The sequence below is a fragment of the Strongylocentrotus purpuratus genome, unplaced genomic scaffold (assembly GCF_000002235.5).
Source record: "Strongylocentrotus purpuratus isolate Spur 01 unplaced genomic scaffold, Spur_5.0 spur5_scaffold_5, whole genome shotgun sequence".
NCBI classification, from domain to species: domain Eukaryota; kingdom Metazoa; phylum Echinodermata; class Echinoidea; order Camarodonta; family Strongylocentrotidae; genus Strongylocentrotus; species Strongylocentrotus purpuratus.
The window spans coordinates 6,200,708-6,489,065 of record NW_022145611.1 but is presented as its reverse complement, the minus strand read 5'-3'; the positions used below and the strand labels follow the sequence as shown (position 1 = coordinate 6,489,065).

Sequence of the window (288,358 nt, the reverse complement as noted above, 5' to 3'; positions counted from 1 at the left end):
GGGACTTGGGTCAGAGGTTGGCCTAAGATTGTCTAGAAGAAATGCAGCGTTTTTAACCTCCCCCTTTTTTCTTCTTCACCTGTCGTCCTTTAAAGGGAAAGGGCGTGGTCGGTGAAATTTACCAAGACGTCCTTTTCCACCCGTGATTGGATGATTGGAGCAATGTCCATCTATCCGAATACCAGAAGATAATGATATAATGATCTTCGAAGAGGGTAGCAGCGGTGCTCCCTCCTGATCCCAAAGATTTCAAAAAATGTTTATGAAATCATCATTTCAATTTAATTCGAGATGATCGTTTTCAAAGCCCAATTTAACTGACGGCAATATACAATGGACGTGACATCTTACTTTGACTTTTATGCAGAGATGTCCGGAGTTCTCATGGCCATGAGCGCATATCTCCTCGGAGATAATTAATTTCATCTTTGCTACTAAGTGACGAGACATTGGCAAAATGAATTTATAGAAGTTTCTCAGATATTTGAAGGACATCCTCATTTTTTATATGAAAGTACCTTTCGTCAAATTCCATTCTAGTGATATTATTTCACGGCACTAGGTGTTTTCTATTGCCAACTACGTTGTTCCCCGTGACGAACTGACTTGAACTGATTCGCTTCATTTAATAATTACTTCTTTTGAAAATAAATACATTATTATACTGCAACAACAATGGGGACACGCATATACAGAACTGGATCTTCGGGGGGCACCCGTCCTTTCTATTTTGTCACAAAATGATGACTTATATTCAAAGTGACATCCATCGAAGTACTTTCAACTGGCTGCTCTTGTGCTACCTGAACGGGGTATCGAATTACCGAAACTACAAGTTCAGTGTCGCGGGCCCTGGAGCAGTGGTGTGTGAAACGTGTATGGCACCGTCTTTCGGTGTCAACATGGAACCCTGCAGCGATTTCTTAATTTCTGTACAGGGGAAGGGGCGTACCTGGTTGTTTCAACGAGGAAGGGGCGGAACGTGGGTGAGGAGAAGGGGAGGGGAGGGTGTTCAAACTAGCACCGCGGTCCAGTAGCTTTCTCTCGCGCTCTCTCTCTCTCTCTCGCTCTCTCTCTCTCTCTCTCTCTCTCTATTGACTCTTTAGAAGTTTTAGGATTCGAACCCCAGCGTGCGTATTCTTTTAGACGATAATTTTCTTTGTTGTGGGAAAGGGGGAAAGTGAAGGGGAGGGGAGGGGGAGGGGGGAGTAGTTAAGACTAGCATCCCGTCTAAGTATTGCAGTACAGTAGTCTATCCACTTGATTTTAAATAAAGAGGTCGAGGGTTCGAATCCCTCTCTAGCGCGTTTTTTCTTAGACAAAGCATTTCATCTACAGTTGTCTCTCTCTACCCAGGTCGAGAGAAGAGAGCTATTCACGAAGAAACCTCAGTATTTTGTTTTTACCGATGTATGAAAAACATACAAATTGCTCCACCGTTTTAAAAGGCTAACATAGGAAAAAAAAACCTGCAATGGAATTTCACTTTTCAATTCATTTATCTCAGAAAAATCACATGAGTAAAGTATACATCGAAAAATGTGACAAATAACAATCTAACATCTCATTGATGTAGGCCTATATATACAATATCATTTACAAATAGTTTTTCATTTAATTGACGAACAAATATTTGGAATGTGTCCACCCTTTGGCTTGCAAATAAGAACATGTACCCGTGGGGCAAACGATCTACAAAAAGCTGTCGGACCCTTCTCAAGCCTGCAACACCTTAACCTCATATAATTATGTCGAATTGAGGTGACAGCTAATCCCAACGGTCTACCGCAAACTATTTTTTGCTATTTGTTTCTTCTCAAATTTACTATTTCACTCAATCATTTTCCCGCCATTGTAACGTTTCATTATTGCTATGTTGCTAAATCGGTCAGAGCTCTTGAAATCATGTAGGCCTACACGACGCAAAATTTCCCGCTTAAACTTGCCGACATTGTTTATAATTGTGTAGTTGCTTATTTTGTGCAATTCCTGGCTTGTTTATTTATATTTAATAAGAAGGATACGAAGTCAGAATGTTTCTTTCTGCCTAGGAGTTGTCTCGAAATGTAATTCACAGCCGGCCTGACATGCTTGAGGAGCTGATACCTCATTAAAACATTATAATTTTATATTGCCCTACAATTCAAGGACTGAATATGAAAGTTGTCGGAAATACATGCAAAAAATGAATTCTGCTACCTCTAAAATGTTGGCCTAGAGCAGTATATGAATGTATTGTGTCTAGGAAAGAATTCAAAATGGATGCCCTGGAGAAACTTGACGATAATGGAAGGTGAACGAGGGAGGGCAGAGGGTATGGGCGAGCTAATGGTAGCTACTCCAGATCCATTTCAGGGTTATTTTGGGAGTTCTTACCAGGACTTGAGGACAATTGAAGGGGTTTAATCATAGTCAGACCTTAGCTATCCAAGTCACACAAACTAAACCGACACTATTATAGCACTGTGGTATATTGGTAACGGCTCTTGACTCTCATTGGAGAGGTTCTAGGTTCGATTCTCGCTCGGTGCTTACATCCTTGGACAAGGTGTTTCGCCCGCATTTGTCCTTCTTGAACCAAGTGCAAAATGCAAAATGGAAACCAGGCAATACTGGGGTGGTAATGATTGCAGGGCCCGCTGGAAGAGCGGTAGTAATATGAAGAGCAGGTTAAATTAGACAGAATTCTTCTTCCGTTCTTCTTCTTCTTCTTTTTTTCTTCTTCCTCTTATTTTTGTTTCTTCTTCCTCTTATTATCATTATTATCAGTAGTAGTAGTAGTAGTAGTAGTAGAAGTAGTGTAATTGGTATGATATTAACTCTATAACTTATTTACAGCTCTAGAGCTAAATCCTTTCAATTGGCCCAATGCACTACAGAGGTGATATGTCAACATGACTGTATACACACAATTTGGGCAAAAGGACTATACCATGGGGATCCAGTAGTAGTAGTATCATTGTTAAGTTTTAACGTTATCGTTAATTGTTATTATCATCTTTATTTTTGTAAATAACAGACAAAAAAAAAAATCAGATTATCCACGAATGGCCAAGAATTTGTCGATTTGGAATAAGGGAGTTTACAGATACAATTTGCGCATGGGCAGATAAAGGTCATTTGTACCAAAAAGGTAAAACCCACCAGAGATGAATACTGGATATGCGCTCATGAAAGTTATGTAACATTATTCATTTATGCACCAACGGTACATTCTAAGATACGCAGGTAGAAGTATTCTTTTCAAGAGGGCAAACAAAAGGTATTCATGAAGCACATCTAGGACTTTGGCAGTTATTATTCTAAGATGCTCAAAGTGGAACTTCTCCATGTGTAAAAGATCTGTGGATATTTGGGGTCATTTGTACCATGTGCTATCTGTAAACTCCCGTATTGGTTTGAAGTCGGTTTAGCGGTGTGACTGAGGTTTTACCTGAAACTAGTTCATTAGATCAAGCGAGTAGCTTTCTAAAAAAAACCAAGCCAAGTTTTTGTTTTCAATTTAGAGTTCTCCATTTCTCGACACCTTGCACTTGCAGGATGGGAGCATCGAAAGAGCGAGAAAGTAGGTTATGATGTAAACAGCCCTGTATCTAATTTCAACTCTTTACACTATGAACATGACGGACAAAGAAAGAGGACAAAATATACAGTTTCTCATTCTACCCTCAACAATTGCTGTGGTGGACAAAGGAACATCCCTTCACTGCTATTATGTAAAAATAAGTAGCACAGGTGAATATGCATGTGACACCTGTTCTACACATTTGTACATAATAGCAATGAAGGGATGTTCCTTTGTCTACCACAGCAATTGTTGAGGGTAGAATGAGAAACTGTATATTTTGTCCTCTTTCTTTGTCCGTCATATTTCTAGTGTTACATGTTTTTGGAGATGGCACGTGGGCTTGTGGAAGAAGTACACATTTTTTAACATGAGATCTTAACTGATTTGGCATCTGATTGAACAAACTTTACCATCCATTCTGTAGCATTTTGACGTCCTATTCGAGGGACTTTGTTATTGAGAATTAAAACGGAAGTGATAACAATGACACCATCGTGGTAACATGACAATGGTGGTAAGCAAAAGAGAGGGAGGAGAAAGTTGAAGAGTTGTTTTCTGATCTAAGCCCGTCGTTTACATGTTACGCATGAACGTATATGCAAATAATATCTTGACCAACAAAAGTATTCAGAAGAACATCACAAAGTCACCCCTCTCTGCGCATACACCTGAACGTGCACTCTGCAATAGTTTCGGTGGGATCAAAAGAGAGCGAGTATAATGGTATAACCATGAACAAACCGTAGTAAATTCCTCACGATGTTACGTAACTTTAAACAGAGCCATAGAATAACTTAAGCAGAGCCGTGGAATTACCACTCCGATATCTATAATTATCTTTAACTACCGTAATAAAGACGCTGTAAATTGTCTAATTGCTCCCAAGTCGAGAGTTGTTTTTTTCTTCTTTTATCCTAATTAAGCAGAGATTATTACTATAGTTACATAAATTATCTTAGCCTTTTTAGCTCGGTCATCACCCATGCACTATAAAGCAACAACAAACTTGAGAAATTCCTTGCTTTTCGCCCCACCTCCTTTCGTCCCGCCTCGTGATATCTTTGTAATGGAAAACACTCAATTACCGAAGACGACACGTGTTGTTCCTACTTTGTATGCGATGACAATGTCGAAAAGGTGAAGACAATGCTTAGAATTTCAGAAAAGGTGAAGACAATATGTAGAATTTTTAATTTCTCTTTACTGTTGGCATGCCAACAGTTATTATGTAAACAATTTGATTTTCTGCAGATTAGTCGATCGAATGCAATTATGTGTGATTGTTTATTAAAGAGTGTATAGACAAATTGAATTTTTAAGGTGTTAATACACATGTCAAGGGGAAAGCGGTGATGGTGGAGTGAGTATAAGGGGAACAGGGATACAAAAAAAAAGAAAAAGAAAAAAGAAGGAATGCAATCATGAGAAAATTGGAACGAATATGCTAACAAGATGATGGTTTGACAGAAGATGTGAGCTTGAAAGGAGGACAGGGAAATTAAAAATGCTCCTTTGTTAGTCTGCTCCAAATGTAATCAAATTTGATTGCACAGTGACAGTTATGGCTTGTTCAGATACGGGGCGGTAAAAACCGCCCCCAAAACAAGCCCCAAAAGAGCACATGTTGGTTTCATACCTGAAAGAGCCTGATGAGGGGGCAGAGTAAAATTAACGAATACATGAGAAAAAATGAAACGTATTTGTTTACATTACAAGAAGACACGACAGAAAAATAGAGATTACGTGGAGAACGGGGAAATAGAAATAGATTTGTTGACACTCTAAGCTCCAAATGTAATCAAATATGATGCATAATAAAAAAAAAAGTGCAGAGTAAACTCAACAAAAACATGGGGAAAATTGAAATGAATGCATTAACTAGATAATTATACGACAGAAGATGATACAAGATTGATAGGAAACCAGATAAAAAGTGCTTCTTCGGCAATCTGCTCCAAACCAGTTTTGTAAAACCATTTCGAGGCGTTGGGGGGGGGGAATAATCGCAATCAGATGCCGATATTGCTCTCACAAACACACACAGGACCTTAATAGAGATGAATGTGAGATTTTTAAATTTAAAAACCTGACTCATTAATGACGTTCTTAACCTATTTTAGTTACTTAATACCAGTTTTAAAACGAAATTCTCACTTCTTTTGGAGTAGCTTGTATTAATGTTGTCAAAATTTTCAACAACAGATTGATTTGTTCATTGAAAAGTGGGAGTTATTTTGTAAAGGCTAACCCTCCCACAAAAATGTGGAGGGTATATAGCCCCACCCCCTGGAATTTACGCCAATAGTTCCAAATGTAATCGAATTTGATTACACTCGTATTACCACCTAATAGATAGAAAGCACTTGTCCTGATTTTCAGGTCAAACGAATTTCAATGCTCCCTGTTGATTGGCCAGCAGGCGGGAGACCCATATGTTGCAGATGGGCTTGAAACAAATCCTGGACAAGCGAAATGCGAATAAAAATATCCTGTCCTCGGTTGGTAGGTCACGCGTCGATGTCTGTGAACGTCAATGCAACGTCCATCATTAATTTGTGCGCGATACCGTCGTTCACATTTTTGTTATGATAATGTTTATGTGTGCATTGGTGGTTGAAGAAGGAACATCAAAATACGAAAAGAAAAAAAAAGGGGAGAGAGGAATGGATGGGGAAAAGGCAGGGGCGTGAAAACTACCCCTCCCCCGCCGTCCATTTGCTCGACAGCTCCCATCCGGTAAGGACGAGCCATCCCCTCCTTGCCATGACACTTGAGCCCCCTCAATAGCTGAATCCTGGCTACGCCTCTGCCAGACATACCTAACAATAGGTCGTACTTCATATCGCTTTCTCCCACTCCATCTTTACCATACACAAAACACATCGGCACCAGTTGCACATTTAGCATCTCTCTCCTCCTATACCCCCAAACCAGTCAGAAGCAAGGGCAAAATCGAATTGAAATCAAACCGCGAAATTTTGGTCCCACTGACTCACTTTCTCACTCTATTTGTGTTATTTAAAAAAAATATAATACTGGATATTTTCATAGCACTCATATCCACTACGTAAGATGCTCGGGGCGCGCCACGACCTTGGCATCTCCTGTCAAGTCCAGTGAAGTGCACTCGACTTCAAAAGTCCTTTAAAACGGACACTGAAACCAATGAACAAACAAACAAGCCCTCCGATTAAACAACTGAATCTCCCGATTACCTAACGCCTTTCTGGGAAGGGGGCCATTAACGCCATTTATTTCACCCTACCCCCACCCCATCATCCTTCCATTTAAAATACAAAATATGTGCCCCTGTAGAAAACACCAGCAAATCTTCTGATTACCATTCCCCATCTCGTTCAGGGGGCAACACTTCCATCCCCGTACCATCCCTCTCCCCCTTCTAAACCAAAATACAAACTAGACCTTCGATAAAACACCCAACATATCCCTATTACCAGATCGCCCTCATCATAGACGGAGGGGAGGGAGCAACAGCCCCCGAAACCGCCCTCACCCCCTTCCAAACCATAAACCAACGGCGTGATGCCAATGATAATACTCGGCGAGACGGCACGGTGTCTTGGCAACGGTATAAACACACCGATACAAACAACAACATTGTGAGGATACATCATCTCTCCGTTGATAGGCCGCTCATCTTACGGCGTGCAGATTGTCATCCAATATTCAGTCGCGGTTCTAGAAGAATATTTTTTGTAGAGGGGAGGGGGTTGGGGCTTGGATTAGGGAGGGGAATTTATTGGGGGTGAGGGTCTTGGAGTCCATGATACATTTTCTTCATGCTCTTTGCGTAAATTCATTCATAATCAAGAAAAACAGGGCCTCGGCGATGTTTTATATTTTATAATTGGGGGGGGGGTAGGTGCTTGAGCCCCCAAACCCCCTCTAGGTATGCTGCTGCCAATGTTCCTGCAAGGAGCTATCATCATCATGCAAAGTTTGGAATTTAGATTGGAATTGGTTGGATGATAGTCATCAGCATGCATGGATTGTATTATAAGACGGCATAGATCTGAATACTGAAATTTCACCACATTAAAGGGAAATAAATCAGTACCAGTAGCATAAGTAGAATGGGTTACTGTGGTGGCGTGAGACAGTGATAGAACCCCCCCCCCCCGTCAAACGGCGAATTAATTGTATTTTCAATTATTTACTGTATTTTTTTCCCTCCTTTTTCCGAATATTCTACTGTACCGACTGTATGGTTATTACATTGGGGTGATAATGAAAAGGAAATAAATGTGAATTTCAATGCAAACTTTTTTATGGAAGGGGGAGGGGGGTAGAAACATAAAGAGAGTTAAAAATGTGAAGAAACCTTTATAAAAAGGTTACACGACGCCTCCACACCCTCTCCTCACTAAGTAGACATGTCCCCTGGCATTTCATCCATCAGATTATTCCGGTACCCCCTCCCACCCCATTAATGACTGGACCCCTCTATGCCACTGGCGACAAAAGTCGCAAAAGACGACCCCAAAAAGCAAACTTGAGAAAAGTAGCCCTTTATAGTTTACGCACCCGCAAATAGCCCTACATTGGAACTCTTTGTTTTAGTCAAATTTACTAATCATAGCAAGCACTCTACACCACCTTCAAACCCAACAATTAAGAAAACATTGACCTACGTAAATGAGAGAAAATTTTGCAGTAATTAATCACTTGTGATGCTCGCTAAAAATACGCTTGTCATTTCGTTTTAACGCCACCATTAACTCCTTTCACATATTGCTGTTTATTGCTATGTAATCAACAGATCGTCGCTTGACCGCAAGAACGTCGTAAGAGTTATACTTGTATATATTGTCAATGGCAGTAAAGGCCTTCTTGCAGGTATCTAGCGAGATGATAATCATTGGGAGCTCAGCGTGAGCTTGGTTGGCATTGTAATAATCAACAATAAAATTCGTCGTTTTTCCGCAAGAACGTCGTAAGAGTTATACATATCGTCAATGGCAGTCACGGCCTTCTTGCGGGCAGCTAACGAGATGATCATCATTGGGAGCTCAGCGTGAGCTTGGTTGGCATCGTAATCGATTTCCAGTACAGCTAGTCGACCTCGTTCTCGACTGAACCCTGCCCGAATGCCTATCTAAGGAGTCATTATGATCTCGAGTATGTTCTCACTGTAATTTATGTTGCTACGCTTTTGACTCATTAATGTGAAGTACACGTGATGCGCAAACCATTAACCTTCCTTATATTGTGCCCATCTGTTGTGTTGCACTTTGCTAGTGGGTTGGAGAGAGGAAACACACAATTTGTGTAAAGTCCATATGGTCCGCATATTTGACAAATTATTGATTTGTGCGGGACATTATGAATAATGTCTTTGCATCTCTATTTCTGTCGGCCCAAACAGCCTTCCCCTTCCACATGGAAAAGGCTATTCATGTTTATTCCGTAATTCACTTCTCGTATATGAATTGGTAATCACATTCACGTTAGTTTTCCCTTCTACTCCGTGATTTCGAAATATTGCGATTAGGCCTATAAAAAGTCAATTATTTATGTCTTCTCATCGAATAGTAATTAGACTGCGAACTATCAGTAGGCTCATAATTATGTATTGAATGTTCAATTGTCTCTGTTGGCGTGTAGTTTGCTTTAAGGTTTTTGTATGGTTATGTTTTGATGGCTTTTCTTTTTTGTCTCATTTCATTCTTGTTTGTTTATTTCAACTCGCTTGGTTTAAATCATAGGTTTAAAGAGACAAAATGAGATCGTGCGAACGGACGACTAGATAATGGTCTAATGTTTCGTTTGGCAGAGGATCTAGTGCTAAGGCCAGGTGGTGTCAACCGTACGGATGATCTCAGGCTTGACATGCGGTTGGTGTTGGAAGTACATTGAAACAAACCTGGCAGTCGTTCAAGACATACTTAATTAGATTAACAGAGATTAGAGGGTTACTGATATCCTGCGCTACAATTTATATGATAATTGAAGTTAGAAGAATATGTGTGTAAAGAGAAAGAGCGAGAGAGAGAGAGAGAGAGAGAGAGAGAGAGGGGAGAAAAAAGAAGAATGTTAGCTCACATAATTATAGCTCAAAGAAATGTGTTAATGTGATTAAAGTGTTACCGTTACATTTTTGTTCAAAATTAATGATTGTAGTCGCAGATCCAGGATTTTGGAATGGGAATGAGTCGTGCCAATCCCCCCCCCCCCCCTCCTCAAGATTCGTCACTGAGTCACTCTACGATTGTGGCAAATGATAAAACCATCTGATTGACTGTATTTTTGATTAATTATTTTGCTCTAAAAAACGTTTCAGATCTAGATTTATAACTTTTAAAAACACAGAAATGTCACAAATCGGATACCAAGGAAAACAAGTGATAAGTAAATTATCAAAAAATACATTGAAATTTGTAGATGATAATGCATGCCCACGATGTTCTTTGTATAGACATTTAATGCCACAAACAGACATTAAATCCAAAAAACAAAAAACAAAAACAAGACAGAAACTGATAACAACGATAACATGGAGAGGGGGTTTCCAAATCTAACATTACTCTAAACAAATATTGGATTTATGTAATGATTTACCAGTAATTTTCTCTAACAACTGATAACGCACGATCGTTTACTGTGAAATGCTGAAATGAATGTTGAATGTTTACTGTAATGAAATCAAAGGCTAAAAAGAGCAGATGTATACGAAAAACAAGAGCAACTATATAGGAAAGAATGTCTCTTAGAAAAACATCACAGCAACATTGCCGAAAAGACATTCCTTCGACACAGGTACACATGATAGTGCAATCTTCCCATGACGAATGCTATCGGATGGATGATGATGAAGGATCACGTAGAATGATGGATAGATCAGCTCTCGACCTTCACCTCAAAAAATTGTAAGGGCAACGATATTCGCAGTAGGGTGCTGATTCGTCCCATAACATAAGTGTTCGTGTTGTTGTAGATGGGGAAAGTTGATGGTGAATAGGCTTATAAGATACTGAGCGACATTATATTGTATTATCTTATATTTGTATGAGACGCTGTCGTCGTTATAATGGAAGATGCAGTGATAGAAGTGGGAGTATTATACGTGGTAGAAGTAGATTATTATTAGAAGAAGAAGAAGAAGAAGAAAAAATAGTAGTAGTAGCAGTAGTAGTCGTAGTAGTAGTAGTAGTAGTAGTAGTAGTAATAGAAGTAGTAGTATTTTAAATAATATATAGAATAAAACTAGTTGTAGTGTAGTGGTAGTAGTAGGAGAAAATGGTAGAAGTAGTAGTAGAAATAGTAGAAGTAGAAGTAAGAGCAATAGAAGGGGCAAAATAGTAGGGGAAGTAGAAGTAGGAATAGTAGAAGTAGGAGTAAAAGCATTAGATGTAAAAGTAAATTTAGTAGAAGTAAGAGCACTAGAAGCGAAGAATTAGAAGTTGTAAAAATAGATTTAAAGTATATGGGCATCCTCGTGAGCTGTATACCTATTTACAAATAGTATATCGAAGTAGAAGTCGTAGACGTAGAAACAGTAGAAAGTAGTGAACCTTAAATCTGACCTCCTTTTACCATCAACCTCTCTGAGATGCAGCAGAAGTTTTCAAATCCATATTGGGTCTGAGATACAAGACTACGAGGGCCCTAGAAGATGGGCCATCCATGTGCGTGGTAGGATGACAGTGACCTGCATGATGCATTCCTACCAAGGGTCTCTGTCTCTGTCTTCTCCCAGGTCAGGGGTTCTATGTCAATGGCGTATCTAGGGGTGTATCCAGGAGTGTACGTAACCCCCCCCCCCCCCACCCTACCGCCGCCAAATAAATATACATATTTTATATAAATATATATATATATATATATATATATATATATATATATATATATATATATATATATATATATACCCCTTCTGGGTCAAGTTTGAAAACCCCGATTTTATGTTTTTTTGTTTTGTTTCTCATCTCTCTTAGACATAATTGTAGCCAATCAAATTTAAATAATTCTTTTCTAACCTCTTTTTATGAAGTGATTGTGACAATATTTATGACTTATTCTTGATAGATAAACATTATACTTTCTCAGAGCCTAATTGACCAAACTAAACTGAAAAATCATTGAGATTGACCAGTAAAGTTCTAAAAAATATAAACTTCATCTATCAAGAATAAATCATGTTGTCACAATCATTTCATGAAATGGGGTAAGACAGAATATTATTTCAACTCTTTGGGCAACAATGTATGTGCCCCCGTCATAATCCTACATTTCCATTGGTCAATACTTGTTTATCGAGACATAAGTCAATTTGATTCACATTTATGTCGATTCAATATCGGGGTGATCAAAGAGAGGTATAGGTTAGGCTACTCTTAATGCCAACCTCCCCGTTTGAGGAAGAATTTTAGAAATAATTTTACAACAGGTGAATACATTTTTTAATCCGTTTTGGCTCGGCATCAATCGATTGAATTGTTTCTATGGCCAAGAAACAACAGCGATCTTTTAAACTTAAGGAAGCAACTTCAATGAAACATGAATCCGTGTATAATGTTTCCACCAAAACAGATATGAAGTTTTATAATTCCAAGATTTTGATCCAATTCTCTTTGTCGAAACCAATCTTTTCATCTATCTATCTTAAACATTAAACATTGAACTGGGCCCTGTTTCATAAAACTTGTTTTTCAACAAAAAATGCTCAATTTCTATAACGAATTTACCCTCAGCCAATCAAATGCCGCGATTTCAGAAGCTTATCACAGTTACTGTAATAATGTGATAACACGTTCTATGAAACCGGGCCCAGGTCTACTTCATTTTCATGATGAGACTGGTATGAGTCAGAAGTACACAACTTTTCGTTAATCCGTCACGTTTTCTTCAAGGTTTCACACTTTGAAATGAATTTATACCAGTCACAGTGGGACGGCGGAACCCGGATGCTCATCAAATCTTCTCTGAAGTATCACCTTCCGAACGATTGAGCGATCTAAATCTCGATTGTTTTAAAGAAAGAATATTGACCCTAGAGTCACCCCTTGAACTTTTTAAAGGGAGATAGAACTTGATTAATTTGTTAGGGGCGTTTTCAGAATGGGAAAGGAAAAGGGGGCTATAGTTGGACACTTATCTGTTAGGAAATTATATAAAGTAAAAATCAATTTGCTACGTTTTCGGATACTCTCTGACAAGCAAGACAATACAAAAATATCACATTTAAAGTTTTGCTGACACTTAAATATATAACAAAGAAAATTAATGAGTAATAATTTGTCATCATTTTATTTGATTTGGCAATATTTACAAAAATGGCTATTTGGTGACAGACAATTTAAAAGGAGATATTACATTGTGGACACGATCTCTTTCGGCGCTATTGGTCCGGGTATGCCATCGGGGATAACTGTCACAGCTAGGAAAGTGATAATTGTCCGGGTGTATGATTGTCCATCCAGGGTTAAGGTGTTCTAGCATTTCCTTCGGCTCATTCTGAGGCTACTCCAAATGCCCGATTCTGCCTTTAAGATCAAGTTCACAGCTTCCCTCTCTTTATGATTGGGCATACTGTGTAGGAAATAGGACATCGGATTGGCAGAATGAAATTAGGTAATTTACAGCTACAGCTCACAGCGTGGGGTTCCAAAACAGAGGAATCAAAAGACAGAGCGTGAATCAGAATTCCTTGATCGTTGTTCATCCATTTTGAGTTTGTGAGCCATTGATTGTCACCTGGGTGACGGTGACTTCTAAAACCTTTGCTTTAAAGGCATCGTTTAACAATGTTAAATCTGAGATGCATGGCCCTACGTGTTATCAGTGTCTTTGATATGGTGTAATATTATTGAAGCCCTAAAAAATTGCGCTCCAAAATGTTCATAAAGTGCCTCAAAAGTAAAAATCCCTGAGTGACTGGTTTTATCATACTCATTTTCCGTAATAGTCTGTAGTGTTATACAAACGTTAGGAAAACGGCTTTTGAAATTTCAATTTCCAATCATAAATATCTTGATAATCAGACAGGTGATCGGCTTGTAAATGTCACGAGGCTCCTGTCTGACCTGAAGGTTTATAACTATCATTGCAGCATAAGCTAAATCCAGGATTTTGTTTCATAATCTGAGACAAAGAAACCCAATCCCTTTAAATGTCCAAGTAGTATGTGCTGTAAGACAAATGGATGGGAGAGAAAATATGTCATACCTGAATAGAGTGCAGAGAAATTGTAGTGACCAATTTTTCTTCAAATGAGTGATAACTTGCTAGACCAACATTTCACAGGATTTTATGAAATTCGAGGTATGAATCCGTGATGGGGGCAACTGAAAATATTATTGTATCCAGTCTTTTAAACCGAATTGAAACATTATTCCCATGTATTTGAGCTGCCCTTTCTCTCAACTGACGGATCTAGGGGGCACAACTGACTCGTGGCCCATTTTAAAACCCAATCGTGCATACCATATCATGTACCTGTACACAAAATAAGAAAATGTACCTTGTAGTACCCAATTTATTAAGCCTATAAGACCCACAATAAACCTGACTTTATTTTAAAGTTAAATGACTTTTTGCTTTCTTATCTAAAATATTTTAAGTAAATTGAAGTATGAAATGGTGACAACTTTTTTTTTCTTTTGTTGGACTATCAGAGTTTTATTTTTAAATAAATTTTGCCCCTCTCCCCCACTTTCTTAAAGAAAAAACATTGATCCGCCCTTGTCTATCACATACATTCCCTACATTAAAGGAAACGAAATCATGTTATACGCGCTCGTTTGTATAGCAAAATTTCATCGTACAACACACAAACATTTAAGTTAACATCACATCTAATTGGAGATGATACTGCATCGCTGCTTTCCATTTCCCGGTATCTAGGCCTAAAGGGTTTGTAAATTAAACTGGAGAGGATACTGCAGCTGAAAAGCTGATCATCTCCCTGCGCTCTTCTGGGAAAGCACTCATAAATTAAACATGGATGCGGCGGTTCTTGAACTTGAATAAGTTAAACCACTGCACCAAGGGATATCATTAGGGAGTTCACGCCGTAGGACAATTTAGTGGGGTAAAGCCCCCCCCCCCCCCCCAGAATTGAAGGATTTTCTTTCTTCAATCTTATGATTAATATGACTTGATATGTTTTGAAAGATGTCAGGGGACTATTTTACTTACAAGTTTTTCAAACTTCCTTTTTAGTCTCCAATTTCTTAATTCCAATATTATAAGATTATGATTGTTTCATGTTACTTTTGTATATATATTATGTTATGGTTTTATGATTGAAATAAATGATTTATTTATTTATAAAAAAAAGACTAGTCTGCGGAAAAAGATGCAGTCTTCAAATATTTTCCTCTCATGATTTTCCTTAATCTGCATCCTGTTTGAGCAATAGGGAGAGGGGGAGGGGGAGGGGAGAGCGTGATAAATAGAACAGGCAATGCCATAGTCAAAAGGACGGGCACAAATGTAATATCAAAGAGCAGAGGCGTTGGAAGAATATTTGAAAAAGGAAAAGAGTTTCGGTTCAACTTTGATGACAAACAAACAGAAAAAAGGGTTACCTTATTTTCTCTCTGTGACCTATAGAGACAAACAAGTATTACTGGGTGAAGAAAAAACCCCAATAACTCCATTTTACCCTCCATCTCATTTAAGATGTCTCCGACTTTCCTCTTTTCATCAATCAGAGTACTTTTTTAGACACAATTGCTGGCAGCCACCTTTAACTTGATAATGAGTCCATAAACGTCTGGAGAATGCTCAGAAACTGGTTCCTAGGGGGCCGTATATAACCATGAGTCATGCATTGTAGCTCAGGTTGCGAAGGTTTTTAATGTGTTTTATTTAAAGCTTTGAGGAACGAATCAAATGGTAGAAATTGTATGAAATATCATAATTGTAGAGATCAGGAAATTCATGACCTTTAGTTATCAAATTAGATTGTAAACTTTAACGAAAATGATCCATACATATAAAGACATGAGTGTAGACACAAGAGAATGGCGAAGTAATTGGGAAGGGGGAGAGAGGGGCGCAGTGGGCTTTTAGGCGGGCTAGGAACTGGAACGAGTAAGAGGTTTGGAGGGTCGTTTTTATGATATTCATGTTCTTCTCCCCTTCTTTGTTTTCTCTCAATTTTTCCCCCTCTCTCTCTCTCCCTCCCTCACCACTCTCTCTCTCTCTCTCTCTTTCTCTCTATCTCCCTCTCATTTTTACATTTGTGTTTACCATTCAGTTAGGGTGGAGGGCAAGTGTCCCGTGCCCTGTTGGCTACGCCACCGAGCATTCAACAAAATAGAAGGGGGTGTATGTTACCCTCACCTGTCAAAGATTCTAAGTCATAATTTCTCTATATTCTCTTCACATTCCTCGACAAAATGATAACAATAACCTCGATTTTTCCAGGCGCATATGTTATCCAAGATTGTTGTTATTCAGGGTTCCCGTAAAATGTGTCCGGAGGGGCAAAATGTGATATTCCCAACTTGACAATCAAACGGGTCAACTTCCCTTGAAATTGCAGTAGATCTTTGATCAAGTGCATTATGAGTTTTGGGTTCATTTCTGTTTTAGAATAGCACAAAAAAACTCATATTGGATCGAATAGTTAATAGCTCTTCAACATTCCATTTCATCTTATCGTCTTCAGTATTGCGTCTTTCTCTGCGTCTCTCTCTCTCTCTCTGTCTGTTTCTCTTTTCTCTCCCTCCCCCCCCCCCCCCCTCTCTCTCTCTCTCTTATCTCAATATCAACAATACAAAAACATTTAGTTAACAATGTAAATAAATGTTATTCATCCATTATTTTCCCCTTTTTTTGTATAGTATTCATGTATCATAATTCGCGTTGTGACAGAGTCTACAATCGTTCATTTACCGTCATTTTTGCGATTTATTCCTAATCAACTCAATTTAATCCGATTCAATCCAAATCCAAAATATAAAATCCTGCGCAAAAGAAATGTGAAGCAGAAAGTTAACACAAATCTGATTTAAATCGTAATAATGTTCTAATCATAAAATGAGTGAAAGAATGAAATTAGTGGCCAAACGATTATTTACTTGTCTAAATCAGTAGCCACACTACATTATGTTGTTTTAACTGCATTGTGACGAATATTCATGAGCCGTCGTTCACCTGTTGCTTTTCTAATCTCTTTTGGCAGTTGTCTTCCAGCTGCCAGAACAATCCGGTTGACGAGGGGTGGGGGTGTGTGTGGGGGGGGGGGTGGGGTGGGGGATGATAGTCCAGCGGCAGGTCACCCCGGTACGATTCATGAGCATTCGGGTTACGTAATTCTCATCAACTCATTTAAAGGGATTGATGAACAAATTAGAGGGTTCGCAACTTTACTCTGAAATTTCCTTCGATTTCTTAACACATAAACTGAATTCCTGGTTCGAGGAGGAAGACCCGGATGGATTTGTCCGACCTATCCTTACCTGCATTTCATAACAGGTTTGAATTTTAACTCTCTAAATGCATAATATGGTGGGGGAAATGATTTATAAACATATGATATATGCGCTATACAAAATTGAGTACTTTTATTATCATTAATCATAATGATTTAAATGATAAATGTTTTCTATGAAACATTACGAACAATGTTAGTGCTCATTAATACTCAATGGATTTGGAGTCAGCACTCGCCTGGAGACGAAAAGAAAGTTGGCTCTGTGTCTGCTCATCAGGGGCGTCCCTAGAATATTATGAATAAAGGGCGGGGTAGTAGGACCAACTTTGCCGAAAGTTTCCAAGAAGCTTACAAATCATGTTGGTATATTGCATCGAAATATGTCGACAGGGGTTTAACAAGGTAGAAACATGCACACAACAATCATGGATATTCAAAGAGGTCTTTAAAAATGGGGGGGGGGGGGGGGGGTGTCACCCCTGCCCATCTATTGTCGCACCCTGCACAACATTGCGTGCTCATGGAGCGACTCCCTATGGGCATGTACTCTCGGGTTACGTGGGGGCCTCCGGAAAGAAAGTATAGGAATGTTCGACTGTGACCTGTTGAGTCAGGTAAGAAGAGGATGAGTAAGGAATTGTCATATTTATGTGCTTGGGTGATCTGGATCAGTGCCACTTGTGTTTCATTGGCATTGTCTAGACTCAAAACAAAAAATAATTGAAGCAATAAACTTGGGGGTTTCACTCTCAGCCTACTTTCGTTTCATATCTCTTAGTGGCGTATCAAAAAAAAAACATTGAGCCGACATAGCCCCCGGCTTGTCCCCCTGTTGAAGTCACGTTAAAATAAAACAATAAAACAATGACAGTGGGTCTACAACAAAGACTTCCCTACTTTCCGGTGAGGGGAATTCACCTTCCACCCCCCCCCCCCCCATTTATGCATCATCGAGACTGAAAGAAAAAAATGAAGCAATATCGATTGAAGATTTTGTCAACCCTACTTTGGGTGGAGTTGGCTAAGCTCCTCTTACTTGAAAGCCCATACATAAAGAAATAAATATCATTTTCAGTGGGCCTGCAGCAAAGAGTCCCCCTACCTAAAGAGGTTACCCCCCCCCCCCCCCCTCCTCCTTATCACTTGCTGGGATACAATACGTTTTGTAGTTGTTGCACATGTACTTGTAACTGCATATTCGTTGCAGACAGATTGATGAAACGGTGTTATGTTATTGCTACGCCAAGCAGGCCTCCTTATTCTCCCAGGGATGAATCTCCTGCGTCCTAGTCCTGGGAGGGTAGTCCTAGAATCCAAAATGTAACTGGGCTGTCAGGTTTTTCTCCTTCTTAGTTTTTGGTCACGTAATCCTGTTTCTTTCCTGTAGAGCCAGGAGTTGCTATTTCGTTCCCTTTTCTTGAAACGCCCTGTAGCATACGCAATGTATGTAATCATAATTTCCTCTCGACACAACGTGTCAACATAATGTATCTCAGCATATATTATGGCACAAGCATAGTCTCACCTCTTGCCAAATTACGAATGCACATCAAAGATCAATCTCCAACGTGCCAAGAACGGTTGAAATGGTGCCCCATTTTTTATTGAGATACCCTACGGGTGGGGAAAGGGAGGCAAAATAATGCTTATGGATTCTGTCTTCATGTTTGCATCAACTTGGTGAGTGACGTTGCAAGTGTAGCCGTGTCAAGCACATTACATGGATAAGCAACGCTCGGAGTGCTGTCTCCACAATATATCATATTGCAACCGAATGATCTGTTATGGGGAAATCGTTCTCTGTAATTAAGGATAGCAAACTAACATCGATTGGGGACGATGAAATAGGATCAACAAAATAAAGTAAGTAACTTGAAACTTTCATTATTTATCAAGATTTGAAAAGTTATATGCAAGGTTAAAGCAAGAATATCGATGCAGCTCGAACAAACACAAAAAAGAAAAGATATAACTTCGGTAATATCATGCTTTATGTTATCAATTCAGAGCTAATTAAGGCATACGAAATCGTTAATATGCTGATGATAGAACGTTATTGTTTCCAGACAAGTTGTGTATTGATTTGTTTTCGCTTTTATGTAGCTTCAGGAAGAAATGGTAATGATTTAGTGGGCTTGTGCCAGCTGCGTCGTTTAGATTGTAAAGTGTGAATTTGAAGTGTAAATAAATTATAATATGTGGTAGAATCTTTCTATTTTCCATTTTTTTTTAAACTCTGTCCTTCATTAATACAATACCTAGAGCAATATGCTTTTATAATTCACCAGCTTCTTTTAGGGAAAGACTATTAATATTCGATGTGTAAGGTCCAGAATAAAGGACATTCAACTTTGTCGTACCGTCGAGTGATCAGGAAATTAAAGTAGTGTTTTTTAGCTGGATACATTTCTCACTACTATTCACATGTTTCGAACATGCAGAAATTGGTGTTTCATAAATGTCATTCAAAAAAATATAAAATGAAAAGAGAAAACAATAAAATAGTTAACTTCACCAAATTAATTAATGTTGTAGAATCATTTAAATAAGCATATGGTTACCTGAATAAGCTGAATTTAATTTGTTTTGTTTATTTTATTTTCGTATTGAAAAAGAAAAATGTAACGCTCTAATTTAAAAGCAGATGGCTCATTTCAGTTGCATTAACATTAAGTCCATCTGTTTTATCAAGTCGTCCTTGTATTCCATGTAGTACCAGTGAAATATAAATTGTAAAAAAAAGTGTTTGTTAGAAAAATCATGTGATAGTTCGTTTACAATTAAAATTACACGCATGTTGATTACACTGCTAAGCGTCACTATATAATTATTTCTTACATCATTATTATGTTATCCTTTTCTATACATGCTTTTTTTTTATCGAGAACAAGAATAATATTACGTAAAAAACCGAAAATAGATATCATCCAGGAACTTGATTAATTGCTAATTACATCGGTGGTTGTTGTTTTGTTATGTCCCCCCCCCCCCCCCCCCGAGATGATATACGTCACAGAATATTGTTGACAAGCCACGACCAAATAATATATAACATAGATTTTTTCTTGCCGGCCCGCCTCCCCCCCCCCCCCCCCCCCGCACTCCGGGAACGGAGGAACCGCATGCGTGTACCCAAAATCTCCGGCTCGTAACAAAAAGAAAAAGATCTACTTATATTGACTTTACACACCAGACTTATGCTGAAAGCGGGGGGGGGGTGCTGAAAAGGCTCGTATAACAAAAGCAAAAGATCTACCCGCAGTGACTTTACACACCGGACTTTTACTGAAAGGGGGGGGGGGGGTACAGGAAACACGCATATGCGTACCCTAAATAACACTGAGTGGGGGAGGGGGCGGGCTTGTCGGACTCTCTTCCGATGTAGTTGGAAACGGTCTAGAATAATCTATATCGATCGTTAGGTTTTATACTCGGATTAACGACAGGAAGGGATGGATAATGTCCGACAATATCACGTATGAAAGCTCAGTCACTCTTTCTTCATAACTTCATGTTACAAAAGCCTATGACAAGTATATTTATTCATTTATTTATTTAATTCATTTCATTTATTGTTATTGTCCAGTAAATTATTTATGTACATAGTTATCCATTGCAAAAATATTTTAATTCAAACCTTTGGCACAGCCTCGACAAGTTCAAATTCATTCGAACTTTTGCAGTGACCCAAATTCCATTTGATTTCTTTACCTTTAAATGTATTGATCAGTTACCTTCTGATGTTTATACAACTTGTATTTCTTTCTTTTTTACACTTGTAGTATCTTTTATATGTATGTTTTTTATTGAATGGAATGAATCAATCTTGAATCTAATCTATTTATTTATTGATTTATTTGTTTTTAATTTTTTTAATTTTTTTTTTGCGGGGGGGGGGGGGCGTATATGGCTGACCATTAACAATATTTAGGTCTGGACACATAGATTTTCCTTCCAGTGAAACCCACAATACATTTAGACACATCATAATAAGGCCACGCATTATGCACCTAGTCTAGTCTCATAATACCGAGAAGGGAAAAAATCTCTGCCAAGCAATTAAAGTTATCAAATTTACCGGTATATTTTGAATCTTAAAAAATGAATAAATCGGTTCATTTCTTTTTGTTGGTGTATTTACGGTATGTTACATAGGTTTTTAAAGGGGGCGCAGGCCGGTTGTGCCCCCACCATAAATCCGCGCCAATGACCATGGTCAAGGTTAATCCAATACGAGGTCAGAAACTGACAGTTCTTGTTAGACAACGTTTTTGTCTTCTAACTTCAGTGAGATACGTCGCCCCGTTAATACATTTTGACAGGAGTCGTTATACAGCGATTAAATCGAAGGTACGGGTCTAGGTTCCATTTAGGAACATGTATATAACGTTCAAGGGTACATTTTTTTATAAGTTTTTGTCTGAATTTCGGTCGTAGATTGACTTGGTTTCCTTTGCTTTGCATTCTTGGTCACAATCTTTATTGAAAACTTTAACCATGTAGTACGACAGGAAATGTTCCCTGATAACCATTCACAATGGGCATACAGAAGGGGGTAACGACGCCCATTCCCTGGTGAATAAAGAGAAAGGGGGAGCTGGGAAGTTAAAAAAAAGTGGTAAAGGGAAATAAGGAGAAGGAGAAAGGGGAAAAGAGGGTAAGCGATGTCGAGTTTTTCCTTCTTCAGATTACCCCCCCCCCCCTGCCCCCACCGCCCCAAAGCTTGTGATTGCCGGAGGGATCCCCGAGATTATACATGTATTTTCAGGTAAAAATATTCAGCCCCTGGAATACTGACGATACTAAAGCCGCCCCTACTGATGAATAAATAGAACGTTTATGACGCTTTAGTCATGGGAATATAGGCCTATCTGTTTGGCAAATTTATTTTTCAAAAGGTGTCTACTTCGGGAATAATCTTGACTTAGCCTGCTTGTTGCAGACGGTAGGCGTCAGAAGAAAATGAAGACGAAAGAATAACCTATTAGCAAAAACCAGACTTACGAGAAAATTCAGAAATCGAATAACCGAATAAAGTGCCTCTATTTGTCATCACTTTTATAAATACATAACTTTATTTCGAGTAATTGAATCACTGATTGACAGTTCTGGATGCGCGTGCGACTTTTATTTTAAAATGGCCGGTTGGATGTAGCGCGGTAACCATGTTTGTAATCATCATCAGCGTGCTGTGTAAACAATGCTGGAAATTATGATACCACCAGATTTAGAAATGAGAAGACACGAGACTTGCTGCTGTGCGAGTCGTGATTAAAGTCACGTATTTCACCACAAAACTGGTGTTAATGGTTCTCTCTAGTTTCAACCCGAGTTATACTGACGCTGCCTGGTTGACGCTAATTGCCAAATCAAACCATGATTCATGGAGGGGTAGAGAAAGGGGACTAGGGGCACTTACAAGCACCCCTGCCAGTAAACATACGACGACTAGAGCTGGATTTCATAAACCTCCCATCCATAATACCCCTCCTTTCTAAATATTCCTTTTTATTTTTCTTCATCATTGATCTTTCGTGCTACATTATGCTACATACGTGCGCTTTCTGCTAGATTTTTGCTGATTTTGTGTTGTTGTTCGCGCCTTTCGCGGTTCGATAAAATTTGCCTCTTTTTCACATTGTCTGTCACGCAGCTGACGGCATTAGCAAGCAAACGTGGAAAGGCGTCCAGGGTTATTCCATATACAGGAAATAGAAAATATAATCTTACTTCAAAACAAAAGACAATAACTATAATCGCTCAAGGCCACTGCTTGCTAGCATGATGGGTCAGCACTTTTTTTTAATACACGGGCGTTCGTTAGTGATTGCGTTTCTCGTTTCATGATTTGCCAAAAAGTTGCGACGAAATGTCTTCATCCCTTCATCTGCCGCGTTATAATGTACGAAACAGTTGGTAACATCAAGGCCTTGCATTGTATGTGATCACCAATTTCACGGAATATGTCATAATTTTGTCTCACCTCAAATCAAAATATTAAAAAACTGACATCCTTTTAGTAAGAAATATCTAGAGTGGTATCAGGCATTGTATATTGAGCGGTTACTGAAACGAAGAATTGTATTTCTATGCAGCTGAAAATTGTCTGAAATATGAATTCATAATTGTGTTAATGTAGAGCTTTTTAGTGCATGATTTTACAGGATGTAAGGAATAAGTAGAGCAAGGTTGTAGCATGGAGATATAAGAATATCTCCATGGTTGTAGTACAGTCAAACCTGTCTTAGTGAAACTCTCTCTATAAAGACCACCTGTGTATATTGGCCATGTATTTCGTCTCCCTCGAGAAGGAAATGTATGTTGTAGAACCTGTCTAGAAAGGCCACCTGCTTACAGTTTCCCTTGGGTGACCTTTAATAAGCAGGTTTGGCTAAATACAAATTGAGTAATACGAACCTATGGTATACACAAACATCTGTTGTAAACCACAATCATAAATTGATATTCAAATCCTGTTGTAAAGCCCTGTGCATCTGTAATTTTACCAGGTTTGCCCCACCCCTCCTCTCCTGATCTCCTTATATACCTAGTCACTCTTCATTATCTATAATATATTTATATCAATCGAGGGTTGGGTACTTGTCGAGGAGGGGGGGGGGGTTAAAATCTCGTTAAAATTAGTTCTTATGTGAAATAATGTACTAGTAGTAATTTTATCTCACATAAAAACAATCGCTCTCGAAAATGAAATATCCTCATATTCCAAGTATGCCAAATGTTACTACAAATACCTTAAACTTTGGCCAAATTTGATGCCGCATGTGTGTAGTCCTATAAACACAATATCTGGGTGGGGTGCTTTTCCCTGTATGTGATTTTAGCAAGATTGTGTCTATTTCTCGTCATTTTGATGATTTCAAAACCTCACGATACAAATAATTTAATGTACTACATTTTCAACATTTCTGTAACTTAGAACATTTTTTTTATTTTATTTTATTTCAAGGCCACGAATGGCTCTCCATAATGTTTAAGTCCAACTTTAAATACAAGCATACCATATTGGTTTCTGTGGCACAACTAGAACAGATGCTCTGTTTATAGGTATGGTGATGCTGTGAAAACAATCATATCCCGTCAGTACCTCTCCCTAAAATTATAAATCAAGATTCAAGGTTGGGTTATTTTAAGAGAGGTCAAAGTCACAATCTATACATAGAAAGGTAAACGAACCCATCTTCTTCTTGCAATGTCATGCCACTCTTTGTATCTGCGCTAGGTCACATTATTAAAGATACTGGTGTAGCAAGACTTGCTGAAAGTGCGGGGGCAGGGGGCGGGCAGGGGCGCGGAGGGGGGGGGGGGGTCTGTAACGCAGACCTCATGGTGTCCCTCCAAATACCTGAGTGACTGTGAGGGTAACAGTATAATATGATGAAGGTTTTGACTCTTTCATTGGTTGATCTTTTCTTAGGGGATGAACGGGGCAAAAGGAGGGGTACGGCCCCCCTTACCCCCTAGGCTACGTCTATGCTAACAGATATACCTGAATTCTGGTTCATACGATTCCATTGTGAAAGGAACTGTCTAGCTGCTGTTGTTGGGAAAGGTTGTACACCATGTACTACCAATGTTTTTTTTTTTATCTGTGAGGTTTTAAACTCCTCCAAAAAGTAATATCAAACTGATTCGGTCTCGTTGAAAATCACATAAAAGTAAAAGCAGAGTAGATTATTAGGTAAGTCTACATGAGACTACACACACACTCAAGTCAATGGCATATATCTGTGGTCCAAAGTTTTTAGAGTAGTATTAGCTATATTTGTCATGAGGACATTTCAAGACCAATCAGTTGTATGTGAGATTGCTACTATGATATTCTTCCGCCCACAAAAAAGGAAAAGAATGAGAAAGCTTGCGATTGTTTTCACCTGTACCAAAAATCAATCTTCTCTTTAAAAGCGCGTAGACAGGATTGATGAGTCTTTCCTATTGATCAGAAGAATTTCTTTGATTTTCATTTAGAAATAGCGAGACACCCACAAGTAATTCTTCTTTGTCATTCTAAAAAAAGGGAAAGCAGATCGATACGGGATCAACAAAACCCATTCATGAGACATGGACGCGTTAAGAAATAATGGTAGTAGTCCAATGCACTATCGCGATGTTAACAGACGAACATTATTAGCAAGCATGAGCTCTGAAGCCATAATTATATACATGTACACTGTTTCCAATAAAGTAGGAATTATATTTTTCTTACCTCTTTTTATGAAATGATTGTGGCAATATGGTTTAATCTTGATGGATGAAAATTTAATCTTTCTCCTAACTTTATACCACGTTTATTGATCAATCTAAAGATCCTCATAGATTAACCGATAACCTTCTGAGATGATATAATTCCTTGAGAATGCTAGAGCGCCGTAATGGCAGCCATGCTATAAAGCCGGGGTAATCATTTTGGAGCGCCAGGAGTGTCAAGTATGACAGAAGTGAGCGCTACACTGTAAAAAAGAATTTGTTCATTGGTAATTTTTACGTATTTTTTCCATGTAGAATTTACTTGAAAACATTAGTTTTGCCACTTATGCACTAAATTTAAGTCTTGCTAACTCAAACTTTCAATTTAGTAGAACATACGTGGAATATTTAAGTAAAATCAAATACATAAGAACCTTAAGTAATTTCAGCTTGTATTAATTTAGTAATTTTAACTCAAAATCAGAAATTATACGTATTACTCAAACAATTTATGTTGATTATTCTTATCTTTTTAAAGTAAGGACCGATGCAGTGCGTAATAAAAATATTTACATAATTTATGAATATTCATTAAGACCAAATTAAACTCTTTTTTAAATAAAGCAATTCTTTTTTGTGGTTGAATGAAAATTTAAGGACTTTAAAACATTTACTAATTCATTTAACATGGCTAAGCAAAGACAAGACATTTTTTAATTGTTACCCAGTTCAAAACAAATAAAAACTTGATATTTCAGGAAATTGTCAACCAATTTTCCTTTTAAGATGCTACGGTCAAGTATATATAAAATTTGGAACCTTTCAATATGTGTCGAATTGAAGCGTATGTAATAGTTTGTGATGGTGGTAGATATTTATATTTACGGTTAAATCTTAAATGGAAGTAGTGTTAGTGATTAGTGGATGTTACTTGTTAGATTAGATGGGTACCAAATCGTGCAATATGTAATCCTCTCATAGCTTTTTTTTTAATTATCTAAAATGATTACAATACTTAAATTATTTACGTTAACTCGATTTAACTGAGTAAAAATTTATTCAACAAAATAAGTAAATTCTACTTAAGATGCTGTAGGTAATATTTACTTAATAAAAATAAGGCAATTCTTTTCCTCAATTTTATTGAGTTATTTCGACTATTATTTTTTTACAGTGTATACGACAACCCACTATTATTAGTTATCAAGAATATTCATAATTTCACAATCACTTCATGAAACGAGATAAAAATTTTTTAAAAAAAACCAACTTTAATAATGGGTTACAGTGTAGTATGTTGCAAGAGGGACAGGCTTCTCACTACTCTCATAGTTATGATGTACTGAATCTGTAGCCTGATGACCCGTTATTGTTGACTCGACATGGATTATAACCAACCTTCTCCAGACTTAGTCACCTCATTGTCATCGATTGGAGTTTTACAAAGAGTGTCATGACATTTATTGTATCATCTTCCCTTCAAAGTTCTAATGGCCCATCACTCTTTTTTGTGGCTGGTCCAGGTCAGTCTTTTGTCACTTTACCTGCTTACATGTATATACCTATATGAGTGGGGGACTAACTTGCACCAATCACAACTGACTGGGCCCCGAATCCTGACCCCCCCCCCCACCCCTCCCTGTGTGATTGATTGTATGCGTGGATGTGTATGGTAATTTATCATTAGCTTTTTTTGTCAGTTTTGTATATAGTGTAAGTGTAATTTTTGAATATTTTCTAACTTTTCATTTATGTACACAGTTTGATTACGATAATGTACTGAGGGAATTTTTCAACCACAAGCTTCTGCTATTTTTTGGTTTCCCTTTTTTTCCTTATCTATTATGTTACTGTACATGAATTATATTTGTAATTGTATATGATTTGGAAAAATAAACCAATTGAATTGAATTGAAGGAAAAAAAAAGTCAGTTCGGTTTGTTGGAAACGTACGATTTTGTTAATACTATATTTTCCTAAATTCAGGGACCTGTATTGTTAGGCAATATCCTTGTTGGTATTTTACTTCCTTTTTTTTGGGGGGGGGGGGGTGCTCTCGAAATACAGAAAATCTCTGTTTGTGTAAGTTAAAGATAAACTTGAGTTCTGGTAATGCGATTGCATTGTGAAAGAAAAGGTGTGGAATGGATCAGAGAAGTTGATCATATAGCATGCAAGTAATGATGTAAAATGCAAGGTTCTGGAGTCATCAAAATCATCATAAATTTGGCAGAGTCTTGGTAAAGTAACAATCACTTACACAGAAAGATGTGTATGGGACAACACACATGGTGTCGGGGCTAGTACTACCCCGATTTCCTTATCTTTCTATGCTAATTACTCAGCCAGTATACATTTTCTTCCGAAGTTGTTTGGCACATGACATTTATTTGTAATCTTGAACATTCAGTGTAAGTTTTGTTAGATGATGTGAGAATTCATTTTCCTTTTTTACCAGAACTCAAGTTTATCTTTAAACCTTCCCTTTTTGAGAAGAAATCTCAGAGTTTGACAGTTGTATTCCCACTTGAAAGGGGGAGGGGAATGATTTTTGCAACTATTGTGTATAGTACTTTCGCTTTTCATTTCGATATAGTTCAAATGCAATTTATATACTGTGAAAACAATATTCGAAATTATAGCTCCAGGTGACTTGAGATAAATCCAAGAATTTCGGGTGGGTCTCAGACCAAAATGTCATCGCCAAAGTACACATTCATAACCAGAAAAGTACATGTTCTATATGTGCATGATCCCGTTGATGTGGGCGATAAGTCAATAAACGAATTCGAGTGGGTGATATTTACATTTTTGAAAAATGAAACTGAAATGGAGGGCAAAGGGTCAATGTCATTGTTGTTTTGAGCAGTGGGTTTCCTTTTAACATGAAAGGAACATATTCTGAGATAGGTTGACGAATGTTGAATCCAATCATTATAGACTGCCTGTGTGTTTGTGAATAAGAGAGAGAGAGAGAGAGAGAGAGAGAGAGAGAGAGAGATAGAGATAGAGTGACAGAGAAAATAGAGAAAGAGAGAAAGAGAAAGAGAGAGAGGGAGCAAAGAGAGAGAAAAAGGGAAAGAGAGGGAGAGAAAGAGAGGGGCAGACAGACGGACAGATGTAAATAGAGAGACAGAAAGTCGGAGATAAAGAGATGAGAGGCTGTCTCTAGTTGAAAATTGAAAATAGAAAAGTCCCTCGGAAATGAGTTGAATTCGAAGGCCCATTGAGCTTAATAATTAACAAAGAAAATATTTTGTTTTTCATAACACTTTAATTGAATTTTAAAAAGGGTGATCTTCCAAACCTACAATTTAATGACATAAAATCTATTTTCCCTACGGTTCAGGATTTATCTTTTTCTTCTAATCCTTTTGCTATGATAGTCATCGATGTCATTTTGTGCTTCAGAGGTTTACTTTTTGTTGAAAGTTTGTGATGTCATTACTATACGTCGAAAAACAACATATACTGTTAAAACATTAATTTCATTAGAGTTTTTTTGGAGAGAAAGTCATTCGGTGCATTAGTATAATCACCGTCTGCCTGTTGCCAAAAGTGATAACCGATTTTTCTGCTTTTCAAACAGGTCTTTCTATGGTGTTAGAGTTAACAAAATATGGTTATTAGATTGTAAAATGTTAGTTACATCTAGAAAGATATACGTCTGTTATCGACATCCTCATGCCAACTTCAACATCACACTTTCTAAGTCGAACATTCATTAGCATTTACTTCCCCCTCTTTATTTTGTATCGCCAAACCATTTTTTTTCATTGACCTTTTTCATCCCCAGCTCTCGAAAACTATGTCAGGTAAAATATTTCCATCAAAATTTAATTACATTACATCCCACATGTTCAGCAAGCTATGCATCCTCCACAAATTCTTTGTATTTCGGGTCGATAAAATGCAACAAAAATGTAGCTCAACTTGACCTTAAAGTTTAAATCACTAAGAACTGCGTATCAGAACTTGGAACTTTGTTGTTTGTTAGCTTTGTTTTTTTTTCTGCCTTTCGTCTAAGATCACTTATAATATCATGTGTTTTTGTTCGTTTGTCTATTTATTGAAAATTGTTAATGTTCTGAGCGAACATCTCATTTTTATTCTACAAAAGCCCAAAGCTTATTCGGAAACACCTATGATACCAGGGACGTCCGGTATTCTGGGTTCGCTGTGGCATCCGATTCCATCGCCGGATCGCATCCCTTTCCTCTTCCCGCTCCTCTTCATCTCATCGCCTACCGGAGGAGGATAGCGAGTCCTCCTCCTCCTCGTTAGTGTATCATGTCGAGCGGGGCCTAATATCAATCGTCACCTCTCTTGCTATCTGATACAGGCTCCGGCTCGGAGGTGGACATCCACCAAGACCAGGGACAAGCGGCTGTCCAATGCGCATCAAACTGATCAATATAAATAAACGCAGGATTTATAGAGACATCTCCGTGTGTCAAACACAGCACGGATCTTAAAGGCCATGCACGTCTAGTCGTAGCAGGAGTTGATGGCGTAGCTACGAGGGGCGGGGACCGAAAAGGAGAGGGAAAAAGTGAAAGAAGAGAGAGAGAGAGAGAGAGAGAGAGAGAGATGATATGGGAAGGGAACGACCCCTCCCGAAACGTTCCCTAAATCAATTGTCTTGTTAGCTTTTCATTTCCCCACATCCAGCGATTATGGTACGTGCCCCCCCCCCCCATGTCAGCTTCCCCTCAATACTCTAGTCTAGATCAATACTACGCTACAAACAATGACTAAGGAATACAGTTTGACCAGATTCACCTAAATGTTCTGCTTGCAAATGTGACCGACAGTGCAGAAATGAAAAAAGGCCAATTTAGATCTCGACCAACCAATGAAATTATGTGTCACCTCTTGCATGTGAAAAAAATATAAGTGGATGTTAGCTCTTTAAGCATACTCTGTAGAAGAAGAATCTGTGACGTCATAATTTCGATGGACGTTGACGGATAGTGTTGACTTTCATGGGTCATCTGTTGGACGTTAACTCTCTCTCTTTCTCTGTGTGTATCTCTCTCTCTGGTTCTATCTCTTCCTGTATGTCTTGCACTTTTGTCTCCCAGTCACTCTCTCTGTAACTCTTCATCGTTGTCCCATTTACACCCTTTTTCTTTCTTACTCCCATTCTCTCCTTCTCTCTATGCCTCATTCTCCACCCTCCGCCTCTTACTCCATCTTAACCTACACAATTTATATTCTTTTCTCTCAATCTTCTGGGTGTGTCTCAAACGTGTAATCATTATTTCCCTATGAAACTCAGGACTGCTCTCCCCCTTCTATCTCTCTCTCTCTCTGTTTCTGTATCACCACCGTTCTCCTTCTCTCTCTTTTAACTGTTCCTCTTAACCTTCATATATTTTTTAAATTTCTACTTTCACTTTTTGGGTGTGTTTTATCCCTCTATCTCTTCCTCACCCACATTCTCTCTTATACTCCTTCATGTAACCCCCAATTTCGTCATTTGTTCTCTAACTTTCTGGGTGTGTCTTGAACGTGTAATATTTATGTCTCTTACCCCTTCATCTAACCATCGAAAATCTATCTCTTTTTTTATTGGGGGGGGGGGGGGGGGTCTTACTTTCGTCACTCGTTGGGTGTTTCGTAACGGTGTCATATTTATTTCTAAATGAAACTGAATCTCTCTGTGGCAACCCCTCTGTTGTTACCTCTTCATCTATATAACCCTCGATTTCATCTTCTTTCCCTCACATTTTGGGCGTGGCTCGCGAGTGTCATCTTTAGCCGTCTTTGAAACAAATGCTTTGTGACAAATGACTTGAGGTAAGGATAACCGTACAATGCAATATTTGTAAAATATATGACTTGTTCCACAAATTCGATGGTAATCGACTTAGAATTTTTTTTTTCTACCATGATCTCAAATGAGAAATTTAACTAATCGACTCAAAATCATTATCTGTTTGGGAATTCTCTGTTTTGAGAGGTCTGTGCACACATGTAAATTAGATATTGACCAAACGATATGTAATGATATTTGCGACGCTATTCGTGTTAGAAGTTTGTGATTAAACAGCTTTAATTTAAACTTTAATTGATCAAGTAACTTGTATTTTGGTTTTACCTTCGCCACGGAAGATGGAAGTCATTAGCTCTTATGAATGTTATCTTTATACTTACATTAACACAAAACACTCTTGCGAATGTTACACTAATAAACGTACGTATTTTTTGGTTTGTAACCCCCAAGGACAACCTTGGTTTGAAAGCATAGCATGCATAATCGGCGTAGTTAATCATGCTAACAAAACCAAAGCCTTTAAGTTCAGGTGATACGAGATCACTGAAAGGTCAAAGTTCGCGTAATTGTCATCAGTATGAGATGTGAACATGTTTTGTCTTTATTAGAGGATGGGTCGCCATGGAAACCATCAACAACGAACAAACTATGGAATAAGGGAGACCTTTAATTGTGGTAATTAAGATGTCATGAAGACGAACGTTAACAAAAAATTATTTTAGTAAATGTCATTCAAATTTCTTAGTAAAAAAAAACCGTCATCCCGACACAAATGTATGCTACTATATCATATATAATGCCTTTGTTAATTATTTCATACGTCAGATACCTTGTACACATGCAAAAGAAGAGAAGAATAGAATGAATGGATTTTTCTCAAATAAGGACTTTCTACACAGACTGCGATAACTCGGTGTGGGCCTGCGATATGGTCGTTGTTGCAATTTTATACTCAAGCATCACAGACTCTTTCAATGAACCACCAGCGTGGCAAATGTAACAAAATATGGTGTAAGCAAATAATAAGACGGAGTTTCAAGACACTATTCCATTCAACACAGCTGTGTCTTCGGGGTAATTGAAGGTACTTATACTAGGGAAAAGGCTTCAAGAAAATAACTTGGACAAGATTTTGAGCAGATGTTGGGCGAACATTTTATTCGGCACTGCTAGCTGCCAGGTTGGATTATCACGTTCTTAACCTGTATAAACCTTACGCGTATTATTTTACAGTGGCTGGGCAAGCTTGGCTTTTATCGCCTCACTTCAACATGAATGTATAGGGTAGTAAGTGATCCTGATAGGGCTGTAATTCAATCTTCGGAAACATTAAGGGATTTAAGTCGGATTTGAGGGGGAGAAGTATGTATATATAAAAGAGAGAGGGGACACGTTTGATAAAGAGACGTGAGCACATGTCGGCTCGGGTTTGCGTGAAAGTATGGAGAGTTATTTTTGCCTCCTTCAAATGGAGCGCACGCCGCTACCAGGCATGGTATCGCGTAAACCGACGCATGAGCGTCCGAGCTGTGATGCTGGGATGCCGAATACCTGAGGGGCGTAAAGAGATAGCAAGTACCAAGCATCATCAAGTGAACTTCATCAGAAAGAGTTAGACCGTCAGCCAGCGAGTACCGTGTTCATCACGCTCTCCATTCCCATCCTAGTTTGAAAACGTGTTGAGTTACCGCTCCTTGATTACTGTTGCCTGGTTTATTTTCGTCCGCTTCGGCCCCTGCCTTCATCGGCCACCCCGCCGTGCACAACCAAACTGTCTCCCCGTGCCCTTTCGAAGATACTTGGATGACATAAGGAAAGATAAAGCAAGAGAGATACAGCGAGGGAGAGAGAGAGAGGGAGAGAGAGAAACTCCAGCCTTGGAACTCGAGGACCGTGTGTTGAGGTTTGCACCTGTCTTGGTTGATCTTTTGGAATAGTTAAGGAGTGAGCAGCCCATCTCTGCTCTCTGCATGTGCGCCCTCCATCGCACCGCCATCATCAACATCATCATCTTCATCACCACGCATCGCATAGCGAGTCATCCGCACCTCTTCTTTTGGATATATTCGCCACTACCGGGATAGCATCCTGCGGTATTAACCTCACACGATACGAGCTCACTTTCAACTCCCAGGTAAGTCCAATTCTATCTGTATACCTCCGCTTTATTCGTCTCCACGTTTCGAGGAACCATGAAAGTAATACTGGCGCTAAAATTTGTGATTGTTTTTATAACTTGTGGTGGCGTAAGTGTTGCCGATTTGCGTTTTAAACTAGCTCATATTACAATAACATTCAAACAGCCTCAAAAAAATGGATGGACGATGGCGGTTTGTAGAAGTGAAAAGAACTTGTGGTTGCTTTGAATGCAGCTTGTTCAAAGCAGAAAATAAGACGGTTGTCATGGAAACGCGCTATTCTTACAAACCTACTTCGGTGTTTATTCAGCATTAGTTACAAATTGTGCTAGCCTTGGAGCTCGATATCCAAGTTAGTTTACTTTGGTGCGGGCTTTTGCAAATTGCAAACTGCAAAATGCTCTAACCTGCATGGTAACTCTGCTTATGGTCGTAGTACTAGTAGTAAGTTTAGCATCGTTTATTCATATGGACAAGGAGTGTTGAAAAACAAAGATGGGCTTGGATTTAGGATAGCCCAAGATAGTCCGCGTAAGTCTGGCGAAGATGAAATCAAGATGTCGGCTCGAGGACCAATTTAGATACCAGTCGGGTTCCTTAACCCTTTGACATATCATCTCAGTTTAGACCTCTTGTGTTCTTCTATAAAGAAGGAGGAAAGGGGGAGTGGAAGCGAAGGGAGGAGATGGGAGAGAGGAGATAGGAGGGGAGGGGGAAGCGGAGGGGAAGGAGGAGGAGGAGAGGTCGAGAGGAGGGGGTGGGAAGGGAAGGGACGGGGGCGGAGGCGATGACGGATGGGAAGGGAGGATGAGGGGAGGGACGGAGGGGGAGTCAGTTAGCCAGAGAGACATGGACGGCGATATGAATGTACCCATGATCATCCATGTTGTTTTTCTAAGACGCAACATTCTTGGTCGCTTGCCATGCTATCACGCTGGATAACAGTAGATAATTGGCGCCGCTCCTTTAATTGCTCTAATCTCAGATATCATTCTATAGGTTTATTGTTTTTCTATCCTTCAGTTCGTCATGGGATGTTAGCAATCAGCATAGAGAAAACAATTGTGATTAATGAATCACACATTTATAAATCTGTAATGTAAAGGGACTGTATGATATCATAGTGTAAATGGCTGATTTTTGCATAGATATATCTTACCACTCGAAAAAGTATTTTAGAAAGTCATTAAGGCAAAACATTTATTACTAAGTCTGTGTGTAAAATTTGTAAAATGGTATCTTTATATATTTTTGTGTTTTTGGAGTAAAAGTTTCAAATTTACCTACAGTGTTTTATTCAAAGGAAAAATACTATTCGATGTTTCTTTTTATCTACTTTTTCCCTATACGGTTCATTATAATATGAAATCGCAACTTTTTAATAATGCAGAGATGGTATTTCATATCATTGATTGTTCACGTGCCCGTCACGTGCCTGTCACGTGCCTGACGATGTTTTCATGGGTCATTGTATAGTTATTGATATACAATCTAATCCCTCAACTGAGACTTTTATTTCTGAAGATGGAGGACAAATTTTCGTCTCGTAATTAACCAGAAAGATATTTCGCAAATGCTGTGTACCTTCAACCACAGAATAAATAGACACATATCAATTCTCAGAGCAAAGACTCATTTGTCATGTATACTAAAGGGAAATTAGTTGTGTATGAATCATTGTACCCTTCAATAATTATTCCCCGATAGGTCAAAGGTTAACATGCTTCCCGCTGATTTATAAGATGGTCTTTTCAAAGATACCCTCTCCATAACATTTCAAGAGCAGTTATGTACTCTGATACTTCTGATGTCGTGGCAGGCATTCCACTTCTTCAATCGTTGCCTAAGACATCGTTACGGGCTAGATTCCTGATCAATTCACCGTAATGTGCTCACAAAGACTCTCTTATTTCATGCTAGAACTTTCCAACAATTTGTTCTCGAATGGCGGATCTCCAATGGCACGAGGTTTGGAGTACGTGACGACAGCCTATCATGCTTCGAGGCTGGCTGACTGGTTTGGAGTGGTATCCGCCATTCCTCTCCCTTAATTGAATTGACGCGAAAGGGAACTGACTGGCAGATGTTTCTGTCATTGCTTTCAATACGACCAAGGAGTTGGCAGAGCTTTGGATGTGACTATGTTCATTGGAACTTGGATGCTGCATTCCCTCACATCTCCACCAACTCCACATCTCTTTTGCTCAGTCATCGCTATCATATTCCTTATATTGTCTGGCTCTCTTAATAGCTCTCAATTCTTCCTGTTCACCTGCTTCTCCTCAACGATATCCGTCCGCCGTTTCCTTCCCATTCAGTTGTCTCTTAATGTACTTTTAATGGTTTTGAGAGCTCAATACAGTCATTCCCTAAACGTTTATGCACTATAAACACGCCATGTCACATATCAACCCTTAAAGCCCCAGTCCCATATAAAGCCGGACCAGCACGGACGAGCACGGACCACTCCGGACCATCCCGGACCATGGTCTGGGGTGATCCGGGATGGTCCGGGATGTTTTGTTCAAAAAAGTGTGATGCTTTTAAGCTACAGTCCCTTAAGCTACAGTCCCATATACGTCCCGGACCGTCCCGGACCATCCCGGACCCCATCCGGGGTGATCCGGGATTCGGTCCGTGTTGACACCGTGTTGGCACCGGGGTGGTCCTGGATGGTCCTGGATGGTCCTGGGCGGTCAATAACTCACTCCCGGACTGCCACGGATCAACACGGACCGCCCCGGCGCCACTACGGATGACCCCGGACCCAGCACGGTGGCTACACGGATCACCCCGGATCAAACTATTGTCCCGGACCACCCCGGCAGTTTTTGACCGTCAAAAACATCCGGGGTCGACTCCCGGACCGCCCAGGACCATCCAGGACCATCCAGGACCATCCAGGACCATCCAGGACCACCCCGGTGCCAACACGGTGTCAACACGGACCGAATCCCGGATCACCCCGGATGGGATCCGGGATGGTCCGGGACGGTCCTGGATGGTCCTGGATGGTCCTGGATGGTCCTGGGCGGTCCGGGAGTCGACCCCGGATGCTTTTGACGGTCAAAAACTGCCGGGGTGGTCCGGGACGGTCCGGGACAATAGTTTGATCCGGGGTGATCCGTGTAGCCACCGTGCTGGGTCCGGGGTCATCCGTAGTGGCGCCGGGGCGGTCCGTGTTGATCCGTGGCAGTCCGGGAGTGAGTTATTGACCGCCCAGGACCATCCAGGACCATCCAGGACCACCCCGGTGCCAACACGGTGTCAACACGGACCGAATCCCGGATCACCCCGGATGGGGTCCGGGATGGTCCGGGACGGTCCGGGACATATATGGGACTGTAGCTTAAAAGCATCACACTTTTTTTGAACAAAACATCCCGGACCATCCCGGATCACCCCAGACCATGGTCCGGGATGGTCCGGAGTGGTCCGTGCTCGTCCGTGCTGGTCCGGCTTTATATGGGACTGGGGCTTTAAAGTCATACTTTTCATATCCATAGTGACTGGAATATCAACGTTATTAGTTCTCAAGCACTGAGCACAATTTTATCTGTAAATTGACATTTGAAGGCAATGCACGAAGGCAATGCACGAAGGCAAGTTGTGCATTTTCCGCCAAAGTCAGTTTAAAAGAATTAAGAAAGTAAAACAAAAGAAGCAATGGCACACCAAATTTCTTTTTGCCCCCACAGTTTTCAAGACTGTCTAGAACAATTTTATAAACAAATGATGCCTTTAATGTTTTTTCAGTCTAAAAAGTGTTGAACAATGTTTTTAAAATTTCCCTTATAGGCCTATATAAAATTGCCTTTTTAAAATGCAATGACCATTTTTTTTCTTCAAAATTTAGTGTCAGCCATTTTGAAGTCTGTTGTAAAGTGATCTCCGTCTACGTTGATAGGTGTCTTTTGAAGACCATGTGACACTTCGTTCGTTAAAGTAAAGTGAGATAAGCCTTTCTGGTTCTGAGAAACATTCCTGTTGAGTTGACACGCTCCACAAACATTATCAAATCTTGTGACTGGTTCCTATCTCGATCTTTTAATTTCCTCTCCTTTGCTCTCCAGTATCCCTCTCTTCCATCTTCTTCATTCGTCTCTCTCTCCCTTATCCACCGTTTCTCTCCGTACCATTCCATGACAATTCTGGACCCATGTTTCCTCAGGCAAACAAGAATGTTTAATCTTTATTCCATATCGCTCTTGCGAGCTTCAGATTCCCGTGCAACATTCCTGTATCGTTAATTGCACTTGAGCTGACCCCTGAACCTTTTTAAAACTGGCGTCAAAACGATGATAAATTGCTCGTGAGATACTCTTACTTTTTTGTATAAATATATATTTGAGAGAATCTCTAATCATAGAACGACGTCAGAACATTTAACAGACACATGACAGAGACGAGTATAAGCTACAGTCAAGTTGATGTGTCTGAAAAGCCGCAAAGCTCGACGATCAGTAACATTTATCTTTTATCCATCATATTTAGTAATGTTTTTAGACTAAGATTAAAGTGTTGAAGGTGAACGTATCATTATCAAAATAATTAACATATGCTTTCAAATGTTGTTTAATCTTTACCATTTAACTATGGTAAATGTAAATATATCTTTAATTAAAATGAGTACAATTGAAGTACATTGAAGTTTCTTGTTTCTTAACAAAACCATCCATTGAATTCGTTCCACGGTCATGGTGTACATAGTTTGATACATCCCCTGGTGTACCCACCTAGAAAAAACGAAGTATTCTTTCTGAAATTCATCAGACGTTTAGGCCTATACAATCAAGATAACGAATTGACTGAAATATTTTGAAACTATGTATTTTCTATCATCATCGTACTCACAGACAAATAAATTATTTAATTCAAATATAACAAAATAGAATCGTTGTAGACGATGCAATGTCAATAGGCGATGGCACACCACAGTTTATGATGCATCGTAACATTAATTTGTAACCAAGGAACTTCTTGGTGTAACTAGAGCTGGCAATAAGCTATGATACTCGTCATTGTGTATCGGATTGTTAATGAAATCGAAACTCTCACATCCCTAGAGCTCGGGTAGCAGACGGGTAACAGCGCATTAGAAGAATTGAATGTCAATCTCAGTGTCACTTGGCGCGGATGCCTTTGCATTTTGCTGTCGGGGTGCAATCGTTGCAAATTGACCGTGTGTGTTTGTATGTTTGTCTCAAATCTAAAAGAAAAAGGTCACACATATTCTTTTCCCTTATATTCCCCTTTATACAAGATAAGACATTGTTGTGTAGTGTTAACTGGAAAAGCCACAGTGTCCCACAGTATGTTCACAGTGTGGACAAATTGTGAACATGGTTCGTTCGCATTGTCAGCACAATATTGAGTAGGTCAACATAACTTCTGTACAGTATGATTCCTGTGTCAATAATAAATTTAAACAATGTGAATACGGTTCTCACATTACCAACACTGTGAAAACATTTCTCTTACTGTGGGCAGTGTGAACATGATCTACATCATCTCTGTGTTGCATACACACCGTGTAATTCTTTGTTTACATAATCATGCCACACTGTGTTCAAAAGTTTGACAAGCTCTGAGAATACAGCGTTGTTTGGCAATACTTAGAAAGTTAGAATGTTCTAAATCTTTTCGGTGATGCCTTTTCACTGTGGATCTTTCTGTTGAAAAAACGCCACACTTAAAACTGTTCGCATTGTTAACACTATGAGAGTGTTTCATTTCCTCTCTGTGGTGCCTCCACACTGTGATAATCTGTGTGGAAACTATGTCACACTGTGTCCTTAAAGAGTTAAGAAATCACTGTAAAAACAGGCTGTTTACATCGTGATGGAACACCTTTATACAAGACATATTTATGTAGTGGTTGTACAGCATGTTTAAGTCTTTCAAACATTTTCTTTTATACAGACACACTGTGAATTGCTCTGTGGAAAATGCGTCACACTGTCTCAAAATGTTTGAAAACTCTGTGAAGACAACATGTTTTCATAATCACCACTGTGAAAGGTTCCAATGTTTGTTTGTTGTGTCAAAATTATGTCAAAAAGGTATACAGGTTAATATCAGTTTTCTGATATAGCCGTATACTAGATTTAAATTTGACAATCCAAACTTAACATCATGAAACAATCAGAACTACGCAAATTGTTGCCCAAAATTTATTTGAAATTAGGGGGAAACCCGTCTAGTGTATTCGAGGCAGCAATATGCCAAAACATATTCATTTGTAGATTTCTCAAAGAACAAATAAACATCAGCGGCGCTTGTGATGTAGTTTTTCTTTACGAGATCGGCAGAGGACTTGTTATCAACGGTGACGTACTAGATGACGTAGAACTTTAGTCTAACGTGAATCGGAGATGTTATTTAATAATAATAATAATAAAAACGTTACTTATAAAGCGCTTACCACCGAAGTCTCTAAGCGCTATACACACAAAATAGACTGATATACAATTACAACTTATACAAAACTAAAAATGCAAATAAACCTACAAATAACAATACATATGGAATACACATCAAAGTGAACAGAGATAATTAATCATCGAACGCAATTTTGAATAAATGTGTCTTGAGACTAGTTTTGAATAGGTTAATGGTTTGACAGTTTTTTACATTTAAAGGTAATTTGTTCCAAAGTTCAGCAGAAGCTTTGCGAAAGGAGCGATTACCATAAGAGAGAGTTGACACAGAAGTAGATACGAGGTTTAATTGTGAAGATGACCGTAAATTGCGTGAGGGTTTGATGACTTACCCCTTTAATATGGTTTTATATTACTCCACCTCGATAATATTTGATCCTCTTAATAATCGTTTCATACCCTTCTGAAGAGGGAAATGTAAATGATTAACTTGACGACGTAACAATGTAATTTTCACCACATTTGATGAGACATTTTCAAGGGTCACCTCCTATATTATATCATATCTTACTAAGCAGATGAAATATAAGAGAAGAAAGTTAATCAAAATAATTTGAGGCGCGATCGCTCATAGATTTGTTATCTAGCAAAGAAATTTTCCTCATGTAATCCATAAATGACTAGAAAGCACATTTTCGCTGGATAATAATGAATATTTTCTTTCTCGAACAAAAACATTGCTCAAATCAATCATGTTCCTAATCAAAGCCAATTTGAAGCAGACGAACTGAGTTGAATAACAATTGACCTAATTAGCACAGAAAGAGTGCGTACAAAACAAATTGGCGCTCCGCAGACGGTTCATACAAAACGATTATCGGTTAAGCGATTATTTTGTTGTCTGAGGAATGTGTGTAAAACACACGTGTTCAAGTCAAGTGCGATGGTAAGTTTTAATACTCCATCTTTTTCATGAAAGAACTTGACGGTGAGTGAGAGCTGCTTTTTGCATCAAGTTCCCGACCTTCAGACTGCACCAAGAGTGTTGACAGCCTGAATTAGGCGAGCGTAAACCTCGCAGGGCGAGAAAACAAAATGGCGCTTTGTCTTCGTCCTCTCTCTCCATTCATCTGGTTTCTAGATTGCGCGTGCGCGGTAGGGAGTTCAAGTTTCGAGTTGTTTTTAACTTTCCTCCGATCGGCAAATGATCCTCAAATTTGATAAGGTCGCCTTTTTTCTCACCCTCTTCCCCTCTCCTCTTTACCCATTGACTTTCACCATCACTCCGCTTGAGATGGAGTTAGCAGAAGTGTGCTCGTTTGATAGCTGCTAGTTTGCCGTCAGGCAATTTCCATCCATTCGGATTTATACAACGTGGACGAAGACGGTCTTGAGTCGATTCGGAGACACGTGGAGTTTACATGTTTGCGATGAGGTTTATTCGATATTCTGGGATTCGTTAAAACAGTTGGATAAGTTTGTCATCGCTTTCAGGTGAGTTTATAAGCTGTGTTATTCTTATCGGTTACTGTTCACTTACAATCGAGGTGAGGTTGTAAGTCAGGTTACGGTTCCACGTCCCAAAGTTTAAAAGTGCATGTGTAAACTGTCAAAAGTCACTTAGTAAACTTGAAAGATGGCTTTGAAAGAGCAGGTTTCGAGAAATGAAGTTCATGTATGATATCGTGGATTTCAAGGAATGTCAGTACTTTGTTATTGTGCCACGCTTTACCACTTTTCGTTTACCACATTTTCTTTTTTGCAAAGACTATGTTTGACAGACGTAGTTCCCCCACACGAGGTTGTCTGGATTCATGTTGGCTGTGTGTAACACAAACTTGTACTTGCCTCTGGCCCTGATGACAACTTTAGAAAACCATTTGATTCGTTAATCTCGACGAGCTGTATTTCTGGATGGAATGTGTTGGATTTTTCGTGGTAATGGGACTAAGGGTCAAAGAGGAACGCGTGGGGGAGAGACAATAGGGGAACTTTAATCTGGTGAGTTGAGGGTACGTAGCTTCCATGACATGAAGCAGCATCTGCGAAAACCGGCACATTCGTGTATTAGGCATCATAAGGTCATAGGTCACTTCCAGAGCCTAACAATGCGGTTTGATTGTTCCCTCTCGAAAGTTAAGAACTCATCCGAAAGAAACCTCTACCCTCACCCCTCTCACCTCGCACCCTAAAACTGAGGGTAGGGGAAAGAGGAAATGCATGGATTGTACAGATGTAGTAATAGTTCTGTTTACTACTTGCATAATTTGGATGTGTTTGGGTCATGGAAGACCAGAAATACTTTTCCATGTCAGAGCATTGACCTTTCGATATTGCAATGTCCATGTCACAGACTAGTCACCATTTCCATGGAAACGAAAATGCCGTGGTTTCCATGGATGCCATCTCCATGAAGTTGGGGGGGGGGGTGGGAAGATAGTTGAAACAATATATCGGAATAGTGATGATGACACAGTAATTTCTGGCATATAAAGGAGCTGGAGTTTAGTGGTGGAGGAATCGGGTGACTGATTTGATTGACACCCAACTTTATTAAGTGCACTATGACTTATTGAATTCTAAAATATAAGACAAAATTATGCAGGGTATAGCTCCCGGACCTCCATTAGCGATGAAACTTGTAATGTATTTTATGTACAGGAGTTGTAACACCAATCTTTGTTAATGATCAATGATAATATCTTGTAAACAATAATGATCTTCAAATCATGTGATAAGGACATGTGGAAGAGCATTTGTCAGTGATTGACTTGGAACTTGTTAACGTCAGTTCACCAAAAAGGGAAAATCATCCATCAAAATGATTATCATTATATAGGTATGATTATCTTTCATTGCAATCATCATTCGATGATTCCACAACCTTGCTGTACACACCAATACTTATATTATGCTAGATGATCAACCTTTTCTGATCGATTCCACGACGTTTCTTTCACAATGCAATCGCATGACCATAACTGGTCTTTATCTTTAATCTCAGTCTGCTGTCACAAGTCCTATAGTGACAGCAGACGCGCTGTCCGAACTTGATGCTTACTCTCAAGCCACAGTCCCAAGTTGATCGACACGTCCCTCGAGCACGCTGCTCTGCAACATGCTGGGGTAGATTGGTAGTACACCATGCTGTTTCGGTAATAAGGAGGGCTCTTGCTTCGCGCACGAGGCAAGTGTTGTCAAGGGCAATACCTAAATATGGTTTCATTTCTTAGATTCAGTTTACAAGTCTGTATGGTATGTGACGAGGTGAGGTTAAGTGCATTTTTGTATGAAAGTTACGTAGTATTGGTCGTAGTTCTAATGAGGCTGGACCAAATGCAAGTCTAGGTCCAATTAGGCCACACTAGATTTTTTAGGTCTAATTAGTCCTTTCCTCAAGGAAATCTCTCAAGACTTCCACACAACACTGGTCATGATATGAGTACAGAATACATATCAACGGCACAATAAACAGCAAAACAAGTCAATCATGCACCCCCCACAAAAACCCCACCAACAACCATGTTTAACCCATGTCTGTTGTTTCATATATAGATCAAAACGCATTATTATGAGCGAATATTTTTTTTTGTAGGTCGCTTTAACGTCGCCTTTAAGTTGAAAACCGCAGTTAGTCGCACTTGAGACGCACTCACCGCAAATATCATGATTATTTCAGGAGCTTGAGCAGGCTTCTGAAATTACCCACAAAGTACAAACATCGTGTAGTTATGCGATTGAATGTCATAGCAAATGGTTTGTCTAACAAAACCTGATATGCCTGTAGAATAAGGACAAGTTTCATTTTCCAACAGGATATGATAGATAGAATCTTGATTAATAGTTTCCCGTATTTCTTATTTCGTAATCATCTCATTCTAATTGTTTGACATATAATCATTAAACTGTCATGTTTTCACTTTTCAGGCATGTAGTATTTAGCGTTTTGACATGATCATGAAAGTAGTCGAACTGTTTATTGATATTCTTTTCTTAAGATGTAAGGGAAATATATTTGTAACTGGTACCGAAATGTTCTGGAAGTGTTCAACGTTTAATAAGGAAAAACAACATGTTTATTTTCAATAAGATAAACCACTAAATACAAAACTCCAAACGAGCCACTCGCCTTTTAAAGTTTACCCACATCTTTTCTTATATATATGTTAATACGTAAACATGTGATTTTATATTTAAAGACTGTATGAATAAATATTATGGAATACAAGTACAGTTGAGTATATTTTAATACTGTTGACATTTAACATTAATACAAACACAATATCAATATGGCTAGCTAAAATACTAGAGAAGGCAACAACTTAATAAACACGGATTTCGTGCGATAGTAAGTAAGACCTACCACAAGATTAATATAATTTCCTAGATTCCTTTTTATTGGTTTGATATTCACTTGAAAGCAATAATGGATAATAGGAAGGAAGAAGAGACGTTGACGGAGAGGAATATTCTGCATCTGTCACCGATGAGTCGCGCCATCACGTATGATTAATCACGAACGAATGTAAATGCACTCTCCATGACTTATCAGGTTAAAATGACAAACATGATGACTTGAGCTTCGTGAAACCATAAAAGGATTCAGCAACAAAAAAACACCACATGTGTCCTCGTTTCCATTATGTAAGTAGTGCTTTAAAATGAATGTCGTAAAAATATGTGATATGATAACAATGATGCTGAACGCTTACTTCATAGAACAACAACAATTTCTTCCGTGACATTATTATGATATATGTCATACACAAAATAGTAACAAGTCCCAATTAAGACTCCAAAAATGCATTTTATGTTTGTAAAGAGAGTACTGGCAAAATGTGTTGCTTTTCGGTGAATTTTCCATACGTAAATTTGATTCAGGATAATAGAGCTGAAGGGACACACAAATAGTATTCATGACCCATTTTACTTTAGCTTGCATTTGGAATGAGAATACCTATAGTACAACAAAATAGCCCATAAAATACAGGCAGTTGTTATCACGTGATACAGATATTTAGCACGTGACTCATCATCCCCTTGTGGACGGTGCCGATAATCTGGGTAGAGTTTGACTCTAGTTTACGATCAATCTCTCTCAATCCCCACCTATCAGATATTATCCTTATCGCCGAAAGCATTATTATCACGTGACCCAGATATTCCAAAATGGCCACAGCGATAGTCGTGATAGTAACTGCGCGGCTTCAGACTAAAAGCGAAGTGACGCCATTATTTGACATCGAAGTGTTTTTAATTACTCAGAATTGAGCTGTATTTCGAGATAAATGAATTTTAATTTCGTCACAAAGTAAATCCTACTTTTATCAAATCGATTTTGATTAAAGGTAGACGGATCTTGTTATAAGGATTATAGGAATATAGCTTCAGACTTCAAAGAATATATCATATATTTCTTTCAAAAGCAACCTGCTTTTTCTTCTATATGAAATACTTAGTAATCCGATAATCATTTTTTTTTTAGAAAAGACCAGAGTTAGATTGAGGCCTCATTTAAATAGCTGTTTACTCTTTTTCATGTAGTTTTTATGCATTCAAAACGATTTGATTGGACATAACGATTGTTATCATCGCATAGAACAACATTTGTCTAGCGTACATCTACATAAGATGTTGAAGTACTGGATTTCTGTGAAATGTGTACTTGCCACATAAGTTCGATTAATTTTTTTAATAGAATACATCTCGAATCTCTTGATATTCAATTTAAATTTCAGTCTTCCATTGGCAATCAAAGTTGTTTTTTATTGGGGGTCAGTTTGTCTACAGAAGATGTAGAAGTACCGATATAAGATTTCTTTAGCAGTCGCTCAGCCAAAACAATAATTGTTTTGAATAAAATAAAAGGCTTATAAATCTGTTTTTATTTACATCTTATTTTTATAAGACGTTTGGTTTTATTGCATTTACCAGATTATATACGTTATATCCTCTTGAGATACATGTAGTAACATAGGGCATCATTAGAAAAGTAAGGTAAGGAAATTTTCTTAAATCGTCATGGATTGACTATGGCCTGACGTGAATATAAATGCGTTAAACAGAGGAAGAAGATGTTATTTACATGTTTATAGATTCCTATTGAAGGTATCAATGTTATGATGGTTAGCAAACGCGCCTCGGGGGAATGCATGCTTCTCGTTCAAGGCAGTGCGTTATCTCCGATTTAGACGAATTGAACGTAATATGTCATTTAGCGGAGAGAAGTTAAATGCCTTGACACTAATTTGTTTGAATTCCGAGAGAACGTGCTCGAGGAGGAAGAGGGTGGGAATTATTTCCCACTACACAATTTGAAGTGTAATTCCTGTCAATCATAATCGCTCTGACTTGGTGAGACGCTGATAGATTGATTTACAGTTCCAGATAGAAAGGTGACATTATTCAATAAGACTTTTAAGTTTTAAAATTTACAATAAGTCACAAATAGCAACAATTGTAGGGTAATTAGTAACTAGCGAGAGGAAATTGTTATAACTATGAAAAACTTACAGATATGAAAAGCGTTGTGAGGCAAAATAAATCAAAACACTTTATTAATATTGTCTCTTTTTTAAAGTGAAAACGTATAGAAAACAATAGCAATCTATTTAGCAGATTGCCGTATAAACCATTATAGTCCATACATCCGTTGATAATCATTTCACAGAATATACTTCCCCCGTACTTTGGTGTTGCAATACACTAATACACTACTTGAGGCTTATAGTATACCACATGGGATGAATATGAATATTTCCAGCCAAATTCCCAGAATGGGACATACCGAAAAGACATCATTCTAAATCAGAGTCGATTCGTTAAGCCAAGCTGATTGATATCACTCTTAGTAATTTCAAAAACATCCATTCCGAGAAGACGTTTGATATTAATTCTTTCACAAAATGAACACTGGCACCAATTTACTTGTTTTTTTCCCAAAGATATTGCCGATAGCAATACCAGTGACGTACGACTGAATGCATATCTTTAAGTCGCAAATGTTGTGATAGTCTTGAATTGAGTTGATTGGACATGAAACTATTTCAAATAAGTATGTTTCTTAGGTGTTGTTGTGCGAGGAGCGTTCTTTTCTAAAAATTGCAGGTCCCTGCATTCTTATTGAATATTTTTAATGTGGCAAAAGAACGTGCAGAAAGCTCCATTAGAAATTAAACCTCGGGAGATGGGTTTTTTAAACACGTTTTAAAAGTTCCCATATTGAATTTGACCAAAACACATTACTGTTTTAAGGTTATAAAACTCATGAAGCTACATTTTCAATGATTGGTGAATTAGGATTACTCTCCTGGCAAATTCAAACAAATAATCTTTTACTTATTTCAGAAAAACTTAACCATATTAACAAGTCATATTATAAAATGGTCATTGCACCATAAGCTATTCAGCACGCTATGAGCAGACACACACACGCGTACGCACATAACTCACCCACACACAATATAAATCTGTCAGACCACATACTAACTGTACGACTGTGTGGCGTTCATTTGGCGCCTGCAAATGGCGTATAAAACGTAACCCCATAAAATGTCGCCTGTTGACATGATTGAGTGTTTAGGGCTATCGTTTGTGTTTAGTTGGCTCTGAGGGTACCCCCTTAACCTACCCTGATACGTGAGGTATTCCAACACTGATCACGAAGACGGCATGGAGTTTCTATCTAGCCTAGCAACAGCCAAAACACATCACATCATCCTGGATGACCCAGGGATGCGGTGCATACCTGTGACCTTCTAGATTTCTTTTAATGAGGCTGGATGACTTGCGGGTGTCGTCTGCTTTAAAAGAGAATAAATAAGTCCAGCTCTTGGGCAGACTGTGTGCCTTGAAGCATCTTGGACGATGTCGTGATAAATCTCTTGATTCTATCCGAGGCTGATCATTAGTAGCTCCTTCACCTGCAAATCCCTAATTTGACTGCGAGACTTCGGTAGGAAAAAGTTCAGAGCATAAACCAGTGCTTCTGCTTTCAAGAATTTGTATTCTTGATTAGAATTCTGTATCAGCAGATGTGGTGCAGAATGTATATACATTCCTCCTGCAAAATTATTTTCAATTTCCTTAAGAAACATTTACTTCCATTCTCGAATTTAATGTTCATTGTCTACTTCCAATTTAATCTATTGATTTTCAGACATTTTTAGAAAAAAAATGTATTCTCTTCTTGCTTCGAATTCAGAGCCATTTATGGATTTTCTAACTGACCTAATGTGATAAACACATTTCAAATGAATGACACCTATTTAACTCCAGGATTGAACAGGTCTTACAAAAACAGAATCAAAATTTCTAACGGCGTTCCTTATTCTCAAAGACTGTATACAGCCTGAAATATGTGACATCATCATTGAGATTCGTGGATGAACAGAGGCCATCCCAATTACTCGATAGATGCGATCACAAAACATTCGTGTGGGCATTGTCCTCAGCAATATTGACCTTGTAAATTACAGGTCATCATCCGGCCGATAAACAAAGATTCACTCGACGGCGGCGACGGAGTATAGGCCGCGTTCGTGCGAAATGATCACCACTATAAACAAACTGAGATGCTTTCTTAAAATAGCCAAGTTCGTCGCAGATTATTTCACATTAGTCTCTGGACCAGAGATTTGTAGTATTTATCAAATGGTAGGATGTATAAGTTTGTGTTTGAGTTGATGTTGGCTTCATTATAGCTCACTGCTGACAAATCAAGTGCCTTTTTTTCTCTTCATTTCCGTTAATGTGATTAATCACGGTAAAGATTGCTCTAAATCTGACATTTTTACTTCTGTAGTTCTTTGTAGATAAGCCATAGGTAAACATACGGTGTTAATTCCTTTCCTAGGTAATTAGTCAATTAGGATTAACGCTGTACCAAATGGTTCTACTTCACTAACTAGGGTTTCGACTTCTTGGTTACGAGGTCAGTGTTTTACCAGAGCCTTAAAATGCCATTTAAATTGTCTATGTGCTCAACCCAGGGAATGATTATATCAGAAGTATACAATTGGACGCAAACTTATACAGCTATAGCGTAATCTGATTTTTTAGGAAAGGTATCAACCTCTTTAATTTTCAGAGTGGAGACGAGATCATTTACTCAGTCCATCAATCAAAATAAGAAAAACCGTGTCAGCCTGGAAATAGACTGCAGAATTGATGAAATCTGTCTGTTTGCGTCACCTGGGCTGTAATGCATCTTGTAATCACCTACCCCCTTCTGTTTCCTCCCCAACCCCCACTCGAGCATCCCACACAGACCGGCCACCACTCCAGCTCTTCTCATCATCACCAACATTGCCCATTCTCCTCCCATGAAACACTAGTCCCAGGTGATGCGCTCCAAGTGCGGTTGCCTGGCAACACGGTTTCTCCCGCGCGCGTAAACAACATCGTCCCTTTCCCGCCGCTGCCTGCTCCGTGATTGTATTATGCGGTCATGTGACGAGAATTATTTATCATAATTTGGAGTGTGATCTTGCGCTTATTTCCCCTTGGGAACTGGGATGGACACCGCATTGCCATCAGATGTAACCGAGAAGAATATTTACGTTTTTTAATCTGGGCAAAGCGCCTTGACAGAACGTTGTGTCACTCTATTATCTTGTGCTTATCTATGTCATCTGCATGCTAATTAACTAAAGGATCATTATAAATGTATCGAGGAATTGCGAAGAGTTCTGTTTTTATCTTTCCCAATGCTTGGGTATACTTCGAGGACAAATTCACACTTTTTTTAAAATTCTCTTGAAAAAATGATGGAGATTGGCAACTTGATAGTGTTTTGAAAATAATGGGTAGTCTGATATTGCGAGTGTCTTTAATCGTGATTTTAAAGATATATCCTAGCTCTATCACAAACTTAAAAATTATCTCATTATCTTTCAAAACCCGTGACATCTATGTAAAAAAGAATAAAAGACATTATATCTTCTTTACTTACAACTTTACGTCAAATTGTACCGTGTTGTCTGGTTGTAAACTTGTCTTTGACTGTAGTGTTCTGTAAATTATATGTTATAAAGACGTATCTAGTATACTTGTAACATCTTATTTCATCGAAATCAAATTAGTCAGTATGATTCGTCGACTGTAAGTTCATAGACAAAGTGCAAAATTTGTTTCTTAAAGACCCAAAACAATCGACCCGTATCTTCTTTGTCTCTGGTGAATTAGCCAGATACGATGCACCCCGATGCGAAACTAAATTTCCATCACCAGCTGTTTTTAAGCCGACACGAGAACATTGTCTTTAATCATCTTCTATTCGGTGTCTGCTCTCTCTCTCTTTGTCTTCATTGTACAGCTATATAGAGTAACTTCTCTGTTACTATCTCCACTGTCAAAGTCATTTAGTCGCTGCTCTAATTTTAAAGGGAAGGTTGAGTTCTGGGAAAGGTGAAAAACAATTAGTGAGCTTTTCTCTTGTTAGTCTGGAAGAGTGTCGTAGAATAATGTCCTCTGAGAAGGGTGGCTCTTTTAACGCTTCTCATGTTAAATACAAATTAAGTCGTGGACCGCATCATTCGTGCCGCAATTCTATGTCTACCTAGATACACATTTCTGTGTATTGTGACCGAGCCAATTTCTTACCATTTTGATGATTCCAAAGCCTAACAGTATAAACGTGCTCAACCTTTCAAATCGCTGCCACACAGTTTCTTCTACAATTCAATCGATGACTAGAGCTCAACTTTACCTTTAAGGTTCTTTGTCATTGCGAACTAGCAGAAAAATATATTCTCATTCGTTACGTCACAATCACTGAAGGAGGATGGAGAACGAGGGGGGGGGGGTCAAGTTCTTGTCTCATCCAGTTAATCTTGGATCGTGTCATTAGGTTAGAAACAAAGAAAAGAGAGTTCGTTCAACTTTGAGACCTCTTGTAATTATCCAAAGCCAGCTGGGTTGTTGTTCTTCCATTTGTGATGTAGATCCTTATAGAGACATTCCTCCAAAATACTCCTTTGATTCTTTCGCTCACCTTATAAAAAGTAAAACGATATAGAAGGAATATAAGTACATCATAATTTTGTTACACAACCTGTATTAGTCGATGATCATTTGTTCATCTTAATGATCATACCAACTATCTCCATTCAACCCGAGAGAAAAAAAAACGTTAGAATTTTTTACTTCATTCAATACCAATTTAAGATCTATAAAATTCTGTTATTTAAAAAAAATGTTTTTGTATTCATCAATTTAATGAAATCATCAATGTTATGTACTCATTTAGTGGTCTCATAGGGGCTTTAGCATAGTCAAAAATAAAATAGAGACCTCTTTCGATTTAAATGTATTACGTTCTATACTTAATTAAGATTTGACAAAATAATATAGTTTATTATACTGGTAATGAAGCAAGAAATCACAGTTTTAATGACAACCCTATTGATAGCAGGTACAAACTGTTGCTGGTACCCTCAGACCGCAGTCAACAGTGAAATTAAACATTTAAGCGCACTTCAGATCACTCATATTCGTCCTTGTCATAATTCGATCGAATTAATCATCATCTACTCATCGAGTGTGGATATTGCCGTATAGTAGTATTCACTCATTGACGGTGAAGGAAAAATTGGAATGTAATGTATGTACAGTACATTTACTTCGCTCTTGACTTTCTCGAGTGGATGTTTATCACCAATGGCATAATGTGCGTCGCCCATTCAAGGGGAGCGGGGGGGGGGTGTCTGGAACGATTTTAAGGCACCGGTTTTACTTGGAAAATTCACTGCATATAATTATACAAGACTACTAATTACGGGGGTGTGGGCCCAAGCGTCTTATTTACTCGCCCGTTCCCCTCTCCCTTTCTCAACATCTCTTTTCTCACCCCCCCCCCCCCCACCACCACCACCACTCGACTGGGGGAGGCACGTGGCTCCTAAGCCCCATGTAGTCATGGTAGCTACGCCACTGGTCATCACTGTTATCATGTTTTGCCATCAGGCATCCGTGGAGATGCTCGAGATGATAATATTCACTTTAAACTGGATTTTACAGAGTTGATAGATGCATTACACAACTATCCAATACTCTACGCTAGGCCTGCTTGTTATATACCCATATAGTTACGTATTTCTGCATAGTTGACTCTCACATTATAACGCGTTCGACACAGCTCTTACACAACTGCCTTAATTACAAAATGAAGTTTTACTTAATTATTATTTTAATGTAGTGTAAGGGGTAGTGTCACGTATAATTAGTAATTGATTTTCATACGGCAAAGCTAAATGATTATTTGGCTGGTAGTGCAATGCAATCATTAAGCATGGTTATAATCAAAAGGGGACCGCAAAATGAATAATTCTATTACAATAATATTTTTCGTCACGTGAATTAGATAATGCATTATTTATAGTTTATTACCTTGGGAGCAACACATTAAAATGAATTTACGAATAAATCATTGCTCAAGTCTTATTACTACCACAAAACACCAGAGACTTTGCTTATAGTACGTTTTTATAAGTTTCAGCTATTTAGCCTACTTCGCCGTCTTGCGGAAACACATACACTTCGGTAATCTGAAGCATATAACCTGATTTCTCGCTGATACAAATGTAATAATAAACAACTGGTGGATAACACGTACATGATGGAATTTATCCCATCGCCTTGTCAACGTATCCATAGCAACGCATCGCGTGACATGAAATTTATCTAAGACGGTGATTATTAACTCTGACTTTAGGTTAAATCGCCATACAAACTTTTTCTTATGCACTGGGCAACGTGTGTCGCCTGTTCAATACCATCAAGCTGTATTATGACCACTTTATCCTAAAGGTTCTAAGAAGAAGATTATTTTCTTCAGAAGATCGATACAGGCAGACGCTTGTTACGGTTCGATTATTCGCGAAACAAAAGGATTATAGGAACTCTTTATACTTCAATGCTCGTGTATTTTCGGACACTTTCGTGCAGTGAACTTGTATTGTGCAATACCATACATGTTTTAAGCTGCCATGCCTTCACGCTTGTAGTAATTGCGCAATCTTCAAGGCCTTGAAGCAGCACTTTCATTGGAAGAAGAAGTTATCATTATAGTCAGCCCATTCACAAGCACTGCGTTCATAGTACAAAAAAAATCAAGTATTTTCCGAGATGACCGCGTTCAGACTTTAAAATTTACCGACCTTTCATGTTCTTACTCCTCCATAAGATTGTGGTTCTTTAACAAATGAGTAATGTAAGAAAGTCGAAACAATACACGACCCCTTGTTTCTTTGCGGTTAGCATGTGCAACACGTGTTAGTAAAATGTGCCTACAAGAGATGTGACATTCCCATTACTACATTAATCGTTTTTGAATACACATATATTTGAGTTTATACATCTTGTTTGAGAATAAACAATATTGAATGAAGTGAACTGAATTTTAAAAATTAATTTACTGAAATATAGGTAATGGACCCTCGAAATCCCTCTTTATTGCTCGCACGGCTCAAAAAGCGTTTTGATCGGCAGGCTTTAGTTTGCGTTATTACACTTGAAACAGAGAACCGTCACACTTAAAGCTCAGCTAATAACAGACAAATAGAACACTTTCGTAGCATCAGGGTTCTTGCAAGTTATGGCTATTATCAAGTATGTCTACAAAATCTAACCGGGTGAAATCGTGTTCCGCGGAAGGTTTTTTTCGGTTATCCATTTCTTTGTTTTCATCTTTTTAAAGAACTGAAATGAAGCACTCCGCGAGAAAAATCGATCCAGCATCCAGCTGATTTTGAGAGCGCTATCGACCCTGACTGTAGGGGACTTTAAGCATTGATCGCATTAATTACGAGGGATGAGCGGATAATTTTGTGCGAACTATAGAAGCAATTAAATATTGAGTGGAAAGAGTGAATGAAAGTCTAGACCCTCATCGAGATGAATTGGAGGTTTTTTTCGTACAAAAAACATATACATACATGATTTGTATAAACATAAATTTAATGGAAGTTACTAACAAATAATACGGATGGATCGCTCTATTCAGAGCCATTAATTTAATGGCTTTGCTCTTTCTAGATGTCCAGAAGAAAGAAAGGAACGAAAGAAACAAGGAAAGAGAGAAGACAATAATTAAACAGGCATGAGCATAACACAACGTATGGAATAACATGTTGATCATATCATGTCATTGTATCGGTGTCAACTAAATTTCATTTAAGCTTATTTCAATTTTTTTTGTCGTGACTGTTGCCATCTAGGCCTATAAAAACTACTTATGAAGCTTCATATTACCATTTGAGAACGATTAAGTTAACCTGTGCGAACTGATAACGTAAGCCTTACAGCACGTAAATATTTCTTATTAAAGGGTCACACGTGATTATATGAAACTTATTAAAACGGTATGGATATTCAATGCCATTTGCACTGTTATTATGAAAGCTATCGAAGATGATCGAATGCTGGGGGAATCAAATGGAACAATGTAATTGAACTCAAAACCGATTCCGTGTGAAAGATTGTAACGATCCAACAGAAAAACGTGTTTTTTCTCGTTTTTTACATAATGATAGTGCAGTGGGTTGAACAAATATGGTCCCTTGATTAATCAGCATATGTGTGTATTTACCAGGGTCGGATGAATATTGCTAAACAGGTGCAGCAGACGAAACGCAATAATACAATGTAAATCTCCATTCATTTTGTTCTCACCATCCTTGTCTTTCTATTTATAGCACACTAATACAGTGGTGGCCTGTCTCTATTTTTAACTGCCTTCGTTTGTCTTTTTTTTTGTTGTTGTCTGTCTGCCTATTTCTTTCTCTGTCATTATATCTCTTTAAAGTTGAATGTCTACTTTTCTAAATGAGATAATTTTATATCAGTATCTCTGCCTGTCACCCCCCCCCCCTCTCTCCATCATTCAACTCCCCGTTTTCAATCTCTGTAGATATCTCTATCTTTATTCATACATTCCTCCACATCATGACTTTATTTATATTTCAAGTCTTTCTCACACCATGTCTTTTGCCCCCCCCCCCCAACTTACCAACCTCTCTGTCTTTGTCACTGTCTCCTACTCTTTTGCTTTCTCTGTTCCTTCCAACACATTCTATAATCTCTCTCTCTCTCTCTCTCTCTCTCTCTCTCATACACACCACACACACACACACACACACGCACGCATATACGCATCCACGCAAAAACGCACATCCCCTTCTCTCTCTCTTCATCTTTTTCTCCAATTTCTCCAAGGCTCTTTTCTCAAACTGCGTATCCTAAACATCCAGTGCAACAATTACTCCATCTCTTTCCATCAGCGGAGGATCCATTCACCCTCAAATGAATGAATAGATGACACAAATAATATGGATGGAGATATGTACACAATGGCATCTCTCTCTACATCTCTCTCTCTCTTTCTCTGTTCCATTTCGTCCCTGACTTTCCTCTTTCTCAGATTCCTGTCTTCTGGGCAACAATTAATTACTCCATCTCTCTTTCGAAAATGTCGTATCCGTTCATCCACGAATTGCAATATCGAAAACAAAACACAATGACCTTAACCGGGCATACCATTAGAGCATGCCCATGTTGTTTGATAATATCGTTCTCCTTGGCATTTTACATCTCCATATTAATCGTTAGATTTGCTTTTGAAGAATGATTAAATCGCTTCTGAATCCATATAACAAAATGTGCACTGGATTAAAAAAAAATTGTACTAACAGAGTCATACTTTCCGAATGTATTTGCTTGAAAATGTGTAGGCTAACAGCCAAATATTATGCAAAATAAAACAAAATAGTATGGAATTATTCAGTTCAATTACATGATTCCTTTGTCCCATATGCCTACATTTGTGTTGGAAGAAACCTTTTCATTTCATATCATATTCTGCAATTATTTTTAATTGTACCCACACTTTGCTTGACATAATACAACCTGTTTACTACATGTTGATATATTATCTCTAAAGATGTTCTCTTAAGTTGTTCTCCAACGTTCTCTAAAGATGATGTTTCATGACTAAACTCGATAATACTTTTAAGAAAATACGCCTTGGGAGTCGTCACCTTTTATAACTGCAACACTTATTGAGGGACTGAAGCTTTAGGGAAGACCACCGGGAAATGGGATCGATATTTGATTAACATGCCACGTTAGCCTCGAAGCAAAATGGAAAAGATGTATTAGCAACGTTGTTGACGCGTTACGTATGCGGATAATGCATTAGTAAACGTGTGGGAGAAAATGGTGAACTATATACGTGCACGAATGTTAATGTTCCGCGAGCTTTAAACTTTTTATAATAAACCATCATTACAACAATAAAGTGTAAGGAAAGTTTTATGTTGATAATAATGTGAGTGAGCTTTATTATACATGTGACAAATAGCTAAAGTGCGATTTCTGATACACGTGAAGGATAAAGTGAAAAGGTTGTTTGTTGTACTGTTCGCAACATTATGAAATACGAATAGCAACAGCTGTCAGCGGTTTGCATAATATCTATTTCGTTGTCTTCTCAATGCTTTTTTGCGCGAAAACACAACGTACAAAGAGAAGAGAAGAGAGAATTACTGTAATGTCGTATGAGGATAAATAAATGAGCACCTACGCTGCAGTGTCGATTGAAATTGAATTTTAATATGCAGTACACATGCTCATGCTGCCTTTCCTCATCTAACTATCTCGTATCATTCGTGCGTAACATCAATGAGAGTTTTCTAGCTGTTTCGTTCATTAGTGCATAGCGTGCGTGCATCACTTTCAAGCATGAGTTACATGTATGATAACAATCATCTCCATCTTTCCGCCATATAGCTCGATGCATGGTATATCAATAAGCAGGTCAACCTATTTTCTCCCCTCTGCTGCATGCCTCAATTCCGACTCCAACGCCGGTCGCATCCATCTACAAAGACGCCACTATACAAAGCACACAAATATCAATTTTCTCCCCGATTTCGCCCATTCTCTCAAAAGACCTTCGCTTGGGAGAGTCGCGGCGAAGTTTTTCAAGCCAAGTGGAAATTTAGGTCAGTGTGTATATATTCTCCGAGGCTGATAGAAACAGCATCTGAGCGGTAAAAGCTCGAAAAACAAGATGCAAAACCTTGGGGAGTCATCAAGTCATTGAATTGTTTTCCGCATGGAACTCGCGTGTATATAAGCCTACATAAATGAATTTAGAACTGGATGCATAGCATAATCATTTCGTTTTCCTCTTTCTAGGCATATCTACTTTATTTTATTTCTTAGTAATTATCAAGCATTTATCTCCATGTATTATGTCATGATCATTATTTCATTAGCATTAATTGTAATTAATCAAAACATGAGCTAAGCAAAACCATGGGAAATACGGATGACCTCTGTCGAGAATCGAGGCATTAGGATTACATCACGATTTATGATATTTCGGAGAAGGGTAACTGTTCATACATCACGGCTGGATAGTCAAATACTATCGCTTGATCATTGATGTTATAACCCCTTACCTCATGGCGCGCCAAATTGCCTTGAATAGTCCCGTCTGTACCTCGAAATAGGGACGCGATATTGAACAAGTACACTGACTCTCTCCCGTTATCAATAGCCCCATATCGATTCCTATGCATTTCCTTGGATATATCTATTCATGTTTCGATCAGCGAACAAAAGCGAACGGAGCGGCCGCGCGGACTATGTATTGATCGTTACGCGAATCTCGCTTGATAACGCTATCCTTCAACACATGCTGATGTGGCGTTCTCCGCACATACAGCAGGTTGCTGATATTATTTCTTATCCTTACGGAAAATGCTCCGAATTTCATCACAAGAGGAGTGTAATATCCAACTGATAACCTAACGGATAACCCATGCTCGAGGATCATTTCAAGGTAGGCCAAATCAGCTCAAACATTGCATTGTGGTGAAGAAAAACATACATATTGTGTTTGCTATAGGAACCGGGGCATTCATTTTTGGCGGGCATACAATGTTCTAGGCGCCATCGCACAAAAAAAAGTTACGCACTCTCCCAGCATCTCCCTCGCATCTTACTGAATATTTTGATTCTGATGCTACGCAAAAGCCAGGGACGCCATTTCTGTTTACTTTGAAATGCGTTCATGGGAATTACACTGTCATTGGAATGCATGTATTCATGATATACATTAAGCTGAGATTATTGTATATTGTGACGATTAATTTTCTGCCTGTGTGAAAATGTGTGCATGTGTGTTTGGTGTGTGATACTTCTCTCGTTCGCTTAGACATCGGGCTTACAGTAGTTTGTTCTTATAGATTCTCGCTATTTCATTCATTTCTAGGTATCTTTTTATTTCTCTTTCTTCCCCTGTAATTCGCATTTTCTCTATTGATGTGTTAAATTACTTTGTCGCGCTTATATTAGGTAACTTTTCAACATTCGCTTTCTTTGAGTAAAATAACGTTATTTTAAAGAAACGAATTTGAAACTACACGTCTAGTATAAGAGTTGAATAAACAATCTCTACAAAATAATTCGTATTTTGATCACGGTCAGGAAATTTCCTAAAATCCTCAGTATCTTCCAAAGCTTATGAAAAGGAATAATTACTAATGATTTACAATTGGCATATTGAGAGGGAAAAGTAAACTCTTAGCATCACTCACCAAGAAAAATCAGGGTGTCTGTAAAATCGACGGTAAAATCCAAAAAAATATATAAAAAATCATCTACAAAATCAAATTCGATGGATACGCGTCTGTGCAAATCAAATCACGTACTGTTATTGACTCAAAGGCAGAAGTAATTAACATAAAAGTTCATCAGAAATGGATGTTTCTAGGCCGTCATGTATTAACACGATAGTGTTCAACATGTTCAAAGATCTATATTTACAATTTTCGGCGATAAAGACGTGAACAGGTGACTTGTCAAAAGGGTGATGCTCCATGGGATATGAAATGAATTGTGATCGCAGTTACGCCCAGCCATTTTATTACCTCGATAAGCTGTGGAATCCGATACTTAATTTTTTCGACCAATATGTCAAGTGCATGGAAGCTCGGGAAAATATTGGAATTTATTGACATTCCTGAAATACCGTGGTCGTTTTTAAATCTTGAGGATGATACCGTCTTTGACCTGAAGATGGCACATCAACCTGTCCATGGGGTGTCTTCATGAGCACATTTATGTTGCACATGATGGTAATGGTACGTCTCATAAATTGTCATGAATAAACTTGATCGAATGCCTTCTCGTTGGATTGAACTGTAGTATAACCCACAACGTTTGCAGCATGAACTAAAATGTTCTAACTTCTAGAGAATAGTAAGATTATAAAATGTAATGCCTTTTATGTTGTTTGAAAAAATATGCTGATACCTGCCCCCAAGAAATTGTATTTTTAGGAGAGAGAGAGTGAGTGCAGTAAACTTAGTATTTTCATATACATGTAGACTTCAAACATACGTCATTAATCATGCATACTCTCCCTATAAATAGCAAATTTATGCTTTCTTCCCCCGCTCCCCCGAAGCAACCTCTTTATCGCAAAGCCTTGATTTTACATTGGTTACGAATTCTATCGCATATTTGCATAATATCGCAGAAATGCGGAAAAATTATACAGGATAAATAAAATTTCACTATCGTCTGGTGAAAACGAGTGAGGATGCTGCAGATAATATCGATTGATTGCATCATTTTGTCTGCAAAATACGTAATCAAAAGAGTGTAGTCTACCCGTACATACATTGAATTACTAATGATGAAACTCATTACAGAGATCAGCAGTATTCCAAGTCATGTTATTTTTTTATTTTTTTTTAAAGATTATCAGTAAGGTTGTTGAAAGTGAAGAAAAAAGAGAAAAGAGAAAATCCCCTATCGAGACTTGTTATCGAGGTATATAATAATAAAAATCGTTGGGAAAAGGTAGAACATGATAGCGACTTCTTTCAAAATGTCAACCCAAGTCATTTATAATGGCCTTGTATATTATCATGTAACCCTTCTAAATATGCGAACATTCATACAATGGCGCAATCCGAACATTATTTATATGAAACCATTGAGTTTATTTTTCGAAAGCAGTTAAGACAGTGTTGAAGTGAGAGAAAGGGATCTTTATTTTTTTGCATCGGAGGAGTGAGTTACTCTCTGAAGCCAGGAATTTAAATCCACTTTTTCAGGTATCTTATTAGAAATCAATTCGTCTTGGAGTTATTACATACTCAAAACAGAGTGGAAGCCGCTGCACAAAGCATTGGTTTGTTTTTGTCTTTTGAGTGTGGAATTTCCCATTTCCACTCCGAAACGAAATGATCCTATTTTGACACTTAAAAGCAAGGATTTCCATGCACTCCTGTATTATGTTTGGAGAGTACTGTTTACCAATCGTAGTGAGTCTGCATGCATATGGCAGGGTCCATGTGACATCCACCGTCAAATACGACTGGTATTTGCTTAGTTAGTCCCGTCTACACTTAACTTCTGTACAGTTTCCCAAATCGAGGCTAAGTTTCTTAGCATATTTGCTGAAGGATATAGCTTTGTGAAGCAGTACTATCAAAACAAATCACTCAATTCAAAAGAGAGAGATTGGATATTCTTCGAAATGAAACATTTGCATAAAGGTACTTTCAAGTAGAGCACCTCTTCTATATTCGAAGTGGTAGCCCATACGTTTAGGTTTGTTCTGGACATTTGTTGATATATGCTCAAATTAGACCTTTTTAGAATCGGCTGCTACAATTTGTGCACCCCGTATTCGCTGAAGTATATAATAATCTACATTTCATGTGAGTTTCAGCAAAATTATACATATTTCCTACAAATTTGTAGAGATTTTTTTTCTTCATTTTTTTATGAGGTGGCGTTTTTTAAAATTCCTTCCAGGTCGTCCTTTGTTTTTACGGCTCACCTTGCATCGATGATTCATGCGTGAATGGGGATGATAAAAAAAAATCGACCTGCATGCTGTCTTGTTATGAACCCAAATGTCTCAATGAGCTATTCATGTAGCAATGATTTATGCGGATTAAGATATTCAATGTCGCAAATAGGGAACGAGCCGGGGATGCGCTTCGTTAGCATATAGCATATGGGACGAAATGAATGAAACGTATTGCCAACGACAGTGATGACGTCATTGATGATTATGATACCAACATGGATTTTATGGAATAATTTATATAGAGCCTGAGGCAATGTTCTGCTACTGGCCAGCATGCGTAATTACTATTTTCTCTCGACATTTAAATTCACTGCGCCCCTCATCTTCTATAATTTCGATCATTAATATGTTCTAGTTCAGTCTTTCCAAATGAATGCGACATGACTTCAAATTAATACAGAGTTCAGGCGAGGCGTAAGTTTGCCACTGTGCCAAGTAGCATTCATGTATTTTTTTGTTCAGGTCTATTACTAGTATAAGTATAATATTGACATGGATTTGCCGTTGAATTCAGCATATTCTTGCGTTGCCAAAAACTGACCTCTTTCATTAGCGTGCATTTCGCCATTACCCAAAACGTTGTACCACTTAATACAATTGTATCTCCTTGTATGTACTGCTGTTGTAAACATCATTTTCACCCAGTGGCGTTTTATGTGTGGGAATGAATGCATGTTTGTTATCTTATGGTGGCACGGCAAGGGTATTTCTCACACACACATGCACCCCCGCGGCGCTATACTCTTTCATGATAGACCTTGCCCTTCATCGTTCAACCCTCAGTGATGTAAAAAAAAAAGAAAAAAAAAAGGTCGATTGCCCTTTATCATAATACAACGTATCGATACCCACACGAAGATAGCCTGCACAATAAATGGACAGAGAGAAAAACAAATCTCTGATTTTAATTTCAAGGTAACATTCACCTTATGGTAAACATCATAACATATGCATTTCCAATTATTTTCCAACTTGCTGTCGTTATTAAATTTCATTTTATGTTAAATTTACGCCAGAAGCATTGACGTCACTTATTTTGTTGTAGTTATAGTAACCAACAATATAAGAGTGTTAAATGAGACAAAAGCAAGAAGATTTGAGAAATATTACCAGTGTTCAGATTAGATTTATGTAATTAACTGTGCAAAATATTTTGTTAGTTATTACTTTGTTTTGAGCTAGCTAAACTGATTGTCGGAATTCGTGAGAAAACATATCACAAATAATTATGATTTAAAGGTATGATTGAGAAATTGAATACAGACTTGAAAATACGTGCTGATTTCTATTTTGATTGATACAAAACGTCATTCTCAGGGCCATTCACTGATAACGAAAAGTTATTGAATTAGTGCTGATCCAAACGTATTTTTATGAGACAGCCTGTATTACTCGTGTCAACCAAATAACACGCAGGTCTTGCTCAATCTCCCAATCGAAGTTGAATCGTCATAATAATTTCCTTTGAAATACAATTATGTTATACGATAACAAAATATTGTGTTGCGTTGGTGCTGGTGTGAACGTTTTTATGAGACAGCCTGTAGTACTCATGTCACCTAATAACACAGGTCTTGCTCAATCTCGTAATCGAGGGTGATTGGACCGTCATCGCATTATATATTGCGTCAACGAAGCGAGGAGAATGATAACACGCAAGCATAAGTGATGGATGAATGGTGATGATGATGATGATGATGATGGCGATGTCGATGGCGCTGGCGGCTTCACTTGAATCATATTGGATGACTGTTGAAGGCTTATAGCATTTAGAACACACTGTTTTTTTTTCCTTTCAAGTATTTATTGGTCGATGTTGGCTCTTTCAACGAAGGGACTCCCAATCACGTTCTGCGAGTGATTATAAGAATATATTATTTATACTTAGGCTCGATTTTTTAAAGCTATGAATGAGAATAGTGATAGACGGAGCTTTGTATGGTTTAAGGTTTAATTTGACAGATGTCTTGAATATTTATGACACAAAGTCGTACAACAGCAAGATTGAGAGATAGAAAGAGAGAGAAGAGTTGAAGAGGGAAGAGGGATATTGCGATATGAGGAAGAGCCTTGTAGGAATAGGCTTTAAAAGGCGGTTTCAAAAGGACTCATTGACACAATAAACTTTGATGTTTGCGTATCCTATTAAAAAAATGTTTTTTTTTCCAAAGATATAGAAAAAATAACGAACAGGGTTCATCATGCATGCCCTTGCATGGTGTACCGGGAGAAAAAAAATGGTAGATCTCCATATTTATTTGCATAACCATGGGTACACCTGTTCACTTAAAACTACGCTAGAAACTGATTCTAATTGCGACAAATTTGTGTGTTCTGATCGATGGTTCTTTGTACTTTGTTGAAGGTCACATTCAGCTATGATAACCATGGACATACAAAGAAATAGATATTGATTCGTGTCGAAGAACGCCAGCGAGGCGCCATTACTTTGGGTGTGAAATATGAAAGCTGTGGAAAATGTCACCGTTGCTATGGTGTGTAGCTGTTGCATGGTATTAGCTAGTAATTTGTGGGAATCGTCTATTGTTGCTCATGTTTTTATCTATCAAAAAGGAATGCATGCAACCTTACTGGATATCATTGCCTTTGCATGGTATTTGCTTATATGTTTATGCGTATGGACTATTGTTGCTAACGTTTTTTTCATTCTAATTTCCATTAAAAAAAGGAACCGTATGGACTGTCAAGGTTATTCCCATAGAAATAAATCTTTAGGAATAGACAGGATATAGTGGTAAACATGTTATAGGATTGCATTTAAAGCACTAAATAACTTACCAAGTATCGAAGTTTAGAAATTGACGTTCGTTATTTTTGACATTGATACTGTTTATCATTGATACTTTTTAACTTAACGACACCATACTCGGAGTAGCTGTCTTAACCGTGTAATGGAACCCCAGTGACGCAATAACGTAGCATTACAAATATAACAACGAAACCCACGTGCATGATTAATGGAATAAGATAATAGAAAATATCATTCGTACCGTCTTGTATCCTTGGCCTTTAATGCAATATTTGCATTACAGTTCCTGCGATACTGATCAAATGGTTTTTGCTAGTCTGTTGCTATTGGAAGGTATTCTGTTTATGCATGGGTGACAGCTAGTGTAGATTGATAATACTTCGTCTACTGATGAAAGCCGAAAGAGCTTTAAATCTATATGTAAAATCATTCGGGTTAATGTCCCCCTGACTCTGGTAGATTATGATATCGTGTTAAATGAAGCAGAATTAAACCGTGGCGCAATTAATGGGTGATAGCATTAATGGCAAATTATCACACAAGCCATCAATATAGATCCCGTCGATTGAAATGAACATTTCCAAAAAGATGCGGATTTGGGCGTGGATTTCCTGTTGATCCGAAACTGTAAACATGTTTTAGATTGTTTCTCATCACAGACTCATTTGGAATTATTTCTTGATCCTTTTTATGTACCAATATCAACCATCCAATTTCCTGTCAAGTTACAAAGACTTTGTCTGTAAACAGAACAACCATTTACAATTACCGTTCTTGCCCAGAAAGGCTGTGTACAATTATGTCAAGATTTTATCAATTTAAATTTTACTAGAATTTAGCGAGAAATGTCATATTCATATAAGGTATAGACACTCTCATGCAAAGACCCCCCCCCCCCCCCTCTTTCTCTTAACCACAATGGAATCAAATGAATTTCATCCGTACACATCAAGTCTCCCTCAGTCTCTGTTTCTGTCTCTTTATTGTCGGGGGTCTCATTGTTTATCTTTCTCTCTCTCTCTCTCTCTCTCTCCTCCACCTCCTCCTCCTCCTCCTCTTACGACTAACTCGTTGTTTATGTGTTATGTAGCAAGCCTTTGTGACAATTTCTTTCCCCCCCCCCAGAAAGCTCAAAGAAATGGTAAAAGCATCATGTTTATCATCTAATCATGACCCGTGTGAAATACTTCAGCCTTCATTAGCTTCGGGGGCCATTAGAAACTCCACCTTATTGATTGAGTATGTGGGGGAGCAATTATAATTACGACTCACTTGTGTGGAATATTAGTTTTTTAAGGCATGGAATAATAATGGGTATCTATAGTTTGCTCTATGGTGTATCCAGTATAGAGGTGACGAACAACTCCACCCCTCCCCCCCCCCCCCTCTCCCCCCCCCCCCCCCCCCCCACCTCACATCCATTTTAACACACATACTGGAACAAAAACGATTTGTAATGGGTTTCATTATACCAATTTGTTGCTAATGTTTTTTTCTTTTAAATTCTATTTAAATGGACCCCACTCCTAAATTTGATTTGTATACCACCCCAAAAAAGGGGCGTCAAACTAAATACATGTATATTTCTTGCCATCTCCCCTCATCTGTAATGATAAGGTACCCTTTGTCTGTCTCTTCCTCTCTTCAACCCTCTCTCTCTTTCCGTCTTTCTCTCCCGTCCCCCTTCTCTTTCTTTCTCTCCTTCTCTCTCTTTGTCATCACTCCAACTCTCCCTCTCCTACACCTCTCCCTATCTCTTTCCTTTTTTAACAAAAATTTGAATCTGATCAATGAATTTTTATGAAATGTCTATATGTTTGAATATTGATTTATGTCATATGTTGTGTTATTTCAATTTGAATTGCAATTGTATTGTATATAACCTTGTGAAATGGATCGCAATTCAGCCATTGGCTGCGATGATCTTTTTAATAAAAACCATTTCTATCTATTTAATAAAGTATATTGTGGACTGGACAGTATTCTGGGGAATGGTGTGAGACCAGCATATTAACAAATATTCATGTTGTCATCAAAAAGATAAACTTTGAAAATGGATTCTGTTCCGTACACACACGCGTTTTGTGTGTGTATACTCCATGGTCATGGAGAATTTAGCATTGTAGCTCACACTAAATGAGTGAATGGTTTCTAACGTTGACTTGACACGTGATCATGTGCGGAAAGGCATATCCCACAATATGACGTCACATGGTCAGACGTCTTTAATTAGAGTCCGGTCCCTAATCTCGGACAGTCGGGAGGAATAAAAACATCTGTCTTATATTGTTCCTCCCTCATCAAGGAGCTATGACCCATCCAGGGGCGTTCCTAGAACATTTTGAAAAAAGGGGGAGGTCGGTGAAATGATTTTAGAGTATGGTGATGTTGAGCTACATTCGCCGACAAGTTGGCTCAGGGTTCCAATCATTCAAAAAAGGAAATTAATGAAAGTATCCAGAAAGGTAGTTAAATAAACGATTTTTTTTCTTCCAGATTTTTTTTTAATAAGGCGGGGGGGGGGGGCGCTCACCCATATGTGCCCCTCTTGTGAAGCCACTGATATGAGATCCTATGATGGGTTTACGGAGGAAGCACACTGCTTAATGAAGCAAGTTATGATGTCCGCTTGTAGATCCCTGAAAGGTTTCGGTTTTCTTTCTTTATTGAGTCGTCATAGTTGACTTAGTTGAGTTGTAGATTTAAAAAAAAATTGATACCAAATGTGTTTGTTTACAAGATTAAATTGACTTTTATAGATGTTGAGTGATACAATTGACATCAATTTGATTTGGATGTGCATGTCTACTTCCTTACACAGATCTTATCTGTTGAACTATAATACAGCGTTAACGTACTTCTGGAACCGAATTGACAATTTACCAATCTAAACACAAGTGAACATGAACGAATATGATATGTTCTTTACAAAACACATATTGGAAATGATCCTGAAAGCATGCGTCCTGATTAGGTATTTGATATGAACTTTAAGTTTGTAATGCATTGCTTATACATTCACTCTTCCTGGAAGTAAATCTCGTCGTAATAAGGCGAGATCCAGTTCATTTCATCTTCAATTGTTTGTTAATGATTTCAGTGGTTTGATCTGATTCTGAATCTTTGAGTTTAAGATTACTTTAACCATGATTCAGTGGTTAAAGATTGGACCTGGCAGAACCAGGGTCCAGAACCTTGACAGTACGCTTGTATCTCTGATCCGTAAGATGCTTGTATCAAAAATATTTAGTTCCAATGTCAGAGAGATAATTTTTACCCTGAACGCTCAGATTTTTCGCTTGAAATAACGCGCGAAATCAAACAACATTGGCGTTTATTGTTGATATTTCAAAGCTCCTTCAGAATTATCCAGGCACTGTCCCTATTTGCCTTTGAAGGTACTCATGAGGGGATATAGAACGGCTACATTGTGTTGCCAGCAGACGGTACGCACACCACCTTCCAATCGATTTCCGATGATCGTGGTGACGATCAATTGCTCTCATGTTGACTCAAAACCAGCATGACATGACTAGCCTTAGTTCAAGCACCGATGACCTTCGAATGTTAAATGTTTTTTTGAAAAGCTTTCCTTAATGTTTGATCACTTTCATGGGATACCTATGTGTGGGTTGCCACATATTACCATGATCATCAATCGGTGAAATAAATCGAAAAATGTAGATATTCAAGGATAAAATTCAAAACGTTACCTCATCATCTCAAAATAGTGACCGTGACGACTTGTCAAGAGAATAGGACTGTTCAATTATTGACTTGATTGTCTACTTGAAGTGCATGAACTCTGAATAGGTCGTGTTGATTAGGGGAAAGTGAAGTATTTCAAGTAAGGTCATCATTTTACTTGCAACTTGTGAGAAGTATTTCATTAATTGATTTGAATTTTGTAAATACCATTTAAGCATCTATTTCTGGGAACAGTTAATTCAACGTGTTCAAAAAGTGTTAAGTGTAGTGTATCATCTCATTACAAGCGCTATATGGAGACCTGATATTAGTTTTACCACATAAAAAGCATGAATGTCTAAACTGGCATTCATGTAATGGAACCAACAATCAAATCTTATGTCAAAGTATTGATAACTTCGAAAAGTTAAATTTGGTTAGGCTAAGATTTATCTGTCCGTGAGTGAAGGCTGCACAGTTAAGATGACTCGTGTATCTAAACTCATACAACTCAACAGAACCAATGATACATTGCGGTTGAGACGCAATGTAGAGAGTGGGGGCAAGTGATGTGGGTGTGGGTTAAGAGTTTTGTGTGGGTTAGCTCGAAAGCTGGCATGGAAAAGGAGGATATTGTCGTGAGGGGGTGCTTGTAACATCGAGTTAGCTTTAGAGTCTAGCTATAATGGCGGATTCTGATGACTTTGCTGAAGGGCATAGCGTTGGGTCTTAGAGAAGACGAGCAGTAAGAAGGGAGGAAGTGTCTGCCATTATTGCCCGTGGCTTTTGTTTTGACGGGGGAGGAGTGGGGGGGGGGGGGGGGGGGGTACTTGTCCCCTCTGCCCCCTGGATACACCAATATGAGTGCGCCATTAATAAAGCGATCCCTAGGCGGCTGGCCTCTGCGCCCCTTGCAGGCGTGTGTGGAATGTCACGGCACGTCTCTTGCCCCTATTTGGATGTAACCAACTCTCCCTCTCTCTGTCTCATGCTCAGAGCTGTCACACTCAATGTGCTCTACTCTTAGTCTCTCTCTCTCTCTCTCTCTCTCCCTCTTTCTCTCTCTCTCTCTCTCTTTCTCTTTCTATTTATCTGTCTCTCTCTCTCTATTTACTTCTGTCTCTTAATCGCCCTCCGTCTCTCTTTACCTGTCTCTCTCTTTATTATCTTCATCTCACCTTCTAAGCTAAATTATCTCTCTGTCTCTCTCTCTCTCTCTCTCTGTCTCTGTCTGTCTCTGTCTCTCTCTCTCTCTTTACCCATTTCTTTACTCCTCTTAATTCCCCCCTTTTCACCTTTAAGTCCTCACCCCCTCTTGTTACATATTCTCGTAAACACTTCTTTTCTCCCTGTTGCCTGTCTTTGTCATTCGGTCTGTGTGGCATATCTACCTGAAAAAGCCCTTGTACTTTCTTCATCCGTATATAGCATTTAGTATTTTATGCATCTCTGCTTTTCTTTTGTTTTCTTAAAAAAAGGGGGGAAGGAAACAGAAACAAAATGTGATTACCCATAGTAATCCCACATTCTCTTACTTCAATTTACGTCATTTTAATTTTCATTTGAAAAAAATTATATAAAGACTTACGCTGTAACCCTCCATCATATTATTATCAGTCGCTTTCAGTATCGCTGTCTTCCCACCTAAACCAGTCATGCACTTTATTAACTTTCTTAATGTAACCATAATTCAAATTGCCATTTACTGAACACATTGTATCGAATCTTTTGCCCATTTTCCCGACTGCGTCTGTCTTTGTTTGCAATCCGAGATTATATCAGTACATTATGACACGATATTGCTGAAACAACGATGACCAATTGTTATCTCGCAATTGAGTCTGATAACTATGGTAGTTACCGTAGCATGTCGAATGAAAGGTCCATGTGTTATAATAAAGTGACATGAATGTTTCTACTCCATTGATTTTTCATTTGATCATAAGCCGATTTTGCCTAGCTCTCTGCAAGTCTAACTTCCGCAGATGGCACCACATGATTCAGACGCCTGCACACATTCAATAGCGTGGGACGATGGGCCCTTTTTCAAGTTTTATTGAGGGAGGGGGGGGGGGCTGTCTCTTTATCTTTCACAAACAGAGACGCTTTCTGTTAGCTCATCGCACGGGCTGTTGGAGAAATAAACTATTTTTTGGTTCTCATTCGTCTGGCATGAATATCCTTTGATGGTCGAAGATTTAATGACTATTGTAGATACGCATCGGGGCAAAACCTGGGAAGAAAGGGTTAGAATGACTGTGTGCACGCTCTAGCTATCTTATCATACACACCGAGAAAAAATAGACTAGTTATGATAGTAAGAACTGAATAATATAGTACTGAAATTATATGATAAGTCGTATGACAGTGCGACGGCATATTTTGACACACAATTAGTAGAAAATGTGCTTACCCCCATCTTAGCTATACCCTGTAGCTGTAAACTGACACATTTGACACATGGAGCGTATCAGTATAGGTGTACTAGTTTATAGAAAACCTTTTAAAAAAAATGTATGCTACTGATTTTAGATAAATTCTGTCTCTTTGTAGGACCGTGTATGCCGAACAAGTTTAGCAGGAGAATGAATTTAACCGAATATTGTACTGGGGGTAACTGTCTTTTGGATCAGGTAGTTTCGGGGACAGTTTTAAGTCTTGATTCGTGGAATACCCTTTTTGATTAAGAAGAAGGAAAGGGGAAGCATGAATGCCTTCATGTCGTGACAAAGCCATGCTCAGAGAGGCAACTAATTCCTCGGCTAAGTCGATTGTGAAAATAAAAGACTCTTAAGGAAGTCTTTTTCACCCCTCTATCTATTCGTGGAAAACCAGCTTAAACAGCTTACATTGGAGCTTTATATAGGCATACAGTAATGGCGGATCCAGGGGATGCCTGAAAATTGTGAGAAACTGTTTTACAGTTATCAGAAATATTTTTAGACCTGTGTCCCTCCCTCGTACGGGAATCCTGGACCCGCCACTGACGATAGTAGGGACTTTTATATTTGCACGTCGACATAGTGGACTGCTACGTGTGGCGTCCTTTTAAGGCACTGTGACGTCCTTTAAAGGCACTACCAGTGCCTTCAAAATTCACAAGTAGCAGTCTACTGTGTCGACGTGCAAATCTAAAAGTCACTAGTAACTCACCAATGGACCATGGTACTCGACATCAGGCTTCTGATGACCTTGTATCAGACAATAACCTTCTCACGTGACATCTATGGAAACACGTGGTTCCGTGCATTGCATGTTGGGACAAGTGATGCTTACGCTCCAGTGCATGCGCTGGCACCTTTTCCCTCTTTCCAGTCCAAAGGTGAACAAACTTTACGAAGGACCCACCGTCTCTTTCAAGCCTCTGTCTTCCTTAATCGATAATCACTCAAGTCTGTCAAGAAAGGGTAAAATAAGATTGTAATTTACTTAGGGAAGGCTATGTGAAAGACTAATCGTCCTAGATCTATCATGAACCCGGTTTCGTTATGTGACAAATACCCCGGTGACAATTATTGCTCGGCAGGCAATCCCTTTAACCAAATGTTTACCTGCAACCCTGGATCGAACACTACACCCAACACTTAACTCTAATCTTAAACATTACCTGAAACCCAATTGAAACCATAGCCCTATAACCGTTCCGAGGTAAATCCCGGAGCACTGATAACTGGAGCAAAATATGTTGGACCATCCACATTTTACAACGATCCCACCTTCGACAAGTGAATGTGTTATAGGCCTATCTGGGTTAGATGGTAACTTACCGTTAGCTGATCTTGATAACCAAGTCTAGTAGTTTTCCATCTTCGCGTTCATGTGCGCATTATTGCACTCTCTCTCTCTTTCTCTCTCTCTCTCTCTCTTTTACCACATGAATATCTATCCTCCTATACCTACGTTTCACCATAGCAAATTGTACACGAGTCATGCCTCTCCAATAATCATGAATTGATATATCATTCGCTCATTAATTTTTTATTGAAGAACAAGGTCAGGTTCTTTACGATGATTGTGAACAGATGTGGGACCCGTTTCACAAAGCCTTTTTCAATGACAACTGACAGAAATCAGTGACAAATTTGCTGATAACCAATCACAATCAAGGATTTCAGTAGCTTATTACAAAAACTGTTATTTGTCAATGATGACTTGTTTTGTGAAACGGGGCCCAGATAGTAGATTGGACTTCCATTGAACAATAATTATACCTTAATACCATTCTCATGAGTGATGAAAATTCTGCATCCGAGAGAAAAAAAATCAATTCAGAAGCTCGAGAAACCCAGAAATAAAACGGAACAGACGGTATATTAATCCTGCTCGTTTACAAATAACCTCCCATCGTTAAGCTCTTCCTAATTCGCTTGTTTATTTCATCAAGAGACGCAGTATGGTTTCAAAATCGGGCATAATCTGATAAAAGATATCTAGACATTAGAGGGGCACCAAAATGTGTCCTATACAACTGACAGGAAACGATTTCCCCTCCAAATTGCTAATTTCTCAACACTATTTTGATATTCACCATGTTTGTTTTTTTTATTTTCCGATGAGATTGTATTTTATATACAGCATATGGGAACACAATGATTTAAGGGGAGTAGACCCCTTAACCCTAATTATTGTTTCGCCCAGCCATTGATTGCTTTATAAGTACCATTACGTTTATTGCTTTTCCAGTTCATCTCTCTAATTATTGTATTGACTTCCCAAGTCCATGACTGTGAGCATAATACAGTTGAATTAAGCCTGGCAGCGAGTTGGAGGGGAAAAAGATCAATTTCCATCGCCCAAACTGTTTGGTTGTTGTTGCCAGAGAGAAGAAAATGGTATGGAAGTCAACCTTATCATAATGTATAGAATACAATGAGGCTATTGAACTTCCAGTAAATAACATCCAATCCGCCTATTGATTGCTGTTGAAAAACATCATCTTCATCAACGTGACCTACATGCAGTCCCATCGCTTTGTGTCGATGTTGGTCGCAGATCTCCAATCAATTGATTTCGAGAGAAGGATATTAATGTTGTTTTTCTTAGAATTCTCGTCAGCTTTGATCTGTTGTACTGTAGGACTCTGTTACAAGTTAAACACACGTTTAACTGATCGAATACTGCCTACAGATTAGAAATTGCGTTGAGGGTCTTTAAGTGGAATTTTAATATTTTTGACATGACTTATGTTTTGTGCTATTCTCTTAAGCAAACAACATAACATCAATTTCTTACACCAAAACAAACCAATCGTTTACGATGAACCAATCAACAATATTATGATGCTGATCATTTATCATAAACGGCATGCATCTCCGAACCCACCAGTAAAAAACAGTCACAAACCGTACTGATCATAAAAAATAATGTAAACAAAAACATTGTCATCCATCTTGAATCTGGGGTTAGGCTAGCGTGCATTCATGAACGGTGGTAAACATGGCAGTAAAACCCTGGGATTTAAAGCCAATCAAATTGAGACGATCACGTGACCAGTGTTTTCAATGGGGGAATGGTATTGCGAAATCGAAGAATACTCGACGGATTATGACTCATGCTTGTCACGTGACGCTGGTAAACAAAGTCAACTGTATAGTTGGGTTCGGTATATCTGGGTTATTCAACCAAATATGAAAATGAATACAGTAGATACTTTTCAGTGCACCAATGGAATCGAAACTAACTTAACAGAATGACTTAGGGATCTATGCGCTATAAAGATATGGAAGAGTCTTTTCGGTACGAGTAATGTTAAAAATGGAACGAAATTCTGCGACAGTACCAAAATCGTCTTAATGTAACTCTGGAAATTTGTAGTATAACGTTGTCAGCATCTATTCAGCATTAACCTTGATTTGTAAGAAGGTTATTAGGGGCCACATTTGTAGACTCTTGTATGTCAAATTCATGATTATTTCATGGAACTGCAATTTTGATTCATGATGTACCAATGAAATTAAACTCGCTCAGAAATCACATTATCCGAAGTAAATCAAGATGTTTACAGCTTGTACTTGTGATAGCATTGAATGAATATTCATTGTATCACAACCATAAAGCAAGCGGTGATTCTACATGTAAGGCAAAATATAATTGAGTTGTACGTACTTTGCAGACAAGGTTAATCTAAAAACTGAAAGCCAGAGTCTTCGAACATTCGTTTTCCATTGAGTAGCAGGTTCATTGGCCTCGTAATTTAGGAATCAGTTCGATGTCCCTTCAACTCAAAGAGTAAGGGGGTCAAATTAACCTCCACTGTCTATTTTTGTTTACAAGATTGCATATACGGATATAGCTCTGATTAGGATTACTTGGAAACAGTGAACAGATTTATGAGATAACTCGGAGTAAAGAGGGTGGATAAGAAGAGCAGAAGGTGAACGATGGATTTCTTGATACTGATAGCTCATTTTGATGGAAATTATTTTTTAGAAGAGGGATACATTTTGCCTTTAGGCCTACTTTAAGCAATAATATCAGCATAGTCGATATTAAGGGCACCTAATGCTTGTAACATGTTATATACTGGTATGGTTCGAATCACAGCCATGGCATTAATGTTCGTTGGTGATGCATCAATCTGCATTTGCTACTCTAAACCCAGGAGGAGAGATGGGGCACGAATCCAATTACTAGGCAACAGGGGTATATCATTTATATAAAAGGGTATGTAAACTCTATATCCGATGCGGAATGTGATTCTTTTTTTGCCAAGATGTTGGGATGGAGGATGGGAGAGTAGCTTTGTTGCCATAGAAACCGAGGTGAAGAAACGCATCACTTGGGTGACCAAGGGAGCGAGAGAATAGATGACGAGCTTGACCTATTACCGCCACAAAGGGATGACGAGAATGCTGAAATGATGAGGAGAAAGCGAGCGTTGCGAAGGGGATTGAGAAGAGATAAATCTAGTACGGGATCCGCGGAGTTCGGACGGATGGGACGAGAGTGGATGCGTTTGGTAGAGTTTGTTTACATGATGGTTCCCAGGTCGGGATGGCATCATCTAGGTCAACATGGTGTCTCGGGTGATGGAGGAACTTGGGAGGAAGTGAAATTGAAATGGAGAGGAACGGGTCGATGCTCGAGTTTATGCGGGTGCGACAGGTGCTGATTTTGAAGGGAAATTAATATATAGGGTGAAAATGAAATAGATAATAGGGTGGATAAGGCCGACCGGGTGCGATTTGTTTAATTAGACATGTACACTATTCACGTAAATTTAGACCAGAGTGAAGAGCTATCTGTGGGAAGGCGGAGGGCGTAGTGGTGTTTTTCGAAATATCCAAACAGGAGGCAGAATCCTTTCCCAGATTATGGGAGGGGGCGTACACCGTCTTTGTCCTAGGGTGGATACTCCATTTATTGAGGCAGACGACACTATTTTCCATAGCAAATAGGGCGAACATGAAGGGAATGAATAGGACTATAGTTCTTATTCGTATTTACCTTCAAGGTCATATGCACACCCAGGGAATCGTATTTGAACAGGAGATAGAAGACAGCTAAGAAAAGGGTTGTACAGAGGAAGACAAATGGTAATCTTTGACGTTCCTCGACTGTAAACTGGGGCACCCTTGACAAATGGTTTCAGGGGACAGTTCTTCCAGCGGATCGCTTCGGATAACAGTAAAGCAGTTTGTTTGGATTTGTGAAGAGCCCTCGTATACAAAATGATGCGGTCAGGATTGAGAATGCTTATTATTAGCAGCAGCAGAATCGAGCGAGAGGGCGAGAGAGTTGGAGTACTGCATGCGGTATAGAGAAACCTCCAAGTACAGTTAAAAAAAACCTGAGACGATACCGATTAAGCATATGGCATTCATGAGAATTCTAGTAGGAAGGTTTTTTTTATTCAAGCCTAAACTTGAAAATCATTGTACAACCATTAGCGTACAACCCCTACATTACTTTTTACAAGTCGGCACGGAAGCCACTAATTTGAAATGTAAGTGTAGATGTGATGTAGGTGCCTATAATTTGTTATGATCATGATTAAAACACATCCAAATTCCAAATCGGCACCTTAATCGTGTTGGCCTTCTGAAAGCATCCTGAAAGCACCATAGTGATGATAACAACACATTTACGTGATGATTGTATTTGAATGTCACATTCGTACATGGTCCCTACTACTTATTGTTGTTGGATAATATTGCTCATCAGCCTTCTCCCAAGATAATAATTGTCATAGTATATACACCAGAATATAGATTCCATTGGTTATTGACAAAATACGTCATTGCATGTATATGCGGTGCATATCACATGTACATGTACCACAAAAAGCGGAAACCAAGTGTGTTATTTGGAAGGTCCCCAATTGGATAGCGGAAAATACATGAATCCATGTCAATACTCTTGTAAACAAGGTGAACTCTGAATTTCCACATTCTCCTGTCTTTTATGTGCTCGTCTTTGTTGACTTACCCATTTGTCAGGGCTGTAGCAAGTACCAAAGATATTCTCGGTGTGCCTTGTGGCTGTTTGGAGAGACCTGTGTCGTACTGACTTAATTAACCCATTAAAATCTAGTTTGACATGGACGTGTTGGGCATGACTAGTATTCAGCTTCTAAGACTTCCCCATTTAGATGGAGTGCAAAAGCTATCGCCATTTTGAAAGCGATTATCCGCATTGTTTATTGAGCTCAATTTACTCCATTCGTTTCATATTAGTAAGTTTCTTGATTTTCTTGGAATCCATAAGCCTAATTGTAATATTTTAAAAAGCATTTTGTATGAAAAGTACATACTGATCCGATTGCAAAGAATTACGAAAATCTACTCAAGGGCAATTTCTATTGTAAATCTCATAGAATAATGTTCAGATTACGTAATACGTCATAGTAATTTTAGCATATTTCAATAGACGATTGACCGGGGTATTGAAATTACCAATAGCTGATTTGATTTTTCGAAGGTCATCGAGATCGCGTTACACTTATTTTTTAACTTTACATTATAAATTCAAGGCTTAAAATAGTTCCAAAAAAAAAAAAAAGCATCCATAAACGATTGTAAACAGCTCGGTTTCGTGTGGTTGGCAAGCATATAGGCCTTTTAACCTTAAACAAATGTAAATCCTTTCGGTTATGAACAGTCATTGGGTTTTTAATTGTCTTTTTAGGCACTATTAGCCAATCAAATCCACAAAACGAATTTGTATTCACTATCCCCTAACACCCCTATAGTACCAGATAATTAGGTTTCGAAGAAAAAGAGAGTGAATTAGAATAAAAACCATTGACCAACGTTTGTCAATATACACTGACGATTAAATATTATTGTATTCTTACTTAAATAAATTTATCTCTAATCGAAATTTGAATTAATATTAGATGTTGATGATTATTTCAAGGTTAGCAAATGTTGTGAAAATAATATTTAGTAATCAAACATCGACCAAATCGTTGTCCTTATTGAATCATCAAGGTTGATGGTCATATCGTTCCGCGTCATTGACTAGAAGAGAACGCTTGATGACTTCTCCAGAGATTGGAATCATACTCCATGAATGAAAGAGAAGTTCCGGGTCAAGGTGAACAATAATTTATACCTTATATTAAACTACACTTATTGATTCGACCTATTCAAATTTAGATTTCTTGCGGTTTCATTGACCATTCTAAACTTTGGATGTAACATTGAGCTGTTTAATGTTAGCAGTTTGCAGTATAGCTTCAAGTAATTGTATGTATGTAACATGGTGATTTTGGTATCTCTTGGTTAAAAATATTAATAGAACAAATATATTTTTTCGACTCGTCTCACATTTTGCTCAATATCTTTTTATGATTTACATTAGTAATGTATGTGCAGCGTTAGATATGAGCACATATAGCATTACAACAAGTTGTCAGTGTATCACGAAAATCATTTCATTCTGCAGAGTGTTTTTAACACCTTTGTGGTGGCGAAAATGAATAGGGTACGGATTTATTTCCTCCACCCGATCACGGCCAGCTAGCTCGATAGCTGTCAGTGTCACATCAGCCGGCTTCGACTATAGCATTGTGACGTCATCCCCAGGGATATGTGGCAAGTGGGTGAGAAAGCACGTAAAAATCACGTCGCCTTGTTGAATTTGCCCACACCTTCCTTCCATCATCAACCAATCCTGGAAAAAAATAAAAATGAACTTGGGAGAAGGCAGCCTTTACCATGTATGCTGTCTAGACTGGCTTATTGTTGAGAAAACATTTTGCAGCATGACTGAAATCCTCACAATAGTCGTATTTGCACAAAATTAGCTGAATTGACCTCATTTTTCTTCTCCCGAAAAATACTGTTATGTGTGTCTGGAGTTGAGTTACAACATTATTATGATATACATGTGGAGAGATTATAGAGAGATAAAAGATGCACAGTTCTCCTTTAAAACCCCTCTTGTTTCTTGAAACTCCCCTGAAACCGCGGCGCCGGGGTACTCTCCATCAAAACAATTATGTTTATACCATGCTATATCTCTTGAATATCTATTGAAATGCAGCTTATGTTTTAAACAGCCCTAGTTTGTGAATGTGTGCGTGCCATCACACTGCAATGAAAGAGATTGAGTTGTAAGTTCTGTCCATTGTAATTTCGGCAAAATTCACTAAAATATTGCTCAATCCACGTTTCAAAGGCGTTCGCTAACAATTTTATAATCTTTGGGTAGGTTGTATCAACATGTAAAACAGGATTTTTTGACTTTCGAATCTAAATCTTTATTCATTTAAGTATTATAGAAAATCAGAGTATGGGGGTTCGAGCTTGATTGGTTTTCATATTTAGCCTTCTGATAATCTACCATTGATCGATACTATCCCCTCCCTCGCCTGTACCAATCGATCCACTGTTAATACCATTTTGATTTAGCCTTTCACTTTCGCCTACCCGAAAGTTACTGTGCGAGCAGTGCGAAAAGGCTTGGTTTGGTCATATTAAGTCCAGATCTACGCTAGATCACAAAATACACCGAGCGGGTAGATTGGACAACAAATCCGCTTTGATATACATCAATTTAAACTTAAGCCAACGCCATGATTGTCGGCGTGCCATCCTTCTGGCAACGATACTTCATATATCATCGTCTGGTGTGATAGCTATACCAAATGTCCGCGGATCCTTTGATAATCATTGTCGGTAATGCTGGCGATCACATTGGAAATACGCCAATGAAAGATGAATCTTGATGAACCAAAGAAACAATTATTACACAGGTAATAATGTGTGTGAAATCGTGTTTTCCAGTACTATTTAATAAGGCGTAGCATTAGGGGGGCATTGACATTGGCATTGAGGGGACACCATCCTTACCCAATGGTACAAATTTCAATGCCATCGATAAAGTGGGTGTAGGAAAAGGTTGTATAATTTTCTTTTTTTTCACGTTACCTTTCCCATTCTCCTTTTCGAGAGGGGATGGTTCTTCTATGCCTTCCCTTAGACACGATACTGTATCAAAATATAGTTTGGGTGGACTTTGTGAGATTTGCCTACAACTAAAAATGTTGTAATAAGTGGTATTCGTGACCTATATCAGCGACATTTTGTTACAACACCAATCCCCATTGTATCATTCGTTTGTTACGGCCTGGGAGTTTTGAAAGTTGAAGACATTGTTAACTACGGTTCACTCATGGGTCAGGTTACATGCATCGACTCTGATTGTAGGGTGTGTATATTCATGCACATTCATGCACATCACATGTTATGTAAGAACCCCATTAATAGTATTTTAGACAGGGTATCAATGGGCCTCAGATAAAACTGGGGACCATTATTCGATTTGGCAACACCATGTATTGTGTTAGGAAGGGGAAGATAAACCCTACCCGCCCCCCCCCCAATTGTATCCTCATTTATAAACCCCATTTGACAGACAGTCAGCCGTCAGTGCAGTATTACAGCTGATTATTTTAGATTTGTGTATGGGGGGGGGGGGGTAAGGGAGGGTAGGGGGAAAGTCCACACTTCGAATGCAAATGTATAAGGGAAAGTCCACACTTCGAATACAAGTGTATAAGGGAAAGTCCACACTTCGAATGCAAGTGTATAAGTTTGGAATAGGGAGGCTGTGTACCCTCACTCAGGCCTTGCCCTTTTTTCAGACCGGACAGTCACATATGGGCCTCGATCTATACCACGGCATCCCTGGGCTTACCGTTGAAATGATGATCTCTGGCTCCGAGATGGCTGGGCCTCTAGACACGGTTTCCTTACCCTTAGTCTCTCGGTAAGCTATGCTTCATGTCAGTCACACATGTTCATGTTGCAAGTCGTATGTAATTGACCATCTTCAATCTGCTCGCCATTTGCCCGTGACTGGTACGACTCGGCGGGGTCGAGGCTGAACTCACCGCGGGGGCTGACTGAGTCTGAACTCATCAAAACACTCCGCTGCGCTTGAACTCATCATCAAACCCCGGACGAAAATATAATTTGAGTTCAGACCCATTTAGGTTCTTCCAGGAAAGAAAAAACATAACATGTTTTTAATTTTCGTAATGTTGGCTCTTGGGACACTTTTATGCAATCACTGAAAAGAAGATGTTCGTTAAAGCCCTGTTTTCCCCCTCCCATTCCCTTGCCCTCCTCCCCTCTCTCTCTCTCTCTCTTAAATCTCATCTCCTCTTTATACAATGTCTTTGAATTTTCATCGATAAAGCTATACTTAATTTTGAATTCAAAAGTTGACATTTTTGATTAGCTCTTGTCATTCTCATGATAATTTTTAGATTGGTTTTACACCAATCCTTTATTATCCAAAACAATACTAAATTATTAATGAATTTTGACCTGCCATTAACATGTCTGTTCACTATCTGCAATGTTATAAACACACATATATTATATTCGCATAGTTGGATGCGATAACCTTCAACGCAGTTCGACCCAGCACATCTCCAACATCCCCATCCTCGTAAAGAAGAAAAATGAAAAGGAAAAATGTGACAGGACTTAATTACGAGCGAGGCGTCTAACCAGGTGCGATGATGAGCGCGATCAAAGGCAGTTTGATTAATGACGTGGGTAATTAATGAGAGCACATTGTGACAACCGATAATTAATTGCAAACAAACTAACCAACCTCAAATTGGCAACTCAACGTGCCACCAGTCCACCACGCCTCCATTTTTTAAGCATCTCGTTTCGTATGGTTTTACATGCATCATGCTCTCAATCATGTCATTATCACCCGAATGACAGAAAAAAACATAGATCCTCCAGTACTTATTGGCCAACAAGTTGACTTTTTAACATTTTGAAAGGAAATATATTGAAAGAACACTTCCATTTCATTAATTTTAATGGTTGAAGGTTCTTCATTTGAATGAAATATTCGAGGGTGCCTGAAAAAATCAAGGTTATGAGACCAGTCAATGGATGATATTAAAATGTGTCTTTTGTCTAACATACGTTTCCATATATTGAAGGGCTAAGCACAGCATGACGTGTAGCGATGAACAGAACACCAAGACACGGCATGTTATCGGGTGAAGCACGCCGAAACATCGTGCTCTTTTGCACTGCCTTAGAGGGGCTTATTTTAAAGAGAGAGAAGTAGTCAGTTTACATAAAATGACGTTATAGGAACCACTACATTGAAGACATAAGATATAATTGGTATAAAGGAAGGGAGTGGAATACTTAGCTATCGCGTCGGTGCGCATGAGTTGTTTCACTCTATAATATTGAAGATTTTAATGTCTGTGCTTTCGAGGCGTAATTTGTCTGGCTCTTGGAATGATTTCGATTATAATGGACATTAGGAACAAATGTGATACCGTTTGCTAGTAGCGTTTCAAGCTATGAAAAGTTGAATATACACGTATACACAATTCAACATCGCCCACGGATATATCAGAAGAAAAGTTTGTTGACCCAAGGCGGACCTTGGGAGCAACCATGGTGCTTTTTCGACGCCCCTGGTACGACTGTATTGGTATTCAATATGACGGCATGAACGTGTAGCTCTGGGGTGGGTCGGGGTGGGGGTAGGGGTGGGGAAGATGTTCCGTAAGATGCACCCTCTCACCCTTTTGTTTTGTTTTCATATTCTTCTAAATCCATTCCAATGACTGTTCAGTCGCCATTTTTTGATCAGGTGGGCTGTATATATTTTTGTTGTTCTGTGGTACTCGCCAATTTTCTGTTTCCTGTAAAAATGCCCTAAAGCAGATCACTGTAAGTGTATTCAACTTCCAAGTGCTTCCCCTCCTCCCTCAACTTTATGACAGGAGTCAATCTCTAAATCCTCGTCATCAACTTTGTATCAACATAATCGTGAGGATATTGACTGTAGTTTTAGTCAATGATCCCGTAAAACTTTCATCCATTTGTATGACCTGTCTTCACAATCTTGATTGATTATCTTTGGGCCTCAACGCCCCCCCCCCCCCCCCCTCTCATAAAAAAAAATTATATTTCTTTTTCTTTCATTCTCTCTTTATCTTTATTTCTCTTTCTTGCTCTCAGCTAAAGTCTACTCATGTAATTTATCATATACCCCTGTCTATAAGTCCCTTCTGTAAGCATATTTGTTTGAGTGACCTTTTTCTCAACCATTTATTTTGTTTTGAATGGGTTAGATAAGTTTACGTTTGGTGGTCCTTCTCTTTCTCTCTCTCTCTCTCTCTCTCTTTATATTTCTGTCAGCTTTGTTATCAGCACTGTCCATCTTTCTTTCTTTCTCTCTAATTTTATATCTTTCAGGCCCATCTCTCCTTCCCTCTTATCTCGTTTTTCCCTCTGCGTATATCTCCCCTCTCTCTCTCTTTGAATATTTTGTATCTCTCTTTCATTTTCTCTCACTCTCTCGCTTATAACCTTCCCGCCAGTCTCTCTCTCTCTCTGTCTATTTTTCTATCAACTATTCTCCTGTCAGTTATCGTATCTATTTCTCTTCTTCTCTCTCCTTGTAACGCGAGCTGTGTTTGTTTGAGTGACCTTTCGCGGCCATTTGTTCGAAGATGTTGTGTAAACCTACGGGAGATGTGATATTACAACATTCCGTTACGGTGTCATGCCGGTCGTTTGCGGGACGAGCGCGGTCAACTCGGCCCCCCCCTTTTTTTTTGTTCTTCTTTTGGCGACCATCCTATCACTTTAACCTTTTCACCTTGCAATAAGATATTCAATATCTGTATCTCCTTTCTTCATTTATTACTAGTCTTTTTTTATTATTATACCGATGTATGGTATGTTGTCCAAATAGCCACAGGAACCGAATGCGAGGGTGATATGGTGATAATTTCTCTAGGTAATTCAATAAATATGTATTGGTTGTACTGATTTTGTGGCAAAGACACTTTTCACATCGATTTCACATTAACAAAGATAATTTGAACAGTAATAATTAAACCGTGCATTAATAAAACTATTATTCTTTTTCACGGTATACCATCTCGATGTAAGCCCGCGTGCCACGCCCACCCTTGTGCCACGCCCACCCGTTTGGTTGACCACCAAAACCACCCGGATGCATACCTTGGTTGACTGATCGGAAGGATATCACTTCAATGGATAACCACTACCAGTATGGCTTCCACCACAATCAAAACAAATTTACGACACAAAAAAAACTTTTAACTCCCTACAAATAACACCTCTTCATTGGTAAACCTAAGCCATTTCCGAATATTATTCACGCCGCACACTTTGTTTTTCTTTTTTGATAGTGTTATATTTAAAGTGAGAATGTGGCGTTGTAATACCTGCAATACCATCTAAGATCGTTTTTAGATATTTTTTTAACAAGGGAGGGGGATGTAAGACTGTAAATGCCCCCCCCCCCCCAAACAAAACAAAAAAACAGACACCCACACCCACTCCCTCTTTGGGAGAGAGAAAATTTGACATTACAAGGGCGACCTAAATACTAATGACCGCGTCCTTCGCTAAGGTGTACTTTAAATCCCCTTGACTTTGGTAGCTCTATGGACATATCAAAATCTCGGCTCTTCAAGGGGTTACGGGACCAGGGAGGTGGGCCGGGTAACCCCAATTAGGATGCCATGCCCCCCTGAGAGAGGGAAAAAGAAGAGGGAAGAGAAAGCAAAGGAGATGTCCAATATAATAAAGACAACATCGTTTGAGCTTGAACTGTACAAGCGTGGAAAGCCGCATGAAGTTGGTCAAGTCCAAGGGGGTTGGGGTTAAATAGAGATAACTTCGTTAATACGCCTCCCCCCCCCCCCCCCCCTTGACGTCGATTCTTCTCCTCGTAAATGTATTTACGATGGCGTATATACGCGCTTTTCCTTTATGCTGTATTACAAGATACAATATATTGATGAATTACTTGCTTGAAGTTTTGGGGAATATTTTGTTTGAAAATGAGACCAGCATTATTTAAGGAGGGGGTACTAATTTCATGAATAAGGTGTAGGGCACAACTTGAACTGAAATTAAGACGTAAATCTGCCCATACACTTCAAACTCAGAAATAAATGAAACTGACATTGAATAAGAGAAATAAAACGAAAGATTCAAATGTTAAAAGCAGCGGAGCGATAGAGATTACCTTGACACATCTTCACAGTTAATATATATTCCTGAAATGAGTAAACTCTTCCAGTTTCCACCGCCATCTGGTTTATTCTTCTCGATAAATATATCTAATTGACTCAGTTTATCACGTGTAAATAATGAATTTTTAATTCAATGACAAAAATATCCGACCCTCATTTTCTAATGTGGAATATCATTACGCGGTACCTTCATTTGCACTTAAGTAATTAATCAGAGTAGTCTAACTTTGACACAATATTATACCTAATATAACATCACCGACATGTCACAATGCAGCATCACCATGCACTCTTCATACCCATTACTATTGTCACGTGGTATGTATTAACCATTCATGTGCCCGCAACGTTTATTTGCGTTTTAATTGCGAGAGCACCTTTTTATATATTAAAAACAAAAACAATAATCATGTTTATCGGGCGCCATTTTGAACGACGTAGCCTCCAATTTCCTTGCTATGCTAATAGGGGAATGTGCGCCTTAATTGTGATAATATACGACCATTGTGTGGTGCATCATGAGAAAATATCATATCGATCGTTTGGGCGAATTGAATCGAATGGTATAATAGTGTTTTCTGTTATTAGCATATGGTTACATGCTTGATTGTGAGTTGAGGGTCTAGGGCATATTTTCATACACAGACGGTAGCGAAAGCAACATGTGTGCTGTGCCATGAAGCGTTATGAAATTGTTTTGGCGGGAATTTTTCATGAGAGTGTGTCTAATGGTAATTGTCATAGTGTAAAAAATGGCAAGTCCTTCAAGGCTGAATATTTTTTTTCCCGGTCGTAAATTCATTGAATTTATAGATTAGAACTGAAGAGCTATATAATATATGTGTATTATAATACTGTAATCAAACAGTTCGTATATTTGAATGATAGTGTATTGCATCAATACTGGTTGCCACGGTGAAATGCAAATTGTTTTGCGCTACGGATGCGACACTATTTGGAATCAATGGTACAGAAAAACAAAGTCCCAAAAGGAAAGAAATACTTCTCCAACGCGTGTAAGTGATTATGACTATTTTGGGTTTACGTTCGATTCATGTAAAAATAACGATTGACAACAAACATTTTCCATATATCTATGTAAGGGTTAAACAGTTAAAGGGTTAAAGGGTTCTCTTGACTAGGTAAATCGGGAGGTAGATTCAATGTGATGTTCATGCAAACTCATATGCGACCAGTAAATAAATTGAATCAGGATACCTCTCTGTTACAAGTGACAGAATGCATCATCAATCACATATGTCAACACACACACACCCACTCTAAACTACCCCTCCTAAAAACAGGCAAACAAAACAAACAAAAACAAACAAATAAATAGTGGGCACCAATTGGAGACCCCAGCACAACTGGCCCAAGTCCATTCCAGATACCTAAACTTGAATTCCAATCATACACAAGTACAGCTCTAAAAGGTCAGCTTTCGTTATTACTCCTCTCCGACCAACCCACCAATTTATGAACTGGACGTGCTTCCTTACGTCTCCCTTCAATTTGGGGGGAGAGTCCATGAAATAGATTTTCGCTTCAACTTTCATCAAAAGATGGGTCACCCCGCCAACACAAGAGAGAGAGAGAAAAAATTGCGTTCGTTTTCGACAGCCAGATGAATAGATTGGCATCGGTTGGTAAAAAATCACGGGATTAACAGACCGAATTGAAAGCATAATGCAGTCTGTATGAATTTGTTACATCTCCCAGAAATCGAGGATACGTGTTTAGTTGTGAGGGGAGGTGGATTCAAAAGCAGGGCCCTCTGTGTTTATCATCCTCTTCATTCTAGCCCCGACCTGCTCCCACAATGCACCAAAATGTTGTCGTTCTTACCAATATATATATGCCTTTCCACTATTTTTGTTTCCATCATTCATTTGTTATCACTCGTTTGAAAAACATTGTAACCAAGATGTTATTTACCCTTCAGTATTATGTAGGTCACTTTAAAATATCGTTTTATATAGGAAGATGACATTCTCATAAACATAAAGGAATTTGTCATCGCTTTTCTTTTTTACAACATCTATCTCTGAATATTCAATTTCATCGATGTAAGGCAAACGTACTTTGAACTTATTATGTTGCCGAAAGATGTGGCAGGTGCGTTCTTTTGTTCAAAAAAAGGGGGGAAGAGTAAAAATATACACACCTCGCATTACATCGACACAACAATACAATCACACAAAAAAAGTACCTGAATGTAATATATCATCACACAATTGAGAATTCTGACACAATTGTGTATTATTGTGGACAAATTACCCCATGGTATGATGGTTTGAATGAATATAAATATGATAAAGAGCATTACCGACTGATACAGTAATTGCCAAAGAGTTTGAGAAATGAAACATTAAAGACCCTATATAGTTCCAATAAAATGCGAATTGCCAAACAACTTTTGAAATGAAACATCCAAGACAAGAGCGCGAATTTTTGCGTTAGCTAGGATTGAAAAAAAGTCAACCATGCAATACATTTAAACCCATGATTACTATGTAGATTAATTAATAAACTAAACTTATCAACATGATAGATTATCTCTCATCAAACGATGCAAAATTAGTGCAGATCGTCTGGTAATCCTGGCAGTATTTAGACGTTGTTTATTACCACGCTGTCGTATAAGCCACGCAAGTGGATGACACTAACACGTCCTCGGTTGACTGGTAGGTTTATATTTGATTTCAAAGTGCATGATTTTCGATGTCTAATACACCACAGACCATCTGCTCTCGCGAATAGTGACACGATAGAGGGATGTACCCAGGGGCAATGTATATATGGTTTATTGGATTAGAGGAAGATGACAGAGACATACGAGTATGATATCGGAGGTGGTGTCGCCATGGAAACATGGAGGGATTAAGATGGGTACGGGACTAATAGGAGTTAACCTTGTGAGAAGAAAAAAATGGATTCCGTAAGTTGAATCCCCGCCATTGTGAACGTCTTTATTATTTTAGTCAGCCCTTTTTTTTAAATAAAAATAAATTTAACATCATCGAGGATCTATAGTACTGTCTTGCATAGGAGTTCGCTGCTTCCAAGTTTCTAAATTGTTTATCTTTGCTGTAAACTATTCATGGCATCTCATTTTAATTTCATTACAAGGTGCTCAAACCTGCCATTTAAAAGATATTAATTTCTCGTCAGCCGTTTCACCCCTTCCCTGAAATACGAACGAAAATACCAAGAGAAGCACTTTCATTTGTCAGAGGGATGCAAGGTCGATTCTGAATGTTTGTAAAGAAAAATATATATATATACCAAAGGCTAGAAATAGGCTAGGAGAAAATGATGATGTCATTTAATATTGTTAGGGTCCCCGGAACACGCGCAGCATGCAGCTGTTTCACAAACCATCTCGGAGCGATGGATGTCCTCTTCTTCTTCCTTTCATCCTCCATCTCTCTCTTTCGTTAAAATCTCATCAACTCCACCAAGTATGATTTCTCCGCTTCTACTCGTTAGCATAATTTGATGAGCATATGTTTCACTGCCAGATTCCCGTTTCCTTATTTGATACGTGCCCGCTACAGGGTAAATTTGAGAGCATTTATTAATTTAGACACTGTTTCTCCCAACGATGGATGATACATCGCTCTTATCATTTCCACACAGGGGGTGACTTACATTTGATTGTTTGCCTCATTGTATATGTATGTATATATATATATATATACATTTGATGTTGTGTGATTATAATATGTGCGTGTGCGCGTGTGGGTATGTTCCAGTGAAGTCATTTAAGGAGGATGTTAAATAAAATATTTCCTAATTATAGGCATTACATTAAACGAGCGGAATAATAGACTTGCGTCCGAATCGTCGTTTCCGCAGATATAACCAGTAGATCTATTCCCCAAACACTCATTGAATAATGCTTTTTAATATGAGTAAATAACTCTTCAAACCATCTTTCATATAGAGACCAAGAATAATCTCTCCTACTTTGAACCTTGAAATATAATATCAATCAAAGATATAACCTTGATTCAATGATATCTGTAATACAGCGAGCGATGTTTGTGATAAGGTTGAGCGGTCCCGAGTATTTTGGCTCTAACCTCTCCAGTTTGCTCAAAAGGAAAAAGCTTTACAACGGCTATTCGTCATATTAATCTATCTTTTAGTACAGTAAGCCTTGACAGATAGTGCTATATCAAAAAATGGCATTCATAAGAGGATCTTTAGAAACTCAGTCATAACCGGTCATAAATCTTGATATCAATATCACAATAATGCTATTTATTGGGTTTACCTGGTCATGTCAGGTATAATTATAATACGATAGTGCAAATTCATAGTTGACATTAATAGAACGCACAATTTGATACGTAATTGCATTCCTTGGTTAACAAAACTGTATCAACCTTTAATATTGATTTTTATTAATAATAATACCATATTTCCTTGCCAGGAGCGCACATGCTTTCGTGCTTTCGATTGATCATATTTTGTCTCTCATCACACACAAGGTTTCGATGCTCAGTGTCAGCATGGTAACTGGTCTGGAGAGGTAACTCATCTTTCACAATCATGACAATGCGCCCCCCCCCCCCCCCAATCTCGTAGTAGTCTTGCAGACGATAGCAGACAACCCCATTTTGAAGACACAACCGTAAAAGCGAATGTACAATTTGTAGATGCAGAAATTGGCGCCGCATTTGACTCCTCCCGAATACTGTCCGTCCGTCGTCTATTTAAGAAGCGTACGTCGTTCCCTGCATCTGCATAAGACACGTAATCTCTGAGATTAGTACCTATTCCGAATTAATTTTGACGGAACGGGTCTGCATTCACAAACTACTATGCAAGCCATCTTCTTCCTTCCCTCCAGTATTTGAGACACATCACGTGGGTCGAGTCCCGCGGAGAGAAGGCGTTGGTATCATTGAGAACCAACACAACCGTGACCGCTCTTCACGCTCAAAAGAAAATTATGAAGGTGATAGAAAGAACTATATCATTGTGACGATGCGCTGGTTTGATAATATCAAATTGTTTAGCTGGATATTGAATAGAAGAATATCTTTAGACTACTTTTCTGTGTTTGATCGCACATGGATGAGGAAGCAAGCATAAAGCCGATATGATATAAATCGAGCGCCGAAAACGTGATCAGAGATGCCCTTGTACTTGTGGAGATACAGTGTGCATGGTATACTAAGAGTCATCTAGCTTTTAACCATTGGCGGTCATGTGTTAGTGTGAGGTGCGCTTTGATTGGAGTTTGATTTGTGCAAAGGTGTGTTTTCTGGGCGGTTTCGAACAATTAGTGGGTAAGTGAAACCTTTATGATATTATGGGTAAATTAAGGTGAAGACATCATCTCAAAATTAGTTTAGTCTTGGTTATTGATTAGGCTTATCTTGTTACCTCATGATATCCAATTTTGTTAATCAACTGTTACCATTCCCAAAAATTGTTTACTAGAAGTAAAATTATATTCACGATACTGCTTACACATGACAAAAACAATGGCTTAATGTTAATTCTCATTTTGGGTGTGTACCTAATATAAAGAAAATTAAGATGTGTGCCTACAATGTAAGGAAGTTATTATCGAATGTTTTAAAAATAATAATAATAATAATAATACTCAGTTTTTATATAGCGCTTATTAGAATCACTAAGCGCTTCCAAACTTGGAGATTATTACCCCGGCTTTAGCTGTGCTGCCATTACACTGTAGGTTAATAATACACTGATAATAAATCAGGTTTGAAGAGAAAATTCGATTAATGATCACGCAAGACCATCAACGAATCTAAGTTTCATTATTGAATGTCATTTTAACCAGAAAAGGTTATTGCAGAAACCCATTAAAATCAACGCTCACTAGAGTACTACATAGTGCTTTGGACGTTATCTGGAAATGAACGCATAATATGTTACCTTCATCCCATTGTACCAGAAAATGAGCATATTTTAACACAAAGGCAATTTTGTTATGACGTGAATTAATGAGCATCAATTTACGTCACAAGATTATCCTCACGTTGAGTCATTATGATAATGAGTATGTCTCCTTAAATACTGAGAAGCTATATGTTATTTCACTCGTCTGCTCGCTACATCAGTTCGTTGCCGTGGTAACGGAATGGTTCTCTTTTTTTTTAACCATCTGGATGATGAATGCGATGCTATTTTCAGTCAATTTTTCGACAAATCCAAATAAGCATGCACTTGACAGAGCTCCAATTAATCACGTGTACCTGGATGCTGTTATATCAGGCTCGATGACATTGTGGAGAATGGGTTACGATGAAGTCGTTATACTTTTGATATTTTATTTTGAAGTGATTTTGGCTGCGATTCCCGCCTATAGCACATTTTATTGACTGTTGAGAAGAATTGTGTGTGTGTGCGTGTGTGTGTGGAGTTGCTGGTCAGTTGTTGACCAGTGGTTAAAAATGATCTTGATCAACAATGATCAATTCAATGAACAGAATCGCTTTATTGTGATTATAGAATGCGAGAGAATGTACCCATAGAAGGGGTCACACTGACTTCTTGCACTTGTGGGTTTTTTTAATGGTAGTGATAGATCTTGGAAACAGTTTTCTTTTTCATATTTCATTTCTTTTCAAATTAATAATTAATGGATCTGGGAAATACCTTATCTTGCAGGTCACTTTCATAACGAGGTATGATTTGGGCAGGATAGCTTTATTTACTGTAGGATTTGAACAGAGAGCGATGAGTTAGTGGTTTCCTTTCTTCCATGACATGTTAAATACCTTGTAATCCAAATATGCTGGATAAAAAAGACTTCGTCAATAAATCAAGGTTTCGATAAACTTTCAGTCTGAGTGCACGATGAACTTTTTGAAAAATCTCATATGATTTTCTGTTTACTTAAAACAAAGATCATGCAACCACAAGAAGAAGAACAAACATTGCCCTAGTAGATACTGTGAATCACCTCTTCAGAGCAAACGAAACAATGCTTGTTGAAGCTCAAAGTATTAGGTAAATAATATCTGGAAAATAAAGAGGAGGGAAGACGACCAAATCCCACGCGTCCCATCACTGGTATCATGCATGTTACCACAGTACAACCGCGAAGGCTTTGCCAGGATTTATTTTTTCAAGAACATTCATTCTGCAAGGACAGACGAATGTATCACTGTCAAACTAGATTAAGAATACGTGTATGAAATAATATCTGTATAAACCGCAAAATGAGAAATATTAGATATGGAAATGAAAAAAATGATTTATTCGATTCAGTGGAATACAGGGTAATCCACATCAGCAGTACAGGCAGCAAGGAATCTTAAACCTGCGATTTGTATGTAGGCCTACATGCTTTTCCATGTAGATCACAGTGTCCCACAGGCAAAGTACTGTGTGGAAACGGTGTGTACACAGTGTCAACACTTTGAGAGTTTTCCAAATGCATGTTTGGCCACACTATGGTGCATTTACTCCTTGATTTTTGTCTATGGCCACAGTGTGGTGACACTGTGGTGCGAAGATACTGACATTTACTCCGTTGCCACAGTGTGGAAATTATCTTTAAATCTATTATGTATTGGTACTGTGATGTGTTTACGCTGGACTTGTATATGTATGTGTGGATAAAGTTTGTGATACTGTGCCACAAATCACAGGTGAGAAAAGTGTGAACACAATGTGTTTTTCTTTCGGAATAACTAGTCTGCACTAAATAGGTTAGTGTTCCAGGAGTTTACGTTTGAACACACTATGTGCGTAACAGGGTTGATATATTCCTTGGGGGGGGGGGCATGTGTCAATGATGCAGGACAGTTATAAGAATAAGACTCGTGCACTTTTGTTAAATTATTAAAATAACAAATATATCAACATCACGGCAGATGTAAAGCTTCTCGTCTTCTTACACTCCAAAATCAAGTTTACAAACATGGCGGCGGTGTGTTAACTGCAAAATTAACCACCACCACCACGTTGCTCTTGCAAGCTGATCAGAACAGTTGGCAGAGTGTGGGCATCCAGTGCTGAAAACAATTTATTTCGCATAATAGGTGAGCCCTTTTAATTAGACACGGTTCTCCCATTCTGTATAGTGATAGCCGATACGCGCCATCGGACGAATTATAACACCAACCTCGCCTAGAGCTGGAGCAGGCCGTTTTCATTCACGTTGGGTGCTGTGGAGTAATACATGTTATTGATATACATAGAAAACGAATATCGCAATGTATTATTGCGACATATATCCTGTGTGTAGTAATGGCGCCTTCGTTGATGCTTATCTTTTGAAATATTACGCAAAATGGGCAAATATTGTTATTTAACGATGGGATTACATATCTAAATATTCCTTTATGATTATGCATGGATATCAGATTATATATGATATTCAGCAACTGATGCATATGATAACAAATTCCACCCAGCCGAAGCAGAATACTCGGATGGTAGATGTTTCTAAAAGGCGATTGTGAGGTATACTTCGTAGGCTTACCTAGCAATAAATGCATAGCTGCATCTGCTAATCCACATGATTGTGTTGTTAGAAAAATCGTGGCTAGCCAGAATCAGATTAATTAAATCCAGGCGATATTGAGGCCAACATCATTCCGATAAGTAGCGTTCGCATTTAGTACGTTATTGAATCATTGGGACGCTGGCCCCATTTAAATTGCGATCTCTATTTCATCTGTTTTGTATAACTTTATGAAAAAAGAAGGTTTTTGTTTTAAATTGCAATTCAGTTTCAGTTCTAAAAGAAGTATAACTTACTTCGTGCCGTTACTAATAAGATAAATCTAATGCTTCTTTTTAACATGTTTACAGCGAAAAAATTAGGTCTGTTTAGTGCCATTTCTGTGGCAGTTAGCACGCTATTCGTATCACGTGTCTCGTTGGGTATGCTTTCTAGGTTAACAGATTCCATTGGAATTCCTAACTGGAGCATTTTCTAAATCAGTTCCAAAATTTGTCACGAGGGAGCGATATGTTTTCATGTGCGAACGTGCAGTTTTAACCTAAAAAAAACGTCAATGTGTGAAGTTTTTTAGAATATGGATGACTGACGCTTATGTTGCCAAACGAATAACCATGTTTCCCTATTATTGCTTTATCAAAGTTTAATTACACTTTGACGTGTCATTAGTTGTGTTGTGCTCTTCATTGGGAACTCCCTACATGTATATACAGGGAATACCTCAGTCTATACGCACAGTCACTGTGTGAAACATGAATACTTTCATAGAGCTTACTGTTTGAAAACACACTTTTGTCAGAATGTGTGATATAGTGTGATACCATACAAACACAGAGGTAACTCACCACAGTGTAACTACAATGCAGTATTAGGCGCTTTATCATATATTTTCCACAGTGTGAACGGATGAACACCACACCGTGAGTGTTCACTTTGTAAATATTCAACATGTTCAGACTGTGTGACAAAGTAAGAGATAATGCCACCACAGTGAGACTCACAGTGTAACCACAGTTCATATTGGACCACTATGTTTTACAAAAAAATCACTTTGTTCAGTGTAAATGCACCTCCCTCTGACCGTATTGTATTGACTGTAAAAGACATTATGTTCACACTTTGTGACAATGTGTGACAGATTTGTGATCACAGTGAGAATCACAGAGTGAACACACCACAGTAACCACAGTGTTATATTAGAACAATATGATGTGAAAATTATGATTGAATGGTAGTGATCAATGATATCAAGCAAGGGATTAGTTTAAGTTTTACTTTGTCAGTTGCAATCTTTCCTAGTAGATCATATTTTGTTAGTCTCATATTTACAACTTCTCTTTATTTGAGAAAAAAGAGGATAGGCTTAATATACAATGCGCATTTTTGTGATGGGACGCAATGATCACCTATTTGAAGAAGAGGATGAAAACATAGTATTCCACTGACACTATAATAATCTACCCTTCATGATTGCAAAACATATCTCTTAGGCTCTGTGCATCCCCAACTATCCTAATCACTTAACGGTCTTACGCGAAATAAATTGGATTTATATGCATCGACCTAATTAACTTAAGGAGATATACCCACACTCATTTTACCCGTATTCTAATTCGATTCGTCTCCTCTTTGCGACGAAACATTTAGAGTGAGGTTCGCTCACTCCTATGCATATGTACCAAGGAGCTGTTAAATGAAAGATAATAATACAAACTTAAATTATATTTTATAGGAGCGGTCCGATCCTCAGTTTATCAGATTTCTGATTTGAACATATTATATGTTTCCCCTATCGAAAAGAAAAGTAGTGTCTCACACACACACACACACACACTTTAACCAGGCACTTAACTTTTTCATTGGAAGCGTTCTATGGCTTTGACTGTGTGACCACACTGTGGTAAATCTGTTTCACACTGCGGCTACAGATTATCGCATAGAGTTCCTATGACAACAGGTGTACAAGGAGGGTTCGAAACACTGTGTTACTTCAAATTTGAATTAGAATCATCATACCGTGGAAAGAAAAAGACTGCAATACCCAATTTCCACACTCTTTTTAAAGGCCCACTGCACTACTGGTAGCTACTTGCGCCCTCTATATAACAAACAATGCCTAATCGGTGACCATTGGTCCCCCATGATCCTCTTTTTCTTATGTTAACTGAGAGCTGAGTTGATGAGATAACCACCTGTCTAGTGACCTTGCAGAGCGGTCTAATCCCTCCTGTAAACTAAGGCAGATAAGCTTTAACACTCTCCCACTCCAATGTGGGACGCCTCCGGTATCGCAAGCTTATGTAACCACTTCACAGGAAAAGCACACTTTGTGGCGAGCACTTTTCACTACAGTTGTGGGTCTATCCTCACCCACATGTTCAGTTATCTGGTGGGTGGACAACCCACTCAATTAATCATCCATTGGCACACTGTGGACTGACCAATTTTTTTCTGAATATTTGTCAAACCTCAAAAGGTGCTGCCTACTTCCTTAGGAAATTCGCATTTCTCTGCGTGGAAGTTGAACAATAATTTTGTTTTGAAACATTGTGATATTTAGAACTTGTCTCAAAAAGCACAAAAAAGGGGAATTAAACACAACAAGAGGAAGATAGAGAGAGAGGGGTCGTATTATATTAGAACACACAGACCTGATTGTAATCAAGACTTGTGATATAAAAACGACATGGACATGATAGCAATATAAGCATAGCTTTCAAAAACACCTTTTTTTTTTCTTAAATCGGTTTGGCCTCTTTTTAGGTCATTAAGTGAAAGGTTTTCGGTCTCCTTTCTTCTTATTTACTGAGGCTATTGGTCTGAGCATTCTTCTACGAAATCTCTTTCATTGATTTGAGGCTTTGCTTGGCTTCGATAAGTCTTTAAGATGTAATTTATCTTTTCAAAAGGTTGTTTACGCTCTGAAGATGAATATTCTTTCTTCATATACAAAAAGGGCTCTCTTGAAACCGATTTATGACTCCTTCTAAGAAATAAAGACTAAATTTGTTTCGCAACATGAGAAAATTTCAACCGGTGCTTATTGTAGGCCATCGAATTTTATCAGAGTAGAAATATAAATATAAATCCAATGTTGGATAACGTGTTAAATGCCACTCTAATTTAGAGAGTGGCAACATAAGTATTTTCAAACAACAACAACAACAAAATGGTTTCACTGTAAAACTTGGAAGAAGGTGTACTGCTTAAGAACATATCTCGTATTGATATTAAGGAATCTAAATTCATCTTCACAACTTTTCGTAGGCATTCGACATGGATATTTCCACACACGCAAAAAAAAAAACATACCTGCGTTGAGAAATCAACTGAATAATAATTTTTAAAATTGATGGATCAGTGGGCAGTATATTTTTTCCGGATTTCCATGCAAAGCAATTCCGCAACAACAATTATTCAGCACTTTGCCTATTCTTCCGAAAATCGGTCACATATTTCTATTACTTTTCAACAATAGCCTATAGTTTTGTGTTGAGTACAACCGAGAAAAAAGAAAGAAAAAAAAGCTTGTCAAATCAGTGCGAGTACGCTCGACCTAGTAGTAGTACAACCGAAATACATAGCTCAAATAATTTTTCTGTTCCAGCATGATTTTTCATAATGAACATGTCAAACATTCTTAATTAGGGAAACAATATTTTATTAGAGTTCATGAATTCCAGAGATAATTAAAACAAACTCGCAAACAACCTGGGCAAAGAAAACATGAATTATCATTCGAATAATATGACCGGTGTCTTTGATCGCCTCGATGCTGTTTTGCAATAAAAGTACATGTGCTTGGAAAGTAAGTCAATATTCATTGTGACGTAACTCTCGTGCTTTAAAGTTCAGGTATGTACAAGTAGATGTATACTACTGGTACACTTCAAATCAAAGCACCCAAAACCTCTTCATTAAAGCTGGTTGAGTTTGTGGTAAAGATGGACATTAATTTGTGGGCTTTTTCATTATTTTTTATTTTCGTGACGAATGAAAACTATATATATAGGTAGATATGTCATCTGGAAAGGATTTCCCTTCAGGTAATAATGATAATGATAATAATAAAATAATTATTATTATAATGACTATAATACTGATAATTATTATTATTATTATTATAATGATGACGATGATGATAATTATAAAATAATAATGGTAATAATAATAATAATAATGATACTAACAATAAGGATAATTTTCAACGCGCCTAACCAAGTTCCCTCATATTCAATATATAAGAAATAAGCGAAAAGTTTGAACCAAACATTTGTTTATAGTCCCATATACCAATTTTGTGTGCATTGCGTGTGATTTTCAGCAAACTGAGCCAACCAAGTTCCCTCATATTCAATATATAAGAAATAAGCAAAAAGTTTGAACCAAACATTTGTATATAGTCCCATAAACCAATTGTGTGCATTGCGTGTGATTTTCGGCAAACTGAGCCAATTTCTTGTGATTTTTTTATCATTTCAAGATCATAAGACCAAGATCACTTCCTTCCTAAAACCGTGGTTTCAGTTTAACAAATGTTTTAGGTGTTTTTGTAATAAAATTGGAATACAAATTATAATTTACTATAAATGTGGTTATCAATCTTTATGATTATGCTGTTGTGCGGGCGAAAAAATGCATACTCAATGTAAATCTCTATTGCATAGTTTTTGTTATTGTTTATACAGAAACCCTGCGGAAGGGTAAATATATTGAAGGAAAAAAGGATCACTAAATATACACTACAGCACTCTACACAATGACCAATGGTTCTTCAATAATAATGAACCTTTTCCAATTGCTTTCAGAGACTGTTTCTTTAATAGTTTCACCACGTGACCCGTACTCAACTTTCTATTTAACCCTTTCGACCCCACTCAGTACGGTAGCCAATTGGTCTTGATAACACTGATGCATTGGAATACGTGTTAGTGGAAACTTGAGCGAATAATACAGGTCGCTTCAGAATGGCATCTCTGATGACTTGTGTGTTTTTCTCACCTGTTGGTGTGGTCTGAGCAAAATACAATAGGCCAATTTTCGGTATTAATCACGGTGGTTTGGATTATATCAAAGGTTTTAGTTAGCGGGTACTCAGAACTGATTGGTAAGGATTGAAAATCAAATTAATTTGCGTCAAATTATTAAAAATTAAAGTATTTTACGCCAAATTACACTTAAAAGTGACGAAAAAACCGATGGGATTTCGTCATTTTTATGACTGCTACTTACTTGTATTTGTAAACACTCAAAGTCAACTTTTACGTTCATTTGGAAGAAAAAGATAGACAAAAGTTGAGAAATGTTTGGAATGTGGATTTTTAATGGAGTGCGTGGAGTTTTATATGCATTTTCTATGCCTTTAAGTACAGCTAGTTCAATGCGAAAGAATGGGGATTAAAGTTGTGGTATGGGGGACTTTTATCCCTGTCAAACGGATATAAAGGAGTTTGGGTGGAACTGGACGGGGGCAGATAATCGTTTGTATATGTAGAGTCAAAAGAGAAAAGATACAGATTTTCTGAGCCTTTACAATCCGGGGATTGGAGCGTGGACGGGAATAAGAAGACACGAAGCCTTCGCTTGTTTGAGAGCTCACGTCTAAATAACGTTGATATGCCTGAACGGGTATGAATAAAGTAGACTGAGTCCTGTCAGTTCTGCATTGTACAAGTATTCGCCTAAATTGCTTTACAGGCGACACACATACACACGCAGAAGTGAGAAAGTTCTAGTTTTGGAACTGGTATTCGTTATCGTCATCATCGAACCTGCGGAGGCTGTGTTGATTTCACCCTACGATTGCTTTACTGTGTGACGTTATCCAGTTTGAAGTGGACATCGATTGATATCTTCTTTGGAAGTTTGGATAGAAAGCGTGATCTTCTGGTGAGTGTGTAAACTCTTTCTGTCCTGGTCAAAGTTTTCAAAGATCGTATTTGCGGAAGGGATCGTGAAGGCATAGTGTACAGCAAATGTACGCCAAAGTGACATTCATGTTCCTCCATGATGCAGTGGCTATGTGTTGTGTGCATGAAATTGGTGGTTGTCTGTAAATTCGAATATATAGACCATTTCGAAATGTAATCAAATGTAATGTATTAATCTTTGTTAAGTGTCTCGTTACAAATGATCTCGGCTTAATTTGAATAATTGTATTTCAATAGTCAGAATACAAATTACATACTTTCCGTTTTGCTAGGTGGGACAAGCCACACTGTTTGTTTTACCTACCAACATTCAATGTATGCGAGTCGCATTCCGACTGTTCAAATACAATTATTCGTAACAGGTGAATGAAATAATGTGTAACGAGGAACTTAATAAAGATTTTTCCATTTAATTTAATTTTAATCCACATTACGAAAATAACCTGTTGGTTCTCAGATCAGATGCCTGAAAATTGAATAATTTTTATTGAAGTGTATATCCAGAGAACATTGATTGATATTAGTCACTAATTTATAATGATTATAATCTGATATGATAGGAACCTTTGAGAGAAATTGTCATGTTGCGTAATGATGCCAATACTTGTTTTGGCTATTTCTATGTCTCTCATCAAGTATAGGGTCTATTGTGCAGCGGTGGATGGGGTGTGGTTAGGGTAATACATTCATAGGAATTTCGATATAACTTGATTACATTTGGCATCTGGTTTTTAAAGGGACAGAGCTTCAGATAACGTGACATAATAACATCTGAAAAACTTCCGTCAAACAGTTTTGCATTAAGTGTGAATAAAAACCGATACTTAAAAGTTATAGGTTATACTAGCTCAGGAGCGTTGTTTGAGGAAAGGGTAGACAATGTTTTCAGATCTACACCTGATCCACGAATGGTAGGGAAACACAATTATCTTAGAACCATCCATGGATAAAAACTCAACAGTGACGGAATAGAAATAGAAATAGAGATGAGGATCAAAGAAAAAGGGGGGAGGGGCGGGAGAGAAAGAGAGAAAGAGATAGAGATTGGGACATGGAGAGAAAGAGAGAGGACATGGAGGAGCGAGGGGAGATGGGGGAAGGTAGGGAGAACAAAAGGAGAAGAAATAGAAAGAGCGGGAGCGTTGAAGAGAAAGAGGAAGGAAAGAGAGGGAGAGAAGGTGGATGAGGGGTAGGGAGCAACAGGAATAAAGAAAGAATGGATTGTTGTATATAAAATGTGAGATGGGAAGAAGAGGCTTTTAAGTTTATCTATTAGTGGGAATGAACCGTACATACGTTTACACAAGTTTAATGCCATTCAAAACCAACTCTTTCCAAATGAACTGGTATTGATATGTCGTATATCAAGCCTAAATCCTGATTTCAATCAAGTGCTCAAAGCATTTCACAACACAAAAGGCTGTGGTTGAAAAGCGAAAAAAACATCTTGTTTTGGCTGAGTAAATTTGTGCAGGAAGTTAATAAGATGAACTTTGTCGAGCACTTAAACAATGAAAAGTCGTAGATGTCCTCTACATGTTGCAACAGTGCGGAACGGGCATGAAACTGAATCATGCTAAGTAAGAAATTAATATAATAAGAAAATTTATCATCAACCTTTGTTTTTCCTGTACGTACACGGAAAGAATTGTATTCCACAATTCATGAAATTCGAAAAGCCTGGGGCGAGTGTGAGAAATTAATTTGATATAATGGCCGATTTTTACAAACTGTGAAGAAATGTTGCCTAACTTTGGTTGATATTCACAAAGCACGTTGTACATAATGACCCTGTTATAAAGGTATACATAAGGCACTTAATCTTTCGAAGTGCAATTAACAAATTTCATCTAATTAATGTTAGTTTTCTGTGAGAAACTGTTCATATTGTTCAACACTAGTGCCTCTGGATTGACACGTTATGCATTTCTAAAAGAATTCCATTTCTGTGTTTAATGTTTACTGTGATCTTATCCACATGAAAACAGAACTGTTTAGATAGCATGACTGGGTTTAGAATTTGCTTTGTCGATTATGAATGTAAAGTTACTTTCATAAACAACATTGATTAATTATTATGCCAGCAGTTGAAACTTGGAAACGTATCCTACTAAAATAGGGATTTGTAATTTGTGCAAAATTTACTTAACTCGACGCCATATTTAATTGAGTTGAAAAGCAGCATCAGTCTCTTTACATTGGTATCAAATTGTTAAATTTTGACGACTCATTTACTCGTGAGAAAATAATATGGATGAAAAAATCAATGAAGTGTGAACGATGACTAGTTAGTCGAGATTTCATATTGATTCAACCGTGATTGAAAAACACCAAACCTCCACCCCCACGTTGTCATGGTTTTTGTTCATAATACTGATTGTTGTACAGCAAAATAGTTCAAATTAAACAATATAACTGTTTTTTAAATCTGCGTTTCGCTTTAACTCTTTGAGTCTGTTATGTCTTGCTTCTAACATGAATTTATCAGCCTCTTTAGTGCTAGGTTCGAAAATAATATTTGTTTAAATTTTTTTTTTTCCATGCTAATTTGAAACTCCCAGCTACTTCCAATTAATTAGTTAGGCCAAAATGATTTTAACGTATAGATTAAAAGCCTCGTTTGATACACCCATAAAACCAAAGTCCTCACTCATGTAAACAACCTACACCCACACAAAATTAATCTAAAAAATAATCTCCGAAACGATGTATATCTATCTTTAATCGATTCTATTAAATAATCCCCCCTCTCTCTCTATCTCTCTATCTCTCTTCCTCTCTCTCTCTCTTCCTCTCTCTCTCTCTTCCTCTCTCTCTCTCTTCCCCTTTCTCTCTTTCTCTCTTTTTCTCTCTTTTTCTCTTCCTCTATCTTTCCTTCTCTCTCTCTCTCTCCTCATGTCATGTTTCTTCTGTCGAAAAATCAAATGTGAGGGTGTTTATTTTCCTCTCTTTTTAACCATGCCAATTTGAATGGAAATCTTTCTTTGCAATTGTTCACCCACCCGACATTGCATACAATTAAGACGAAAGACACGAAGGGCTGATAATGACTCAAGCGTGATTATAATTAAGTACGGGGGAACACAAGGTTTATCCTGAAAATTACGACAATAACTTCTGACGTTCATTACCTACTCAAGAATAGATGTTTTATCATGATAATCGAGGGTTCGACAAGAAAAGAAAACAGTAAGTAAAATAAGGGAGTGGAGCTAGATGTCTGTGAAAGTTATACATTCATGATTGTGCAGGGCTCTCGCATTGTTAGTTCAGCGTCACTTCATTTTTAACAAACAGAAGTTGTGGTGAAAAGAACTAGATATTGTTGAACATTAAAGTCGTTCTTTGCAATCCTTTTCTAATAAATTTGACAATTACTGAATATGTGATATTATACGAATGTTGTGATCAAACATGATTAATTTTATAATGTAACCTTGTTTTGTCTCACTTTTTGCTATCTGGTGTCTACATATCACACTTTGTGCACATTTATAATACATATATGGCGTAATCGGCTCACCATATTATTATTATAGCCTGTCACGTGATCGTGAAGCTGCAAGCTAGGTCACGTGTTGAATGCTCCGAGGTGAGTGGCGCCTCGGAATAAAATACTGATAAAAATGTAGCTGATTCAGGAGCGTAATTACGAAAAATTTACATTATGTGAGATCTAGACGAAGAATAGATTTGTGTGTCTGTGTAATGATGTAAGAACATAAGCCATCAAACCGAGGACTATATTGAGCAGTACACCATTGGGAGAGAGGCTTTCGTCGAATGATGAAGGTCGTCTTTTCGAAATGAAGCTCTATAAAGCCCTAACTATTCATTGTATTATTACAAAGCTTCTTCAAAAACCATTATTTAGTTGCTTATGTTGTCTACGGGAGTGGAATGTTCAGTGTATGCAGGATTAAAAAGCGCGTATCCCAATTTGGCTGACCTCTAGAAAATAAATAGATTGTCCAGGGTAAGGTGGGAGGGGCGGTGGTTGGTGTGATTGGTCTTTTTTTTCTTCCAGCATGCTCCTATATTTTTCAAAATATCAAAGATTGAAAATATATAATTATTAAGAGTATCACTATTTTACTGTAATATATTCAGTATAGTGACGCAGAACTCGGATTATTATAGAATCGACTATAAACTTGTTCCCCATTTCAGAGTATATTACCTGAAACAGTTCTGAAATGTAACTCTTATCTCTGTTTCCTTTCGTCCGTGAAGAATAAATATTTTGCTAGACACAAATATAACCTGACTTGTTCAAACTTACTATATGGAAAGTAAACGTGTGTTTCATTATCACTCAGTGTATTATATATATAACTTTCCTACTGGTAGAGATGTCTTTAGTGTTTTGACATCTGTGGCTCCTCCCTTTCGTGTGAGACCATTAAAAAACCTGAGCCATCAAAGCCAAGATGGTGAACTGGGGAGGAGAACTACTTTTATCGTAAACATTGTAATATAGTTTTTGTACGTGGATGAAGAGAATGGAGACGGCCAGATATAGATAGTAAGGGTGGGGTAAAAGTTAATTGCTGAAGTTATGTTGAAACAAAACATCTACCCGTCTGGATAGGAAGGAATCAGATTCTCTGATCGCAATGTCATGTTTAGGATTTGAAGTTAAAAACAAGCTTCTGTAAAGATGTTTCCAGCTCCACGGGTGCTTTTTAAAGAGAAGGTAATTGAGTTCCAGTAAAGATGACAAATAATTTGTCAGCTTTCCTAGTTTATTTAATGTCAGGAAGAATGTCCCCAGTCAAGCAATAATGTTCGAATGCCCTCTTTATCGAAATGTGATTAGAAACAAAATGTAAACCTGCACGCCAAATGACATGTGTGGTTAGTCCATATACCCATTTATGGGCGGAGTGTTTAGTCCCATATTTACGCAGTGTAAGTGACTTCTATCAATACTAAAGTACATAGTACATAGGTACTACATCATCGACCCTTTTCCCTTGTTTCCAAACAGTTTCTTTTAGTTTTACAATCTGATCGTATGAACGGAACCCCATTTTATCTTTGAAAAGAATAGGCAACTCTGCGTGCATGTCTTGGGGAGCTGGAGTCATGTTTTGATTTACGAAGTCTTGTTTTGTCTCCAACTCCTGAACGCTCTGACATGGTGCGTCATACCCTCCTATCGTATCATATTTCATTTTTTATTACATGGGGGGGGGGTGGAGAGGAAACATGGAAAACATCAGCCCATGTTATGTGCAGGAGTGAGCTTGGGGAACAGACACATGAGAGCCTGACATTGTTTCGGTGACCCTATGAGAAACTTTCATTTTCAAGTTGTTTTAAAATAGTAGCCATGATTCGAAATGAAACACCACGCCCATCGTAGAAAGTAGAGCAATTTACACTTAACTGTATTAACGACAACAAAATAGAGAAAAAAATCAAAGTAACGTTTAATTCAAAGGAAATACGTTTGTCCACTTTCAAAGTATATTTGAAAACTCATTTTTACTGTCTCTTTGGAAAACTCATCTGTTTATTAGTGATAAATGGCAGAAAAGGGGACATGGTCTTATTGTAATGCGTTAGGAAAAATCAACAGTTTGTCTTGTTTTAAGATTGTTTGACGAGAAGAAATAAACGTTAAAGCACCTAGTTAGCTTTTACCTTCATCTAGAACAATTTCAAGATGGAGTATGCTTCTCCTGCAATACCAAAAAAATGATAATAATAATTTGAGTGATTAACTCGCCCACGCCATTATAGAGGAAACAGTTTGCAAATATTAATGCCTCGTGACAGGAAATGGAACCTATAAAGTAAACTAACCTCCTCACCCAACTCTCCGAACCAAATTCTTATGAAATCAAATATTTGAGGATCAAAAATGAAATAAACACCGTGGCCGACAAAGACCATGTTTTTTATGCCACAACCTATTTACACAGGATATTCAAGAGGACCACCTACATAACATGAATATCTTTTATAGACCTACGATGTGGGCGAGACTGAGAAGTTGAAGTACTGGTATTATCGTGTAGACACCACTACGGAATACGATTGTATCCGTTCTCTTCGATTTTAAATGTAGACAAGTTTTTTAGATTTTTCACTTCAATTTTTATAAATTGACGTATGTGCACATCACTACTTTTTAGATTTGTTTTATTTAGTCAAATTTTATTTGTGGCTTCTCGACTTGTTCCCTTCTCAAAGAAATCGACGAGTAATCCGAAAGTTGGGCTCGAATTGTCAGAACTTGTGACAGCCGTATATTTTGCATTGTGATGTGAGAGAACACACCCGAACCCATCTTTAGATTTGTGTTTTATATTTTGGGATTTTAGGGACTTTAAACCGATTATAAAGTTTTAAACTCATTGGATAAGCTTCCCATTTTTTTCTATGATCTCTAAACGAACAAATGTGAATGTTGGGTTTGAAAATGGCTATTCTATTCTTGTCATTTTCCATCGGTGGACGTTAGTCAAATCGGCACGTCTCTCCGATTAAGGCTGGCTTACTGACAAATCGCTCTCTTGTGACATGAATGATTTGGTTTGAGACAGTAAAGTGGGCGGCTTCTATCTCCATGCGAACAAATTACGTGAATGGATGTAGCTTTTTCTGAACGTAATATGCAACGTGGAGGAGAAGAACATGGCCAAGAGGAATTGATGTACCATTTACGAACAGCTCGGGAGATGGATTTCTTATTTCTCAAAGATCGGTATCTTCTCCTCTTCCTCCTCTTCTGTAATTTATTTCCCTTCCTCCAGGGGTATATTTCCTTTCCATATTTTGGTATGTTAGCCATTACTAATGCTTAGTATAGAACTGCACATCTCGATATATTGTTGCGTATCAATCTGTAGAAGTAAAGATCCTGTCCTCTTTCACAGAACTTTTAATCTCTGTTTTAATCTTACACGTTTAGAAGGGTTTAAATTTACATCCTAAACTACACAGCAGCAGCACCTCTATAATTATTGAAAACTTTAGAAGGATTAGTTTTGAATCGTTGACTCCTTGAAGATGAACATTTAAATGTTGCTGAATTCCAACTCATTAGGGTGCTAGAGTGGACCGGCGGTGGGATGGGGTACAAACATGCATCTGTAAGGGTGCATTCTGTAAGCGTCGAACCCTTTGTACCCCTGGACTTATGTCCATTAGGCAATACTATTTTCATAACTTTTACAAATCTGTTTTTGTAGCTACTAGCTATTGATCGAATGTACATTTGATCCACAGCCCGACCTGTACCCAATACTCTACCACTCTCTCATCTTTCACCAACAAAATTGTGACTATTAAGAAGTACCTCGCGAGTGAAATATCATCACACGGGTTAAAATCACATTTCCATCTCAATTTCAGTTCAGTGTCACGGCTCATTCGGCTGCAAATCTTCCAACAAACCAATCCCATGTTCGTGATCAAACATCGACATAACGCGAACAAACTAAATGACCTCTGACCCTGAGTGTTTGCCCATGCTCTGTTCCCCTTTCTGACAATTTTCCCTGCCATTGCAGGCTAATGCGAGGTGCTCCGCAGAGGGATCAACAACAAAAAAAACCATTTTCAAAAAAAAAAATAAGCCAGCGATTGATGCGATTCACACGTGCAAATTTGCCGCTAGTGCTGTGTACAGCATGTCTGATTATCCAAAAGACCCCTTTTCGCTGCTCTTTTACATGCACGGATACTTTTTGACCGCCATAATCACATTTTCGCATAGTAAACAGGTTATTCAAACCCATAACATATCGTGATAGAATTGTTAAACAAAATAGGCCCTATATTTTTATACGAGTTGTAAAATTACTTGAGGGAGTTGGAATGGCCTGCTTACTTAGAGCAATATGAGATGCAAGCTAGGGGAAGATGTGCAGTCAACGCTGTACAGCCATGTGGATTAAACAAGCACTGTATTACTGAGTTCTTAGACTTTAGTAAATATTTATTTTGTATTTTACGATGTTTGCTCGGTTGGTATCCATATTATGTTCTTGTATATCGTGGGGCCAGTGGTGTCACACTGAAGAACACGTTAAAACTATTACGTCAGTCACGTCAACCAGACATGCTACAAATGGCAGCATCACGAATAACGATTGCATTACTCACTATGGCCCAAAATGTATCGGTTTAGAGTCGATGTGGAGTTACTCTGGCAGTGTGACTGAGGTTTAGGGATGTACATGTATCTACTTTATCATTAATCCCCACCGGTATAAAAGTATTAATATTGATTCGATTTATTAAAGATTTGTAAATCATTACAAGGATTGGAGCTAGTTTAAGCCACTTCCTTCCTGCGTGCTCGTTTGTTGTGGTTACCAATTTTGGAACATTATACTTCCGAGGCAGTTTGGGATCATCGTATTATTATCATCAAATGATTAAAGGGTTCAGTTTAGGGAAATATCTTGTTTCCATCATTGCAACCAACACTCATTTATATGTGTATGTTCATAATGGTATTACTTGGACCAACCAGTGAAAAACGAATTTCCCGATATGACAATAGATTTATATATATCTACTTACTTACATTTATGTTATTTTTGAACTACCAACGTGTTGAAAAAATGCTCTACCCAAATATTGGTGCTCCCAGTCTCTCTCTCTCTCTCTCTCTCTCTCGCTCTCTGCGTCTCTCCCTGTTGCGCTCCCACGCCTTACTCGGGTTCCACTCGTTGTCATGGTGACGAATCGATGAATAGTTCCATGCAGCTAGGTCATTGCCGTATGCTGTATACATTGAGAGATTGGCGTTTTGGTCAGATTTCTCTCTCCCCTCTTCTCATCACAAAACCATATGACCTGGTATTTGAGTTCAACAATAGCGTAGTGTGATGATTTACAGTTGTACTTGTACGAAACCCCTCCTTCAAACCATTTCCCACAACGCTCATTTCCAACATCGTTGTGATAAAATCGAGTCATTTTGATTAAGTCGAATTATTCTGAGCTTTGGCCCTAAAGACTCTTAGAATAAGTGAAGCTGATGGTACTATTAACATACTTAAATAGCCTAAATTATAAATCTGTGGACTAAATGTTTATACATGTCAAGCTGTCTATTATCCGAATGTTTTCTGGTAATAATAGAACCTGTAGGATGTTGAATAGCTTGTGTGCAGGGTTACAAGTTTGTCTGCCAGTTTCTTGGCCTTCTTTCTTTATTGTAAACCCTTGTGTCATTGATGTCTAGTCTGACGTGTAGTCCCATATGTCCACAACGACGAGGTGCTTTTGTTCTTTTGTGCAAACAAAGGCAAGTCATCACAGCTTTTCTCTCTTTTAATAGTTTGGCCCTGTGCTCTCTGTCTCTCTCTTTCATTCGTGTTGGATGGTGTTTGATTTGGTCATAGTCTATGATTTGGTGTAGGGTTTAGTACATAAGGAAGTTCTTTGGACGTGCGGAGTGTACGGCAAGGCACTGCAGAGATAGGTTAGCACGCGTGTGCAGGGGATAATGTGTCGGGATGTTCCATGTGGATGTCGGTCAATGGAGGATGTCTCTCGTTTGTGATCGCTCTCGGTGTTGATGTGGGTTTGATGGACGTCGAATGAGAGTTATTGTGATCTTTTGAATGATTTTGCCGAATGTAAGTCCTTGCAGCTACTCTTTATCTATCATCTGTGCAGTCTTTGCCGACATTTAGCAGAATGTTGCAAAATGTATTATGATTGTGATGGGAATGCATGAAAAATATGATGAATCCTGGGTGTAGACTGTAGTCATTTAACACATTTTAATCTCATTTTGGTTTAAAGGACTGCAGCTTTTTATTACCCTCGCTTTTGAATAGCAGTTGACTATATAGCGAGGTCGTCCGCTTCGCACCAATCATTTTCTATTGAATGTGCATTGTCAAAAAGCCCCCTCGAAAACGAGTTTGTACCGTGGTATTGTCTGCGCGTACAGACTTGTGCTCAGTGGGTATGAGCAGAGCCCCTCCTTGCACACCCCCGCATTCAATCTTATCTTCTTTTCTTCTCTACATTGAAAACCTACAGGTCTTCAAGGGCTGTAAAATCACAGTGTCGTCCACCAGTCCTGATCGCACTCGAACCAGTCAACCTTCATCGACCTATTCGAGACTTCACGCAGTGCTTGGACACTAACTGAACCAGCATCGTCGTGGGATATACCCTACGAGTAACTCGACTAACTATACATGCTGTAAGTTTGGACTACTCGACCGACCAGCATGGGGAATAAAGCCTCGGCAAGTTTTTCAGTCGAGGCATCGGCGTCTGCCGATGCGTCTGCCGATGTGCCGGCGGGGGAGCCTGTCAAGAAGAAGAGACGGCTGAGTTTCAACCTCCGTAACTCATTTCGTCGGTCCGGCCGGGAACGACGAAGTAAGCGACGAGCAGGACGAGGAGCCGAAGCGGGCGCGAATGTCAGTGTGGAAGCCGAGAAGCCCAACGTCGACATGGATATCGACGCATCAGCTGCGGCTGGTGCTGGAGCTGGAGTGGGCGTGGGCGCTGGACTCGACGCTGGACTGAGCGCAAGAGGAGGTAAATAATATCCCATTTTCATCACCATTCCTAAGCATAATTTAGCTGGGGATTATTGGGGTCTGAATAGCTTGACCACAATGGCTTATAAGATGTATAGAGGGGGGATGGGTGGGGTTGTTGGAGTTAAATAACTAAGATTGCAAATCCTTTGCATGGTGGGTCTGAACTAAGAGCCGCATTAGAATAGACATGATCAACCATCCAATTCACGACGTGCTTCACAAGGCTCGCTTCGCTTCACACAACCAAAAAAAGAGTCGATTTGGATAGAAATGAAAATGCGGGCATTGTATAATAAGGGCCGGGGCGGTGTATAGTCCAGTAGTTGGTAGGAATGTTGCGGCTTAGCGTGGATCATATAGGAATGGTTAAGACTGGCCCATCTAGGTAAAAATGAGTGGGAGAACGCAGAGTCAGTTTCCCGATGACACAATTTTGGAGACCATTATGCAGTGCTGCCGGGGATCTTTAACATCTTCCGTTCGCTACGGTATGTAACCATTTTGTCCACCAAACTTTCTAAATATTTTGATAAAGTTTGATGTAACTTTTTTGTGACTTGAAAAGAACCTTGGAGGTTATGCTTTGAATTATCCGCCACACGTATTCAATATGTTGAACAACTTTCTCGGGAACACTTCAGGGAGGGGGAGGGAGCTAGCCAACGCTGATGAATATGTAAATCTTTGTACTATACTGCGATCAGAAAGTGGGTTATTGCATAGTAGGTCCATGGTTTTAGTTATACGTATTGAAATTAAAGGACGTCGATATCATTACGATTTGTCATTGGATTTCAACCTCAACTACCGTAAAGCGGCATAATGGCGTCCATATTTAGCCTTGGGTTGTGCATACAGAATGAAAAGCGATGTTGTTTTCTATTTCCCAGCTCTATTATACTTTTTGGCAATGCTCAAAAGACTGCTTCTTTTCTTTGCGGTTTCTGAAGAATAGTTTGCCTATCAGACCCACTGAGCACGCGGGATACTTCCACTCCAGTGGAAGGTGTGTTGATTTAGCCATGAACTGCGCGACGGGCAGTTTTGCTCATGTCCGCCCCAAAAGTTTTAAAAAGTAGGCATGTATTTATATCTTATGGGCAGCAAGAATATCGGGATATGTCTAATAAATGTTTACTTGAAGAAAAGGCAGAATTCCGCACACCGCTTCGGAAGGACTGCACGTTAAAAAGTTTGGATCTCCCCGCTGTATGAATGGTATGGTCCATTGACACGCCCTGCTAGTGCTACTTGTTGAGCGGTGGTATAGGTAGAGTACGCTTGCTATAGTGTACAAGCACAGCGTGAACGAGGGGTTACGGATTACGGTGGCCTCGCTCCACGCGGTCCAAAAGAGAATTAAATTTTACCTTTCACTGTAAAAGCTAGAGCAATTTTTTCTTCTCAAAAGAAGAGAAAAGAGTATTCTTCAAATACGGCCTCTGCATGAATCCATTCAATTTCTCCCCTAGTGTCTTGGAGTTACATGTACGTGCCTGAGTTGGTATAAGATGCATTATACGCACCCGGAGGGCTTCAGGGTTTTTGCGTCTTATGTTCTTCCAAACTTTTGCTGAAGCAAAGATGACAAAGTCAAAGGCAAAACAAATCGAGAGCTCACGGCTCCATCGTCAAGGAAAACTTCCGACCAAATCACTTTCCAAAAGAACATGTTTTCTTAATCTGGGTGAATAGCTCAGAAGTCAAACCAATAAGCCAATCCACAGGGCAGGATCAAAATTAATGTATTCGTGTTCTACATTTACATGTGGGTGGTGGTATTTGGTACTTTCAAGGGTCTAAATCATGCATTTATACCAAATATTACTTGGAATGGATAACGTTATATCTATCTGATGCAATACAAGTTATAGCCATTGAGAGTTTTCCATGTGCACCTGTATTTCCACCGTTCTAAAAACATGTATATTTTATACCCATAATGGTAGCAAGTACGTATTCTTTATTTTAAGTTTTTTGTTCACTGGTTTTAATGCTGGTACGATACACAGACTGAAATGTTGTTGGTAGTCAGGATTAGATATTGGTGTTTTCATATCATGAAAAGATGCTAATTAATAATGTATTCCTAATAATGCAGTGTTTAGCACGACACCGTATTTCCTTATTTTTCCCCATTCCTCCCCATTCCTCCCCATTCTACGGAATGTCAGAGGTAATATCAATCATAAACTGTTTTGCTCTTACTTAAAGCCGAGGGACGCGTGTCAAGGTGGCCAATTAACAGGTTTTGTTAGACGAAACAAAAACATTGTGATCCCTTAAAACAACAGAAGACTGGACCCTAGACATAGTAAATATGTCAATAATCACCACCCTGAAGGCATGGCTAGGGGCTTCTACTACCCTATCTTTACTTTCTACCCTCGTGTGTCCGGAAAGCTTTTAAGAAAGCCGCCCTCTTAAAGCCCCACTGTACTACTTGTAGCTACTTGCTCCCTCTATATAGAAAATAATGCCTATAAATCGGTGACCATGGTCCCCATGATCCTCTTTTTCTTATGTTAATTGAGAGCTGAGTTGATGAGATAGCCACATGTCAGTGACCTCCATGGTGGTCTAATTTCTAGTACAGACGGCCTTTAAACAACCGTTCTCTAATTCTTCAAAGAGCGCCAAAGAACTCTTTAGTAACATGGTAATAGGATGATATGTAAAATCATGTTCTCGTTAAAAATTTCAGTTAAAAAAAATTCACCTTTTAGGACGTGCATTCCGTGCATTTTTGTATTTAGCTACAAACATTAATGGTAGTAAATGTTGTAGGATAACTTGTTTAACACAGGCTAATTATTCTAATAATTATGCCATTTTGGGTCATGTGGAAAAACTAATTAAGTTCTCGTTGCTAATTCATGTGATTCCTTTTTCAAAAATCATTAATTTTCTCACAGCTTCTAGTCCCGCACATGTAAACATGTTGGTGTGGGTGATGTAAGCAAGGGCTCAATTTCAATTTATTTGCTCATAAAAATCCAGAAAAAAACATGCAAACATTTATAAATCAACATGATACAAAGGGTAAAATTCACAAGAAAAATTAATAACAAAGTATATATTTGGATTAAGTATGAGAGGGACAGCAAGAAAGGAACAAGCCTTGTGATTAGATGAACCCGAACGGATGATGTTGTAAACCTTTAAACATGGTATGAAAACGCCCTTGTCAACATGCTTGTTGTTTTACTGAAATTTAGAAGAGTGGTTTAAAGATGAAATCGAGTTCTGGTCATGGAATGCGATTGTTATATAAACTGTCTGGAAACTATTGATTATACCGTGAGGCTTAGGAATCACCAAAATCGATAAGATATTGCCTAAATCATGGTTTATATGCACGCACATAAAAGTATGTATATGGGACCACACATGCACACGTGGCATGACTGTTTGGGCCAAATACTTTAGCTAGCTAATTCATGTAATATTTTGTATATGAAGGTATTTGAATAGCAATCGTTATCAGGGGATATTTCCATTGTGACTTTTTTCCAAACTGACTTTAAAAAAAATGAAAAGGCTCACGATTTATTTCTCACCTTCAGTCTTTACCACAACTTTTTCTTTTAACGTCTGGTAACAAGTTTCAATTCAGAAGGAATTCGGAGGTCGGACTCGTAGGTCAGACAGATGAGTTGGGAGACATCATTCGACACTTCATCTCGCCGTCCTCCTTGGGCCGGCTCTGTGACCTATGACCTCAGATTGGCTTAGCTCTTTTGCACAGGAGGGTGGGAAACGGGGATGTTACTGAGGAGCTACCCCCCCCCCCATACTCCATAGCAGATTCGGACAGTGTATGGGGGAAATGTGTGTATCATCATGGGTAGTAGGTCCATGATAATCCATTGGTTTAATTTTTGTAATTACCAAAAATCTTAGGACTGTCTTTGACTTTTTTGAGCTGTGGGAAATCAAAATCTAATGCAAAATTTAAATGGATAATTGAATTTCTTACTTTAAGGACTTAAACAAGTGGTCAGAAACAGATTTTCAACGGAAGAATTTTGACAAGGGTTTTAGTGTTGATTATGTATGTCATGGATATTAGAATTGATTTTATTTACATTTTGATACGTCCAAGGAAGCGATCAGTATTACAAAAATAATTTATGAGGGCATTAATAATGGGAAAAAATACTTTAATGTTATTCAGATTTCGTTGTAATTAATTAATTTATATAGCTATTCAGGGGGGGGGGGACTGAGTTCTGAGTATTCCTAAATCAGGTTCCTAAATCTGAATTTTCAAATTGGGTATGGCACTCATTGCCCCACCGTACAGCACTCCTTTGATACAGGGTCTAGATCCATCTCTCTTCCGTTTCTTGTGCAATCACACACACCCACCTACTCACCCACCCACCCACCTACTCACCCACCCACGTACCCTGGCGATCAGTCTCAAATTGGCATCTTCACACACTTGGCCCAAGAGCACTTCAGCTCCAGAATCTTGTTTTCTCCTTTGACCTTCCATGACCGTGTCAGTGGAAACAATTGGGCCAAAATGGGGCTGCTTGGTGGTTTCCGAATTCCACTGGAGAGGAGAGGGAAGAGAAGAAAGAGAGAGAGAGAGAGAGAGAATAGGATCGCCTGAGGGTAGAAGTTCAATTTGAGAGCGTGCTAACTACACCGTTTTGAGGACAAGTTGCACGCGAGTGACAGTAATCTCACTCACACCACTCCTAGTACCACCCATCAGACACGTTTAAATCTGTATTATCATCGTCCAATTCAGTTTACAGATTTGTAATCCGAATTTACCTTCATCAACAGTATTCTTTATATATGGAAGCAAAATTAAGAAAATTATTTTACTTACTTTCAAAGTATGAGAGAACGATACATTTTATGTATGGTAAAGCAGGGAGTTTCAATTCACACTCCCTGGGTAAAGTTACCTTTTCCACTATTCCATGATTTGCCAATCTTGAGGACAGATGCTGTTCCTTGGTCCCTCCCATCTCCCTGCCTGGCAAAGCTTTTCTTTACGGTTTACCCTGGTGATGTCGTGCAAGGGGTAACCGTTGCGTCATACACAGACACATTGGGCCGAATTCACAAAGGAGGTTTGTCGACAAACCTCGGTTTGAAACGCGTCGAAACGCGTCATATGACGCACATAAACCTAGGTTTGTCGGCAAACCTCCTTCGTGAATTCGGGCCACATTGTGTCGTGATGCGATCCCTAACTTGCAAGGTGTCCTCAAATGACATTAGCACTGCAGTTTACAGACGATACCACTCATAAGGATTATCACTTGGCAGGTCAAGCCCCCTTGCTCCGCTGATCACCGATCACAGGATATATCCATTTCAGAAGCCGACCTTGGTTCCACGGCCTCTGTTGGGTTAGGGATGACCATTGCGTAACACGGTATGTCCTTATGCGACCTCTGCACTGTCCTTGTGTGACCTTTGCAGTGTAGACGGTTCCCCTTCCCCCCACCAGCTGAGAAGGGTAATCACTTTGGTAACGCACCGTGCTTTTCCAATCATTGAACTAATTGAAGGATGATTATTGCCTAAGCTGACCTTGGTTTCATGGCCTGGGGATGTTGTGTGACGGATACCCATTGCATAATACATCATGTCCTTATCTGACCTCCGTACTGCAGGGTGTAAGACCTTTACAGCTGATACGCCATCGAAGGGTCAGGGAAGATTGTACTCGATTGGATGGTTGTTTTTCCTGGCAAAATTTCGGTTAGACTTGAACCTGGATAAGATGATAGGTTATGGAAGGTGGACAAATAACATTTTAGTTTAACGCACTACATTTTTGAATTTCCAAAAAGAATGCATGTTTGTTTTACTTGAGTAACTTATCGAGAATGCCATTAAACTTTAATACGTACTGGATAATATCTGCTTATGAATATCAACTACTCGTTCTGCACTAAATGATTGTTTCAATACTAAACCAGGCCCTTGACTGTAATTTATTGATTAGACCAGGGTCAACACCGGGCATGTTATTTATTTCGCAAAACACATTTTGAAATATATTATTCATTGAGATTTTATACAAATAATAATCTATTAAAAAGCTAGAAACTATGCTTTTCAGAAAACGTCTTTCAGTTACATTTTCTGTGTGTAAATGATTAATTTTAACATAAATGATGGCGATGGTTTGAGCATACGTTGACATTTTCTTCGAATTCCTGCAAAATTTATGTATTTGGATGGTACATCATAAGAAGTAAATATTAACTTTTGGTCAGGTTTAAAGGACTTATGGTGATAATTTCAACCCGTTTTTTAAGGCAGATTATAAATAGGAGAAACAACAGAGGTCGGCCCTCTGGGCTTTTTATAGATTGCGAATGCAAACAAAATCTTGTTTTGTTTTCGTTTACGTCTTTATGACTACTTTATTCAAATACGGAATTCCGCCTAGCATTAGAGGGAAATACAGTATTTAATCAAGCTTGTTTGATCAGTTATCTACTCTCTTGTACTCCGTAGATTATATGATAATGATTCCACCCCTCACCCTTTATTTCCCTGGAATTCATTTTGAACATATTATTATCTCGGTTTATCGCGAAGTCAAGATTGACAGAGTAAACGGGCAAGATGTCTATTGTATGATTACTCGTGTAAACCGCCTAATTCCGATTTGATTGTTCGCATTGAGATTGTTACATCCCATTTGTGCTATTTATTTTGGAAGGTCGTATCATAAAGCAAGGAAACTTTATTTGAGATATCATGGCTTTTATGGGGAAGGACGATGTTTACTTGACAGTGGCTTTGAGCCATACTATAAGCCTCTGCCTATAGCTGTGCGATGATTTTTCCCTGTGAACTAATATCATAATTAAAGATGAAAATTTCGTAGTTAATAATCATGTCCTTGACTTTGATAAATATCAATCGACCAGTTTTCTGAAATATTTAGATCTTGTGCATTATTCTTTAAAATAAATTAAAATTAAAAAAATTGGTGAAAATGAAATTGCACGAGGTATACAACCACAGCAACAATTCATTACCCGAGGCAAGTTTTGTTCATATTAAGACACAGGTACTTATTTGTTTTCGATGTCAAATCCATGGAGGGGGGGGGGGGTGGAAATCTGCACTTGGTCAGCCTGGCATGTATAGCAATTTATTTAGGAAGGGCCCTCAAACAGACGGAGGGGGGGGGGGGGGTGCGGATCGGACACATAATACGCCCATTTCTGGCTACCCCACTGGCTCTTAGATTTGTGAAAGTAAAATTGTGACAGTTTTATATGCCCCGCAGGGCCCGCACTCAGTCTTTCGTTTCCAAATTCTTTAACACGTCGCCTCGACCAATAACGTATCATTGATGTGGAAGCTGGAAGAATTTATTCTTCGTCAAAATTCTTCAATTATATTTGTTCGATGTAGCGCATCCTACGCCCAGTTCCACAATGAAACACTCGGGGTTGATGGTATTAGCTTCACAATAAATGTACTTAGAATTGCATTGTTGAATTGTATCAATTGAGTCACTGTATTCTATTGTTCATCACACATATCGGCAATAACCAATTGGTAATTTGAAGTATATGGGGGAGGAAAGGTATTCGAATGGTATCATTCTTTGAAGCCGTAATCTGTGTTTAGCGGGGGTGTAATTTCGTAACTTTTTCGAGCTCGCCTACCCTTGTGTCTCCGCCATATTGGGCCAGACGAATGTCCACCAAATCTTGTGACCGATGTTCGACCCAAGAAGCATTCAGTAAATTCGTGGTAAAGATTGCATTATGGCTCATGTGCTTTCACTCGCAGACTCATAACGAACAACAACAACGCACAGCGCAGGGCACGCCTTTTATCCCCATTCTTCCCCGATCAATACTCCCCTTATAAAAGCATTGTTTGAGCTCGGACCATGGAGCCCCGCGAAGAAAAAAAAGCAGGGTTGCCATTTTCTTTTCTTTTCTGATTTTCTCAATCAATAGCCTGGCCAGCAAACACAATAGGTGAACGAAAAGGGTCACCGGCCATGCCTGCAGACGGTATATGATATTACTGGAGTCCACGTGTCTCCCCCAATCCCTACCTACTATACATATTCCACAGACCTGAACATAGGTTTGGGAGAATATAGGTTTGGGAGAATATAGGTTTAAACGTGTAAGACTTAATATTTTCATCTATTTGTAGTGGTAATATGAACTAGTTTTCTGAGTCTTCTTCCATCCATTGGAAGACTAAATCGTTAAACCATATATAAGAATTAAGATAAAACAGCCTTGTATCTTGCTGATAATGCCAAGCCCATAAACACTCTACCATTGTAATATGCATGTGTTTTTTTGAGTATTCATATCAGTTTTAAAGATGGTATTGAACGAGTTATTTTCATCCAAACATATACGAAGGCGGGAAATTAGATATCATTAAATATTAACGATCGGCTGCACTTCAGTAATCAAATTTGACACCATACGATCAGTTGTCTTTAACCGATGGGCAAATGAGCTGGAAAACCTCATATTGATCAGTACGAATCTAAATAGGGGTGTCAGATATTCGGGGGGGGGGGGGGGGGAGGTGGGAGTAGTGGATTATCAGTGTGTAGTTTTTAAGGAGATATCATGAAAAGATAATGTGATAGGTCAAATTTAGGATATTATGATGCCATTTATTATCTTGCTCTTATTTTTCTATATGTATGATTAATGTTCATTAATATGTTAGTGAAATTAGCAATGCGTATTTTGGACTTGTGTAACATTTTTAGATTTGGATTGAAACGATTAAAAAAAGAAAAAAAGCCTAGGATTGATTAGTTTGTGCGATGTAAGATCATCTGACAAGTAATGGTTCTTTGTCCTACATACATGGTGGCAATAGTAATCTTACTAATGAGGTCACCCTTTAAATTCAGATGTAAACACAGCTGTCGAATTCAAACACCCTACACAGACGAAAAGGAACGCATTTTAGGTAGACAAAGATGGACAAATAATATTAAGCAGAATGTGTATGCAGAATCATATTCTTCATTACATTGGTGAACTATGCAGTGTATCCAAGGAGTGGTGTTAACTCCTTGGTGTAACTATTCATACATTTTACATTCGGCAATTCGTGTCTCCAGCGTTGCTACGGGTTTACATCTTCGACCGCGGTTTGCGGCTATTACCAAATATGGTTAAACGCTTCGCAGGGGGTACTGGTGACCGAAGCGAATGATGCTTCTCACCAGGGAAGTGTTCGCCCCTGGTAATTTGTCACTCTCTGAGCATGCTCCAACTCCAAGGGGCCGCTATTGAAATCTTGTATAATAGGTTATACTAACTAATTAATTTAGTTGTTCACGCCAATGTGCTCAGTTTGCGGCACTACTATGAAAGCCACGCATATAAAACGTTTGATTTCTTGGGCAGTTTATGTTCGGAACATTAGGGAAGATAAGGTTTACATTAAGTGTAGTCAGACATGTGATGGAAATCTCCGCATTCCATAAGCAACATCACAGTGCATCTATTCAAATTACCGACTCCCAAGAACACGCCCATCTTCCTTATGCCAGTAAAATACATGCACTCAACGTTGGTCAGTACAATTTTTACAAAGCTGTTGGAATCTTTGAATGGTGTACAAGAAGTTTGATCGAGTAGGGGTGGGGAGAGGGATGGAATTCGCCCTTCAAGATATCCTAAGCCCTGAGAAGAAAGAGGCTCCCCTTTGACCCGTACGTAGTAAAAAAAATTGCACGTCGATGTCAGATCGTTGAATTACGATGGGTCTAAAAAAAGGAGTTGGTTCCATACGATTTGGAGGTCTTCTTTCAATGCCAGCCATATCAAAATCAAACAACGGGTGCTTACAGCTAAAAGGGAGAAATATTTGGACGAGGCCCGAAGAAGGGGATCGGTAAACACCCAAGAAAAGTTTGTTCAAGATTTTCGGAAGTTAGCTTGCTTGTTTACAGTCAACAAAAGGGCCCCCATGTTGTTTCTCAAAAGTTGTAGAACTCAGAAAAGGTCTTGACTACATGGGAGTAGTGTATTACGATTCAGTTATGGTAGAAAGAATAAATGATTGCTACTTTTAAAATGTTTGATGACAGAACATGAATAAATGAAGAAAAACAAAACTCCACTAGTGGACATTGAAACTACTCTGGTTGATCTTGTTTTCTGGATAAGTAACTTCATATTCTACTACCTGACGTAACACACGATACTGAAAGTGAAACCACCCGCTCAAATTTCTATTATTAATTTGCAATTACAATTCTCAAGGGGCTCATCAAATTGAGGATCTATCCAACTATTCGTTTCTTAGTAATGTTGGGGTTCCAAATTGTATACTTCAAAAGGGAGGGGGTGAAATGGGACCTCTTTTTCACTACAGCCTTTCAACTTTCAAGGGTTCCTGTCATTAAAAATTTCGATTCTTTTTTAAAGCTTAAAGTTATTGTTAGCATCACCGATCTGTTAACACAATCCTTTATATAACGTATTCGTATTCCAGCAGTGCTTTACACACTGTATAGTGTGTCGTAAATCAACAACTTTTTACATAGAATGGGAACGCACTGTGTTGTGAATAGTGCTAAAAAGAGCCGAAAGAAAAGAATAAAATTCGGAGATTATCTGAAGCCTTTTGCTTAGCCACAAAACCGTGGAATGCGAAGCATTCCTATTTGCGTTGTAAAAACGAGAGAGAATCAGAATGAGGGGGGGGGGCGAATCAGTGAGCACCTTCCACACTTGAATAAGTTCAACTCGATTTGGTCTCTTTTAATGCTTGAAGGTCCATTATTATTATGCGCAGAAGCGAGAAAGAGAAGAGAATGGTTCTTTATTGAGGGATCGGAGCGCTCTGTGCAGAACTGCCTCATTCAGTGTTAGTTACGTTGCGTGAAAACGCCCATGTATACCACTGGGTTCGGGTGAGGATCTGAAAGCCTGCGGAGCCGAGTAGGGTGTTCCACCAGTTTAGTACCAGCACGTCCTGATCGACGCACCACTCTCTTCCAAAACGTGAATTCATAATCTTGGATGATAACATGCTCTTCATCGAATTCATCGTAACTCTCATCTTGTGGAATAATTCTTTCGTTACCTCGATATTGTGAGTTTGCAAAATGCAAATGATTCTCTGATGATCGTCTTTGGATTTAACAGCTTTTACAAAACGGAGGGGATAAAGGATTTATCAAGTTTATCGTATTGAAATAGGCAAGTTTACTTACATCCCTTTAATATCATCAGATTTTGACAGATGCGTTTACATCGGAACATCCGTTCTGAAATATAGCTTGATGTAATTCGTGTTACTTTCATGTGTAGTTGTGTACCCTCTGGCTTTAGCTTGGTCTTGGTATATTCCACAGAGAAGAGAGCTAAACCAAGGGAACAAAGCACAGGGGTATAGAATTGACGAAGCTCTACGCTTACCCAGATTTAGGTTCTCTTTTAGGGCTCGATATGCAAAGCTTGGAATACAATAAACAGATTCGCCGCGTCGAGTTTAGCAGCAGTAACAGGACGCTTTGTTGTTCATTTGCTCATTATTAGCGGAACAGATGCTGCGCGGATGACGCTTCGAGAAGAAAAGTTGGGGTCAGATCCCAGAGAAAGGGAAGCAAATCAAAAAACATAAATAAACCAACGAAAATGTCCATAGTATGGATGTATAAATCCTTCATTTACCATTTTTAGAATGTGTTAAAGAGCAGGAATGGAAAGTAAAACGTCTTATTGTTCTGGGATGGCATTTCTTTTATCTAAGCAGGTCATCGCACTTTGTTAGAATGAAAATGGCGTCCATCTCGCATACTACAGAGCGCGGTATCTAATTAACGATGCTCTCCTTGAGCTTAGCGTTGTTAATTCAACTCCATTTACGAGTCACCGAGTTGACTTTTTAAACTGTATAGTGTAGTCATAGTAATATTTATATGATTGCATTCCAGCTTTTGTAATAATTTATTTAAAGCAGAGTAGTGTGTGCAGTACTCTTGTCTTGAATTAGCCATCTGTCATTTTTTAACGAAAGCTTACAATACAGACCTTCTAGAGAGCACTTCACATTCCTGTCTTTTTTGTAAATGTCAACGATTGTTGATTCTATGTTGATTGGCTGGTTTTCTTTATGATTATGTTTTCAACAAGTACCGTATGAAAACATTGTAAGTGTCTGGGCAAATACCAAGCCCAAATAATTTATTGGCAGACTTTCATCAAATGGGGAATGGTTTTAATTCGGGTTTGATTCCAAGGGTTGGTCTTATTAGTTGACAAAGATATTTAAGTAGCTAGTAGCATACGCTGGCATTTTGTTTCCCTCTGGATATTACAATGATTTCACATGGAACTGTTGGTGTCTTACGACAGGACTTTTGATGTTATTGATGTGCAATTTGGTATATACAATGTAGCAGTTGAAACTCGTTTTGATATCTCCTATCTGTGATTGAAATGGAAACGATTTTGGCTGAAAATCGAGCTGACGCTGGGAATGTATAGTTGCTCTTTGCTTGTGTATTGGGGTGGCATTTTGAAGAGAGAATGGGTCAACTTTTAAGTTGGCTGCCAGAATTATGGGACGAATTATGGGAAGAAGAAGATGGTTTGTATATATTTTTGTTCTGTACGTTTTCCCGTCATGTTGCTTAACCTAAAATCTACTGTCGTGCAATGGATTTGTGTTGGAGACGGGAGTGAGTTTTTCTATGGCTTACGAGAATGTCAGAAAAAGTTATGGGGGAAACGGCTGAAATGTTGGTCACAAGAAAATTCCAAAATGTTTGGAGTAATGAACATGCGTGATATATCAAGCCATGCCCAGTGACAACCAGTGGACAGATACAGCTCACTTGACATGCCTCGTTTGATTTTCGATTTGTCCATGACATGACAAGGACCGATACTCGGTCCACCTGCTATATTCTGTATTTTAGTAGGGTTACAACTTCGCTAGGAACGAGCGCGTCTTTGAGCAGAACGTCACTGCTTCGTATGAATGAGTTTCATTGTTGAATCGGGAAGACAATTTGCTTTTGTATTGTTGCACTACTTGTGTATCGCTTACCACGTTGATTCTAATTTTTAGTTTTATATGGGTGAAAATGTCATGGATTCATCCCGTTTGGGGCTGTGTTTGGTCAACAATATTTCTTACTTGCGTATTGGATCAGATGTGTAAAATAGTACAATAGTGTATGGGGAGCGCTGTCAGTTTCGTCTACCGAGGACGTACTTATAGTGCTCGCGAGGATGAGAATGTGTGTGGCACACTTACACAGCCATGTATTGAAGGCGATCAAATTACCCCAAATCATTTACAATATAGTAAAATATGCAAACTATATTTATACTTGGATGCGCACATAAATCGGGGAGGTATAAACCTTTCATAAGCTAAATCAAACATAATTTTAAGAGGGATTTTATGGGGTCATTCAACATTTGGGTTAATTGGTTGTGTTGCAGACATTTTCATGATAACGAAGGACGTATGTACTTCTCCCACTTGAATTAATGGAAGCTTACTTGTTTTGTCTGATCTAAAGTTCCTCAATTGGTATTGATTTTAAGCTCAGTAGCCAGCTTGGGACAAGGTCATTTATTGTTAATGTCTAATGGTGCAGAGGCTATGAACAAATACTAGGTGTTATGGTTAATTTATAAGCCCACTTTATCAATTCAATGCTTGGCTAGTTAGATCATGATTTGTTCACACATTTATTTACTTGTGGTATGTTTGTGATGAGTCATGCAATCATATTTTTGTTTGTTAGATTAATTTGTTTGTTTAGTTCTGTTTTTGTTATTGGAGGGGGGCAGCTATAAAGTTAAATCATCATTAATACAGTGTTTGTAGCACCAGGAAGCAAGAACACATATGTTTGGCGGTTATATTTGTCTTTCATTGGTTTTTTTAGACATCTACTATAACAAAAAGTAATTCAAGCTACCCTTCATTGAAAGGAACAATAACAGACTTTCAGGCATATATGGCCACATTTTATGCCACATTTGGTTTCAAGTATATGTGATTATCGACACTTTCAACATGGATTTATTTTCCAACAATATGAAAAGATTCATATTGATTACTTCATAATTGTAAAATGCCTATAGCCTGTGTTGTGCAACTGGACGATTAAGGAATATATATACTGCAGCAATATCCTAACATTAAAAGATTAGAATAAAAAGTTTCTAATATTTCTAATACCCTTGTATAATTACTTGCTTAGAGGGGGCAGGGCAGGATGATGTTTTGAAATTGTTCACAGCTTTTTTTTTTGTGACGATCATTAAGCCGTAACAATTCTTCTCAGCAACTTTGTGATGTATGTTTACACCGATCATTGGTGTACATAATATTCATCATCTGGCCCATATGTGTGTATGAAAAGTAATTTCAAGATGTTTTAAAGAAACCTTTGTTACTAATTTCTTGTTTTCTTGTTTTTTTTCTGTAGGTGCCGGAGTAAGTGCAGGTGGTGGAGCCGTGGGAAAGGCCCCATTAGCAATAGACGAACTAGCACAGGCACAACCAGACCTTGATACAGACGCAAGTAAGTAACCAGAAGATATAATCTCCCTTACCAGAGTGGTGTTTCACAAATGTTAATCTTCTTTTTCTGTGACCGATTCATCTTTAATTGTCAAGGATTGGTTTCCCTGAATTTTTAATTTCGGCATTTATTTTGATTACCTTTGAATTAAGGGGGAAGGGAGGCCATTTTAATAATGTAATCAAGGTTAATGCACAAATCTTTAATTGCCTTGTTACCAATTATTTTCATTCACCTGTCACAAACAATTGTATTTCAATAGTCGTTGGAGCGCCAGGAGGGTCAAATCTGACTGACATGAGCGCAATACAAGAACCCAATATTATTATTATTATAAATGGCATACATTCCGTGATTAATATATTCAATTTGAATTCTGAAGATTGAAATACAATTATTTATAAAAGATGAATGAAATAATTAGTAACGAGGCCAGAACTAAACAAATATATATGCATTAAATTTGATTACATTATGAAAATGGTCTATTCCTAATTTCTTTGATTGATGAATTGTATTCAAAGCAGAAACAGGGCAAAATTTGGCAAGTCCTTGATATGTTCTATACAATACTGAAGATTGAATTTTATTACTTTCTTTCATGTTTTGTTTGATTCAAGCTTTATTAGAGCTATCGGTTTGACATAGTTGTCTGACTTACTAAAATCTTACTAAAATATTACTAAAATCTTACCTTGGACTTGTCAATATATATACAAGATTTTTTTTCAAAGTTGTTAATAGCTTTTACCAATGATATTATATGGTTTCTCTGGTCGAAAAGGGGAGACTGTTTTTAGACCCAAACTGGAAGTTTCTTAGTCAAGGGAGATATGGAGAACAAAAATATGGGTGGGGTGTGGAGGTTGGTTTAATATTCCATGACCTTGACAGCAGCAGAATTGCATTAAAAATTATCAAAAAAGAGTCGAAGACCAACAACCAACGCAATATTCTTTACATGATAATACCAGGCTGTAGCAAACAACTCACAATACAAATGTCAATACCTTTAAGAAAAGCCTTAAAGGATAGTCAATGTTCAGAAAATAAATCTTCATTCTAATCATAGTCACACTAGGGGGTCACTAGGGGATGTAATACTGCCCCCCCCCCCTCACTGCCCACCCCCCAAAAATACTTTCACTGCTTATATGCATTCCATCCAATTCATTTTGCATACATTGGTGCATTTTATTCATTTTTATTAAGCATCAGTGTAATTTTAGTTTGACTTTCTCATAACTTTGCTCAATCATTAATACTGTAACATAATAATACCTTTAAGATCTGAAAGTGCAATCAAGCTTGTCAAATAAGCACATTTTATGTCAACATACAGATCAGTATGTAAGTAAATACCAAAGCTTTACAGAGGGCCAAACCCCTCAGATTTTTTGTTTGCGCTGGAAATTTCACAGGCTTTGAAGCATGTGCAGGCGTACCTTATTATTGACTTTTTCATTGCCCATTTGTTTCGCTTGAAATGATCCGCTGGATCCCTTTACTTTGATATTCTTAAAAAGAAGAAATTAATTATATTTTTAGGGTGACAACTAGAGTATTCACAAATACATGGCAGCTATTTTTTATGCTTTCGCCTCCATCAAATTAAAATGTAATAAACAATCCGCCCACATGAGAAATTCCCAAATAAGCTTGAGGTAGTATTTCACGATTTTAAGTGTAAATAAAAGTAATTTTGAATGTCCTTACATATGTTTCTTTAAATGCTTTAAAACATATTTGATAAGGTAAAGTAATAGAAAGAATGTCGGCTCCCCAAAAGAGTAAATATGTCTAGTTTATTCTTCAGTATCCCCTACACTCCAGTGTGATTTATTCTAGGCTTGTTAGCAACTGAACATTATGGAAAACACATTCACCTTCTGTTTTTCTTTTTCTTTTACCAACAAAACAAATGGAAATGTTGGCTGGACTGGAAGAAGAAAACTTAGTCAGAGAAGACCAATATAATAAATACCTCAGTAGCAAGTTAGCCATGCATGTAATATGTGACACATACATTTGTAAGAAGAACTCTCCACATTTTTTTTAAATGTACCAATATTTACTCTAAAAATTATTATTATCCAATTTAACGAGACAAAGGACATATCTTACATAGAAATCCTGTAGGCTATTTATGAAATGATAATACTCACAATGTAAAATACTTAGAGACATAAGCATTGTACAAGTACAACTGTGTTATTATTATGACATGATAGGAAAATTTACAAAAGGGACATTTGAGTTATATTTTTAAAACTACAAACATGAGTTTACCCTGTATGTAAAACTAAATGCAAAATTTTGATCCCTTGTCATCCGTCATCTGTTTCTCTCAGATAACATTTTGTTTGTTTGTTTGTTTTGTTTTATTTCCACTTTTTCATATCAATACAAAGAAACATACAAATAAATATAATGAATAACATGTAAGTTTGACAAAATTTGTTTCTAGTTAAAATAAAAGTTTCATACAAAAGGAAAAAGCAGGAGACCACATGTCGTAAGCGTAAATGCTTGAACATGACTGTGGCCTCTGCCGAGGTCACGGTAGACGTTAACCACTTGAATTGTAAACTAAAAACACGAAAGTCTAACTTTTACTGGCAGAAGATACATGTATAATGTCTCTTGCACAAAGCACCAAATTGCTTTTTCTTTTCCATTTGTCAGAGATAGCTTTCGAATTATGCAAACGACCCATTTTGATATATTCAGGGATGGATTTATTCTTGATGTTGAAACATTTGAACTGAAATAGAATTGATTGGATTTTATCCATAGAGTAATAGACAATACAAGAATGGCCTTACAGCCATCTGTTACATTGATATATTCACATAGAATAGTTCAAGCATTCAAATTATACATTGCCATGACCTACTATAATTCTTTAAACAATTCTCAACTAATTCTTACTCTCATATGTAAAATTTGACCTGACTGCACAAAAAGAAGTGTATAATTGTATTAAGTTGATATTATTATTATTGTTATATTAATTATTAGAAATGAACATTAATGCCTTGTCAAAGGGCACAAGCATACCGACTGGGTTTCAAAACCAGGACCTTCCTGATAGGAGAACATTCATTTACATGTACATTAGGTCGATAAAAAAACTACAATATAAGTCTGCAAAGTATCCTGTTAATTTTTTTTTTTAAACATACAAGTAAGCGGAAGTTGTTGAAAAATTAGCTCTTGAGCAACTTACACAGAAGCTGCAGCAAAATATGATTCTCCATTAGTGTAATGCGCTCCACATTTCTGAATCTTATAACACACAGATAACTGTAGTCATGCTCAACCGTATAGAGCACTATTTTTCACCCCCCCCCTCCCCCCTCTTGGCATTCATTCACATGTAAAAAAAGAAAAACATCACGATTAACAGCGTCACATATAAGGGAGCATGTCTGATTATTATAATAACTAACAAATCACAAATGAAGTTTGTACATTTCAATGATGAGGTCTACTTTCAAAAAGTATTTTATGATTGGAATAAAAGTTTGGAAATTGAAGAGATAGATCACTTTTTAGTGAATTGAAACTTTGAATGGTGTTCATGTCAGTAATCATTTTTGCTACCCAATATTGGTGTAATTGCATTGCACGTTGAAACAGTTTGCTGCTTCATTCCATCATTCTGTTCCCAGAGACAATCGAGTCTTTTTGTCAGTCATTCCTTGCTGGAAGGCCCTAGAATATATATATATTTAAATATGTATTAATAGTACTACTGTAGTACTGCTATTATCATTTCATATATATATATATATATATATTGGCCTTCGAAAGTGTTATTAATCTAATAATACATAGGAATATGTGTATATTTCTATTATCGTTAGTAGTATTATTGGTAGTATTGTTGATGTTATAATTATGATTATGATTATTATTGTTCTTGTAATAATTGTTTAGCTGTTTCATTAGAATATTGTATAGAAATGTTAACATGTGAAATCCTTGTATCTTCTGTGTACCTCTAGGTGCCGCGATGTCTCTCGGAGGTTCGGTCGGAGGTGGATTACCATCAGGTTCTGTCGGAATCGGCTTGCCTTCAGCATCACTCTCTGTCGGGGTGAGTAAGAGACCAATTGGGTGTATCCGAAAGAATAGGCCATTTTCGTATTGTAACCAAATTCAGCCCCTAGGTCTTTGTGAAGTGCCTCACTATAAATCATTTCATTCACCTGTTAGGAATGAATCCCGGCACCCCCACTCAGTGTTATTTAGGGTACGCATATGCGTGTTCCAACCGACCCCCCCTTTTCAGCAAAAGTCCGGTGTGTAAAGTCAATACGGCTCTACCTTTTTCTTTTGTATACGAGCCTTTTTCAGCACCCCCCCCCCCTTTCAGCAAAAGTCCGGTGTGTAAAGTCAATACGGGTCGACCTTTTTCTTTTGTTACGAAAAGGACATTTTGGCAACACGCATGGGGTCCGTCCGTTCTCGGAGTGGGGGGGGGGGCCGGGGAATGAATATATCTCTACAGTCTGAATATGAATTGCACATATTAGTTGTTGCTAGGTATTAGGCAGGACATTTCAGTAATCGGAGTGCTAATTCCGGATGGGGGCAAGCCATAAAGTTTGTCCTGCCCAGCAGCAAGTAATTTATGCTAGTTGCGATCTTGTTGCTGTGTAAATAAGTATAAATTGTGAAGACATTTTGCAAATGGTCTACTGACACTGAACATGATGGACAAAGAAAGCAGACAAAATATTACAGTTCCTCATTCTACCCTCAACAATTGCTTTGGTAGACAAAGGAACATCCCTTCACTGCTATTATGTAAAAATGTGTAGAACAGGTGTCACATGCATATTCACCTGTTCTACACATTTTTACAGCAGTGAAGGGATGTTCCTTTGTATTCTAAAGCAATTGTTGAGGGTAGAATGAGGAACTGTAATATTTTGTCTGCTTTCTTTGTCCGTCATGTTCATAGTGTGAGACATGAACTTTGCCCTCATTGAGAAAGAATAATTCATGTTTTTATGGTAATCAGTGACTTCAAGATCACAGGGGGAGAATGAGTGAAATTTGGTTTGAGGTTAAATTCAATTAAACCTAGCCTGAGCAATATATATGAAATATACTTAGGGAGAGACAAATTTACACGCCATTATCTTGAGGTATTAAAGTGAACAGGAAACAATGCATCCATGTTCTAATCTTAACAGTTTTGATTCCTTCCAGAATATCAACAATCTTTTCTAATCGTTGAATTTCTGTACTTTTCAAGAATGTTTCTGGAATGGTTTACCCATCATGCATCTCTCGCTCCCTTAAAGAAGTTTAGAAATGAAGCTATCAAATAAAATACAACTTTTGTAGTATCATTGTAGTAATTTTCGTTTCTGTTTTCTTTTCTTTTCTTTTTATATATAACAGGGGAGTGGTAATGCTGGAGCAGATGTTTCCGGTGGAGCTGGAGTTGGTATAAGTGGAAATGCTCCATCAGCCAAAGTTGACCTGGGAGGAGCGCCAAGTGTGGACGTTGGTGGAAAAGGAGGTGCTGGTCTGAATGTCGATGCACCAAATGTTCAAGTTGGCAAGAAGGGGAAAGGCTCATTACCAAGAGGAATGTTCAAAAAGAAAGGAGGTGCAGGTGCCAAAGGAGACCTCAGTGCCGATGCTTCTTTACCAGATGCAGATGTTTCACTCGATTTTGGAGCCAAATCGAAACCACGCAAAAGGAAGAGGCCGGGATTCTTTGCAAAATTAGGATTTGGTGGTGACTCATCGTCATCATCCGACTCATCTGACGATGAAGGTGAAGGAAACATTAAACTGAAAGGACCTAAATTTGGAGGAGGAGTCTCTGGTGGTGCCAACATGGATGTACCTCAAGGAGGTGCTTCTGCAGGACTTGATGTTAATGCTCCGGGCGGGAACATTGATGCATCATTACCATCAGGTGATGCATCCTTAGCTGTAAAACCACAAATTGATGCTTCAGTGAAAATGGGAAAACCAAAAAAATCAAAGAAAGGATTTGGATTTGGATTTGGAGGTGGTGCGAAGGGAGACGTTCCAAGTGGTGATGTTTCTGTAGGTGGAGGAGCAGACATTGGAGGAGGAATCGGTGGTGGCATTGGGGGTGGTGTTGATGTTGAAGGACCAGATGCAAAAGTAGACCTTGATGGAGACGCCGACAGAAAAGGAAAGGGAAGGTTTGGTTTCAAAATGCCTTCTCTTTCCTTTGGTGGAAAGGGGAAGAGTCCAACGGCAGACCTAAAAGCTGATGTACCATCAGGAGATGTTGATGTGAAAGGGGATTTACCATCTGGACGTATGGGTGGTGGATTTGGAGGAGGACTAAATGTTGATGCTGATCTTCCATCTGCAGGCCTGAAAGTAGGAGGTGATGTGCCATCAGCTGGTGTAAACATAGGTGGAGGAATTGATACCCCTAAAGGTGGATTTGGACTTGGTGGTCATGGAGGCGTCGATGTTGATGGGGGTGTAGATCTTCCTTCTGGGCGAATAGGAGGTGGAATCGATGCACCATCTGCCAACATTGGAGGAGGTTTTGGAGGTGGTTTGGGTGGTGGAGGCATAGATGTAAATGCACCCAAAGTAGGCATAAACGCTGGTGGAGATGCCAATCTGCCATCAGGAGGAGTTGATGTTAACTTGCCATCTGGAAGAATTGATGGTCCTAAAGGGGGCTTTGGACTTGGTGGTGGTGGAGGCGTCGATGTTGATGGGGGTGTAGATCTTCCTTCTGGGCGAATAGGAGGTGGAATTGATGCACCATCTGCCAACATTGGAGGAGGTTTTGGAGGTGGTATGGGTGGTGGAATTGATGTTGCCAAGCCTGAACTTGATGTCAATGTGAAAACTGCTAAGCCCAACATTGGAGGAGGTTTTGGAGGTGGTATGGGTGGTGGAATTGACTTGCCATCTGGAGACCTCAAGGCTGGTGGAGATGTACAGATGCCCAAAGGAAGCATAGGACTAGGTGGAGGAGGGGATATTGGAGGTAACTTACCATCCGGTGATATCAAGCTTGGCGGTGGAATGGACATGCCTTCAGGAGACATTGGCATGAAGGGGGGCTTCGGAGGATCTGGAGGTGCTTCTTTACCATCAGGCGGTATTGGCATTGGAGGTGGAATAGGTGGCCCATCTGCCAACTTTGGCGGAGGTGCAGGAGGTGGCATTAACATGCCTTCAGGAAACGTAGGAATGGATGTTGACACACCAAAAATTGGATTAGGAGGAGCTGGTGGGATTGATCTACCCTCAGCAAGAGTGGGAGGTGGAGCTGATGTTGATGCAGATCTTCCAGAAGCATCTCTTGGAGGAGGTGGCAACTTTGGTAGGGGTATTGGAGGCAAGGTTAAAGCTCCAGACGCAGACCTTGATATGCACCTGAAACCGAAGAAGAAAAAGAAGAAGGGAGGGTTCAGTTTCAAGTTACCTAAATTTGACTTTAACTTTGGTGGTAAAGGAGATGCAGATATGGATGTCGATGCTGATGTCAAGGGTGGAGCTGACATTGACATTGATGGTCCAAAGCTAAAGGGAGATGTAAGTGGTCCAGATGTCGATATAGATGCAGGTGGGAAAAAGAAGGGAAAGTTTGGCTTTGGCTTCAAAGGACCCAAGTTTGGAGGCCACGGTGGAGCTGGAGTTGATGCTGACATTGATGTTGCCAAGCCTGAGCTTGATGTCGATGTGAAAACTGCTAAGCCCAGCATGAGTGGAGATGCTGACTTACCATCAGGTGGATTTGGACTTGGAGGAGGAATTGGAGGGGGGATTGGCGGTGGAGCTAATGCAGATCTCTCAGTTGATGGTCCTGATGTTGATATCAAGGGACCAAAACTGAAAGGTGACATCTCAGGCCCAGACCTTGATGTAAATGGACCCGATCTGGATATCGATGTAGATGGAAAGAAAAAGGGCAAAGGTGGATTTGGATTTGGACTGAAAATGCCCAAATTCGGATTTGGAGGCCATGGCAAAGGTGATATCGATGTAGATGCAGATGTTGGTGTTGTCAAACCAGAAGGTGATATCAAAGTAAAGACTGGCAAGCCTGATATCGGAGGTGATGTTGATTTACCATCTGGTGGAGTTGGCCTGGATGTTGGAGGAGGGATCGGTGGAGGACTCGGTGGAGGACTAGACATTGATGCTAATGGTCCTGATGTTGACATAAAAGGACCAAAAGTTGGAGGTGACATCTCAGGCCCAGACCTTGATGTAAGTGGACCTGATCTGGACATTGATGGAGGTGGAAAGAAGGGCAAAGGTGGATTTGGATTTGGAATGAAAATGCCTAAATTTGGATTTGGAGGCCATGGCAAAGGTGATATCGACGTAGATGCAGATGTTGATGTTGAAAGACCTGACCTTGATGTCAGTGGTGATGCAGACCTTCCATCAGGAGGAGTCGGCCTGGATATCAGCGGTGGAGCTGGAGGTGATATTGATGCTGACCTACCCAAAGGAGACATTTCAATTGATGGACCTGATGTAGACATCAAAGGCCCTAAAATCAAAGGCAGCGGTAAGAAGAAAGGCAAAGGTGGATTTGGGTTTGGAATGAAAATGCCCAAATTCGGATTTGGAGGCCATGGCAAAGGTGATATTGACGTAGATGCAGACGTTGATATTGAGAGACCTGACCTTGATGTCAGTGGGGATGCAGACCTTCCATCAGGAGGAGTTGGCCTGGATGTTGGAGGAGGGATCGGAGGCGGACTCGGTGGAGGACTAGACATTGATGCCAATGGTCCTGATGTTGACATCAAGGGGCCAAGAGTTGGAGGTGACATCTCAGGCCCAGACCTTGATGTTAGTGGACCTGACCTGGACATCAGTGGAGATGGAAAGAAGAAGGGCAAAGGTGGATTTGGATTTGGACTGAAAATGCCCAAAATTCATGGACCCAACTTCGGATTTGGAGGCAATGGCAAAGGTGATATCGATGTAGATGCAGATGGCGGTGTTGTCATACCTGAAGGTGATATCAAAGTAAAGACCGGCAAGCCTGATATCGGAGGTGATGTTGATTTGCCATCTGGTGGAGTTGGCCTGGATGTTGGAGGAGGGATCGGAGGCGGACTCGGTGGAGGACTAGACATTGATGCCAAAGGTCCTGATGTTGACATCAAGGGGCCAAGAGTTGGAGGTGACATCTCAGGCCCAGACCTTGATGTAAGTGGACCTGACCTGGATATCGATGTAGATGGAAAGAAGAAGGGCAAAGGTGGATTTGGATTTGGAATGAAAATGCCCAAAATTCATGGACCCAACTTCGGATTTGGAGGCCATGGCAAAGGTGATATTGATGTAGATGCAGACGTTGATATTGAAAGACCAGACCTTGATGTCAGTGGGGATGCAGACCTTCCATCAGGAGGAGTTGGCCTGGATGTTGGAGGAGGGATCGGAGGAGGAATCGGTGGAGGAATAGACATTGATGCAAAAGGTCCAGATGCTGATCTTTCCATTGATGGTCCTGATGTTGACTTCAAGGGCCCTAAAGTTGGAGGTGATATCTCAGGCCCAGACCTTGATGTGAGTGGACCCGATCTGGATATCGATGTAGATGGAAAGAAGAAGGGCAAAGGTGGATTTGGATTTGGACTGAAAATGCCCAAAATTCATGGACCCAACTTCGGATTTGGAGGCAATGGCAAAGGTGATATTGATGTGGATGCAGATGTCGGTGTTGTCATACCTGAAGGTGATATCAAAGTAAAAACTGGCAAGCCTGACATTGGAGGAGGACTGGATGTCGGAGGAGGACTCGGTGGAGGACTAGACATTGATGCTAAAGGTCCTGATGTTGACATAAAAGGACCAAAAGTTGGAGGTGACATCTCAGGCCCAGACCTTGATGTAAGTGGACCTGATCTGGACATAGATGGAGGTGGAAAGAAGGGCAAAGGTGGATTTGGATTTGGACTGAAAATGCCCAAATTCGGATTTGGAGGCCATGGCAAAGGTGATATTGATGTAGATGCAGACGCTGATATAGAAAGACCTGACCTTGATGTCAGTGGGGAAGCAGACCTTCCATCGGGAGGAGTTGGCCTGGATATCAGCGGTGGAGCTGGAGGTGATATTGATGCTGACTTACCCAAAGGCGACATTTCCATTGATGGACCTGATGCTGATATCAAAGGCCCTAAAATCAAAGGAGGCAAGAAGAAGAAGGGCAAAGGTGGATTTGGATTTGGACTGAAAATGCCCAAATTCCATGGATTTGGAGGCCATGGCAAAGGTGATATTGACGTAGATGCAGATGTTGAAATTGACAAACCTGAAGTTGATGTCAACTTGAAGACTGGCAAGCCTGACATTGGAGGAGGACTTGATGTTGGAGGAGGTATTGGTGGAGGACTAGACATTGATGCTAATGGTCCTGATGTTGACATAAAAGGACCAAAAGTTGGAGGTGACATCTCAGGCCCAGACCTTGACGTAAGTGGACCCGATCTGGATATCGATGTAGATGGACAGAAAAAGGGAAAAGGTGGATTTGGATTTGGACTGAAAATGCCCAAATTCGGGTTTGGAGGCCATGGCAAAGGTGATATTGACGTAGATGCAGACGTTGATATTGAAAGACCTGACCTTGATGTCAGTGGGGATGCAGACCTTCCATCAGGAGGAGTTGGCCTGGATATCAGCGGTGGAGCTGGAGGTGATATTGATGCTGACCTACCCAAAGGAGACATTTCAATTGATGGACCTGATGTAGACATCAAAGGCCCTAAAATCAAAGGCAGCGGTAAGAAGAAGGGCAAAGGTGGATTTGGATTTGGAATGAAAATGCCCAAATTCGGATTTGGAGGCCATGGCAAAGGTGATATTGACGTAGATGCAGACGTTGATATTGAGAGACCTGACCTTGATGTCAGTGGGGATGCAGACCTTCCATCAGGAGGAGTTGGCCTGGATGTTGGAGGAGGGATCGGAGGCGGACTCGGTGGAGGACTAGACATTGATGCCAATGGTCCTGATGTTGACATCAAGGGGCCAAAAGTTGGAGGTGACATCTCAGGCCCAGACCTTGATGTGAGTGGACCCGATCTGGATATCGATGTAGATGGAAAGAAAAAGGGAAAAGGTGGATTTGGATTTGGACTAAAAATGCCCAAAATTCATGGACCCAACTTTGGATTTGGAGGCCATGGCAAAGGTGATATCGATGTAGATGCAGATGGCGGTGTTGTCATACCTGAAGGTGATATCAAAGTAAAGACTGGCAAGCCTGATATCGGAGGTGATGTTGATTTGCCATCTGGTGGAGTTGACCTGGATGTTGGAGGAGGAATTGGAGGAGGGATCGGAGGAGGACTTGGTGGAGGACTAGACATTGATGCCAAAGGTCCTGATGTTGACATCAAGGGGCCAAGAGTTGGAGGTGACATCTCAGGCCCAGACCTAGATGTAAGTGGACCCGATGTTGATATCGATGTAGATGGAAAGAAGAAGGGCAAAGGTGGATTTGGATTTGGACTGAAAATGCCCAAAATTCATGGGCCTAATTTCGGATTTGGAGGCCATGGCAAAGGTGATATTGACGTAGATGCAGACGTTGATATTGAGAGACCTGACCTTGATGTCAGTGGGGATGCAGACCTTCCATCAGGAGGAGTTGGCCTGGATGTTGGAGGAGGGATCGGAGGAGGACTTGGTGGAGGACTAGACATTGATGCCAATGGTCCTGATGTTGACATCAAGGGGCCAAGAGTTGGAGGTGACATCTCAGGCCCAGACCTAGATGTAAGTGGACCCGATGTAGATATCGATGTAGATGGAAAGAAGAAGGGCAAAGGTGGATTTGGATTTGGAATGAAAATGCCCAAATTCGGATTTGGAGGCCATGGCAAAGGTGATATTGACGTAGATGCAGACGTTGATATTGAGAGACCTGACCTTGATGTCAGTGGGGATGCAGACCTTCCATCAGGAGGAGTTGGCCTGGATGTTGGAGGAGGGATCGGAGGAGGACTCGGTGGAGGACTAGACATTGATGCCAATGGTCCTGATGTTGACATCAAGGGGCCAAAAGTTGGAGGAGACATCTCAGGCCCAGACCTTGATGTAAGTGGACCCGATCTGGATATCGATGTAGATGGAAAGAAGAAGGGCAAAGGGGGATTTGGATTTGGACTGAAAATGCCCAAAATTCATGGACCCAACTTTGGATTTGGAGGCCATGGCAAAGGTGATATCGATGTAGATGCAGATGGCGGTGTTGTCATACCTGAAGGTGATATCAAAGTAAAGACTGGCAAGCCTGATATCGGAGGTGATATTGATTTGCCATCTGGTGGAGTTGACCTGGATGTTGGAGGAGGGATCGGAGGAGGAATTGATGGAGGACTCGACATTGATGCCAAGGGGCCAAAAGTTGGAGGTGACATCTCAGGCCCAGACCTTGATGTAAGTGGACCTGATCTGGACATCGATGGAGATGGAAAGAAGAAGGGCAAAGGTGGATTTGGATTTGGACTGAAAATGCCCAAATTTGGATTTGGAGGCCATGGCAAAGGTGATATTGATGTAGATGCAGACGTCGACATTGAGAGACCTGACCTTGATGTCAGTGGGGATGCAGACCTTCCATCAGGAGGAGTTGGCCTGGATATCGGTGGTGGAGCTGGAGGTAATATTGATGCTGACCTACCGAAAGGAGACATTTCCATTGATGGACCTGATGTTGACATAAATGGCCCTAAAATCAAAGGCAGAGGCAGTGGGAAGAAAAAGGGCAAAGGTGGATTCGGCTTTGGACTGAAAATGCCCAAATTTGGAGGTCATGGTGGGGCAGGAGATGTTGATGCTGACATTGATGCTGGAGGAGGAATTGGAGGAAAAGCTGGACTAGGGGGAGGAATTGGTGTAGATCTGAATGGACCTGATGCTGATATTGACATTAAAGGACCCAAAATTGGAGGTGGTATCTCGGGGCCTGATATTGATGGAGGAGCAGACATCAACATTAAACCAGAGACCGATATCAACATCAAAGCAGGAAAGCCAGACATTGATATGGGAATCGGAGGTGGTCTTGGTGGAACAGTAGCTGTAGGAAATGTTGATGTTGATGGCCCTGATGCTGATCTTGATGTAAATATTAAAGGACCAAAAGTGAAGAAAGGAAGCAAAGGCAAGGGGAAATTCAAGTTGGGAGGCTTCAAGTTTGGATCTAAAGGACATGAAGCAGATGCTGATCTCTCAGGAAAAGTTGATGTTGGTGCTCCAGATGTTGATGCTTCCGTTAATGGTGGGGGTCTTGATGTAGATGCACCAGATGCTGGATTTAGCCTTGGTGGAAAGAAAAAGAAATACAACATTTCTGGAGGAGGAAAGAAAGACAAAGGCTTTGGCATTGGTGGCAAGTTCAAGCTAGGAGGAGATGCAGATGTTGATGCTCCAGATGTGAAAGTCGGAGGAGACATCGATGCTGATGTTAAAGGAGACATTGATGTAAATGCACCAGATGTCGACATTAAGGGAGGTGTAAAAGGGAAGAAGAAGAAGAAGAAAAGAAAGAGCAAGAAGTTTGGATTTGGTGGATTCAACCTGGGATTTGGAGGCAGTGGTGATCATACATCCTCATCAGATTCAAGCTCAAGTTCAGATGAAGAAGGTGGTGGCCGCAAGGGCTTCGGATTTGGCTTCAAAGGTCCAAAGCTTGGAGGAGGAGTAGATGCTGGTGGTGACTTGAAAGTAAAAGGACCCGATATGAATGTTGATGCCAATGGAGAATTACCAGATGTCAAGACTGATATTGGAGGAGGAGGAGGACTCGGTGGAAACCTCGGAGGAGGGGGAGGAGGATTTGGCATTGGTGGAGGAGGAATAAATGTTGATGCCAATGTTGACAAACCAGACTTCAGTCTAGGAGGAGGAGGAGGAGTAGACCTAGATGCTAATGTAGGCAAACCAGACATCAGTCTAGGAGGAGGAGGACTCGGTGGAAACCTCGGAGGAGGGGGAGGAGGATTTGGCATTGGTGGAGGAGGAATAAATGTTGATGCCAATGTTGACAAACCAGACATTAACCTAGGAGGAGGAGGAGGACTCGGCGGAAGCCTAGGTGGAGGAGGAGGAGTAGACCTAGATGCTAATGTAGGCAAACCAGACATCAGCCTAGGAGGAGGAGGAGGACTTGGTGGAAACCTCGGAGGAGGGGGAGGAGGATTTGGCATTGGTGGAGGAGGAATAAATGTTGATGCCAATGTTGACAAACCAGACTTCAGTCTAGGAGGAGGAGGAGGACTCGGCGGAAGCCTAGGCGGAGGAGGAGGAGTAGACCTAGATGCTAATGTTGGCAAACCAGACATCAGCCTAGGAGGAGGAGGAGGACTTGGCGGAAGCCTAGGCGGAGGAGGAGGAGTAGACCTAGATGCTAATGTTGACAAACCAGACATCAACCTTGGAGGAGGAGGAGGACTTGGTGGAACCCTCGGAGGAGGGGGAGGAGGATTTGGCATTGGTGGAGGAGGAGTAGACCTAGATGCTAATGTTGACAAACCAGACATCAACCTTGGAGGAGGAGGAGGACTCGGTGGAAACCTCGGAGGAAACCTCGGAGGAGGGGGAGGAGGATTTGGCATTGGTGGAGGAGGAATAAATGTTGATGCCAATGTTGACAAACCAGACTTCAGTCTAGGAGGAGGAGGAGGACTCGGCGGAAGCCTAGGCGGAGGAGGAGGAGTGGACCTAGATGCTAATGTTGACAAACCAGACATCAACCTAGGAGGAGGAGGAGGACTCGGCTTTGGTGGCAAAGGTGGATTTGGAGGAGGCATTGGACTTCCATCTGGAAAAGCATCATTGAGTGGTCCAGATATAGACGTTGGTGGAAAGGGTGGACTTGATGTAGATGTCAATAAACCAGACCTCGATGTCTCTGGAGGACTTGGTGGGGAACTGGGTGGAGGACTTGGAGGTGGAATCAGTGGTGGTATTGGTGCTCCATCAGGAGGTCTTTCTCTCGATGGACCAGATGTGTCTGTAAAACCAGAAGCTGATATCAACATTCGTGCAGGAAAACCTAATGTTGATCTACCAGAAGCAGATCTGAAACTTGATGCACCGGATATTGATGCTCCAGATGCTGGACTTGGATTTGGTTTCGGGAAAAAGGGAAAAGGATCTGGAAAGAAAGGAAAGGGTGGATTTGGATTTGGATTTGGAAAGTCAGCAAAAGGGTCTGCTGAAGTTCCAGATGTAGACATTTCAGCCAAAGGCGATGTTGACATCAAAGGACCTGATGTCGCTGTTGGAGGGGATGGAGATGCAGATTTGTCGGGAGATTTGAGCGTGAGTCCTCCAGAGGGTAAATTTGATATTGGCGGTAAAGGGAAGAAGAAGAAGAAAAAGAAGAAGGGAGGTTTCTTTGGCATAAACCTTAGCTTTGGTGGATCTGATTCTGATTCTGATGATGACAAGAAAGATGTTAAGCTTGGTGGTGGCATTGGAGCGGACATTGATGTGAAAGGCCCAAACGTAAAAGGTGATGCTGATCTTAGTGGTGGACTAGATGGCAAGGTAAATCTTGGTGGAGGTGGCATCACTATTGGCGCTGCAGATGTAGATGCTGGCCTTGATGTAGTCAAGCCGGAAGCAGATATTAATATCAAATCATCCAAGCCAGGGGCTAACATCGGTGGGGACATTGGTGTTGGTGGCATAAAAGATGTAGATATTGAAGGGCCAAAAGCAGACATTGGAGGTGGCTTTAACATCGGTGGAAAGAAGGGTTCAGGCAAGAAAGGCAAAGGGGGAGGATTTCACTTCGGGAAAGCAAAATTAGGAGGCGGAGCTAAAGGTCATGTGAATGGAGATGCTGATCTCAATGCCCCAGAAATATCAGCCGGTATAGGAGGAGATGCCAATTTAGGTGGTAATGCCAGTTCTCCTGATGTTGATCTTAAAGGTCCAGACATAGATGCACCATCAGGCGGCTTTGGCTTTGGTTTTGGAAAGAAAGACAAGAAAGGAGGCTCTGGAAAGAAGGACAAAAAAGGAAAATTCAAGATCGGTGGAAAATTGGGATTCGGAGGCTCAGGAGGTGCAGACATGGATGTAGAATCACCAAAGGGAGAGATCAAACTGCCTTCGGGTGATGCGGATATTTCTGTTAAACCCGAGGTTGATATAGACATCAAATCTGCTAAACCAGACATTGGGGGTACTGCAGACCTGTCCGTGAAAGGGCCAGATGTTGATGTAAATGTACCAGATGCTTCTCTGGATGTTAAAGGTCCTGAAATTGATGCCCCATCGGGTGGTTTTGGATTCGGTTTTGGAAAGAAGGGAAAGAAAGGCTCTGGAAAGAAGGACAAGAAAGGCAAATTCAAAATTGGTGGAAAGCTGGGAGGGGGTGCAGATGTAGATGTGTCCTCTCCATCCGGCGAAGATGACATCAATGGCAAAGGAGATATAGACGTAGATGCTCCTGAAGGTGGATTTGGCCTGAAGTTTGGCAAGAAAGGAAAGAAGGATGGATCTGGAAAGAAGGATAAAAGTGGGAAGTTCAAGATTGGAGGTAAACTTGGATTTGGAGGCTCAGGAGGTGGAGGTGCAGACATCAAATCACCTGCAATTGATGCATCACTACCATCAGGGGGAATAGATGTCAACGGAGACGCAGATATATCTGTTAAACCTGAAATAGATGCTAGCATCAAATCCAGTAAGCCAGGAGGAGGTATCGGAGGGTTTGGTGGTGGAATAGGTGTAGGAGGAGGTCTCGATATGGATGTTGACAAGCCCAAGCTAGATATTGGAGGTGGAATTGGTGCTGGAACAAATGGAGAAGTAGATGTCAATGTAGCAGACGTGAAAGGAGGAGGAGGATTTGGCATTGGAGGAGGCATTGATATTAATAAACCAGACATCAACATTGGGGGAGGTGGTAAACTAGGTGGAGATGCAAAGGTGGATGTAGACAAGCCAGACCTTGATGTAGATGCTGATGGTAAAAAGAAAGGAAAATTTGGATTTGGATTTGGCTTCGGCAAATCGAAAAAGGATGGTTCCAGTAGTTCCAGCAGTTCCTCAAGCAGCAGCAGTTCAGATTCCAGTGACTCAGAAGGAAAGAAAAAATCCAAAAAGGACAAGAAGAAAAAGAAGAAGGGTAAAAAAGGATTCGGCTTTGGCTTTGGATTTGGTGGAAAAGGAGACGCTGATGTAGACATTCCTAAACCTGATGTTGACGTTGGAGGTGGAATAGGAATTGGAGGAGGCCTAGGTGGAGGCGGAGGTCTAGATGTCGGTGCTAATGTTGACAAACCAGACATCAACCTAGGAGGAGGAGGAGGACTTGGGGGAAACCTCGGAGGAGGGGGAGGAGGAGGAGGAGGATTTGGCATTGGTGGAGGAGGAATAAATGTTGATGCCAATGTTGACAAACCAGACTTCAGCCTAGGAGGTGGAGGAGGACTTGGCGGAAGCCTAGGAGGAGGAGGAGGAGTTGACCTAGATGCTAATGTTGACAAACCAGACATCAACCTAGGAGGTGGAGGAGGACTCGGCGGAAGCCTAGGAGGAGGAGGAGGAGTTGACCTAGATGCTAATGTTGACAAACGAGAGATCAGCCTAGGAGGAGGAGGAGGAGGAGGTGGATTTGGATTTGGCATTGGTGGAGGAGGAATAAATGTTGATGCCGATGTTGACAAACCAGACTTCAGCCTAGGTGGAGGAGGAGGACTCGGCGGAAGCCTAGGTGGAGGAGGAGGATTAGACCTAGATGCTAATGTTGACAAACCAGACATCAACCTAGGAGGAGGTGCAGACATTAACCTAGGAGGAGGAGGAGGACTCGGCGGAAGCTTAGGTGGAGGAGGAGTCGACCTAGATGCTAATGTAGACAAACCTGACTTGAGCCTAGGAGGAGGAGGAGGAGGATTTGGCATTGGTGGAGGAGGAATAAATGTTGATGCCAATGTTGAAAAACCAGACTTCAGTCTAGGAGGAGGAGGAGGACTCGGCGGAAGCCTAGGTGGAGGAGGAGTCGACCTAGATGCTAATGTTGACAAACCAGACATCAACCTAGGAGGAGGTGCAGACATTAACCTAGGAGGAGGAGGAGGACTCGGCGGAAGCCTAGGTGGAGGAGGAGTCGACCTAGATGCTAATGTTGACAAACCAGACATCAACCTAGGGGGAGGGGGAGGAGGAGGACTCGGAAGCCTCGGAGGAGGAGAAATCGGCATTGGTGGAGGAGGAATGAATGTTGATGCCAATGTTGAAAAACCAGACTTCAGTCTAGGAGGAGGAGGACTCGGTGGAAGCCTAGGTGGAGGAGGAGTCGACCTAGATGCTAATGTTGACAAACCAGACATCAACCTAGGAGGAGGAGCAGACATTAACCTAGGAGGAGGAGGAGGTCTCGGCGGAAGCCTAGGTGGAGGAGGAGGAGGAATCGACCTAGATGCTAATGTTGACAAACCAGACATCAGCCTAGGAGGAGGAGGAGGAGGAGGAGGTGGATTTGGCTTTGGCTTTGGCAAATCTAAAAAAGATAGTTCCAGCAGTTCCTCAAGCAGCAGCAGTTCAGATTCCAATGACTCAGAAGGAAAGAAAAAATCCAAAAAGGACAAGAAGAAAAAGAAGAAGGGTAAAAAAGGATTCGGCTTTGGCTTTGGATTTGGTGGAAAAGGAGACGCTGATGTAGACATTCCTAAACCTGATGTTGACGTTGGAGGTGGAATAGGCATTGGAGGAGGTCTAGGTGGAGGAGGAGGAGGATTCGGCATTGGTGGAGGAGGAATAAATGTTGATGCCAATGTTGAGAAACCAGACTTCAGCCTAGGAGGTGGAGGAGGACTTGGCAGAAGCCTAGGTGGAGGAGGAGGAGTTGACCTAGATGCTAATGTTGACAAACCAGACATCAACCTAGGAGGTGGAGGAGGACTCGGCGGAAGCCTAGGAGGAGGAGGAGGAGTTGACCTAGATGCTAATATTGACAAACCAGACATCAGCCTAGGAGGAGGAGGTGGACTCAGCGGAAGCCTAGGAGGAGGTCTCGGCGGAAGCCTAGGTGGAGGAGGAGTTGACCTAGATGCTAATGTTGACAAACCAGAGATCGGCCTAGGAGGAGGAGGAGGAGGATTCGGCATTGGTGGAGGAGGAATAAATGTTGATGCCAATGTTGAGAAACCAGACTTCAGCCTAGGAGGAGGAGGAGGAGGACTCGGCGGAAGCCTAGGTGGAGGAGGAGTCGACCTAGATGCTAAAGTTGACAAACCAGACATCAGCCTAGGAGGAGGAGGAGGAGGATTCGGCATTGGTGGAGGAGGAATAAATGTTGATGCCAATGTTGAGAAACCAGACTTCAGCCTAGGAGGTGGAGGAGGACTCGGCGGAAGCCTAGGTGGAGGAGGAGGAGTTGACCTAGATGCTAATGTTGACAAACCAGACATCAGCCTAGGAGGAGGAGGTGGAATCGGCGGAAGCCTAGGAGGAGGTCTCGGCGGAAGCCTAGGTGGAGGAGGAGTTGACCTAGATGCTAATGTTGACAAACCAGAGATCGGCCTAGGAGGAGGAGGAGGAGGAGGTGGATTTGGATTTGGCATTGGTGGAGGAGGAATAAATGTTGATGCCGATGTTGACAAACCAGACTTCAGCCTAGGTGGAGGAGGAGGAGTAGACCTAGATGCTAATGTAGACAAACCTGACTTGAGCCTAGGAGGAGGAGGTGGACTCGGCGGAAGCCTAGGTGGAGGAGGAGTTGACCTAGATGCTAATGTTGACAAACGAGAGATCGGCCTAGGAGGAGGAGGAGGAGGAGGTGGATTTGGATTTGGCATTGGTGGAGGAGGAATAAATGTTGATGCCAATGTTGAGAAACCAGACTTCAGCCTAGGAGGTGGAGGAGGACTTGGCGGAAGCCTAGGTGGAGGAGGAGGAGTTGACCTAGATGCTAATGTTGACAAACCAGACATCAGCCTAGGAGGAGGAGGTGGAATCGGCGGAAGCCTAGGAGGAGGTCTCGGCGGAAGCCTAGGTGGAGGAGGAGTTGACCTAGATGCTAATGTTGACAAACCAGAGATCGGCCTAGGAGGAGGAGGAGGAGGAGGTGGATTTGGATTTGGCATTGGTGGAGGAGGAATAAATGTTGATGCCGATGTTGACAAACCAGACTTCAGCCTTGGTGGAGGAGGAGGAGTAGACCTAGATGCTAATGTAGACAAACCTGACTTGAGCCTAGGAGGAGGAGGTGGACTCGGCGGAAGCCTAGGAGGAGGTCTCGGCGGAAGCCTAGGTGGAGGAGGAGTTGACCTAGATGCTAATGTTGACAAACGAGAGATCGGCCTAGGAGGAGGAGGAGGAGGAGGTGGATTTGGATTTGGCATTGGTGGAGGAGGAATAAATGTTGATGCCAATGTTGAGAAACCAGACTTCAGCCTAGGAGGTGGAGGAGGACTTGGCGGAAGCCTAGGTGGAGGAGGAGGAGTTGACCTAGATGCTAATGTTGACAAACCAGACATCAGCCTAGGAGGAGGAGGTGGGCTCGGCGGAAGCCTAGGTGGAGGAGGAGGAGTAGACCTAGATGCTAATGTTGACAAAAGAGAGATAGGCCTAGGAGGAGGAGGAGGAGGAGGTGGATTTGGATTTGGCATTGGTGGAGGAGGAATAAATGTTGATGCCGATGTTGACAAACCAGACTTGAGCCTAGGAGGTGGAGGAGGACTCGGCATTGGTGGAGGAGGAATAAATGTTGATGCCGATGTTGACAAACCAGACTTCAGCCTAGGAGGAGGAGGAGGACTCGGCGGAAGCCTAGGTGGAGGAGGAGGAGTAGACCTAGATGCTAATGTTGACAAACGAGAGATCGGCCTAGGAGGAGGAGGAGGAGGAGGTGGATTTGGATTTGGCATTGGTGGAGGAGGAGTAGACCTAGATGCTAATGTAGACAAACCTGACTTGAGCCTAGGAGGAGGAGGAGGAGGATTTGGCATTGGTGGAGGAGGAATAAATGTTGATGCCGATGTTGACAAACCAGACTTCAGCCTAGGAGGAGGAGGAGGACTCGGCGGAAGCCTAGGAGGAGGAGGAGGAATAGATGTAGATGCTAATGTTGACAAACCAGATTTCAGCATTGGTGGACAAGGGGGCATTGGGGGAGGATCGAATGTGGACATAGGAGGAGGCTTTGGAGGTGGTATTGGTAGCAGCAGCCTTGGCATTGGTGGTGTTGATGCAGATGGAAAGGGTGATATGAAGTTAGGCTTAGGTGGTGATATAAATACTGATGGTGATTTATCTTCCAACATTCCTTCTGCATCGCTTGGTGGTGGTGGAGCCCTGGGTGCAGATGTCTCAGCAGGTGGTGATGCAGGTGCTGGTATTAATGTAGATTTACCTGAAGGAGGAATTAGCATTGGAGGAAGCCTTGGTATAGGTGGGGGAAAGAAGGAAAAGAAGAAAAAGAGGAAGGACCGCAAGAAAGACGGGAGCGAGAAAAAAGAGAAGAAGGACAAAAAAAAGAAGAAGTCTGGATTCAGTCTTCTAGGAGCGGTTGGAATTGGTAGTGGATCTGAAAGCTCATCCTCATCCTCGTCTTCGTCGGATTCAGAAGGTTTCTTCTCCAGGGTCGCGGATGCAATTGGTATTGGCTCAGACTCTGATAAAGATGACAACCCAAACTCAAACAATAACAATGGCAATGTTCTAAATGTTAACAACAGCAATTCAGATGATATTGAAGTACAAGAGAATCACAATAATAATGCAAATGATGACGAGAAAGCTGGAGCTGCAGGAACGAGTTCTCCCCATTCAAAGTCTGAAGGGAAACATAAGAAAGAATCTAGCGACAAGGCGAAGAGAAAAGGTCTCGGCAAATTGTTTGGAGGCAAGAGGAAGCCGCGCGATGTCATGCTGGAAATTCCAGCTGAAGCCACAGAAGGGAAACCCAGTGACGCACAGCGCAAGCCTCTTTCAGAACTTCAAAGCAGCACAGATGCAACACCATCCCAACAAGTCACAGTACCCTCACAGTACTCTAGAGCAGAATTTCTTCCAAGGTCACCAAAAGTAGCAGCAGAAGCAGTAGAAGCACCAAAGAGCAGAAACAAGAAGAGGAGAGCCCCCCTACCTCCATCAGAAAGAACGGCTTCATTATCTCGTGATTCCATCTCAGAAGGTTCTTGGCCATCAACAACATCACTTGAGTCTGTGCCATCATCAGCATTGAAGACGACACCATCTCTAGCCTCAGTGCCACAGGAGAGCAAGATTACCAGGAGAGAGGCGCCAGCAACAGAAAAAGTCACGGTAAGTTCTTCTGTTGGTGATGTTTCGTGTGAGCACCCTCAGTCTGCACAACCCTCCCCTTTGAATGCAAATGCACGTGTGTTGTCTGTCGAGTCTCGTCCAGATTTATGTCCCTCTTCATCATCATCACCTGTTGTGGCAGCTGGTGTTGATGAAGAGAGCTTGCATGATGAAAATATGCATGAAATCTATGAAGTTGTGAAGAGCATGCCACTCCCATGTGGTGCGCCACCCCCTAAACCCAAACGAGTTAGTTCATCTCCCGCTCAAATTGACCAGCTTGATGAGTCCATGTCTAGTAGGTTAGGTACAGGATCGGATGTCACTGATGGAGCAGGTGCACCAGATGTGTTTTTACCAAGAGATCAATCTCTGAAACCAAACATGCGACTAAATCTGGAATCAGAGAAATGGAATTCAGCATCATCACGCGACTCACTTCTTGGAGAAATTTTACTTGAATATTCTACTGGTAATATTCCTTCAGGTGATGATTCCGGTGTTTCATCACCAACGGACAATTTTGGTGCCATGAAATCGTCCACAGGTGAAGGAATAACAGTAAACAAAGCAGAGGATGTCACAGCTATCAAAACAGACAAAGCTGGAGACAAGCATTTACAGGAAGAAAATGTAGCTAGCAGCTTGGGCATCACAAGTGGAACTGAATATTCTGGATGGGAAGCTTTATCTCCAATGGAGATGCTTGAGATTGATAAACGAAATGAGTCGCGACAGGAAGAAGACCTGCCTTACGTAAGAAGGAAGTCAATATCGTTCAAGAATATTGATAAAAGTGGATCTCGTATATCTATAGCCCTTGACATGGCCAAGGGTGCTGCAATACTGAAACGTGACAGGTCTGCTGATAGCCGGAGAATGCTACGAGAAGGACTGTCTCATTTAATGGGAGCTCCCATCGATATTGGTGGTCACAAGCAGGAAGCTCAGAATGATGCTGTTGAATCTAAAGTTGAGAATGAACGGACAAATGATGAACTTGAAATGGAAACTGCACAAACTGAACATGAAAGTGAAGTATTGTTGGAAGCTAGCATACAAATGGAAGTTGAAACTATTGTTCATTCTGCACCAGAAAGTGTGATTGAAAACATGGAACTGGAAGAAGAAAAGAAAGTTGAAGATCAGCTTCCAGATGTACCAGACAATACTGAACCCACGAGTACCCTGCATGAAAGGGTGAACTCACCCGTACTGGAAACTCAAAAAGAAAGTATCAAACCAATCAGTAGCCTGTCAAGAAAAGTGGACATAACTACACCAGAAACACAAGATTTAGATGCTAAGCAAAGTAATATCCTGTCGAAAAGGGAAAACCCCCCTGTACTCGAAACACAAGATGAAAGTACCAAACCAATCATTAGCCTGTCAAGAAAAGTGGACATAACTACACCAGAAACACAAGATATCGATGCTAAGCAAAGTACTATCCTGTCGAAAAGGGAAAACCCACCTGTACTGGAAACACAAGATGAAAGTACCAAACCAATCATTAGCCTGTCAAGAAAAGTGGACATAACTACACCAGAAACACAAAATAAAGACGTTAAGAAAAGTAATATCCTGTCGAGTGAAGTGGAGAAAAGTGCTTCTCGTTTCACCAGTAAAAGTAAAGAAGCTGAAGACGATAAAGAAGCAAAGATATTAGGTACCAGGTCTCCTAAGGCACTAACCTTATCAACAGAAAAACAAGGTGGATGGGATGTTCTTAAAAGTAGATATGGTGGAGGAAAACTTACCCAAGAGCAAAGTAGCAAAGGAAAAACTCTCACACAAGACCAGAAGGAACTGGCCAAGCTTGCAAGTCGCAGTATGGTCCGAAGCACACTGAATATGTTCGGACAAGATAAGGCACAGCTCGAGGATGAAAACTTGAGCAGGACTAAAAAAGGATCGCTGAAAGCAAAGTCTGATCCCTCTCCAGTGGCTTCAAATGATAAAGTTGAAGAGAAACCCAAGCAGGTGACTACTCCAACCAAGTCTGCTGGTCCAGAAGATGTCAAAGTTTCATGGAGGGATGCACTTAAGAAGAGGACTTCATTGGAGACCAAAAAATCTGACACTGACACTGCAAAAACAAATGAAGCTAAATCTGAGGCGTGGTGGAAAGATTCTTTGATCAAGCGGAAAAACATTGAAAATACGGATGAGAAGAAGTCACCAAAGCCAGTTCCACCAGTAGAAAAGAGACAAGAAGTGAGTGAAAAAGCCTCTGTGCCCTGGAAAGATGTCAAACTTAAAACTTCTTCTGAGAGAAAAACGAAAGATGCAAACACTGATAACGCATTAGCATCTTCATCTTCCACTGTTGTGCCATGGAAGGAGGCTTTGAAGAAGAAAAAAATGGAAGCACAAGAGAAAAAAAAAGTGGTAGAGTCCAGACCAAAAAAGGTTGAGGATGATCAAGAAGAAGAACATTTCAACTTGATTATGCAGGCAAGGACAAAAATAAGAAGATTGTCCAGAAATCCCGCTGAAACGGATTTTGGTTCCATGCAAGCATCCAGTGGTGGAGTGGCTCCAAAGTCCACTCCCTCTATCAGACGATTGTCCAGAAATCCAGCTGAAACGGATATTGGTTCCATGCAAGTGTCCAGTGGTGGAGTGGTTCCAAAGTCCACTCCCTCGCCAAAAAGCATCAGTGCTATTTCTGAAACTGCAGGTCAGGATACTGATGAAGACGCGAGAGATGAAATAATAATAACAGCGGAGACGGCTCAAACAACTGAAGTTGTTTCAAATCAAGATTTCACAGACAACCAGAAGAGTCAACTTCAAAAGACACAAATGACAGAGGAAGAACTGCTGCTGGATACTGTTGAAATTTTGTCCGATCAGTCTACAGATGATACCAAGGAGATGTTACAGAATATGAGACAAAAATCTAGTGGATCAGACGAAGATAAGGCCAAACCAGATGACTCAAATCACCTAAGTCGTTTCCGGGAAATTCACCAGCGAACACAGAGTATTCTTTCGGTGATAAAAGCTCAGAACTCAACCCAAGTTCCACGGCAATCTGCTCAAAGACCCGGAGATGACTCTACCATAACTTTAAGGGACTCGGAGACCAGAGCAAGATTGCGGGAAAAGAGACGCAAAGCAAGATCTAGTCCAAACGTTGACTTTGATTGGACAGCTGTCCGCAATATGATCAATGAAAGTGAGCGTGCAGGGGAGGACACAGATACTACGCTAACAGATGCCTCAACAATTGATATTCCATGGAATATGTCACCAAGTCTGGCGAATCAAGCAAGGATGATGAGAAAACAGAAGAAGAAGTCGTATGGAGCAAGGAGAGGTGTCTTCCCACTCAGCTCTACTGATGATTTTTCAAACAAGGACAGTTCATCCGAAAATGACATGTCTGATGTATCAACAACAACAGTGATTCCAAGAATGGATTCAGGGTTCTCGGATTTCTCTTCATCTGTTGAACCTGACGCAGTCATTTCAAGTAACAAACCTCCACACTGGAAGCATGGAAATACAAGTACAGCAAGCCTGGAAGAAAAACTGTTTAGGAAGGTCAATGTTAAAAGCAAAGCATTTGTACCAGATAGTAGAGTCAGTAGAACAGCATCACTGAAGGAATCGTCGGGTTTATCTAGCTCATTGTCCAACCTCGCAACCCAGCCTTCAGCTAGTGACGACTCCTTGCCAGATGATGTTAAAGAATTCATGGCTATGGAGAAGATGGACCTTCAAAAACTACTCCTGCAGCAGCAGCAAGAAATGAGGCTTCTCAGGCAGCAAATGCAGGCAGTGCAGCTCCAGGCAGTGCAAACAACCACAAACCTAACCACTGCTACCTCGAGTGTCCCCTCGCAACAATCCTCAATCCCTTCGCAACCCCCTGTGGCAGGCTTACCTTACATGTTCACCCACCCTAGCATGGTCATTGCCCCTACCACCTCTAGCATAGTTCCCCCTGTCCAACAACCCATGTTCTATGTCCACCCCCGTATGCCTCCTCAAAGTGTGCAACTCTCTGGAATGTACCCTGTCAGCAATTATCAGCCATATCCTACTGTACCTTTCTCAATGCAGGGCCACCCCATGGGAGGAATGCAGACCGTACCAGTCCAGCCAGCTACCACCATCTCATCGGGGACACCAGAGCAGAGGCTAAGTGAATAAGGACAACCGGCATCTACTAACCAAGAGACTGAACCACAACAAAAGTCAGATGAACCGTGTACAGCTGTTTTATATCAAAAAAATATTTGTAAGTTTATATGTCTATATAAGTTTGTTTACAAATGTTGAAACCTAAAGTTGCTATTTCAGTTTTGTACTAGAACATATTATTTGTTAAATGATTAATAATTCTTGAAAAGATATTAACTAATGGGGAAACTGATCTTAACTTTTTGAAAACTATGGCAGAACATTGGGAGTTTGGTGGCATTTTTTAACAGAATAGGACCAATAATTGTAGTGAAATGTAGTAACACTTGTATGGATCTAAGATCGCAGAGCTACACAGTCAATGGTTAAATTAGCAGACACTTTTAGTCTGATCAATGGTTATACTCAATCTGATTATGTTTTTCTGGAATATTACAATTATTCTATTTTCTTTTTCTTTGAAGGATCCATGCTATTTGTATAAAATTTGGCAAATTGCGGAATTTAAGTGGACAGTTTGTGTTCTGTTAACCAGAGTTCAAATGACCTTTTGTAATTGTCATTTCTTTTATACTAAATTGTTCCGCAAATTTCAGTCGGCCTTAACATACAGTATGTAAAGAGCTTATGTTTTGCCATTATACACCTTCATACGAGAAACTCTAAATCACGGAGTAATTATAGTTGTCTTTCACACCCCTGTACTAGTGAAAGGATGGAATTATTTTGAAATATAATGTTCAGCCTTACACCTCAATGGGACTCCCATGTAACTCAACTTTCACCTTTGACCTCTGACCTCTGACCTGTTTCTTACAGTCTGTCAACTTGCCAGACATGTCATTACCAACTATGAAATTGGAAGGTCAAGAGAATCCCTCCCTTCTTTGTAGAAGAACTTCCTGTTACAATCTTTCTTGAAAAGTCTTTCAAAACTGGCATTAATTTTGCCCCATAGTCGTCCACCAGACAAGTAATAGAGTGAAAATTGATTCTTAAATTTTGACCAATTCCACATGGGTATGAATACTGGGTAAGGGGTGTGAATTTTATCTCTTTATAATAAAGCTTTCTTTGAGAACCTTGCTTTTGGTTTGCATCGAGTCGTGCTGTTTTGGGCATCTACATGATGCTTTTCATGTCAGAAACCTATTCGCTGCAAAGCATACTGTGTATCTCATCAAGAAATTATCAGTTTTGATGTATGATATCACATTTTGTACACATGTAAATGTTGAAACCATTTTTATGCTCCAAATGAATGTTTGAAAAAAAGAGTGCCTTATACAAGTTACTTGCACATCTGTCTATGTATGTTTAAGACACAGGGTTAGAACTATTTGAGTTTTTTTGCAGAAACATTTAAAGAAACTTACAGAGAAATGGAATTCCTTTGTTTTCAGAGATTCCAGACAATACTGTTTAAATGAAAATGCAGGTGTTTGCATCCATTTTTGTAATGGTACATTTAATTTGTCATCTATCTGCGAAATTGATATTTATTTTATTTTCAGTTGACAAAGAGGCATAAGAGGTATTATAACAAAAACAAAAAAAATGATAAAGGAAGTGGTTTGAATCCACTGAAAATACTTCTAAAAAAGAAAAATGTTTGAACCCAAATGAAAATGGGTAAACTTGACAGATTATACAGCGATAAATGTGTGCTGCTAGTTTCGCGGTGGTGAATTTGGTAGCTCTACCCGACATGGGGCTATCAAAATCTCACTCGCAGACTTAAAGCTTCTAATGTACTCTGCATGAATATAATCATGAAGAAAAACAAATCTGTCAGGTGTAATATTTTGATTTTGAAAAGCCTCTCAAATGTAGAATTTAATTAACTTGTAGTATTTGTGTTATTTACAGAATGGAATTTAATGGAATTTAATAGTAATGGAATCAATTTGGCACATTTTGCATAACTTATAAATATATATGTATTATGATGGAGTGGAAGGTAAATAAGTGTATAGCTCTCAATATGTGACTGACATTTGTTATTTTGTTTTGTCAAAAAATCTGCTCGATGAATGCTGATGATATATGTGGCTTCTAGGAACGGACCAAGACGCTTAATCCCGGCCTAGCATTTTGGTCCATTCCTAGACCAAGAATTTAGACTTCTTGTGAGGTGCAGAAATCTTTTTAAAAAAAGACAGTTTATGACATGAACAAAGTGAATGTTAACAAATGGATTTACAAAAAATGGCTATATTTTTATTGTAAATAATTCTTGTACCGACATATATGGTTATAATATAACACTCCCAGTATAATCTTGAATTTGAAAAATCTATCCCAATTTTGTAACTTTCATCTTGTATAACTTTTGACTGTTCAATGAAGGAAAAAATTTACCTTGAACGCATGTTTGACTTAGAAAAAAAATAACTTTCAGAATATTGCTTGTTTGTATCGCATGACATAAATCGTTGGCATAACCAGGCTAGTTATTAAGCAATTATTAAGCAATAATACTCTTTCTTTTTAAGAGCAAGTATTGAAAGTATAAATGATTGCTGGGTATAATCTAACCGTGCCTTACAATTACATCCCCTTTTCCATCATTCAATTCAGTTTCTTTGTTTCTGATAGAGACATTTGCAGTTTAGTTTATAAACAAAAAGGAGAGAATATCTTCATGGTTAAATTTATTTTGTATGTAGCAACCTGATTACGTTACTTGTGTACATGTATATTGTTTAGATGGATAATTGAAGATGTTATGCTCGTATGTTGTATCTTGTTGTTTTTTCCATCAATAAAACTGAGTTACCTGAAGAAGTCAAAATGAAAAAAACTATTGTTTGCTACCGATGATTTGTGACATATTTTGTTTCTGGTAATGATGCTTGTTCAATAATTTCGTAGCAAAACAGGCGCCCAAACTTTGTGCTCGATCATCAGACTTTTTGGGCTTGTCCCCCCCCCCCTCCAGAACCCAAGATCAGCATTGCTTCTAAGCCATTTCATGAAACCAGGTTTATGTTTTGTACTTACAGACAGGGGAAGAGAGAGAAAGAGAATGTTGATAAATAATTGCAATAAATGGTATAACAAGTATGAGAGTTTTGGTGCATTGTGAGATGGAGAGAAAAGAAAAGAGAATGAGGCAAAAAGAAAGATGAGACGGAGAATAAAGATGGGGAGAAGACGGGGGGGGGGGGACAGAGAAAGAGGGGAAACTAGGGAAAAGGGAGATAGAAAGATGAGGAGAGAGGGGAAACGAAGGGAGAAAGATGTGGAGACGAGGGGAAATGGGATATAGAGGAAAACGGAAAGGAGGAACAAAAGAGGGAGAGTGGTGAAAGGGGAAGAAAAAAGGAGATTACAGTTAACTCTGCATAGGTGGAAGTTGTTAAGATCCGCCCCCCCCCCCCATAAAAAAAAGGAAAAAAGAAGAAGTATGGCCTGTGCAAAATTTGATTGGGGAAGTTTAAAAAACTCATTTTGCTAAAATTGATTCGACGTGGGAGAAATTTGTCTTGTGCAACTTCGAGTTATGCAGAGTTAACTGAAAGAGGGAAAAGTAATTGATCTGTGTATGTGAGCTTATAGAACTGGTTGGATAATTCTCGGAGGCTCATTGTAAATGAAGTGTCATAATAATAAAGCAATATTTTTTAATTCTCTTGGAAAATTACAATCCCCCCCCCCGAAACAAACAATAATAATAATAATAATAATAATAATAATAATAATAATAATAATAATAATAATAATAATAATAATAATAATAATAATAATAATAATAATAATAATAATAATAATAATAATAATAATAATAATAATAATAATAATAATAATAATAATAATAATAATAATAATAATAATAATAATAATAATAATAATAATAATAATAATAATAATAATAATAATAATAATAATAATAATAATAATAATAATAATAATAATAATAATAATAATAATAATAATAATAATAATAATAATAATAATAATAATAATAATAAAAACATACTAGGAAAGAGAAATGGAAGGTATTTCATTTATCTTGGTCATCTCGTGTTGCTTATCACATGAAACACAGCTTTATGATAAGCAATGTGAATAAACAGGGGGAAAAAAATCTTTAAAGAAATATGCGACATTTATTTTGAAGACTTGCAAAAACTGTTTGTGAGCATCATTTTAAAGAATTCTCCTTATTAAGAGAGTTTATATCTAATAACATGTCTTTTAAAATATTTTAACTGTCATAAACAGAATCTAAGATTTAAAAATCATAATCCCCCTCCCCTGCTACAACAAAAATACACAATTTCTCAATACAGGATCATGGTTATGAGTTTTCCCTTTAAACTTTGTATCGGGTTTGTTCCTTGCCAGAATATTTATGAACCAGGGCAGCTTTTCACGAAACCATCAAGTTCGCCAACACCCCCAGTGAAACGCGTGTATTGAGTTTACACACATTTCAATGGGATGTTGGTGAACTTGTACTTATGATGGTTTTGTGAAACGACGCCCAGGGGAATCTGGATTTAAATGGTTGATGACCAGTCCTAAAAGCACCCTTCCTTGTCCTTTCTTTCTCTGTGCTTCTTTCCTCTCGTCCACGCTTTGTCACTCTTGTTCATTTCATTTCATTATAGACCCTCTGTTTACTATCTATTTTCGTATTTTTGTATTACATTCACCCGTTAGGAATAAATGTATTTTAATAGTCAGAATGCGAATCGCATACGTAAATTGTTGCCAGAGGTGGCGGAGCGACTTCCAAAGTGGGGGGGGGGGGGGGGCACCAACAAAAAGGGCACCTTTAAAAGGAAATTTCAAAGCGAAAATATACAACTTTTAATTAGACATTGGTACCCCTATATTGTGATTACATTATCAGGAATGATTTCAATATTTGTTTCTCTTTATACATCATATAAGATATTGCTTAAGCATCTTACTTTGCAGTTGGGGGTGATGGTCTGAAAATTCATTTGCAAGCGAGCAAAGCGAGCGAGGAAAATTTGTAAAAATTTGTGAGGTCGCAGTGCGAAAAATTACATCTTATAAAGAGGAAAAACCCAATCCTGATGGGGTTAAAAGCACATTCTCATAACGGAAATTTGAAAAGACCTTTGATAAGTACATAATTTTATCACTACGAGCGAGCGTAGCGAGCGAGCTTTGGGAGACATTGCTGTTAGTCGCTTGAATTATAGGGGCACGTTTAATGATGAGAGGAAAAGAGGACACTTTTCGAAAGGTTTAAGACACTTATTAGTAAAAGTTAAATGAGCACGTTTCAAAGTACAAAGGCTAATTATCAGAGGTTTTGATAGGGTCATTTATAAAAAGTGAAAAGGGGCATATATGAAAAAGGGATAGGTTCTTTATTAGAAAGGAAAGGGGGCACATGTGAAAATATACGGTGCGCTTATCCGAGTTAACCCTAAAAAGGCCGGGCTATTTAAGGTCTTAGTACGGCCGGGGGGCATTATGGCCCCCTTAAGATCTCGGCCGTGAAACGGCCGATCTCCGCGAAAATTTGCACGCATGTCAAGTGAAGTGTATAGAATAATATGTTAATTTCAATTTTTTGGAAAAATTCACTAATTTGCATATAAGGTCATAAAATCACGTTTTTACCTATAAATCATATATTATTCATATTTAAACATTCTTTTTCACCACATATATTCATTAGACCATTTGGAATAAATACGACAAAAAAAAATGGAAGAGCCAGCTTATTTCTTATGTTATCTATTGTTTTGATAATTTCTTATGTATTTCATTGTTTTTTGAACTTATGTATTTTTTTGTTTTTTTGTTGTTTTATTTCATTTCTTACTACAATCCAACTATTTTGACCCCAAAACAACCACCTAAACTTTAAACAAGACCGGTCACGTGACCTTGTAACTGTAGGTCCGATTTTCATTTTTAAAAAATCAAAGATGCGCAAGACTCAAAAGAAAAAAGTCAGCGAGCGGCGGGGCGCCATCCATATGCGTTCCCGAACAATCGGAAAATCGTGTAGGGGGGGGGGGCATAATGCCCCCCGGCCTTATTAGGGTTAAAAAGGGATATTTATTAAAAGGGGGAGGGGCATTTTTTTCAAGAGGGGAACATCTCAGATTTGAATACGGCAATTATCAGAGGTGAAGGGGGCGCTTATTAAAAGTGAAAAGGGGCGCTTCTCGTACCTAAAAAGGGGAACTAACTAGAGATTAAAAAAGGCACTTATGAGAATTGAAAATAGACACTAATTGCAAAGGAAAATGGAAACTTGTCAAAGGAAAAGGGGTACGTGTAAAAGTAAAAGGGGCACTTATCAGAGGTGGAAAGGGGAAGGACAGTTTAAACAAATTAATAGGGGCACTTGTCAAAGTAAAAGGGGCACTTTTCCTATTGTAAAAAGGGGCATTTTTGGGGTACTTGAAAAATTGGGGGGGCACTGTGCCCCCCCCCCCCCCTGTGAAATCCATCTATAGTAATACCGTTATCCCATAGCAGGTGAATGAAATAGTGTTCAGGGGTTCTGGAGATTGAGAAACTAGGGAGTTGCATTCTGGGATCCCCAACTCCCTCGTAAACAGGTCTACCGGTATTCTCTTTCAACTTATCTAACCGAATTCATTTTCACTGGCTGCCTGCAATAGCAACAAACAACAAACTCTATTCCGTTGACGATCAGCCGGCATGCATGAAGTCTTTCGTCTTCTTTGTTGTTAGGGAAGACAGCATGTGGAACGGATTCGTTTCATAAAATTAATGCAAGCATTACTTTAAACTGTAGTGACTTAATTTACCTTAGAAGAACTTTACTTTTGTAAATATTGTCTTGTATTTATTGCGTGGCTTGAAGTTTGGCCTTTTATTCAATTGTCACCCATTTCTATAGTAACACCAGTAACATTATCAAAGTGCCACACATACTTTCTCTGGCAAGCACATTCTAAATCCTATTGTATTGGGATGTGCAATTATTTTGGCAAGCACATTCCACAACCTATGTGTTGGGATGTGCAACCATCCTGAGCTGTTCTTATATAGAGCACACTTCTTTTAGAGAGACCTAAAGTCTACACGAAATCTAATTCATGTCCTACTTCTTCGCTCGATTCTTTACTAGGTTCTAAGGCCTTATTACTTTATTGAGATTATGAGTTTCTCCTCCCTGACTTCATCCGCAAAGAAGCGACATTACTTTGTATAAAGTCATACATATTCTTTCTGCGGGTACTGTGCAATATTTGAATGACTACCTATAATTCACCTAGTGAGATAATTTGTCCCAACAATTAGTGGCTCAATGGTGCTGGTTTCAAAAGGTGTTGCTAGGAGACAAGGTAGGAAAGAAACCACTTTCTATTTTTTTTTTATTTAAGATGACAAATTCTCTATAAAAAAAAATTGAACTTTAATATTTCTGATTCATTTTAACCTGATTGAGGTGTCATATGAAAAGACGAGTGAACTTTCAAGAAATGTGATTTTCTCTTTGAAATTCAGACACAGTTTGCCAAATGACTTTTTGGTACCCTTTCTTCAAATTGTTTTTTAATCACTCATGCGTAAAATATGCATCATATGAGTTGCATCAAATGAAAGAGGAGGATCTAAGCTTTACAATTTTGTGTCATTTGTGAATTATAATAGTTATAAAGTTATGATAAAACCCCAATTAGTCTCCTTCAGGGGCATTTTGGCTTATTTGGGGGAAATGTGGAAAATGATCAATTTTTTAAACAAAATGGCAAGGGGTAAGCTCATCGTTTTTGCCGAAAAAAAGAACATTTCGGCTAAAGTTCCATATGTAACCCCCCACTAGAACTTTAAAAAAAAATATTGATATGTTACAGAGTGATATAACTAAAAATAATATAATATATAAAACACAGGAAACTAGGGTTAGGGTTAGGATTAGGGTTAGAAAATGAGAGATAGAAAGAAAGTGTACTAATATTTAGCAGGGTACATATCGAACTCTTTTTTAAAATTATTTTTTAATTTTTTATTGCTTCAAATAAAAAATGTTTGCAATCGTTGTTCATTATAACATTATAACATTCTATCTGCATAGCAAATACAATACAATACAATTCAAAGTAAACAAATGAACATGTAAAAAAATCAATTAAATATCAAATATCGAATCAAATTAAGTTAGAGGTCTCCACTTTTGTGTGTGTATTCTGTTTTCCTTTTCTGAATGCAATTATATATTCTACGTGTTGAAGAAAATCTAGTTCTTTTGTAAAACGTAAAAATTAAAGATTTTTTTTCTTCATACTTTGTTTTATAAATAAAATTTGTTGCATAAAATACAATTGTATTTACAAGATGGTAAGTTTTTTAGCCAAAACCAAAACAAATATCTAAGTGTGAACATTTTTTTCTTAATAACCAAGCATTTATATCAGACCACAAAAAATTGAATTTTAGAACATGTACAAAAAAAAGCAATACACTTTGTGGTTCTTTTTTACAGAAATTACAGACTTGAGAGTTGTGAATACCGATTTTATACAAATAATCATTCGTCGCCAAACGACAGTGGATGAATTTAAATTGAAATACACGAATCTTTGTGTCTAGCGTTAACCAATAAATAATTTAAAATCTATTCTGCCATTGAATTAAATCTCTCTAATTTACATTCAAGGCATATGACCATTTTTTACACTGATTCGTATTCAATAAATTTGAACAAAATGTAGACACTATTTTTTCATAACAGGGTTTGGTTACTTTTTTAAATCTAATAAATTTCGTATATCCATCTTCTTCTCGTTCTTGTTTTAAATCACCTATTTTCGATATTCTTTTTCCATTCTTATCATGGAAATACGTTCTTCAATGATTTGCAATATGTTTGAGATGTGTAAACTGAGTATTTATTCCTCATCCATGTTACTACGCTCTTATATTCCATCTTTCTTTCAGGCTGGGTTAGACAGAACGGTGGTCATGTCGTTTGTGCAGCTAAGGTCGGACTTCAAAACAGCCAAGATTGCCCAGTTTCTCAGATAGCAACATCATTGCATCTCAGTGGCCCAAGGCAATTCATACCAGTGGCGTAGTTTAGTCCTGGTTTCTTCTTCTTCTTATCTTCAAATAGCTCTGCAGCCTGTCCTGAAGATCTTGACACCAAGACGTGAAGGAAAAATGTTGGTCACATTCATGTAGCTCTAGGTCTTGAGGTCGAGACCTAGACATCACCAACTGGAGACAAAGACTGATCTTCATTTCACCTCTGCGCAGACTGCCTCATAGATAAGGACATCTCTACATCCTTGAAGACCTAGGCATCATTATATACTTCAGGGGGCTTGGTCAACGAGCAGCCAGTATCGGAATTCAGCTTTAAATAGCCCTTGCGATGGGAAATCTCTGCAGCATATACTCATTAGGAATTACATTCAGCAATTTAAGCTTTCAACCAACTGGGGTTAGACTTCAAGATGTCCCATTGCACACTCAATATCAATGTTACCAAATCTAGGAGATGTCAGGCATTACCATATGCTTTAAAAGACAGAGCTTCGGAGGCACATTGGATTGGACTTTAGGACCGTATCCGGACACCTACCCCCTGGACATCCACCCCGGATAACCACCCCCAGTCAACTACCTAAGACAACTACCTCCTAGGACATCTACCCCCTAGGGCAACTACCCTCTAGGACGACTACCCCCCCCCCCCCCCCAGACAACTACCCCTAGAACAATTACCCCCTTGGACAACTACCCCCGGAAAACTACCTCCAGACAACTACCCCTAGGATTTTTGTCCGGGGAGTAGTTGTCCTAGAGGATGGAAGTCGTAGGGGGTAGTTGGCTGGGGGTAGTTGTCCGGGGGTTAGTTGTCCGGGGGGTAGTTGTCCTGGGGTAGTTTTCCTAGGGGGTTGTTGTCCGGGGTGGATGTCCAGGGGGTAGGTGTCCTAGAACCCTTTAGGACAGCCAAGACAGAACAGCGCAAGAGATATAGCAATATTTTTATCTGACTCTCCTGGCAGCTGGGATGAGACTACATGATGGACAGCTCACTTCCCTGAAGCAACTGACATCACCAAACCCTTCAACTGTCTAGGTAGCTGAAAACAGCTCTTGAAATAGCTTTTATGCATATCAGGGCCCTGTTTCGTTTGCTTATATAGCGCTTAATACGTCGGGAATGTCCGAGTTTCTAAGCACTTTACATTATTACCCCGTTCATCGGATTCTGGCTTGCCCGCACACAATGTATGCACTTTCTCCACTCCCTGGGGAGCATTCCAACAAGAGCTACTAGGCTCAAATTGCTAAGCATACCACATTGGCTTTCGCATCCTCACGGGTACCCATTTACCCATGAAAAAAAAATGATCAGTAAGAACTGCCAAAGTTCGATGATGAATTTACTCTCAGCCCACCAAATGCATTAAATTTAGGAAATTATTCAATTATTCTAACCTGTAATTAATGCCAGTTCCTGTTTTTTTTTATAGTCAGGGCCCATAATGGACTTCAAGCTTACACAGTTCTTGAGAGGAAAATTCCTAGAACCATCGGACAGCTTACACAGCTTTTGAGAGTAATATTCCTAGAGCCATCGGACAGCTTACACAGCTCTTGAGAGTAATATTCCTAGAGCCATCGGACAGCTTACACAGCTCTTGAGAGTAATATTCCTAGAGCCATCGGACAGCTTACACAGCTCTAGAGAGTAATATTACTAGAGCCATCGGACAGCTTACACAGCTCTTGAGAGGAAAATTCCTAGAGCGATCAGACACTTCACCAATATCTCAATTTAAAATGATATGTGAAACACTTGAGATGTGTCATGTTGGCATGGTGCATTATACATTATCAAAAGGTTACATAATCTCATTTTGCGCATAGGCAAACTAACATTGACCAAGTAGAATTAACAAAGAAGAATGAATGTTAATTTACATCAAAGCTGTAGATTATTGATTGTTTCATACAAGTTGAAACATGTTAAATAATGGATTACTCCTTGTACAGTAAAGTTCTGTACCTTTTGTGCAACATAGATATTTGTAGTTGTCATGGACATGGATTTCTGCTGCCCACTGCAATTATATTGTGCATTCCAATTTGATAATGTTGACATCATTTAGGAAACATATTGTTGGGGTTCGTAATTAATTTGTTTACATGTAGCAGAACTGATCAAGCATTACATTGTATCTGACAAAAATTATACAGGATAGAAATGATGATGTGAAAATGTATCGAGTTTGTTTGTTTGTTTTATTTATTCACCATGTAAAATAATTGTTTACAGATAATGAAATTCAAAGGGTTACATCGAGATATAATACAAAGTAGGAACAGTACATAAACAAAAAATGTTTGAAGCGCAACGTCCCTAAAATGACATAGCTGGTAATTGTTAGGTTTAGATTAAGTGAGTGATATTTACTTTGCAATGAGACTATAAAAAAAAGTTTACCATTAAGAAGATAATTTTTGCTTTCTTCAGCCTATTTTCCTTTGATTTATTAAAGGCCAATGACAGAGAACTACTTTTAATGTATAAACAATGTTTCACATATTGAAGAACAGATGAATAGATTGTACTTTTAGCTTGCTTCCTTTTATTTACAAGCTTTTTGCCAGAAACTAAACTATGCAGAATAGAAGATAGGCTGAGAAATGGATAAAATCATATAGTTACATTTTTTGCATTAGTCAAATATGCTTTATGTATTTCTTTACACAAATTTTGTTCATTACAGTATGGATTAATTTTGTTTAAATACTTGTGAAAACAATGTCGTAATCATTATGATCACAGTATTTTGACTGTAAATTTACCATGGTGACTTTAATCTTGACCTTCATGAGAAATTTCTTCATGAGATATTTTCCTCTTTCATTGAAAGCCTGGAGAGTAGTCGATCCCAAGAAGAAGGGCTCTGGTTTCATGGTCTACAGCAAAATATTGGGGAGTGTTTGGGGAAAGTTCTTTTCTCCCTCCCTTTTAATTTACCACTCTTGACTTGGAATTTGATTTATTGTTCTTCTCAAAAAGGTCACCTGATAGGAAACACAGAAATACTTCTGTAAGATTACTAATTATGGACAGACTTCAGTTAGGTTGGGATCGTCCCATACAAATACCAGTTATAATCCTAATTTGCTCGGTCATTGTGCCCAATAGTTCCTTTGCCAACCACTCTATAATTAGATTTATATTCAGATAATTATTATTTATATTTCTTTACCGGATGGAAACATCAATCTTTGTTCCAAGTATGCACGAATGTATCATGTACTTACGTGTATTGTTGTGTACCAAAAAAAGAAGCAAAGTGCAATATCAAAGTTTAGAGAATTCATGAATGTTTCAAGTGAATATTTTGTTCTTTGTCCCTTAGAACCTTGATTAACCTGAACAAGACTAGATAGACAACCTATATTATTTGAATGATATTCCAATCACCTGGGTGGAAGGAATGATTTTTAAAATGATTTGTTTTTGTAACGGAGGTTTAGATCGATATGCCTGCTCATTTACAAAAACAGGTTAAACGTTGAAATTTTGCGTCGGAAATTAATTAATACTGAAACTATCATGATTTGAGGTAAATGACCACTTTTGTCGCTTCATTATATTTTGCATGTATTTGTTCCTTATTTCATCTATTTCTATAAACGTAATATATTTATTTCTTGTAATTATGTATTTTCTTGAATATTACTGTAACGCCAGTGGAAACCAAATTTCTATGTAACTTGTTTGCGAAGACCAAATAAAATATCTTGTATCTTGTATATGCGTGTACTTTTTTTAAAACATTCTTTGAAAGGAGCTGTGCAGCAAAAGCCTTGTGGAATGGATGGATGGAAGTATTTGAACAAGAGCAAAAGTGAATTTCATATGAAACTTTATTTCGAGATGAGAAGGTTGGAAAATTCAGAGCAAGAAAAACGTTATGGTCACCTTCCATTTCGAAGAATGTGAGAGAGGCGTGAGAGGGATTTGGGATGTATGTGAGGTTTAGTAAAACTGTTTTCGAATTCGAGATGCAGGTTGGCCAACATCCTCCAACAAGTAGGGGTGTATGTTGACCGGCATGTCTGGGAAGACGGGCAGGTAGAGTCCCTAAGAGGAGCCAGGAGGAAGGAATCTTCTTTACATTGGCCACCTACCCCGACGTGCAGATTGTCATGATATATAGCTTAAAATCACAGTTGTTTTACAGTTACTCAAAAATACTACCTTCCAGACCACGATCATGCATATTCATCAGGATTCATTAGAATATCCTTTATTTTGATCATTTATCTTGCTAATGATTGGGTAAAGCAGGTAGTACATGCAAATACCTTCTGATGAATATGCTCGACGTAGACGTAGACGTAGTACGATTAAGAAGTGGAAACTTTTAGTAACTGTGAAACTTACATGATATCTTAACTATAAATAGCCTTAAATTCCAACGTGATTTTAAGCTCAAGATGTTATATAATCAATCTGATTTCATCCATGAACTTTCTCAGGCGGATTCCTGCCCGGGACTGGGTTGTGTCATTCGGATGGTGACGTTGTAACGCTGTCACCAGACGTGTGGAAAACCCGGACATGCACCCAGGTGGGTTGTTACCGGGTGGGCTGTCACGGGGTGGGTTGTTACTGGTTGATTCTTGGCATAATATCTTGTCTATGATATCAGGAGGGTGTTATCATATGATAACACTTGATAACAACTCTATATATATATCTCTCTCTCTCTCTTGTCTATTTCAAACATCTACTATTTTGATATTCATAATTTCTCAGAGATTAAGAATGAACTTTTTATAATCAAAATCTAGGAAAGTTAGAATTAGTGATTGGAAGGAGTCTCTCTTCCAAATCTCAGCCGTTGCCATCCCTCCCACCCAGTGATGAATTTTACTAGGGTGTAGGCCTTAGATATCATTTTTGTTGCACAGTTAGTACAACCTCTCATGTGTCAAGCATGCATAATTTAAGTATTTGCATGTACCTCCTACCTTGCCCAATCATGAGGAAGAAAGTGATATTTAGTATATAGCAATAACCAATGATGAAAGATATTCAAATAGTTTCTGATGAATATGCATGATTTACATACACATGAGAGGTTTTACTAACTGTGCAACAAAAATGATATCTAAAGCCTATACCCTAGTAAAACTCGTCACTGGGTGGGAGGGATGGCAACGGCTGAGATTTGGAAGAGAGACTTCTCCCAAACTTCCCTAGATTTTGAATTATAAAGTTCGTTCTTAATCTCTGAGAATTTAGGAATATGAAAGTAGTATATGTTTGAAATGTGTGTAGAGACAAAGAGATAGAGAGAGATAAATATATAGTTGTTATAAAGGTATCATAACATAACATCCTCCTGATATCATAGTCTTAACACAAGCATCTATATATATATATGACAAGATAATAAACGGCCCGGTGTGTGTGCGGGTGGGTGGGTGGGTGTGTGTGTGCGGGCTTTCCGCGCATCACCATCCCAAAGACAAAACCCAGTCTCGAGCAGGGGTCCGCCTTAGAAAGTTTATAAGCAAAGTCAGAGGGATCGCCGTACGACGAAGTTTTGGGCATTTTACATCTTCTGACTACACCATCGACAGAATCTCAGGCTATTTATGGTTTAGATATCATATAATTTTCACAGTTACTAAAAGTTTCTTCTTCTTGTACTACGTCTACGTCTACGTCGAGGATATTCATCAGTAGGTATTTGCATGTACTGCCTGCTATACCCAATCATGAGCAAGAGAATGATAAGAATAAAGGATATTCTAATGCATCCTGATGAATATGCATGTTTGTGGTCTGGAAGGAAGTACTTTTGAGTAACTGTAAAACAAATGTGATTTTAAAGCTTTTATATACGCTGGACGCTTGCAACCTAGGTGTTGTGGCGTGCGCCTGTAATCCAGCTATCAATAGAAGATAGAAGATTCGAACTGATGATGATACAGCCGAGGTCGCAGGTTCGAAACTGAGTCAAATCACGTCTTTCGGATGGTGACGTTTAAAGGTCGGTCCCCAGACGTCAATAATCATGTCTGACGATTGATATGTGTATTGGGTTTTTACATTTACATTTTTGACCAAAATGGCAAGGGCTCATCGTTTTTGCCACCAAAATGAAAAATGTCCCCTTAGTTTATTTGGTCTAAATGAACATCGTTGTACATTATAAGCTTGGTCGAGCGCCAATTATCCCCATTGAGGGGCGTTTTGGCATATTTGGGAAATGTGGAAAATCATCAATTTTGGGTCAAAATGGCAAGGGGTTAATCGTTCAGTCTCTATCTCTCTCTTTTTCTACTCTTTTGACCCCCTCTCTATTTCTCACTCTTTATCAGACTCCCCCCATCATATCAACCCCTCCATCTCTGCTAACCTTAATCAGTAATCAACCATGAACAAGAAGGCAGGGACAAATGATCAAAACTATAAATTATTAATTCACATTTTATTCTTCACATACCAATTTTCATTTCAAGAAATTAACAATTTTCTACTTATCATAAAAAACTTTATTTGAAATACAATAAATATTGCTCAAAGAATGAAAAAATGGATGGATACAGTTTATAGAATAAAATTTCAACAAATAGTACCAGGTCAAACAAATACTTCACAGCTTATTCTGTCTAAGATTATTATAAAATTAATTTTGTTATCATATGAATGCTTACTTTTCTATTCAATCTAATGGCAGTTGAGCTACATGTAGTACTGTGTTGTAGTTAATCATATATTTTCGTATGATGTTGAAGATCTCAATGTTTCTAACTAACCTGATAATGCAATTCTTTTTCTGTGAATCATTCCTTCAAACAAACGATCAATTTTGCATTGTCTGTACCCATCAAATTTCATATTTTAACAGGATTATTAAAACACTAAAATTACAGAAACATCGGAGGTAAACATGGTATTTCTAATTGTATTCAATTTCATGATTATATAAATAATATATATTTGTTGTAATTATACATTTCTATATTTCAATCTTTTTTCTTTTTTCTTTTAAAGGGTAAAATTATCTCAATCCAGCTGTGAAATTATGTTTGAAAGCCTGTCTGTACTACTTTGGCCAGGGGGATTAGACCTCCCTGCAAGGTCACTGACAGATGTTTGTTTCAACAAATCAGCTCTCAATTAACATAAGAAAAGGGGGATCATGGGGGACCAAAAGGCACCGATTAGGCATTGTCTGCTGTAAGAGGGCGCAAGTAGCTATAATTAGTGCTGTAAGGCTTTAATAAATCTTTAATCTTTATGAAAATAAGTTTTTAGGTGAATCAGTATTGTCCAACATTATTATTATAATATATTTCTACAAAATCTGATATAGAACCTTGATAGGAACTCTCCAAAATGAGGCCTCATTCGTTGGTCAGGATAAATTTCTTCTAAAATCCTCAAATCATGAAAGAACTTATCCGTGTATAAGGAGCTACGACATGATACATATTTACCCCTGTAATTTTTAAGTATTTGGGGTTAGAATTGTACTATAATACAATGTTGTAACCTGTTTTCAAATGTCTAAAGAAGAAGCAAAATAGAGAATTGGTACCAAGCTGTGATATCTTCATTCATATTTCACACCAAGAAACATTATTGATACCTAAATTAGGTAACAAAGCATCTTATTAAACATAACATGTCTAATCCTTCTCTCTCTAAACAAAGAAGTAAAAATAAAGATATTCAAAGATGAAATGACTGCACACAGTGTATTTAAAAATATTGGACTGGTCTGGAATGGAATGAAGGTATATTTTACCTGTAACCAGAGCATGTACATGTATATGCTTGTAAATACCAGTTAGCAACTGGGGGACCTACACCTATTTAGTTAATTCCAAGGGGCTTGGTAATGAGGCTTAATGTATTACCAGGGGCACTAGCGCATTGCCTTGGTTTTGAACCCTAGACTCGTCAGTTACGAGACCACTGCTCTAACCACTGAGCCATCGGGCCTCCTCCTCCTAAAGTGATGACTGGAGATTCAAGGAGATATTACACACTTTCTGGATTGGTATCCTTTGCCAACAGAATAATTATTGCAGAAATCGTTCATTTGTTCGTTCATACAAAGAATATCAGGGAGTACATCATCTATTATAAATAGGAAGGTCCTTATTTAGCCAACTGATTGTCTCATCATCGGAGCTCTCGAAGTCAAGAAGCACCGTGTGGGGATTTGTAGATAGGACAGTCATCGATGACGTGATCCATAGATTGGATATCTCCACAGGCACAGTTTGGTGAAGATTCAGCTCCAATTTTATGCAGGAAATATTGTGTACGGCCAACTCCAGTTCTGATACTGCTGAGGTTGACCCAGGCTTTTCTTGAGAGGTCACTGCCAGTTGGTTTTGCACAGGGCTTTGGGATGAACTCCTTCAAGTTGGTAGTGGACGAATTCCACTAGTCTGACCAGCGTTTTGCTATCCAAGTGGGTAGGGTGGAGGGGGGCAGAAATGAGAAATGAGTCCTGATCAAAGTGATTATTGTCATCTGTCGCTGTACAGCCGTAGCTTGCCATCCAAAGTTGCTGTTACAATCTGTAGACCAAAGTGGGAAAATCATTGGACAATTTTAAAGCATTAGATAACAAAATTGTGCTCTGTATTATTTCATCTAATCTACTATACTTACAATTTCATCACTCTACATATTCCCTTTGAATTTTATCAAATTTTTTCTGCAGGAACTGGTAGTTCCTGTATTTAAGGTACTATGTCCCATTTGTTATTAACAAAGAAGAAAAAAAGCCAGTCAGTCACTCAATAGTGTCTGACAGTGAAGTCTAGCAAGTAAACTGGTTTCCTTGCATAATTGAATATTAGGACACTGCTAACGTTTAAATTTCACAGATAGGACATACATGACATATTCATAATTCCTGGACAGTTATACAGAATTTGATATTGGCGTCAAAAGGGACATAGTGGCTTTAAGTCTTTGGGAAGGAGAAAATTCAGATCCCAAATGGTTAAGAATACCTTTAAAGTTTTAGGTTTCCTGGGAGAAGTTTCAATTGAAAAGAAATTGTTGGCTTGCACCCAGTAGATAAAGATCATCTGCTTGATCTTGTACAAGTCAGAAAACTCTTGAAACCAACAGGATTTGAACCTGCCATCTACTGCTTGCCGGGCAGCGACTCTACCACCAGGCCATCATGTGTCCATGGCTCTCCTGACTTGTTTTAAATTACAAGATCAAGCACGCCAACTTTATGTACTGGGTGCAAGCCAAAAATTTCTTCACATCAATGATGAAGAATACTACATTATTGCGGAAGTGACCTATTGGTATCTCATATTATTATGTTAATGTTCTTTGGAAATTTTCATTGTAATTTATGTTCATTTCAGTTTTTAACTGCCAGACACGAAGATCTTAATAAAATCCATTTATCTATCCATCTATTCCACTAATTGCTCCATTCATTCGTACAGCACAGCCCTTTTGTGCTGACATCTATCTTGTTATGACCTCTTAACATGCAACAGTTAAAGTGCTGATGTGAATTTCTTTCATCTTACCTCAGGATATAGAGGGTGAAAGGTCACATCTGACACGACCTCTGTGTGACCTGACAGCTTCCTTATGTATGTCCCACCTCTCAAGTCATACACATATGCCTAAAAATAAAGAAAAGGTATATGGTTAATGGTTCCCTTTTATCACACTTCTTAAATTTCTAAAATTTGCTTTTGCTACAAAGTAATGCATAAACCTTGGTTTTTTTAAGTGGAATGATTAGTAGGTGTAAGCCACAAATATGTTTAAATAATTAAATAACAAAACTGTAACAAATAATCATTCATCACTATCGTTGTATATCTCCTTTAAATTAAATAAGACTAACAAATCGCTTAGAGGGAACCGGTAACTTTGTCTCAGATTCTGAAACAAACTCCTGGATTTAGCTCATGCTGCAATCATATTATAAACCTTTAGGTCAGTCAGGAACCCCATGACTTTTACAAGCCAATCGCCTGTCTGATTATCAAGATATTTATGATTGGAATTACAATTGGGGAAAACGTGTACCGGTATGATAAAACGGGTCACTCAAAGATTTTTACTTTTTTGAGGCACTTCTTGATATTTTGAAGCGCAATTTTTTTAGGGCTTTAAAATTACACCATATCACAGACACTGATAACACGTAGGATCGTGCATCTCAGATTTAACATTGTTAAACGATCCCTTTAATAGCCATTAATAACAAGGTGCAACTGCAATGAATGGATTGCACTTACTGATCTATCCTCCGCTCCGGTAGCGATGTACTTCCCACATGGACTGAAGCGTAATCCACAATGGTGCGCTCGGTTTAGATGACCCTCTAAATGCTTCACACACCTTGGTCATGAAAGAAAAGAGAATTGACTTGAAAGGATTAGGGTGAGAAATGAGGACGAATCTTGAAGAAAAGAGGAATAAAGTTGAATATGTACCATGATATAGTGTGAGTATAAACTGTCGAGATTAAATTCTATATGAATTAGAAAGTGAAGTGAACAAAATGTATTTTGAAAAGATATATTGTCTGTAGGAATCACTCTCCTACATGTATGACTTGCAATTAGTAAATGGCATTAACTGTATTGTTCTTCTTCTTTTTCTTTTTTTTTTTTGGGGGGGGAGTTGTTTTTGTTTGTTGTTGTTTTGCTGCTTTACGATTCACCTCCTTGATTAATACTAAACCACTATGGACTATGTGTACCGTGAGCAAAATAAACAGAGACCCCCCTTTTTTTAAGAGCTTGTTTGCTTGTAGTGAACCCTAGGCATACCTGTAGTTCCTTTACTTTTATTTGTTAATCTTTTATTCTTTTTTCTTTTTTTATTGTTTTGCTCTTTGTGTTCCTCGAAATGAAATGAAGTAAAATAAAAGAAATTACATTATAAAAGTCAAGAAACAGTAACACTTTCAGACAATTGTTAACATATGCTTTAGAGAATGCCAAATGTGTTTTGTTCAAGAGTAAATATGATCTTTTGCAAAGAAAATGGATATCTAGAAAGATGACTGGCATACATAAAACCATAGAGGGGCCGGGTTTGTCTCACCTATTGGACCTAAGATCCCACACTTTAATCCCATCTGTGACTGCTGACGTCGCAAAGAGATCATAGCTGCTAGATGGGTGACTGGCATACATAGACCCCTAGAGGGAGAAAAACACAAAAAGCCAACACGTTAATACAAATATATCTGAATTTTTCTATTGCAATCTGAATTGATATACATATCATCTGCTGTGAATATGTGAATATATCATATGCTATGAATGCTTTGGGAACAACGCTTGTACACGGCCTAAGGGCTTTATTGATGTAGTTCCCCATTTCATTTTCTCAATTTGTTTATGAATTATTTTGTATATCTTTTGTATCAATGTAATTTTTAATCGAGAATGAAATAAATGAGAATTGAATTGAATTGAATTCCTTAGGCCTGGTATCCCTCTACAAGAATATCCTTTCTTACCTGATTCTGGGCTATTACATGCACAGCTCTGCTCTGAACATCAGCGATCCTAGCAGCGGTCTTTCCTACATTCATATCCAAGGCTTCTATTGATTTATCTGAACCAGCACACAGCACAATGTCTGATTGGAAAGTAAAGTTAAGGAGTATGGTATTTCTTTCATTGTACAAGCATTGCTTTTTAGTGGACCCCTCTGTTTCCAATATGTACTTCTACATTTGTTGTAAATATTTATACAGTAATTGATTTGTAATATTTTGTTAGAAACATAAAAAAAATTAAATTAAAAAGGAAATTTTCATATCCAGCCCGAAACTGGAAAGTGGAAACATGTTTACTACTGTCAAACCTGTCTATAAAGGCCACCCAAGGGAAATAGAAAAAGTGGCCACTGCATAAAGACAGGCGGTCTTTCTAGACAGGTTCCACAACACAAATTCTCTCTTGGGGGAGACAAAATGCACGGCCGCTATAGGCAGGTGGCCTTTATAGAGAGATGGTCACTAAGACAGGTTTGAATATAGAAATATAGTGATGCCCTTCTTTATTGAATCACAGCATAATTTATCCAATATTACTGCACTTGTATAAAATAAAAAAAATCTATTGACAGCCTGCATAGTAATAATACATTTAATGTGTGCATATTTACTGTAAGCTCCTCAAAGCAATATGCCATTTTCATAATTTAATAAAATTTAATAAATCTTTAATGCATAAAGGTACAAGATATGCTTGTCCTACCTAGCAACACATCATGTTTGCAATTCACATTCTGACTATTGAAATACAGTTATTCATAACAGGTGACTGAAGTCATTTGTAACGGAACAAAGATTTGTGCATTAAATTTGATTACATTACGAAAACGGCCTATTTAACATTTGTCTTATTTACAAAAGAAAGGATACAAGAGTTGAAGGTGTTGATGGCTGACATCGCAGTGATCTGCTGGGCTTTCTCCATCTGAAACTGCTTCACAAGCTTGTAGCGAGAATTAGTTTGATACCTGGCGGATAAAAATATTGGATGAGATTTGTTTACAGATCTTTTATTCAAGTATTATTTGCATATGCAAATTATTATTATCATCATTAAGTATTTGATGTCACCTGAACCTCAGCCAAAGATTAGACTTTAAATTCCTTATTAAACTTTCTTTTCACAGCCACCAAATCAAGTACATGAAACTCATTCCAACAACCTTGCTTGAGGTATTAAACAAATTTATAATATAAATTGTCTAAACTTGATTGAATATTTGTGCAAGAACTAATTAATCCTCATTACTAAGTCCTTCTGAGTTGTCCTCCTGGTTGCTTACTTACAAGCATACACATGCTTTCTTAAATAGCAGTCAGGTAAAACAAACAATCAAACAATATATATTATTTTACAATTCTTTCACCTTTTAATGTCGTCCACCTTTGTGTCGAGATGATACTTGTACATGAAGAGTGAGTTAGCAGACATCAGCAACACAAAGCGATCCACGTAGTAGAACTGACCTAGCTTGATTTCCTTTCCAAACAGTGCATTACTCTACGATCAAGAAAGATGAAATCAAGAAAAGACAATTTGCTAATATCAATAATAATAATAATAATAATAAGTTTATTTATATATAGCACAGCTACTATATGAATATAGTCTTCTGCACTTAATACAAAGTATCATATTATTATCTCGGCTGTAGCTGACCGCCATTATAAGGCACTAAAGCATTCAAGGAATTCTTCCTACCGAGTATCCATATATTCCACCTGGGTGGAGAGTGGCAAATGTAGATCACAACGCCTCTACTATTAATAATGTATAGAAATATGTAAAAAACAAAACCCTATGAATATTCTTACTTTGTCACCTGTTGTGGCCTTCTCTTTGTCAGAATCAAAATTATTATTGACCCGGTCAAAGGTCATGACGGGATCTGCTAGCCCTCTAGTCCATATCCGAGCAGTCTTATCATCCGACGTAGTTAGAAGCCATTGGTTATGGTGGCTCCATGTTGCACTGTTCAATGCACCATTATGACCTAAGAAAGAAATGAACACAAAGTTGCAGTAACTTTATACAGCTGATAAGAAGTAACATTTTGGTAACGAAAAGTCCTTTTTTTAATAGAAATTTTCTTGCAAACAGTTTAGTCATAATTTACAGTGTGAAAATGAGATAGAAAGGTACATAGAAACATATATGTTAACTAGCCTGGGTTAGTTTTTGTGAAAACATGAGCTCATGAAAATATATGTGCCCCTGTCATCTGTGAATACATCTGTTAATCAAAAGCATTGGCTTAGTTGAATTAAAGACACTATGTCCCTTTTGCAGCCAACATCAAATTCTGTAGAACTTTGCAGGAATTACGAACATGTCATGTATGTCCTATCTGTGAAATTTAAGTGTTCTAGTATTCAAATTATGCAAGGAAGCCTGTTTACCTTCTAGGTTTCAATGTCAGACATAGTAATAACATACCGGTACATAAAATGAGCTGTAACAGGTACAGTACATGAGCATTTGTCTACATCAATAACCTACTACTTGTAATGGCCAAAATTAAACTGATTGAATCTTTGTGCAGCTCAAAACGTACGACCATTCGGTATAAGGGTCTGAAAATCAGACTATTACTAAGGTGATTGCAATCATTTAAGTCGATTCGACAACTAATGGTCGTTATTTTTCCACTAAAAGCCGTTTTCAAGCCCTTTTGTTTTAAAGGGAAGTTCTAAATTAGTATTGTCTTTCAAATGCCTTTGGAATTTAACCTTTTCATTTTTGGGGTCTGCAAATGGAACATACATGTAGTACCTTTAAAGAGAAATCCATTTCAAATAGACAAGATGGCATTACCCCAGTCATCAGATTCATTCACGCACAATGTGCACCATCTCCACTCCCTGTAGAGTATTCCTACCAGTTACCGTGAGGGCATATATGACAATTGGTCATTCTACCAGGTCCCCATTTCTCTCCTGGGTATGGAGTGGCAAAAGTAGATTAATGCCTTGCCAACCTGAACATCAACTAGCAGGAGTAGAAAGGTATACTTGCTTGAACTTGAATCGATTCACAAACACATGACATAACAACACACCTGAGAATGCAGTTCCTTTGCCAGTCAGGGGCATCTTCAGGATCTGAGCTGATTTATCTGCCATAGCACAGGCTATGCTTTGACCATCATCTGATAAAATCAAACAAAAAACAAAAAAAATGTTTCACTCAATACACACGAGGCCTGTCTTCATCAGCTCGAGTTTGTCAAATAACCTGCTATTTTCAGACTCGGGATATTATCCCAAAGCTCAAAATTGTGTCTTCACCAGACTGATACGCTCATCACAAACTAGTTTGGTGGACGGACGCAAAATTAGCCTGCTATTTCCGAAATAGCGAGATATTTTGGAAACAAGACCAAGATTTCTGGGGATATTTTCTCGACCAAATATCCCGGTAATTGCAACTGCGAGCTGATGAAGACGCAAATTAACTGGCTAATTTTGCGATCGGGATAGTTAGAATAGCAGGTTATATGGCAAACTCAAGCTGATGAAGACCGGCCATGGTGTCATTATGCACGGTGGATATGTGCGCTGTATAAATATCCAACATTACTATTATTAATAAAAAATAATTATGCCTCATTTTAATAGTCTAGCCTCCTGGCAAATTGAGCACCAGCTAACTACAGGAAGCAAAGATGTCTAGCATGGATTATAATCATTGTGAGACTGAGATATATTCTGCATAACCCTATACTTACCTGAGAAACTGATTGAATTGATGGGAGATCCCTGCTCACTCACGACAAGCTTGGTTTTCAGGGTCTTGGGTGGCTCCGAATCAACAGAATACTCTTTCAATAAAGAACTAGATAAAAAGAACACAGGATTTAATAATTTTTTGTGTATATATTGACCACTGCATGTTGGTGAAACCTTCCTTTTCTTAATTTTAGAGCTGAGTTTGAGGCACGTACGTTTCCAACAGAAAATGTTGAAACTTTAGTGTCAAAACACCAATGTAACAATCAAAACTACAGCTAACATAAAAACTAGAAGTCGTACTAATACCAATTTTCATGCAATTTTCATCTTGAAGAAAGAGTGCAAAGTTGAACAGAATTTTTAAAAAGAATTACTGTTTCACAATATATCCCACCAAATTGCTTATAAAACTATTGAGAAAAGATGCATGCATTGCACACTTCAAATTGTCCCAAATAAGTGAAAATTAAAAAATGAATAAAAATTGCATCATTTCCTTTGGATAGCACATGAGGCTAATGCACTTCACATGATGTTCTGAAAGTAGAAAAGCTTTAAAAAGTAACACTATTACATTATTGATAATAATATATGACATTTATCTTCATTTTCTGAAATTATAACTACCTGATTCCAGGTGCAGAGGATGATTTCTGTATCGAAATGGTCGCCTTTTTACTTGATGCCTGCTTGGTTTGGGGAGAAAACATCTTGGTTCTGAAAAAAAATCACATGAAGAATAAAACAGTAATGCAAAATCCATCTTTAAAGCAACATTTTATCCGTCAAAATATCATAACATATCAATGTATGTACATGTATCAGTCATTTGAAGTTTCAACTCATTTCTAAGACAGTTATGGTTGACCATTATGTATTAGTGCCATTACGTATTTAACAGAGTATGAAGCCTTCCTTAAATACTTTTGGTATACCAGTAATACAGTGAACAATAAAGGGAATGTCATAAGGCTACAAAATGGCAACGCCCTTTTCAACAACTAGATAACAGCAGGAGATGAGCACTGAGGATAGTGATGAAAGAATGAGGGTGCATGAGAGACGGAAAGAAATGGAGAGGGAGGGGAAAGAGGGCAGATAGAGAAGGAGGAGAGAGAGAAAGAGAGAGGGAAAATAGAAAGGGGGACAAATGGGGGATAGAGAGAGAGGAAGAAAGGAGGGGAGAGAGAGAGAGAGAAAGCAAGAGAGAGAAAGCAAGAGAGAAAAAAAGCAACAGAGGTAGAGAGAGAGAGAGAGAGAGAGTGTGAAAGAGAGAGAGAGAGAGAGAGTGTGTGTGAAAGAGAGAGAGAGAAGAAGAAAAAGAAGAAGGTTTGAGAGAAACAAGGTGAAATTGGATATACAAGCTAAAAATGAATGACTTCTACTTTGAAAACAGATCATTAAAACAGTGGATCATGAAACATGGGCAACAAAGTCCAACATTCAACATAATTACCTTGAAGTTTCCGAGTACCCTGATGAGCTTACTTTAGACTTAAAGGTCAAAGGTTGATCTTTGGCCTTCACATTCTTAGTCCCGGCTGATTTAGACTTCTTACTAGTAGATCCCACGGCTTTGGACTTAGGTACTAGCTCTGAGCGCAGGAGTGATTTCTCCGCAACGGGAGTACTGAAAACAGATGTATAATACCAGTCCTTCAATGCAAAGAAGTTTATCAGAAATGGGGGGTGTTTCACAAAGATCCTAAGTCGAACTTAACTCTAAGTTGGACTTAACAATTATGGGAAGCCGTTAGCATCTTTGAAAAATATATATCAGTCGCAACTTTCTTGCAACCCCCCATTAGAGTATTAGTGCAAAGACAGTTCATTAAGCATTAATTGCCATACATAAAAAGGAGACATACATCAACAACAACAACAACTACAACAACAACATAGTAAGTTAAATTCTGTATCATTCTTCATTTCCACTATTTGACATTTGCTATATCAACCATGAATCCAACTTACTTTGGAATGACAGAGATTTCAAGGGTGTTTGAGCTGCCTCCATCGGACTCTGTAGTGATGATATCCAAGGACTTTTCCATCATCTGAGAGAGTTTGCAAGCAGCCGAGTCTGAATCTGGTTTTCTGCTCGCATCGCATCCAATGGCGAGGGTGTGTACAGAGTTGTGGAACAGGCTCCCGATCAAACAAGTCACCTGATTAGAGAACAATGCGATGGGATCCATTAATTTCAATTCAATTCAATTTCAATTTATTTATGTTTTCATCAAAACATTACAAATCATTATAAACATTTACAACAAATGTAGAAATACATATTGGAAACAGAGAGGTCCACTAAAAAATAACACAAAATGATGAGCTGCACGTGGGGTTGAGAAGAAGATGAGGAAAGAGAAATGCGCATTAGAAAGAAGATAAGCATGAGAAGGCACAATATAATATATTAAATTATATTTTGAGTCAGTGAGTAGAGAACGATCTTGTATTCAACAAAAACAACGAGAACATATTCTTCAACAAGGTTTTATATGATTGTAATAAAAGCAATTTCAATTTTTTCCTTAAAAGTATTAATTGATGGAGCATTTTTTTTATTTCAGTACTTAAAGAATTCCAAAACATTGGACCTTTAAATATAAAAATGTTTTCATATAAGATTTATGCATGTATCCATTCACCTATATTTCTTATTTATCCATCCACAAACTGTATTCAACAAGCCACCTGTTCATAAACACACACACAAGGACAAATGTGGGTTTTGTACAGTACATAATTCATCTTGCTTCAGAATCACTGAAGCTTTGGCAAAGAAGCTTTCATAGAACTCTAGCATTCAAGGATTTTCTTCCTACCCAGTCTCTAACTTCAACTCTTGCGTCGAGCGGCAAATGTAGATCAATGTAGTCCCTCGGAGAGGACTTAAAGCCGTCGGTCCTCTGGTTGCTTACTTAATTACAAGCATACACATGCTTTCATAGCAGTCAGGTAAAACTAACCATCAAACCAATCCAATGTATTGCTAAAGGACATTATCGCCACACCAAGGCTTGAACAAAGTTACCATCAATGGTAAGTTTTATGCAACAGGGTCCCGATCCATCAACCATTTCATACTTGCACAATACTGTTAAACATTACCTGAGAATCATGAGGACTTGAGGAAAAGGAATAATTCCCAGCTACTCCCAGAACAACATCCTCCTGATCTATGTGTTCATCAGATTGCAAGGGTCCTATCAAAATATAGGAATATATCAGGAAAAAAGAGAATAAAATACAGATATATAAAGGAATGTGATAAAGGAAACATATGAGAACAAGAAAAAGATATCATTATCATGGTTAAGGTGTTAACAATGGCATAAACATTTCAAATAAAAAAAAGATCAAATAAATCTGTGGGATTGTTAATAAAAGACACAGAACTCTGGTTTCATGGTTTACTTACTTATTATATTATATGTAATAAATTTGACAGGTATGAAGTATGCAAAAGGCATTTCGTATGTGTATAACACCTAGTTATGTAAGGTTTAGCATTCAACCACTCAATATTTTTTCTCTGTTTATTTCATCATGGATTCATCTATTGAAGGGCAAAAGGGTGTTGAATCCTGCACTTATACAATCTTAAATGCATACACTAGCTACTTGTAAGTAACACATGCTTTCTCAGCAGTCAGGTTAAGAAAATGCCCTTCTCAGGGGTGATGGTGAGCACTAAAAAAAAAAAAAAAAAAAAAATTTCCCCCCTCAACCATGCCCCCTTGAGTAAAAAAAAAAGAAGAGGGTTCGGGGGGGGGGGGGGGGGGGGGGAATGGCATCTTACAACATTCTCCCCTTTGGAGTAAGAAAATTGGGAAAAATATAGGGAAAAATCTGGAAAAAATAGAGAAAATAAGGGGAAAAAAGGGTTAAAAATCAGGGGGGGGGGGAATCTGGAAAAAAAAAACAGGGAAAAAAATATCAAAAAAATCAGGAAACAGATTTAAATCGGTTAATTATCAGGCCTGCTTCTGGATCTCAAAAGACAAAAATGAGGGATAAAATTCTCAAGTGACCTGAATGACACAGCTTACCTTGGAAGTCTATATACTGTTCCACCATACAGCTCGCAGCATTGAGTTGTAGCAGAGCACCTGGTGTGCCTATCATAAGATGAGATGTACTGTCACTTAGTTCTCTAGGAGATTGATTAACAAGATAGAAATAACCAGATCATTCTGCTGGCATTAATATTTATAAAGTGTGTCATCTTTTCTGTCCTTTAGTTTTTTTACATTTTCTCTTTATATCTATGTTCATTCATTCCCAATGACTTCCCACAGTCTCTTTCTTTTCTCCCTCCCCCTCTTGTAATTTTACCTCCTGCCTCCCCTTCTCATCTGCAACTCCCCCCCTCCTCCTCCTCCTCCCCCTCCTCCTCCTCCTCCTCCCCCTCCCCCTACTATACATAATGTCTTCTTACCATATTTAATCTTTTATCTTTACTATACTTAATGTTCACTTATTATTTATTTTTTTATCTTGGAAAGTTTTATTTGTCAGAACATTGAAGAAGATAAACATTTAAAACTTTTACTTAAAAGAGACAGTGCTAATCATTTTATATAATCTGACATTAAACATCATTTCAGATTACAATACATGACAAGATAACATTGAAATGAAAACAGTTATTTCTTTAAAATATTTGAACCAAAAAGTTATTTTACACATTACACATTACAAAACACAGAATGTTCACCTATTATACCAAATTACAGTAATCACCATCAATTCCCCTACTTCTACTACATCTTACTATCACACAAATGAACAATGTAATTAAAAGATAAAGTGCACTCACTCTACAAGAGAGGTGTCTGGTAAGAGGAAAGCAGGAACATTAGAATGATCGCCCTTTCCTCTAGCTCCAGCCTTTGGCGCCGTCTTTGGGCTGGAGAACCCAAGACCCAGGATGCTCTCCCCACACTCCGCAGCGTCATCGTCCTCCTCCTCATCGACCACGGAATGGTCTGCTTCCTGCTTCTTCCATGATGGTTTGCTGCTGATCGTAGCAGGCCCTGATTGATGTCAAGAAATAAAGTTTACATCATTTCTAGTTGAGTTTTGTGAGATAATAAAAAACTGAGTGTCAAATTTGAAAGAATTTACAATTTAAATGATAAAATCATCTTTGTTTGATTAAAATCATTTTAGAGATGGTTGAAATATCCATACAAATTTTGAACCAGCCGTTGATAAACGAGATAGCGCCTTATACATTCTGTTCCAGCCAGCTTTTTGCTGGCTTTTTCGTGTAGGTTATACTACGCACAACCAGCCGGCCCATGTATTGTTATTATTAATTAATTAATTAACGGTCACCATATTTTTTTTTAAAGTGGAGCTGAATTGGTATGATCGCATTTATTCTAAATTCACATATTTTAGGTTCTAAAAGGGCACTAGAATTGTCATAAATAAGAATAAGAGCAATAACCATGCACTTTGAAGGACTTAAACAAGAACTCAACTATCCCTTTAAGATTTGTTCGATATTCATGATCAGATGAATGAAAGAACTGGCTAGCACCTTGTCAATGTCATTACTTTTGAGATAACAGTTAATTTATAGCCGATATATAGACAACAGGGTAATGAGGACATTCTTTAGGTACGTTCATGATCATTGCAATGTGTTCATTAACTGAAATTGTTTGAGGTTGTTTTTATTCTTCTAAAAGAGTTCATAGGCATACCGGTACATTTATTTTCTATTCTGAGAATACGAAATACAGTACCTCAAAACAGGTTCTATCAGCTTGTTGGCTAGTTTGAAATGTATTATTCTATTTTCAAGTCTTTTTATCATCCATTGTAATGTAATAAGAAAAAGATCAAACCATGCTGAATGTACTATGTTTACATTTGTATGTTGCATCCTGCTTATGCTTTAATCAAGAAATGGTTTCAACAACAAGCACATTCATAACCCATGCACTGTCCGAAACTAGGAAGACAAACAGTCATCATTGTCATTTGCGTTTAAAAGGTTTTCTTTTTCCACAGAAGTTTCTGGTGATGCAATATCAATATTATCTGTGAAAAATGAATATGGTTGATGGTTGATGATTGCTTAACCTGACTGCTAAGAGAGCAGTCAGCATGTTTATGCTTGTAAGTAAGCAACCAGGGGACAAACGGCTTTAAGTCCTCTCTGAGGGACTTGGTAATGAGGATTAATGCCTTACCAAAGAGTATGAGCGCATGGACTTGCTTTAGTACCCAGGACCTCTCGGTTATGAAACCACTGCTATATAGCCCGCGGGCTTCCTTGAATAGAATGATGACATTTTATCAAAGTCATATAGATACTGACCTTGTGATGAAGTTGAAGCCTTTTGTTCCGCCTTGAGTCTGTTCTGTTGTCTAAGATGCTTGGCTATGTCAACGTGGTGTAGACATCGGAAACCCTTTCCTTCCGACAGGTCATACATCCTTACCTAAATGAAATAGAATTTGATTTCTTTACAAAACAAAGATTTCATAAAAACATCCAGTAATACAATGAGCATTGACTAAACAAATATATATATATTTAGTATTAACATTCATTGATTTCTCATTCAAGTTTGTTTATCTGGGCCCGTCTTACAGAGACTTACGATTGATCCAAATCAATCGAGAGTCCTTGGCAATCAATTGTAAGTCTCCTATCTCTTATGTAATATCAATCGCAAATTACTTGTGATTGATATTAACTCTTTGTACAATGGGGCCCTGGTGTGAGAAATTGGGCTTACAAAAAGATTAAATATGATGTAATCACTATATTGTATCTTTATGCAAAATAAATTTAAACAATATCTTAAACAATTAATTTTTCAATGTTTTGCAATTAAAAAAGCAAAAGATTAACGGTACCTGTCCGTCCGTTGTACCCAGGGCTACACATTGAGAATATGGATCAATGGCAAGACAGAGGAATGGAGAAGCTGCAGCGAAGAAAGAGAAAGAAGGCAGTTTTATCAACCTGCCCAGTATGTTGAGTTAATAATGTCAAACATATTTGGACTAAAAACATTCCCCTCTTCTTCGTGAGAACACAAACAGGGCACGTATGATAAAAGGAATTGTTGTGTTTGACAATTGTTCATACTTGAAAAACAACTCAAATTTAACTCTGCAAATTGATGATAACGTCCATTCTTCAACTGAAAAGCAATGTGTATGTTGAGATCTTTAAGAGGTACATCAGTGGTATAAAATAAAATGATATAGGTGGCATGAAACTTAACCTATTAAAAAAATGACTTAAAAAAAATACAAACTGACAAAAAAACATATTCCGCATCATTTTCAAATTAATCAACAGCAGCTAGAGCTACATTACTCAAACAGTTTCAGTTTACAAACCTGATATAATGCTTGATTGGTATATGAGACACTGTGTCGCAATATCCCAAACCTGTTTAGATCAAAATGGAGAAAGTAAAAGTAAAAAAAATTCAGTCAACAATGAAGATTTTCTGGCGAAAATAGCTTTTCAGCTTAAACCTCTTTGTACAATTCTTTACTACCTAGCTAGCTTTCTTTCAAAGTGTAGGCCAATATTTCTCAGGAATTTCTTAATTTGCAAGAAGAATAACAACATCCTTATCGTTGCTCGTTGACAATTCAAAACAAATCTCAAAACTTATTTTTCATTTAATGCTCTCAAACTGTTAAAATTATCATAAGATGATATCTTTCTCTGGTTAAAATAAGTGGTGAAGTGCGAGACTAACCATTGAGGGGGCATTGGCACCATGGAGGGCACAGTTCACATGCGAGAAATGACAAGCTCATTAACAAGCCCTCTCATTATGGGGAATGGGGTGGGAGGGGATCCTATCATCTTCTTTTCCTTTTCCCAATTCTCTCTTTTCTTCTCTCTCTCTCTCTCTCTCTCTTTCCTTTTTTTCTCTTCATTCTATGATGAGGGGGGGGGGGGTGCCTCTTTGCATCGCCTGTAGCTTTGCCACTGGTTAAATTCACTAAGAATCAATTTTCTTATGTCTGTGGACAAGAGACTTACTTTGAATGTTCTATCTTCAGAAGCTGATACCACGGTGTCCGGTGAATGCAGGCAAAACTCAGCACAGGTCACCAGGGCTGTGTGACCTTCTAACCTCATGTCAAGTCTCTCTTTCTATAAGAAGACAACACAAATTTGATATCTTAGGTAACTTACATGAAGAAACCTCTCAAAAAGGTTTCTACTAGGGGACTTTTTCATTACATCCAAGGGAAGGAACAATTGCTTTTGCTAAAATATGAGTTACAGAATGAACAGGGCATGGCTAAAATCTGGAGAAATCTTCCTATGAACAGACAGTGAATTCCTCTATCTTTCTGATTAATTAATCTTGGGCCCTGCATGTTTTATACAACTTGTCATCAATGATAAATGTTAACATTCTATGGCAAATTTGCTTTCAGCCAATCAAATGCCACGATTTCAGTGGCTTATAACTGTTATTGGATCTTGTTTATAATTACTGATAACCAGTTTCATGAAAAATGGCCCTGTTCTGTATTTAATCAGAGTGGAAAAGGCTCAGCTAAATCCCATTATCAACATGGGAAATCCAGGTTCTCATTCTATGTTTTTTAAAACTTTCTTTTCTTATGAAAACTTAAAAAGAGACGATGAAGTCGATAATCATGCAAAGGTGGGTGCATATGATTCAAAAGCATTGTCATCTGTCACTGTGACTTAAAAATACCTTTCTTTCAATAATGTTTTATAGAGAAAACACATTGTCTACTTTAATAGGGCCAGAAGGATGTTAACTCATGTACTTTAACACAGAGAAAACACTCTCCTGGGAGCCAAAAGGGCGTTATCTCTGTGTTAAAGTACGTCCACATTGACAGATGACAATGCTTTTTAATCATATGCACCTAGCTGCCTCTGGAATCAACTGCCCCAGGACATCCGTACAGCACTCACACTAGACACCTTTAACAAACACTTGAAAAAGTTCATATTAAACTGATTTTCCCACCTTCGTATCTTGTAAAGTGCTATGAAACCAATTTTGTGAGAGCGCTATATCAATGAACACATCAAGGGTTCAGTGACACAAAGAGGTATACTCCATATTTTGCCAAAATTAGTATTTGATATCAAAATGTTCAGAAAAATGTGGGCTTTCCAGGAAACACAAAGACTTAACTCCACCCACCACGCCATTGAAGTCAATGGCTAGTGAAACATAAGACTTAACTCCTTAAGGTCCAAGTACTCAGTGACACATAACTACTTTTTTCTCAAAATGGCCAAAGGGGAGTTACGTCTTTGTGTCACTGACCCCTTGATATTATTATTATTTTCATTATTAAAATCATTCTTACCTGAGCATCAAGGATTAGAACTTCATTCTCCACACAGAGGGCCACTAGATTATCATCTGGATTGAAGGCAACATACTGAGGTTCATCATAGTTGGTCCCAATGATGGTGCCTCGAATCTGCTGACCTGGACGTAATATAGATACAGTGGAAATTAATTATAAAGTGCTCTAATATAACAAGGTAATTTTCATGGTCCCAATGTCATAACAAGTTTCCACTTTTAACAATTACAGAATGGAACAGCCCCTATGCAAATTAAACCATTATTTACTACTATTACACTACTAGAGAAACAATGCAAGATACCCAACACCTTTTTAAATAATTTTTCAATCACATCATTTCTTTGTTTTTCAAGTGTATGATCAGAATTATTCAGTCTGACAAAACAAACACAGTAACACACTTTTGTTTTCTTATAGACATCAGCATATATGTTTATATTGGAGCCTGATCAGTTTGAGTGTTGGCATTATGTCTGTCTTCGAGACACTGCACACTATGCATTACCATGTTAGTTGGTATTAAAGTAGGGCAGCCTTATGTTATCAAATTTTTACTCCTTGAGTGATACCCTTTACAATGAAACAAAGCAGTTCACTAGAATTCAAAAGTTAATTTTACAGGCTTTGTATCTTTGAAAATGGTGTGATTTTGTCAAATATCCGCCTGTGACTAACAGATCATGCTTATAAAAGCCTGTCTGCACTAGTTGGCCAGGAGGGATTAGACCACCCAGCATGGTCACTGACAGGTGTTTATCGCATCAAATCAGCTCTCAATTAACATACGAAAAAGGGGACCATGGGGGAGCAGCGGTCACCGTTAAGGCATTGTTTGCTATATAGAGGGCGCAAGTAGCTATAAGTAATGCAGTGGGGCTTTAAGAGGAGATAAAGAGAAAAGATATTACCTGTATCATGGGTAGTTCTAGCCTTCTCCACGTTCCAGACGATGATGTAATCTGACCCAGCGGTGCAGAGGAGTGTGGGGCTGTGTCTAAAGCCAAAGGCAATGGCCGAAACCCGTCTCTTGTGAGCGACCAACTCTAAGGGCTATACGAGACACAAACATCATGAAAATTGTATTACAGCACTTCTCAATAATGCAAAGTACAATACTTGAGAATTAAAATGTTGCAGATTTTAATCATTATCTTGATCATGATCAAACGACACTGTCTGATGTACAGTAAACATAACAACTTTCACTAGACAATGACCCATTTAATCTTCTTCTTTCCTTCTTGAGAATAGTATTGCCAAACATCAATCAAAATATCAAAGGCATCGTTTAACAATGTTAAATCTGAGATACATGGCCCTACAGTCTACACCGTTATGTGACATGGTGTAATATTGAAGCCCTACAAAAATTGCGCTTCAAAATGATCATGAAGTGCCTCAAAAAATAAATGTCTTTGAGTGACCGGTTTTACCATACTCACTAATAGACTGTAGTGTTATAAAAAACAAATTTTTAGATTTCGATTTCCAATCATAACTATCTTGATAATAATTAGACAGGCGATCGGCTTGTAAAAGTCATGGGGTTCCTGACTGACCTAAAGGTTTATAATTATCATTGTGGTCTGAGCTAAATCCATGATTTTTATTCAGAATCTGAGACAAAGTTACCCAATCCCTTTAAAGCAAGTACCGGTATTAACCTTTGACTGCCAGCTTTGTAGGCTCCACACGCCAATGGAAGATTTGGTGAATGGGAGAGCCAGGTAGGTGCCGTTGCTGCTCAGCTGGTTTTGTGAGATTGGGTATGGTGTGCGAATGCTAAACTTATGGAGGGTAGACATCTCAATCTTTCAGGTTCAATCAAGTCTGTTGAAGTATAAAAAACAGCAAAGTTAATGTAACAAGTCAAGCAATAAGGACGCAGATTTCATGGCAAACCGCTGCACAATTACATACCCTACTGACCGTAATAGACACATACGGTAGGTAACTTCACACAGGCGCGCACCCGCCCACAACCCACCATCGGTATACACTTGTATTGTGCAGCGGTTTGCCGTGAAACCTGTGAAAAAGTGTACTAGTATCAATGTTTTTCCGAAAAATACTCCAAAAATAACAAGAAAATTGACACAAAACAGGTAACAAACATAACAACTTTTAACTCATGATCTTTATTTGGACATTTAATGAATATTTACTTCATTTCGGGTATGTTTTAGTAGGTATCTCCACGCCGGAGTTACGGGTCAAATTTTGGATAGACTAGGCTTCTGAACAAGCGCCGAATAGTCTAGATCTAGATCTAGACCTTTATATCTTCATCTGACAGTATTTACAGAGAAGGTATGCATTAACCTGCACAAACACCTGTAGTCATATCACTACACGATTGTCTAATAATTGGCAGGAAAAAAAACATGAAGAGCGCCATCTGCATCATCACCTCGCAATCACATTTGGCCACTAAGTTTTTATTTACTCACGTGTAAATCGACGTATGGGACTGGAGTACGTAACTTTGGTCTTGACAAGTGACTGCTAACTGCTTACTCTTTCGTAACCGGCCTCTTCATACAAGTCATTTCAAAACAGGAAAATGTTTCCATTAGGTAGATATAAATGGAACAGACAATTTCCACAGAATCCGCAATATTTTACAATCAAATCCGAAAACGGGAACGATATCTAGCGTCTCATTTCTATAGCAATCTTGTGCACTTAGTCTAGCTCTCAGTCCAAGCTTTTTTTTAATTTGCAGGTTGTCTGTTTTATACTCATATTCATGCCTAAATTAAGAATATGGCATAACTAAACAGTGACCCAGGCCGAAAACGTATAATTGTATAGCTATTTCCGTTGTCAATGAGTGTTTGAATGAAAATAATTTCATAATTTCAGAAGAAAAACAAACTTTTATGGGGGATGTTATGAAACAAAGTAAAAAATAACTTTCATTTTTCCCTTTAAAGCCCTCTCTCCGTCTCTCTGTTCTAGTTTGCAGGCACAAACCCTGGTCAGTCATTTTGCATAACAGTGTCTGCACTATGAGACTACAACAGGTGCTGTACTTGAGCCGACACAGCCAGAAACTGACAGATATAGGCTCTGCTCAAGGCTTTGTGAATTGTGGTTAAGTGACAAATTAGAGTCTGTGCTTGCAGACTAGCTCTCTGCCCCCCCCCCTCTCTCTCTCTCTCTCCCTCCCTCTCTCTTTCTCTCTTACCCTTCCCCCTCTCTCTCTCTCTTCTCTCCCTTCCTCCTCATCCTCTCTCTTTTCTCTCTCTCTCCCTCTCTTCCCCCCTCGTCTAGCAAACATTAAACAAATCCCTCCTCCAGGAAATTAATTAATTAATAATGAGCAATAAAATTGCACTTTTTTAAAAATGAAGTCGAGTATAAAATAAAAATGAGAGTAGCCTGCAAAAAAAAATCATTGTTGCAATGTATAGAAATGTTCAAGACTCCAAGAAGTTCTCATTTTTCTCCTTCTTGATTTAAATAACTTGATATCACAGATGACTTACAGCAATGTTCCTGAGTTTTAAGGAGAGTATGGTTGCTTATTAATTTGTTTCTTTGTTTTTTCGCACCACTTTCATCACATACTTAGTCTATGGCTCACACATTTACCTCATTAGCACTCAATCATTGACAAAAAACAGTGTTACAAAAGCAAACGCAAAGCATGAGTTCTTTTTTGGTCTTTATGTATTAAAACAGATTTTCATACTGCAATTTTCAAGTAGGCTTGCAGTTCTATCATTACATGGAAAGATATTCACAAAAAATACAATATTATATCTTACATACCAAATGTACATGTACACAAATATTATCCGACACAAAGAAACAAAATTATACAGCAAACAAAAGCTTGATTATGCAAATAAACAGAATAATATATTCAAGGAAATTAACAATGACTCATTTATAATTTACATTAACTCAAGTATAGCCAATAATAATTGTAATGTCATTCATAATATTATCATGGAACAAAAAAAGTTATACCAATTACCTCAAGAGAAATTTAATCTACATTATATAATCATAATTAGACAATAAATAATGATCGGAAACAGAAATGAAATTGTACAATTTATAGCATGATTTATATCACCTATGATGAAGATCATACAAATATATATATATAAAAAAAGAGATATATGTTTTCAGTTTCTGATAGATATTTACATAGTTCCCTGATGAAACAATGCATAGATGTCATATGGGAAACATTTCTTTTGCAATGCAAGGTTTTGTTTTGCAATTAACATATTTGAAGAATGCTGAAAATAATTGGTTTTCAGACGATTGGTCCTGTGCCATAATATCTATACAATATGCCATTTCTCAGTTCCTCCAATTTTCTCCTCTCTTTATATCTATCAATCGATCATCACACACATAGATTAAGCTTATTTTATTTTATTATCATTATCACACATATCATATCATCAGTTGAGATCCAGAAGGTCTTTAACTCTTTAAATGATATGAATTACTGTCCTTGATCTCATAAGCTGCCACTCTCACAGGTATTTGGTGAAACTACGTTAGAACAATTACACATGTATCAATTAAAAGGGGATTAAAACTAGCTTTCGAAGAGGGTATTACAACAAATCTGGAATATAAAAGAAATCATTGATCATTACGATTAATATGGGTACCAGTATGTGCTATTGTGACATGGAAATTCATGTAAGTTTGACTACCAAATTACCCTGCAAAACAAAGGCCCTTTTGAAAAGTATAAAACATTTATATATCAAGACACTTTTAGAGTATCCCTTACAAATAAATTATAAACTACTTGTATTTGAAGAACATAAAAGAAAAATACAGCATATGCTTCAAATGATGGTATTAGTGCATAATGATGAATGCTAACAAGGTTCATCTATCAAATGTAATGCTGCCCTCTACATCATCATCATGGACAGGTATTCCTTATCACTTTTCCATGACTAGGACTAGCATTTGCATCTGTGCTAGTCACATGACACTTGTAGTTTGTCTCAAGCTTTTCAAACTGAATGAAGTCCAATACTTATCACAGGAGATATAATGTACATTCATTTTTTCCAGAAAAAATTGTAGTAATATCTAGGATTTTAGTGAACAGGTACCTGCTTCACGACAGTCTTTGAACCACATATGGATGCCCTATAAGGTCCAGGAGAACACAAAGACATCTAAAATGGTGCCCTTTAATTAGTTAAAGGGCACCATTTTTTGTTAAAAAGTATCCTATTCACCATTCACACCAGACAAAATCAGAAGAACTCCCTTGTAAATGTCAAGAAAACAAAAGGACATCTATGTAGGACCTATAATAACTGTGAACAAGTTGTCTCCAGGAAAACAAATGGACGTCTAGGATCTAACTGAACAAGGATTTGCTTGAGGGTGTTCTTTTGTTTTTGATGCGAGGCAGACAGGACGGTAGGGTAGCGCAGGAAGGTGGAAGATTAAAAGGGTACGTCAGATACGAATCAATCTTGCTTCCAATTTTTTTTCTTCAGGCTTGTGTCTCTCCCACCAAACCCACGACGGTTCAAATCGGTTTACAGCAAAATCAGGGGAGTCCATTCGGTCACTAATAGGGGTCTGATATCACCTACATGGCATTTTGAGCAGGGATGCAACTATTAGGGTTGTTCAAATATTGCAATATTAAAAGTCTAGTTTAGGAGCTGCTGGAAAGTAAAGCAGAGCATGGGGTATAAAACAAACCTAATCAAAATAAATAGACAAGTTCGCCAAAGCATTCAAATCATTTGCATGATACCTATCAACAACATTTTGATCTAAATCAGTAGAATATGGGCCTTCCATAATGGTTCTGGGAAGAAATCTCCACAAATCACAATATATTAACAAACTGGTCTACTCCAGAACTAAATATCTTCAGCAGCAGGCAAAAACATATCGAGCAGCAGTTGAGAACTAAACTAGATGGAATTTTGACTGCGCGCAGTCGAAAATGATGCCTCCGCCATAGAGCAATTTAAACAAGTTTGGAGTTTAAATCTCCAGTGCTTCTTGAGATATCATGATAACAATCTCAATGTATGGAATTTCATAAGTTGACCTCTGTGACCCTTGACCTTTGACCTACGTGCTCCAAAATCTAATCAGATTGTCTTCCTATGGTGATACACACTATCATTAAGTTTGAAGTTTAAATCTCCAGTGGTTCTTGAGATATTATGATATGGTGATACATACTATCATTAAGTTTGAAGTGAAAATTCTCCAGTGGTTCTTGAGATATCGCGATAACGATCTCAATGTATGGAATTTCATAAGTTGACCTCTGTGACCCTTGACCTTTGACCTACGTGCTCCAAAATCTAATCAGATCGTCTTCCTATGGTGATACATACTATCCTTAAGTTTGAAGTTTAAATCTCAAATGGTTCTTGAGATATCGCGCTAACAAACTCAATGTATGGAATTTCATAAGTTGACCTCTGTGACCCTTGACCTTTGACATACGTGCTCCAAAATCTAATCAGATTGTTTTCCTATAGTGATACACACTATCACTAAGTTTGAAGTTTAAATCTCCAGTGGTTCTTGAGATATCATGATAACAATCTCAATGTATGGAATTTTATAAGTTGACCTCTGTGACCCTTGACCTTTGACATACGTGCTCCAAAATCTAATCAGATCGTCTTCCTATGGTGATACATACTATCCTTAAGTTTGAAGTTTAAATCTCAAATGGTTCTTGAGATATCGCGCTAACAAACTCAATACAAGGAATTTCATAAGTTGACCTCTGTGACCTGTGACCTTTGACCTACGTACTCCAAAATCTAATCAGATCGTCTTCCTATGGTGATAAATACTATTCCCGAGTCTTAAGTTTAAATCTTAAATGGTTCTTGAGATATTGTGATAACGGTCAAACGGGACGGACGGACGGACGTACGGACGGACGTACGGACGGACGGACGTACGGACGGACGTACGGACGGACAACCCGAAAACATGATGCCTCCGGCACCACCTTCGGTGGCGGAGGCATAAAAATAAGTTCAATTAAAATAAATTCCTGCAAAGGAAAAAGTTGATCCTACAATCGAGAACATAATCGCAACTAAAACAAGCAAAGAAAACCTACTGAGCAGCAATTGAAAACTCAAAATCATGCTCCTTATTAAACGAAAATCGCCTCTAAATAGCAGCTCTCCTTCTTGGCGGAAACGAAGATGCGCGGGGGGAAGTCTGAGGCCTTGCAGCATAGGGAGTTCATGTTGCAGGAATGTCAGGAAGAGAGTGGGGGTACTCTGCAGGAATCATCGAATGTTGGTCAAGGTTTCATGTTATCTATTTAGGGAGAACATACTATCTTGAGGCTCGTTCACATATGCTGGAGTAAACGATGGTGGTTTAAAAAAAACGTAATTAAAACGTACTTGAAGTAGAGAGTAGGGGCACTCTGCAGGAATCATAAAATATTGGTCAAGGTTTTCATGTGATCTATCTCTGGAGAACATACTATCTTGAGGCTTGTTCACATAATGCTGGAGTAACAGATGGTGGTTTTTTTAAAACGTAATTAAAAATGTACTTGTGTTTACACTTTTGTATCTCATAACACACTGATAAGTGAATATGCTTTGGAACTTTGTTGCATACAGCTACTTCGTTATCCCCACCTGCCAATCATGCATTACACATATAAACCCTGTATGTGAACGAGCCGTAAAACATTTAATTTGATCCTTCAAGCCACGGCCACCTTCTTCAAACTGATATCCACCTTGCATGCACGTACTTGTCCAATAATTATAGCTTCATCATGTATCACATCCGGGTAATATATATTGAAGTTATTTGGTCTGCTTAGAGCCAGAAACGTGTTATCATTGAATTATTGCCCTTCTGACTCTCAACTGAACACATAATGAGATTCCAATACATTCAGACAATCAATTGTTAATATAACAAACATTGTTAGGTATTGTGCACCTTTCAAGAAACTATATTCAAATTATGGTAATTTGGCTTTATATTGTTGTTTAAAATATTGTTGTTTAAAATATTGTTGACCTTTCATTAACAGGAGTGAGAACTGTTATCATTTCAGTTACAATGTTCATTAAGTACACATACAGAATAGCATACATAATTGTATCATGATCAGTATTATCACTCATGAAATGCTCCAGGATAAACTTAACCAAGTCTCTTTTATCACTTTCTAAAGTACCGTACTTAAAGTCGTTCCAAAAAGTGAACATTGTTCCAAAATAGAGAGAAATAGTTATTCTTAATCTTACATAGAGATATCAGGATAAGTTTGTTGTATCATGAAATATATCAGTCTGAATGTGATACTGTAGCAATAAAAGGTGCTGTAAGATGCCAATTTTAAGTAAAAAATTAAGTAATCGCATTCATATACTTTGAAGAGTAGACAATGGGAAAAATATAAGATGCAATTCAATAGCTGATATCTGATTGGTAACAGTGTGATCATGTTTCTACATCATGTAGAATGCCCCTTTGTTTTGAAATTTGTTACAGATATAGACCATTCTGCAGTAATTCAAAAAGGATGTATTGTCTGCAAGGAGTTCTCCTCGTTTTCCCTGGCTGCGTACGCGTTCTTTTCCATGAATAGCACATTTGACAGACATGATAAGGCAAAGATCATGTGATTGATCACATGATCTCAAATTGGCAACAAAGAATGTTGATGACATATCAAGGATATCTCATTAATCCCAGCTCCTGCTTTCAACCATTTCCCCCAACTTTCTTTAGTTCACTTTAATAATGATTCTATGCCTCAACCATCTTAAGCTGCATAAGCAGTCCATATTCTCTATTTTTTTAAAAACAATTTGAAGAAACACCAGGAAAATAACCCCCCCCCCCCTCATTTTCATGTTTTTCAAAGGGTATTTTTAAAGATTCATTCTGATATAAAACCTCAAACGTTTAGATCAGTTTTAGGCATGGTACAAAAACCAATGTTTAGTTTAGTTTTGTTTTAATTAAACATCATTTAGCTCTTCTGCATAGGTACATTTATAACCATAAAAGAAAGTGAATTCCTTAATCATATAAATTGTAATAATTTTTATGGTTACCAATAGTCACTATAATGGAGACAAGTCATATGATAAAATGACTTGACAAAACATATATATATATATATATATATATATATCCTTTCAATAAATCTAAAAACCTCAGGTATTCTGATGACTCTTCTACAATTTTCCTCACCTGACCTTGATTTCCTGAACTATGGTTTTGAGTTCCCCTTTCACAAAGGTGTGAGCTAAGAGTTTCCGGTTGTTTGGTTTCAGAATAGAACTTGTCAGAACAATTAAATATATCCATTCATTTTTCTTCAGGACATGTAGCAAGCTGCAAAACTTGAGAACACCTAGCGGGAATGCTCCCCAGGGAGTGGAGATTGTGCACACTGTGTGTGAGGGCAAGTATTGAGTACAATGACCAGGGTAATATTGGATCTGTAAAGCGCTTAGAGACAAAGATGTATTAAGCGCTATATAAAAGCAGAATTCTTCTTATTATTATTATTATTTGCTAACTTGGATCATGATAATCTGAATGTCTATGAGACCAATATATCTTGTCAATACAGTATGTTTCATCAACAGCAAACTTGTAACAGGTTTTTTTGTTATATGCTCAGCAGATAGTAAACATGTGCACCATTGGCCTTTTAAGAGCTACCTTATAAACACTTACTAATAATATTAGTCATTTTCATAGCGCCCATATCCACCACGCAAGGTGCTCAAGGCTCTCCAATAATACACCAGCTCTGCTAGGCTACCGATTTCAGTGCTCACAGCATTCAAGGAATTCATTCCTACCAGTACCCATTTAACACCTGGGTGGAGAGTGGCAAATGTAGATTAATGTCTTGTCAAAGGATATTAGTGAAGCGGCGGGACTTGAACCGCGAACCATGTGATCCATAGTCCAATGAGAATATCCACTAGACCACCACACCTCTACTTAAACGTATACCAATCCTACACCTATCTTTAGGTATAAACTTTGCTCAAACATAATACCTTCTAAACCATATTCCCAACTGGCTTCACTCATTGTCATAACACAGAAAAGAAATGTGGTAATCTCTTGCATGATCAACTTTGTGTACTGACTTTCACACAATGAAGTTTTTGTAATATATTAGCCGTGTTGCAGAAGCTGCTTAGATCGAGCTGCAAAAAGCATGCCTAAACAATATCTCACCGCATTAATGAACTTGATTCGTGTCATTGCAGTTCATAGACCTTCATCTAAAAGTAGCGCAAATCATAATCTCAGATTACTTTGAAGCATTTCCCATGGTTGCAAAAGAAGATTTGCTTCAAGATTAATTCATTTCCAGTAGACAACCCTAAGCATAAAGAACCAGGGCTTAATATTTGTGCTTCCTCCTGTTTGTCTTCTCATCTGTCACAATGATCTACCAAAGCCCTTAATCTCCACCCCATGATTTCCCCTAAGGATTAACTAATCCAAACTCTGGGATCATTGCATCATCATGACTAAAAACATGAATTACGCCAATGAACAATAAAGCCAGGATATCACATATAAAATATAGTTTGTGTTCTCCTACAACAAAATGACTCTGTTGATCAATTGAATTTGTATTGAGATATTACTTGTAGGATATTAAAAGTACTTCTCTATACCAATCATTATTGATGACCTGTAAATATTGTGACATTAGTTTTGATTTAATAAAACATACAAATTAAAAAAAAAGGATTAAAAAAGTACTGCTCTGATATACGGAGCTGAATAGTTTGAATCTTAAATCACTTTTTGATTGTATACAGTCAAGAAAGATGAGCACCAGATAAACAAGAACAGATCAAGGATAATCTTATAAATGGAAAGCTTACATAGAAGTCATATGTCATTGGTTTGATACCTGAAGGACAATAAGTTATAAAATTTGTATACATGGGTATGGTCTGGATCTACACAGATGAGTCTCATTAAACAATAACTAAACAGGACACTCCTTTACAGTAACCTCACTGACAAAGTGCTTGAATTGCATACAGATTCCAAAATACAAATAGGTGCCTGTCACTTCTAAACTGAGACGAGGCATTTGGCATGTCGATGGCAAGGGATATCAAAGAGTGCCATACCCTTTTGTTATTGGGTTGGAAAGATCTTTTAAGACTTCATAATAAAGACATCTTTATAGTACGATGGAACCTGTATATAAAGACCTCTCAAGGAAGACAACAATAGTGGTCTATAAGAGCAGGAGGTCTTCACATACAAGTTCCTATGTTTCAAATTGAGAAACACAGTTCAAGGGAAACAAACATATTTGGTCTTTATAGACAGGCGGTCCGGTCCTTCTACACAGGTGGTCACTGAGCAGGGTTCACTGTATTTGGCCACGTGGTCTTCGCAATCTTTCCAGGATTACGATAAAGCTAGGAACAAGTTTAATGCGCTGAAGACATCTATGATCTCTCAAAAACCACAGACGCAACACAGCTAGATTGTTTTTGACAGTTTGCTTAACTAGCAAGCAACATCAGCATTCAGAGTTTAGTATTTTCTATGATCCGAGGGATGGGCTACTTGACAGGTTTATCCCCTTGGTAAATCCAATCCTTGATCTGCCGTAGCTGGACCGCCGCAGACGTTGATTCGTCCTGTAACCTCATCCGCTCCTCCTGGAGTTTGCTGATCTTGCTTTGCATGTCTTCTTTCTGTTTGCGTTCCTGAGATGAAAACAAAAAGAGACAATAGTAATAATAATAGTATTAGGCATTTCTATGATGACATCTATCTAGAAATTCTATTCTGGGTCAAGTGTGGCAAATGAAGATTAATGCCTTGCAAAAGACATTAGTGCCGTATTTGGGATCGAACCACGACCTTTGAATTTCAAGTCAAGTACTTAAATCACTCGACTACGACACTTCTACACTGAATAGCTTTGAAACTGTCATTTTTTTTTATAGGAGGGGCTTGGGGAGGTACGATGACAATTCTGCATCGCCCAGTTCCTGAGATGACAACAAAAAGAGATCATCACAAAGAATAGATTTGAATTTGTCTGTCTTTATAGGAGGGGCTTGGGGAGGTATCATGACAATTCTGCATCATCCAGTTCCTGAGATGACAACAAAAAGAGATCATCACAATGAATAGATTTGAATTTGTCAGTTTTTATAGGAGAGGTTGGGGAAGGTGTGAGTCATGTTGACAATCTGCATTATCCAGCATAGAACAACAACAACAATATAAAACAGTGAAGTGATTTTGAAAGGGGTATATAGCCAAAAAACAGCTTGAGGTATACAGTTAAAAGATTCCTGCAAATGGTTCCAAACTGAAGAAACAAGATAGGTTAGGATAAAGAATAAAGGATATGAGGAAGAGGAAAGAGAAACCAATTGCAATATAGCACTGCATATAAACACCTTCCATTTTAGAAACTTGAATTGTCCAGTAAATGCTACAATTTATCCTTACACCTATTACAAATATAATTATTTTTTTCTCTTTCTATTATCTTTTATTTCTTAAACATGCTTCCTCACTGCAAGTTGAATTTAAAAAAAGACACATCATAAAACAAAACAAACAAAAACAATAAATTACAACAAAAAACAAAATCACTCAAATATTCACTCTCTTTGTCTACCTCTTCCTCTTCTCATTCAATAATAACACCATACTTCTTAAAGCCATTGCATTACATTCACTCAACACAATGATTAAACCATGTGCTATTTATATGTTGTGTATTCTGATAGAAAGAATGTTATCCTTTCTTGAGACACACCTAGAAGTGTAAGCTTGCATGTCTTATCTGCTTACTTCACATGATGAGGGGTCACCATTCACGAGTTATTCATACGTGATTCAGAACATAGACTATATCCTACACATGATCACGCTAGAAGAACATATGAATCAGGGTCATTGCTCAATGAGCCCTCTTTTCATCAAGTTTGGTTATTGTTGCAAGTATATTCCAATTCAAATATTAACCCTAGGGTGTGGTTTGGCTTGCATAATCATAAAAACAAAATCTCTTTGTCAATATTGTAAATCATGAAAAGCATTATCAAGATAAACACATCTTTAATTTCATTTCAGTTACCTCAATTACTGATAATTGCAAAAAAACAGTATATTAATGTACATGAATCAAAGTCCACCTTACAAAACTTTCCTCAAAAGACCATCAATACAGTGAGCTACATGAGTAATCTGTTTTTTAAAAGTGTTTATCTGAAAGGAATCTTTTCTTTCATTGCAAAAGTTCAGTCTGTAAGTTATTTAAACAATGCTGTAATAATTCTGAGATAAGCTTCTCAACGCCCCTCCTTGCTCATAATTTACCCCTTCTCTCCTAAAAAGTCATGACGCATACTTTCCACAAAGGTGATAGGGCTGTTTCTGTTACTGCCTCCAAAACCTGGCACTCCTTACTCCCCTGTTCTAAAGAATTGCCATACTCTCACAGCTTTCACGAGGTGTCTGAAAACACATCTTTTCTAATTTCTCTTAATATACCGCTTTGTTTGTAATCAATGTAAGCTTGGTATGATAATATGCTTTTGCTTTGTAAGTATTTTCTTTGTATGCCCTTTGTATCCTATGAAAAGGCGCTTCATAAATGAAATGTATTTATTATTATATCATAAATGAACTATTTGATGTATCAAGGTGCAGATAGACTGCTAAAGTGAAACCGAATCTTGGCTGCTATGAATTAACTTAAGACTTATTTCCTGAACCTGCAGCTCTGAAGTTTGAGCCTCCACTATACCTTGGAACGAGACAACTCACGTCTGCAAACAAGAGGCCCACCCAAGTGAATAAGGATCAACAATATTTTCAGTAAAATCCACTATCCATATCACAAAACAATGAGAATTAGGTAATTGTTCATCTGATAATTGAGTGACCAGACATACAGCTCAGAACGACTCAATTATGTTTAATTATTCATGCAGCTGTATAAATTAACCCACATCACTAAAATCAAGACTCTCACTAAATAGGAAGGCTAAAAAAATATTTTTCATTCATAGCATTTGGTTTCTAGAAAACATTTGTTAAACTAGCATATTGATTTATTGTGGTAAATATGAAATGCTATAAAAATAACATTCTATTACAACTTCATTTTCTTCCTTTGAATACATATCTCAAATTTCATGAAATTTTGTATATAATTACACTGGTTAAAAATATCAGGGCTTATTTTGATCGATCTACCAAGAGCCAGAATCAATACCCTTCTACATCTCAGCAACTCTATAACCAACCAAAATTATTCCCCTAAACATAGCAAAAAGAATCTTAGAAATCATTAATTCATTCAAGCAATGTTTTTTTCCATACTTCCCCTCTAAAATAAGCAAGGATTTTGAGTCATTAACAGTTCTCTTCATAAAATTAAAAAGTGACTCTTCTCTCCTTCCCCTCTCCTTCCCCTCAAGGCTAAAAGTAAGAGTGTACACGTATGATTCTTCTTCAAGGCAATCTATATATCTTTTCAATGTCAAAATTTTGAAATATGGAAAGGATTTTGAGCATGTTTTGACAGGAAGTGATGATTTTTCTGTTTCTTTTTATAACCCAAATTAGACAGCCTTAAGTGTACATCAAGGATTATAACTCACAGAATGAATTCCCATATCAACACGTAAATGTTATCAAATAGTTAAATACCATTCCATTTCTGTCCTTGCCAGAGCAATCGTTAAGATTAAAACAACACAAAATATAAACCCCTAAGGTTTCGCTATCTGACAACACTCCTTTTGGTGGGTTTTTATATTGATTTTTTTCACATGTCAAAATTGTCAATGTGGGAATGAAGCCAAGTATTGTGATGCTAAAAGTCTTGGAAAAGTTCAATAATTCCTAAGAGAATGCACAGCCTGTAGGTTACAGGAGTTCTATTTTCAATCACATTTCAAGTTATACGACAATAACTTCGCGTCAACTGAAAGCTCTTAGTGAGGATAAAAAATGCCAGGATTCTACTGTTTTTCCCTTCCAACTTTCATGTTATTCATTCCATTTTATAACATTGAGGTTAATAAATGTATCTTGCATCCAAAAAAATTCTTTTCTTTTTAAGAATCAAGCTGAATAATTCAAAAAATGTGCTCATCATTCCATTAAAAATGATTCATTGTATAAGTTTATGAAAAGTCTCAATCTTCTTAAAGATAAACTTTAGTTCTGGTAATGCGATTGCATTGTGAAAGAAAAGGTGTGGAATGGATCAGAAAAGTTGATCATATAGCATGTAAGTAATGGTGTGTAATGCAAGGTTCTGGAGTCATCAAAATCATCATAAATTTGGCAGAGTCTTGGTAAAGTAACAATCACTTACACAGAAAGATGTATATGGACAGCACACATGGTGTCGGGGCTAGTACTACCCTGATTTCCTTATCTTTCTATGCTCATTACTCATCCAGTATACATTTTCTTCCAAAATTGTTTGGCACATGACATTTATTTGTAATCTTGAACATTCAGTGTAAGTTTCGTTAGATTCTGTGAGAATTCATTTTCTTTTTTTACCAGAACTCAAGTTTATCTTTAAGCATGACAGCCTCCTTTAAATTGTATCTATATATATATTTATGATATTAGAAACTGGGCCCTCTTCCTAACCAGCATTAGCCGACATAGATTTAAAGTTCAATCCCTGTTGATTGACACAATTTCAAATGCACCCACAAATAACATCCCCAAATTAACATGTCACATTTCTAGGAATATTATCCCCCAAAATGTTCCCAAGCTTCCGCATTTTGGGATCAACGCTTAGGACTCTGGATGAAACATTTAAGTCCTTCGGCCTTCCCGACTTGCCCCTGTTAACCAGACATGGGGATAAACAGGGGAACACAGGCACATGGGATTAAGGATTACTGAAGAGATTACCAAGGAAGACTTAAGGGGAGAGTGATGAGAAGTTCTTAGCAGGTCCAGACATAAGTGTAGGACAAGAACAGATGGATTCTAAGACAATAGGGGGCTCTTCAATCGCCGTGGCAACTCCGAGGTCACATAGAGGTGTCGATTCTGCTTGTCATCGCCTTGCAAGACGCTTTCGTCTTTATCTCTGGGGATCACCTCTTCGCTATCAATTCACGCTATTTTCTACATCATTTTCTTTTCTTTAAAGGCAAGATGAGTAAAAACATGGATGCCAAATGATGCTCCGGAACACCACACCATGTGAATCATGTAATTGTCCCCTTCCGACTTTTTAACGAAATGGAAACCACCATAAACTTCATTGTCCAGTTAAAAAATCTTTAAGAGTCTATTAATAGTCATTTCCTTCTCTTTCTCATTTTAACCACATTCATAGAAATCATATTTCTCTAGAACAAAAACAGGAAGAAAAAAAACCATCCCAGTGGATCCCATTCTTGCTGATCAATTTGAACTTTAAACCCTGGCGTACAACATGGATGTCCGAAGACTTTGAGTCACAGCTCACAGTCATGGCTTATTCATCAGATCCCTCATAATTTGATAAAAAACAGGCATAGGGGCATTCAGGTTTTGACGATTGAAACATCATCTGTGTTATGAACATGTCATAGAAAACCCAGATCTAGAATGTGGAGAGGCAAGTGTTTTAACCACTGCCAGTGCTGTGCTAACAAGTCAATTAGTCTAGATTTTCATGACAAATGATGTTGATTATATATGTCATTTACAAGCACCTGTCTCTTCCGATGCATGTATCTTGAATTGTTATTATACGTGTTATCACTATTTGGGGTTGACCAAACTAGGTAGGGGAGACACACATGACAAATATAATACTCTTTATTATTGTGTATATAGTATATACATGTGTTTGAGTCAAACTCTTTTGGTAGTGAATTAATTCATACAGACTATCAAAAGACTAATTACCAAGGTAGGTCATATCCATGGCACAACGCTAGCAATAAACCTTTTAGAGATTGGAAAACGAAATAATTAATAGCCTAATTTTTGTGATATATGATCACTTTTTAAGAGTATCATGAAAAAGCAGTACAAGTTAATAAAAGAAACATGCTCATTCTAGAAAGTAGAAACAATAGTGTGGGTCACATCATTGAAATACATTTAGACATGTAGGTCATTTTGACAACTTATTTTGTAGAAATGAGAAAAGATGTACTGTTTGAAGTATGATTTTCCAAACAAGCTAGCCTGCATTTGATAAAAAATATGTCACTATATTTCTGATGATATGTAACAAGAGTGTATCTGCCATGTAAAAAATGTTTAATGAGGCTTTAGAGTGTTTCACCACTTCCAATTTTACCTCGATTGAGTTAAAGCACTTAGCACATTCAGACAATGGGTAGTTTTCCTCATTGTTCTAATTAAAACCTATTTAGGCCTCAGCTAATTAAACAACTGCCTTTACTCTACTGCCAAACTATTGTTTTGCCATCCTTGAGATTCATTCCAATTTCTTTTTTAAAGCCTTGACAACTTTCTAGCGCAAACAAAGGACTATATTCTTTTCAAAAATTCACAAAAGGCATAATCACTATTAATTAAGATAAAATAATGCACTGCATGTAAATAAAAATACAGAAATTACTCTTTGAACAAAAATGTAATCCTGACTTATAAAACTCCACAAAATGTGCTTGGATTGAGGGAAAAACACAGAAAATGTTCATAAAAGACTTTTTTTTAAAAATCTGCTAATCAAAACATTTCACGGGAGCACATAAAGTGTTTGACCGTCTCAAAACCTAAGCAGTAACTAAACTAATTGACAAATTTGTCCATGTTCAACATTAAATGAAAGAAAATGTGATAATCTCAGTAAGATATGAGCCCTTTTGACAAACTGATTACAAACAGGTTCTATAAACTCTAAGTGCCCTCCTATGGCACTCATGTTCTCTTCTACTCTTCCTCCTAGCGTCATTTCCTCTCCATCACTCATCGCTGTACCTAGCCTTAACATCACACAGGGTTTGGTGGATGACATCCATGACAAACACTTGACATGTCTCTACATACAAAAACCTTGTCATGTTCACACTAAGTTCTCAAAAAATAATTCTTGAACATTAACTTCCCGAAGAGTACTTGACATGATGTCTCTACATACAAAACCTTGTCATGTTCACACTAACTTCTCGAAAAATCAATTCTTGAAAATTAACTTCCCAAAGATTTGTAGAAGCAATTTTTTTAGGCAGAGGGTTGCTATAGGTTTTTAGGTTGGGTTTAGGATTAGGGTTAGGTTTGAGTAAATTATGTTGCACTGGAGACATTAGCTCTGGGCCTTATTTTGGAAAATATAAAGGGTTACACCTTGGGTTGCTAGTTTGGTCAACCCAACCCTGACACTAAAGCATATCTAAAATGGTTTTAGTTATGGTTTAGAGTCAGGGTTAGGACTAAACTGTTTGTTTGAGGTTGAAGTTAGGTATTTGGATACTGTAGGAAACTGACTACAGAGCAATTGTTGCCAGAGTATGTGAAAAGGCCCTTTTTACCAGAAATGATAATTTCTTACTTAAGAAAAAATATCCCTGGGCAAATAACCATGGAGAATTTTAGGAGTATTCTCAAACAAAATATTTATTTTTTTGCTCGTGTATAGCCAGCATAAGCAAAAAAAACCTTAAAGCTTGTGTATGCTTTCAAATTTCTTGGCTCGACATCTCAATGTGTACAAGCATACTGCATACAGTGGAATTATCTAGAACATTTCTTAAACTCCAAATATGCGCAATGCAAGAATTTTCTATGACGTATGTTTCTGAAGCTAAGTAACTCCTTATGTGAACAGGGTTATTTTCATGAACATACTGTGTCTATTAGTTCACTGCCTTCTTGCTAACTGTTGCCAGTCACATATGGTTCTCTTACACAGAGAGAGAGAGAGAGAGAGAGAGAGAGAGAGGTCTCTGACCTGAAGATAAATATTTTCTTTGAATTCATAAAGGGTTACGCCATGAGACAGGGGACTGCTGCTTACGTCAAACGAAAAAGTTCACTGACTTTGATTCAAATTTTCTTCTGATTCACATAAGGCCCAATTATCAAGTCACTAGTGATCCACAGTGCTTTCCATGTTTTATTCAATTAAAATAAATTAGTATATTTTTCAAATGACTTCTTTACTTTGCTCTACATGTATACGTTTTTCAAAGTCTCTAAGTCTAATGAGAAAAGTTGCGTTTCTGGGAAAAAATATCTTATAACTTACAAATTCTTTATTCCAAATTAAATGGTTAAAAAGTTAATTCCCTTTGATAATGAATTATTTTGAATGATTTAAACCATCCAGATGAACTTCTCAAACAATCCCATATCATATTTTAAAATAATAATAATAATAATACTCAGTTTTTATATAGCGCTTATTACAATCACTAAGCGCTTCCAAACTTGGAGATTATTACTCCGGCTTTAGCTGTGCTTCCATTACGGCGCTCTAGCAGACCTCTTAAAGAAAAAAAGATCAAAGTTTGAAATAAAATCTAAGGTCAAACTGGCATTTCAAAGGATTGAAGTTATCTATAACTCCAGCAATTTTTGTTCTTCTTACACAAAACAGCTCTGGACCCAGAATTTTCTTTAAAATAACCAAGTCCTTGAATAAGATCATTCATGTACATATTCAAAGAATAAACTTTTCACAACAATGTCTTTGCTTCTATTTTGGCTCTAATCCGTTAAATCAGTCTATTTCCGTCACCAGAGGGTTGCCAAAGGTCACCTGAAACGCGATGTTATCGAGTCATGTGACTGCAAGGACGGTCTGCCAAGAACATGGCTTCCAAAATATTTACATTTGTTTGATTGACTGGTAATAAGAGATGAGCAAATCCAAAGCCTTGCTTTCTTTTCCCCTCTCACTCACTCTTTTCTCATCTCTTCATGAAGTTTTCTCTACATAAAAATGATTTCTCCTCCATTTTCAGTTCTTTAGAAGTTTCACATCCATTTTTAAAACTCTCAATTTGTCCGATGTTATTGTTGTTTACTTTACTTCTGTCTAAACGTTCTATGGGTACCATGGCCCTGTTTCATAAAACTTGTTATCAATGTAAAGTTACAATAACTGTTATAAGCTACTGAAATCATTGCATTTGATTGGCTGAGAGCAAATTTGTTCTGGAAATTTAGTATTTGTTATTGATAACAAGATTGATGAAACAGGACCCCGATGTATATTAGTGTTTAAGCCCTGTATGTACAAACATTGATAAAATCTGAAGTATTGAGGTTCACCAATATTCGGATTATGTACATTCTTCTATTCTTTCAAACTCCACTTTAAATGTCAGACTTTCTTTATAATCAATGATATGACCATTCCTTCAACATGTCCGATGCTGAAAGTAAGATTTTTATGGACAGTGAGTGTTTTCCTGTTGAGGGGAGAGCAAGCCCTACTTTTGGAAAGCATCTGAAATTTACCAGCAACGTCATAGCAACCAACATTCCCGGCACCTGCTTTACATCATCCAGGAAACACCGTCTGAGACAAGGTACTTCTACCGGCCAAGAAATCACAATTGCGAGTCTTAACTCGCTTACAAATACCCAGCATTAATATGTCTAGTGTAATTATTTTGTTACACAGTTACATGTACAGGTAATGAGACTACACACGTAAGATGGAATACTCATTGAAGTTAGTCTATATTCAAGCTACTTTTTGTTGTTGTTGTTAATTTCTTCAAAGAAAAATATGCTGGTAACTTTTAAGTCCGATATTAGGTTTGCTATTTCTGATGTGATGGAAGGTTCCTAAGGATCTTAAGGCTACTTCCGATTCTATAACTGCACAGTATCATCACTGATGTACATATTGAGGGGTCAGTGACACAAAGACATAACTCCATTTTGAGAAAAAGTGGCTTATGTGTCACTAAGCACTTGGGCCTTAAGGAGTTAAGTCCATTTTTCACTAGCCATTGACTTCAATGGGGTGTTGGTGGAGTTAAGTCTTTGTGTTTCCTGGAAAGCCCAAATTTTTCTGAACATTTCAATATCAAATACTCATTTTTGCAAAATATGGAGTTACTGTCTTTGAGTCACTGATCCCTCAAATTGTTCCTTCTATAAAAACCCTTTACAACTCTTCAAAGATACTCAAATTTTCCTCAGCTTGAATGACACGATCAAAAACACACAACCCTGAAAAACAGAATAATACAACCAGTTCCAACAACAAAAATGTTTTTAGGTTTGGAGCTCTACAACGAAAATATCAAATACTCATTTTTGCAAAATACGGAGTTACGTCTTTGTGTCACTGATCCCTCAAATTGTTCCTTCCATAAAAACCCTTCACAACTCTTCAAAGATACTCAAATTTTCCTCAGCTTGAATGACACGATCAAAAACACACAACCCTGAAAAACAGAATAATACAACCAGTTCCAATAACAAAAATGTTTTTAGGTTTGGAGCTCTACAACGTTCTCTTTTCTCTTGGATTGTGAACACACCCGTCGAGCCATCAGGGTCCCCCCCTTTGTTTCTCTTTCCTATTAGTCACGCTGACACCGTCTGTCCCAGGGTTTCCCTTCACACCCACACCCACAATCTCATGCTAACGTTCTACTCTACGTTCTACTCCCATCTTAAACCACGTTTCAAGCCCATCATAACGCTTGCTTGCCAAGAGTCCAATGGAGATAATGTTTTCCTAATCCAGAATGATAGTGGTGAGATAATGTTTTAAGCTTGATCTATTTTGAATGTGGATGATGAAGGATTAGGATCAGGAATGAAACATTCATGAATGTTTGAAGAAAGATTTCTTTTTGTAATCCCTAACATTGAATACCCTTCATAGCTAAGCGTTCCATGTTAAGAAATGTTTAAGTACATTTTAGATCTCTTATATTTATCACCTCCTCTGTGTATCAGTCCTTTATAATAGAGCTCATGTTTTCCATCTTTAGTAATCCTCTTGCCTTTTAACCACTAAATATACTCTTACGTTTGAAATAAACCATTACATGTCATTACAGCGGTTTCCCCACTCTGTTTTTATGATTGCTCATTCACAGCTTACCTACCCCTCACTATTCTTCCTTTCTCTCTCTCTCTCTCTCTCTCTCTCTTTCTGTCTCTCTCTTCACATCCCTCCATCATGCTTTCTCTTTATCTCTCCCCCTCTCTCCTTCTCCCTCTCCCTCTCTGTCTCTCTCTCTCTATCTTTCTCTCTGTCAACCTCATTTTAGTTTCTCTGTATCTTCTCCCTTTCCCTCTGCACCTATGCACTCTGAATGCAACTATATTCTTTCTATTATTAGTTATATTTTACCGAAATCAAATTCAAAGAAGCGTGGAATACTTCATTCTTACCATATTTAACTGGTGCGTCAGTCTTCTGAGTTCAACTTCCAGCTCACTCTTTGACCGAGCGGCCGTTGCAGCTGGCCCTTCCTCGTATGCACTGCTGTAAAAGACAAAGAAAAAGAAAGTGGTATGAAATTAGTATCTCGGCCCAATTACTGAAAGAAATATAATTGTATTAAACACAGTAAATTTCAATTTAAGAAAGTACATTTTAAAGATATGAGTTTCTAGAAACTTTCCACCTTAAAACCCAAGAAGAAACGCTATGCAAAGATAATAAGAAACACTTGCATATTGACAGGAGCTAGCATTACAGCAGTAAAGAGAGAGAGAGAATAGATAGAGAAACAGTGAGAGAGACCAAGAGACAGAGACAGAGAGTGGAATTTAAGTGAGAGAGGGAGGGACTAAGAGTGGAAGAGGAAGAAAGAGAGAGACACGGATAGAGAAAGGGAAAGAGAGGAAAAGAGAGAGAGAGCGAGAGAAAGAGAGGAAAAGAAAGAGTGAGAGAAAGAGCGATAGAGAGGGGGGGAGAGAGAGAGAGAGAGAGAGAAGGGGGAGAGAGAAGAGAGAGAGAGAGAGAAGGGGGAGAGAGAAGGGAGAGCGGAAGAGAGAAGAGGAAGAGGAAGAGAGAGGGAGGCACAATGAGATTCTAGTCTTGCTCATTTAAAAAGGTGCAAATTAGATCCTTTCTCCCATCTCGGGGCCTCAGACATTTCACAGTATCATCTTTATCTAAACAAACAGAATTAGGTCTTAATCACAGAAGGAATGATTCTTTCCTTCCTCCTGGGATAGACACTGAGCAAGTAGGAGATCTTTTGAGCATCTTTTCCAGGTTGTTTCATAGCCTAGCTCCAAGGTTTAAAAGTAAATTGTTCCTATCTCTAAGAATGCGTTTGGCAGAGTCTGGTTTACTTATACTTGCTTGAAATATGTGTATCTCTATACTCTCATAGGTGAGATATAGAAAGGGTTTGATTATACACTCAAACTGCTAAACTCCAAACTCAACCCAAACTATTTATAATAACATTGGGAAAAGACTCCCAGCCTTGAAGCAAGGCTATGGCTTCATCCGTGTGACAAAGTTTTGAAACTATTTGAAATAGTTTCAAAAGCAATCGGGGCTAAGTATAAAATGCGTGATACTACTTGATTACAAACAGCTCATCTTCTAAATTTAACTGGAATGAAGTGCTTTGATGAAGAAAAAAAAAGACTAAAATACTTGTCACATATACATGAGGAATACATAGCAGAAGCAATGAGAGATCTATGATGATTTAAACAGATCTTCGTGCGAGCCACATTGGGATGTGTGAAGGTCTTACTTCTCAGTGTGGGACATGCAGATAAGGAAAACATTCTAGGCAAATTTAGAACAATTTGCTGAAAGTATACAGCATCATTTGGTTTCACTACGGTAACAAGCTTTCTCTACAGTGTATTAATTGAGATGTGCTGGGAATTGAACAAAAGAAGGTGAGAATCAACCGAGGAATGAAGAAGGGAAACAGAAATAAAGAGAAAATTATGTGGACACAAAAATCTGTATGAGGTTTAATAAACAATTGGAGATATACATGAAGAGCAACAGATAATACTAATTAGATTTAACTGGAGATAGACAGATCAAAAGATAATTTAAAAAAACCCAGAAAGATGGCAAGGAAGCAATTGAGAAAAGAGGGTTAACAGCATGAATAAAACAATCTAATTATTTTCCCTATAACTAACCAAATTTGCACTTTTCTCGTTCGCTAAAACTTCTCTATCTCTATCTGACTAGGCATGTGCAGATGTGATAAGAACTAGAACGTCTCCCACACAATCTTCAATTTCCTATTAAAGGTAATTGAAAATATGTACCCTTCTCATTCAATTCATCAAAAATGAAAATTGGAAAGGAAAATGATATCTTTCCCCCGTCATTCATGTTCTACCATTAAAGAGTTCTAGCTGACAAAAAGGAAGCAGTAATAGGCTAATTAGATCCAAATTGAGCGAGTTTTCTGGAAATAGTTCCTTGCTCATTTCAGCGAATGCGACGCATAATTGAAGAACTTGAAACATTCGAGTGCTAATAAAAGATCGGATAAGGTTGAATTTTCGTAGGGTACAGACGGAGTCGTCTGTGGAGGGAATTAGAGGCGAACAGCAAGGGTGTCTTAATTGACGACTTAATTCACAAACGCAGCTATCTGGAGTGGCAATGTGCTCTGGAACAGCTGCGAAGGTGCTCGCTAATGTGCAAATGTAAATGCACGCTTGAAGATAAGAAGAGAGCAAAGAAGCTTTGAATTATCTCATTTGATTTGATCACGAGGCTGGAATGGCAAGAAGATGGCAAGAGCCTAAAATAAATTCTGATGATTTTGTTGCATACTCAAAGTATGGGAAAAGAATGGTTTATGTTAGCTGTATAGTAAATTGCAATATATCACAACTCAGCCATTTTGCTGCAAACTAATTTCCTATAAACCCTTAATTTATCTGAACTGAATTGAAATGAACAATGTTACATACAAATGAAATATAGAAACTGGTGTGTTAAAGTGACGTTAGCCCAGCTTCCCTCTCTGGTAGTGGTTTTCAATTGTAGTTTTAAAGGTGGGATGGGGTAGGATGGGGAGGGGTAGGGTGGAGAGGGTAAAATTGAACAAAACCTCTTTAAAATGGTATGTCCCAGCATTAATAAGGAATGTTATATGGAGTCATGGGCTAAAATTGAGAATCATTTGAATGTCCTGTAATATTCTCTAGGCTTTAATTAAGAGGGAGTAGTAACTCTTACTGCCTGAAACAAGGGCTACTTAAATCTTATCCACGTCTTTCGAAAGGTGACGTTAAAGGTCGGTCCACAGACGTAAATAATCATATCTGATTGATACACGTCTGCAAAAAACCCAATTACACACACACACAATTATCTGTTCTATCTTTACATCAAAACACATTACCAAAGATGTTGGAATCAACTCAAATTAAAGTTCAAGAACTTTATAAACAAGTATTAAACAAAACTTCAATAAATTGGATTTGAGGAACGGATCTTGTGTGGAAATCCCCTCTTTCCCCATACGAGACATTGGAGCAGTGTTTTTAATCAAATTTCCCTTAAAAATGATGTATGCATTGATAAAGAAATACAAGCTAGACTCTCTTGACTTGAATATCCTTTTAAACTTTCAAACTTCTCGTAAACTTGCCCTACATGTGATTCTTCTCCCAATTATATTTTGATATTTTATTTAAATGCCATGATGCAACTGCTGTCTAATAATAGTGACAAGAAAAATCTATCCGTTCAAAGCCAAAAGAGTTAACTCTATGTATTGAATCAATTCCTTGTTGGCTCCAAGTATGAATTATTGGACTAGTGCTGCTTTTATTTTTAATATGTGATTGCCAAGATTTGAGGAAATCTTGCAAAAAAGATAGAAAAACTTTTGAGAATGTTATTGTTTTAATAAGTAACATCTTGGCCCTGGAAATGTTAAAAGCATACATTACATGCTGCTATGTTTGGCAATCCTCAGGCAAGCTTTCAGGTTGTCAAGAACAACCTTGTTTAAAAGTATGCATAAAGTTTGAAATGTCAGTAAACTGGTCTTTTGATTGGGAGGACTTCAATCGATCTGAATCAGTCGCAACGCTTTATAAGGCAGGGCCAAGGTGACATCGATTCTATTAACTGCTTAAAATATATACTGCCCTCTATCTTCTTATCCTTCCCTTCGCTTCTGTGACATTTCGTAGGATTTGAAAGCAATAATCTATTGCTTAGAATTTCTACCATATGATCAGGAATAAGTCCCCTTTCCTGTCAATTCTTATTCGAGAACACCTACATTGTATTACCAAATCTTCAAAATGAGGTCGTTTTTGGAAGTGATGAACTTAGCTGTCTTATCAACATCCAAAAGTCATGGTTAAATTGAATTCCTACTGATTACAATGTTATAATTTGAAATTTGCATCTGTACAAGGTCATAATGACATTTGTATAGTACAAGGTCATCTATATAATGCATAAACAACTAGATGGAACTTCGACTGCGCGCAGTCGAAAATGATGCCTCCGTCATAGAGCAATTTTACAAACCAAAACAGAAGAAATTTTTCAAATTCAAGTTCAATTGTAATCCATTAACAGGTTTTCAGAATATTGTGATTACAAGCTATTTTTGCATACATAATGAGCCCATGACCTTTGACCTTATGAACCAAGAATCTACTCAGTTCATTGGCTCTGCAAGAAACATACATGACCTAAGTTGGCAGGAATCTATCAATCGGTTCTTGAGATAACGCGATCACGAGCTGTTTTTGCATACATAATGTGCCCTGTGATCTTTGAACTTTGACCTTGTGACCCCTACATCTAATCAGTTCATCGGCTCTGCAAGTAACATACATGACCTAAGTTTGGCAGCAATCCATCAATCGGTTCTTCAGATAACGCGATCACAAGCTCGTTTTGCATACATAATGAGCCCTGTGGCCTTTGACCTTTGACCTCGTGACCTCAAAATCTAATCAGTTTTTTGGCTTTGCAAGTAACATACATGACCTAAGTTTGGCAGCAATCCATCAATCGGTTCTTCAGATAATGCGATCACGAGCTCGTTTTGCATACATAATGAGCCCTGTGACCTTTGACCTTTGACCTCGTGACCCCAAAATCTAATCAGTTCATCGGCTCTACAAGATACATACATGACCAAAGTTTGGCAGGAATCCATCAACCAGTTCTTCAGATAACGCGATCACGAGCTCGTTTTGCATACATAATGAGCCCTGTGACCTTTGACCTTTGACCTCGTAACCCCAAAATCTAATCAGTTCATCGGCTCTACAAGATACATACATGACCAAAGTTTGGCAGGAATCCATCAACCAGTTCTTCAGATAACGCGATCACGAGAACGGGACGTACGTACGTACAGACGTACGTACGTACGTACGTACGGACGTACGGACGGACGGACAACCCGAAAACATAATGCCTCCGGCTACTTCGTAACGGAGGCATAAAAAGGGTGACTTTTATAACAGCGCGCAAAATATCACTTTCAAAGTGACAGAGATACATGAAAGACCTAGAGTCTTGAGCTTTGATGGTATGTAGGCACCAATGATATTAGTTACTTTGATATGGGACGTCAGCATGAATTAAATCATACGTTCACCAAAAGGAAATAGCATTTGGGTTCTTGACACTATCTTAATCCATGTTATTAAGTCATCCACCCACTACACGTTTATGATTCATATATTAGCACTTGAGGTAGGTATGAAGAGAAAGATAGACAAGAGAGGTGAAGAAAAAGCAGAGGCAGTGATGGAGGGAGGGAGAGAAAGGAAAGGAGGAAGAGAGGGAGATAGAGAGGGGAGGGAGGGGGAGGGACAACCATTTTAATACACTGCAGAGGGTATGTAAAAGGTCGCTTGCTTCAAGCATGTTACAAGCAAGAACTTGATTGATAAACTCCTAATTACTTCAGATCACTGAACTACAGTGAACTTTTTCAAGGGGATGATTTTGATTTTTACAGCACTGTGTCTTCTATTTAACTCTGTGACCTTACAATTGCCTTGACACATAATCTAGTTAGAACACTTATAAAATGTCACGTTCTTTGCTTCTGCACTAATCTCTACATAAAATTTTACTAAACTTGTAACCCAATTGAAAGCACAAACACTGATAGATACACATAGGTCTAGGGGATAACATAATTTAAAATACAAAAGGTAAATTTTGCACATTTTTAATTTTTACCAGTACTCCAACCTTTGATGAGAATGAATGCCTTGTTCACATATAACATGGTAAACTGTGATATAAATATTAAAAACTTTGCGGAAAAACAAAGACATTTTACGTGGAAATGGATGGCAGATGGAGGTGAATAACAGAAGCTGCATGAAACAAAGGCCTCTACTCAATTCTCAGTTCTCTGTGTGTTTAAGATGTGTCGTTTTATTTTGCTGCCAAAGTTTTTTGAGGCAAATTACTTACTGAAGGTAAAATGGAATTTGAATATACACCTCACAATGCTTAATGCCTTTAAACAAATTTGCTAATGTTTATTTTAGAAAGTATACATACTCTGCGTCTTTCTCCCCGAGACTTGTCGACCGCGATCTCCTCTGCGTCAGTCCTCCGGAAAGCGAGTCGCTGCTCTTACTCATGCGCTTGTCGACAGCCGCGTTGTTTGCAAAGGTGATGGCGCCAACTATCGCATCATCCGCATCGTCGAGATGGTCGATGGATATCGACTTGAAGGCAGATTGTTCCATGCCTACAATAAAGGAACAAGAATAAAGGAAGAGAATGATATTTTAGGTGGCAAAAATGCAATAAATATGTAAACCTTAATTCACAAATAATATTGTGTGAAATGTTGGCTGCAATGCTTTTACTGCCATCATTCATGCCATATCTTGTTAGGGGTCAAAAGAGAAGCACTTTAGGTTTATAAAGCAACTTTCTATTAGTAAACTGCATGCAAAACCCTCATAAAACACAATAAACACACTCCAAATACATATATTAGTTAATGCATAACAAAGTATTAATATCAAATTATGAATATTGAAACAGCACTTTGATGGTTATGAAAAGAAAGGGCATTAGTATATATCTTAAGAAATGGAATGCTCACAAATGTTTCATGCAATTCATAAGTAGGATTTTTATATTTGTTAATATAGAATACAAGTAAAAAGGGAAGTATAAAAGGGAGAAATTTAAAGAAATATAATGGACTGATACTATATAAAGCTCTCAAAAACTGTAGGATACTAAAATGTAGGTCACATCGTCACCTCTTTGTCTGACACATCACATGTTCCATAAACCCCAGACAAAATTGTGGCTATTTCCATACTTCCAACTTGAAATCACCCACATGCCAAAACATAAAAATAAACAAGTGCAATTAGACCCAGCCTAATTTCCTCAACAAAATCGAGAGAGCGGATAGAAGGTTTCGGGCAGTCCATATTTAGGGCTTGACCTCAAATAGGCAACAGACCGTTGTGAATTTCACATGCAGGCATGCATGGTCAAGATTGATAGCTTGCTTCAGTCATGACCAGCATTAACATGTCATTCAGCTGCGGAGTGAAGCTAGCCGACACTTTACACCTTGAGGTGCGACCGTATCACCTTTGGCTTCTAGGAGAAGGAAATGCAGCGTTATAGCCTGCTAAGTGATGGTCGAAAGAGTGCAAAAGTTCATCAAGCAGACGCAACCTATGATCATGAATATTGTTCTCTTGGTGTTCACAACTAGGAACACAGAGTGACAAGGTTTTCAGTTTTTTTAAAAACAAATCCATCACAAATGCAATGGTAAATTGGCCTCTAAATGAGACTAAAAGAAAATTGTGAACCATTACCATACCCATAAAACTTTTTCTACCCATTTATTTATACTTTGAAACAAAATCGTAATATGCAACAATTCAAAGCAACTTCCTTGAGTTCGAGAAAGTAAGATTGTTCTCTAAATATACACCTATCTCCCACTATGAAAAGCTATAGGATAGAAAGGATAGATAGAAAGGATAGATAGAAGCGATAGAAAGCCCTCCCCCCCCCCCCACCCTTCCGTACACGGTATTGTCCTTAAATCAATTCTAAGATAAGGGTCCCTGTTAGGGTACGAAGCCTTGGAAAGACATTTTTTGATACTGATCATGACATTCAAAACATTCTCACAGCTAAATGTACACTTTTACATGTAACTGCTAACCTCTCAGGGGGGTAACATTCTGGGCCATTTTTAGCTTTAGCTTTAGCTAGCCTGCCTAGTCATGAAAGACAGCAGTAGCTCACGTGAAGCTTAAAGGCATCGTTTCACAATGTTAAATCTGAGATGCATGGCCCTACGTGTTATCAGTGTGTGTGATATGGTGTAATATTATTGAAGCCCCTCAAAATGATCATGAAGTGCCTCAAAAAAGTAAAAATCTTTGAGTGACCGGTATTACCATACTCATTTTCACCAGTAGACTGTAGTGTAAATTTTTATTTTCAATCATAAATATCTTGATAATCGATCGGCTTGTAAAAGTCATGGGGTTCCTGGTTAACCTAAAGGTTTATAATTATGATTGCAGCATGAGCTAAATCCAGGATTTTGTTTCAGAATCTGAGGCAATGTTACCGAGTCACTTTAATACAAGACCCCCTGGAGATCCCCTTTTCCATTGACTACTTCCATGAGCACTGAACATAGCCCATGAATGCGGTTTCCTCTCGCTTAGATTGAAAACATCATCAAATTGTCTCATGATCTGACTTGGCAAGAACTTTAAAGCAAGCAAGCACCAAAAAAAGAAGCGCGTGTCTAACTTAATTATCTTTAAAGGAAACTTATCATGAAAATAAGGTTTGTAATGTTCCATCAGTATGTTTGGAGGATTGACTATTTCCATGAATTCTGAATATAACCCATGAAAAAGATTGAAAACATAATCAAATTGTCTCATGATCTGACTTGGCAAGAACTTTAAAGCAAGCAAGCACCAAAAGAGAAGCACAAACCTAACTTAATTATCTTTAAAGGGAACTTGTCATGAAAATAAAGGTTTTTAATGTTCCATCTGTATGTTTGGAGGATTGACCACCATAACCCATGCAAAAGATTGAAAATATAATCAAATTGTCTCATGATCTGACTTGGCAAGAACTTGGAAGCAAGCTCCAAAAAAGGAGCACAAACCTAACTTAATTATCTTTAAAGGGACCATTTACACACAAAAAGTGTTTGTAATATTTCATCTGTATGTTTAGAGGATGGGCTGCTTCCAGATTGCTGAACATACCTTTGAAAATAGTTTCTTTGCTCAGAATCAAAGCATTTCATGACTGGGCAAACATGGGCATCTTTGGCAAAAGAAACAAGCTAATAAACCTAGTGACAGGTTTAATTTAATTTTTTTTGGCAAGCGTTGGATAAAATATAAAATGTATGTACGAGTTCAACAGGGTAAATACATCTGAATATGTACACTGATTAGAGAAATAGACATTCCAAATTTTGAATGTATGATCATGATTACGCAAAATCAAATATTGAAAATGACTTTGTAACCGAAGCCACAATTTTTGTCAGAAAGGTCACAAACTCATTGAATTGAGGGGTCATCTTGGCATATCTTTGTACTTTAAAAAATAAACATATAATGTATAACAAGTAATAAAATAAATCAAACATTTCGGACAGAAATATGCGGAGACCCTCTCTAAATTCTAGTGGCGGAAATATTAAGATGCAGATTTATTTAAGATTAATTTAAGCTCTGCTGAAATAACCCCAAAAGTACAACAGACGACAGACACCTTTGAGTGGATAGCACCCTCTGGTTTAGCATGGCGTCTCCTAACACACAAGTTCAAATGTCGGAAATAAACAGTTTCCTGAGGACTTCACAGACAAAACTCATATCTAAAGCTTCTTTATCTGCCAATATCCAGTTACTATTTACAGGATACTGCTGGCATATTTGGGTTTAGTTCAAAAGTTGGACAGTAGCCATACTCTTAAGATATTTGATACTTTTGGGGTTTGCATATTTATGAAAGAAAAATTAAAAAAAGGAATTCTGCCTTTGAAAGATCCTTTAGATTTGCAGACCGATTCCAAATTTGGAACAAAAACGCAAATCACGGTTTAAGAGATTTATATCATGTAAGTGCAGAACTGGTGGACTACATTTACCCCTACTTTTCATTGTTACTGACAAATGGTAAAATATTGGCCCTTGTTCATTATAGACTTGTAATGTACAGACCATAGGAATTGTTTCTCCAACTAAATGCAACCCATCCCTCGGCCCAAAACAACAAAAATATACAAAAAAACTTGAATAAACACATCATTTCTTCTTCCAATGGATATACTTTTCTGACTTCAACAGGATCCATTATCAATCTTGTACACTCTTTCATTTGCGGGATGCTAGACACTACTGAGATACTGATCTATCTGACTGCGTTTCTTAATAACACTCAAGCATCTGTTTGTAAAGACACCTTGATGATCCTCTTTCCCCTAAGTGCTTAAACATACCTCACAGAAATTGTGTCAGTATGTATTCAAATAAAGCCTTGGCTTATTTTAATGTCCCCAGTGTTAATATATCCCCAAATTACATGTACAGTGTATTTGCACATTCTAATTTCGCACATTTTATGTAACATAATTAAAATTTAAATGTTAACAAAAATGCAAAGAGAAAGAGCAAGTGCATTTTGAAAAAAAGAATTTGTGTTCATCAAGGACTTTGACTGGTTTGAATTAAGGTTGTCTATATTTAGCACTTCCTGTGAACAGTTACCCTAAAATAAAATTCAGACGATTGACCCTCTTCCTAACTGAAATCAAGTCGAGCAAGCTTAATTAAAACAACACTTTCATCTGACCTGCTACATACGTACATGTATCAAATCATAATAAAACATCTTTAACAGATGTGGAAATAGGGCAATAATTGAATGATTATATGAGGATTTTCGAAAGTTCCTGTTTCAGGTCTGTTATTCAAAAGATTCATAATTCTGATGGTTCATTACTACAAAGGTTCATTACTATAAAGGTTCATTACTACAAAGGTTCATTACTACAAAGGTTCATTATTACAAAGGTTCATCAACTTCATTACTACATTATTACAAAGGTTCATTACTACAAAGGTTCATTATTACAAAGGTTCATTACTACAAAGGTTCATTACAACAAAGGTTCATTACCACAAAGGTTCATTACAACAAAGGTTCACAAATCTGAAATAAAATAGAACCCTAATTTTCTTTTTTGTTTAATTAAAAGGGAGTGATGGGAGAAGAAGATTAACAGAGGGCAAGTAAAATGAGGGACAGATGGACAGATGGGAAAGAAAGAGAACAATGAATACAAAGCCATCTATTTTGGAAACTACAACAAAAATAATTCAGGGGGAAAGTAATATATCTACTTTACTAATGGCACTGAGAACTGACTATAAAGTAAGACATTTCCAAAGGGCAGTCATAGATGACAGCCTTAAGGCTAGGGGCAGGAGCAATCAACAGTTGCATCGTATCAACAACGAGACGAGTATTAAAGAGGAAATGGGACTTCCTTCCTTTCACAACACTTAAGATGTCTGGACCACTCCGTTCCGGTCAATTAACACCTCTTCAATTGACAACAAATATTGCAAGGTATTCAAAAGAGGACAATTGAGACCCTGTTTAAAGTTTTTACATGTTGACATTTCTGTGAACAGTTGGTGAACACTTTCGGTCAACATTGCGCTACTGTAAAGTGTTATCACTTAAAGAGTATCTGCACTAGTTTGGTCAGGAGGGATTAGACCTCCCCGCATGGTCACTGACAGGTGGTGATCTCATCAAATCAGCTCTCAATTAACATCAGAAAAAGGGGACCATGAGGGACGAACAGTCACCGCTTAGGCATTGTTTGCTATAAAGAGGGCGCAAGAAGCTATAAGTAGTGCAGTGGGGCTTTAACAAGAGGTCCAAAAGAATACCGTAACCTGTTCATTTTTATTGTTATAATATACTTTGATGCAACAGTAATTGCTTCTCTTTAGATATAGCAATACAGCAAACTACAGTCAACTCTGCATAACTTAAAATCTCACAAGTTGGAATTTTGCTTAGTCAAACATTTTTTAAACCAAACTATGCAAAACGTGTTATTTTACACTTCCTAAGTGGAATTTTGCGGATGTCAAACTATTTTTTGCTGTCCCAATAGAGTCAACTTATGCAGAGTTATATAGAAGTGATGTAAGAGGAGAAAATTTCATAATGTATGGATGACGCCAGAGCAAATGTCACATCACCAAGTGACTCGGTAGGTCAAAGGGCGTAGACTTCCTTTCACCCACTTATGATTTAATCCTTCACCTGCAGCACTGACCAAGATAGCCAGAAGCTCTGGTCAATCATGGACCTTCAAGAGAGATGGGTCAACTCACTGGTCATCACGGGACTGATATAGATTTAACCTTGACTCCTCATCATCAACACCATCATCGTCGGCGACAGCAGGAGAGGAGAGCAAATTTGTGTTTGACCTCAGCTTGGACTAGTTAAGGATCTATTTTAATACAAGGCTACTACGACCTACACTTTCATCCAATTACAGTCTGGTAATTCAACGTTCACTTTTTAGTGGTATCATAATTAACTCGATTAGTTGTGAACATCCAAAGATAAGGCAAGCTGAAGCCAAATGTTCTATACTGTGCCAAGGCTTGCAGAAGTGAACTATGATTCAATTTCCCAGGCACAATTAAAATTCCCCAAAACTTTATAAACCTTTTTTCCAGGCGACAGATTCCTGTGTCAAAGCTTGCAAAATTGAAGTACGGATTGATTTCCAAGGTACACTTCCTCAAAACTTTATTAATCTTAATTCTAGTAAGCACATTCCTGTGTTTTGTAATTTAAAAAAAAATTATTTTATCCTCTGGAGACAGTTTCATTTATTTTACATGCCCAAATAGGTCACATCTAAACTGTCACAGCCTACTGAGATGTCGCATATCACTGTTAATAACCATTACTATATGATCTTTTTGAGGAAGGCGTCCCACAAGGTTCCGTGTTTGGGCCACTGGCATTTTCAATTGTTATGATCAGTTTACATAGAGAAGGTATTGGATCTGAGGAAATCAGGATGAAGGCTCTTCAATATAACTCAGTGAGCAACAATGGTATCCAATACCTTATAACATGGACTGATTGTTTTGTTACAGTTATCTATAGGTGTGACCAGACCAGGCAGTAGGCACAATAAAAGCAATTCTGTTTTTGTTGTTGTTGTTCTTTTTTTCTCATTTCATCCATGAACATGTATGTGGTGTAGACTCATTTTGAGACTAAACTTTTCCTAAATGCTGATTAAAAAAAGAAACCAAACAAAGTACTGCTGTCAGCAATAGAAGAGAAAGAGCGATAGTAATCTCAAATGCCCATCAGATAGAGTAGCGCTTTCAAGCTAGGCTCTCCGTATATTCAATGCACACTACAATTTCCATGAATCTTGAGTCATGGCAGTCGCTCTTGACAGCATGGCTTCACCAAGTTAAAAAAGTCACGTTGTCACGAACTTCAAGAATAACTCTTTTCTGTTCCAGACCCCAGAGACTCCAAACGTCTGATGACTAGGTTCCAGAGTCTCTTTCTACCTCTCTCTCTCTCTCCACGTTTGCTAAATTTGGCCAACAAACGATCACAAGGTTCCAACCTCAACGCATGATTCACTCAGGAAAGCATACAGCTAAAGACAATGGATTGTGTTCACACGTAACCCTTCTAAACTTATTTTCTTTTTGCTTTGAGACGATTAAATTGTTTGTTCAATGAAGCCAGTCAAAGAAAAGGATTGATCTAAACTATATCATTCATTAAAAATTTAAAAAAACAGTGGCTTGTAATTGCTTCAATATTTACATTACACTTTGATAGAGACCTTTTTTCTAGACATGTTTCAGACAGGTTTCTAGCGACACCCCCAGGATCATAATGTACAAGTTGATCTGCTAGTTGTATGACATATACTCCTGCGACGATTCCCCTGCAGACAATATCCTACACTGACCAAATTCAACGCTTCAACCCTGAACCCTACATTACACCTAACCCTAAACCTAATCCTAACCTTACAAAAAAATCTTTGGCCCAATAACACCCTAACCAATACCAAATATTCTTGGAGCAATAGCCACCAGAGAAAATGATTTTTAAGACAAGCTAACACAAATTTTACTAAAGATTCATATTAAAAACAGTGAATGAAATGGTTACAACCTGGTCCAATACAGAATTAGGACTTTTAGAATTATAACCTTAACCGCTGAATTATTTCACTATAAATGGTATCTATCATTACTTTCATACAGATAATGGATACATATAGTTCTTGAATCATTCATTTCTAAGAGATATTCTGAAATTATCCTTTATGTTTCTCAAATTTGAGTTTTGTTTACGTTACCCGGTTCTGCTTCCTGTGCTGGTTCATACTTGACCTCCTTGTGTCATCTACCTTTTCATATTTCTGCCATGCATAGTAAGTTGCATAGATTACTCAAACTAAAATTCCTCATGGCTTAATTCCAATTATCATCGTCAAACCAAAGCAAGCAGATATATACAAGTAAAAAAGATATTCACTTTTTCGACTGATGCAGTAATCCTCATCGTGTGGAATGTAGTAGGAACCGCGCTGGAATAATCCCATTAAGAAATTCATGGTGGCGTTGCTGCACTTGCCAATCCAGCGGCCAAACGCCTGGGTGTGGTGATAGGTGGCCTGTCCACAGCCCACCGAAGATCTCTCCTCATCCAATGTCTGCATCTCAGACCGCTGGCCATACGTCCTATACACGCACCAGGGCCAGCAGATATGTGGGCACGTACACGCACACTCTCTCATCGATATGCCAAGACCGGGCGCAACGTCCCAGCCAGAGTGTTCAAGGACAGGTGACGAAATCCCCCTGCTTTAGTTCTATTTTCCCCCTCCTCCCCCTCCTCGCCGTTGTCTCAATTCAGCCGCACACAACAGGGCGAATCATTTACGCATGGGTCCAAGAGAGAGAGGAAACATATGAGTCCTAAGGTGGTGATCACATCCGAGCGTCCCTCGATGATTGCGCTCCTCGTTAACTCCGCATCCTACACCGAAGCCAGAGCTGTCTGATCTGATATTCACCCGTTAACCGTCGCGTGTGGTTACAAGTGCACGCTGGGTGAGTCACCACGCAGCTAGGGTATGCGTCCCCCCTCGCACAAACCTCTCCATCTGACCCCAGACGAGGGAGCTCTACCATCCCGACATCTCGATACAGGATGCGCCAAGTTACAAGTCCACCACAAATTATCTATCGCCTCCACAGTGAGGGTTCAGGGTTCTGTTGTGGAAACAGGGCAACAGAGCCCTCTGAAATTAGGACATCAAAGCTATTACTGATTGAATTACGACCGACTTCTTTCCCACTTGGCTCTGGGTTTTCCTTTTAAATAGCTCCAGTAGCATTGAATTAATGGACACTGTCCAAAGCCAGTGACATGTTAATTACGTGCTAATGGACCCATCATGGTCAACTTAATCTCATTTCCACAGAGCACAAAGTTTCTAAACAAAATATGACTGGTTAATAATCATGAATGACATGGAAGCACATGTTTCTGATTCCTCATATTCATCAACAACACTTTTGCAGTTTTTCCCCCCTCCCCCAAACAAACAAACATCACATGGTTATATCAGACCTGCCAACCTCTGGAGTTCAAAAACTGTATTCTATAGTGTCAAAAGTTGTATTTTACTGACAAAAGTTGTATTCTTGAAAATAAACACGGATTGTTACGCGGATCAATGCCTCTTACAGTTTCTACCCACAGGAAGAATTTTTTTTTATTGATCATTGGTTGAATATGCATTATTTCGTCACGACTGGTGTGTTCGATGAACCAATAAACATCCCCAAATTGCTGATGTGAGATGCTTGTAGGATACTTTACAGGACAGAATGGACATTTTGCCATTGAAAATGGCGGACGCACACACAAAATAATAATTTTTAAAAAATTATTAAAAAAAAAAAAAAAAAAAAAAAAAAAAAAACATTTTTTTTTGTTTTTTGAAAAACGTATTTTATTAAGGAAAATTGTACTGTCGTATTTGCTTCTAAAAATCGTACTAAATACGACTAAATCGTACTGGTTGGCAGGTCTGTTATATCATATCGACTGTAGATTTCCGATTTGATAGTTCAGTATTATACATGTAGATAAATGTTTTTAACTTAGGCAATGTACTTGTTTATTATACTGTATGGCGTGTATTTGTGTTTAAATGTTTGATACTTTTTTTCAGAATTTAAAAAATTAAAAATAAACCAAGAGATTTTGCTTTATCCAAAAGCCCCATAGAGCATCAATTTTGGAAAATTTTGAAAATTTTCTAAATAAAAAAACAACATAAAAATGTTGTCTGTTCACATAAATTCACTATATTTGTATCTGATTAAGAGTGTTGAAGCAAAGTGACTAGCCTACTGCTACCAAATTGTTCATAATAAACACCCGATATATTTCAACCAACTAATAGGAGACAAGTTTTAAAAGGGGTCACAAAATGAATCATTCCACTTTACATCTTGACTACAAGATATGACTCAAAGGTCACAAACCTGTTGAACTGTTTTAACTTAATCTACTGTTAAGTAAGACATCCTCAATTAATTAAACTGTGCCACGCAGCCCATAATACTATAGGAGTGTTTTGGAGATATATATAAACACAGAGAGGTGGGACATCGAAGACACCTCTATTAATGGTCCTTCTTGAGTCGCACTTCCTGATGTCCTCTTACCGTCTATTTCCCTTCATTATGGTCAACCGTTTCATCTTGAGGGGCATTTTTTAAAGGCCCCCAGGTCTTACCAATGCCCCCTCCCCTGTGCCATCCCCCATTGTGTTCAACAAGCTGTCAACATTCCTTCATTATAGTCGGCCTTTACCTCGACTTCTTGAGGATTTGAGTTCTAATTTTAATTTATTGATTTTTAAAGATTACTTTGTTCAAGATATGTTGTAAAACAGCATCTGAGGAACTAATACTTAAACAAGCTCTACTTCTAGTTGGTTCCTCTTTTCTCATGCTATTTCTATTATATTTGTTGTTTCATAGTATATTTTGTGTAATATACTTATTCATTGTATTATGTTTTGCATGAGAAATAAAATCATTTAAATTGAAATGCATGACAACCACTACCCCCCCCCCCCCCACCACCACCACCAAATGATTATGCATGCTAATCCCCCTCCCCTCTTTCAACTGCTATATTCATTCCGTAAGCTCATTCAACATCCATTGATTGCATTTGAGCAGCAATCTAAAAGCCCCACTGCACTACTTGTAGCTACTTGCGCCCTCTATATAGCAAACAATGCCTAATCGGTGACCATTGGTCCCCATGATCCTCTTTTTCTTATGTTAATTGAGAGCTGACTTCGTCCCTGTTTTCACGAAGTGACGGTAGTGAATAAAAATTGCATTCACTTTGCGTTACGATTTTCCTCACTACCGTCACTTCGTGAAAATAGGGACGATTTGATGAGCCAACCACCTGTAGGTGACCATGCAGGAGGGTCTAATCCCTTTAATGCTTAGGTGTTCCGGACAACTTTGCTCCTACAGCTGCTGAAATAGCCCCCAATATCAATGATACATCATGCTTTGAACCTGTATACAAAGACCAGACCGACATCCACTCCAGCAAAATTCCTACAAGTGGGCACAAGGCACAGATCATATGAAACAAGAAATTATACCTTTACAAACAGGCAACTTCATTGTTTACATCAACATGACATAGCACTTTTCCGATGCACTACACAGAACACCACAGGTGGCATATGCAGTGCTCAAGGTGCTGAGCTGAGACAGGCTCGATTGTTACATAAAAATGACACAGCACTTTTCTGATGCACTACACAGAACACCACAGATGAAATACGCAGTGCTCAAGGTGCTGAGCTGAGACAGGCTTGATTGTTACATAAAAATGACACAGCACTTTTCTGATGCACTACACAGAACTCCACAGATGACATACAGAGTGCTCAAGGTGCTGAGCTGAGACAGGCTTGATTGTTACATAAAAATGACACAGCACTTTTCTGATGCACTACACTGAATACCACAGATGGCATACAGAGAGCTCAAAGGTGTTTTGCAATCGATAGCCTACAGGTTGCACCTCCCAAATCTCATATCCTGGTGTTTAACCGACAGCCAATATCCCGTCATTATTGTTTAGCCCCTCTTCCCCCTTGTTGAGGTGTGAGCTCGTGATAAGTGCCCCTCGCGACAGGTCTTTGTCTAGACCTCCCATCTTGAGCCACGGGGACTTGCACTTTAACTAACAGCCCTCTGTGTTTCATTGTCAAATGCGATACAAAGGTGCAGTATAGGTTCCTATCCCGTTGCCAGTCCTGTAGGGATTCAACTGACGAGCGTTCCATAGGTCAAATTCAATCATCCAGGTTGAAGAGCCACTGTTTTTTCATGGGGAATAGAGGGGGGGGGGGGGGGGGGAGAGAGATTCACATCATATTTTTCGTTTAAGTATTTATCTGAAATAGTCTTGGGTGTAAATGATGAGTTCATCAACTTATGTGAAAATGTGAAAAAATATAATATTTGAAAGTTTGTGTAGTTAGTATATAAACACAGGAAAATTAATTCTCATTTTTTAATTTTTTTTTAATTGAATAAAGGACAATATTAAAGCTAAAGGAATACCGTATTACTCTCACAATCATATATTTGTGCTTCATTGTATCCCAATACTCCTTTCCTGCAATTTGTTAATGTTTCAAAAAAGTGAATACCTTTAAATAATGCAGATTACCCAGAAATTAACAACACTGGGTAGTAGCGTCAAATCCACCCCTTCTCTCCATTCATGTATCCTTTTCTCATCATCTCATGATTTCACCACTAATATCCTTTTTTTACAACCAATCCTCTATCTGCCATGTTCATGAAATTGCAAGAAGGCCCCGCCTTAGAGATCTTTGTTTAGGACATGTCTTGTGACCATGCGTCTTCAGCTTTTTTAAGAGTTACAAAACACTGGGGATGTCCACTAGCTTGTTCGCCGAGAACACAGTCAGCAAGAAACTCACACACTAGCTTTGCAATGTTTGTTGTTGGAATCAACACACAGCTTCAATTTTTTTTTCTCTTCCTCTTGCTATCATAGATACTATAAATAAGACTGGAGTTGAACAAAAGCAGTCAGAAACAATTGCTCTTCAGGGAATTTCACGACTGAAACTGATCTTAGTTACCCATATCTGATCAAACTCAAAGGCAGGAAAATGCAAGTACGTGTTGTAAATTGGAACTTAATGGAACTTTGAATAGTATTATATCTTTGAGATTAGAGAATATTGAAAGAGGTGTAACTCACTTAAATAAAAGGCAAAAAAGGATTGATACTATTCACATTTTGTAAACAATTAACATAGGAAAATGTTTTGAATTATACTTTTTTTCTGCAATACAGTAAGATAATCTAAGTATTAACAATTAGGGTGAAATGTATCATAAAATTAGCTGTAGATCCTACAAGATACTGAATCTCTCAAGCCCCCCCCCCCCCCTCCCCCAAAAAGAAAATATATTGATTGATCATTGCTATTCCCCCAAATTCCTTGTTGCCACCACAATCATCAATTACAATATTTATTACAACATTTCCCACAAAAAGCTATACTTGATCAAATCTTACATCCTTTGTGGAGTGGTTTCTTTTCCCATAACCACTGTTCTTGCATGACTCAAAGACAACGTCACGTCCCAGTTTGACATTGAAAGCATGCCTGAATATCAACAGTATGATCTTTAAAGATCAAATAGATGCATCCATAAGGAGAGGAATACTTTCTACCAAGGTTCTACAATCGACAAGGCTGGCGGATCATGTGATGATCCATACATAGCTCTCAAGGTTTGTCGTGTATGTCAGATTGTGATGTCACAAACTTCAAGGAAAAGGGATCTGGCTTGTGTCATGTTTTTATGTTTTCCTTCTTCTTCTTCTTTTATTTTTTATTTTAACGACAGAAAAGAGATTGAGTTAGAGGAAGCATTCAATCCACTTTTGTGGATAAAAATTTGACAGGTACCATGTCCATATTTTAGTAACTGGTGAGAAAAACAAGACTACCAAAATAAAAGATAGTAGAAAAGTTTACTTGCAAATAATTTTAAGTGAACATATTACAAAAATAATTTTAGTTCATGAGACAAATTGGGTTTCACAAAACAAGAAAATCTACATCACTTCCAAAAAAATGTTAAATGCAAAGAAGGTTGAATTTTGTATAAGAAGCAATCCTATCCCTTCCAAAAGTAACGGATAGAGTATAAAACATTTGCCAGTAGTCCATACAACACATCCAATCCAATACTACATGTTACATCTTCATGAACTCTGTATATAATTAAATGAGGTACTCATGAAATGGGGTTTAACAAATTTAGGCTGGGCATTCCACCAATAAGTGTACCCCAATCCTTCTTGCAAATCAGTCCATAACTCACCATAAAAAAACATAATCATTTCAAGTTATCACCCCTGCACAACTGCCCACTATAGGCCTGTCTTAATCAGCTCAAGATTGCCAAATATCCCGCTATTTGAACTTTCCCGATCGCAAATTATCCCGTTAATTTTCGTCTTCATCAGCCCGAAGTTACAATTAGCAGGATATTTTGTCGAGATAATCATCCCAAGATATCTTGGGCTAGTTTGCAAAATATCCCTCTATTTATCCGGAGCGTCTTCACCATCCCGAAGACTCGCACTATGCGCGAATGCCGAGCAAAATATATCGAGCTCGGGTTTAGAGTTCCGAGGTCGAGTCCCGAGTTGATGAAGATGCGATTTGTAACTTCGGGATTATTTCCCAAATCAGAAATAGCGGGCTATTTGGCAATCTCGAGCTGATGAAAACATACCTTATGACTATCACCCCTGTAAAGTTTTTTGATCAGGTTAGACCTGCCCTTATTCTTAGCTTTCAGCAACTCTATCAAGTAATGGGAGACCTTGGTATAGAGGAACCTTTCCTCTGGCTTGCAAGATTAAATCAGATTTGTATAAAGCTAATTGAAGTACCTTGGAGGAGTAATGTGTTTATTTTGTGGTAGGAGAGGACCGGGCAAGAGTATGACTATAAAGTTAGCCTAGAAAACTAGTTCTACTGTAAGAGTAGGAATGTAGGCGAAGTAATGGCTGTCATGAGAAATTTTCATTCATTTGTTTTGTATCCTGTCAGTTGTTCGGCTAAGACACACCAGGGTTTTATTATAAAGTGCAGAAAACTACATGTAGTAGTGCTAATGTCTGAAATTTTAATTAGTAGGCTGTGTTTTTTTTTCTTCTTTTTTTCTTTCTCACTTCTTCTTTTTTCTTTCTCTCTTTCTTCCTTCTTTCTTCTTTTCTTTTCCTTTTCAATTTTAAAGACATTTAGCAGACCTGCATAGTGTGGATAACTTTTTCCCCAATAATTTTGATTTTGTACATGTATACTGGAGAACGAGTATGATGACAACAGAGTTTATAGTAATCACAGTATTTTGAGTGTTGAACCAAATCTGTGACTAAAATAATGGACTTGTAGAACATTAAATAAAGATAGGATATGTTTCCAATCCAATATGAGCATTACAAACAGAGAGAAAATGCTACAGACCTGTCAATGTCAAAATGAAGTCAATGTCGAAATGAAGCCAATATGTAATCTAATTGCTCGACACCCATGCACCCTTTTTAAGGGGAGGGGGGGGGGGGGGTGCTTTCCTGGGTTTTTTCTTTTACCCCTTTCTGTTTTTTTATTATTCAAGGGACATTCCAATAACTTAATAATTTCCCTGACAAAGTACCTTGTGACAACACGTCACTGCTTACATTCATCTTTTCCCTTCATTCTGTTTTTCTGTTTTTTTCTCATTTTCACTGGGTGACTCATGGCCAGCTAAATAGGAGAGGTTCTCATAATAAATGATTCACTGGCTAAATACACGTTGGTAAAGGGTTGAAAAACAGATGAAGATGAAGATAACGATAGCTTGAGGCACTCCAAATTTACTCACAATCTATGACAGGTAGTAATATCACCTCTTTATAGAAAATCTCACCACAAATTCTGCATGCGTAAGTTTTATACATAAAAATGATAGGTCTATCAAGAAATTCATGCCCATGTAGGAACTGTCTAACTGTATCCTCATGAGTCCAGCAGTGTGACTCTAATGGTGCATGGCCAGAAGATACACATTTCTAGAAATATACATAGTACATTATAAAAATATACATAGAACATTTATAGAAATATACATAGTACATTTCTATAAATATACATAGTACATTTATAGAAATATACATACACTGTAGTACATTTTTAGAAATATACATAGTACATTTATAGAAATATACATAGTACATTTCTAGAAATATACATAGTACATTTTTAGCAATATACATAGTACATTTTTAGAAATATACATAGTACATTTTTAGCAATATACATAGTACATTTTTAGAAATATACATAGTACATTTTTAGCAATATACAAAGTACATTTTTAGAAATATACATACTGTAGTACATTCTTAGAAATATACATACTGTAGTACATTCTTAGAAATATACATAGTACACTTTCAGAAAGATACATACCGTAGTACATTTTTAGAAATATACCTTAGTAAATTTTTAGAAAAATACATAAAACAATTTTGAACTGTACATCTTCATAACACATTTTGTATGTACATTGTCTATTAAAATTGTTTAAAGCAGTGTGTTAAAACATTTCTGGAGATTTGAAAAGCTTGACCACTAGACCTGATAACAGGCTTCAGCAAGGCACAGAACAATATGATTTTTTCTAACCAATTTCATTTTCAAACCAATTTCATTTTCAAATGAATAGTACAGGCAACAGTATGATCGAAGAAGTGTTTATATTTTATGGAACTTAAAGAGCAGTCAAAAGTGTGAACCGTTGCATCTTTTCTTTCAATTTTTAAAGAAGAAGTAGATATCAAATAAAAAATGCAAAATGGAAAAAAAAGGTTTAGATCAAGAAAATGCACAAAATTGACAAAGGCAGCGATTTAAAATTGATTGCATGACAGATACAGAGCAAAAGCCACATATACATGTATGATACATCTACGCTAAAAGTGATTCTCTAACAGAAAGGGAAAATTAAGAAATAGAAATAGGAAGTCTAGCTAGAAAGCAGAAAAACATGACAACCATTACTACTTCACCATGATAGCCAACATAACTTTACATTGAATACACACCACACATTGCAAAGAAAAGAAAGCACTATTTTAAAAGATCTGACAGCCATAGACCCACACAGAAACCCATATATGGTGTGTGTACATACAAACACTGTTAGCAAAGGATGTTTGCAATATCCAAAAGTTTCGACAAATTCTTGAATGGTTATATCTACAAAAAGAGGGTGATCCTGCAGGTTGAAGAATTGTTTTAAATTTCCTTTCTTTTGATGAAAATCTTTCAAAAACCAGAAGGTTCATTATTCATTTAGGTTTATTGATATATAAATTTATCACAAAAGAAGTTAAAGAACCACCATTTTATTAAGAGTGTACCCCCCTCTCCCCTTCCCCTTGAAGAATTTAATTGATTGCTCACATAGAGAAACAGGATGTAAAATTGTGATTATACATTGGAAATAACCAATACGAGAGACAAACTACATATGTTTGAAAAATGAGGTGGTGGAATAGGAAATGCCATCACATAAAGACAAGAATGAAAAGAAATCGCCAAGGAGATAGAGTGAGAACAACACGCAAGGCACATCAAACTAATTTTACACGTATGAACAGCTGCTGTTACAGCTACATTGAATCATACTCACCAGGCACTGTGTGTTTAGACGTGAGGGGTGAAAAGGGGGACAAACAAGTGGAACATGCGTTAGTATACACTGGCATATATATATAAATAGAAACAACAGAGAAAGGTTGCACAGCATACATTCTCCCCTTTTCTCATAATCGGATGCAAATGTGCAGCCACCACATATCTACATGTATGACACGATTCGCCCATGCCCCGTTTGGTGCCTCCTTTTCGTACGTGATTATGAAAACTGTATAGAACCCAATGCAGTCAGTGCAAAAACACAAACAGATTTATTTACACACATTTTGAATACTTTCTCCATGACAAAAAACATACAGCATTTCCCAAAATGGAATCATATTTCACATAAATCTAAATATCAAAGACTACTGGTCACTGCTCTAGCATGTGGATATAAATCTTCCCACTAAAGTCTTTCCCACATAAGACATTTCCCACATAAGTCTTTCCCACTTAAGACATTCCATTTTTGCAGTTAGGATACAACTATGCAATGTTTGTTCTGGCATTGCACATGTTATTCCATAAATATTATCATGCAACATGTAAAATTTTGAACAATAAAGATGCAAATATCATAAATATGTATATGTACAAAATCCAACAGCTTCATTTCACATATGCCATGAGAAGTCCTTATCTAACTAATTACAAACATTGTTAAAGATTGAGAATACAGATATCTCTGAAGTAAAAAAATTGCTAAAGGTTAATTGAATATTTCATCACCAAATGATAATTATTGATGAAAGGCATGGGGGCAATTCCACGGTAACGGAAGGACACTCAGACAAGATTTTTGAACTTCAGGTTCATACTAAAAGAAATGTTTTATTAGTATGTATTAAACTATGGGGAACAAAATGTGTTTCAGTCAAGTGGAAAGCTTCATCAACTTCACAAAGTTTGGATAAACACTAATTAACTGGAAAAACCATGTCCATTTTTATGTCCTTCCGTTACCGAGATAATTAATATGCACATTCTTAAACTACTTAACTATAATGACAATTTTTTTGGGGAGAATTAAAGGCACTTATATAGGTATTATATCTGTACTGTTTCACATCTTATACTAATAAAACAGTTCTTTTAGTATGAACCTGAAGTTCAAAAATCTTGTCTGAGTGTCCTTCCGTTACCGTGGAATTGCCCATGGGTAATACATGGGAATGACAATGTTGATTTTACAAATGCATAAACAAAATACCTGCAGATTGTAAACATGAATGAAATGAATATATAATAGTTCTTCAGCTACAATGCTTGGGGATGCAGGCAGAATGAAGTTAAGAAGTTAAGAAGGAAAGCATGCATTTGAAAAACAAGCGATGAAATGTAAAATACGCAATAAAGGAAAGAATTATTTGAACACTCTCATGTACATGTTATGGTCCATCATATTGAGAACAAGAAATAAATTTCTTGTAAGGACTGAATAAAAAAAAAAAAAGATATATTAGGAACCAAACACCGCCTAACCTGAAAAAAATAAAAATGTACAATGAATAAGAAAATTCAAGGAAAATCGAAACTAAAAGATAAAGTATGTATATGTGAAGATGCCAACATGCGAAGACAAACTATATTAATAAATAAGATAAATGTATGTGGATGGAAAGGTTAAAATGATTAATATACAACCAATTCAGAACAACTTGGGTCTAAAGAATGAATATGAAATGAATATAAAACACACACCAAAAAAAAAAGGGGGGGAATGAACGTAAAAACACGAATTCTACTTTAAAGAATATGCTGGGAATCCTGTAATGCTCAGCATAAAAATAATATAGGAGCTTTGGCATTAAGATCTGCAGAAAAGCGAGGCAAGCAAGCAATTTAGGTGCAATTAATGGTCCTTCTCTGTTTCTCATCTTGTGGTATTTTGCTATTACAGTATTATTCAGGCATTTGAAAGAGAGCTTCACTCAGTTGCAGGAAGCTATTATTGCACGATCAATATTGCATTTGATAATGAGCAATTATTTGGGCTGCAAACAGAATCTCCATGGAGATAATAAACTATGAATTCAACTAAACTAGTTGTGTTGGAATACATAGAGGATCTCCTTTAGTAAATGAAAAAAAAAAGAAAGCAAGCAGGAATACATGAATGATGATTTTAGACACAGGTTTTAAAAGGAAACACACTTTTTGGTGAAAGCGATAATTGGGATGGTGGGGTTCATGATAAAACAACAAATGAAAACCAAGCAAAAACAAGAGATGATCATGATGCAGGCTTCTATAATGATGGTTGCACAAAATGAAATTGTGTACCATGATATTCCTTGGCGGCTTTCACCAGATTGTCCCAATCGAGGCCGGAGTTGTTCGTGTCTGGGAGGGGAAACACCTCGGAGGTCAGGTCGTCTGAACTGGCCGATAGACCTGTCTGTCTGCCATCTCCTACGAAGGTCAAAGGTCAGAGGTCAAAGGAGTGATATGGGATGAAGCAACATCAGAACGTCTCTTAGCGATTTGACCATAAAGTATTTCAGTTACATTCATGAATATGGCTATCAATACCAAGTTACCATAATGGATGTAAGCTACAAGAACTTATTGCATTTAACCGGTCGTGAGAAGCTGGGACCTGGGGAGTGTTTCACAAAGACTAAGATCAAATTTAAGTTCGACTTCACTATGACAGGCTGCTCATGTCACTGTTTGCTCTCACCATTTACTGGCATTGGTCACTCAAGGGACGTACAAATCACGGCCACAAATCTACTGAATTTACATTTTTTGATAATTCATTATTGAAGGAATAAATATTATCCAAAGATCATAATGGTGGGAGCAAACAGTGGCATGAACGGCCTGCCATAGTTAAGTCCCACTCAAAGTTGATCTTAGTCTTTGTGAAACATTCCTCAGATGTATTTACATTAAATGCTTGATGACAATTTGACTGCAAAATTATTCTTGTTTATTACATTTGACATTCAACTGATAATCACACTGAACATTGCAGTCAAGCACGTCAATATGTGTAGAGCTTTACAAGATACAAAAACAAGTGCAAGTATACTTGGTAGACAGATGTATATACATTTAAATGGTTGATATATTTAAATGGTTGGTACATTTAATTCAATTTTCATTCTGAATTTGTCAATATTTTTGTTTCCACCATTTCTGATCTTCAAGTTCATTATTAGAGCCTCCCTTCACATTTCTGCTTCGATTCCAGTTCTATCAACAATTACAAATGCTGTATTATTTCTTTTCTTAATGCATCGCATGAGACAACAACTGTATAAGACAATACTAGGTACATGTATACACCATGATTATAACACTTGTATATAAACATTTAGCAGTAAGTCTTGATCATGCATTTATGCACAAATAATGACAACATTAAGCACAGCCAAAGTTACATGCAACGGGAACAACAACAAATGAATTTACATTTAAAACAGCTGGCCTAATGAAGCATGAATATTTCATTCCACACCCTAAGAATAGCTCATTGTATCTTGGTAACCATTAGAGCAGTATCAAGCTGCTAGTTTGAACCTTATCACAGAAGTGACCTCTCTTTGTGTTCATGGGTTTTTAAAAAAAAATCCTAGGCATCGTAATAATTAATAATAATCATAGGTATTTCTTTAGCGCTGTCTATCTAGAAATTCTATTTCGAGGCGCACTAATTATTACCCCAGCTTAAGCCTAACAGCCATTACAGCGCTCCAGCATTTCAAGGAATTAATTCCTGCCAGGTACCCATTTACCTCACCTGGGTCGAGTGTGGCAAATGAAGATTAATGCCTATCGTACACATACACAGAGCTATAACTTCACCCTAAGGGGTATATTTGAATGCAATGATTCAGGGGTAACTTGATCTGTACGAAGGTGCACAATATTGCACAGATGAGAATAATTCAGTATAAAGGACAGGACAATAATAGATAGATATGGTTATAATGAACAGACGGGAAAGAAAGGGGCATGGTATTGGGAGGGGGAACAAGAGATAAGAGAGGGACAAGAGAGGGCAGCAGATAGACTGTGAGCGTCAAATAGAGGAGGTGGAGTAAATAGTACTCAGAGAGAGAGAGAGAGAGAGAGAGGAGAGAAACAAAGAGACAGAGAGGCAGTCAGACAGAAACACAAAATGAAAAACCAAGGACAGAGACAAAAACAGAGAGAGAGAGAGAGAGCAAGAGAGCGAGAGCAAGAGAAAGAGAGAAAGAGAGAGAGAGAGAGAGAGAGAGATAGAGGGGGGGGGGGGAATGAATAAATGAGATGAGGGAAGGAACTAAATCCAAAATGCAACTCTTTTCAAACCATCATCTTCCAACCAATCCCTTACCATGCAACATGGTCTTCTCAGCTTGCATCTGGCTGGGCATGGCTCCGGACTGCGTACTGGTGAGGATGAACTCTGACCTGGGCGTCGGCTGGGACTGCTTCCTCTGCCGGGGGTACGTACCGCTCACATGGTTGGGCAGGCTCTCCTCCGAGACGGTCCGGTTCAAGGGAGGGGGCTGCGAGTTCAGCATGGGGGTCGTAATCGGTTGAGCATTCTACAGCGAGAGTAGGTGAGAGAGAAAGAGAGAGTGAGTGACTTGATATACATACATTTATTTCCACCCAGGAATGTTCATCTAAAGATTTCAATAAAGTAAAAACTAGTCAGTTTACAAGAAACTGCAACCAATTTCACATTTCCTTCTTATAGTTTCTACTCTTTCTACTTCTTTAAATCATAAACCTAAATTTTCTGACATATCAGAGGTTTGTACTTTCTTTATATAATTTTTAGAAGAGATTATACAAAATGAAATGATTACATCTATACAGTAAATATTAGCACAATAGAAATGATTAATAATCTTACAAGAATACCAAATCCCCAAAGTGCTTTATTAGTATTGCCAGATAAGGTAATAACCCAATATATTTCATACAGTTAACACCTTGATTATACCAACACCTAGTAAATTTGATGGGTTTCTTTATTTTATTTTTTTGCGACTCAAGATTGAAAGGTTGATTGGTTTAATTAGTACATTTGTTGAATAATTTTAAGATGTAAGCTTTAATTGTCACATTCTTAAGAAACATATATTGGGATAAATCAATTTTTCACATACTTAAAAAATAACAAATCTCGGTAAGGGTATGAATAATTTAGTTGTTAACTGTACAAGTTAAACACTACAGCCTACATTTTTTTCTACTAACATGAATATCTTGGGTTTACGACATCATGCCACTCAAACGAAAACAGCCAAATGTAGATTTCAAAAGCACCAAGAGTACATACCTAGCAACAACTTCTACTCCTTTATGAACCGACTTAAATCTCATCTGACATCTAAAATCATGTACATGTATATGCAAATTAAAAGCACCTCAGAAGCCCATTAATGCTAAATTCTAAAGACAGGCCAGTTTATCTCTGAATCCTACATCTTAAAAGCATTCAATAATCTACCCACTTTAATAGACAAGAAAACCCATGCAGAGCAGTGTAGAAAGCAATTCCAGCAAGAACCTTTGCAATTATGACCCCCCCCCCCTCCCCCGCCCCGCCCCCCAAAAAAAATCTTCCCAATTATTACAAAGTGTGCACAATGTAAAGTGATATGATTTTGTTCTTATCTATAGAATTCCCATTGCATCATACAAATTGTTATTATATGATTATTTTACATCACCTAACAAACATCAGTAGCTGATCCGGCAATTAGGGTTTTTTAAATTCCTTTTGCATCACTTCTCCTCTCCTTAATGGTGATTTATTTTCCCACTCCCATGTAAAACACATTTGTTTATGCATTACAGATTAAGAGTGCAGCAAGAATAAACCCACATATGGACAAAAAGATATGAATTTATTTACTACAATTATCTAATACTGCAAATCCCAAAGTGCTCTTCTAAAACAGTTTCCCGAAGTCCTCCAATAACACAAATGCGAACCCTGTGTGCACTGTGACTCAGTACGGTGACAACATATTTCAAGAAAGATATTTATCCCTTTATTTTTAGATGGATTTGATTTGTTATAAACAGCCCTGTTACAGCAACAACAAAAATCAACTTGAAACTCAAAGGCGAATCCCATATGTGCTCCCCCTGGTATATATGCCAACCCCAAATGCACCGTGACCTGTTAATATGACAATATATTTCAAGAGAAAGATATTTTAGATGGAATTAATCTATTTAAAACAGTCTTATTACATAAGGATAAATTTCTAACTCCTAAACTCAAAGGTGAATCCCATATGTGCTCCCCTTGTATATATGCAACCCGAAACGCACCGTAACCTGTTACCATGACAACGTACTTTGAGAGAGATATTTACCCCCGTATTAGGCACACGTGAGATGCAGATTTGGAAGTGCGGAGTTCGATTAGTAGTAGAAGAAGTAGCCACGATGTGTTCCTCCTCGGAACCTGCCTCTTGGAAGGAGCCTGGAATGGTTACCATGGTAACGGCAGGGGTGGAGGAGGTGGGGGATGGGAGAGGACTGTGGAAGGCGGAGGAGGAGGGGTGGGCTTGGGCGGGGCCATCATGGTGGCCGTTTGAGATGATCTGGGGGTTGCCGGCCACGTTAATGGTAATGGAAGATGTGTGTCGGCCGTCTCCGTTCATTCTCTGTGTGAATTATATTATGTAGTCGTTTATTTTTTGAACAAGTGTTTCATGTAAGTGGCATGTCATTATGTCGAGAGTAAATTGAAGTTGTTTTGACAAAAGGGAAGAAAAAAAATCAACGAATGCCAATCGATGTATGATTGGACAGGTTTTTAGAGGAGATATAGTTCACGAAATATCGTTTTTGTAGTAGTATATAGATGGAAGATATGTTATTATTGTTGTCCAGATATAAACGATGAAATGTTAGATGGGTATACATGCAAGGGCATTCATGTTTAATGTTAGTATTATACATGTGGCAAGAGTAGTATCAATGAATTCATTCCGTTTAGTGATGTAATACAGGAATGAGCAAAGATACAAATACGGTATCGTAAAATGAGTTGATGATTAAAATGAATCATGAAATGTTGAATGGCATTACACATGAATTGTATGATTACAAACAGGCAAACAACCAAAGGTCAACATTTTACAGGTGATTTTTTTGGTTTTTTTATTGGAATGAGATAGCATGAAAATATATGTAAGTACATATATATATACAGTTGATTCAAATGTATACATTTGGAAATGACATGACATCACAATGCACATTGACAATACAATGAAAACAAACAAGACAGATAATGGAATGTTTGATGAGAAATTATTATTACCACAATGTCAACATTCAAGATAAATATATATGTGTGTCAAAGGATATTATGGGATAGTGATTCATAATATATAATGTGCAGAGTAAATAAATTAGTAGGGATGTTAGTGAGCAAATAGGGGGGTATTGACAAGGATTTTAAGAGTGGTATTAGATCAAGGGTTAGGAATCGGGGTAAAAAGGAATGTGTTTGAAGGTGTGAAGGGATAAAGAGAAAAGCAAAACAGAAACATATACCAGAAAATTAGAAAAAGAGTCTTCTCTCTCAGTTAGGCTATATAAAACATTAGGTACAAAATTATCTACAAATGTACAAGGCAGCCACGATACTACCACTAAAACATTAGAAAACTATTTAACGACCTCCTGTTATAATTGAGGACTAATTCATTAGTTATTTTGTACTATAAATTATCTATCAAAGAAATTTTAAGCATAAATTACCATTGTGTCATAACTATAGATTAAAGTCATAATTCCCATATTGCAAGCATTATTATTTTACACCAACATATTTATCAAGTACACATTCCCCTAATACATAATACAATCGTTTTCAAATTTTCAGTATAAAGGCCTTAACATGGTCACAAACATCAAAATTATATATACAAGATTACATTGCACACACATAGGGAGATAGTGAAAGAAAATACACATAGTGTTCAATATATATATATGTCATACTCATAAATTACTTTAAAGCATGACTATTATCATCATATATGAAGTGGTACAAAACTCCCCTCCTCTCACGTTAACTAGCTAGGTTTCACTTGAATTATGATATCCTACAAATTTAGTTAAGTTCATATTTTTGCAATCAAACCAAAGATGACCACCTGATAAAGTAGATTTTTTTTTGTCCTTCAAAAAGAGCCCATTGCATAGAATTAGTACCAGAAATGTAATACCCACTTCACAAAAATTTGCTTCATTAATGGGAACTAGATAATTCATATGCAGTTTTTGTACAATCAAACAAATCTAACTCAAATACTTTCAATTAATAATTAATGACTGCCAAACTTCAATGCAGATGATTACCATTGGAAGCCTCCTTTAAGGGGGATATTGTTATATGTGTATATTATAAATTGTATTAGTATGACAAATAACATTTGAAGTATACTGTATTGCAATACTACCCTTGGAAGACTTGCTTGTTATGTTATCCACCAAATTACATTAAACATATCTACAGTTCCACATTAACAACATTTCATTGATCCTACCACACACATTTGATTTATTCATAATTCATGAATCCTTTTTTTAAAAGGCAACCATTATATACATTCAAACTATTTTCAATTTTATATCAAATCCTATTTTTAAAGAATCAATTTACAGTAGAGAGTTACAAAACATGGAATTAGAAAATAAGGAATATCACTTTTGGTATTTGCTGGCCAAAAAAATTCTAGACTACATCACAACAAACAGGTGTTGTAACAGACATGTAACAGACAAAAGACAGATACTACCATAGCGACTTGAGAGACATAGTTGCATCACAAAAAATTATCTGTAAGTAATTTGTATCAGTGAATTTGTGCCTGTGTATTGTTCATTAATTTCAAGTAGACCGCAGAGAGAACTATTCAGGGGCCCCGTGTCATAAAACTTTATCTATAACAAATGCTTAATTTCTATGTTAAATTTGCTCTCAGCCAATCAGATGTCTTGATTTCAGTAGCTTATAACAGTAGCTTGTAACTTGTTATTGATATAAAGTTTTATGAAACAGGGCCCAGAGCTCCATGGACTGGCCTACAAACAAGCGCGTACGGATGGCACAACTATATCTCTCAGTCAGCTATGGATACTACATCAGTGCCCCTCTAAACCCACATCATGAACCAGCGTTGGCTTTGTTCCCTACCTCCTTCTTCTCCCTCTCCAGTGCAGCGTTGTACGACTCGGGGGCCAGGAGCTTCCGCAGGTCGTCCTGGACCCGATTGTTGGTGTGGGCCGCCTTGAGGGGCGTGGTCGCGCCGCTCCTGATGGTGGGCGTGGTGGCCGAGTTGACCCGTGACCGGGCAGCGAGGGACTCGTTGGATGACTTGTGGCCATCTAGCGGTCTTCTGAATGTTGAATAAGGTAAAATATAACAAAAATATTACAGTCAAACCTGCTTTAGTGACCACATGTATAGAAAGATCACCTGTCTACAAAGACCACATTTTTTGTCTCTCTTCGGTGGTCCTTATAGACAGGTTTTACTGTAATAAGTTTGAACTGCCTGCAGATAAGAGTGAGTTTATGACAATTCTAACAATATTCTCTTTTTCAGGTTATCATTTCCACAGCAAGGAGTATCCTTACAAAGGACTATTGACTTCCCGCTGTGTTGATGAAAAAGTAAACAAACTCAGGAAACTCCACAAATAGTTTTACAATAATCATGAAAACTAGAGAGAAAAAAAAATTTAAGTGGTATGAATTCTCAGCAGGGACATTGACAAATGCAATTCTACCATCTAACATATCGATATGAACAAAAGATAACTCCCCTTAAACCAATACTTGCTTGTGGCTTATGTAGTGTCTTTCATCAATCTCTGACATCTCCAATTTACATAAATATAATCAGTAATTCATCAACCTTCTTCAGATTTAAAGGCCCCCTGCACTAGTTTGGCATGGACGGATTAGACCTCCCTGCAAGGTCACTGGCAGGTGTTTATCTCATCAAATCAGCTCTCAATTAACAAAAAAAAAGGGCATCATGGGGGATCAACGGGTAACGCTTAGGCATTGTTGGCTGTATAGAGGGCGCAAGTAGCTATAAGTAGTGCAGTGGGGCTTTAATGCAAACACAAAAGCGTAAAACATACCTTCTGGCCATCTTAGGGCTTGTGCTGGACTCGCTCATACTACTACTGGAAGATGCAGATGGAGCCCCGCCCCTCCTGTGCAAACTGGCAAAGTCACCTGACGCCCCTGCCCCCGCCCGCCTGGGACTCTGTGCCCTCTTCCTGACCGTCTCGGGGCTCTGTGCGGACCTCCCCGGCATGGGGCTACGGGCGGGGGACTGTCTGCTGCTGGCCCTCAGGCTCCCGTAGTCCCTCGATGCCCCTGTACCCGAGCCTCCGGAGAGGGTGGAATGGGTGGAGTGGTCACTGATGTTGCTAGGCGTGGCATGGTGGTGTGGAACGATGCCTGCGAGGTGGTTGGGGCGCTGAAGCCTGGGTTGCTCCATGTCTATACCCTCTCTGCTTCGTGACTGGAGGAGGAATTAAAGACATTTCAATCAATATCTGGTTTGAGAAAAGCCCCAAAATGCAAAGTGCAAACAGTTTATCAATAAGGAAACTGAATTTACCATGTGATTCTGGGATATTGGTAGTCCTTTTATCAATTAGCCTGAAAAAGGCCAAGATATAATTATCTTGAAAATCCAGCTGCAACCCTTATCAAATATCCTTGACGGAAAGAAGCCTAGAGCAACTGTTGCAGGAACAAATGTTTGAGTACTATTTGACTAGATTTTAAGTGTTTAAAGAACAGACTGAAGTCAACAGAAGGCATAAAGCAACTATTGCAGGAGCAAAGGCAGAGCACCGGGATCCGTTTCACAAAGCCTTTTTTCAATGACAAATATGCTGATAACCAATCAAAAGCAAGGATTTCAGTAGCCTGATGACAAGTTTTGTGAAAAGGGCCCCTGATCATGGGGCCCTATCAATGTGGCCCCCCTTCCTTACCTGGTAGAGCTGCTCTGTGGGGCTGTAGCGCTCAGCCATTGCATAGTTACTCAAATTCTCCTCCTTGATCCCCTGCTGTGATAGGGGTACGGTGGAGGGCGTGGTCGCGGGGTTGGTGCGGTACATGCCCTCGGGGACATCCTTGGAGACGGGCACACCGTTGTCATGGTAACCGTTAGCATCGTCTCCGGCATCGTACCACTTCTCGTCACTGGTGTTGGTCGATAGGGTATCTCCACTGCTGGTGTGCTTTATAGTGGCCTAATGATAATAATAAAAACAATAATAATAATATGTCTTGTTTTATCCAGGGTAGCCTCATCAGTATCCATACTACCATATCATTACCCTGGCTGATGATTTTAAAATATCAAAAAGATTGAAAAATGTATGATTTTAAACGGTCATACATACAGGGTTGGGGGAATGTCTAGGAAAACAAATTGGACCAAAATAGAGGTTATTATCTACTCAGCAAACATTTAAATTACTGGGAGATGCATAAAGAAAGAAAATGATTGAGTTTATATAACTAAGTATAAAAAATTTAGAATATGATAAATAGCTCCCATGATCAAAATCAAATATTGAAATAATTAGGGAATATAAATAAATAATCATGTGATGACAATTCAAGGTACAACCACATTGCAGTGTAGTCCGAGAAATGTTTGGAAAAATTATGTAAGAAACTTACCTGAGCTACATTATGAAGTGGATATCTAGCCTTGGGAGTGACAAACTGAGGCTGTTGCTTGTCCTGTTCTCGGCCCCTATCCTGGGGGTAGAGGTTGGCTTCGTTGTGTCCCTGCCAGTCAGGTTTGGTCACATCTTTGTATACTGAAATATAGACATATATTCAATGTTATCAACCAAGGTCATGAGCAGTCTTACAAATTAGTGACTTTTGAAAATCAAGGCACCCTCTTTTGAAGTGCATTGTATTATAGAGGCTATATCAGTCTTCATTTTTTAAAGTAATCACCAGAGAATTTTTTTCTGGCCTGTTACATGCTTAGCATTGGGGTACAAAGTTTGTATTAATTGATAGTCAACGCTGAGTGATGCCAAAGTGACAATTTTACCAATTTGCCAATGTGGTCTCTACATCAAAAAAAATATGCATTCTGTTTTGTAATTTATTTATTTTAATTCAGCATTGCAAGGTAAATTGGACAAAATAAAGACTGAACTGAATTTAAAAGAAAATATATTTTCAAATTAAAAGAATGTTGTTAATCACTTAGCATTAGACAACATCACTCTATGTATTTTGAATTGTAAGACAACAACCTTAGAACTGAACATAAAGCTTGACTGGCATCTTTGATTTTATTACTTTTCTCTCATAATTGGTCATTTTTGACAAAGCAAACATCCATCTCATATCCTATAAATTATCATACTCTAGGGTGACATTATTATAAGCATAAGTGTAAAGGCATCATTTTATATCGGTTTTCAGAATTACTTTACTACTAAAAAGAAAATTAGATTTTCGGCTTTAAATCTATAACAAAAGAAAAGAGCACAGTCCTTGAAATGGGTCAAATTTTGCTCTGGGTGCTTTTACAAATTTTCATGGATCATTTTAAAAGCAGAAGGTGCAAGTAACACAAAATATTTAAACTGTGTTATTCATTTTAGTTGCAAATTATTTGCTTTTATAATAGATGCAGATAACAACATTTTTTCTATGGTTAAGCTTACATTTGATTTTATAACACATTCATGTTTATGTTAACGTATTGTCTCTTTGGGCAAGGACAACTTCCAAGAGGTTAGATAAATCATAATTCTGAATAATATCTTCCACTCCATCACAAAAGAAACACCTTATTACTGCAAGCCCGAGACATGTCTAGCAAATATATTTTTTTAATATAATACCGGTAGTAGTGTCATCTGTGATGCCTACAATATACAATCATCAAACATTCCAAAGCATGTCAAAATGACCCACACCCAATTCCAACCATCTACTCAACACACATCAGTCTACAATCAAGTAAGGGTACAGTATTCCTTTCACTCCTTCGAAATCTGAAAGAAGTTTAGAACAGACTGGTGTAGAACAGACTGGTGTAGGAGTGAGGCCAATTAATTTAAAGCAGGACTGCACTACTTGTAGCTACTTGCCCCCCTATATATAGCAAACAATGCCTACGGGGTACCCGTTGGTCCCCTATGGTCCCCTTTTTCTTATGTTAATTGAGAGCTGATTTGATGAGATAACCACCTGTCAGTAACCAACCGTCAGTAACCACCTGTCAGTGACCACGCAGGGAGATCTAATCCCTCCTGGCCAAATTAGTGCAGATAGGCTTTAAAGCAATTGTAAATAGGAATGACTGCTCCCATTCAAATAGACCCTTAAATCTACAAGTTTACGCATGTATTTCAAAATCAATACCTATTTCCTCAACAATAACTGTTCTTGATGAGCTCATATTTTTGCCTTTCCAATCCATAGCGAGTTTTGACTGAAACTTGTGTTTCATAAAAACATCTCTAAAAGTCATGGTAAAACAAGATGAACCTGTAAAATGAAAGCAGCTCATAAATATTTGAACGCAGTGTTTGGAGTTGCCAATTTGCAATTCATAAAGTATAAGGGTGCGTGCAGCCTTTGCGTATCGAGTGAAATCCTTGTGATTAAAGCGAGTGCTGAGTGACTTCAAGATCTCACCCTTAGTTCGATGCTTAACATCAATTGGAGCTGACAGACACCTGTTCAACGCTGATTGCAGTAGAGCAAAAAAATCATCAATAAATTTCCGTTTTCCAGAGATAGAACCATTTTTCTTTATTTAAAGGCAAAGCTAAAGACGGTTCTATAGATAAAACACACCTTTTAGTATTTTTGAGAGCTTGAAAATCACTTCAATTGATGATCTATGTACATAAATTTCACATCAAATTCTTTTAAGTTAATGTTAAATTACATGAGTTTTAGTTTACTACTCCGAATTCACCAGATTCAATTCAATAATGTATTGATCACTTTGGTTTCTCAATTAGAGCGACCATAATACATTGTATTTATGAAGTGATCTCTGCCTGGGATTCTCGATTTAGTTTGTTTGTTAATGCCTGGAGAATTCACAATATGATATTGGAAGAGATTACACTTGAGTGACACATGGATTCTAGCATGTAGACCTGCATATAAGGTTTAAAGATAAAGTTGAGTTCTGGTCATGCGATTGCATTGTGAAAGAAACGTCATGGAATCTATCAGAAAAGGTTGATCATCTAGCATATAAGTATTGGTGTGTACTGGAAGGTTCTGGAATCATCAAAATAATAAGAAATTTGGCCTAGTCTTGGTAAAGTTACAAGCACTGTACACATAAAGATTTATATGGGACTACACAAAACATGTGGCATAAAAATCTGTCCCAATTTTTATGATGCTACATGCCATATTTAGAATATTAAGGCATTTGAAGAGCCATGCTTTTCAGGGAACATTTTTTCTCTGATGTTCTTCCATACATGCAGAATAACAATGATAATGCTCAAAAATTATTTTTCACTTCTTCCCAGAACTCAACCTTCTCTTTAATGATAGGATGATAAAAGAAATATAAACCAATGTTATGTTGTACCTCTATTCCTGTATTTATCGAGACTGTCCTCCAGGGATCCCTGCCTGGAGTGGGCTCCAGTCCCGATCCGATCCAGCTCCTCCTGTGAGCTCCGGAGCCTCGCCTGCTTGTCTGCAGGTCTCCTCCTCTGCTCCCTGGCGCTCCTCCTATCATGCACCATCCTCATGAAGGAGCGGTCCCCAGAATCCTGGGACAACCCCCTACTGTGACCACTCCCGCCGCTGGACCCACCCCCCTGGGGCAGGGGCGCGATCCCATCACCGGTGTTAGCTTGCTGATGGGCGCGGGCGTTCACCTCCTTCCAGTAATCGACGGCGGCGCGGTAGGGGTGCTGTTTCTCGGAAGCATCGGGTGGCGGATCCACGACGTTGATGCGACGCTCGAAGGTGGAGATGGCCGAGCGCACGCTGCCCTTGGCGGGTAGACCCTCCTCGGTGGTGCCCGGAGGATAGATGGGTGTGTTGGGGGCTGAACGCAGCATGGAGATTGGTTGCCCAGGGGTGGATGCTGATCGGGAATGTAGTGATCCCTGTCTTAGATCTGGGGAGGGGGCGGGGGAATTAAAGTTACAAGACAAAGAAGAACAATTAATCTTTGGTCAATTCTTTCAAAAAGCAAGAAAAAGTACATCTGTTTCTGTAAATTTAATTCGTATAAAAAAATAATAACTCTATTCCTTCAAAAGGTACTCTCTTTAATGCAAAGTACGAAATAATTTAAACTACACTAGATAATGGATACATCAATCTATTCTTTCACTGCTGCTTTCAATTAAATAAAAGTCTACTAGATGTTTAATAATATCCTGAAAGCTGAACCCATTAGATACAATGTTGTTGTTTTTCTAACACAGATCATAAGGTGTCTACTTTCTTTGAAACAGAACAGCAGTATCCACAGGGTCAAGGATATAAAGGTAGATTCATCGATCATTCCATTGTTTTAAAGTTTGGGATGAAAGAATAGATGTAGACGCCTACCTCTGCTTGACATAGCCAGAGATGAGGAGATCTTATGAGGTCCTTTGCCGCTGCTTGTGCCTCTGTTGAAGCCTAGCCTAGCCCCTCCCGGCTGGGTGACTGCTTCACTGTTACCCATGTACTCGATTGGTGTGCTTCCTCTGTGGGGATAAGAAAAGAATAGTTTAAAGTTGTCACCCAAAGAATCAAAAGTGTTTTGAATTGATGCAAACTTCATATCATTGCGAAGGGGAAGCCTTACTGATCAATTATAACAACTTCCCTCTTCAAAAATCATCATAAATCATCTCTCAAAAATGTTGATTTTGAGATCAAGATTTTCTGCCTTCAGCGGTCCTCCGTAGAGCGTCAAGATTTGTGACGTCACATACGGGACACAGTTAGCCACAAAATTTCATTTTACACCTTTCCATGATATCTATATGATTTTCAGCAAATTATTTACGTTTCTCATGAGAAAATATTTCCATCTGATACCTAGAAGGCTGGTGTTTACAATTTGTACATGATTTTGCCCGAAGCCTTTCCATATCTATGTTTCAGCCCACCTTCCCTCTGCCAAGTCGCCAATGGTTTGTTTCAATTATTTGTTTTTCTTTGTAAATGTAGAATTAACAAACCTTCTTGGACTTCCATCTTCACAAGGTGGTACCACCACGACCTTGACCGTCTGAGAGGTCCGTAGTAGATCTATCATCTCCTCGTGGGTCTGGGTACATACAGCTATCTCACAGATCTAGTAGGACGGAAGGAAGACAAAAAAAAATAATTAAAGGCATCGTTTAACAATGTTAAATCCGAGATGCATGGCCCTACATGTTATTAGTGTCTGTGATATGGTGTAATATTGTAGCCCTAACAAAATTGCGCTTCAAAATGATCATGAAGTGCTTGACAAATCTTTGAGCGACCAGTTTTTACCATACGTATTTTCCCCAATAAACCGTAGTGTAAAAAAAAAAATTGGGGAAAAAACGTCTTTGTAATTTCAAATTCCAATCTTAAATATCTTGATATAACAAGCGATTGGCTTGGAAATGTCATGGGATTCATTTGTAACCTAAAGGTTTATAATTATGATTGTAGTATGAGCTTAATCCAGGATTTTGTTTACAATCAGAGGCAAAGTCACCTAATACCTTTAAAACTGAATTGCCTGGACTTCAATATCAAGCATGACACCATTCCAAGAACTGTACATATTTCTTGATTTATAATGTGATATATGTTTGTATCTCACCTCAACAAGTCTTGCTCCTTTCCGAAGGCCAGCTTGCCAAGCGAACCCATACGGATCTACCTCCACCACGATCCCCTGGTAGTGAACATGGAAGCCCAACTGACCTAGACCGTTCCGCCTCAAGGTGATCTCTTTGGTCTGCAAGATAAAAGAGTATACAATGAAATAAAATCTTAAAGCCTGTCTATACTAGTTTGGCCAGGAGGGATTAGACCTCCCAGCATAGTCCATGACAGGTGGTTATCTCATCAAATCAGCTCTCAATTAACATAAGAAAAAGAGGATCATGGGGGCCAACATGCACCGCTTAGGCGTTGTTTTCTATATAGAGGGCGCAAGTAGCTAGAAGTAGTGCAGTGTGGCTTTAAACTTGATGAATAAATAAGGCATGATAGTTTCTTACAGGGTAAGTCCTTTATACTTGTAGACAAGTAACCAAACAATAAATTGCTTCAGATCCAGTAATCATGCATCAAACAATAGAAATTGGAGACGGTGTTTCCTTGATGCACAATAGTCATATTAGATTTAAATTTAAATAGAGATAAAAGTTAATAGGAGACCAAAAGACAGAGAGAAAGAGAGACTGGGCAAGAGGCAAACAGAGATATTGGCATAGAGTAATATTAAAACAGAGACAAACCTTAATTATTGCCAGAGAGTGAGAGGTAAAATTATAATGAAGTGTTCAGCATCACCTGTGCCTGAGAAAGGAGAAGAGACCTTAATCACATGTCCCTCCTCCTGATACAACTAAATAAGAGTTCAGGGACCCGTTTCACAAAGCCTTTTTCAATGACAAATGACACAAAAAAAAATCAGTGACAAGACTGCTGATAACCAATCAGAAGCAAGAATTTCAGTAGCTTATAACAAATACTGTCATTTGACACTGATGACATGTTTGGTGAAACAGGCCCCTGATCGACCACTACATCTTAAAGTCAAGAGGTTCAAGGCACACTTACCCTAGTTCCGTTGGAGACTGCTTCAAATCTCTTGACAATCTCAGGCACCTCATCCAGATCTTGGTCAGGAATGCGAACTCGAATACAGTTACCCTCATTGAAGTACAGCTTCAATCTGGGAAGATGAACAGAGGAGACCTTTGTTACTAGGGATTTGTAACTAAGTTTGTAATGAATACGTGTATCATGTTACCAAAAGAATTTTAATTATTTTAAAATTTATTACTAAATGCTTTGTTATTATCGTTATTATCATAATCATCATCAACACCATCATCATTCTTACCTGTGTGGATATGGAGTAAAGTATATTACAGACATGCAGAATGGAAAAGAGAAGCTCTCTCGTATGTTAGGTAGTTATCATATCCATCATCAAATTCATCACCATTACCATCATCATCATCATCACCATTACCATCATCATCATCATCATCATCATCATTACTACCACTACCACAACTACCACAACAACCGCCACTACAATAATCATCACAACCACCACCACCATCACCACAACCACAACCACTACCACCACTACAACCACCACTACAATCATCACCACCACAACCACCACCACCACCACCACTACCACCACCACTAGGAGCACCACCATCACCAATACCACCATTTCAAATACCACTATAATCATCAACACCACCATAACCAACAAAACCACCACTACAATCATCACCAACAACACAACCACAGCCACAACCACCAGCACCAGCACCACCATCTTCACCATCACCATCACCACCACAGCCACCACTACAACCACCACCACCACCATCATCATTCTCATTCTTACCCATGTGGATAGGGAGTCCAGCCGATAACAGACACACAAGGAATGGAGAAGAGAACCTCTTTCGTATGGTAGTTCGTTAGAACCATCATATCCATCGAGACAGCCAGTAAGCAATCCACAGGGTCAGATACACTGAAGTCCTCAGCCTAGGATAAGAAACAGATCACAGATGGACCAAGAAATGTTAAGATGTTCATTTAAATCCAGACATGTCCAAGAGATAACAAAGGGATGAATTTGGTTGATAATTTTACATAGTTTTTAAGTTATGCCTTTTCCTCTTCCTCACAATATCATTTAGCTATCACCATGGAAGAAAGCAAAAATAACATGGCATAAACATACTGTAGTCTGGTTGGAATGCTCCCCAGGGAGTGGAGATTGCGCACACAGTGTGTGCGGGCAAGTATTGAATCCCATGACCGGGGTAACATTATATCTGTAAAGCGCTTAGAGACATTTGTTTTAAGTGCTATATAAAAGCGGAATAATATAAATAAGTATATTTTGTGGCTTTTGTTCTAAGCAGCTTCATCATTCCTATTCACTATACCAGTCATTACCACATAAAATGGGTTACATGTCATTTTTTAAAAATCATTATCTATCATTTATAGGTCATTTATGGTATAAGATGTGAATGAGGTTTTATAGTTTTAAAAAATATATGGTTTCCTTATTTTCTCTCTAATACATACATGTACATGCATTCAGATCTAAACATGGGCGACTGAAACATAGCCAAGAACAGACAGTTCTTCCAAATGTAATTCATACGAGTAAAAACATGTAATAAATAGCAGAGCAAAACAAACAAGGGAACATCACTAAGTCAAGCAACAGGTGACAATGAAAAGGGCAATAAGGGATGTCTTAATTACAACAGGAAAGGGCGGAAGGGCAATGACATCAAAATGTGTATTAAAGCCCCTCTGCACTAGTTGGTCAGGAGGGATTAGACCTCCCTACGTGGTCACTGACAGTTGGTTATCTCATCTTATATTCCACATACTAAGAATATTGCTCTACGATTGGTCAAAAGTAAATCACGTGATGAAAGATAGTTCGCCCATTATCGATGGGAGAAGCAAAAAGTTCGTTACACTGTGTAGATATCTATCTACACAGTGCAACACACTTTCACTGAGGATAGAGGTACTATCTACACAGGGCAACATGTATAAGTAGTGCAGTGGGGCTTTAAAGACAACACAGGGAAGTATGATTATATCTCAAGGATGCATCAACAAAACAGGCATTTTACAAGGGTGAGTCCACACTGTCAAAATGTTCCGTTAACTTAAATATAATTTGTTTCAATAATAAATTTACAATATTAATATATTTTTGGCAAACACACTTGAAATTACTTGAATATAATTTGTTTCAATAATAAATTTACAATATTAATATAATTTTGGCAAACACTCTTGAAATTATGAAAAGCTGGTAGCTTTGTCCTCAAGGCAAACACACTAGTAAATTATATGTATGTTTTTGAAGGAATTTTCTACCTGATAGTGATATTACAGTTTGTAAAATGAATTTTGGCTTGAATGAGGAAATGCTTTACATTTCTGTTTATTTCTGTTTGAATATAATAAGACATAATACCTTTACAGTATTAATGTATTTTTGGCATATACACTTGAAATTATGAACAGCTGAATGAGGAAATTCATTATATTTATGTTTACCTAAATATAATAAAACATAATATATTTACTGTATTAATGTATTTTTGGCAAACGCTCTTGAAATCATGAACAGCTGGTAGCTTTGTCATATTAAAATGACAAACAATATTAAATCATATGTACATGTATGTTTTGAAGAAATTATATTCCTGATACTTCAGTATGTAAAGTGAACTTTGGCTTGAATGTGGTAATATATGCTTTTGGGAATGACATCACAGTATTTACCATGAATTTGGGCCACTTCATGTGCGATTTCTTTAAGCATATATAAATTGCATGCGTGCTCAGCCATTGAAAAGAAAACAACCAGTTGAAAATGTGCAGAAAAATCATTGAAGATTTTCTATTCTGAGATTATTTTCTTTCCTTTAATTATCATCCACAACCCCCTTCCACCTCTCCCCCCCCCCCCCCCCCCAACAAAAAGTGTATATATGACTTCCAACTTTCCAAGCTCATATTAAATTATGGGTGTGAAAAGTAGTTATACTAATGTTTCGATCCGCAAAGTTTCATGAAATAAAGCCTTAGAATGCTATTCATAAACATTTCAAATGAAGCCTGCTTATATTAGCTATGAAATCACACTGCTCTTTACAACATTTGAGAATCCTACAACTGCGATGAATTTGTGGCTTTATTCGGTCTTTCAAAAATGGAGCCTACTCTTATTTAACGGAATCTAAGTGCATAACAAACCCATAACAGAAAAAGAACCAAAGACATTGCAAGATGTGCTCCTATACGCCATCTACCTAATTCTACTTGAAACAAAAACCCTACTAAACTGCTCTAATATATAAACAAATACAAAGAACAAAGGAGAATACAAATAAAATTTGTGCAAAACACTAATTACCAAATAATATAAAATAATTAATAATTTCCATCTTAATTTTATGGTGATTTTTTTAAAGACAAAAACTGCATGCAAAAACTTCGTAACTCCAGGTAATCAAAACAAACAAAAAATTCAAATAGGAACCGATACAAATAATAAACAACCATTCACTACATGCTTAAAATAATATTGAAGCAAGCATAATGAAATGAAATTTGCCATAAAACAAAACCAAACTGTATATAACCATCAAACTCAAAACAGGACAAAAAGTTTTAAATGCGTTTTTTTATATATTTTTTTTTTTATGTTGGTGCAAATTAGTTCACCTTCGAATTAACACCTTTGGAGATGGGTGACCACATGTAAACCTGCGTTCAAAAATTTGGGCAAAAAATGATGTAATTTAGATCAACTCTTTGTGTTTTAATCAGTTTTCACTTCATACGCATATCCTCTATTTAAAAAACTTGATTAAATTCTAATGGCAAGTTCACCACTGTTTATATCGAGGTCTTTATTTTTCTTTGTGGGTGAAGCGCTTAGAGATGTCTTTAAGTTATCTACGAAAGTATAACTTATCATTAATTAATTATAATTACTGAAAAACAGCCAATATAAATCCTTTAAATCAGTTTACCAAAAATCATGTAATTAACTAGGTTACGCACATCATACGATGAACGAAATTCCACTAATAAAATAGAACCATATTTTATGATTTCCTGTTGCTATTTCATAGAAAACTGAAGGAAAAAAATATTGCTATCGGTCTTTACTAATACTTGTCTTATCAAGTTTAGAATCAAACCCCTGAGATAAAAACCTGAAACTTTCGCATATTTAAGGACAACCATTTTTTACGGCACAAAACTTCTGCAAACGGCAAAGTGCTGTGTCAATTGCGATTCAATCATTTTGTGGCATGAAGCTTCTGCAAATCTGAACAACTCGTGAAAAGTCGCAGATGTTTCATGCACAGGAAAGTTTCTGGTTTTACAGTATTTATTTGATTTCTTTTTTTTTACATCCTCAAATGTAAGTATCATGGTTAGAAGGAAGAAAAAAAGGTTAAAAAAACAACCAAAGATCTTCCTACCTGGACGTCCCACACCAATGCTCCCTTGGCCTTGAAGTCTGGGGCAGGCCTGGGGCAAGTCTTCTCCTTCTTCTTGTCAAAGAGCTTGAACTTGCCCCCTCCTCCCGTCTCGATGGCGGTCGAGGTCACGTAGGAAGCGGCCAGGTCCTTGAGGTATTCCTTGCGCGTCCGCGTCGCCATGGCCGTGAACTTGTCCGCCTTGTGCACCGCATTCTCAGCATTGATGACTGGATTTTTTAATTATGGGAAGTAGAACATAAATTAATACTTGAAGTTTTGAGTATGTGAAATAAGACCCATAATTTAGGTAGTAAAAATGATAAGGAGTTATTAAGATTCTTTACATAATACAGTCAAACCTGTCTATAAAGACCATCCAAGGGAGACAGGAAAGTGGTCTTTGTAGACAGGTGGTCACTAAAGCAGGTTTGACTGTACATCTCAGCATAACTTTATCAAATGTAACCTTCTAAAGTATTTTCTTTCATTGATAATTTAATAAGAGAAAGAAGTAGAACAAAGCAATGATGTAATGGAAATGTAAAGTCAAGGATTGTGAGTGCTCATGACAGCTTTTACTACCTAACAGTTTGTTTCCTGCATATACGTATGTATACATACATGAAATAGCAGTAACCAGAGAGCTTAGAATTATTATTTTACATTACCGTATCATATACACTGTGCTTCATGTTTTAGAAAACTTACTTTTGGCAAGAAGAAAATCTGCAAACGATTTTGATTTCTGGAAATTGGCATTTGCTGGCAAGGGAGGGCCAAATGATGGGACTTCTTTAGATCTGCTCACAGCAATCCTGAAATAACAAGTAACAAAAATCAAAATCAAAATCAAAATCAAAATCAAAATCAAAATCAAAATCAAAATCAGATTTTAAAAAGATCGTACATAAGCTGTCTACTGCAAGCTTCACTTTCTGGGGAAATTCTTGATATGTAATGTACTAGTACGTAAAGACACCTTTTCGAGGTTGGATTCACATTAAAGGGAAAACATGAGATATTTTTCAGGACTACACACACTCGATAAAGAAAGATTACTGAGAGTCCTTTTCAGGACTCCCCAATCCTCCCCCCCCCCCCCCCCTCTCACACATGGTGCAACCGCAAGCCTACTGTATAAGATATTAATATGTTTCAAAAGATTCTGATAACTTCATACTAAGATAGATGGACATGACATAAAGCATCAGCTTCAAACTAAAAAGGGCCTATGGACCTCACAAACAAAACCTATATTCAGCAGGTTCCGCAAGATAAAGACTGTTTCAATAAGCATGGAATTACAGATAGATTATTTTCTACATTTCTCCAATCAGAGTTTCCTATTGTCTTAACGATATTTTAGCTATCGATCAATACGAGACTGAATGATAAGTACTGCATACAGGGTACATCTTCAGTTGAATCTCATCGAGACACTGAAAGATAGAGCACATGGGCTGCATGGTGGTGGGGGGGGGGGGGTGTACTTACGAGTAGTGGACATTCTCTGTGTTTGGTTCGTGGACTCGTACAATGATGAAGACATGCTGGAATTGTGAGCGGACGTTCTTGGGCGTGAACGGGAGAGCGCCGGGTTCCTGGAACACGATGGTCACTATGTCGTTGCCTATGTGCCTCTTTCTCAGTAGCTGCTCAAGACAAGACAAATGAGGACACAGAAAATTCATTAAAGGCATCGTTTCACAATGTTAAATCTGAAATGCATGGGCCCTACGTGTTTTCAGTGTCTGTGATATGGTGTAATATTGAAGCCATAAAAAAAGTGCGCTTCAAGATGAAGTTCCTCCAGAGTCACTATAAAACGTAAGAGAAAAGTTTGTGCCAAATAACATCCAATAATGTAACCTGGGACTTGATTTCTTGACGATTTAGATAAAAAAAAGACAATCTTAGGATTTGTCTCCAATTCATCCTGTCACTGCTTCCATTCCGAATCACACAATTTTTTGGAAATCATATCTTGGCAAATTGAGGATGCAATTTCTGAGATTGAAGGTCAATATTCTTCAGAAGATAATACTTTGGTGAACACATAGGTGGTGATGCTCTTATGTTCGATTTTCATCAGAATCAGGAATTCAGAAACTAGGATACCGGTACTATCAAATGAGACACCATCATAACATGAAACTTTCACAATTCTTTTAAGGCCAGTCATATGTATGGAAAATAATTTTTCACAAAACTGAACCCCTCATGAAATTTGCGATCATTTCATGCATGCAAAAAAAAACTCTGGTTTACAATATGAATACATATTCACCTCTCTGAAACCATTTAAACATAAACTAAATGCACATGTAGATTGATCTTTACTGATCTAGAACAGGGTCAGGGAGGTGTTTCACAAAGTTGGACTTAGATATTATGGAGAGCCATTTGTAGTCTTATAATGAAATATATTCAAATGCAAAAATTGAAGTATTTCAGAATTTCATAAATTCCACATCAAGAACATGAAATCTCCCATGCCCATGGTAATAGAAAATATGAATGAATCGAATCAACATTTTATGCCTTTTAAAATAACTATTACAAACTATTTTCAGAGATGCTAACGGCTTTCCATAATTGTAAAGTCCAACTTGGAGATAAGTTCAACTTAGGATCTTTGTGAAACACCCCCCAGGTATTCTTGGCACTGGATACATTGCGGCTCCAGGTCCTTGGGACTTAGTGGTTGCTTAATCATCTAATGTCTCTGACTCATTATACAAAGTTGGCATGAAACAGACAATAATACATATATGTCTTCCACAAGAACATGGAACCAAAATGCAAAGTCACTGGAAACCCTCGATAAAAAACATTTCTCAAGCAAAATAAGGGAATGTCACTTCATATTAGAGATTAGAGTATTAGAGATGTAAAAGCTATGATATATGATGAAGACAAGGACAGTATAAGATCAAGGAATGACGAGTGAGGTAGGACAAAATCCTTTACCTCTAGATCGGGAGTGTCGTGGTCGAGTGGTTTAAGGCGCTTGACTTGAGATGCGAAGGTCGAGGGTTCGAATCCCGACACGGCACTAATATCCTTTGGCAAGATATTAACCTGCACTTGCTACTCTCCACCCAGGTGTTAAATGGGTACCCGGTAGGATGCGACCATCATTGTTGGTCAAACAGCTTGTGAGCGTCACGTAACGTCCGGCTGGAATGCTCCCCAGGGAGTGGAGATTGTGCACACATTGTGTGCGGGCAAGCACTGAATCCAATGACCGGGGTAATAGTATATTTGTAAAGTGCTTAGAGACATTTGTATTAAGCGCTATATAAAAATTAAATATTATAAGGGGGTGCAGTATTAATAAAGGGGGAAATGAATGGAACTGAAGTGAACTGCTTAGAAGCATTTCCAACCCTTATTACATTGTTAAATCTCTGTTGGAAAACCATTGTAAACCGTATCTATAATGGATTTTGGACTGTTTATACCAGATTAAACTTTTCTGGTAGAATTTGGATTGGTTCTTACAGGAATTGGTAGAGCAGTAGTCTCTTAACTGGGAAATCCCAGGTTTTGAAACCAAGTCAATGCCCTATTGCCCTTTGCCCTTTGCCCTTTGCCCTATTACCAAGTCCCTCAGAGAGGACTTGAAGCTGCCCGTCCACTGGTTGCTTTAATTTAATAATACACACACACCTTCTCAGCAGTCAGATTTAAAAAATTACAATCAAATTAAAAAAGTAGCTTCTTATCTGCGCATTCCTTGCAAATTTTGTTTTGTTTGACTACATTTTCCTTCACGAGATTGAGGTGAATACACTTTTGTACCGGACACAAAGCATGATATTAATACATATCTCCCCTTGGCAATTAAGAAAAGATGTTTTCTTATAACAGCCTTGAAGAGCCTTGAAGACACAAGGAAATTGTACTATTTATTGGCAAACTATCAAAAGAATACTTCATATATTATTCCTGTCATTTACAATTAAGAACCTATTTGTGGTTTTATTAATTGAAGACTAATATAGCAACGGTTAACAATAGTGGTTAGAGGGAATTTCCATGCGATCCCATTATTCTGAATTCTTTTCTGTTTAAATTCATTTCCTTGTTTGTGTGCCTTGTTTTGCTTTAGTCTTTCCAATTGTTTTAATTGATCACGAGTCTAATATGATATACACTGTATATAAGATTTATGAGGCGCCAAATCCACTCAAAAATGAAATGCTCAAGGCGCACTAGTGCAAAACATGAAAATACATAAACATATTTGTACAAAGACACAATATAACACAAAAAGAAGAAAAATCAGATCAACTAAAAGCAAACTGGAAAAAAAAGTTTTAAGGTTGCTTTTGAAAGATTCTACTGTAGGAATATCTCTGATTCCTCGAGTTTTACGATACTAGAAGGATGGCGCGGCATGAGCAAAGGCTCTCCCACTCCTCCCCCCGCCCCCCAACTTTGTTTAAGGTTTTGGAAGAACAAGCAATCCAGAGTTGTGAGAATGTAAATATCTCAGCATAGCTTTATCAAATATGATAGAATTCAATCGTATAAAATGTACTTTACAGTTTATCTAAAATACTGTCTACCATGATGACAGAATGGCACATGGATGGAATCAAAACAGCATATTTCACCTAAGTAAGTCACGCAACTGCCTTTCAGTTTTGCTTCATGACAGTGACGATCATATCAAGAGTCTGAATGACTAGACTAACCTGTTGTCTGTTGTTTGTGAAGGGAAGCATAGTAGATACATGGAACATGAGCTCCTTGCCCTGGTACATGGCATATAGCGAGTGCGTGCCCGTCGAATCGGCTGCAAGATAATATACGAGAAAAAGAAAGATATATTATAATTTTTTCCTAAAATTCTACAGAAGTATGCTTGGTAGATTAATGAATTATATATATGTAAGCACCTTTCCTCTATACCTATATATGGCATATGGCAAGTGTGTGCCTCTGGAATCATACACGGAAAGGGAAAGGGACGTTACCAGTTCTCATTAGATTCACTTTATTGTCTTTATTACATTTCTTCTACAAATGAAAACAATATGTTGGATATATAAATATAAATATCTTGCCTTGGTGCTTTGCAAAAGGGATTAATACCTTTTACATTGGTTGCAAGATTTGCATATGCATGTATGTACCAAGAGGAAGAAGATGAATGTTAATGATACTTTTAAAAACAAATTTTTATTTCTTTGTGTAATGTCTTGAACAATAGCTACCATTTTTTTATATCCAATACGGTCATCTCTTTTTAAATAGCTATGGAGTGTTAGTAATTATTTATATTTTCCACAATTCACTACCTACTAAAGGGATTTTAGATTATTGTATGTCAATATCATACAGTAAGTTTATTAATTTCTTTAGTGACTGTCTAGTGATATTACAATGTACATCACTAATAATGTACACAGTGACGGGATTACAGTCATGTCCTGACATACATGTATACATACACAATGTACCTGCAAACCTTTCAAAGCAAAAGTTAGGAATTCCTCAAGGCAAAATTAGGAACACAATCAATTAGATATCTTTTACACAGAAGTGTTGACAAAAGAGAGGAATCTAGGATCCATAACAATTAGTTTAAGGGCTAAAAAGTAGGAATAATTCGTCCAAAATAGGATTGGTTAGTATACAAATAGTACCTAGCAGTGAGGGCATTAGTAAGAATTACCCACACAAGGTACCTTTGGAACAATCTAACACGCCCGAGGCGATAGCTGAGGGTGTTTGGTCCATTTCGAAGGTACCGAGTGTGGGTAATTTTACTAATGCCCTACCAAAATGATGTTTTACTTGATTCATAAAATGATGTTTTATAACATGATTTTACTAATGAACTGCTACTCATATAGATGTTATTTCAGGTATCTCACTGCATCACCTTGAAGCGAATCTAACTCACTCTTATTATCCAGCTGCGCTCTGTACTTCTCAAAGTCTTTGAGTCGAATCTTCTCTCCTATACAGTCTACGAACTCATCAAATGCTGGACTTGCATGTTCTATAATAAATCACAAATAGTCAAATGAATGATGTGCACAGGTTAAATACATTTTTGGCAAACCACTAAAATAATTAATGTATTCACATGCGCTCCTTCATAGGCACTTCCACTACCACTACCACTACCAACAACAATAACAATTGTTTAAGCATATTTGTGGCTTACAGCCAGTAAACAAAGATTGATTGATTGATTGATCTGTAGAAAACATGTCAGAAAAAATCTTGGAACTAGCAGGGTTTGAACCTGCAATCTACTGCTTGCCGGGCAGCGACTCTACCACCATGGTCCATTGGTCCATTGCACATTCATGATGAACTAGAAACATACATCCAAGCTCTCTTGATTATTTCTGACTTATTTGCAATGACAGATCGATCAATCAATCTTTATTTACTGGGCTTAAGTCAGAATGAATCAGGAGAGTGGCAAATGTAGATCGATGTCTTGCCAAAGGACATTAGTGCTGCGACGGGACTCACATTTTTATGGGATGTCCACAAACTTAGAATTATGATGGTTTGGAGAAACTGGCCCTCATAAGGTGATTTCTTTCTGAGGGCACAGGTCATCACTAAAGGTAATGTTTGGCAATAAAACAAATTTGTTCTGAAATAATGACCGATCACTACCTCTGCTACCTTGTTTTCGGCATGAGACAAACCCATACATTCATGTGTCATAGGACATTACAACTGAGGAAGCAATAGCCATTAACATTATGTAATGATGATAGTTATATTAGGACTGTATGAGTCACTGACGGAGAAAGGCCCTTACCGTTGTTGTACATTTCTTCTTCGGTGCTTTGTCCGGCTTTGCAGTACATGATGCCGACCTTGTAATGATTTGTTACCTGGGCGGAAGAAAAATTAAAAGACGTGATAAACTTCATCTGGAGTTGATTTATATTACAATACAGTGCATCCTGGAAAAAATGAAACCGAGAATTATCAATGTTCTATCATAACTGAATCACAATTATAATTAATAAATGACACATATTTGTAAAGCTTAGATCCTCCTATTTCATTTGATGCAACTCATATGATGCATATTTCACGCATGGGTGATTACAAACAAATTGAAGAGAGGGAACCAAAAAGTCATGTGGCGGGCAGTATCTGAATTTCAAAGAGAAAATCACATTTCTAGAAAGTTCATGTTCTGTCCTTTCATGTGACACCTCAATCAGGAAAAATGAGCCAGGAATAACAAAGTTCTGTTTGTTTAAAGTAATGCTTGCATTTAAAATGAATTTGTCTTCTTTGTGCATGGCTGATCTTCAACGAAACGGAGTTAGGTCTTTTGTCAACTCTGTTTGTTGCTACGGCAGGCAGCCAGTGAAAACGAATTTGTTTAATTGGATTAAGAAATGTATCTGGCTGGTTCTTTTGTTCATACTTTAAATAAAACTTTATATCATCCTTACCCCTTGTTCATCAATCTTGAGAAGTTGATCTCTGACCTTTGGCGCGTCTGTGGCAAGGCGTAAGCAAGCGAGAGGTAGATCAGGCGCTATGTATTCTAGTACGTCACGCAGTGGAATGCCTCGATTAGTATTGTGTTTGGTTGTGGATGGGATGGAGTCTTCCATGACGGCGCCTCGTAGGGTTGTTAGCTGTGGCGAAGAAGAAAGAAGAAAGAAGGAAAAAAACGTTAAGTACAATAATCTCACTAGTTAAAGGGATCGTTTAACAATGTTAAATCTGAGATGCATAGCCCTAATTGTTATCAGTGCCTGTGATATGTGTAATATTGAAGCCCTAAAAAAAATGCGCTTCAAAATAATCAAGAAGTGCCTCAAAAAAGTAAAAATCTTTGAGTGACCGGTTTTACCATACTCAACTTCCCCAATAGACAGTAGTGTTATGAAACCGGTTAGGAAACGCAAAATTTGATTTCGATTTTCAATCATAAATATCTTGATAGTCAGACAGGCGATCGGTTACCCAATCCCTTTAAACAATAACAAACTTTAAATCCAGTACCATTTTGAGGTAGATGTTAACATGGGTCCATAGCATAGACATCCAAAAGTAATCACTCTGGACCTCAAGAAAAAAGGTTCCACATATATTCAATTTGAGTACAGAGAAAAAAGGAAAGCACTTGCCAAAATCTCAAAGGAAAGCAAACTTTAACATTTTAGACCATAAAAAGGCAAGAATCATACTTGAACAATCTGAAGAGTCTACTAAACATATAAATACATATTTCAACTCAAAGTGTCATAAGGATTGATACATAAACATATCATATAGAACCAAACTCTACTGAAGCTACAAGTATATATAAATGTACAGAATTCAAAATGTGCACACCACCATAATTCTTTTCAATAATTCCATAGATTTGCTCGTCTTCTCTGCAGTATCTCCAGCTGCCGTGTCTAAATTGGTTAATCCTTTAATACCATTATGCCACCTCTCCTTACCCGCCTCAATCATTCATTTCATATGCACTTTTTAAGTTAGTCTTTGCTTAAAGACCTACCGGGAAAAATAAAAGCTCTACTGCAGAGAAAATTTGAACATTTTAAAGGCCATCTGTACCAGTTTGGCTAGGAGGGATTAGACCACCTAGGGTGGTCACTGACAGGTGGCTATCTCATCAAATCAGCTCTCAATTAACAAAAGAAAAAGAGGATCATGGGGGGACCGACTGGCACCGACTGACATCATTGTTTGCTATATAGAGGGCGCAAGTAGCTATAAGTAGTGCAGTGGGGCTGTAAAAGGCCTTGTCTGGGCCAGGCACTTTTAATGGTATAAAGAAGCCTGTGATTAATTGCGATGACTCTTTGTATATTTACAGCATCAATTCTTATGAACTATCAGCCATGTTAAATTACAGAAGATGAAGTGACATTATAGTCATTTTTTTATCAATTGAAATAAACAAATTTTACTATATGTTACCACCATCACAGAACTAGCAGTCGGACATTGACTTTTATACACGAGCACTTGGGCAAAGATCATTTCCTGTGCTACTTATCATTGTCTTTTAACATTAGCAAAGATAACAAAACACTCCTTAACACCATTTAATTGTTTTGAAAAGTATCAATGTTTGCCCTGATGATAACATTTTGGGTTTTTTTGTTTTTTTTGTTTTGTTGTTTATGTTATTGTTTATTCATATATCATTTTGTATGACTCTTTTACTAACTTTTTCTGTTAATGTTGGCTGTCAATACAAACCCACTAGGGTTTTTATACAGCAACCAAATTCCTATTTTTTGTTACTGTCATTATTTTACTATTTTAATAACTGCAACTAAAATGTACAAGTAATACTTCTATTATATTTACTGTTATTGTTTTTATTATGGAATTGAATAAAGGCTGAATTTAATTTAATTTAATTTAACCCACTTTCAACACAGGACTTTTTTTTCAATCAATTTCTTGAAACTAGAAACTTTCCTGTCTCAATCATGCATGTAAATTCTACAGGGGTCTGAATCCAGAGACTAGACGCCACCTGGAGTTCTCCTCCATTATTCCAGCTATCAGAAGTTCATTATCTGTCTAAGATTGGAGATTACCTGCGATGATACCTCTATCCTTGGTGATATTTTAGGGTCCCTACTAAAGCCCTCCCCTCAAGTTCGGCTTCACCCCTACACCTACGTCTATCAAATCGCTTACAAACTTTGATAATCCCTGTTTATCACATAGTTGATTGCACTTGGCCTTCTACTGTGAAAATTGAAATTTCATAGAACTACTAATATTTAATTCCCTGTTCCCCCTCTGCCTGGCTATGCTGATGATCAGATTCTTCTACTAGGGATTAATCACAAGTTTTTCTTACGTTGGTTTCTTTTTATCTAAGGGGTAGTCCATTTCTCTATCTCGAGTACCGTAAATCTCTGTGTATAAGGCGCACTTTTTTGCCGCCGAAAAAATTTGAAAGTTGGGGTTGCGTCTTATACACAGGTACAGATTTTTTTTTTTTTTTTTTTTTTTTTTTTTTCGATTTATGGCGCTATGCCTGGCAATGTCTCCTAGCTCAGTAATCAGTGTGTTGACTCACCACTCGGAAACTACAACAACACTCAAATTTGTCTGTCATCTTGGTTTGAAAGTAATCTTTCTAATAGATCTCAATATGTAGTTTATAATAATAATTCCTCAATTTTTTTTCTATAACAAATGGTGTACCACAAGGTTCTATCCTAGGTACTCCATTGCCAAAAATTTAGAGGATGCTATTCATATCATGCATGACTATTGATGTTCGGCATAGAACACAGTGCTTCTGCTAGGTGATGTGACGAGGCTGGTGTGGGACACTTGGTATCATGAAGCCTTAGACTGTTGTTACTATTATTTGTGACAAGTTCACAACTTCAACTGCACTTCGATGTAAAATGAAGGTCCTTCCCCACGTGGGTTTTCGGCAACAAAACAACAACAACAACAAAACAAAAAACGATTTTTTTTTTTTTTTTTTTTTTTTTTTTTTTTTTCCCCCCCCCAAAAAAAAAATAGGGGTGCGCCTTATACACAGGTGCGCCTTATACACGGAGATTTACGGTAGTCCTATAGCCTACTGTTTCTTATGCATGAATACATGTACAGACGGGGTCCTGCTCCTTCTTAGACGTGGGTTAACATACTTTTAAAACCTATTATTAATTTCTTAGTAAAGACATCATACATCAGTCTACGATTCAAACATCCCAACGTTAAATGTTAGTCAAAGCTATGGTGTAGGAGCAAAGATGTGTCTATATATTCCCTTCCCTCTCTTTCCAAGACCCTTTGCAAGGTTGAGTTCTGAGAAGAGTAAAAAACTGGTTTTGAGTTTTCATTCTTTATGTTCAACAAGTATCTTTGAAATATGTTTCCTGAAAAGGACGACTCATATTCAAACTACGACAAAGAAATAGACAAAGCGTTTGTTCCGATGAAACTTTCAGCTTTCTTTAAATCTTAAAGAGAAGGTTGAGTTCTGGGAAGAGGTGTGAGCATTATCATTGTTATTATGCATGTGTGGTAGAGCATCAGAGATAACATGTTCCCCGAAAAGCATGGCTCTTCAAATGCTTTCATATTCTAAATATGGCATGTAACAACATAAAGATCAGGACAGATTTTTATGCCACATGTTTGTGTAGTCCCATATACATCTTTCTCTGTACAGTGCTTGTAACTTTACCAAGACTGGGCCAGATTTCTTATCATTTTGATGATTCCAGAACCTTGCAGTGCACACCAATACTTATATGCTAGATGATCAACCTTTTCTGAACGATTTCACACCGTTTCTTTCACAATGCAATCGCATGACCAGAACTGGTCTATACCTTTAAGTTCCCTTTAATACAAAACTCTATCATCACTTTAAACATGTTCAGGGATAGCCATGTGCATGCTAAGAATTTCCTTAGCCTTTGAAGAATGTCCGTTGACATGAAGCATGGACAATTTATTGAGGAAGAGTGGTCTGCCATGACGTATATACTCTCACTATCTAATGTTCCGAGATGCTGATGGGGGAAATTAATGATGGGATGTCAAGGATCATCTTTTTCCAACCATAATTTATTTTTTCAATTTAGAAAAGAGATACAGCCTATGCCACCCTACTTACAAATACAGGTTCATCTTTTATCGATGTGAAGTTTGTCATTCTATTATTTTGTCTGTTAAACCGACTGACTTAATTGCAAACAGATCTCATATAGACAAATATTCATTGTTTTATCCGGTTACTTCACCATATCTTGACTAGGGGAAGACATTTTCTTGTGATGTCGCTGATTTATAGTACTTACATACATTAAATGTACACAGCATGTTTTGCCTCAAACTGCTAGTATTACTAACTAGCAGATAACCTCCTGAGGTCATTAATGAAACTGACCTATAATAATGTAAAGTAAAATTAAAGCAGAAGAATCTTCGGATGAATATATTTGGATACCGGTATGCACTTTCACTATTAAAGATAAGGACCAGTTATGGTCATGCGATTGCATTGTGAAAGAAACGTTGTGGAATCGATCAGAAAAGGTTGATCATCTAGCATATAAGTATTGGTGTGTACTGCAAGGTTCTGGAATCATCAAAATCATAAGAAATTTGGCCAAGTCTTCGTAAAGTTACAAGCACTGTACACAAAAAGATGAATATGGGACTACGCACACGTGCGCGACACGTGCGTTTATCTCTCACAGTCCAATAGATAAATTAATTTACCAAATATATCAATTAGTTGGCGGTTTCCCGGCAAAATTGTTATCATCATGTATTAGTCAAAACATATTCTATCACATGATTTTTTGAAATTGGGGCGTTTCCAATACTGGTCTTTACCTTTAACAGGCTTTCATTCCATTCCCAATCGATAAATCTCTTCTCCCTCCTACCCCCCCCCCCCCCCCTCCTCTTTTCCAATCCTAAGCTCTTCCATCGATTGTTTTTAATGGCTCATCAGGGTATTCACACTCGGCTCTCCAGCTAAATGTAGCTCTACATCCACTACTAGCCAGGCCAAACAATCTCCATGGACGTTTTAAAATCGCTATTAACATCCATAGGGAAATCAAGCACATCGAGCCAAACAGCTCTAATTTTTCATTGCTTTTTACAAGCATCGCGGGGATTCGGTCTGGCAGCGCTGCACGCGTTCCATTTCATTACCTACAGAGCCCATATCTTTCTCTACATGACTGGATGCGGGCAGGGGCACGATCGAGAGGAGAGGTCGGCAATCAGAGGTATAGACCCTGATAAATGCTATTACTCGATTGTTCACTGGTGCAAAAATCAAACACTACACCTGTACTTGGAAATGCATACATGTATGTTTGATAAGGCTTTTGGGTAATGGAAGTATATGAGTTATATTTTCTCAAGGTTCTTCACGGAAAATTCAAAGGACCAACAATTTCAACCATTCACAAGGATGTCAATAATTTTCCAGGATTTGGTTAGGATTTTATGAACTACACCAGACAATGCTATATATTTTGGATGTATCCAAAATTTCAAATATTTATGTCAGATACTGACAAAATTTACTTTCATTTCAAGAAGCCAGAATGATGATAGATCGAAAAGCTCAAGGCTCAATTATCTTCAAAATGTGCCATAAACAATGGCTTTCATTTCATTGCTAAAAATCACATGACTTTGAAGTGCAGTGTTACATGGAAAGCCGGTTTCAACAAGCCCATGAACTTTTTGCAAACAAACTCTGTGCCAATTTGGTGAGGGACGATGACTGGCAGATTTGGATGGAGGGACAAGGAAGTTTTCACATTAAAGAAGCAAAACCGAAACATAGTAAAGCTCTCGTAGTGAATCCCCCATCTCACTCACATACCAAGGTGAAAGTAACACATCTCCTGGGCATTTCCCTTGTCAATTTCATGGAAGAAATATGTTGTTTTATTGGGCAGTAAATCTGGCACGTGCTCACGTTTCCTGCCCATCTATCAAAACAGATATCTTGGACAAATCTCGAGGAGCTAGTTAGAGCTCAATCTTGAAACACAATTTGATATTCAGATCACGCAATGGTAATAGGAGAGGTCCGGCCACTCGAGAATGTAGTTCGTGTGTGAAGCGAAAGCCCTACAAATCACATTTCACGACTTGAGTGCAAGGGATATGAAATGTCAGAATTGAATATCTCAACTTGGGATGATGGACATATATGGCGGATAATCAAAATGCCACATCAATGTGATTACTTTGTTCTTCTCACTTCCTTCTTATGAAGGACATTCTTTCATTTCCATTATTCCAATGCCTCTTTTTCTCTCTCATTTTTTTTACATCGTGACTGTTGATTCATAAAATAAACAAACCTTGTTTTTATTAGTCAGTAAATTTCTCACGTGCTCACATTTCCTTCTAATGTTTCAAAACGAATATCTTGGACAAATCAGGAGGCACGATGGCTCAGTGGTAGAGCAGTGGTCTCGTAACCGGGAGGTCCCGGGTTCGAAACCAAGTTGATACGCTAGTGCCCTTAGGCAAGGCATTAATCCTCATTACTAAGTCTTTCAGGATGGGAAATATACATTAAAGATAAACTTTAGTACTGGTAATGTGATTGCATTGTGAAAGAAAAGGTGTGGAAAGGATCAGAAACAGTTAATCATGTAGCATGTAAGTATTGGTGTGCACTGCAAGGTTCTGGAGTCATCAAAATCATAATGAATTTGACCGAGTCTTGGTAAAGTAACAATTTTCTTTTTTTTACCAAAACTGGAGTTTATCTTTAATACCCCCTCCCTCCTGACCCTTTGACCTTTTCAATTCATTAATTTTTATTAATCCGCTAATTACTGCAGCTGAATCAAAGTGTGACAACAAAGGAAGCATCAAATCACAATCAAGGAATGAACCCTTCCTGTCATCTCAATCAGCGATGTCTGACAAGGATGTGTACGAGGTAGCAGCAACTACGTCTTCTGCTGGTCACTTGGGGACGTAAATCTGGTTTTCTCAACTTCCAATGCAGATGACAGTAAAGCTCTAGAATGCTCCAATTAAGATGTTAATGTAAATGGGGGAAAAAAGGAATATGTTGTAATATGCACGGAATCACCTTTACCATTACAAAGGAGGTCTTTTAAAAAAATTCAAATATATTTGGTTGCCCATTTATAAGGAAATCTCACTTTTGCGAAAAATAAAGTTTTATTCACCTACACTCTTCAACACAACAGTACAGTAAATGAAAAAAAATGGGTTTTTAAATCATAATTCAATAATTCAGGTTTTCACTTCCAATGCCATTTTGTCTAAATTCAATTTTGTTCTTTACTTTACATAGCATTACTGTAAATCTGACACTGTTCGACATAAAAGGAAATATGTAAATTGAACGAGTCAACAACATGCTTGATACACATCTGTAATATCAATTACATCAAAATCTTTCCAAAATATGAAATCAAAAGATTGAGTACCGGTAGCAACAAACCGTATTTCATCAACCAACAATAAAACCATGATAAATTTGATAATAGATGATTAATGAATTCTCATAGAGACGGGTGAATGTTTCATCAGATCCCTGCAGGGGTTGGGGGCCCCTAAGCCATGTCTAGCCCAGCCGGCTGGGGAGAGTGACGGGTCAGTGTGTGCTGGAAGACAAATACAGCCACCTGTTGCCAGAAAGGTATTACAACCGGATCTTGATCATCACCGCACACATTCATGCTATTTTGTTTGTATTGAACATAGATGAAGCTCAACAGTAACAAAGCGCGTTGACCTGTATGTGCACTGTACTGGGATGCAGTGTTTGGCATCACCTGTGCCTGGGAGGCAAAAAGCCAACTGAATCACTGTAACCCTCGGGTCTCTCTTTGCGGTATAATCAACTGGGGTTGTGCAGGTGGACCCTTATTTAAAAACCAGAACATGCAATGCAGTTTAATATGGAAATGGATTTGATGCGCTTTTCCTTATTTCCAAATATAATGCTCATATAGTGTATGTCATGTTTTATTCCAGAGCAATATTACATCATGTAAATGGAATTTCAATTATTCAGGAATCAATAATTTCCTTGAATGCATTAAACCAGATGTTCTTTCAATTCATGTTGGGAAGCTGTGTATGTCTTTTCCATGAAATATAAAAGAACATTAGATCCGGTTACTTATATGCAACTGTACTATGATTTGATCATTTGAAGGGTTATGTTTGATTTCCTGATTCCTGTCATATTCATTATAAAATTGTATAATCTGAGCCCCCTTCCCCCCCCCCCCCCTTCCCAACAAGAAATCATGAAACTGTCAATACTCAACAAACTAAATAGCCGCTCAAGGAAAAATGAAGCATTACAGAATATATTTCATTACAAGCACAAAGAGAATGCATTCATACACTCTGACAGACAACCAACTCAACATTACATAAGGTATGCTATCTCTGTGGAGATCTAGGATTGCTCTAAGAATACACACTCGATGTGTCCGAGTCTTAATTACTTGTAATGTGACTTGACACGCCAAGTTGGTTATAAATTACCCTGACTAAACAAACTTTGGCGTTTACCTGGCAATGATTGATTAAAAAACTGGACCAGTTAAGAGTGAAGGCAATGAGGTGTAGGGTGCGTTCAAGCGATTTTTTGAAGCTAGAATCACAAACATGAATCACAAAACAAAAAACCTAAACTGCGGGAGAGGACTTAAGCGATTTTTCATCAACGCTGATTCTCGCTCATTTCAAGCCCTGCCACTGCTTATCACACTGTGCAGTTTGACCCAGGAAGTATAGGTCAACTTTGCCGCGTGCTTTCTGTCTGTGTTTACGGTCGACTGTCGGTCAAACCGGAACAGGCTAGATAATGACGTCATAGAATCATGTTTGAGATCTCTGTTGATTCAAGCGAATTTTAGCGACCGTGATTCTGCAGAATCACGATACAAAACGCATCTTTTTCAGCAGTTCATGTTTTTGTTTTTAAACACGTTAATATTTACGACCGACGAAAAATTGCTTGAATGCAACCATGTTTTAAACTAAACATCTTTGAAAACCGTGAATCTAGGGTGAAAAAGTGACGACTGAACGCACCCACAGAGTGGCAGAAAAGAACGGGTATACCATGCAGGAAATAATGGATTAATGGTAATTCATTTCACTCCCCCCATGAGGGGCCCCAACGACGAGGGCAAGAGAGCAAGTTCCTCGCGGAAAGATTCTCACGAAAAATTACGAAAATGCTCCTTAATTAGTCATTCTAAGGATTAATGACGCTAATATATAGATTTACAATTCCTGATGTTGGAAATAAGAGCAAAAGACACGAGATCCCCCCAAAATAGTTCTAGGATTACTAGGAATGATTGTGGAGATATTTTCATTTTTAGGTCACAGAACTGGGTTGTACGCTTCAATGACTGAAAATGCAATGAAGTTATCTTCAATCTCATTCATTTATTACTGGGATAAATGTAAGAATGAAGAATAATGACAGTATATCTAATATTGTGAATCTTTCTACTGGAGTCGTTTGAACATCCCAGTAGGAACATTAATTATTGTGCAATTACTTGTATAAATCCGACAACCACTGATAAATGATACATAGTTCACCCTAAAAAGCTCACAAATAACTCATAACTGCCCTAAAATCATGATCGGATCAATATCTAAATAAAGTCAACAAGATTTTCATAAGTGAGACACTTCGATCCTATGCTAGATAAACATTCTGGTGCATACATGGAATTTGTCATCCAAGCTCCTACAGACGTCAAATTTTAGAGGCTTTAATCTTTTTGGAAATCAGCTATTTAAGCATTGGTGGAAAAGAAGGAGGAAAATACAATCAACCATTGAGGATATAATCAACTATAATAATATAGGGTGGTATTCCGGTAGCGCGTACTAAGTTAGCGCGTACTTAGTTAGTCTACACTTTTATGGAGTGCCAGTTGCCAACTCATTTACCGTGTACAGATTATTTTAATCCTTCAATGAAAAGTGTCCAAAAAATTAATTTTGCTATGAAATGGGAAGAAAAAGATAATATTAGTATGAACTGAATTTTAACAAAGTCTTTGGTAGATTATCTTTGTCATGAATATTAAGGAGGAAGATGAAACCTAGCATTCCATAGAAGTGTGAACTAAAATTCTTGTTTAGTCTGGACTTAGTCCCGGCTTAACTTATGAGAATACCACCCATAATTACTAAAAAGTGCCTTTCTTCATTTCATTCTTAAATTGAACAGTATTGTAGTCATGTAGAGTGATACTATAGGTCTATCTAGTGACAATCACTCCCTCCAAACTCATCATATTATGAGTCCTGGTTTACAAATAGCACTATAATCAACCATAGCCAAAATTGATGACCTACGATCCAATCAAAGAGCTACTTTGATGTAGAGATCTTTCTACATCTTTATTTCCACATTGAGTATCAGATTGCTATATTCGGCCATACTCAAGAATCTGATGGATCTCCTATATCCTGCATTGGGAATATAGAGCCCTATTTCAGGAAACCTAAGCCGCTATCTGAAGATAGAGATCCTGGGACTATGCCGCCCTTTACTTGACACAAAAGGAGACAAGCGATCAGTTTCATGGATATCACCTCTTTGTTAAAGGCATTGTTTAACAAAATTTCCAGTTTTACAAATCTGAAATGCATGGCCCTACGTGCTATCAGCGTCTGTGATATTGTGTAATATTGAAGCCCTAAAAAAATTGCACTTCAAAATGATTATGAAGTGCCTCAAAAAAGTAAACATCTCTGAGTGACTGGTTTTACCATACTCATTTTTTATTTCCAATCATAAATATCTTGAAAATCAGACAGACATTCGGCTTGTAAAATTCATGGGCTTCTTGACTGACCTAAAGGTTTATATTAATGATTGCGTCATGAGCTAAATCCAGAATTTTGTTTCAAAATCTGAGGTAATGTTACCGAGTCACTTTAAGTAGACATAGAAATACTATTAACGATCACAATCATAAGAGATATTATGCCTCTAAAAAAAACATAAAACATTCCTCAATTTTCATATAAAATGCCTGTCTAGCAGTTGAAAAATATTTTGTTGTTCCCTGGAGCTCCTACTACATTTGCTGCATATATGATGTGTCCCTTTAGGCCATATTTTGATGTATTCTTTCATTTTCTTACTAGAAGTCTCTGTTTATTTACCAGAGCTACTTTACTGAGAGCTTCCTGGAGCTAACTATTTCATCACTCAAATGGGTTTTAGTTTTTCAAATGCCGTTTAGACATTACTGGACAAAATGTTGACAAATTTCAGATGTGACTTGTATCCTTTTATCAACAAAGGGCAGTGTCCCAACACTACTTAGCACATCAATCACTGATGTCATATTATTTCTTTCTCTCTTTCTCTCTCATCCTCTCTCTTGCTGTCTATGACATGATGATCTATAACAATAGGCAGATTGACCAGGAGACTCGGAAACCAATCAGTCAATGTCATATTCTCTCTCTTTCTCTCTCTCTCTCACCCTCTCTCTCTCTCTCTCTCATCCTCTCTCTTTCTCTCTCTCCCTCTCTCTCTCTCTCCCTCCCCTATATCTCTCTCACCCTCTCTCTCTCTCTCTCTCTCTCTCTCTCTCTCACTCCCCCCCCTCTCTCTCTCTTTCTCTCTCGTTCTCTCTCTCTCTTTCTATCTCTCTCTCGCTGTCTATGACATGATGATCTATAACAATAGGCAGATTGACCAGGAGACTCGTCAATCAATCAATCTCATATTCTCTCTCTTTCTCTGTCTGCCTGTCTGTCTCTCTCTCTCTCTCTCTCTCTCTCTCTCTCTCTCTCTCTCTCTCTCACCCTCTCTCTCTTTCTTTCTCTCTCACCCTCTCTCTTTCTCTCATCCTCTCTATCTCTCTCTCTATCTCTCGCTGTCTATGACATGATGATCTATAACAATAGGCAGATTGACCAGGAGACTCGTCAATCAATCAATCTCATATTCTCTCTCTTTCTCTGTCTGCCTGTCTGTCTCTCTCTCTCTCTCTCTCTCTCTCTCTCTCTCACCCTCTCTCTCTTTCTTTCTCTCTCACCCTCTCTCTTTCTCTCATCCTCTCTATCTCTCTCTATCTCTCGCTGTCTATGACATGATGATCTATAACAATAGGCAGATTGACCAGGAGACTCGTCAATCAATCAATCTCATATTCTCTCTCTTTCTCTGTCTGCCTGTCTGTCTCTCTCTCTCTCTCTCTCTCTCTCTCTCTCTCTCACCCTCTCTCTCTTTCTTTCTCTCTCACCCTCTCTCTTTCTCTCATCCTCTCTATCTCTCACTCTCTCTCTTGCTGTCTATGACATGATGATCTATAACAATAGGCAGATTGACCAGGAGACTCGTCTCTGTCAGCGGTGACCTCAAGGGATCAAAATTAAGGACAGCTGAACTCAAAAAAGAGCTAATTTTACACTCAATCAGCTTGAATCTATCTATTATCCATGCAGTCGCACCAGAATAAGCTATCAAATTTTGACTGTTTTTGTTGTCGTACAGGAAAACAGAACTGTTGCCCGTTGATACAGCCCATAAGAAAGAAATCCTTTTTTCAGTTTTTGAAACTATTATTTACTTCAGTATAGAAGAGCCATCCTTGTAACAATTGCATATATAGCAAATTTACCTTAAGTTGATCTAACAGCTTTGAAGTCCTTAAACAGTCCTCCCCCCCCCCCCACAACAACAACAAACAAAAATCTGCAGTGTTAGAAATCCATTTATATGTAGAAGGACATGTGCTATAAACATCACAAAGTCACCACCCTCCTATATCGAGTACTTAATTACATCTGTCTATCTGAAATATCCCACAGGTTACTTTGAATAGTATACAATGATCTATGGACAGTTCTTAACATGCTCATTTTTTACTCTTTCCTTTTCCTTTTTATTGTCTGTATAGAGTAGGTCAAAAGCCTACTTCAAACCAGTTCAAGCTGTTTTTCATCGCCATAATCTAGTTCACATTGCCAATTTGCCATTCCCTGCTGAGCCGATCATTCTGGGAAAACATCCTCATCCGAAAGTGATAGTCATGAGAATCATGGTTTCAAACTCCAATTAAAAAAACTCTCTGCGACCTTTCAAGTACTTCCTTCAAGTTCTTCCTGTTTGCCATTGCCACAATGAAAAGTTGGAACATTTCCTTGATGTGAGGACGACTGAATGAAGCTTTCTTCGGTCGACTCGCTTCCGGTGAAACCAATACTGTTTCTACACTTGGCAGAAACTTTGGGTAAACATGGGAGTATCGCTGACATGACAGTACTCTGCTAGCCTTCCTGGAAAGTTCACTTGGATGTTGGTTCACAAACAACACCCAGGATTTTGTCAATATTTTGACAGTTGAAATAATGTGGAGTACATATCTCGATTTTCTAATGCAAGGAAGGATGCATGGCCTTTGACCTCTTGTACTAAAATGTTGATCTTTTCATTTGTCCATGCTTCTGAAAAACAAAAACTTGGAACAAGCTTGGGTTGAAAACTTTTTCCCCGTCACCTCAGTTACACCACCAAACTAAGTCCAAACTGACTACATACTGACCAATTCTTGGAGAGTTGAGGTCAAGCAATACTTTGATCGGTCTGATAAAAGTTGGATGCTTTATCTCGTTGATGTGATCAGGGTTTTGCTATAGTAATTACAGACGGACCAACAAACCAACAACATAATGTCTGTGGGTTTTATGTGAGAAAGGAATGAAAATCCCAAAGGCCTGCAATACCAAAGAAGTGGAACTGCCCCTGCGTATCTATCCATCTGCCCATCAATCTGTTCAAGGCTTTAGAAATTGTGGTCAAGTGGTCAAGTGTAAAGTGTCAAATTAGGGTATGTTCAAGCAATTTTTTAAAGCTACATCACAAACATGAATCACCAATCAAAACGCCATTAAAAAACATGGTTACTGCAGGAGAGCGTTCAAGCGATTTTTCATCAACGCGGATTCTCGCTCATTTCAAGCCCAGCCACTGCTCATCACACTGTGCAGTTTGACCCAGGAAGTATAGGTCAACTTTGCTGCGTGCTTTCTGAATTTGTTTACGGTCGAGTGTCGGCCAAACCGGAAGCAGTGCACGATAAGGACATTTTAGAATCATGATCAAGATTTCTGTTCATTCAAGCGATTTTTGGCAAAACGCATCTTTTTTTCAGCGTTTCATGTTTGCGTTTTTAAACACATTTATTTTTACGACGACAAAACATCGCTTGAACGAAACCCTGTTTTTAACTAAACGTCTTTGAAAAACGGGTTTCTAGGGTGAAAAAGTGTCACTTGAACGCACCCTTAGAGTCTGTGCTTCCAGACTTCTATGCACCCACCCATCCATGTGTTTGAGCTTACTTACCTCACTAGAACGGAGTAGAATCCTATATCTGTATCTCATGTTATGGTCCTTGCTGTTCTCCACTGGACTCTCCTGCTCCTCCACCCTCTCCCGCCGGACGCTGACGGCCAGAGGGCCAAGGAACTCATCCACACCAAAGTAGTTCTGGTGTTCTACACGCACAAAACAAACAAGGGAAAGAGACAATATTATGCTTGCAAACAGATGGTGTACAAGAAGGGGGGGGGGGGTGGATAGGTAAATGTTATATGTTGTTAATGGGTTAAACACATGCCATTGACTTCTGTAGGTTTTCAATTAAAAACCAAAATGGTAACAAATTATCAACTATTGAACAGTAGGTTTCTGAGAAGTGAACTGATATACATTGATACTTGATCAGCTAAAAATGAACTGCATATTCATTTTATTTTGCTTCGTCTTCGTTCAATAATAATCAATGAACAATTTTGCTGTAAACTTTAATAAGGATCATTTGCATGACGTAAAGGTTGCACATCTAACTAACGTACCCAACAGCCATTTAAAACGTCATGCCCAATTTCCTAAAAAATGGCATCACTTGGCTAAAAATAAATAGGGGGCTAGTTTTGATACACACTACAGGAAAATTGTGGTAGCTATAATTGGCCACATTTGCAAAAATAAATTCTGATGTGCGTATTAACAAAAAGGCATGCTTAAACGGTTAACAATTTGACAAAAATTCATGTTCAAGTCCTTCTGCTGGGCATACTTCAAATTAATTAAACCACGATAGACAATTAGCACAGGTGTCTTTGTCTAGTAGATACATCGTCAGACTGTGGATCACATGGTTCAGGGTTTGAGTCTACCACGACAATAATGTCCTTTGACAAGACATTAATCTACATTTGCCACTCTTCACCCAGGTGTTAAATGGGTACCAGTAGGAAGAAATTCCTTGAATGCTGTGAGCACGAAATTGGTGGCCTAGCAGAGCTAGAGTAAGACGGAGTGCCTTGAGCACCTTGCATGGTGGATATGGGCATTAAAACAGTATCAAAAATTGTCATTATTATTATTATTAAAGATAAAGTTGAGTTCTGGTCATGCGAATGCATTGTGAAAGAAAAGGTGTGGAATGGATCAGAAAAAGCTGATCATTACCTTGATTTCCTTATCTTTCTATGCTCATTACTCAGCCAGTATACATTTTCGACCAAAATTGTTCGGTAAATGAAATTTATTTTTAATCTTGAACAGTGTGAGTTTTGTTTGATTCTGTGAGAATTCATTTTCTTTTTTTACCAGAGCTCAAGTTTATTATTATTATTTTCATTATTATCATTACCATGCTTGTAGAAGTGCTTCCGATAATAGAGGGCCCCTTGGTCCATGTGCTCTATGACAGGCCCTCGCCACACATAATTGGATTGGTCGTCGTTGATGCTGAGCTCGGAAGCCCCCCTCTTCTCAAGAATGGTTTGATGACGATACCTGGTGATGTCATAAAGGAGAGATGATTAGATTGAGTTGGTAATAGAATAAATGGGTTTGTCAATGCATGAATGGAGATGGGTTCACGTTGGTAATGGGGGAGGGGGGGGTAGGGTAAGGCAGTCCCTGAATGTCTTTGATCAGAAGTCACTTGTATCAGCCTCCAGCTGTATTGTTGAATATTCGAATAAAACCTTATCAAATCAAATCAAAGTCACCTCTGCCAATTCTCTGCCAAATGTTCAAGTGAAAAATGAAGGATTGTCTTATTCCGGGGAAAAACCAATGGATTCGGATTAAAACTGCTTGTTATTATCAGAATCATTTATTTCTTTGTCTATTCCTAAGATAATAAAATGAAGTTGTTCGTCAGCAAAGTACGCATGACTCCACTACAACAAAATTTCAATGAGCAGCTCCAATAAAACATGTCAAACTGGCAAAACTGGAAAATAAGGCAATTGCTGCCACATTTCTGTAACCAAAATATTTAGCAAAAATCCAATTCAATGATTTCAGTAGCTACAATTACTTTCACTTGTTAATGTTATAAAGTTTTAAGAAACAGCGCCCTTGAGATTTTTACTTGAATCCCTTTTCTTATCAGTATACTGATGTAGTAATCACTTAATTCATATTTACTGTAGAACCAAACCTCTATCCTAAATCAATCCCGGTCATATTTTACTCTACTACACATAACCAGTGTGTTGGCTCAGTCAGTAGAGCATCCGCCTCACAACCGGGAGGTCTTGGGTTCGAACCCCAGCCGCGTCATACCAAAAGACGTTAAAAGACGGGAGTTGCTGCTACTTTGTTTGGCGTTCAACAATAAGGGATAGAGCAACGTCGATCTGGTGCTGCTCAGTGGCTGCCGGGCTCACGATCAATTGGGCAAAAAGAATTTCCATTTTCGGTTTAACTTAATAAAATTTGGAGTGGACTTTAAAAGATTATTATAAAAACATAGCTGATTTAATCCTCACTCTTGTTGACGTCCGTTGACCTTCATATTACCCCTATTACAAGTTCAACCCCCGGTACAACCCTGAATACTGGATGTGATCCAACTGGCATAGCAGGCGCTGCATGGAGCAATTAGCACCATTCAGCGTTGATTACCGGTGCCCCTCCTGGCCACGACCTCTACCATCCATACCAGACATAGTCTACATGCCCACCTGGGCATCAGCAGACATGGTTATGATTTCAAGATATTAGCCTGGGAGTGTATCCATACCAGATTTTATTTGAAAATCTTCTGTATCTAATAGCTATACTCAATGAGATTTCTTTGTAAGGACAGTTATCTATACCAGAATACATGTACATTGTGTAGTCTTTATGCCCACTCAGTATTTGTGAAAAAACTTGTAATACTAAGAAATGCACCATGATATCTCGCATAATAAGGATAAAACTTAATCAATGAAAGCTAATCTTAAGAAAATAAATTTGACATGGACACACCCAGCAGACATGTATTATGATCTAATTATGATACACCAATAGTATTTTGATATGTTTGGCTGTTACGAGAGACATGAATATATATCATTTCAGTATGGTTGGCTGTATCTCTTCATTAATACATGCCATGTGAGCACATCCAACGAAAGTTAAAGAGATCCACTACGATCACCGAGTATTTTATGTATATTAAGTTAGGAACAGAAATCCCTGAGATCAAATCAACAATTACATGTACAATTACTTTGTACCTAGCTTTTTGACTTTGTGATCATATGTGACTTGTGATCACATCAATATCATTATCAATAGGTATATTTGACTGCAAAACAGCAGTCACCTCTTTTACATGTATATGTAGTATCACCAGTGTCCTAAGCTTAGTTAGCTCTACACAGAATACAATTACACTAACTCTTCCAGCCACCCCCCCCCCCCTCCCTTTCCCCTCGTTCAAACTGTAATACTACAAGAAATGCCCTTTCATCAAGTCCTCCTGGTTAATTCATCCCATCCTCCATCATAAATCATTCTCAAATTATGATCACATTAATTATGAAAATTATCTTAGAGAACTTGATAAGATATTTCTTGAGATTCTAAACTGTGATATCATAGTGTGAGATAGACAAGGTATAATACAGTATTCATTCAAAAGTCAAGTTTCCTGGCACCATTGCAATTAGCTGCAAAACTTGGATATGATAGTATTAAACACAAATGTAGCAACATTTCCACCATGTCGCTTCCTGTTGACTATGCTCTGTGGCTGGTAGTCCTTGGGAATCAAGGTCCATCAATTTACGATCACTAGGCCTGTCTCTATCAGCTCGACTTTGCCAAATAACCCGCTATTTTAACTATCCCGATCTCAAATTAGCCAGTTAATTTGCGTCTTCATCAGCGGGATATTTGGTTTAGAAAATATCCAGAGAAATCTTGGTCTTGTTTCCAAAATATCCCGCTATTTGATAAATAGCAGGCTAATTTGCATCGTCCCAACTAGTGTTTGTGATGAGCATTTCAGTCTGGTGAAAACACAATTTTGAGCTTCAGGATAATATCCAGAGTCTGAAAATAGCGGGTTAGTTGGCAAACTCGAGCTGATGAGGACAGGCCTACTTCAAGCGGGCAGAATATGATAATTAAAAATCAAGGTGATGGAGTAGATAAGAAAACTATTATTGCTTCAAATATTTTACAACTTAAAAAGGAATCAGTGACTCCAATCTATTGATTTTGTATTAACATTATTGTTATTGAATATTCATAAACTGCAGCAACCCAAATTTAAACCCAATTGTACAACAAACTCAAGAATTTATTGTCATTCTGAAGACTTTGTACTACACAGTTTATATAAGTGTAACACGGGTAGTTCAGATATATGCATCATTAGTTTTCACCAAAGATCATCTTTAGAATAAGTACTGTAGCATCAAATAAGGTTCTACTTGAACATGCATCATACATGTACAACCAAGGGACAATAACCCACTCAGTTTACAGTCAAACCTGCTTTAGTGACCACCTGTACAGAAAGACCACCTGTCTACAAAGACCACATTGTTTATATCCCTTGAAAGTGGTTTCTCATTGAAACATGTACTATTAGGAACCTGTACGTAAAGACCACCTGCCTATAAGGACCACTTTTCTTGTCTTCCTTGGGTGGTCTTTATAGACAGGTTTCACTGTATATATATCCTTACCTTCTCATGGCTCTGGTGCTTAGCATGCCCATCTTGGAGAGTGTGACCCTGGGTTCCGATTCGTCGCCGATCTCGTTGCGGAAGAAAGGGCAGCTACTGAGGAGATCGTTGCTCTGCTTGTCACCGGGGTCCTGGTCTTCGGCGCTTATAAGATCCTCCACACTCCCCTGTCAAAATCAGACAACAGAAATGTTGTTCAGCTAGTGGGCTTCATAAATAATGGCTGTTCTGAGCAGAAGGGCATTAACTCTGTGTACATGTATACGATTCAACGCCCTTCTGGCTACAAACAGAAGTTATACCAAAAGTTGTCATGGTCCAATGCATGTCCAGAGGATTTTTTTGTTGTAAAGAGTCGACTGGAATCATGAACAAAACAAAAAATGAGCCCCCCCCCCCCCCCCCCCCCACAAAAAAAAGGGTTTGGCAAGTTGTTCCAGGTAGATAAAGATAAAGTGTACTGGTTAAACATTGTGGAAGGTTGATGAAAAAAATGTGTATTTTTGTATGAAATGTTACTTACATGTATTATATTCCTTCTCCTGTACTCCTGTACTAACCTTTTAACTAGCAAAAAATCCTTTAAAAATTCTCAAACCACAAAGAAATTTATGGTTTTCTTTGAAGGCGTCACTTCTCTCATCTGAACAATCTTCAAACACCAAGTCCCTTTAATGAATGGATCCATACTATCTTTACTTACAAAATTCCTTTTTTTGTTTCGTTAGTGTAATGTTATTTCTAATGGGTAGGGGCATGGAACTTTTTAGCAGCCCCCTCCCCCCTCTGATTGTACAGGGGAGGGGGTATAAATAGATCAAGTACATGTAATATTAAAGCTATATTTATCTAATGGGATGAATAAGAAACCCTCTTTAAAGATATTCACTACACTATACAGACTCAATATAACCCCTAGTATCAAAATAGTTAATTCATTTCGATGCAAAGTTTCCTTGAAGGTATTCTGTCACTCCAGCAGAGTTCTAGAATGGTTAGACTTTGCAAATATTTTGATACCGTTGAATGAAAAACATCACTGGATCATTTAACTTTAAGCAGTAATTGAATTTCAACAGTCAAGCTGTACATTGCTTGCATGTTGGGAAATCCCTTTGGTTCTGTGCTTTGTTGATGTGAAAGATAACAGGGTCCAGTTAACACAGAAAATAAGGTCTGACACAGGATTTCCCTTACTTTAAATGAGCCGAGACCTCTTAATTAGGTTACTGGCCAGAGAATGACACAAAACGTCAGGGGGTGTTTCACAAAGACTAAATATGGCAGGCCATTCATGCCACTGTTTGCTGTCACTGTTTACTGGCATTGGTCTCTCAAGAGTCGTACAAACCGTGATCACTAATCTACAGAATTATATCTTTTGATAGTTCATTATTGAAGGAAAAAATATTATCTAAAGATCATAATTGAGAGACCAATGGTGAGATTAAAGGTAAAGACCAGTATTGGAAACGCCCCAATTTAAAAAAATGAAATGGAAGCTCTCATTACCAATCATGTGAAAGAATATGTTTTGACTAATACATGATGATAAAAAAATTGCCGGCAAACCGCCTACTAATTCATATATTTGGTAAATTTGTTTCTCTCATGGTCTGTGAGAGATATAGGGTAGTCCCATATACATCTTTCTGTGTATAGTGCTTGTAACTTTACGAAGAATGGGCCAAATTTCTTATCATTTTGATGATTCCAGAACCTTGCAGATGCTAGATGCTAGATGATCAACCTTTTCTGATCAATTCCACAACGTTTCTTTCACAATGCAATCGCATGACCATAACTGGTCTTTACCTTTAACCTGTGGCATGAATGGCCTGCCATAGTTTACCCCAACTTAAATTTGATCTTAGTCTTTGTGAAACAACCCCAGGTCAGGCAGAATGTAGAGGCTACTATGCTATTAAATTTGTATTCATTTGACAGTATTTAATATGATGCTGCAATGCATTTTTTCCCATTTATTTTTGCCACATGTAATTGTGGATGCAGTAACTTCAAATAAAGTGAGGCTTCTAAATGGTACAAGATTACTGTGAATCATTTCATCAAGAATATCTAGTATTTTTATAAAGAAGTATTCCAGTAATGGGTGACTCTTACACTTTTGTCTCGCTCATAGTACAGTAAATTCTTCCTATTCCTGATAATGATAAATAACATCCAATGTTGACATATTTCACTTTTAATTCACTTCAAAGCAATATATCTTTCAATCAGTACATCTTTAAAGTTCCACACTTGTTTTATAATCAGGAAACATTCCATGCAGCAACTTAGTGTAGTGTCAGCAATATGGTTGCATTTTATATGAATAATGTAAATATTTCCTTCTTCTAATAAAGGCACAATTGTATACAGACTGTTACACTTTACCTCTGGTGTATTGGTAGCACTGGCCCTCGATGCTGCAGATGCTCCCGTTGTCATGTTGCCCTTAGCGATCAAGTCACTACTCTTGGTTAAATCCCCAAGTTCAAAGTGTAAGCTCTGCACATCAAAATGCTCAAATGCTCTCCTCCTAACACCTTCTTCGATCCTTGTTTCAAGCATCTCATCAGCAGTTCTATTATCATGGTTCTCTTTGGAAATGTCGCCCCTCTTCCCCTTTTTCCTAAAGAAGGAGCCCTCATGCCTGCGCTCGCCGCTCGAGTAGGATTTAGTTCTGTCCCTCTTTTCTCGTTTACTAGGGTACCTGCGATGTGTTTTAGGACTGTGTATGGTTTGGCTTCTTTCGATGGTAGTACTGCGTTGCTTTGGTGTTGCCTGCGGTGTCTGCTGTGCCACCCTCGCAGGCAGAGGGGCGGTGTTGCTGCGCCCATCGTGGACCGAGGGAACACGACCCTGGATAAGCTGCTTGAACTGTGGGGGCGCTGGACTGCGCTCATCCACAGCCTTGTAGTCCTGCAGCATTCTAAAAAAACTCTCTCCTCCGGTGCTCTGGACATCTATCGAGGATGTGCTCCCAAATTCTCTGGTAACAGCTGCTGCATTGAAGTCTGTTTTCTCGATCATGTCTAGCGTCGAGTTACTCATGCTACGCCTCAGGTTTTGCATCAGAGGCATGCGGGGCAAGTCACCCCCATGGTTAAACTTCCTGAGATTATCTGTGGTCAACGCTAGGGTTCGATGACTCTCCTTCGAGGAGGCACTGACCACCCCAAGAGCGGGCTCAAAGTATTTGCCGTCGGGGCTGGTGTTGTGCCTCCGATGTTGAGGAGATCGGACATTCCGTTTCTCCTCATCTCTCCAATACTGCCTCGCTTCCTCTTTGCTCCTGAGCCAAGGGCTCTGCCTGGCAAGCAAGTCCTGCGTTGACGACATGAGTTCCTTGTGATAGTCTTTTTCATTATCCGCAACCGATACTTCCGACACTACCTCGGTGGTCTGGAAATCGACCTTCACCGGAGTTGCCCGAAACTGACCAGTGGTTAGTTGACCGTTACCGCTATCACCGCTGCTCCTTCCCCACGAACGACCGTCGCTCCTTGGGGTACTCACACCCCTCGATACCGTGCTCCCCGACTGGTATCCGTTGCCCTGGCTCTGCGCGGACGAGCCTGGCCTGTAATAGTTATCTTCCGACTGTTGAGAAGAAGAAGAATGACCGTTTTGTACCACCTTGCTGTGATAGTAATCGGCCATCTCCTGTGCACTTTGTCTTGCCGACTGAATCAGCTCTGGTTGTGCGCCTCCACCGTGTACGTAGTTCCCATGCACTCCTCTACTAGCTGTGGCCATATTCAGCCATGCAAATTTATCACTTTATCTTTCCCTCGACTGTAACAAAAACAAAGCCACTTTCTCACGCTATAAACAAACTAATCATTTCTTTGTCTGCGTCAACATCGTTACTGTCGATCAGAATTCATCTCTCACAATGATTCACATCACAATAAAGCTTCATAGAAAGTGATCCTATTCGCTCGAGAGTAATCCACACATGGCTAGACACATGTTGCACTGTCCACGATCTGGACGAGAATGGCAATCAAACATAACGGTTTCCTGGCCAAAACAACGGCTCTGCTCCTGCGTCGAGTCGCCCCTTTCCTTCCTAGTCTGGCCGTTGAGTCAAGCTTTGATTGCTAATGCCATGTACGGACAGAACAGTTGGGTCGGACGGACGGTCTGCCTGTAATCACAAGCTCATCCCTTGATCATCATTTCCAGGTCAAGCGGGTAAATCCAGTAGCGGTGCGGTTTGCTGGACAGGACCTTGAATTAGAGTAAATCCGTCTGTGGTTAGAAAATAATGGGGAGAACAAAAATTGAACAACAGAAGTTAAGAATGATGACAAAACAACCCTGAAAATATAAATAGGACTTAACTTTTGAAGAAGCAGGAAAATATGATTTTGTACTTCAGGTTGACCATCTTAAATTTCATATCTTAAGTCTTCCTGTTTTCAATTATATTCATAAAACCCTTAAAATGTAAATAGGAGTAAAGATTGATGACTTTTACAAGGGTTACAATACCCTGTGATGGTTGTGCATCCTAAATAGAATTATAAAAAAACAATGATGGTTGACGATAGGGCGGCGCAAATTGAACTATGACCTTGAAGCCAGTGATCAATAAAGAAAAAAAGGAAATATTAAGAGCGTGGTGAGTGCACAAAGGCTCTCACACGGATCTTTGAATGAGAACATAATCAAGCCTAATTTCCACATCCTACAGTAATATGGAAATGAAGTGGAATCCAACGGCTTCATTGCGTCAGCTCTAATAAGACAGCTGGATACATGAACACCTGTGTTGGCCAAAAGAAGAATGAGTTAATCCCTGCACGAAGATGTTTCTTAAAGGCATCGTTTAACAATGTTAAATCTGAGATGCATGGCCCTACATGTTATCAGTGTCTGTGATATGGAGTAATATTGAAGCCCTAACAAAATTGCGCTTCAAAATGATCATGAAGTAGCTCAAAAAAATTTTTTTTAATCTTTGAGTGACCGGTTTTACCATACTCATTTTCCTCAATATCTTGATAATCAGACAGGTTAACGGCTTGTAAAAGTCATGGGATTCCTGAATGACCTAGCATGAGCTAAATCAAGGATTTTGTTCAAGGATCTGAGACAAGGTTACCAGATTCCTTTAAAGGAGAAGCCCACCCTGATAATTAGGTGGTGTTGATAAAAGCATAAAAAAAAAGAAAAACAAATGAGTGAAAGTTTGAGCAGTATCCAATTAAAAGTAGGAAAGTTATGAATGATTAAAGTTGCCATCAGTAAAACACAAGTTGGCAACAGTGTGACGTATCTTGCAAGGTCCTCTCCAAATCGCTCAGTACAGAAATTGCACGAACTTTCATTTTCTTAGTTATTGATGACGGAATAGATAAGGGTTGTAAAAAAACATGTTTGCAATCATTATTATTACATATTACATATTCTATAGGAAAAATATAAATTTCTGCAATATTTTAGTACAGCGCAAATGGGTGAGAACCTCCAAAGCTTTGTAACAAAGTTACCATTTTGTGTTTGGTTGATCGCAACGTCAACAAATTATAGATTTTGCTCAAATTGTCACTGACCTGTTCCTCTCATTTTGTCTGCATCCATTAAAACCAACTAAAATAATATCAGGGTGTACATTCCCTTTAAAGAGAAGGTTGAGTTCTGGGAAGAGGTGAAAAATAATTTGTGAGCATTACTCATTCTTATTATGCAAGTGTGGAAGAACATCAGTTAAGACATGTTCCCTGAAAAGCATGGCTCTTCAAATGTCTTCATATTTTAAATATGCATGTAACATCGTAAAAATCGGGGGCCGGCTTTTTACGCCACGTGTTCGTGTAGTCCCATATACATCTTTCTGTGCAAGTGTTTGTAACTTTACCAAGACTTGGCCAAATTTCTTATCATTTTGATGATTCCAGAACCTTGCAATACTTACAAATTCTTATATGCTAGATGATCAACCTTTTCTGGTTGGTTCAACACCGTTTCTTTCACAATGCAATCGCATGACCAGAACTCAACTTCATCTTTAATTTTTCTTTATCATACATTCGGCTGACATGGGGAAAAACAATAGGGTCATTCACATAAGTCAGAAGCAAACTGCCAGGTCCCGACCACTTTATTCTTACTCAGGGCTTGACACTAACTAACAGGAGCCCGCCCGGGACACATGGGTGCCCAAAATCAAAGTCCAGACACCCAACATTTTGAGATTTCACATAGGGCTCTTGCATGTATACAGACTGTAAACAGTTACATTCAGAGCCCCTTCCAAAATGGTTAGTGTGGAACCCTGATTTACCCTTGGCTTTTTTCTCATTGTTCCCCCCCCCCCCCCTTGCCTCTGCCTCCCCCTTAAAAAAAAAAGGCAATTCTCATCTGTTGTTTATCTGTGTCTGTCTTTTATCATTTCCCCCTGACTCTCTCATTACCTACAAATACAATGTTCACAGACTGTTATTCACATGAACTGAAAATACATGTATAACTATACACAATACTACACCACCATCATATGTTACATGTGAGTGATTCGATCTGCTTGCTGATGAGTCACACAATAGGAATGCCATGATACAACAAATTGTAGTTAAGTGCAATTTTGTGTGTAAACATTGATCCCTTAAATTATACGGATGTGTACAATTTCAGCCCACTATCCATACATTATCAGTGAAGCATGAACAGTTCTATTTACACACTTTTTTTAAATCAGAATTTTCTCAACAAAAGGGACTATCACAACAATTGCAACTTCCTGATTATCGCCGTATTAGTAATAAAGAATATATATGCAAAAAGCCTCCCACTACCATAATCCTACAAAATTACAAATATCATTTTTAACAAATAGTTAGAACAATGAATATCTATCACAAAGCTTGTTTATGAAATCCAAAGAACTGAAGAAAACAGTTGTATTATCTGGAAGCGTGTGAAAATCTAGTCCTGCAAGAAATGCATTCCTCGTACATACTAATCCTATTCAATCTTCTCCTACTGAACTAACTTTCTGGCAAATATTTGCAACAACAAGGGCTAAAAGTTATCAATGCAGATATGTATTTGCTCGTTTTAGAGACACCGCGATAACACAGCATGTGGTTAGAGATTACATGCATTTGTGTCATGGATATTGCATGCATTTCGGTTGTTGATATACTGACAGACAAGCAACATATGCCCTTGGACTTTAAAAAGGGAATTGTAGGCACCTATTTCAACCTTTACAGCACTGCCCTTTACATGTCATGTAAAAAGAAACCCATGGAATTTGTCTGATGTTAGAAAATCGAGTGATCTTTTAATAAAGAGTTTCAATTTCACTGGTGCATAAATAAAGCAGCCCTTAACATAAAGGCTACAGCACAGGACTGGTGGATCAACGCTGTAAAAAGTCAATGTATTTTTGCAACAAATACATTATTTTATAGCTAAATATCAAACTTTTTTAAGCAGTAAATGCAAATAGGACATGTATGGTCTGACTACAATTGCACTACAACTCACTCTTGTAGATAACAAAAAATTTGAACAGTAATGATTTAACGTTTGAATTCACATACATGTACATTTACATCCATGAACATGTATTGTTTCATGTTTAGAGAGGCCAAATTGCATGTTCCCCCCCTCCGGTTATTTTTCTGCAATCATCCATTGTTTATTGAGATTCTTCTATGTTTTTCTAGTCTTTAAACAGCTTCCTGGCTTTCAAACGAGTTTGGGTTTGTTTTTTCAGCGTATGGATTTATTGATTTTCCTTCGTCTGCATGCAAGCATCGAGAACATGATCATCATCAGTCAGTTTCTTGCCAGACAAAATAGCAGTGAAAATAAAGTTATGTGTGCTTACATGTATACCGTATACAGGGCAAATTTATTGCGGAAATCGCCTATGTATTAAGCACGATATAAGCAAAAATATCATTATTATGTGTGGAATACACAGACAGCTGGCAAGTGTGCACTGGTCTATAACTTTTGATCCACCAAGCATGATAAATTGATTAAGCTCTCTAATTTCATATCTTCAAGGTACATTTTGAAATAATTAATTTTTTAAAGTAAATTGTAAGTGGCTGAATCTAATGTTCACAAATTCATGTTGAGTGTCTCAAATAGTGCTGTAACATCACGGATATCTCCAATTCCGTTTAACCGCCTGTCAAAACCGGACGGTTTTCGGTTAAACGATTTATTTTAAAAAAAAAAAAAAAAAAAAAAAAAAAAAAAAAAAAAAAAAAAAAAAATCGTTTTTTTTTTTTTTTTTTTGGCCGTGTGAAAAAGCAGGAAGGTGATTTAACTGAAGGCGCCGATTTGTGCTTTTGAACTAGTCACAAATAATAGTAACAATGTCGTTTTAGAATAATGTGTAAGATCATTAAAGTAAATTAAAAACAGTAGAGGACCTAGGATAGAACCTTGTGGTACACCATGTGTTAAACTTGTATGAATATATATTGAGATCTATTACAAAGATTACTTTCAAACCAAGATGACAGACAAATTGGAGTGTTGTTCTAGTTTCCAAGTGGTAAGTCATCACACCGATTACTGAGCTGGGAGACATTACCAGGCATAGTGCCAGGTGGAGGGGCATAAATCGAAACTTTAAAAAAAAAAAAAAAAAAAAAAAAAAAAAACGGGAAAACAAAACCGTCCAATTGAAAACGGAATCCGCCATGGGCGGTCGGATACCGGACGGTTAAACGTTTGACTACAGCACTAGTCTCAAACATCATAATTGCAGAATTTAAAACATCATCATTCAAAGCTTTCCAAATGAAGAAATAAATTTTCTTCTTTCCAATATTTCATAACTTTCTAAATGTGCGCTTACGGAATACTTGAAACAATTTTTTTAAATTCAAAACCAATAGCTTTCATAAACAAGAAATTCAATTTTTGCTATCTGCTTTCAATAATTTTGGGGATAAAAATAAGTGACATATATATCATTCTTCACATTTTGTAGTTTTTGCATCACAAAATATATCAATCACCTCTAGACCCCATGTCACAGCAACAAGGCTAAAAAAAAACAGAAAGGAAATAAAATGGGGAACACCTTTTCCACCATCCCCTACTCTGACAGATCTATACCACTAATGTTTTAGACCATTTATACAAGCATTTGTCTGCTTGCCTTGTCTATCCCATATCCTCTTTCAAGGGATCCTACAAAGTTGTCTGGATAAATTGTTTTGTTTTGGTAATTTGAAAAATCGGGGCAGTTTTGGAAGGTGATTTCTTCCTCAACATCAATGTTTTGATCCCGTTTTCAAAATGTATTCAAATTTATACATGTTGACCGAGCAACAAGCTATGTTTTCATTATAGGGGTGACCATCTTGACAGTCAAAATGCAAATTGCATACATTAGCTTTTGCAAGGTCAGACATCTTTGGTGGCTTGCACTATACCTACATGTAATAGCATAATGTATACAGTTTGCATTCTGACTATTGAATGAAATTAAGCCATCCCCTTTAATGAAAGACGAACACATTAATTAAATCTGATGACATTACGAAAATGACTCACCATATGACACATTTGTCCTATTTACTCAACAGCAAACAACAACAAAGAAATAGACCCAATATTTGTTTTCTTACAAACAATGACTGCCTGCTTTTTTTTGTTTTTCGCACATGACTGCTCATATTTCCAAAACAAAAGACAGGCCTGCCTGATTTACTTCAAAGTCACCCAAGAGACAAATATAGTTTCTACATATAGGCTATCATTAGCCATTAAATAGGTCAAGAAGGCTATATGGAGAAACAAAATTATAAACAAATTCACATGTACACGAAGACAAAGGCAATATGAAGTGGCTTCCTTTTCCAGGCCAGCACAGTGAAATTCTATTTCTTAACTCCCTAATCTTTCTCGCAAAAGATCAAATGCTTATCCAGGAACTCGGTAATCGGAGCTCCAAACTCTCCCGATTTCCGCTCACCCGGCAAAATTTAGAACGTCTCTTCACAGGTTTGGCTAGAAATCAAGAGCGCGGCACAGGATGTTTCGACTTGTTCATTATCGTTGGCTGTCACAAAAGATTTCCCCTCCAATTATCAAGTGTACTATCGCTATCCTGATGAGGTCTCTGAGCTGCGTGCTTTTTCTCTGTTTATGTCTGTTTGTCTGGCGCTATCTCTAAAAGAACACACATTCTGGTGTCAAACTGCCTAAAAGGGCAATGCTGAAATTATGTACTGTAATTTTGTTCATGCCACTTTGTTTCCTAAATTGCATGCTGGTGTATATTTTAGGAAGAGAACATATGTTAGTTTTCCACTATCTCAATCCAGATTGTTATTATATTCCTAACATAAGCAACTAGGCTTGAGTCGGTACGGTCGATCACACCGGGACCCGACCGTTGCCGTCGGGTCCCGGTTTCGTTTTTTGAGAACCGGCGCTCCGAAAAAAATAATGAAATATGTAAGAAATTGCAGTTTTGCACACCACTAAAATCAATCCACCCTAAAACTTAAGTATTTAATTGTTACCAATCGTATTCTAGCTCATCCAGAATCAATCCGAACTGCTGATATAAATATGGGTTGCAAAGCAGTTCGCCCCATGGGGTTGTTGTTGCCAGCTGCTAGCTAGCTACTGTACTGGCCGGGTCTCTCGGCAGAATTAATAAATCAGGTTGAAAGAAACATTAATGTTTGAATAATAAAACGACTTTCTAAAAAGTACTTCTTTACAACATACCGATCGAATAATTTTTAAAAGACAAAATATATATTTTTTCTTTGATTTTGAACACCGCATGCTTCT

General features: G+C 38.2%; 4 protein-coding genes across 10 annotated transcripts; 1 reads left to right on the top strand and 3 right to left on the bottom strand.

Annotated features, from left to right (window-relative positions):
* Window positions 1-107,740: 107,740 nt before the first annotated feature.
* Window positions 107,741-152,057, top strand: LOC580388 (neuroblast differentiation-associated protein AHNAK). Its single transcript, XM_030998508.1, has 11 exons — window positions 107,741-108,250; window positions 122,711-122,806; window positions 126,817-126,908; window positions 128,225-137,165; window positions 137,199-140,165; window positions 140,715-141,206; window positions 141,294-142,451; window positions 142,539-142,973; window positions 143,034-143,348; window positions 143,415-145,099; window positions 149,174-152,057. The coding sequence occupies exons 1-11, from the start codon at window positions 107,935-107,937 to the stop codon at window positions 149,261-149,263; spliced, it is 16,587 nt and encodes a 5,528-aa protein (XP_030854368.1). The 5' UTR covers window positions 107,741-107,934; the 3' UTR covers window positions 149,264-152,057.
* A 14,669-nt stretch (window positions 152,058-166,726) lies between these two features.
* LOC580145 (WD repeat-containing protein 27) lies at window positions 166,727-185,571 on the bottom strand. The gene is made up of 24 exons (XM_011672816.2): window positions 185,343-185,571; window positions 184,557-184,722; window positions 183,801-183,942; window positions 182,887-183,011; window positions 181,565-181,678; window positions 180,904-180,955; window positions 180,412-180,482; window positions 179,867-179,990; window positions 178,352-178,568; window positions 177,582-177,685; window positions 176,641-176,735; window positions 175,498-175,691; window positions 174,980-175,153; window positions 174,151-174,240; window positions 173,520-173,626; window positions 172,851-172,940; window positions 171,607-171,785; window positions 171,159-171,292; window positions 170,662-170,759; window positions 169,750-169,871; window positions 169,329-169,426; window positions 168,515-168,617; window positions 167,792-167,890; window positions 166,727-166,807 (listed from the first exon to the last, which is right to left on the bottom strand). The coding sequence occupies exons 2-24, from the start codon at window positions 184,695-184,697 to the stop codon at window positions 166,757-166,759; spliced, it is 2,724 nt and encodes a 907-aa protein (XP_011671118.2). The 5' UTR covers window positions 184,698-184,722; window positions 185,343-185,571; the 3' UTR covers window positions 166,727-166,756.
* A 7,447-nt stretch (window positions 185,572-193,018) lies between these two features.
* On the bottom strand, window positions 193,019-233,336 carry LOC105441572 (signal-induced proliferation-associated 1-like protein 1). 5 transcript variants are annotated; one of them, XR_004066649.1, is made up of 7 exons: window positions 233,116-233,336; window positions 231,072-231,200; window positions 228,781-228,786; window positions 211,370-211,562; window positions 205,258-205,351; window positions 193,589-194,630; window positions 193,019-193,507 (listed from the first exon to the last, which is right to left on the bottom strand). XR_004066649.1 is itself a non-coding variant. In XM_011672797.2 (6 exons), exons 1-6 carry the CDS (start codon window positions 233,303-233,305, stop codon window positions 194,484-194,486), a joined length of 759 nt encoding a protein of 252 aa, XP_011671099.1. In that variant the 5' UTR covers window positions 233,306-233,336; the 3' UTR covers window positions 193,019-194,483. The 5 variants fall into 5 exon arrangements, 4 of the variants coding, with proteins under 4 accessions (XP_011671099.1, XP_011671100.1, XP_011671102.1 ...); XM_011672797.2 differs by having other exon boundaries at window positions 193,019-194,630; XM_011672798.2 differs by lacking the exon at window positions 228,781-228,786 and having other exon boundaries at window positions 193,019-194,630.
* A 1,658-nt stretch (window positions 233,337-234,994) lies between these two features.
* LOC580086 (signal-induced proliferation-associated 1-like protein 1) lies at window positions 234,995-281,824 on the bottom strand. 3 transcript variants are annotated; one of them, XM_030999419.1, is made up of 23 exons: window positions 279,962-281,824; window positions 277,565-277,731; window positions 274,237-274,382; window positions 272,922-273,073; window positions 258,487-258,675; window positions 257,835-257,910; window positions 256,953-257,051; window positions 255,739-255,839; window positions 252,530-252,687; window positions 251,744-251,850; window positions 251,036-251,262; window positions 250,266-250,307; window positions 247,396-247,541; window positions 246,585-246,699; window positions 245,617-245,754; window positions 244,997-245,112; window positions 244,377-244,516; window positions 243,397-243,936; window positions 240,483-240,625; window positions 239,786-240,046; window positions 238,916-239,304; window positions 237,961-238,162; window positions 234,995-235,414 (listed from the first exon to the last, which is right to left on the bottom strand). In XM_030999419.1, the coding sequence occupies exons 1-23, from the start codon at window positions 281,324-281,326 to the stop codon at window positions 235,010-235,012; spliced, it is 5,424 nt and encodes a 1,807-aa protein (XP_030855279.1). In that variant the 5' UTR covers window positions 281,327-281,824; the 3' UTR covers window positions 234,995-235,009. The 3 variants fall into 3 exon arrangements, with proteins under 3 accessions (XP_030855279.1, XP_030855280.1, XP_030855281.1); XM_030999420.1 differs by lacking the exon at window positions 250,266-250,307; XM_030999421.1 differs by lacking the exon at window positions 234,995-235,414 and having other exon boundaries at window positions 236,053-238,162.
* Between the last annotated feature and the right edge of the window lie 6,534 nt (window positions 281,825-288,358).

Bases quoted from the DNA above. Each gene is read 5' to 3' on its own strand.
- LOC580388 (XM_030998508.1), top strand. From the start codon at position 107,935: ATGGGGAATAAAGCCTCGGCAAGTTTTTCAGTCGAGGCATCGGCGTCT. The intron at 122,807-126,816 runs GTAAGTAACCAG...GTGTACCTCTAG, and splicing joins AGACCTTGATACAGACGCAA to GTGCCGCGATGTCTCTCGGA. The intron at 140,166-140,714 runs GAGGAGGAGGAG...GCCTAGGAGGAG, and splicing joins GGGAAACCTCGGAGGAGGGG to GAGGAGGAGGATTTGGCATT.
- LOC580086 (XM_030999419.1), bottom strand. From the start codon at position 281,326: ATGGCCACAGCTAGTAGAGGAGTGCATGGGAACTACGTACACGGTGGA. The intron at 274,383-277,564 runs GTAAGGATATAT...TGACATCACCAG, and splicing joins AGCACCAGAGCCATGAGAAG to GTATCGTCATCAAACCATTC. The intron at 239,305-239,785 runs GTAAGGAAGGGG...TTCCTCCTCCAG, and splicing joins CCACAGAGCAGCTCTACCAG to TCACGAAGCAGAGAGGGTAT.
- LOC580145 (XM_011672816.2), bottom strand. From the start codon at position 184,697: ATGTCTACCCTCCATAAGTTTAGCATTCGCACACCATACCCAATCTCA. The intron at 181,679-182,886 runs GTAAGAATGATT...GTCTTCTTATAG, and splicing joins TTCTAATCCTTGATGCTCAG to AAAGAGAGACTTGACATGAG. The intron at 180,483-180,903 runs GTTTGTAAACTG...TCTTCGCTGCAG, and splicing joins CCAATCAAGCATTATATCAG to CTTCTCCATTCCTCTGTCTT.
- LOC105441572 (XM_011672797.2), bottom strand. From the start codon at position 233,305: ATGCTGAACTCGCAGCCCCCTCCCTTGAACCGGACCGTCTCGGAGGAG. The intron at 205,352-211,369 runs GTATGTATACTT...TGTCTTTTACAG, and splicing joins CTCGGGGAGAAAGACGCAGA to CAGTGCATACGAGGAAGGGC. The intron at 194,631-205,257 runs GTAAGAATGAAG...TTTTCATCTCAG, and splicing joins TGACGCACCAGTTAAATATG to GAACGCAAACAGAAAGAAGA.